At 51.4% G+C, this 288,358-nt stretch overlaps 2 protein-coding genes across 2 annotated transcripts in view; one reads left to right on the top strand and one right to left on the bottom strand.

Moving 5' to 3' along the window:
- Positions 1-34,408, bottom strand: part of LOXL3 (lysyl oxidase like 3) — a 155,044-nt gene extending 120,636 nt beyond the window's left edge. Inside the window, 1 exon segment of the mRNA XM_073649999.1 lies at positions 34,078-34,408. Within this exon segment, the coding sequence (XP_073506100.1) occupies positions 34,078-34,111 (34 nt within the window). The 5' untranslated portion in view covers positions 34,112-34,408.
- A 56,760-nt stretch (positions 34,409-91,168) lies between these two features.
- M1AP (meiosis 1 associated protein) lies at positions 91,169-264,155 on the top strand. The gene is made up of 13 exons (XM_073668240.1): positions 91,169-91,238; positions 91,727-91,944; positions 92,427-92,637; positions 138,287-138,472; positions 138,556-138,712; positions 138,789-138,929; positions 165,976-166,099; positions 200,570-200,711; positions 242,919-243,119; positions 244,271-244,349; positions 245,735-245,839; positions 262,846-263,351; positions 263,808-264,155. Exons 2-13 carry the CDS (start codon positions 91,847-91,849, stop codon positions 264,153-264,155), a joined length of 2,298 nt encoding a protein of 765 aa, XP_073524341.1. The 5' UTR covers positions 91,169-91,238; positions 91,727-91,846.
- The last annotated feature ends 24,203 nt before the right edge of the window (positions 264,156-288,358 follow it).

The following is a 288,358-nucleotide window of genomic DNA, read 5'->3' as shown; positions in this document are numbered from 1 at the left end:
CCCGAAGGCACGGTCACACGCGTGGGACCAGCACCGCCGTCGTGGAGCGGAAGCTACTAGAAGGCCCCGAGTCACCGGCCATACGGGTGAGCACCACACGGTACACTCAGGGACGTGGGCTACTTATACCCGCCTCTAGCAAGGTAGCCAGAAGAGTACAGTTAGTTTGGGAGGCCTACAACTCCGCCTGGCCAGGGGAGATCCCATCTGCTCAAGGACTGACCAGGCCCCAATCGCTAGCCAGTACTCCGGAAGGGTCTATCTTTGTCACCAGTAAAGACCCTGAACTACACCGTACCGTCTCCGAGTGGTTCCTGCTACCCCCATCATCCACGTCGGCTGCCCTGAGGCCATACCCCTCCCGTTGGGGGTTATACTATCACGCTGCACAATCCTACCACCGGCCTCAGCGGTCTGCCCTGCAGCAGCAGCTCCTTAGCTGTACTCAACGGGTGGCGTAGTCGTCCAACATCTACCGCTGATACATCGCCGCTCAGTTTGACTCCCTGGGCACGGACCGGGTCACCGCCATGAGACTACAAACCTCAACAGATCCGGCTCCGGGTAAGCTCCCGCGTGCGCAATGCAGCGCGACACAGGCCCAGGGGCGCGTCAACTTTTGGCGTAGTCGGCAGGATTTCGTGCCCGCAACCACCGGGTACTGCGTGCCTGAAAAAGACTGTTCAAACTTACCTGTGGTAAAGATTCCCGCCATCCGGCGCCATCTTCAGCCTTCTTCCCGCCATCGGTGAAGATTCCCGCCATCCGGCGCCATTTCCAGCCTTCTTACCGCCTTCCGTGGAGTTTTCCCGCCGTTGGACGCCATCTTGAAGACGTCGCGCGGGAAGAAGAGGGGCGTGGACTCCGAAAGCGCGCGAGAACTGAAGCCCCGCCTCACGTCCGGACGTTGCGTAAGGTCCTGGAAGGAGCCCAGCAGACGCCGACGTCACAGGAGCGCGACGGAAGGTCCTCAACCCTGACGATCCACTGCGGAGCCGCGGCCTACGGAAGAGGATCATTGCAAGGTAGGCCACGGTCCACTAGGGGGGAGGAAGATGTCGGATACGGAGGAGAGCTTCACTGCCTCAACCCCCGCCAGCGCCACCGCTGCTGCAGTCATGCCTTTCACCATGCCCTATATCCCGGGAGCGGCCTGGCTACCCCAGTACTCAGGGGAGTCACATACCCTGCATGACTTTAGAGAAAAGCTGGATAGCCTCTTCCAGGTGTACCCCCTCACAGAAGAGCAAAAAGTGAGCATCCTGGTGGCCCAATTAACTGGGGCAGCCCGAAGGGAGGTAAAGTCCTGGCCACCTGGGGGGAGGACTGTCGCAGGGATACTAACCCGGCTGAGGGACACCTTTGATACTCGCACCTCAGCCGAGATCAAGCTTAGATTCTACGGGTGCAAACAGCGGGCACATGAGAGTATAAGGGACTATGCCCTGAACCTACAAGAGGCCCTGAGAGCCATTAAGCAGACCGACCCTGACGGCGTGGGAGACGAGGACAGGCTGTTGACTGAACAATTTATAGAGGGTTTATATTGCAATGCCCACCGAACCCAGTTGCGGGCAATGGCCTTACAGGACCCTCATCTGGGATTTGCACAGTTCAAGGACAGAGCCATCCGGGTGCTTCGAGAACCGGCACCAAGTGGCGTTGTGACCCCCAGACGCCCCACTACCACTTACCACCAGGAGGCGGCGCCCTTGTCGGCAGGGCCTGTGGGAGCTGATGCGCAGGCTTTGAACAATGACCCGGCTCCAGACCTGCACCATCAGGTCCAAGAGCTAGCTAAAAGCGTTGCTGCGCTAACCCGAACTGTGCAGTCTTTACAGGTTTCTACTCCAGGGAAGATCCAGCTGGCATCCGGACCGGAGGACATCCCGTGGCGTCGACCAAGGAGGACCCCACCGGCCAGAGGAAGACCCAGCGACCGATACAACGAGGACGGACGACCCATCTGCCGCCGCTGTAATCAACCCGGACATATGGCAAGGTACTGTCCTTTAAACTGGCACAACCTAGGGTAGAGGGCCAACCCCTAGGAAAAAGATCATCAGGCCCATCGAACTGGCGCGACAAATATGTGGGAGGACGTCCAGTCTTGCCTGTGGTACTGGATGGCATTCCTATGAGTGCCCTACTGGACACCGGGTCACAGGTCACCACCATCCCGTACGTGCTCTTCAAGCAGTACTGGAATGACTCGGATATTACCCGCTACCTTGACGACGACTTGAGTATCATCGCCAGCAATGGTCAGCCCGTGCCACAGATCGGATTTAAAGAGGTGACCATTAAAATTGGTAGAGTTGAACTGGCAGCACAGGGACTGATCATTGTAGACATTGACAAACACGAGAGTCACCCAAAAATAACTCTAGGAACTAATGTAATTGAAAATTGTCTTGCAGAGGTGATTTTCCTTTTACAGCAGGTTGCCAAGAACGCCAGCTCCGGCCAGCAGCGAGTGCTCCAAAAAGAGATCCGGGCACTGATGCGACGGCAACAGGTGGAACTCTCCGGCGGTGAGATTGGTAGCGTGAGAATGTGTGACCCTTTCCCTATTGCCATGCCCCCAAAAAGTGAAATGATGATTTGGTGCCGGGCAGCTATTGGTCTGAGAGGTAGAGATTACCAGGCAATGGTAGAACCAGTTTACTCAGACAGTAGGCCCACCATCTTGACAGCACGGGGGGTGGTTAATGTACGCCATGGGAGGGTGCCCGTTCGCATAATCAATATCGGGAAGAGGGAAATGTACCTGCCCCGGTATGCCACGCTAGCCAAATTATATACCATTAACCAAAATGCTATACAATCTGTGGAACCCTTGCCTCCATCTCACCCGGAGGAAGGTAACGGCTCTAAGAAAACAATGGAGGACTGGTGTCAGCAACTACATTTGGGTACTGACTCCACTCCCTCACACCAGAAACAGGGAGTCTATCGGGTGGTTCAAGAGTATGAGAGAGTGTTTAGTAAACACCCGTTAGACTTCGGGCGAGTCAAGGGGGTAGAACACCACATCCCCACGGGAGACCATCCTCCCATAAAAGAGAGGTATCGACCCGTACCCCCTGCACACTACCAACACGCCAAGGGGATGCTTAGAGACATGAAGGAGGCTGGGGTGATCAGGGATAGCTGTAGCCCCTGGGCAGCTCCACTAGTCTTAGTCAAAAAGAAAGGCAACACCATGAGGATGTGTGTAGATTACCGGAAAATCAACCGTATCACACACAAGGATGCGTACCCCTTACCAAGGATAGAGGAGTCTTTGGCTGCTTTAAGATCTGCTAACTTCTTCTCTACCTTGGATCTCACTAGTGGGTACTGGCAGGTTCCTGTAGCAGAGGCGGACCGGGAGAAGACCGCATTCACCACCCCGATGGGACTTAGCGAGTTTACCTGTATGCCGTTCGGACTCTGCAACGCACCAGGAACCTTCCAACGATTAATGGAGTGCTGTCTGGGCCACAGAAACTTCGAGACGGTCCTGTTGTACCTGGACGATGTCATTGTATATTCTAAGACTTATGAGGACCACCTGAAACACCTGGCGGAAGTGTTCGAAGCTCTGGCAAGCTACGGCCTAAAGGTGAAACCCTCCAAATGTCACCTCCTGAAACCAAAGGTGCAGTACCTGGGACACGTGGTGAGCGCTGACAGAGTGGCTCCCGACCCTGATAAGATCACCGCAATTAAGGAATGGCCAAGTCCCTCCAGTGTAAAGGAAGTGCGGCAGTTCCTCGGGTTGGTAGGCTACTACCGCAGGTTCATCCCCGGTTTCACCAAAAAGGCAGCTCCTATGCAGGACCTCCTGATAGGCCAGTCCCGGAAGGCCAAGAACCAGAAGCCGCCCTTCAGATGGGAGAAGTTGGAAGAAGAGTCCTTCCGCCAGCTGAAGATGGCCCTCACGGGGGATGAAATCCTGGCGTACCCGGATTACAGCCAGCCCTTTATCCTCTACACCGACGCAAGTAACATCGGGCTAGGAGCCGTGCTGTCCCAGATCCAGCAGGGGAAAGAGCGAGTAATCGCTTACGCCAGCCGAAAACTGCAAGCCACCGAAAGAAACCCTGAGAATTACAGCTCATTTAAGCTAGAGTTCCTGGCAGTGGTGTGGGCAGTCACCGAACGCTTTAAGCACTACCTCGCTTCTTCCCGGTTCGTCGTGTACACGGATAACAACCCGTTGACACACCTGGACACGGCAAGACTCGGTGCCCTAGAGCAGAGATGGATGGCCCGCCTGTCCAACTACGAGTTCACCATCAAATACCGGGCAGGACGCTCCAATACCAACGCGGACGCCCTGTCCAGGATGCCAAACCTACCGGACGTAGGAGAAGATCCAGAGGGACTGGAAGAAGTCGAACTCCCCGCGTTTCACCGTCATGGGACTATCCAGTATTCCCATCGGGTAAGGAGTAAGCAAGGCGCTACGCTTAACCCCTTACCTCACTACAACTGGGCGGAAACGCAAGACAGTGACCCTGCCGTCCGGCTGGTGAAGGAGATGCTGACTCGGCCAGAGGCTCGCCTTGACCCAGACGCTCCGGAGGAAGCCAAGCAACTGTGGGCAGAAAAGAGTAGACTGTTCCTTTACAAGGGGAAGTTGTGCCGCAGGATGGTTAACTCCCGGACGCATGAACTAATCTGGCAAGTAGTGGTGCCACGACGAGACGCAGCCATGGTGATGGAGGCATACCACGATGGAGCTGGGCATTTCGGATGGAAGAAGCTGGAGTTCCTGCTGCGCGGGCGGTTCCATTGGGTAGGCATGAGGGGAACCATCGAGAGGTGGTGCAGAGACTGTGGCCCGTGCAACCTGAGGAGGAAGGACCGTGCCAGCCAGAAGACTCCCCTGCAGTCCATCGTCACCCGGCAGCCGTTGGAACTGGTAGCCTTGGATCATGTAAAACTGACCCCAAGCAGAAGTGGCTACGTCTACGCGTTAACCATCGTGGATCATTACTCCCGGTTCTTGGTTGTCGTCCCCGTCAAGGACTTAACGGCTCAAACAGCAGCTAGAGCATTCCAGCAGCACTTCTGCCGTCCACACGGGTACCCGGACCAAGTGCTGACGGACCAGGGACCTGCCTTTGAAGCGGAGGTCTTCCAGGAATTCTGCAATCTGTATGGCTGCCGGAAGATAAGGACGACACCCTATCATCCGCAAACTAATGGACTTTGTGAGAAAATGAACCAGGTGGTAATGGATCTCCTGAAAACGTTGCCCCTGGAAGAACGCAGTCTGTGGCCTGAGAAGCTGCCCGATCTGGTGGACCTATACAACCACATCCCGGTAGGTTCCACCAACTGTACCCCGGCTTACCTAATGAGGGCGAGACCTGGTAAGTTACCTGTTGACCTGGAAATGGGAGTCCTGACACCCGAGGACACTTCACCAGAAGCAGACTGGGACACAGAGAGGCAGCAGCAGTACCGGAAAGTACAGGAGAGCGTGGAGCGAAGTCTCTGTCAGGCTAGGGAGAGACAAGAGAAAACTTACAACCAGTATGCTCCCGCTGTTCCCCTGGTGCCCGGAGAGCAGGTCTTGAAGAGGAAAAGACGGCTCCACAAGTTGGACGACCAGTGGGAGAAGGACCCGTACACCGTACTGCCCTCAAGCCACGAGAACCCGAAGGTCTGTACCATCAGTAAAGACGGAGGGGAGACCACAGCCATTGTATCCCGGGATCACCTGAAGAAGTGTCCTGAACAGCTACGGAACCCTGAAGAGGAACAAGAAGACCATCGACCCGTAGAGGAAAGGGAAGATATGGTTAGTACTGTGCTCGGAGACTTCCCTCGGTCTTGGACTCAAGTCAATGGTGCAGTTGTGGTACCCGTACTCACCTTCCTCCAACCAGCATCCCAAGCACCTACGGAGCAACAGGTAGAGCTGGAAGAACAGCCGGTCCAGGAGGCAGAAGACCCCACACCAGCAGATCAGGAGGATCAACCCTCTGCTTGCAGTGAGCCTGCCATATCCCTAGTGAGCCAAAGGGCCCGTAGACAGCTGCCCAATTTACCCTTGACAGCTCCTACACCCTGTAGTTCAGGGCCAGACAGTCAGCTCCGTAGGTCCACTAGGGCCACTAGAGGCCAGTTACCCGCACGTTGGAGGATTTGAAGTGTATAAATTGTTTTATTTGTGGTTACCTGTTTTTCTTGTTGCTTGTGTATAATTATGTGTTTCTAGTTGTTTATAGGAGTCTTTGGTGGATTTACCGGGAATCCTGTGTACATAGTTGGAGCGTAACCCAGGACGGACTAAAGACTGTTAAGGACTCGGGGCAGGACAGACCCCTACCTGGTTACGTCTCCCTGTTTTGGTGAAATGGACACCTTGCTTTCTTCAAAGACTGCACCCGGTTACGGACATGCCGTGACCACCTTTATGTGTTTCTTTATTGTATTGTTATTGTTATATCTTGTTATGTTTTTCTAAAATATGTTTAGTCCCGGAGTACTAAATTTCACTAGGGGGGAATATGACACCCCAGGGGTCTGGTTGCCACAGTGATAGAGATATTACGTCTGAGAGCAGGTGGGAGGTCTCTTGGTCAGGAATCCTATGCATGCCACACCTCCTGCCCAGTCCTGGGAGGGGAAGAACTTCCCCTATATAAACCTAGGGCTGAGGCAGGGTTAGTGAGTAGAGAAGAAGTAGAGACAGAGAAAAGAAGCAAATATAGGAACAGAACATCAGGAGCTCTGTGGGAGCAGTGTTACAAGGAGTCAGGGGCTGGCAGCTGCAGAGCTCGCCCTGACTGAGAAGATTTCTTACCGGACCCGGAGTCCGAGGCTGTGGGGACTAACTCCTACCCAGCAGCAGAATCCGTCAGGCAGGGGATTCCAGGTCCTCTGGCCTAGAAACCCGAAGGCACGGTCACACGCGTGGGACCAGCACCGCCGTCGTGGAGCGGAAGCTACTAGAAGGCCCCGAGTCACCGGCCATACGGGTGAGCACCACACGGTACACTCAGGGACGTGGGCTACTTATACCCGCCTCTAGCAAGGTAGCCAGAAGAGTACAGTTAGTTTGGGAGGCCTACAACTCCGCCTGGCCAGGGGAGATCCCATCTGCTCAAGGACTGACCAGGCCCCAATCGCTAGCCAGTACTCCGGAAGGGTCTATCTTTGTCACCAGTAAAGACCCTGAACTACACCGTACCGTCTCCGAGTGGTTCCTGCTACCCCCATCATCCACGTCGGCTGCCCTGAGGCCATACCCCTCCCGTTGGGGGTTATACTATCACGCTGCACAATCCTACCACCGGCCTCAGCGGTCTGCCCTGCAGCAGCAGCTCCTTAGCTGTACTCAACGGGTGGCGTAGTCGTCCAACATCTACCGCTGATACATCGCCGCTCAGTTTGACTCCCTGGGCACGGACCGGGTCACCGCCACGAGACTACAAACCTCAACAGATCCGGCTCCGGGTAAGCTCCCGCGTGCGCAACGCAGCGCGACACAGGCCCAGGGGCGCGTCAGCGAAAGTCCAGACATGGACGTAAACCGCAGTCCTTTTTTTTTTTTTTTTACAAAAAAGAATCCAACAGCCACAGGCGACTTAGAAGGTCTAATGTAACCGGCGGCCACGCTCGTCTGTATGTATTCCTCCAAGGCCTTTCTTTCAGGGATAGTCAGATTAAATAAGCGACTCTTGGGAAGAGTAGTACCTGGAACAAACTCAATGGTGCAATCATAATCCCTATGAGGAGGTAAAACTTGCGACTCCTCCTCAGAAAAAAACCTCCAAAAATCTTGAATAGGTACAGGTAATTCCCCTTTATCCACAGCCGCAATGCGACCGTTACAACATTTATCATGACAACATTTATCATGACACTTAGGACTCCAAAACTTAATTTCATTGGTAGACTAGTCCAGTACAGGATTGTGCAATTTTAACCAAGGTAACCCCAAAACCACTGGAGAAGGCAAATTATTTAATACCGCCAAATCCAAGTTCTCTTGGTGAATACCATTAATGGTGAGGGGAAATTCAAAAACCTTGTGAGTAATACATTTCAAAGGAGAGCCATCAACCGCAACCACAGAAATAGGAGATGACAAAAGTTTGGATTCTAATTTAATTTTTTTCAAAAATCCCTTATCAATCACATTGAGTGTAGAACCACAATCCACAAATACCCAAAATTCAATCAACTCCTCCTGAAATGAGGTGCTCCCAGAAAGAAATACTCCCTTTGAGTTTGAACAAGCTATACGGGCGTAACTGACCTTTTTTTTTTCCTTGTTCAAACGAAGCTCTCAGTTCTTAATAAAGTGGTCAGATTTACCGCAATAAAAACATAATCCCATAGCAAACCTGCGGTCTTTTTCCTGAGAATGGGGTGACATAGCCCCAATCTCCATCGGTTCTCCACCTTCCGAGCAGACCCTCTGAAAACTAGGAGCTGCCATAGCAATAGATTTCTCTTCATTAATCCTAGCACGCAGTCTCCTGTCCACACGTATAGCTAATTGCATTGCCTCCTGCAAGGTTCCAGGTGTTGGGAAGGCAATCAGCAGATCCTTAACCCTTTCACCTAGACCAGCAAGAAACAGACATTTTAATGCCGAGTCATTCAATTCCACTTCGGCCGACCATCTTCTGAAGTATGTACAATAATTTTCCACATCACCTGATCTCTGCTTCAAACCTCTTAATTCAGTTTCAGCAGATGAGACTCGATCAGGATCGTCATACAACAACCCCATAGCAGAAAAAAAATCTTCCACTGATCTAAAACACGGATCATTAGGTTGGAGAGAAAAGGCCCATCCCTGTGGTTCTTTGCGCAAAAGTGACATTATAAACCCAATGCGCTGTGATTCATTCCCAGAGGATCTGGGTCTTAAACGAAAATATAACAAACAAGCGTTTTTAAAGGAAAAAAAAATCTTGCTTTTTACCATAAAAAAAATCTGGCAGTCCTACCTTCGGTTCCACAAAATGCGCTCCAGGACAGCTACTCACATGTTGCTGGAGCTCGGCCACCTCCAAAGACAGTCCCTGTAGGCGTTGAGCCAACTCCTGAACCGACACCATGCTGATATCTGGATTTCTTTCCTTAGAGTGTTTTATTTTTGTTTTGGGCTGGACTTACTGTTAGGAACTGCTACAAACACTAAGGAAAGACAGGAAAACTGTCCCTACAATAGGACTAAGCTGATTCCCTACGATGCTACGGGGGACCTGTTCCTTGTGAACAGACCCGCCTAAGTCCTCGGCTAGTCTGAACGCAGACCTATAGATATAAGGGAGGGGTCCCTATAAGAACTAAGGACTGGGATATAGATGGACACCTCCTAGCAGAATTTGTAGCAGAGCAAAGACAAACAAACAAAAAGTACTAGTGGTCCAAAGGCCAAGCAAACTACAGAGTTAGGTACAAGGCACCTGGCTAGCTTAAGAGTAAAAGAAACACTGAAGTCCAGCAAGGCCAGAAGGGCGGAGCTGGATTATATAGGCAGAAAGTCATGTGACCAACAAAATAGAAAAAAAAACTAACAGGAGGGTTCTAACATAACAGGGGAAAAATATGCATATTTTGTCATAACTGTGACACCAGCCTATAAGGCCCAAATTAATAGTCATCAGATCGCTGACAACAGCCATGCCATTTTTCCGATCTATGAAAAGTACAAAGTCAATATCGAACGTCTATGATTTTCAGGAGCAAAAATATTGTGAATGTTGAGAATATCATAATTTTCTGAAACTGAAGCCACATCCCACTATCAGACCCACATGAGGTCATCAAGGGGAGGTGGGTGAATGTAACTTAGGTGCTGATGAAAAGACAAGGCAAATTATGGTCTGTATTCAATGCAGGGAGATTCATATCTGTGTAGGGATGATCTACGAGTACAGAACTGTTGCACAGAGTACAGACTCGCTGCACAGGGCACATAACTGGTGTGCAGAGTACAGAACTGCCTTGCGGAGTACAAAAATGTTGCACAGGGTACAGAACCACTGTGCGGAGTCCAGGCCTGCTCCACAGAGTACAGTACAGCTGCGCAAAGTACAAAACTGCTGCGCGAAGTACAAAACTGCTGCGCGAAGTACAAAACCGCTGCGCGAAGTACAAAACCGCTGAGTGAAGTACAAAACCGCTGAGTGAAGTACAAAACCGCACGGAATACAGAATTGCACAGAGTACAGAACTGCTGTGGTAAATACAGAGCTGCTGCACAGGGTACAGAACAACGCGAAATACAGAGTTGTTGAGCAGAGTACAGAGCTGCTGCGCAAAGTACAGAACTGCTGCATGGAGTACAGAACTGTGCTGCTCACTGCTTACAGCCACTACCCCTCAAGTGTTGGACCTCCACCAATCTCGTCTAATAAGACACCAGGGTCATCAGTCGTAGACCCCTGTACTCCGTCAGTGCCTCAGCCTTGTGTCATTGGGTGGCGGACGCTTCACATCTGAGCTCTGCCTGAGTGTCCGGAAAGTGAGGACCTAGATTTCCAGTAAACACTATGGCAGGACACTAATGGTGAAGATGCCCGGTACACCAGACGTACACACTTCAGTCCAGTGGGGGCGCTCACTATCTCGGCCGGGGGCACAGCAGGGCTGGGCATGATGGTGGCAGGACCTTTACTGGGGGTCTTATGGAGGAATGTCACAATCCACTGCCGTATACTGAGTCGTGCACAGTCATGGCCTCCCCCACATCAGCAGAGCACAACCTCCATGGTTTTCCAGAGTCCGCTCTGCAGTCACAATCCACTGCTGTATACCGAGCCCTGCACAGTCATGGCCTCCCCCAGATCAGCAGAGCACAACCTCCATGGTCTTGCAATGTCGAGTGTGCAGTCACAATCCACTGCTGCATACTCAGCCCTGCACAGTCATGGCCTCCCCCACATCAGCAGACCACAACCTCCATGGTCTTGCAGTGTCGGGTCTGCAGTCACAATCCACTGCCGCATACTCAGCCCTGCACAGTCATGGCCTCCCCCACATCAGCAAAGCACAATCTCCATGGTTTTCCAGAGTCCGCTCTGCAGTCACAATCCACTGCTGTATACCGAGCCCTGCACAGTCATGGCCTCCTCCACATCAGCAGAGCACAATCTCCATGGTTTTCCAGAGTCTGTTCAGCAGTCACAATCAACTGCCGTATACTGAGCCCTGCACAGTCATGGCCTCCCCCACATCAGCAGAGCACAACCTCCATGGTTTTCCAGAGTCCGCTCTGCAGTCACAATCCACTGCCGTATACCAAGCCCTGCACAGTCATGGCCTCCTCCACGTCAGTAGAGCACAATCTCCATGGTTTTCCAGAGTCTGCTCTGCAGTCACAATCCACTGCTGTATACCGAGCCCTGCACAGTCATGGCCTCCTCCACGTCAGCAGAGCACAATCTCCATGGTTTTCCAGAGTCTGTTCTGCAGTCACAATCCACTGCCGTATACTGAGCCCTGCACAGTCATAGCCTCCCCCACATCAGCAGAGCACAACCTCCATGGTTTTCCAGAGTCCGCTCTGCAGTCACAATCCACCATTATAAACCTACTAATAAATCCATCTCTTTCTGTGGAGTCGCTGAATGAAGCGCTTGTGCTCTGCCCACAGTCAGCAGCTGCCCCAGGAAAAACAAACTGGCCAAAGCCAGGAGGCCTCCACGGCTGGAAAATCCCTGGTCAGAGACGTCTGGTGGCTTCTCGCGGAGGATTCCTGACCACATCGTCATCACATTCCCTCGATGTCATCCTCACAGCCGTGAATGAAGCTTGGGAACACATTACCGGTTGTCCTTTCCAGGGTGACACCAGGTCCGATACGATCATGTCATTACATCAGGCACTACAAGCCACTGGCCACACATGGAAAATTGGGACTGTGCAAAAAACATACAGTGATGCTTGAAAGTTTGTGAACCCGTCAGAATTCTCCATATTTCGGCATCTGACCTAAAACTACATCAGATTTACACACAAGTCCTAAAAGTAAAGAACTAAATCAATAAATGAGTCAGAAATATTAGAGGTTGGCATTTCTTATTCAGGAAAATGCTCCAATATCACATCTGCGAGTGGTAAAAGTAAGTGAACCCTTGCCTTCAGGATCTGCTGCGTCCCTTGTGCAGCAATAACTGCGTCTAAACGTCTCCAATAATTGCGGATTATTCCTGCACATCGGATGGAGGAATTTTAGGCCGTTCCTACTCACAAATCAGCTTCACCTGTGATGTGGGTGGTTTTATCCATGAACCTCTCGCTTCTGGTCCTTCCATAGTATTTCTATAGGATTAAGGTCAGGATGAGACTCGGCCGCTCCAGAACTTCATCTTTACTCTTCTGTCACAATTTTCTTGTAGGAAATATGGCTGTACGTCATTGTCTTGCTGCAGGAACCACGTTCTCTTGAGATTCAGCTCATGGACAGACGTCCGGACAATTTCCTTTAGAATTCACTGCTATTATTCAGAATCCATTGTTCCGTTAATGATGGCAGCCGTCCTGGTTCAAAGGCAGCAAAACAAACGCTGATCTGTCCACCACCGTTTGTCACAGATGGTATAAGGGTTTTATGCAGTAATGCAGAGTTTTTCCTTATCCATCCACAAAACAATGTCCCACGACCTTCTGGCTTGTCTGTGTGATCTTTCACAAACTTCAGAAGGGTAACATTGTTCTTTTTGGGGAGCAGTGGCTTTCTCCTTGCAATTCTGCCATGCACACCATCATTGTTCAGTGTCTTCCTGATGGTGGAATGATGAATATTAACATTAGTTAATGTGAGGGGCCTTTAGTTGCTTAGACATTATCTTGGGTTCCTTTGTGACCTAGCAGACCATTATGCACCGTGCTCTTAGAGTGCTCTTTGTTGGTCGACTATTCCTAGGGAGGAAAATAATAGTCTTGAGTTTACAACATTTGATCGTGGATTTGGTGGGGTCCAAACTCTTTAGAGACGGTTTTGTAAAATTCTCCAACTTGGGCATCAACTGAGCATTCTGAGGTCCTGAGGAATCTACTTTGTTCCTGCCATGAAACACTTCCACTAACATTATGAAGATCTAAAACATGTCGCCCACTCTCACCTGATTGCCCTCCCATTGATTGAAAATTCCAGACTCTTATTTAATCTTCAAATTATCTGCTAAATCTAAAGGTTCACATATTTTTGCAACTCACAGTCTTGTGATCATTTTCCTCAATAAAAAATATCAAAGTCTAATATTTTCAATACTTTGGGTTTTTTTGGTTCTTTAGTTTTACGACTTGTGTGAAAATCTGATATAATTTTAGGTAAAATATATGCAGAAATCTGGAAAATTCTGAAGGGTTCACAAACTTTCAAGAACCATTGCATTAGAACAACTGAACAGAATGTTGCAGCACAATGCAAAGGAGAATGACTTGCCCAAATACCAGTAGAAGGTCTAACATGAAGACCAGAAAGCCTGGGAGAAACAGCAACAGACAGACCAGCCAAAAAATCTGCAGACGGTATGGCAGAGATACTCAGAAGAAGGTCCGACTGAGGATGCAGAAGGTCTGGCCAATCTGCAACAGAAGATCTGATAAAAAGATTCAGCACAAGATCCAGTCAGAGGATAGCCAGAAACGTCAACAGAAGGCCCGGAAGAGAGGTCAGCAAAAGTCCTGACCGAAAAACCTGAATAAGCACCAGTTCAAAGATCCATAGAAGGTGCCTGGCCCGCACGTGGCACTGTGAAGACTTGTTCAGAAAGAGGACCTTTCACCAAATTGTTCATGTTCAACTGGACACAGGATGTAATATTGGCTGCAGAGTGGACTAACATATCATTATTACTATTACTATTGTTTTTCTTAATTTCACCTCCCCATTGCAAAGATATTAGCAATCAAAGTATTTGGCACCTAATGCATTAATTTTTTTAAGCCCAAGAGGACGTTATCAGAGTTTTATTTTTTTTTTTTGAGGGGGGGGGGGGGCAGGGGAGGTACTTCTCCCTGTATGATGCTGATCAATCATAAGCAGGAAGCAACACACTGGAGAAAAGAGCCACCACAGCTTAGAGCAGAGTTCTCAGTGTTGTGATGCAAGGACACAGCTCTGATCTCCTGCAGCACTGCAGAGTTTAGCTGTGTCACATTACAAACCCTTCTATAAGCTCTCCTGATTACTGTCAGTATCACACTCATGTCTGCTGTGCTCAGGCAGCTTGAACTCACTCTGTAGTGAGGTTAGAACTGTGTCCTTACATCTCACAGAGGAGTCACCTGCCTGTTCTGGACTCCTCCTGTGTGAGATGTAAGGACGGCCCTGCTCTGATCTCACTGCAGAGCGAGAACAAGCTGCCTGAGCACAGCAGACCTGAGTGTGATACTGACACATTTCTGGATGGCAATGTGGGGTAGGTCCAGTACAACACAGATGACTGTGATATGCAAGGAGGAGAGCTAATACAAGGGTTTATAATGTGGCGCAGTTATCTTAGCTGTGCTGCCCCTCTCCTATCACAGGGATCTATTCTAAAAGGTGCTAGCGGCCTTTCAGATCGCATTTTTTTTCCTACATTCAGTGGCACTGTCGGGGCTTATGTCTGGACCCCCCGCAAAACGAGATTCAGGCATATGCGACAACAGGGTCATTGACTATTGACTATAATGATGCAGACAGAGTCACTGTGTGCTTTATTTTCGGCCATATATGCTTATTGGAGGCGGCAGCAAGACATAGTCTACAAGGGATACATTTTACAAGGAGTGTTGTAGTATCGGCGTCTCTGCCCCCTGACAGGCAGAGACGCCGTTCCACTCACCGCCACGCTCCCTGCTTCTCTAGCTGCCGGCACGCGCAGCTCCCCGGGCACTGTGCTTAGGGTGCACGCGCGCTCCCTCCCTCTCAAAGGGGTCACGCGCGCCGTCCTAAGGAGTCCCTGGCCAATGACTGGAGGACCTCTCATTTAAAAGGCACCTCCTCCAAAATGGAGGTGCCCTTGCAAGTTTGTTGCTCTGTATGCTTTACTCAGCTTCAGCCCACAGGTCCTGCTGCCTGTCTGACTACCAGTCCAGTCCGTCTATCAGTCCAGTCTGCCAGCCTACCTAGAGGCTCCTGCCCATCACTTGCTGTGACCACCTGACAGCCTACCTAGAGGCTCCTGCCCGCCACTTGCCATGACCACCTGACAGCCTACCTAGAGGCTCCTGCCTGTCACTTGCCGTGACCACCTGACAGCCTACCTAGAGGCTCCTGCCCGTCACTTGCCGTGACCACCTGACAGCCTACCTAGAGGGTCCTGCACGTCACTTGCCGTGACCACCTGACAGCCTACCTAGAGGCTCCTGCCCGTCACCAGCCGTGCCTGCCTGACAGCCTACCTAGAGGCTCCTGCCTGTTACCTGCCGTGCCTGCCAGTCCGTCTGCCCGGATCACCCATCAAACCTGCAAGCCGTGCTCATCTGCTGTACCGGTCAGTCCCTGCCTTCTGACCCTTGGGAGTCACCTGCTCTCATACAAGGTCGGTCCCCAGAGTAGCACCTGGTCCCTCTGCTCGGTCCTTCCCTGGTCACGGAGTCGATTGAGCCGCTGTACGACCTTGGTCGGTCCGAGTTGATACCTAGTTACGCCCCTCTGGTCCCTCCTTGCACCACAGCACAGAGGTTCCACCACCCGGATCCTTAACAAGTGTCATAGAAAAATTAAAATCCATGAGACATCTCCAGAGGAGGGGAGACGAGCTGACAATTCAAACTCCTTTTGGAAGTAGGACCTTGCATTGAACATATGGGGAACAGAGGAAACTAGTTATAGCTAGAGGGAGAAAAACTAATCAAAACAACGTTTGAAGCAGCAGCCTCCTGCAGTGTTGATATAATTAAACAGGAGATCAGCCTGGTTGTCATTTTCTCAGAAAGAAGTTAGTTTACCATGGGAGGAGAAGTAGGCTTTCCAAGGCATAGGGCTTCCTTTCATAAAGCACAGATTGCAGACCAGCCGGTGCTGGTGATCAGGAATGAATATTGGGGTTTGTACCAATCCGATATATATGAGATATACATTTTTGGCATCATAGCAAAGTGACTGACGTGATGCACTCATTCACATCACTGTAGGGCCACTAGAACTCCTCCAACTTAATAAAATACTGATAGATAATGTGAACCAGGTCATATTTGGTCTCTATGTAAAGGTAAAATCATGATAAAAAATATGTCAATATCTAACGCCTGGGACCTTCAGAGGCCACAATATCTTGTAAGTTGGGGGATCTCAAAAAATCCTGAAGGGCTGAGAACATTCTATAAACAGCACCCACATCAGGTCATCAAGTGGAGGTGTTTGGGTGTAACTTAGAGCTAATAAAAAGCAGAAACTGGATTTGGGTCTGTGTCATTCTGGGAAGACATAGTTCACTGTATGAGTGTCCATTTTCCAAATCAGGAGTGCTTCCCTCCGTATGCTCAGAGCCATTTCTGTGACCAGGTTTAGTAAGTTTCTTTTGTTATCCTTTTTATTTTATGTAATTGTATATACTGTATGGTTTTGTTCCCGTTCTGTATCATCACGTATATATTTATAAACACTGCCTATCCCTCTGGATTTTATATAAAATGTAATTGATCTGTTCCTCTTGTTCTGTAAACCGCACCCCTGAAGACATACGCTACCTGTAACGGGTGTCCAATCGCCTGTATAAACGATTGATGGTGGCAGCTTGTGGTTCTTTTTATTATTGCGGAGCTGGCAGTGACCGTACGGGGGATATACATATACAGTTGGAAGCAGAAGTTTCCATACACTATATAAGAAGACACATCAACATGTTTTTCTCAATATCTGACATGAAATCAGAATAAACCTTTCCCGTTTTAGGTCAATTAGTGTCAGGGTTTCACAGTGACGACACCGGAGAGATCACACAATATCCCACCGCTGCCGTCACTCCGCCAGGGATTCGCGAGCACATGATCCTGACTACTCACTACGTAGGTATCGGTATCATCGGTATCATCTGTGACCAAAAGGTAATGGTTGGGGGATTTGTGTGACTACCCCAGCTGTTATCCTTGACAGGGAGCCTGCATAAAAAAGACCACCTCTCTTTCATATACAAAGCGGAAGCCACCAACCTACCCCTTATCCCCGCCAGGCTGCCTTTTGCCAGAGGGCTGCCCCTCATCCCCAAAGAGCTGCCCCTCATTCCCACTGGGCAGCCCCTAAGCCCGCCAATCTGCCCCTCATCGCTGCAAGGCTGCCCCTACATCACCACAGAGCTGCCCTCATTTCTGCCGGGGCTGCCCTTCGTTGCCGCAAGGCTGCTCTTTATAGCAGCAGGGCTGCCCCTCATCGCCACATGGCTGCCTCTTATCGTCGCAGGGCTGCCCCTCATCTCATCATGCTGCCCTTAATTTCCGCCAGGCTGCCCCTCATTTCTGCCGGGCAGCCCCTCATCCCCGTCGGGCTGCCTCTCATCCAGCCAAGCTGCCCTTCATTTCCATCGGGCTTCCCACTTATAGCTGCTGGGCTGCCCCTGATTTTCACCGGATTTCCCCTCGCCGCCATTGGGCTGCTCCTCGTTGCCGTTTGGCTGCCCTTCACACCTGCCAGGCTGCCCCTCACCTCCTCTCTTCCTCTCATCCCTGGAGCCTCGGCTGTGTGCGACAAGGAATGCGACATATATCGGGTCTTTGGACCGATGCCTCCAATCAACAAAAAATAGCTTACGGAGACAACTTATTGTTTTTCGTAAACAAACCACACGTTCCCCTCCCAATCTCCTATTAGAGCTGCAGCAGTCTGGGAACGTTTCCAACCTTACAACTGTGTCACCCTGGCCTGGATGCCACAAAATGTAATAAAGCAGTGTCTGAAAGCAGGGGGGAGGTTCTCTAGTCAGGGGAACATTAGCATGCAGTACCTCCTGTCTCAGGCCAGTAGGGGGAGCAGGCTGCCCCTATAAAAGCTGGAACTGGGGGCAGGGTTAGGGAGAACTGGATGACCTGTCTCAGCACTGAGACTTGTCCCAGAGCAGAGCAGGGACAGAAAGTTGTATTGCACCTAAGATGAAGTGTGGCAGGAGGAGAGCCACAAGCCAGAGACAAGAGGCGAAGAGAGCCTGTCTTAGCAGATAAAGGACTTAATTTACCAGACTTTGGTGTCTGAGGCTGGGAGGATTCCACATCCCACAGCAGATAACCAGTCCGCAGGGGACTGTATGTTCCTTGGCCTAAGAAACCTGGAGGCTCTGCCACAACAGAAGGGACCAGTAAAGCCGTACCAGGCCGGGAGCAGAAAGGAACCCACGTCGCAGGCCATACAGGCGAGAATACACGGAGAGCTCGGAAACGTGGGCTGTTACCCTATAAGGAGGAGATAGCCAGAAGGAGCGCAGAAAGCACGGTAGGCCTACACCCTCACCAGGGCCAATTTCCCCATTGCTCTCAGACATCCAGGTCCCCTCCTAGCCGGGACTGTTTATGGGTCAGTTTACCTGTTTTAGTAAAGACCCTGGACTGCAACCTGTTGTCTGTGTGCTCCTTCGCGCCTCCAGCACTACCGGTACTGGGACTCTCACCACCATCACTCCCACCATCCATTATACTGCCCTGGGGCCGCACTCTTCCCGTGGGGAGTCACACTACCCTAGCTGCACACCTCATCAGCCCCAGCGGTCTGCATGCAGCTGCGGTTCCTAATAACCGCAATCCACGGGTGGCGTAATCGGACATAATCATCAGCGCATAACAGACTACCACTGGCCTGACCACCCTGAGCCACGGAACCGGGTTGCCACTACTACTCCCATCGTTCCCCTACTGCCCGGATCCGAGTGCCCCACGGCCCAGGGGGCGAGTCAGCTTTAGCGTAGTCGGCAGGATTGCAACCAACCCACCACAAACGGGTATTGCGTGCCTGAAAAAGACTTTGCACTTACCTGAAAAGAGGTTTCCCGCTGTCCGGAGCCGTTTCCCGACGTTTCCAGCCGTCTCCCGCCATCTTCCATCGGTTCCCGCTATATTCAGCCGTTTTCCCGCCATCTTCAGGACGCCGCCCCACGCACCGACGCTGCGCAAGGTCCTGGAAGGGAGAGAGAGCGACGCTGACGTCACCAGGACGCGACGCAAGGTCCTCGTCCAGAGCAGCAGCAGCGGAGCCGCGGCCTACAGAAGAGGATCGTCGGAAGGTAGGCCACGCTTAACTAGGGGGAGGAAGATGTCGGATACAGAGGCGCCCATTACCACCAACGCAGCTGCAGCAGCGGTGATGCCATTTTCCCTGCCCTACTTCCCTGGAGCGGCCTGGCTGCCCAAGTACTCAGGGGAGCCCCATGCCCTAACTGACTTTAAGGAAAGGCTGTACAGTTTGTTCCAAGTCTACCCCCTGACAGAGGAACAGAAGGTCAGCATACTAACAGGGCAGTTAACTGGCGCAGCCCAAAGGGAGGTAAAATCATGGCCCACTGAGGAGAAAAGGACCGTGAAGGGTATTCTGGCCCAGCTGCGGGGTACCTTTGACACACGTACCTCTGCTGAAATTAAAATGAGGTTCTATGGATGTAAGCAGCGGGCACAGGACAGCATCAGAGACTATGCCCTAAATTTACAAGAAGCCTTGAGGGCCATCCAACAAACTGACCCTGGCAGTGTGCAGGAAACGGATAAGCTACTAACAGAACAGTTTATAGAAGGTCTGCTGTCTAGCGCCCACAGGACCCAGCTGCGCCTCATGTTCTTTCAGAACCCTGATCTGACCTTTGCCCAATTCAAGGACAGGGCCATAAGGGTGCTCCGTGAATCCGCAACAAGTGGCACTATAAACCCCCGGCGCCCTGCTCTCACCTACCACCAAGAGGCGGCGCCCTCCTCTATGGACTCCGTGGGGGCTGATGCACAGGCCCTGAACCAAGCCCCGTCGAAAGATCTGCGCCACCAAGCTGACCAGGAGCGTCGCGGCGTTGACCAGGACCGTCCAGGCGTTACAAGTGGACCCGTCAAGACCCATCGAGCTGGCTTCAAGTCCGGAGGATGTCCCGTGGCATCAACAGAGGAGGATCCCATCGTTCCGAGGGAGGCCCACAGACCGCTACGCAGAGGATGGACAGCCCATTTGCCGTCGATGCAACCAGCCCGGACACATTTCCAGGTACTGTAATTTAAACGGGTCCAACCTGGGGCAGAGGGCCAACCCCCAGGCATAAGATCACCAGGCCCTTATAATTGGCGTGATAAGTAAGTTGGGGGGAGCCCGGTTTTACCCGTGGTGCTGGACGGTATCCCCATGAGCGCCTTGCTGGATACTGGGTCGCAAGTAACCACTATCCCTTATGTACTTTTTAAGCAGTATTGGACTGATGCTGATATCACACGGTATCCAGACAGTAACTTGAGCATCATTGCCAGTAATGGCTTACCCGTCCCGCAGATGGGGTTCAAGGAGATGACCATTGGTAAAGTTGAACTGCCGGCACAGGGAGTAATTGTTGTGGACATTGACCGTTGTGAAAGTCACCCTAAAATAACTGTGGGTACTAACGTGATTGAAAATTGTCTTTCAGAGGTAATTGTAATTCTACAACAGGTAGCGGTGAATGCTAGTTCCAGCCAACAGAGAGTCCTCAACAAGGAGATAAAAGCCCTGATGAGACGGCAGCAGGTAGAACTGTCTGGTGGTGAGATCGGTAGTGTAAGACTGAGTGACCCATTCCCCATTTCCATGCCTCCCAAAAGTGAAATGATGATCTGGTGTCGGACTGCAATCGGGTTGTGAGGTAGAGACTACCAAGCCATGGTAGAACCCGTGTACTCTGACAGCAGGCCCACCATTTTGACAGCCCGGGGGGTGGTTGATGTCCGTCATGGGAGGGTGCCCGTCTGCATCCTCAACATTGGGGAGAGGGAAGTACACTTACCCAGGTACGCTACACTCGCCAAACTGTTTGTTGTTGAACACAAAGCTATCAGGGCCGTGGAACCCTTGCCTCCATCTCCACAGGCGGAGGGTAATGGCTCCCAGAAACAAAAGGAGGACTGGTGCCAGAAACTCCATGTGGGTGCTGACTCCACTCCCCTGCACCAAAAACAAGGAGTCTACCGGGTGGTCCAGGAGTACGAGAGAATTTTTAGTAAGCACCCACTAGACTTCGGCAGAGTAAAGGGGATAGAACACCACACCCCCACAGGGAGCCACCCACCGATAAAAGAAAGACACAGACCTGTACCCCCTGCACATTATCAGAACGCAAAGGGCATGCTAAAAGAAATTAAAGAAGCTGGGGTCATTAGAGATAGCTGTAGCCCCTGGGCAGCCCCCTTAGTTCTGGTGAAAAAGAAGGACGGCACCATGAGAATGTGCGTAGACTATAGACAAATCAACCGTATCACCCATAAAGACGCATACCTGCTGCCTAGAATAGAGGAGTCTCTAGCCGCACTAAAATCAGCTAACTTCTTTTCTACTTTGGACCTTACTAGCGGGTACTGGCAGGTTCCTGTGGCAGAGGATGACAAGGAGAAGACCGCCTTCACCAACACGATGGGACTGAGCGAGTTCAACTGTATGCCTTTCGGGCTCTGCAACGCACCAGGGACCTTCCAGCGGTTGATGGAATGCAGTCTAGGGCACCGAAACTTCGAGACGGTCCTCCTTTACCTGGACGACGTGATCGTCTATTCGAAAACCTACGAGGACCATCTAAAGCACCTGGCAGAGGTGTTCGAAGCCCTGGCAGGCTATGGCCTGAAGGTGAAACCATCGAAGTGTCACCTGCTGAAACCAAAGGTCCAGTACCTAGGGCACGTGGTAAGTGCGGAAGGAGTGGCCCCCGACCCCGACAAGGTCACGGCAATCAAGAGCTGGCCAAGCCCCTCGAACATCAAAGAGGTGAGACAGTTTCTCGGATTGGTAGGCTACTACCGAAGGTTCATCCCCGGGTTCACTAGGATGGCAGCTCCTATGCAGGACCTCCTAATCGGACAGTCTAAGTCCAGGAGCCAAAAGCCGCCCTTCAAGTGGGATAAACCGGAAGAGGAGTCCTTCTGCCAGTTGAAGATGGCCCTCACGGGGGATGAGATCCTGGCCTACCCTGATTATGGTCAGCCTTTTATTCTCCACACGGACGCCAGTAATGTGGGACTGGGAGCAGTACTGTCCCAAAACCAGCAGGGCAGAGAAAGGGTGATCGCGTACGCCAGCCGGAAGCTGAGGCCCACCGAGAGGAACCCGGAGAATTACAGCTCCTTCAAGCTAGAATTCTTGGCGGTGGTGTGGGCCGTGACAGAACGCTTCAAGCATTACCTGGCCTCCGCAAAGTTCACTGTGTACACGGACAACAAGCCGTTGACACACCTGGACAATGCAAGACTGGGTGCCCTAGAACAGCGGTGGATGGCCCGTCTCTCCCACTATGACTTCGTGATCAAGTACCGGGCCGGCAAAACCAATGCCAACGCTGATGCCCTATCGAGGATGCCTCACTTACCTGAAGGTGACGCAGACCCAGAAGAGCTGGAGGAGGTAGAACTCCCCGCGTTTCACCGGTATGGAGCCGCTCAATACTCCCACCGTGTGAAGGAGGAGGATCTAACAACCGTGATGATCAATCCCCTACCTCACCACAGCTGGGCCGAGACCCAAGATAGTGACCCTGCCATCCGCCTGGTGAAAGATCTGCTGACCCAGGAGGACGCCCGCATGGATCCGGATACTCCAGAGGAAGCCAAGCAGCTGTGGAAGGAGAAGAGCAAGCTGTTCCTCTACGAAGGCAAGCTGTGCAGAAGGATTGTCAACCACCGGACGCACGAGCTGACCTGGCAAGTCGTGGTCCCAAGGCGGGATGCAGCTATGGTCCTGGGGGCTTACCATGACAGAGCGGGGCACTTCGGTTGGAAGAAACTGGAGTTCCTGCTAAGAGGACAGTTCTTTTGGGTCGGCATGAGAGGGGCTGTAGAAAAATGGTGCAGAGACTGTGGCCCTTATCACCTAAGGAGGAAGGACCGTGCCAGCCAGAAGACACCCTTGAGGCCCATCGTCACCACACAGCCTCTTGAGCTGGTAGCTCTGGACCATGTCAAATTGGCTCCAAGCCGGTCAGGATACATCTACGCCCTGACAATCGTTGACCACTATTCCCGTTTTCTCGTGATGGTCCCGGTAAAAGACTTGACAGCCCAAACAGCGGCCAGAGCCTTCCAACAATACTTCTGCCGTCCACACGGGTATCCGGAACAGGTCCTGACAGACCAGGGTCCAGAGTTCGAGGCTGAAATCTTCCAAGAGTTCTGCAACCTCTATGGCTGTAAGAAGATTCGGACAACGCCTTACCACCCACAAACCAACGGGATGTGTGAGAAAATGAACAATATAGTCATTGACCTCCTGAAGACGTTGCCCCTGGAGGAACGCAGCCTGTGGCCAGAAAAACTGCCAGACCTGATAGACCTATACAACCATATCCCGGTGAATGCTACAAACTGCACCCCGGCTTACCTGATGCGAGCCAGACCAGGTAAGCAGCCCGTAGACCTGGAGATGGGAGTCCTAACGCCTGAGGACACCTCCCCGGATGCGGACTGGGATACGGAAAGGAAACTGTAGTACAAGAAGGTACAGGAGAGTGTGGAGAAGAGCCTGGCCCAGGTGAGAGAGAGGCAAGAAAAACTCTTCAACCAACACGCCCCTGCTGGTCCCCTGGAACCTGGTGAGCAGGTCCTGAGGCGGAAGAGAAGGCTACATAAGTTGGACGACCAGTGGGAAAGGGAACCCTACACCGTACTGCAGTCTGACCACGACAACTCGAAGGTGTGCGTGATCACCAAGGACAAAGGAGAAAGCACTAGTACCTTCTCCAGAGACCACCTCAAAAGGTGCCCCGAGCAACTCCGTAGTGCAGAAGAGGATCAGAGCGACCTTGAACCTGCAGAGGACAAGGAAGAAATGATCAGCACCGTTCTCGGAGAGTTCCCTCAGTCCTGGACTCGAATAAATGATGCCATAGTGGTACCCGTCCTGCATTTCCTGCAACCGGCACAGCAACAACCAACACCAGAGCCGGAAGGTGAAGAGGAGCAAGCGGTTCCAGAGGCAGAAGAGCCTGTATCAGCAGCCCAGGAGAGTCAACCCTCTGCTGACAGTGAGCCTGCCATGCCTGCGGTAAGCCAAAGAACCTGCAGACAGCTGCCTGCCCTACCTGTACACCCATCTGGTAGCTGTACCCCTAACGCTAGTGGGGAAAACCAGGTCAGTCCACCACCAGACAGTGGGTTAAGGAGGTCAACCAGGAGCACAAAGGGGCAGATACCCGCTCACTGGAGAATATAGGATGCACTAAAATTGTAAATAACCCTGTTGCCAAATGTTGAAATGTTTGCCAAGTTACCTGCGTGATTAGTAATTGTGTGTTTCAGTTCCTTACAGTTGCCGTACAGACTCGAAGGTTATGGACTTTTTATAACCGGAATCTTGTATGGACTGCGTTCGGAGCCTAACCAAGGATTGAACTAAGACTGTGAAGGACTTGGGGTAGGACAGCCCCCCACCTGGTTAAGGCTCCCCGTTGTATTGGTGATATGGACACCCGGTCACAGACCACACTGTGACCTTAACAACTCAATCTGTGCGTCGTTTGTCTACTAATGTTTTATGGTCATGCATATTGTCTTTGTTTACCGTTTAGTGCCGGAGTACTAAATTTTACTAGGGGGGAATGTGTCACCCTGGCCTGGATGCCACAAAATGTAATAAAGCTGTGTCTGAGAGCAGGGGGGAGGTTCTCTAGTCAGGGGAACATTAGCATGCAGTACCTCCTGTCTCAGGCCAGTAGGGGGAGCAGGCTGCCCCTATAAAAGCTGGAACTGGGGGCAGGGTTAGAGAGAACTGGATGACCTGTCTCAGTACTGAGACGTGTCCCGGAGCAGAGCAGGGACAGAAAGTTGTATTGCACCTAAGAGGCAGTGTGGCAGGAGGAGAGCCACAAGCCAGAGACAAGAGGCGAAGTGAGCCTGTCTTAGCAGATAAAGGACTTAATTTACCAGACTTTGGTGCCTGAGGCCTGGAGGATTCCACATCCCACAGCAGATAACCAGTCCGCAGGGGACTGTATATTCCTTGGCCTAAGAAGCCTGGAGGCTCTGCCACAACAGAAGGGACCAGTAAAGCCGTACCAGGCCGGGAGCAGAAAGGAACCCACGTCGCAGGCCATACAGGCGAGAGTACACGGAAAGCTCGGAAACGTGGGCTGTTACCCTATCAGGAAGAGATAGCCAGAAGGAGCACAGAAAGCACAGTAGGCCTACACCCTCACCAGGGCCAATTTCCCCATTGCTCTCAGACATCCAGGTCCCCTCCTAGCCGGGACTGTTTATGGGTCAGTTTACCTGTTTTAGTAAAGACCCTGGACTGCAACCTGTTGTCTGTGTGCTCCTTCGCGCCTCCAGCACTACCGGTACTGGGACTCTCACCACCATCACTCCCACCATCCATTATACTGCCCTGGGGCCGCACTCTTCCCGTGGGGAGTCACACTACCCTAGCTGCACACCTCATCAGCCCCAGCGGTCTGCATGCAGCGGCGGTTCCTAATAACCGCAATCCACGGGTGGCGTAGTCGGACATAATCATCAGCGCATAACGGACTACCACTGGCCTGACCACCCTGAGCCACGGAACTGGGTTGCCACTACTACTCCCATCGTTCCCCTACTGCCCGGATCCGAGTGCCCCACGGCCCAGGGGGCGAGTCACAACGAACCAGATCTGAAGCAAAGCTAGTAAATAGACCATAAGTGACGATGAATGAGAGGGTATAACTTGCCCTTCACATGGAAAAATTTGGCCATAAAATATTGGAGACTCTGATTCCAGTGAATATTTCTTGTGTCTCTGACTTGAACTTCACCCCTCTATGTCCAAAAATTTCTGACAAACTCAATTCGTGGCTTTCGGATATTTTTACCTGGTTTAGACGTTATAAGATTATTAAACTAAATGTTCTTCCACACTGTCTCTGCCTCCCCCTGGCCCTTCCTATGTGCCGTCTCTGCCTCCCCCTGGCCCTTCCTATGTGCCGTCTCTGCCTCCCCCTGGCCCTTCCTATGTGCTGTCTCTGCCTCCCCCAGGCCCTTCCTATGTGCCGTCTCTGCCTCCCCCAGGCCATCTCTGCCTCCCCCAGGCCCTTCCTATGTGCAGTCTCTGCCTCACCCAGGCCCTTCCTATGTGCCGTCTCTGCCTCCCCCTGGCCCTTCCTATGTGCAGTCTCTGCCTCCCCCAGGCCCTTCCTATGTGCCGTCTCTGCCTCCCCCAGGCCATCTCTGCCTCCCCCAGGCCCTTCCTATGTGCAGTCTCTGCCTCACCCAGGCCCTTCCTATGTGCCGTCTCTGCCTCCCCCAGGCCCTTCCTATGTGCCGTCTCTGCCTCCCCCAGGCCGTCTCTGCCTCCCCCAGGCCCTTCCTATGTGCACTCTCTGCCTCCCCCAGGCCATCTCTGCCTCCCCCAGGCCCTTCCTATATGCAGTCTCTGCCTCCCCCAGGCCCTTCCTATGAGCAGTCTCTGCCTCCCCCAGGCCCTTCCTATGAGCAGTCTCTGCCTCCCCCAGGCCCTTCCTATGTGCACTCTCTGCCTCCCCCAGGCCATCTCTGCCTCACCCAGGCCCTTCCTATGTGCAGTCTCTGCCTCACCCAGGCCCTTCCTATGTGCCGTCTCTGCCTCCCCCAGGCCCTTCCTATGTGCCGTCTCTGCCTCCCCCAGGCCGTCTCTGCCTCCCCCAGGCCCTTCCTATGTGCACTCTCTGCCTCCCCCAGGCCATCTCTGCCTCCCCCAGGCCCTTCCTATATGCAGTCTCTGCCTCCCCCAGGCCCTTCCTATGAGCAGTCTCTGCCTCCCCCAGGCCCTTCCTATGTGCCGTCTCTGCCTCCCCCAGGCCCTTCCTATGTGCCATCTCTACCTCCCCCAGGCCCTTCCTATGTGCCGTCTCTGCCTCCCCCAGGCCCTTCCTATGTGCCGTCTCTGCCTCCCCCAGGCCGTCTCTGCCTCCCCCAGGCCCTTCCTATGTGCAGTCTCTGCCTCCCCCAGGCCATCTCTGCCTCCCCCAGGCCCTTCCTATATGCAGTCTCTGCCTCCCCCAGGCCCTTCCTATGAGCAGTCTCTGCCTCCCCCAGGCCCTTCCTATGAGCAGTCTCTGCCTCCCCCAGGCCCTTCCTATGAGCAGTCTCTGCCTCCCCCAGGCCCTTCCTATGTGCCATCTCTGCCTCCCCCAGGCCCTTCCTATGAGCAGTCTCTGCCTCCCCCAGGCCCTTCCTATGTGCCATCTCTACCTCCCCCAGGCCCTTCCTATGGGCCGTCTCTGCCTCCCCCAGGCCATGTCTTCCATTCCCCAGGCCCTTCTATGTGCCATCTCTACCTCCCCCAGGCCCTTCCTATGTGCCATCTCTACCTCCCCCAGGCCCTTCCTATGTGCCATCTCTACCTCCCCCAGGCCCTTCCTATGTGCCGTCTCTACCTCCCCCAGGCCCTTCTTATGCACATTCCCCTTTCCTCTGATCCCTGTGCAGTCTATGTTCCAGACCCATTGTGGGTCCATCATGTATATTCGCCCTATATTACATATGTGTAAGATCTGGTGGATCAGCACCCATATCCCTATACATACTGTATAACGGCACACCTCACATGTGTGATAGATTAGTGCTGGTCTCTACTAAGAGATGCTGGGTCCAATGAGAACAATTCTTTTACACCAATGTGATTATCTTATCTATCATGGGTACAACCCCACCCTACCTGTACAGTGCGCTTTCATGTGACCATGGCCCCTACAATAAAACTAACTTGCAGCTTGTTCCTTTACACTCCGGGACCCCATCTCCCTCTCCACTGTACCCATCCTGGGAAATGTAGGGGGCACTTATATCAGGGAAATATCAGGCCAGACATTTATCTGGTTCACAGTGGTTGTTCACTCTCGCAGATCTATCAATGGCTCATAGATTCCCCTGAGGAGCAGTCTCCTTGGGGGAGACTTGGGGATATCCTGGTGTGCAGAGGAGGAACCTAGAATCCTTATATTAGCACACGAGACCTCAGCTCTTCCAGATTCTGAGAGACGGATTCCAGTTTATTCACTAGGTGGAGCTGCGTCCTGTCTGTACTGCCGCCGAAATTGTCCGCATCCACCACATCTCGGTGCTGGCGATGCAACTCTGGGGAGGGGACTCTACACCATACATTTTGGTCCTACCCCTTATTCTCAGAGTATTGGAAAGAAGTACTTAGGAAGGAGACTTCAGGAGGAGCAGGAGATATTCCTCCTCCAGAACTGCCACATTCCTATTACCAGTTACTGCCACTCTTTGTTGCACCATTTACTTAATGGAGACACAGCCTGTATTCCAGTGTTCTGGAAATCTCCTATCCCCACTGTGAAGGATAGGGAGGATGTAATGGCAGCTTACAATCGCCCTATAAGCATGTGTAGCTGTAGCAAGACACCTGGCATTGCAGGTGGTCCCACCTTTCAGTTGCAAAGTCAGGACTCACACCCCCACCAGCTAACTAGAATCTGAGCTACTACAGGAAGACTCCCTGTGGATACAAACCATGTGGTCTGCTTTGTTCAGACAGCTAGGAATTCCATTAGGAGTTATGGAGATACTATATGTCCTAGCCGTACATCGTGTATATTTCCGAGATATACGTCCGTTTCTTGGTTTAACTTTCCATGCTACCGGGGCTGGTTTCTAGCCCGATATAATTCCTACGTCACGGAACGTCACGTTGGTGAAGGTGGGGAAACTGCAATAGGTGATCTGTCTGATGTAATAGTGACACATGTATTGGCAGCAGTGAGATACTGCGTGATCTCTCTGGTGCCATCCTTCACACTTACTGTCCTAAACTGCTGGGGTGAATGAGATTTATTGTATGGAGCTACTAACCTCATTAAGCCAGAAATGTACCTCACTTCTGAACAAAATATGGTTTATTTGGAATGCACATTGTCAGAGGAATACAGGCACCTTATTGGGGGGGGGCTCAACCGCGCTTTCTCTCTAAGGAAACGATGGAAAAAATTTCCCCGACACTTTTTTGAGTTATTTAGTTGACCCCTCACTCCACACCCTTCTCATTCACCATTATCCACATTTCTTTCTTCTCTCTAATGCTATAGCTGGGGTGCACCTACCCCCCGTAGTTTTTTATTTGCCACCAACGCTGATTGACTAAGGTCTCTCCGTTGCTTTGTGAGTTAGGAGAATATTTTTTACACTTATTGATTGCTTCAATCACTTCTAAAGTTGGAGAACAGAAGTCATAGATGTCTGATTCCTTATACGCCAGTAGTTGTTACTGTTTATTACCTTATGTTATACATTTTGGAAAATAATATAAATATTCAATGCAAAAAAAAAAAGGTTGTCAGAAGACTTGACAAAAAGATTCAGAAGAAGGCTCCGAACAAGTCAACCTACAGACCATCAGAAGGGGTGGCTGAAAGATCAGCGGAAAAGGTAACAAATATCAGCTTCAGCACTGGGCCAAAACTCAGCAGAAGGCCCGAAAAAGATTCAGAAGGCTCCGAACAAGTCAACCTAAAGACCATCAGAAGGGGTGGCTGAAAGATCAGCGGAAAAGGTAACAAATATCAGCTTCAGCACTGGGCCAAAACTCAGCAGAAGGCCCGAAAAAGATTCAGAAGGCTCCGAACAAGTCAACCTAAAGACCATCAGAAGGGGTGGCTGAAAGATCAGCAGAAAAGGTAACAAATATCAGCTTCAGTACTGGGCCAAAACTCAGCAGAAGGCCCGAAAAAGATTCAGCAAAAGGCCCAATCAAAGGGCCAGCAAAGAAGTCAGAAGGCATGACCCAAATATCACCAGAGGATGTAGAAGCATTCAGCACACGGCCTAGTCAAAGCTCAGAAAGAAAAGACAGCATAAAGACCAGCACAAGGCAAGGCAGCAGGATCCAAAGAAGAACCAGCAGAAGGACTAGTCCAAATACCAGTCAAAAGCCTGACCAAAAGACCATTAGAAGGACCAGAAGAAAATAGGACAAAAAAAAATAAAGTCTTGACCCAAAGACCTGTAGAAGGTCTGCTCGAAGATCAGTAGAAGCACTTGCAAACAGATTTTGTACAAGGCCTGGTCAGAAGCCCAGCAGAGAGGTCAACAGAAGACCTGGAAAGAGATTAGCAGAAGGATAGAATTACAGACACAGCAAGTCCTTGCTTAGCCGAGACCTTACAGATGAGCAGCAGTCCTGGTGAGGTGAGCTCAGCTGTATGGGTGTCTTTGGATGTATGTGCACAAGTCCGTACAAGGAGTGTATGAGAGATGATCTCTGAGTATACAAGAGTAACTGAGTATACGGATAGTAATGTGACTGTATTAGAAGATAAGTGGTTGTATGTATGACTGTCACTATACAGGAGAGGGGAACTACAGTCCTGCTCATCGTTATTGGCACCCATGAAGATTAAGTACATAAATGTGGAATATCTCCTGAATAAAATGAATAAAGTGAACAGTTTTTTTGTATAGAGACTCGTGTTAAATACAAAAGAGCAAATGATGAACAATAATTTAAACCAAAAAACAATGGGAGGGAAAAATAGAAAAACCTAAAGCTGCTGTCACTGCTATCGGCACCTTACATTAATGTAGTATGGAAACACATTTTGACCCGTCTGTGGTAAATCACAAAAGAGATTCACCTGTGATTAATTGTAGGTGCCCATGTGACATAAATTAGCCAATGGATGATGACTTCACTGTTTTAAAAAGCCACAGGGTAGGCCCTGTTCCTTTGTCACAATGGTAAAAACAAAGGAGCTGTCTGAAAACATCAGAACTGCTATTATTAGTAAACACAAGACTTCCAAAGGGTATAAGGCCATCTCCAAAGACCTTGGTATCCCAGTTTCAACAGTGCGCAACAGAAGTTTGCCAAGCATGGAACGGTAAAGAACCTCCCTGAACGTTGGGGAAAGGAAAATTGACTTCTTCGAAGGTCTTCGAAGGTTGGTGCGAATGGTGGAAAGAACACCACATCAAACATCCAAAGATCTGAAGGCCAACCTGGAACAGTCTGGGGTCATGGTTTCAACAAGTACCATACGCCACACAATAAACCAAGCAGAGCTTTATGGGCAAACGCCAAGGAAGAAACCATTGCTGAAGTAAAGACATAAAAAAGAACGACTGATCTTTACCAAACTGTACCTTCACAAACCACAATTCTTCTGGGAAAATGTTCTGTTTGCAGATGAAACAAAAATAGAGCTTTTTTGGCAATGCAAAGCAACAGTTTGTTTACAGACGGCGCAATGAAGCTTAGAAGGAAAAGAACACCTTACCAACAGTTAAGCATTGTGGAGGATCCATAATGCTGTGGGGTTGCTTTGCTGCATCCAGTACTGGAGGCCTTGACCGTATTACAGGAATCATGTAATCAGAGAATTATCAAGAGATTATAGAGCAAAATTTCCTACCCAATGTAAGAAAACTTGGTTTGAGTCGAAGATCATGAGCTCTCCAGCAAGACAATGACCCAAAGCACCCATCCAAAAGTACACAGGAATGGTTGAAAAGGAAAAAAAATGGACTGCTTTAAAATGGCCAGCAATGAGTCTGACCACAATCCAATTGAAAAACCTTGGGTTGAACTGAAATCTGCCATTGGGAAAAAGAACCTGCAAACATTAAAGAGCTTGAACAAACTGCAAAGGAAGATGGGAGAAAACTCCAGAGAAGAGCAAGAAGCTTATAGATGGCTACAAGGAACGTGTGGAGGCTGTCAGCAATGCCAAAGGGTGTGCAACCAAGTATTAATTAGGGTTAGGGGAGCCTTTATTGCTGCACATGCTGTTTATTCTGTTTCTTTTTGAAATCACAACATTGAAGTTGAAAAATAATGTTTTATTGTTGTATTACTTTGGACCACTAATTGAAAAACCCTGAGGATATAACTTTGGTACATTTCCATTTATTTCTGAAGATATTGTAGTCTATGAAAAAAAAGAAGGGGTGCCAATAACGATGAGCAGCACTGTATATGTGACAATGTGTGATAGTATATGTCTGTATACTAGGTATAGGTGAATGTGTGACTATACAGGACAGTGTGGCTGTATGTGACAATATGACTATGACAGTATGTGATTCTGTCCCTGTATACTAGTGACTATATGACAAGGCATGACTGTAGCTCTGTATACAGGAGAGAGTGGCTGCATGTGACAAGGTATGACTGTAGCTCTGTATACAGGAGAGAGTGGGTGTATGTGACAAGGTATGACTGTAGCTCTGTATACAGGAGAGAGTGGCTGTATGTGACAAGGTATGACTGTAGCTCTGTATACAGGAGAGAGTGGCTGTATGTGACAAGGTATGACTGTAGCTCTGTATACAGGAGAGAGTGGGTGTATGTGACAAGGTATGACTGTAGCTCTGTATACAGGAGAGAGTGGCTGCATGTGACAAGGTATGACTGTAGCTCTGTATACAGGAGAGAGTGGCTGTATGTGACAAGGCATGACTGTAGCTCTGTATACAGGAGAGAGTGGCTGCATGTGACAAGGTATGACTGTAGCTCTGTATACAGGAGAGAGTGGCTGCATGTGACAAGGCATGACTGTAGCGCTGTATACAGGAGAGAGTGGCTGTATGTGACAAGGTATGACTGTAGCTCTGTATACAGGAGAGAGTGGCGGTATGTGACAAGGCATGACTGTAGCTCTGTATACAGGAGAGAGTGGCGGTATGTGACAAGGCATGACTGTAGCTCTGTATACAGGAGAGAGTGGCGGTATGTGACAAGGCATGACTGTAGCTCTGTATACAGGAGAGAGTGGCGGTATGTGACAAGGTATGACTGTAGCTCTGTATACAGGAGAGAGTGGGTGTATGTGACAAGGCATGACTGTAGCTCTGTATACAGGAGAGAGTGGGTGTATGTGACAAGGCATGACTGTAGCTCTGTATACAGGAGAGAGTGGGTGTATGTGACAAGGTATGACTGTAGCGCTGTATACAGGAGAGAGTGGCTGCATGTGACAAGGTATGACTGTAGCTCTGTATACAGGAGAGAGTGGCTGCATGTGACAAGGTATGACTGTAGCTCTGTATACAGGAGAGAGTGGGTGTATGTGACAAGGTATGACTGTAGCGCTGTATACAGGAGAGAGTGGCTGCATGTGACAAGGTATGACTGTAGCTCTGTATACAGGAGAGAGTGGCTGTATGTGACAAGGCATGACTGTAGCTCTGTATACAGGAGAGAGTGGCTGCATGTGACAAGGTATGACTGTAGCGCTGTATACAGGAGAGAGTGGCTGCATGTGACAAGGTATGACTGTAGCGCTGTATACAGGAGAGAGTGGCTGTATGTGACAAGGTATGACTGTAGCTCTGTATACAGGAGAGAGTGGCTGCATGTGACAAGGTATGACTGTAGCGCTGTATACAGGAGAGAGTGGCTGTATGTGACAAGGTGTGACTGTAGCTCTGTATACAGGAGAGTGGCTGTATGTGACAAGGTATGACTGTAGCTCTGTATACAGGAGAGAGTGGCTGCATGTGACAAGGTATGACTGTAGCTCTGTATACAGGAGAGAGTGGCTGTATGTGACAAGGTGTGACTGTAGCTCTGTATACAGGAGAGTGGCTGTATGTGACAAGGTATGACTGTAGCTCTGTATACAGGAGAGAGTGGCTGCATGTGACAAGGTATGACTGTAGCTCTGTATACAGGAGAGAGTGGCTGTATGTGACAAGGTGTGACTGTAGCTCTGTATACAGGAGAGTGGCTGTATGTGACAAGGTGTGACTGTAGCTCTTGTAAGGCAGCGCTTGTCATTATCCTGGGGGATACTCGTTTCGCTGCGTAAATCAACTCACATATGATAAGCTTTCTGTTTTTCTCAAACTCAGTAGTTTATTACACTTCATAAACAGCTTCTTTCCGGGTCCAACCCCGTAACCCGCCGACACACTGATAAAGTCCACGAGCCCAAGTGGCAGACCGGCCCACTTGGCTCTAATTACAGCCTTCCGCAAGGAAATACTAAAACAATGTCCATTTAAATGTCCATAACACACGAGTATTACCTTCGCCGACTTCAGCTGTGATAGTCCTTTCCATACGCCAGCACTGTGGCTCTACGGCTTACCACACGTGGTCTCCAGCCGTCACTCCCTTTAAGGTTTACTGGCATATTACACATATCATACCCAGGCTTCACCCTTCAGGACGCTTGTGTGGCACTCCAAGGCTTACTGGCATCCCCCATACTCTCACACAGGGATCCAGGCTTCACCTCCCAGGAGTCCACCAGGCCTCACCAGAGCGGTGTTCCCCCCACACACACAGGGAACAGCCTCGTGCCTCTCACACGGTGCCCACACAGGAGCTCCCAACACACAGGAACTCCTACACACACACACACACACACACACACACACACACACACACACACATAGGACCTTAACTGTGCGCATAAGGACCTGTGTGATGTCACGGTCATGTGACCAGTCAGTTAAAGGGGAAGGTACATGGTCATTCAAAACACACTGAACCATTAAAGGGATGTCTACTGCATCACATATTCCCCCCCTCTGTTCAAACTTGTGGGGTGGAACACATAATATACACAGTCTATATCCCACAGTTCACACTGAGACCATGCCCTTGACCCTTGCGTTGTCCAGCCCCTGGAACATTAGTCATTGACATTAGCCCACTCCTTAGGGACCTACCATCTGTCAATGTCATATTTCCGGGTCGTAAACTTGTCAGACTTCCCCCGCTCCCAGCGGCTCCCCCGCTCCCAGCGGTCAGTCGTAACCTTGTCAGGTCTCCCCCGCTCCCAGCGGTCAGTCGAAACCCTGTCAGGTCTCCCCCACTCCCAGCGGTCAATACAACAGTGTGACTCCACATGGTTCCGTCCTCTATTGGGTCGATTGTATGGGCCACTCAACTCTGAGTCACTGGAGGTCTCACTACCTCCAAACCAACTCCCAGGACATCTTGAAAGGTCCCTAACCTCAGCTGCTCTGAAATTTAGGGAGCCCTTTCTCTGTCTGGTCTCACACTTTCTAGACGGCTGCCATCTTCTGCTGCTCAGATGATGCTGTCTATCCACTCGCAGTCTAGCGAGATTCAACTTTTCCACCCCTCGCAGGTAGGTCACTCGGTACTCCACCAGCATGCTCATATCTGCAAGACTTTCTTCCGTTCCTACAGCGTAGAACGACACCATGCCGTCTTCATCCGGCATCCAGTCCCGATGATCACGTGGACTGCTTACTTTTACCACACCAGACTTCTTCACCATCATCTGCATGGCTCGGCCATTTCTCCCAATGAGCTCTCTCACCAGAACACGAGGCACCCGGATGACCTCTTCTCGCAGACTGTGAGCCTTTCTCATCAGCTCCAGTTGTCTAGCGGCTTGCTCCGTCTTCAACCGGAGAAACCGCTTCATGCGAATATATCGCCAGTGTATGTCACTTAGGATCGCCACCCTCTTCACTGTGACTTCAGTCGTGGACAGGACCACCAGCTGTCTAGCCTCTGAGGTCAAGTACACCTTACAGGCTCCCACGGCCTTCTTAAACTCCTCATGCACGAACTCAAGGGTGCATTCTTCCCTCAAGTCCTCGGGTACATCTACGAGGCACTTGTACCGAGACGTTTCGGTCTCACCAGTGGTTCTCAGACGATCAACCAGCTCAGGTTTCAGGGACAACTGACTTCCAGCTTCTTCACCCTGGATGCTTCCCCTGAGCTGACTCACAGCTACAACGTCACAACTTTTCGACTTGACCACCTCCACTTCACCTTTATCTTCCAACACCATACTCTTAGCTCTCCTCAGGTCCACCTTCTCATGGTCTAAGGGAGTAAATGCAACTTGTTTGCCTTTTCCCTTCTCCAAGGAGACCTCGTTCACCACGTGACAATTTGCTAGGCGACCTTTGAGCTCTAAAACTTCTCCTTCCAGCTCAGTTACTCGCCTCTCAGCAGTCCATCTCTGAAGCTCTTCCTGCTTCAACTGCTCTTCCAGCAGCAGAGCTCTCTCAGACCTCTCCGTCTCCAATGCGCCCACTCGGCTCTCAATAGCCAGTCTCTCACGCTTCTCTTGCGTCCACTGGGCTTGTAGCAACTCCTTGAGCTGCTTGATCTCGGCTCCGACATCCACCGAATCCTCCGAGCCCACATCACTCGAGGAGGTTTCTGCTTCATACCTCCCATCACCAGCGGTCAACTCCTGGCCCTGGTCTGTGGCTTTTCCGATGGACTCCTCCATCTTCTCTCGCTCAGCTTCCATCTTGCTGACTGTTTCCTTAAGGTACGTCTCCACCTTCTGGAGAGTATCACAGGACATCTGTAGCTCCTTCACCTGAGCTTCCAGATCTAGGGTCTTTCCCCTGAGATCATCATTCTCCTCACGGATATCTTGCAGGGTGGTCTCAACCACTTGGCGCACTTGCTCTGCATCCGCCTTATCCTCCTCTAGTTTTTCCTTCACCTTGAGGAGATCCTCATAATCTCTCTTAATCTCTTGCAGTTCCCTACTGCGTTCACCACACTCCTTCTTGGAGTCAGACAGTTCCCGGTTGAACTGTTCGCGCAGTCGTACCAGGCCTGGATCTCTTCCAGAACCTCCATCCTGCCGCGCCTCCTTCTCAAGCTTCAACTGCAAAACCTCCTCCTTGATTTTGCGGCGGTCCTCCTTAATTGCGTGGAACATCTCCTTCCACTGGACAACTTCCTCGTTGCTTCCCTTTAGATCTCGCTGTAAGTTCTTCACAACCTGGTAGACCCTCTGCCGTTCAGACTCCAGGCTCCGCTTGTCTGAGGACACATTCTCCAGGTCTGTCACCTCCTCTTCAGCCTCTTGAAACAATGGTACACACCATTACATTTTCTTTACTTTCACTTTCAGCAAAGAGTACAGGAGCAACCTTTTTGTGGCCCCTGCGCCGTCTACGATGAGAGGTGGACTCTCTCCCCTCGTCTAGCCCCTCCTGACTGACCTCTCCCTCTACTTCCATAGTGTCACCGTCAGCTATGGGGTCTGTGTCACTCCCCATGATGTTGTGGACTACCAGGTCACCTCCCACTTTGACTTCACCCCCTTCCACTGGAGCTACCCCGCTATCAATGGTCACCTTGTCATTTTTAGGAGGTACCCACCCACAATCATCAACAATTTCTAGTTTTCTACACTCCACACTCTTGTGAAAATCCGCCCCCTTTTTAGACTCCGCCCCCTTTTAATAACCACACCTGTAAGGGAATTTTTACAAAAAACATCAGCGACAGTCTTAGGACTCAGTTCACAAGATCTCTTACCACCTCCCCGGGCACTCTGGGACAACACGGGCGCCCCCGGAGAGTCCATAGAATGGTCCACTGCCGCCATTCTATACGGTGCCCACAGCTCCTGCGGTTCCCGCACCATGTCCTGTAAGAGTTTCTCAAATACCTGCTCCGGTCTCAACTGGCCCTTCAAACGCTCATTAGCTCCAGACACCTCTGTTGCTTTGCTCACAGCCATCACGGTACACTGTTCACACTTGAACTTCACCGCTCTCCCCGAAAAATTTTTAGTGGCCCCGCCGAGCCACCGTAAGATAGAATTTGTATTATGGCAAGAAAAAAGCAGCTAAGTAAAGAAAAACGAGTGGCCATCATTACTTTAAGAAATGAAGGTCAGTCAGTGCGAAAAATTGGGCAAACTTTGAAAGTGTCCCCAAGTGCAGTTGCAAAAACCATCAAGCGCTACAAAGAAACTGGCTCACATGAGGACAGCCCCAGGAAAGGAAGACCAAGAGTCACCTCTGCTTCTGAGGATAAGTTTATCCGAGTCACCAGCCTCAGAAATCGCAGGTTAACAGCAGCTCAGATTACATAGTTACATAGTTACATAGTTTATAAGGCCAAAAAAAGACAAGTGTCCATCCAGTTCAGCCTATTTCTTGTGCACTGCAGCTATTCCGCAGCGTTGATCCAGGGGAAGGCAAAAAAAACCCATGCGGTATAGGCCAATTTACATCATTGAGGAAAAATTCACTTCCCGACACCAATCTGGCAGTCAGATTAAATCCCTTGATTAATTAACTAAGCATAAGATGTAATTTTATTGTTCTCAAGAAAGGCGTCCAGGCCTCTCTTGAACTCTTTAAGTGAGTTGGACATCACCACTTCCTCTCCCAGAGAGTTCCAGAGTCTCACGGCTCTGACCGTAAAGAATCCCCCTCTATGCTGGTGCAGGAACCTCCTTTCCTCCAGATGCATAGTGTGCCCCCTCGTCTTTGTCACCATCCTTGGTATAAACAGGTCATGGGAGAGATCTCTGTACTGCTCCCTGATGTATTTATACATGTTTATGAGGTCTCCCCTAAGCCTTCTCTTTTCCAATGTAAATAGGCCTAATTTTGACAACCTCTCTGGGTATTCTAGTCCCTCCATTCCCTTTATTACCTTAGTCGCCCTCCTTTGTACCCTCTCTAGCTCCAATATGTCTTTCCTGAGCCCCGGAGCCCAGAACTGTGCACAATATTCTAAGTGCGGCCTTACCAGCGCTTTATACAGAGGAAGAACAATGTTCTCATCATATGCCCCTATTCCTCTTCTGATGCATGCCATGACTCTATTTGCCTTCGCAGCTGCTGCCTGACACTGGGCACTCCAATTTAATTTACTATTAACCAAGACGCCCAGGTCCTTCTCCATGTCAGATTTCCCCAACGGTTTCCCATTTAATATGTATGGGTGACTGCTGTTTTTCTTTCCCATGTGCATGACCTTACATTTATCGGCATTGAACCCCATTTGCCATTTTTTGGCCCAACTCCCCAATTTATCTAAATCCTCCTGTAGCTGTGCCCTATCCTCATCTGTATTAACTACTTTACAAAGTTTAGTATCATCTGCAAATATTGCTATTTTACTATGCAACCCTTCCACTAGATCATTAATAAATATATTAAATAATATAGGGCCCAAGACAGACCCTTGAGGCCCCCCGCTAGTAACCCTGACACCCCCTGAGCTTACTCCATTGATAACCACCCTCTGCTTTCTATCACTCAGCCAGCTGTTTACCCACTTGCACACATTATCCCCCAGACCAAGCATTCTCATTTTATATACCAACCTTTTGTGTGGCACGATATCAAACGCTTTGGAGAAGTCAAGGTATACAACATCCACTGACTCTCCCCGGTCCAGCTGTGAGCTCAGATTAGAGACCAGGTCAATGCCACACAGAGTTCTAGCAGCAGACACATCTCTACAACAACTGTTAAGAGTAGACTTTGTGCAGCAGGCCTTCATGGTAAAATAGCTGCTAGGAAACCACTGATAAGGACAGGCAACAAGCAGAAGAGACTTGTTTGGGCTAAAGAACACAAGGAATGGACATTAGACCGGTGGAAATCTGTGCTTGGGTCTGATGAGTCCAAATTTGAGATCTTTAGTTCCAACCACCGTGTCTTTGTGCGACGCAGAAAAGGTGAACGGATGGACTCTACATGCCTGGTTCCCACCGTGAAGCATGGAGGAGGAGGTGTGATGGTGTGGGGGGGCTTTGCTGGTGACACTGTTGGGGATTTATTCAAAATTGAAGGCATACTGAACCAGCATGGCTACCACAGCATCTTGCAGCGGCATGCTATTCCATCCAGTTTGCGTTTAGTTGGACCATCATTTATTTTTCAACAGGACAATGACCCCAAACACCTCCAGGCTGTGTAAGGGCTATTTGACCAAGAAGGAGAGTGATGGGGGGCTACGCCAGATGACCTGGCCTCCACAGTCACCAGACCTGAACCCAATCGAGATGGTTTGGGGTGAGCTGGACCGCAGAGTGAAGGCAAAAGGGCCAACAAGTGCTAAGCATCTCTGGGAACTCCTTCAAGATTGTTGGAAGACCATTTCCGGTGACTACCTCTTGAAGCTCATCAAGAGAATGCCAAGAGTGTGCAAAGCAGTCATCAAAGCAAAAGGTGGCTACTGTGAAGAACCTAGAATATAAGACATATTTTCAGTTGTTTCACACTTTTTTGTTAAGTATATAATTCCACATGTGGTAATTCATAGTTTTGATGCCTTCAGTGTGAATGTACAATTTTCATAGTCATGAAAATACAGAAAAATCTTTAAATGAGAAGGTGTGTCCAAACTTTTGGTCCATACTGTATATATGCAAGCTTTCAGAGCAGAGGCTCCTTTGTCAGGCACGATTACAAATTAATTCATAAGACAAAACGCACAACATTTGAGAGATGTGACAACAAGACATTTGTTCATGAGGAGTGAGTTGCGATGCCTCCCTAACTTACATAGGTCTGTATACAGGAGAGAGTGACTATCGATATAAATAGGAGTGTGACTGTATGGCAGTCTGTATGGCGGACGGTCACAGCTGACATCACTCCCAGCCTCCGGCTGCATTATAGCCCTGTGATCAGATTCATGTCTCGTCTGGCCAGGCAGAAGGCAATCTTCCCTCAGGGATCTGATCCAAGCATGGAAAGAATTCCAGGAATTCTAGAATATTCATATTCAATGCAAAAAAAATACAAATTCACAAGTAAGTAAAACAGGCGACCCAGGTTCAGAACAAGCCGGAGACTCCTCTGTCCAAAGAAAGGTGGAAGCTGGGATGTAAGAAGGGTCACCATAGGAGGCCAGGGCTGGGGCTGCAGCAGCAGCTGGAGGGTTAATACATGGCCAGATGGTATTACATTATACAGCGCCGCCACCAGGAGACGGGAGCACATTACATGCGGTGCAAATTCCATCCAAGCTGCAATCTCCGGCCGGATGACGCACTTTATGTTCATGGACGTGTAATAAATGGAGACTTTCAGTAAAGTAACTGTGGTCAGATAAGGTTTAGTGTGTCCACTTTCCCAAGATAAACCCCAGCAGAAAACTAAGGATGTAACAGAAGAGCCCGAGAGAGAATCGGCTCATGGGCCCCAGATAAAACCAACGCCAGCAGACGTGCCGGATCCTCCCGATACAAGTGAGCGAACGACATACACATTTATACTGGCTCATAGAGCTACGTGGCCGCTCTCACGGGACAGAGCTCCACGGCGTGGCCGCTCTCACGGGACAGAGCTCCACGGCGTGGCCGCTCTCACGGGACAGAGCTCCATGGCGTGGCCGCTCTCACGGGACAGAGCTCCACGGCGTGACCGCTCTCACGGCACAGAGCTCCACGGCGTGACCGCTCTCACGGCACAGAGCTCCACAGCGTGACCGCTCTCACGGCACAGAGCTCCACAGCGTGACCGCTCTCACGGCACAGAGCTCCACAGCGTGACCGCTCTCACGGCACAGAGCTCCACAGCGTGGCCGCTCTCACGGCACAGAGCTCCACAGCGTGGCCGCTCTCACGGCACAGAGCTCCACAGCGTGGCCGCTCTCACGGCACAGAGCTCCACAGCGTGGCCGCTCTCACGGCACAGAGCTCCACAGCGTGGCCGCTCTCACGGCACAGAGCTCCACAGCGTGGCCGCTCTCACGGCACAGAGCTCCACAGCGTGGCCGCTCTCACGGCACAGAGCTCCACAGCGTGGCCGCTCTCACGGGACAGAGCTCCACAGCGTGGCCGCTCTCACGGGACAGAGCTCCACAGCGTGGCCGCTCTCACGGGACAGAGCTCCACAGCGTGGCCGCTCTCACGGGACAGAGCTCCACAGCGTGGCCGCTCTCACGGGACAGAGCTCCACAGCGTGGCCGCTCTCACGGGACAGAGCTCCACAGCGTGGCCGCTCTCACGGGACAGAGCTCCACAGCGTGGCCGCTCTCACGGGACAGAGCTCCACAGCGTGGCCGCTCTCACGGGACAGAGCTCCACAGCGTGGCCGCTCTCACGGGACAGAGCTCCACAGCGTGGCCGCTCTCACGGGACAGAGCTCCACAGCGTGGCCGCTCTCACGGGACAGAGCTCCACAGCGTGCCTGTTGTATTTTAAATAAAGTGTTTGCTCTGTGTCTGAGTGTTTATTTAACTCTTTAATTAGGTTTGGTCATGAAAAGGTCTGATTGACACCTTGTCATCACCAAACAAAAAGACCTGGGTGTCAGCTAATCCCATTCACCCAATCTTCATTAGTATTTCTATTCATGTAATTTATGCGGCAGCTGAGAGCTGCTATTTTTAGCCTGGGAAGGTGCAATTTGCAAACATGATCCCTGGCTATAATTAACAGCTCACAGCTGTTTGGTTAGCCGCTACATCTCCCCCGATCAGCACTCAGCAGCTCATTTTTGTTGCATTCAAAACGTGGTGTTCTAATGCCTCACTTTTGTTGCCGATAAATGTGAATCTACCGCATATAATGACACTTCAATTGGTCAAAATCTACAGCGGAGACTAGTGTGTCTGCTACAGAAATTGACATGCTGAAGGTGAGTTTGGGTATGTGGCCACGACACAGCAGAAATATGCGTCCAAAGCGCTGCTACGTCCGGATCGTGGGCACAGAGCCTAAAATTGAAAAAAAAAATGGTGTGGGGTCCCGCGTCATTTTTATAACCAGCAGAGGGAAAACCGACCACTTGGGGCTGATATTAGTAGCCGGGGAAGGGGCCATTAGCCAACAATGTTCCCTAGCTATTAATATCACCCCACAGCTGTTTGTTTAGCCTTTACTGGCTAGATTATAGGGGGACCCCAGAAAAAAAATTGATGTGGGGTCCTTCTGTAAAATCTAACCAGAAAAGGCTAAACAGACAGCTGCGGGCTGATATTAATAGCCAGGGAAGGGGCCATGAATGCTAGCCCCCTCTGCAGCTAATAATATCACCCCTCAGCTGTCCCAGAAATGGCGCATCCATAAGATGCGGCAAATCTGGCACTTAGCCTCCGCTCTTCCCATTGCCGTTTAGCGGTGGCGAGTGGAGTAATGGGCCTTTTATTGGCGGCTGAAACGTAGCCCAGGTTAGTAATAGAGGACGTCTTAGACGCCCCAATTACTAACTGCGTAGTAAAATGGTCGATGCTTTTTCAATAAAAGACACGGCCAAAATAAAGTATTTTAATGAAATAAAAAAAACACATGATTCTAAAAAAAAATTTATTACCCTTCGTCCGCGAAGCCCGATCTTCCGAAAAAACCCCCGTAAAATAACAAACAACCATATCCCTCACCTGTCCACCGCCACGACGCAGTCCACGATTACCGCCAACGATTGTCCCTCGGCGATCCGGGTCACTTATACAGCAGTGACATCAGCAATCATTGATATCACTGCTGTAGAAGACAGCAATGTACACTGACAGGGGTGTAAAATCACTCCTGTCAGTGTACATTGCTGCTGCAGGAGGTCACTGGGGTTCATCAGCTTAACACCATGGGAACATTCTTCAGAATGCTCCCACGGGGAGGTCACGTGAGCGATCAGGTGATCGCTCATGTGACTGCTAGTCCTGGCAGCACTGTATACTGAGGGGAGCGAGCGTGCTCCCCGCAGTATACCGCTTGGGAGAGAACATCGCTAGGGAATAGGAGGACACCAGGGCCGCCGGACAGGTGAGTACATGGATTTTTTATTTTTTTTCCACTGCCGGTGGTTCCTGGCTCTGCTGGGGGAGACTACTGCTCCCCTCAGCAGTACCGCTCTCACTGTTATCACTGTTATGTAGTCCTCCTCTGCCGACCGGGTACCACCCGCAGCGCGTTTCCAGTGCATTTCCCGCCCATTGGATTTAATTGAAACGTAGCAAATCCACAGGTATATATATTATACTTGCAGATTAATGGACATGCTGCGTTTTTTTTTAAATCGTAATCCTAAATAGAAATTTCCGCATCATGTGCACAGCACATCAGGATTACCATTGCTATAGCTGGCAGACCTATTAACAAGCGTTTTCGAAGTGTTTCTGCGGACAAAAACCTGCAGCGAAAACGCGTCAAAAACGCTTCGTGTGCACATAGCCTTACAGTACACTGTTCCACAGTGTGACCGCTCTTACAGTAGAGAGTTTTGCAGTGTGACTGCTTTTACAGACCATTGTAAAACCGATAAGACCGCAGTGCACATTGCTGTATGCAGACACGTTGCTCAGTTGTTATTTCCGTTCACACTATAGTGATCCAGAGCTTTTTCTGAGACTCACCACCTTCTTAGTGCAGGGCTGAATATTGGATCATGAGGAATAGCACTGATAAAAAGGTAGAACTCATTTCATGAAATCTGATTGGTCCAACTAAAATGTGATTTTAGAGGACAGTTAAAATTGGTTGTTAGGATTTAATTTCATAGTTTGGGGTAGCGCATTCCAGAGAACCAGAGCAGCATGAGGAAAGTCTTAGAGATGGGTGGCTTAAAGGTTGGAAGACGCTAATCCTAAATTGTCTGCAAGTAGAATACATTCAATGTCTTCATCTACACATCACTCTCGATCTTCTACATCTCTGTCTTATATACACATGACCAGAGATGTCCATTATATTCCATGTGTCCACCATACATATCACTCTGGATCTTCTCCAGCTTGGCCTTATACACAGGTGACCAGAGATCTCCATTGTGCTCCATGTGTCCACCATACATATCACTCTGGATCTTCTCCAGCTTGGTCTTATACACAGGTGACCAGAGATGTCCATTCTATTCCGTGTGTCCACCATACATATCACTCTGGATCTTCTCCAGCTTGGCCTTATACACAGGTGACCAGAGATGTCCATTCTATTCCGTGTGTCCATAATACATATCACTCTGGACCTTCTCCAGCTCAGCCTTATACACAGGTGACCAGAGATGTCCATTATATTCCATGTGTCCATCATAAATATCACTATCGATCTTCTACAGCTTGGCCTTATGCACAGGTGACCAGAGATGTCCATTCTATTCCGTGTGTCCACCATACATATCACTCTGGATCTTCTCCAGCTTGGTCTTATACACAGGTGACCAGAGATGTCCATTCTATTCCGTGTGTCCACCATACATATCACTCTGGATCTTCTCCAGCTTGGCCTTATACACAGGTGACCAGAGATCTCCATTGTGCTCCATGTGTCCACCATATATATCATTCTGGATCTTCTCCAGCTCAGCCTTATACAAAGGTGACCAGAGATGTCCATTCTATTCCGTGTGTCCACCATACATATCACTCTGGATCTTCTCCAGCTTGGCCTTATACACAGGTGACCAGAGATGTCCATTATATACCATGTGTCCACCATACATATCACTCTGGATCTTCTCCAGCTCAGCCTTATACAAAGGTGACCAGAGATGTCCATTCTATTCCATGTGTCCACCATACATATCACTCTGGATCTTCTCCAGCTTGGCCTTATACACAGGTGACCAGAGATGTCCATTATATTCCATGTGTCCACCATACATATCACTCTGTATCTTCTCCAGCTCGGCCTTATACACAGGTGACCAGAGATGTCCATTCTATTCTGTGTGTCCACCATACATATCACTCTGGATCTTCTCCAGCTCAGTCTTATACACAGGTGACCAGAGTTCTCCATTGTGCTCCATGTGTCCACCATATATATCACTCTGGATCTTCTCCAGCTCAGCCTTATACACAGGTGACCAGAGATGTCCATTCTATTCCATGTGTCCACCATACATATCACTCTGTATCTTCTCCAGCTCAGTCTTATACACAGGTGACCAGAGTTCTCCATTGTGCTCCATGTGTCCACCATACATATCACTCTGGATCTTCTCCAGCTCAGCCTTATACACAGGTGACCAGAGATGTCCATTCTATTCCGTGTGTCCACCATACATATCACTCTGGATCTTCTCCAGCTTGGCCTTATACACAGGTGACCAGAGATGTCCATTATATTCCATGTGTCCACCATACATATCACTCTATCTTCTCCAGCTTGGTCTTATACACAGGTGACCAGAGATGTCCATTCTATTCCGTGTGTCCACCATACATATCACTCTGGATCTTCTCCAGCTTGGCCTTATACACAGGTGACCAGAGATGTCCATTCTATTCCGTGTGTCCATAATACATATCACTCTGGACCTTCTCCAGCTCAGCCTTATACACAGGTGACCAGAGATGTCCATTATATTCCATGTGTCCATCATAAATATCACTATCGATCTTCTCCAGCTTGGTCTTATACACAGGTGACCAGAGATGTCTATTCTATTCCGTGTGTCCACCATACATATCACTCTGGATCTTCTCCAGCTTGGCCTTATACACAGGTGACCAGAGATCTCCATTGTGCTCCATGTGTCCACCATATATATCACTCTGGATCTTCTCCAGCTCAGCCTTATACACAGGTGACCAGAGATGTCCATTCTATTCCGTGTGTCCACCATACATATCACTCTGGATCTTCTCCAGCTTGGCCTTATACAAAGGTGACCAGAGATGTCCATTCTATTCCATGTGTCCACCATACATATCACTGGATCTTCTCCAGCTTGGCCTTATACACAGGTGACCAGAGATGTCCATTATATTCCATGTGTCCACCATACATATCACTCTGTATCTTCTCCAGCTCGGCCTTATACACAGGTGACCAGAGATGTCCATTCTATTCTGTGTGTCCACCATACATATCACTCTGGATCTTCTCCAGCTCAGTCTTATACACAGGTGACCAGAGCTCTCCATTGTGCTCCATGTGTCCACCATACATATCACTCTGGATCTTCTCCAGCTCAGCCTTATACACAGGTGACCAGAGATGTCCATTCTATTCCGTGTGTCCACCATACATATCACTCTGGATCTTCTCCAGCTTGGCCTTATACACAGGTGACCAGAGATGTCCATTATATTCCATGTGTCCACCATACATATCACTCTATCTTCTCCAGCTCGGCCTTATACACAGGTGACCAGAGATGTCCATTCTATTCTGTGTGTCCACCATACATATCACTCTGGATCTTCTCCAGCTCAGTCTTATACACAGGTGACCAGAGTTCTCCATTGTGCTCCATGTGTCCACCATACATATCACTCTGGATCTTCTCCAGCTCAGCCTTATACACAGGTGACCAGAGATGTCCATTCTATTCCATGTGCCCATTGTTAGAACTCTCCTGTTAGGTTTTTTCTATCTTGCTGGTCACATGACCTTTTTTGCCTATTTAATCCTGCTCCGCCCTCCTGGCCTTGCTGGACTTCATTGTAATTTCAACTCTTAAGCTAGCCTGGTGCTTAGTTACCTTTCTCAGTCAGTTTAGCTAGGTCTTCGGACCTTTATGTTCTATGTTGTGTGTTTGTCTTTTACTGCTACAATCTCTGCTAGGAGGTGTCCAACTTTATCCCAGTCCCTAGTTCTTGTAGGGATTCCTCCCTTGCATCTATAGGTCTTCGTACAGACTAGCCGAGGACTTTAGCGGGTCTGATCGCAGGATCAGGTTCCCCGTTACATCGTAGGGATCTAGCTTAGTTCTATTGTAGGGACAGATCTCCATTCTTTCCTTAGTGCTTGTAGCAGATCATAACACCCATCATACACATCACTCTGGATCTTCTCCAGCTCAGTCTTATACACAGGTGACCAGAGATGTCCATTCTATTCCGTGTGTCCACCATACATATCACTCTGGATCTTCTCCAGCTCAGTCTTATACACGTGAGCAGGGATGTCCATTATATTCCATGTGTCCACCATACATATCACTCTGGATCTTCTCCAGCTCAGCCTTATACACAGGTGACCAGAGATGTCCATTCTATTCCGTATGTCCACCATACATATCACTCTGGATCTTCTCCAGCTCAGTCTTATACACGTGAGCAGGGATGTCCATTATATTCTATGTGTCCATCATACATATCACTCTGGATCTTCTCCAGCTCGGTCTTATACACGTGAGCAGGGATGTCCATTATATTCCATGTGTCCACCATACACATCACTCAGGATCTTCTCCAGCTCAGTCTTATACACGTGAGCAGGGATGTCCATTATATTCCATGTGTTCATCATACATATCACTCTGGATCTTCTCCAGCTTGACCTTATACACAGGTGACCAGAAATGTCCATTATATTCCATGTGTCCACAATACATATCACTCTGGATCTTCTCCAGCTCGGTCTTATACACGTGAGCAGGGATGTCCATTATATTCCATGTGTCCACCATACATATAACTCTGGATCTTCTCCAGCTAGGCCTTATACACAGGTGACCAGAGATGTCCATTATATTCCATGTGTCCATCATACATATCACTTTGAATCGTCTCCAGCTCGGTCTTATACACGTGAGCAGGGATGTCCATTATATTCCATGTGTCCATCATACATATCACTCTGGATCTTCTCCAGCTCAGCCTTATACACGTGAGCAGGGATGTCCTTTTTACTTCATGTGAAGTGTGATGTGTTGTATTATTTCGTGAAGGTCATTCATCATTATTATCAGACAGCCATGGATCCTTCATCGTCTGCTTTGTTACACTACAGTCTCTGTATTAGTAGCTGCAGAGAAGCCTGTGAGGACTATATATAACACATATAAGGACCTATACATGTTCACGATTCCTTCAGGCCGGAGTCAGGGATAAACATCTCCTCGGTCTGTGTATAGAGCCTTCTTTATGTAGAGAAGTCTCCCTATCCTGCCATGACCTCTCCAAACATCTCAATTAGCAGCCATGTCAGCAATTACAAATGTCCACCAGGATTACCGCCAACTCCAGAACCAGCACCCTAGTGTGGCCAGTGACCAACACCCGAACTTATCAAGCATAACCTCAGTATATGGCATATTCAAGTGTTATGATAGTGCCAACATATTCCATAGTGCTGTAAAATTCAGAGGGATCCCAGGTGCTTACAATCTATGATAAGATAGGGGGTGACACAAGTGAGAGTACAAAGATGCTTGATCCGATCCCACCCTGCGTATGCACGGACACAGACAAGAGGGAATTAGGGTGCATGGTGGGCAATACTATTGAAAGATTGGGTTGAAAGGAATTAAAAGGGGTCAGTAGTAGTGTTGAGCGAGTATGTTCTATTAACCCTTTCGGTGAGTATGCTCGGGCCGAGCTCCGAGTATTTACAGCTGCTCGGTGATATGGTTGAATCGCTCCGTGTGCATGATTTGCGACTGTTTGACAGTTTTATTACATGTGAGGAATGTCTATTTCTTACACATTCCTCACATGTAATAAAGCTGTCAAACAGTCGCAAATCATGCACACGGGAGCGATTCAACCATATCACCGAGCAGCTGTAAATACTCTGAGCTCGGCCCGAGCGTACTCGGACAGAACATACTCGCTCAACACTAGTCAGTAGTAATAGTACACTCCAGAGGACTTGTGGTAAAGCTCGTATTATTCAACTTAGATCATTGGTAGAACAGAGGAATGGTAAAGCAGTAGACAGATGAGAGAAGAGGTGCAACAATCCAACATGGATGAGGAAAGATCAACTATCAAAAACCGAGGATGAAGCAGGAACATCAGCCTTCCGACATGAAGAAGCAAGGAGAAATCACAAGCATCAGAACCTCATCCCACACCCATGCCCCTCTTGTCATTTGGGGAGTCCTGCTCTTCTCCATTATGTAGCACTGTTATTTATTATGGCATAAATGGAGAAAGATCTTAAGCTGGTGGTGGAAAGTGACATGAACTACAGGTTACCGGTCAGGGGGATGTGCTGCCGTTGACTCTAGTGGCAGCTGCTCAGAAGTGTTTCAGCCAGAAATGTTCAGTGGACCCCAATGACTAGGGGACAAGGTTGGAAAAGTCCCGGCTATGAAAATGATGACCTAATGCCCAACTCAAGACCACAACAGAGAAGTATCCAAGATATCATAAGGCATCACTAGATCCTCCTCCACTTCAACGGTTTTCAATGTTTAGGACATCCAGAAACCTTGACTTACAGGAGGGATCGTCGCACCGCAGCAACCAGTTCTTTTGGAGACTCTGTGTGCAAGGTTTAGTGAAACACCATGGATAAAGCACACATGCTAATGTGCACTACCGCTGAGGAGTGTGGCAGCTTCAGAAAAACTGATTTATTTCTTTATGTTCAGTACGTGCTGCCAAGATTTCCTGACCTAAATTCCTTGTGGAATCTGGCAAAATCCAACCATCATGTAATGTATAATTATAGCGCTCGGCATAAATTTCTCACCGCCCCTGGGATCCAGTCCTGATGTTCGGGGGACAGTTAACTGTTAATTGCTTTTCTGGAGGCAGCAAACACGTAGTATACATCTGGAGCAGAGCGTGTGCTCTATGGGAAAGTCGCCGACTGACAGGTTGACTGGTGTTTGATCTCCGAGGGTAGACAGTGATGGGCAGATTGGAACCGGACATGCTTGCCAAACATCGAACGGTCAGCACCCCCATCGATTTTGGTATTGGTGTAACGTATATGGGGCCCTTGAAGATAGTTTAATCCAGGAAAATTATCTTCCTATAATTGAGGCACAAGAAAGGATCACGTCCAACCCTGAGCTGGAGATAAGTGAGGATGTTTGTGATTTGTTCCGTCAGCTTATAATGATGATGGCTTTCCACATGTGTGCACATCGTTGGACTGTGCGCGTCACAGGCCTGTAACACAGATGTGCAGAGTGTTGTCCTCAGACCTTCTCCTTCTTACTTCAATCATAGTCTTCTGAAGTCATAAATCTCCCTGGCTCCTCCATAAAGGGTTTACTCTGCATTACTGGCCACAAGAAGCATCTAGCAATGAGGGAACAAATAGATCTGCGCCCCCTTAGTCTGGCCGATACCACCTGTTCGGGCGAACGATACTTACATGACCTCTTGGTCCCTGTACAGTGCATAGTGTCGGCAGCACATTCCCTGCTTATGAAGGAAGACATGCAAGCCACATACTGTAAATTAGCCGATCGTTTATGTGACCCCACAATAATGAACTAGTGTTTTGCCTTTATTCACTTCTCCCCACTTTGGAGCTGGTTAATTCCTTATTACAAACAGCTACACAAGTCTCCACGCTTCTAAGGGTATGTGCCCACGTAGCGTTTTACAAGCTTATTTGATGCGGAATTTCCGTAGCGTATACGCTTGTAAAACGCTTGTCAATCCGCCCCCCATGGTCCCCAATGAGAATCCGCAAGTTCTATGCCCATGCTGCGGATTTTTCCGCTGCGTTTTTGATGCGCACAAAAATCTGCAGCATGTCAATTAATTTTGCGTTTCCGCAAGCGGAATTGCCTTTTCAATGTACTAAAAAACACAAGGCAATTCCGCATGGCAAAAAAGCGTGAAAAACGCTCTATAAACGCTTGCTAAATTCCGCATGCGTTTTTCCGGGAAAGGACATGCGGAAATTAAGCGCAAATCTTCCGCTTCATTTCCGCTACGTGGGCACATAGCCTTACTCCATAAAGCTTGTGTCGTAAACAATAGTCACAGGTCACACTATGCAAAGTTACTGTACACCATGCTGACAGTGACCGCTCCTGCCGACCTCGCTATGCACAGTCCACCCCTGAAATCAAGTACCATAATGCAAGACCATGTACAGGACGAAGCAGGAGCCCATACATCACTTGGTATGGAAACTAATAATTAGAATTTGTCAATCAGAATTAGATCAGCAACCCCGCTACATTGATTATATCGACAGCCACTGCTGCATGTAAAGCCAGAATCTGACCAATAGAGATGCCATTTACCAAGAAGCCAATAGCCAACTGTAAGATGGCCGCCGGACATGTCCTTGAGGGGAGATATGTGTCACTGAGGTTGGCAGCTTCAGTGATTTGAAACCGGGAAAGTGTGCTCCAGCACACATAGTGCTGACAGGGTTAATAGGGCGTATCAGGGCTGTTTTTTTTGAGCAGTCATAAGAGATGGGGGGGGGGGGAATTGGCTGCTCACATATCCCTACCCCCAGGACGTGTGTATAAAATGATAAAATGGAGACCGAGTGTCTCATTCAGTGTTTGTGGCTGGAGGTGTGGAGACCTCCAGAGTGTTTGTGCAAAAGGACACTGACCGTGAGAGGTCAAACCCGCCATATTGTATGGACTGTTTATTTTCTGGTTTTGTTACACTGTGCCGGACAAGGCTTTCTTTTGTTCTGCTGAAAGTGCGGTTTATGCAGCATAATAAACCTGCCTTGGACATTTTAAAGAGACAGTGTCCTGTGCTTACCTGAAAAGCGGTGGAGTGAGTACATTACCCCTACACAACATAGTTGTACTTAGTCTTGTCATTTTGTACAAAATAATGACCACCTCAACTTAGTAGACAAGGTCTATATCTTTGTGAGAAATGATGGGACCGTGTCTGATTTATAATGTTCATAAAGGCTCTCATCAGCCATAGCACTATGTCCTGACACCTATCTAAGAACAAGCAGTAGCTCCATGCTGACTGATACATCATGAGGCGCCACATGTGTTATTGTGTGCAAAACGCTAAATCACTGGCAGCACAGGAGACAGAACTACAACCTGGAGCACCTTGCCTCCCTTTTATCTGCTGTGTGATTTACTGGTGTGCACACAACTGGCTGCTCCAGTGATATATATCCAAAAGTCAAGAATAGAGGGACATCATTCACCAGTGCAGGGAATCCTCACTGGAGGGTGAGCATCAAAGTAAGAAACCCTCACTGGAGGGTGAGCACCGAAATAAGAAAACATCACTGGAGGGTGAGCACCGAAATAAGAAAACCTCAATGGAGGGTGAGCAACGACCAATGAAAACATCACTGGAGGGTGAGCATGAAAGTAAGAAACCCTCACTGGAGGGAGAGCATCAAAGTAAGAAAACCTCACTGGTGGGTGAGCAACGACCAATGAAAACATCACTGGAGGGTGAGCATCAAAGTAAGAAACCGTCACTGGAGGGTGAGCACCGAAATAAGAAAACCTCACTGGAGGGTGAGCATCAAAGTAAGAAACCCTCACTGGAGGGTGAGCACCGAAATAAGAAAACCTCACTGGAGGGTGAGCATCAAAGTAAGAAACCCTCACTGGAGGGTGAGCACCGAAATAAGAAAACCTCACTGGAGGGTGAGCATCAAAGTAAGAAACCCTCACTGGAGGGTGAGCACCGAAATAAGAAAACCTCACTGGAGGGTGAGCATCAAAGTAAGAAACCCTCACTGGAGGGTGAGCACCGAAATAAGAAAACATCACTGGAGGGTGAGCATCAAAGTAAGAAAACCTCACTGGAAGGTGAGCACCGAAATAAGAAACCCTCACTGGAGGGTGAGCAACGACCAATAAAAACCTCACTGGAGGGTGAGTATCAAAGGAAGAAACCCTCACTGGAGGGTAAGCACCGAAATAAGAAAACCTCACTGGAGGGTGAGCAACGACCAATGAAAACCTCACTGGAGGGTGAGTATCAAAGTAAGAAACCCTCACTGGAAGGTGAGCATCAAAGTAAGAAAACCTCACTGGAAGGTGAGCATCAAAGTGAAAACCTCACTGGAGGGTGAGCGCCGAAGTAAAAAAACCTCACAGGAGGGCAAGCAACAACAAATTTAAACCTCACTGGAGGGGGGGGTGCGCCAAAGTAAAAAAAAAAAAACCTTACTGGAGGGTGAGCATCAAAGTAAGAAAACCTCACTGGAGGGCGAGCGCCAACAAATATAAATCTCACTGGAGGGCGAGCACTGTGTAACGGGTCTGGTAGGCGGAACCTCTGAGCTACTATACAAGGGGGCGGTCCTTGTAAGGGAGCGGGTGGCGACCAGGGAAGACGGGTAGGCAGTCACAGCAGGTGACCGGGACAGTCTCTGGGTGAACGGGCAGGAGGTCACGGCAAGTGACCGGGACAGTCTATGGGTAAACGGGCAGGAGGTCACGGCAAGTGACCGGGACAGTCTATGGGTAAACGGGCAGGAGGTCACAGCAAGTGACTGGGGCAGTCTCTGGGTGAACGGGCAGGAGGTCACAGCAAGTGACCGGGGCAGTCTCTGGGTATAGGGTAGGTACGACCTGTGACGGCTGAGCCTCCAGGTAGGCTAGCAGGCGGATGACAGATGAGTGCTCCCAGGTGAGCAGGCGAGAGTCTCTGGAAGAGCAGGTGGTCACAGCACGTGACGGCAGAGCCTCCAGGTAGGCAGGCAGGCAGGTAGCGGAGGAGCGCTCCCAGGTGAGCGGGCAAGAGTCTCTGGAATAGCAGGTGGTCACAGCATGTGACGGCGGAGCCTCCAGGTAGGCAAGCAGGCAGGTAGCGGAGGAGCGCTCCCAGGTGAGCGGGCAAGAGTCTCTGGAATAGCAGGTGGTCACGGCACGTGACGGCGGAGCCTCCAGGTAGGCAAGCAGACAGGTAGCGGAGGAGCGCTCCCAGGTGAGCGGGCAAGAGTCTCTGGAATAGCAGGTGGTCACAGCACGTGACGGCGGGGCCTCCAGGTAGGCTAGCAGGCAGGTAGCAGGGGAGCGCTCCCAGGTGAGCGGGCAAGCTGGTCCATAGACAGACTGACAGGAGTAGGAAGGCAGACCGTCGGACCTCAGGCTAGCAAGCAGGTAGCAGGAATATCAGGCAGGAAACAGACAGCAAACTGGCAGGACTCTGGCAGGAATCAGGCAGGTAACTGGCAGGTAACTGGCAACGGGACCTGAGGGCTGAAGCAGAGTAGTGAACAGTGCAACAACATTGCTCGGGCACCTCCATTTTGGAGGAGGTGCCTTATATATGGTGAAGTCCTCCGGCCATTGGCCGGGGACTCCTTAGGACGGCGCGCGCGGCCCCTTTAAGAGGAAGGGAGAGCGCGCGCGCGCCCTAAGCACAGTGGCCGGGAAGGAGCGCGCGCTGCTAGCAGAGCGGGAGGAGGACGCCGGGCACGGAGCAGGGAGGTGAGGGGAACAGCGTCCCTGCCTAGCAGAGGGCAGGGACGCCGGCGCTACACACTGAAGTAAGAAAACTTCACAGGAGGGTGAGCAATGACAAGTGAAAACCTCATTGGAGGGCGGGCGCTGACATAAGAAAACCTCACTCAAGGGTGAGCACTGAAGTAAGAAAAGTTCACTGGAAGGCGAGCGGTGACAAATGAAAATGTCACTGGAGTGGGAGCGCCGAAGTAAGAAAACCCCACAGGAGCTGAGCAACGATAAATCAAAAGTGGAACAGACTGCTAAGAGAAGTTTAATGGAAGTCTTCAAACAGAGGCTGGACAGACATCTGTCTGAGATGGTTTAGTGAATACTGCATTGAGCAGGGAGTTGGATACGATGACCCAGGAGGTCCCTTCCAACTCTAAACCTCACTGGAGCACTAACATAAGAAAACTCACTGCAGCGAGAAAGTCGAAGTAAGAAAACCTCCTTGGAGGGTGAGAACCGACATAAGAAAACTTCGCTGGAGGTCAAGCGCTGATATAATAAAAATGTGCTGGAAGGTGAGAATCGAAGTAAAAAGACCTCACTGGAGCATGAGCGCTGACATAAGAAAACCTCGCTGGAGCATGAGTGCTAACAAAACAAAAACTCACTGGAGGGTGAGTGCCAATATAAGAAAGCCTTACTGGAGAATGAGTGCTAACAAAACAAAAACTCACTGGAGGGTGAGTGCCAATATAAGAAAGCCTTACTGGAGAATGAGTGCTAACAAAACAAAAACTCACTGGAGGATGAGCACCGACATAAGAAAATTTCACTGGAGAGTGACCGCAGACAAAAGAAAACCTCACTAGGCGAGCACTGAAGTAAGAAAAACTCGCTGGAGAGTGTGCGCCAACATAAGAAAAACTCACTGGAGGGCGAGCACTGGAATAGGAAAAACTCACTGGAGGGCGAGCGCAGACATAAGAAAACCTCACTGGAGGGTGAGTGCCAATATAAGAAAACCTTGCTGGAGAATGAGTGCCAACAAAACAAAAAGTCACTGGAGAGTGAGCGCTGACAAATGAAAAGCTTGCTGGAGAGTGAGCGCGACAAATGAAAACATGACTGGAAGGCGAGCAGAGACATAAGAAAACCTCACTGGAGGCTGAGCGCTGACATAAGAAAACCTCACTCAAGGGCGAGCACTGAAACAAGAAAAGCTCACTGGAGGGCGAGCGCCGACACATGAAAATGTCACTGGAGGGGGGGGTAGCGCCGAAGTAAGAAAACCTCACAGGAGGGTGAGCAACAATAAATGAAAACCTCACTGGTGGATGGTGAGCACTGATGTAACAAAAGTGGAACAGGCGGCTACGAGAGGTGGTGAGTTCTCCTTCAATGGAAGTCTTCAAACAGAGGCTGGACAGATATCTGTCTGAGATGGCTTAGTGAATCCTGCATTGAGCAGGGGGTTGGACACGATGACCCTGGAGGTCCCTTCCAACTCTAACATTCTATGATTCTATGGAGTGGAATGCTGACGTAAGAAAACTCACTGCAGCGGGATTGACGAAGTAAGAAAACATCACTGGAGAGAAAGCGCCGACATAAGAAAACCTCACTGGAGGGTGAGTGCCGATAAAAGAAAACCTCACTGGAGATTGAGTGCCAACAAAACAAAAACTCACTGGAGAGTGAGCGCCGACAAATGAAAACATCACTGGAAGGTGAGTGCTGACAAATGAAACTCTCTCTGGAGGGCGAGAACTGAAGTAAGAAAACCTCACTAGAGGGCGAGCGCTAACATAAGAAAACCTCACTCGAGGGCGAGCAATGAAGCAAAAAAAGCTCACTGGAGGACGAGAGCCAACACATAAAAATGTCACTGGAGGGGGAGCGCCGAAGTAAGAAAACCTCACAGAAGGGTGAGCAACAATAAATGAAAACCTCACTGGTGGAGGGTGAGCACTGATGTAACAAAAGTGGAACAGGCGGCCACGAGAGGTGGTGAGTTCCCCTTCAATGGAAGTTTTCAAACAGAGGCTGGACAGACTGTCTGAGATGGTTTAGTGAATCCTGCATTGACCCGGGGGTTGGACACGACAACCCTGGAGGTCCCTTCCAACTCTAACATTCTATAATTCTATGAAAACCTCACTGGAGTGGGAGTGCTGACGTAAGAAAACTCACTGCAGCAGGAGCGTTGAAGTAAGAAAACATCACTGGAGGATGAGCACCGACATAAGAAAACCTCATTGGAGAACGAAAGCTGACATAAGAAAACCTCCCTGAAGGGCGAGCACCGACATAAGTAAACTTCGCTGGAGGGGGAGTGCCGACAAAAGAAAACATCACTGGAGGGCGAGCACTGAAGTAAGAAAACCTCGTTGGAGAGTGTGCGCCAACATAAGAAAACCTTGCTGGAGGGCGAGTACTGAAGAAAACCTCGTTGGAGAGTGTGCGCCAACATAAGAAAACCTCACTGGAGGGCGAGCGCTGACTTAAGAAAACCTCACTAGAGCGTGAGCACTTAAGTAAGAAGAACTCACTGGAGGGCAAGTGCCGACAAATGAAAATGTCACTGGAGGGGGAGCGCTGAAGTAAAAAAAACACACAGGAGGGCGAGCAATGATAAATGAAAACCTCACTGGAGGGTGAGCACCGATGTAAGAAAAGTGGAACAGGCGGCTATGAGAAGTGGTGAGTTCTTCTTCAATGGAAGTCTTCAAACAGAGGCTGGACAGACATTTGTCTGAGATGGTTTAGTGAATCCTGCATTGAGCAAGGCGTTGGACACTATGAACCTGGAGGTCCCTTCCAACTCTAACATTCTATGAAAACCTCACTGGAGTGCGAGCACTGACATAAGAAAACTCACTTCAGCGGGAGCGTCGCAGAAAACATCACTGGAGAGCGAGCGCCGACATAAGAAAACATCACTGGAGGGTGAGTGCTGACAAAAGAAAACATTGCTGGAGGGTGAGCGCTGAAATAAGAAAACCTCTCTGGAGAGTGTGCGCAAATATAAGAAAACAAGAAATCCTCACTGGAGGGCGAGCGCTGACATAAGGTGACCTCGCTGGAGGGCGAGCGCTGACATAAGGTGACCTCGCTGGAGGGCGAGTGCTGACATAAGGTAACCTCACTGGAGGGCGAGCTCTGACATAAAGTGACCTCGCTGAAGGGCGAGCGCTGACTGTCAGGCAAAATGTATTTTTGTCCTAGTTTTAAAAATGAGAGATGGCTTAAATCTCCACCCCGTTCATTTGGAAGGGACATCCATAGAACTCTTCTCTAGCTTTCCCCAAACCTCAGGAATTTTTATAACCGCCATAAAAAAATCTCAGCCCAAGAGAACAAGCATTCTGTCGTAAACTGGAAATTCCCTCCAAGATTCTATTGTCTAGCTGTACAAACTTTTAATATCGATTTTAATAATGCACATGACTGTCACAAACACAGGGACCACATGTTTGAGATGTTCACCTTTTTCCAATTGTGATGGTGTGGTTTTCGTGGCTGGGAGACCACCGGAAGCCCGGGAAATGGATTCTGAGCTTCTGAGCATCATAGAGATATCATATTTGATATCCATCTTCATGAATAGTGGTGACGGCAAACATGATGTCTCCATCTTGGATGTGGGACCCCCCCATACCAAGATATGACATCAGAAGGATTTCTATGTCTTCTGCAGCTGGGTGGGTTCACAAAACCGAGCCCCCGTGTGAGGTAAACAACATGGGTGTCTCCTAATGTTTTGGCCCCTTACTAAAAACCAGAACGGCCATTTTAAGTCATTCTTGCCAGGGACGTCAGATGCATGCACACCTCGCTGCGTGGAAGAATCACATCTAATTTCCGGGGAGCCGCCGCCCCCCCCCCCCACGGAATCTGAGACCATCACCTCGTGGCGCAGGTTTTGCTATTCTTTATCCCTTTTATTTTAATAACTGTTTTATGCATATATGTACATTGTCTCTTTTATAATATCTTGTATATCTTTTGTAAACACTGCCCACCTTCAGGAGTAAATCATTATTATTTACCAGCTTCGTTCTTCTTGTCCTATGTCGAGCAAACACGTTCCTCACCCGCTAATTCACGTTACCTAACGGGTACCTGATCCACCTGTTAAGCGATCGGTGGTGGCAGTATACCAGTATTTATGTGATATTGTGGTTTGAGGGTGGCTGGTCGGAGGTATATATACGTTCCTGGAAGGAACTGGTGGTATATATACGTCCTGTCACATCACGTGCCACAATAGTCGACATAAATTAGAGCAGCTGCGCCCGTGCTTATACCCGGTCAATAAAGTGTTTGACCAGCAGGATAAGGGGGCGCCAGAGGGCTGCAAGGTCTGACCAAGTGTCGTTTTCGTGACAATTGGTGGCAAGCGGTGGGATCATAGGTCATTAGTGATCTGGTTTGAGCAATCATTCCTCTCACTAAAAACTTGCACGGTTCTTACCTGGTCCCTGCACAAAAGTTTTGAAGATCGAACTCAGTGTTTATTAGATCTGAGACAATACTGTATGTGTAGCAGTTACCCCTACCCTTCTTCGTTTTTTCTTTTCTATCTTTATTTTGGTGATCATGGTCATCGTTGGGGAGCTCTGGTACAGCCAGCAGAAAAAGGACACTCTTACTGGAATATGTATAACCAAAGGCATTGACCCTCTCGGCAAAAACAAAGAACAAATGGTTGCTGCACTGGGGCAACTGGAGGCACAGCAAGCCCGTCTCCAGACCTCAGCAGGGCCAGGGGTCAGCCGAGATATGGACAGTACTACTGCAGGGGTTCCACCAGTAGACGCACCCCACGTCAGCGATCAGGGCAGCGTGGACCCCTATCTGCAGATGGCTCTACAGCAACTTCCTGAAGAGGATCATGAAGGACGGCTGAAAGTCATTCAGCAGCACCAGGAGGCCGAGAGAGCCCAGCGAGAGGCCGAGAGAGAGGCTGAGAGAGCCCAGCGAGAGGCCGAGCGAGCCAAGCGAGAGGCCCAAGCCCAGAGGGCCCATGAACTGCAGATGGCCCAACTCGGGATCCCAGCATCCACCTCACAGAACGGTGAGACCAACAATGCGACCCTGTTTAAGCCCCGTCAAGAGCATTTTCCTGTGATGGAAAACGACGGCGACCTCTACACCTTTCTGAGGGGTTTTGAAAAGACTTGCAGACAGTACCAGCTGCCTGAGGGCCAGTGGGCCCGATACTTAACTGCAGGGCTGCGAGGCAAAGCTCTGGATGTGTTTGTGGCTCTTCCTCCGAGCCTCGATGGGAACTATGATGCCATTAAGCAGGCCCTAATCCAGAGGTTCCAACTGACTCCCGAGGTGTACCGTAAAAAGTTCCGGAACCTCCAACGTGGACCGCACGACAGTTACAGCGATGTGGTGCATGGGCTCCAAACCAACTTTGAGCAGTGGATCCAAGGACTGTCAGGGACCACCTTTGAGCAGCTAAAGGACCTGATGGTGAAAGACCAGTTCCTGCATCTGTGTCAGACTGAGGTACGGCAGTTCGTGATGGATCGGGAGCCACCAGATGCCAATAAAGCAGCGCAGATTGCAGACACCTACGAGGCCAACCGGAGACCGGAGGTGCGGAAGCCAGTCATCGCCAGCTGGAAAGGGGGTAAGCCATCAAACACCATCCCTGCCAGCCGACCTTCCGGAGGCCTTTTTCCCGTTACCAATGCCTGGCCTGCATCTGATGCAGGTGTTATTTCTGCAACCAGACTGGTCATCTCAGCGCCACTTGCCCAGAGAAGCAGAGGAAGAACCCCCCATCCAAGGCCCCAGGGCCTAATGCATCAGTTCTTTTGGTGGGTGGGCCGGTTGGGAGGGCCTGTGAAAACTTGCAGTCTGTCATAGTGGGGAACACTGTCACTGTCGGCCTCAAGGACACTGGGGCCGAACGAACCCTCATCCAACCCGAACTGGTGTCCACTTAAGAGCTTATTCCGGGAAAGACCCTGACTGTCACCGGGATTGGGGGCATCCGATGTCCCTTGCCCATGGCCCGGGTTTTTATTGATTGGGGTGCGGGGAGTGGGGTGAAGGAAGTGGGAGTATCTGAAAATCTACCTGCAAATGTTTTGTTGGGGACTGATTTGGGGAGGATGTTTGCTTATTATGTCCCTGACCCCCCTCCTCGATCTGATACGGTTGGTAAGGTTAATGCTGATACTGTGAATGTCAATGCTTTACCTGCTGATAATGATGATGATAATGATGATGTACTGGAAGGTACAGGAGAACTCCGCCATGTCACGCTGCGGGGTGATATTGCTGAGGATCCCCTAGCAGGAGCAAGTGTCAGTGCTAAGGGTAATGGGGAGAGGCACAGGGACAATGAAGCAGGTGGTGCTGTGCCAGCGACCAGTGTCACAACAGATGGTGACCTGGCTGATGGTAGCTGCCCCATACGTAGCACTGTGCCTGAGGTAATGGGGGAGGATGGGGAAGTAGTACTCATGGCCGCGCAGGCTGATGGGACGGTGTTATTCCCCGGGGAGACGGCCTATATAGCCGCTGTTACCCGCAGTCAGAGTGCCCATAACGCAAGTAACGCCCTGCCTTCTGGACCCTCCTCGGACAGAGGAATAACAGGATCAGGTATGGACCCAGAGCCGGTCCCAGAGGGTCCCAGTGAGGACGTGGCCTTAACCTCACTTCTGGCTTCCTCCAGCCAGGAGTTTCAGGCAGCTCTGCACTCAGATGCTAGCCTGGAGACGTTAAGGAGCCTAGCTGAGAAACCCACCTCCGAGTCGGATAAGGAGAGAGTATTCTGGGACCAAGGGAGGTTGTACCGGGAGACAGTTCCCTGTACGCCCCAACAGGAGTGGCTGAGGGAAAGACAGCTGGTCGTCCCCTACCAATTCAGGGATGAGTTGTTGTGGATCGCCCATGAAGTTCCACTCGCTGGACACTTGGGGGTCAGCAAAACCAAGGCCCGGCTGTCTCACCACTTTCATTGGCCCAAAATGAGGACGGATGTTGTGAACTACTGTCGCTCCTGTACCACATGTCAAAGAGTGGGAAAGTCAGGGCCGGCTCCCAAAGCCCCCCTGATCTCTTTGCCAGTGATAGAGGAGCCTTTCCAGAGGATTGCTGTGGACATTGCGGGACCACTGGCCATACCCAGCAGCTCTGGAAAACGTTTCATCCTTACCGTGGTAGACTATGCTACCCGGTATCCGGAGGCAGTAGCCCTGTCCTCAATTAGGGCGGATAAGGTGGCGGACGCCCTCTTTGCGATCTTTTCGAGAGTAGGCTTTCCCAGGGAGATGCTTACCGACCAGGGAACCCAGTTCATGTCACGCTTAATGGAGGCCCTCTGTAAGAAAATGCAGGTGCAGCATCTGGTATCGAGCGCGTATCATCCCCAAACCAATGGTTTGTGTGAGCGATTCAACGGTACCCTCAAACAGATGTTAAAAATGCTGGTTGAGACCCAGGGACGCGACTGGGAGTGTTACCTCCCACACCTGTTATTTGCTTACAGAGAGGTTCCACAGGCCTCGAGGGGGTTCTCCCCCTTTGAGCTCCTGTATGACAGGCGTGTCCGAGGACCCCTTGGTTTGATAAGGGAATTCTGGGAAGAGCCGAGCTCCCCAGGAGTGTCCATCGTGGAGTATATCATGCGCTTCCGTGACAAGATGCAGACCTTGACGCAGTTGGTGCATGACAACATGGCGCAAGCCCAGGCTGACCAGAAGCATTGGTACGACCAGAAAGCCCGAGAGCGGACCTACCAGGTGGGTCAGATGGTGTGGGTGCTGGTCTCCGTACCAAAAGACAAGCTCCAGGCGGCCTGGGAAGGCCCGTATATCATTCACCAACAGCTCAACCCGGTCACCTACGTGATCACTCTTGACCACGCGCGGGGTAGGCGGAAGGCTTTTCACGTTAATATGATGACGGCTCATCAAGAACGTGGAGCCTGCGTCCTACCGGTCTGCAGCCTGCCCGAGGATGGGGAGAACGACCCCCTCTTGGACATGCTGGCCCAAGCGAAGGCCAGCGGGTCCCTAGAGGATGTAGAGATAAGCACCGTGCTATTCGCAGCCCAGAGGTCTCAGCTGTGAGCAGTGCTGAAACCCTTCCAAGCAGTGTTCACCAACATGCCTGGCAGGACTGAGGTGGCGGTCCATGAAGTGGACACCGGGAATCAAGCCCCACTCCGGCGGACAGCCTATCGAATCTCCGACGAGGTGCAGCATGTCATGCGCCAGGAGATCGAGGAGATGCTGAAGTTGGGGGTGATTAAGCGGTCCAAGAACGCGTGGGCCTCACCTGTAGTCCTGGTGCCAAAGAAGGACCGGACCACCCGGTTCTGTGTGGACTACAGGGGGCTCAACGCTATCACAGCCTCTGACGCACAACCAATGCCACGCATTGAGGAGCTGCTGGAGCGGTTAGCCAGTGCGAGCTCTCTCTCCATTATGGATTTGAGTCGGGATATTGGCAGATTCCCTTGAGCTCCGGGGCCCAGGAGAAGTCCGCTTTTATCACCCCCTTCGGATTGTATGAATCCACAATCATGCCTTTTGGCATGAAAAATTCCCCTGCCACGTTCCAGCGAATGGTCAACCACCTGATCCAGGGACTAGAGAGGTACACAGTGGCGTGCCTCGATGACATTGCCATCTTCAGTCCCACCTGGGAGGATCACCTCGAGCATCTGCAGCAGGTGCTCGGGCGCATTCACAAGGCGGGCTTGACCATTAAGCCAGGAAAGTGCCAGATGGGCATGAACGAGGTCCACTACCTGGGGCACCGGGTAGGTGGGGGTACTCTAAAGCCAGAGCCTGGGAAGGTGGACGCTATCGTGTCCTGGCCCACCCCCAGGACCAAGAAGCAGGTGCAGTCCTTCTTGGGCATCACAGGGTACTATAAACGCTTTGTATAAGACTATAGTAGCCTTGCGAAGCCCTTGACCGACCTCACCAGGAGCCTACCCCATTCAGTCAAACGGACAGATGAATGCGAGGTGGCCTTTCGGGCTTTGAAGACTGCCCTGAGCAGATCTCCTGTGCTAAAGGTGGTCGACGGCACACGGCCACACTTCGTACAGACAGACGCCAGTGAGTTTGGCCTCGGTGCTGTACTCAGCCAGGTCGACTCGGGGAACCAAGAACACATGTTGTACCTAAGTTGGAAACTGCTGCCGAGGGAAGTGGACTATTCCACCATAGAGAAGGAGTGCCTGGCCCATGTATGGGCCCTCAACACTTTACAGCCTTACTTGTATGGGCGCCCCTTCACTGTCGTGACTGACCACAACCCCCTGAGTTGGCTGCACACCATGTCCGGTGCCAACGGAAGGTTGTTACGCTGGAGCCTCACCCCCCAGCAGTACGACTTTACCGTTCAACACGGCAAAGGCAGCGAGCATGGCAATGCCGATGGGTTGTCCCGGAGAGGGGAGCCTACAGGGATACGCCTGGAGGAGTACCAGAAGGTCCTACCTCCATAGCGCAGTCTAAAAATGGGGAGGTGTCAGGCAAAATGTATTTTTGTCCTAGTTTTAAAAATGAGAGATGACTTAAATCTCCACCACCTGTTCATTTGGAAGGGACATCCATAGAACTCTTCTCTAGCTTTCCCCAAACCTCAGGAATTTTTATAACCGCCATAAAATATCTCAGCCCAAGAGAACAAGCATTCTGGCGTTAACTGGAAATTCCCTCCAAGATTCTATTGTCTAGCTGTACAAACTTTTAATATCGATTTTAATAATGCACATGACTGTCACAAACACAGGGACCACACGTTTGAGATGTTCACCTTTTTCCAATTGTGATGGTGTGGTTTTCAAGGCTGGGAGACCACCGGAAGATCGGGAAATGGATTCTGAGCGTCATAGAGATATCATATTTGATATCCATCTTCATGAATAGTGGTGACGGCAAACATGATGTCTCCATCTTGAATGTGGGACCCCCCCCATACCAAGATATGACATCGGAAGGATTTCTATGTCTTATGCAGCTGGGTGGGTTCACAAAACCGAGCCTCGTGTGAGGTAAACAACATGGGTGTCTCCTAATGTTTTGGCCCCTTACTAAAAACCAGAACGGCCATTTTAAGTCATTCTTGCCAGGGACGTCAGACGCATGCTCACCTCGCTGCGTGGAAGAATCACATCTAATTTCCGGGGAGCCGCCGCCCCCCCCCCCCCCCAGAATCTGAGACCATCACCTCGTGGCGCAGGTTTTGCTATTACTTATCCCTTTTATTTTAATAACTGTTTATGCATATATGTACATTGTCTCTTTTATAATATCTTGTATATCTTTTGTAAACACTGCCCACTTTCGGGAGTAAATCATTATTATTTACCAGCTTGTGTTCTTCTTGTCCTATGTCGAGCAAACACGTTCCTCACCCGCTAATTCACGTTACCTAACGGGTACCCGATCCACCTGTTAAGCGATCGGTGGTGGCAGTATACCAGTATTTATGTGATATTGTGGTTTGAGGGTGGCTGGACGGAGGTATATATACGTTCCTGGAAGGAACTGGTGGTATACATATGTCCTGTCACATCACGTGCCACAATAGTCGACATAAATTAGAGCAGCTGCGCCCGTGCTTATCCTCGGTCAATACCGTGTTTGACCAGCAGGATAAGGGGGCGCCAGAGGGCTGCAAGGTCTGACCAAGTGTCGTTTTCGTGACACTGACATAAGGTGACCTCGCTGGAGGGCGAGCGCTGACATAAGGTGACCTCGCTGGAGGGCGAGCGCTGACATAAGGTGACCTCGCTGGAGGGCGAGCGCTGACATAAGGTAACCTCGCTGGAGGGCGAGCGCTGACCTAAGGTGACCTCGCTGGAGGACGAGCGCTGACATAAGGTGACCTCGCTGGAGGGCGAGTGCTGTCATAAGGTAATCTCGCTGGAGGGCGAGCGCTGACATAAGGTGACCTCGCTGGAGGGCGAGTGCTGTCATAAGGTAATCTCGCTGGAGGACGAGCGCTGACATAAGGTGACCTCGCTGGAGGGCGAGTGCTGTCATAAGGTAATCTCGCTGGAGGGCGAGCGCTGACATAAGGTGACCTCGCTGGAGGGCGAGTGCTGACATAAGGTAATCTCGCTGGAGGGCGAGCGCTGACATAAGGTGACCTCGCTGGAGGGCGAGCGCTGACATAAGGTGACCTCGCTGGAGGGCGAGCGCTGACATAAGGTGACCTCGCTGGAGGGAGAGCGCTGACATAAGGTGACCTCGCTGGAGGGAGAGCGCTGACATAAGGTGTCCTCGCTGGAGGGCGAGCGCTGACATAAGGTGACCTCGCTGGAGGGCGAGCGCTGACATAAGGTGTCCTCGCTGGAGGGCGAGCGCTGACATAAGGTGACCTCGCTGGAGGGCGAGCGCTGACATAAGGTGACCTCGCTGGAGGGAGAGCGCTGACATAAGGTGACCTCGCTGGAGGGCGAGCGCTGACATAAGGTGACCTCGCTGGAGGGAGAGCGCTGACATAAGGTGACCTCGCTGGAGGGAGAGCGCTGACATAAGGTGTCCTCGCTGGAGGGCGAGCGCTGACATAAGGTAACCTTGCTGGAGGGCGAGCACGGATGTAACAAAACTTTGCTATCGGGCGAGCACAACAGAAGAAAGAAGGACATACTCCAGAGGATATAAAGATATGACAGACACTCTGTCCTCCATGTCTACGTGTTATCAACAACAGAGGACGGATAGAAGGAGGTGACTCCTGAATCAGACTACACAGTGTTCACGTGTAGTCTGTAACCATGGAGACACGAAGAATTGCACAGCAGCTGCTTACACATACAGGGAGAGAATTGACCTTACAAACATGCATTTTATTTCATTTTATTTTGGACTGAAGCAGGAAAAAATGTTTTTACTTCAAAAAGCTTCCAGTGCCTCACAGAAACATCGCTGAGAACTTTCCACAGAAACATCGCTGAGAACTTTCCACAGAAACATCGCTGTGAACTTTCCACAGAAACATCGCTGAGAACTTCCCACAGAAACATCGCTGAGAACTTCCCACAGAAACATCGCTGAGAACTTTCCACAGAAACATCGCTGAGAACTTTCCACAGAAACATCGCTGAGAACTTTCCACAGAAACATCGCTGAGAACTTTCCACATTTTTCATGTTACACCCAAAAACGTAAATGTTTTTCATGTGAATGTTCTGTGTAGCGAGTATTTGTGAAGTATAAAGCAAATGATACAAGGTTTACTAATTATTTATACATAGAAATCTGAAAATTGTGAGGTGAATTTGTATTTGCCCCTCCCTACTTTTGTAGGACCACCTTTTGCTGCAATTACTGCTGCATTCTTTTGGGGTCTGTCTCTCCCGCCTCTCACTGCAGACTTTTGGGGTCTGTCTCTCCCTGCAGACTTTTAGGGTCTGTCTCTCGCTGCAGACTTTTGGGGTCTGTCTCTCCCGCCTCTCACTGCAGACTTTTGGGGTCTGTCTCTCCCTGCAGACTTTTAGGGTCTGTCTCTCCCGCCTCTCACTGCAGACTTTTGGGGTCTGTCTCTCCCGCCTCTCACTGCAGACTTTTGGGGTCTGTCTCTCCCTGCAGACTTTTGGGGTCTGTCTCTCCCTGCAGACTTTTAGGGTCTGTCTCCCCCTGCAGACTTTTGGGGTCTGTCTCTCCCGCCTCTCACTGCAGACTTTAGGGGTCTGTCTCTCCCTGCAGACTTTTGGGGTCTGTTTCTCCCTGCAGACTTTTAGGGTCTGTCTCCCCCTGCAGACTTTTGGGGTCTGTCTCTCCCGCCTCTCACTGCAGACTTTTGGGGTCTGTCTCTCCCTGCAGACTTTTGGGGTCTGTTTCTCCCTGCAGACTTTTAGGGTCTGTCTCTCCCTGCAGACTTTTGGGGTCTGTCTCTCCCACCTCTCACTGCAGACTTTTGGGGTCTGTCTCTCCCGCCTCTCACTGCAGACTTTTGGGGTCTGTCTCTCCCGCCTCTCACTGCTGACTTTTGGGGTCTGTCTCTCCCGCCTCTCACTGCTGACTTTTGGGGTCTGTCTCTCCCGCCTCTCACTGCAGACTTTTGGGGTCTGTCTCTCCCGCCTCTCACTGCTGACTTTTGGGGTCTGTCTCTCCCGCCTCTCACTGCAGACTTTTGGGGTCTGTCTCTCCCGCCTCTCACTGCTGACTTTTGGGGTCTGTCTCTCCCGCCTCTCACTGCAGACTTTTGGGGTCTGTCTTACCCGCCTCTCGCTACGGACTTTTGGGGTCCGTCTCTTCCAGCTTTGCACATCTAGAGGTGACATTTTTTACCCCTTCTTCACACATTCGCTCAGTGATTGGATGGAGACGTCTGCGATCAGTGATTTTCACGTCTTGTCACAGATTCTCTTGGATTTGGGTCTGGACTGTGACTGCGACGTTCACACACAGGAATATGCTTTGATCTAAACCCTCTATTGTAGCTCTGGCAGGATGTTGGGGGTCGTTGTCCTGCTGGAAGGTGAACCTACATCTCAGTCTCTCTTTTGCAACCTCTCACAGGTTTTCCCCCTGTATTTAGAGCCATCCATCCTCCCATCACCTCTGACCAGCTTCCCTGCCCCTGCTGAAGAAAAGCCTCCCCACAGCAGGATGCTGCACCACCATGTGTGGCAGCAGGGATGATGTTTTCAGTGTGATGTGCAGTGCTATTTTACCACCACACAAAGAGTTTTGCATTTAGGCCAAAAAGTTCGCTCTGCTTTGGTCTCATCTGACCAGGGCCCCTTCTTCCACATGATCACTGTGTCCCCTACATTGATTTTTGCAAACTGCAAACAGAACTTCCCACGGCTTGCTTTCAAAATGTCTTTCTTTTTGCCACTCTTCCATAAAGGGCAGATTTGTGGAGTCTATGACTTATAGTTGTCCTGTGGCCAGATTCCTCCTCTGAGCTGTGGATCTAGGCAGCTCATCGGGTGATGATGGGCCTCTTAGCAGCTTTTCTTATTAGTGCTCTCATTGCTTGGGATGTCAGTTTAGGTTGACGGCCATGGTTTGGTAGGTTAGCAGTTGTGCCATACTGCTTCCATTTTTGGATAATGGATTGATGCCCTGTGAGAGGTTTAGAGTTTGTTTTTTTTTTTTTTTTTTTTTTATAACCTAACCCTGCCTTACTCTTCTCTACAACTTTATCCCTGACATGTCTGGTGGGCTCCTTGGTTTTCAGCTTTATCCCTGACCTGTCTGGTGGGCTCCTTGTTTTCATGATGCTGTTTGATCCCTAATGTTCTCAAACCTCTGAGGCCTTCACAGAACATCTGTAGTTATACTGAGCAGAAATCACACCCTGGTGGACCCAATGTACTAACTAGGTGACTTCTAGTGGTCATTTTATTTAGGGTCATTAGGCTACAGGGGGCTGAATAATGATGCACCTCACAATTGTCAAATTTATATTTTTAAAATATTTAGAAGATGTTGTATCATTTTCTTTACACATCACAAATACTTGCTACTTTGTTTTTCTTATCATATAAAATCCCAACAGAATAAATATAAGTTTGTGGGTGTAATGTAAAAAAATGTAGAAAAGTTCACGGGGCATGAAGCCTTTTTCAAGGCGTTGCATATCCCTGCCTTATTCTGCGGTTGTTTGGTTTCTGTTTCGTGGATAAACCACCAGAGAGAGAAAATGGAAAATCATATATTACAATAGGGAGTAATCAGCCATATACGCAGGAAAACCGAGCACAATATAATCAGGACCTGCAGATACTGATACCAACATCCTCCTGAGGACTGGGCCCGATCAAACCCACCCAAAATAAAGTCAGGTAGGGTTGTGTTAGTATATAGAAAAATAACAGACAGAGCTTCCTAAGGTGATAAAGTAACATACAGCATGTGTAATATGACACAGCCTGACCTCCTCTCCTGTGTGGCGCAAAGTTACTCTGCTCCCTCTCCTGGGTCGCACACAGTTACTCTGCTCCCTCTCCTGTGTCGCACACAGTTACTCTGCTCCCTCTCCTGTGTCACACACAGTTACTCGGCTCCCTCTCCTGTGTCGCACACAGTTACTCGGCTCCTCTCCTGTGTCGCACACAGCTACTCGGCTCCTCTCCTGGGTCGCACACAGTTACTCGGCTCCCTCTCCTGGGTCGCACACAGTTACTCGGCTCCCTCTCCTGTGTCGCACACAGTTACTCGGCTCCCTCTCCTGTGTCGCACACAGTTACTCGGCTCCTCTCCTGTGTCGCACACAGTTACTCGGCTCCTCTTCTGGGTCGCACACAGTTACTCGGCTCCCTCTCCTGGGTCGCACACAGTTACTCGGCTCCCTCTCCTGGGTCGCACACAGTTACTCGGCTCCCTCTCCTGGGTCGCACACAGTTACTCGGCTCCCTCTCCTGTGTCGCACACAGTTACTCGGCTCCCTCTCCTGTGTCGCACACAGTTACTCGGCTCCCTCTCCTGTGTCGCACACAGTTACTCGGCTCCCTCTCCTGTGACGCACACAGTTACTCGGCTCCCTCTCCTGTGACGCACACAGTTACTCGGCTCCCTCTCCTGTGAAGCACACAGCTACTCGGCTCCCTCTCCTGTGCCGCACACAGCTACTCGGCTCCCTCTCCTGTGCCGCACACAGCTACTCGGCTCCCTCTCCTGGGTCGCACACAGCTACTCTGCTCCCTCTCCTGGGTCGCACACAGCTACTCTGCTCCCTCTCCTGTGCCGCACACAGCTACTCTGCTCCCTCTCCTGTGCCGCACACAGTTACTCTGCTCCCTCTCCTGGGTCGCACACAGCTACTCTGCTCCCTCTCCTGGGTCGCACACAGCTACTCTGCTCCCTCTCCTGGGTCGCACACAGCTACTCTGCTCCCTCTCCTGGGTCGCACACAGCTACTCTGCTCCCTCTCCTGGGTCGCACACAGCTACTCTGCTCCCTCTCCTGGGTCGCACACAGCTACTCTGCTCCCTCTCCTGGGTCGCACACAGCTACTCTGCTCCCTCTCCTGGGTCGCACACAGCTACTCTGCTCCCTCTCCTGGGTCGCACACAGCTACTCTGCTCCCTCTCCTGGGTCGCACACAGCTACTCTGCTCCCTCTCCTGGGTCGCACACAGCTACTCTGCTCCCTCTCCTGGGTCGCACACAGCTACTCTGCTCCCTCTCCTGGGTCGCACACAGCTACTCTGCTCCCTCTCCTGGGTCGCACACAGCTACTCTGCTCCCTCTCCTGGGTCGCACACAGCTACTCTGCTCCCTCTCCTGGGTCGCACACAGCTACTCTGCTCCCTCTCCTGGGTCGCACACAGCTACTCTGCTCCCTCTCCTGGGTCGCACACAGCTACTCTGCTCCCTCTCCTGGGTCGCACACAGCTACTCTGCTCCCTCTCCTGGGTCGCACACAGCTACTCTGCTCCCTCTCCTGGGTCGCACACAGCTACTCTGCTCCCTCTCCTGGGTCGCACACAGCTACTCTGCTCCCTCTCCTGGGTCGCACACAGCTACTCGGCTCCCTCTCCTGGGTCGCACACAGCTACTCGGCTCCCTCTCCTGGGTCGCACACAGCTACTCTGCTCCCTCTCCTGGGTCGCACACAGTTACTCTGCTCCCTCTCCTGGGTCGCACACAGCTACTCTGCTCCCTCTCCTGGGTCGCACACAGCTACTCTGCTCCCTCTCCTGGGTCGCACACAGCTACTCTGCTCCCTCTCCTGGGTCGCACACAGCTACTCTGCTCCCTCTCCTGGGTCGCACACAGCTACTCTGCTCCTTCTCCTGGGTCGCACACAGCTACTCTGCTCCCTCTCCTGGGTCGCACACAGCTACTCTGCTCCCTTTCCTGGGTCGCACACAGCTACTCTGCTCCCTCTCCTGGGTCGCACACAGCTACTCTGCTCCCTCTCCTGGGTCGCACACAGCTACTCTGCTCCCTCTCCTGGGTCGCACACAGCTACTCGGCTCCCTCTCCTGGGTCGCACACAGCTACTCGGCTCCCTCTCCTGGGTCGCACACAGCTACTCGGCTCCCTCTCCTGGGTCGCACACAGTTACTCGGCTCCCTCTCCTGGGTCGCACACAGTTACTCGGCTCCCTCTCCTGGGTCGCACACAGCTACTCGGCTCCCTCTCCTGGGTCGCACACAGCTACTCGGCTCCCTCTCCTGGGTCGCACACAGCTACTCGGCTCCCTCTCCTGGGTCGCACACAGTTACTCGGCTCCCTCTCCTGGGTCGCACACAGTTACTCGGCTCCCTCTCCTGGGTCGCACACAGTTACTCGGCTCCCTCTCCTGGGTCGCACACAGTTACTCGGCTCCCTCTCCTGGGTCGCACACAGTTACTCGGCTCCCTCTCCTGGGTCGCACACAGCTACTCGGCTCCCTCTCCTGGGTCGCACACAGCTACTCGGCTCCCTCTCCTGGGTCGCACACAGCTACTCGGCTCCCTCTCCTGGGTCGCACACAGCTACTCGGCTCCCTCTCCTGGGTCGCACACAGCTACTCGGCTCCCTCTCCTGGGTCGCACACAGTTACTCGGCTCCCTCTCCTGGGTCGCACACAGTTACTCGGCTCCCTCTCCTGTGTCGCACACAGTTACTCGGCTCCCTCTCCTGTGCCGCACGCAGTTACTCGGCTCACTCTCCTGTGTCGCACGCAGTTACTCGGCTCACTCTCCTGTGTCGCACGCAGTTACTCGGCTCCCTCTCCTGTGTCGCACGCAGTTACTCGGCTCCCTCTCCTGTGTCGCACACAGTTACTCTGCTCCCTCTCCTGTGTCATAGTTGCTCTGCTCCCTCTCCTGTGTCATAGTTGCTCTGCTCCCTCTCTAGACCTTCTTCTATATTGCACTTACTGTTTTTAGTATCACACACTCTGTACCTTCTTCTGTATCAAACACTTACTGTACATTCCTCTTCTGTATCACACTTACTCTGTACCTTCTTCTATTTCTTATATATCATACACTTACTCTTTCCTCTCTTCTGTATTATACACTTACTCTGTACCTTCTTCTGTATCACACACTATCAAGGATTATATCCAAATATCACGAGCCGGGAGTCACGCAGAACCACCCGCTGTGATCTTTGGAGCAAACAGCTTCCTGCTGCCCCCTATCGTCTGGACAATTACACGATTGTCCAACGATCAAAGGAGAAGGCCGCAGGCTGTTCGCACTAACAGGCAGGTTATCGGAAAACTAACAGTGAGTGTATGGCATATACACCTCCGGATTCCAACGCATGAAATACGTGTATATACTGCCGTACAATCACTACTAACTCCACGATAAGCCCACACTACTTGATGCCACCACAAATCTGTTTATTACAGGCTGATTGGACGCCTGATAGGTACCGTATGGCTTTGAGGCAAGGCACAGTTACAGAACAAAAGGAACAGAACTATTACATTTATATTTAATCTAAAGGGAGGCAGTGTCTATGAAAAACATACAAAAGATTTTACAAAGGGGGACAAAACAATACAGAATATACAGTTACACAAAATAAAAGATAAAACAAAAGAAACTTCCTACACCGATCGCAGAGACGATTCAGTTTAGCCGAAGGAGAGCACTTCGATTGGCTGTTCAGCAAATGGGATTCCTGCATACACGATAAATGTATCTCTCTACACGAACATAGATCATAATTTGGCTGGATTTTTTTTATCAGCCCGAGTCTCACCCGCACACACTCCCCCGTGATGACCTCACATGGGCCATGTTGTGGGCTGGTTTCAGCCCTTCATGATTTTATGATCCCTAACTAATGTGATAACTCCTCTCCAGATAATCGCAGAAGTTGGAGGCTGAAGCCATATTTTCCATCAGGATTTTATCTTTACTTAGAGATCAAACATGGCTGTTATCAGTTATCTGCCCATTGTTGATTTATGGCTCATTGGCAGGGGCTACAGTTATGAGAAAATATGTATCCTTTTCCCTGGTTAGCCCCGGTTCTGAAAATGTATGTCTCATTAATATTGGATTCATATAAATTCCAATATTCTATATTTTCTTTAGAGGAAGTCCCGACTGCTGAAACTGTGCTGATGGAAGGATTAGGCTGGATACCTCACACTATACGTAATTTGTACAATCCTACATCTAAGAGTGTCAACTCCCATTGCAAATGACAGAGGGAAGCGAGTGATTTCACAGATTTTTAATATTTTCTATGACACACACTTACTCTGTACCTTCTTCAATATCACACATTTACTCTATACTATCTTCAATATCACACATTTACTCTATACTATCTTCAATATCACACATTTACTCTATACTATCTTCAATATCACACACTTACTCTGTCCACTCCTCTGTATCACACACTTACTCTGTCCACTCCTCTGTATCACACACTTACTCTGTCCACTCCTCTGTATCACACACTTACTCTGTCCACTCCTCTGTATCACACACTTACTCTGTCCACTCCTCTGTATCACACACTTACTCTGTCCACTCCTCTGTATCACACACTTACTCTGTCCACTCCTCTGTATCACACACTTACTCTGTCCACTCCTCTGTATCACACACTTACTCTGTCCACTCCTCTGTATCACACACTTACTCTGTCCACTCCTCTGTATCACACACTTACTCTGTCCACTCCTCTGTATCACACACTTACTCTGTCCACTCCTCTGTATCACACACTTACTCTGTCCACTCCTCTGTATCACACACTTACTCTGTCCACTCCTCTGTATCACACACTTACTCTGTCCACTCCTCTGTATCACACACTTACTCTGTCCACTCCTCTGTATCACACACTTACTCTGTCCACTCCTCTGTATCACACACTTACTCTGTCCACTCCTCTGTATCACACACTTACTCTGTCCACTCCTCTGTATCACACACTTACTCTGTCCACTCCTCTGTATCACACACTTACTCTGTCCACTCCTCTGTATCACACACTTACTCTGTCCACTCCTCTGTATCACACACTTACTCTGTCCACTCCTCTGTATCACACACTTACTCTGTCCACTCCTCTGTATCACACACTTACTCTGTCCACTCCTCTGTATCACACACTTACTCTGTCCACTCCTCTGTATCACACACTTACTCTGTCCACTCCTCTGTATCACACACTTACTCTGTCCACTCCTCTGTATCACACACTTACTCTGTCCACTCCTCTGTATCACACACTTACTCTGTCCACTCCTCTGTATCACACACTTACTCTGTCCACTCCTCTGTATCACACACTTACTCTGTCCACTCCTCTGTATCACACACTTACTCTGTCCACTCCTCTGTATCACACACTTACTCTGTCCACTCCTCTGTATCACACACTTACTCTGTCCACTCCTCTGTATCACACACTTACTCTGTCCACTCCTCTGTATCACACACTTACTCTGTCCACTCCTCTGTATCACACACTTACTCTGTCCACTCCTCTGTATCACACACTTACTCTGTCCACTCCTCTGTATCACACACTTACTCTGTCCACTCCTCTGTATCACACACTTACTCTGTCCACTCCTCTGTATCACACACTTACTCTGTCCACTCCTCTGTATCACACACTTACTCTGTCCACTCCTCTGTATCACACACTTACTCTGTCCACTCCTCTGTATCACACACTTACTCTGTACTCTCCTCTGTATCACACTTACTCTGTACTCTCCTCTGTATCACACACTTACTCTGTACACTCCTCTGTATCACACACTTACTCTGTATCATACACATACTCTGTTCTCTCTTCTGTATCACACACATACTCTGTTCTCTCTTCTGTATCACACACATACTCTGTTCTCTCTTCTGTATCACACACATACTCTGTTCTCTCTTCTGTATCACACACATACTCTGTTCTCTCTTCTGTATCACACACATACTCTGTTACTCCTCTGCATTACACGCTTAGTCTCTACACTCTGTGATACATCCGCACGCTCTCGTCAGTCACCCTGCGCACTTTCCATCCATTAGTGAGCTGCTATCTTTAAGAGAACGCTTCCTGGTGCTCTCATTTACCTTCTGAAGTTTCCTCGCCTGCACGTAGTCTCTTCCCAAAGTCCTTCTTCCTGTTCCTCCTGGAGTTTCTCTCCTCTCCTCCTTCCTTCAGTCTGGTGTCTCACCCTATGAGACTCCTCCAGCGCTCTTCCCCCACTGTCTCTCTACTTCTGACTGTTTCAGTGTTCATACTTTCCCCTCTATGTCCCGCAGGATTTTAAGCAAACAAGGACTGAGGGAAGGGGGGCTGTGAGTGCCACATAACCATGTACACACCTAGCCAGACACATGTGAGCGCACAGAACCCGCACACGAGAAGTCTCCGCAGCTCCTCAGGACGCTCACACAGCGCTCACCCTCACCACTTCACGCAGATTCCCCAAAATGCATCTTTTGTCCTCGGCCTGTGGAGGAGCGAGGGAGGAGGAAGAAAATGTCCACATCACCTCCACATTGTGTCCTGCATTATAGGTCCAGCTCACAACCCCGAAGCTATCAGCTCCAACTTATTAGGCTATGTTCACACATTGCTTTTTTTCTGCAGAGATAACAAAAAAAATGGCAGTAAAGAAAAGGTGCAGACAAAACAGTTGCTGGCTTTCTTGCTGCTTCTTTCAGGATCTCAATGTTCAGCTTTGCTTTCACCATGCCAGCATGAACAGTACAAGGTGTTAGGCTGCCGATGTAAGACACATGTGAAATCATAAAACATTTGTGGAAAAAGGAGCAATTAGATCAAATTATTTAGTGGAAAAAGCTTTTTATGTCTGAAAAAACAGCGACTATTCTGATCAAAAAAGATCATGAGTTCATGAAAATATAATTGCAAATATAAAAACAGCGGGAAGAGTTGGGTTGGTCAGGCATTGTCGACTCACACATTGATAGGGCACTGAGCTGGTAGGGCATTATGCACTTTCGCACATTGGTAGGGCACCGAGTTGGTCAGGCATTATTCAGTTTCACACATTGGTAGGGCATTATGTACTTTTACACATTGGTAGGGCACTGAGCTGGTAGGACATTATTCACTTTCACACATTGGTAGGGCATTATGCACCATCACAAACTGGTGGGGCACTGAGATGGTAGGGCATTATGCACCATCACAAACTGGTAGGGCACTGAGATGGTAGGGCATTATGTACTTTCACACATTGGTAGGGCACTGAGTTGGTCAGGCATTATTCACTTTCACACATTGGTAAGGCACTGAGTTGGTTGGCATTGTTTACTTTAACACAAATAATTAATTTAACCTCTTTAAAGCCCATGACGTACTAATACGCGTCTGTGCCCTGGGCTTTAAGAGCCTGACCCGTATTAGTACGTCATGGCGATCGCGCGCGCACACAGGCTGTGCGGGCGCGATCGCCGCCGGGTGTCGGCTGACTGTCACAGCTGACACCCGGTACTATGTGCAGGGAGCGGTCCCGCACCGCTCTCAGCACATTAACCCCCACAATGCTGCGATCGAAGTCGATTGCAGCATTGCAGAGGCAAGGGGAGGTGATCGCCGATACTCACCTCCTCTTCCGGCGTCCAGCGCTGTCTGCCGCGGCTTCCCGGGTGTTGCCATGACGACCCGATGTTGTCATGACAACATCCGGGTCACCAGACAGCAGGAAGATTGTTTGGACATGCGCAGTGCATCTCCAAACTATCTTCTCCTTGTCCAGCGCTGACAGCCTGCATGGCACAGGGATGGTGCTGCATTCCTGTGCCATGCAGGCGATCAGAATAAAAAAAGTGAAAGTCCCATAGTGGGACAAAGTAAAAAAGTTAAAAAAAACTGTCTGAAAGTGAAAAAAATATATATTTTTTTTAATAAAAATTTTAAAAAATAAAAAAAATAATCCACTAAAAATAAAAATATAATGTACCCATCAATAAATATTATGAAAAAAAACCAAACAAACAATAAAAGTACACATATTTGGTATCGCCGCGTCCGCAACGACCTGACCTAGAAAACTGTTTCACTAGTTAACCCCTTCAGTGAACACGGTAAAAAAAAACAAAAAAAAAACAAAGCAAAAAACAATGCTTTATCATCATACCGCCAAACAAAAAATGGAATAACACGCTATCAAAGACGAATATAAATAAAAATTGTACCGCTGAAAACGTCATCTCATCCCGCAAAAAACAAGCCGCCATACAGCTCCATCATCCGAAAAATCAAAAAGATAGAGCTCTCAGAATAAAGCAATGCAAAAAAATATTTTTTTCTATAAAATTGCTTTTATTATGTAAAAGTGCAAAACATAGAAATACGATATAAATGTGGTACCGCTGTAAACGTACTGACCCGAAGAATAAAGCTACCTCATCAATTTTACCACATGCGGAACAGAATAAAAAAAACCAAAAAAAACAATTCCTGAATTGTTGGTTTTTGTTTATTCTGCCTCCCAAAAATAGGAATAGAAAGCGATCAAAAAATGTCACGTGCCTGAAAATGGCACCAATAAAAACGTCAACTCATCCCGCAAAAAACGAGCGATCACATGACTCTGTCTGCCAAAATATAGCGATGCAAAAACTAGATTTTACAAAATATGTCTTTTAGTGTGTGACAGCTGTCAATCATAAAAACCCCATATGATTCTGGTATCGCTGTAATCGCACCGACACGAAGAATAAAGTCATCTCATCACTTATACCGCACGAGGAACGGCGTAAAAAATAAACGCTAGGGTTAGGGGTGGGCTAGGGTTAGGGTTGGGGTTGTTTTTTTTTTCCAATGTAAAAAAAAAAAAAAGATGACGATATGGCGACTAGTGTTGAGCGCAAGTGCTCGCTACTTGAGTTTGCATCGGGTGCTCTGGTATGCATTGAGTATCGTGGGTATTTGAGTGACATGCTCGAGTCTCCGCCCCATATGCTTCGCGGCCAAAAAAACCTCGTGGGGATTGCCTGCCATGCACGAGCGATCCCCGCATGTTTTTTTGGGGGTGTCTAATAACCGTGAAACATGCGGGCGGGGACTCGAGCATTTCACTTGAGCACCCGTCATACATGGTGCATACCTGAGTACCCGATGCAAACTCAAGTAGCGAGCACTTGCGCTCAAGAGTAATGACAACTTATTCAATATGATGACCTAATATTATCAAATTCTGTGTCGTACCTCTGGGTTCAAAATGTTCACTATACCCCTTAATAAAATCCTTGAGGGGTATAGTTTCCAAAATGGGGTCACTTGTGGGGGAGCTCCACTGTTTAGGCACATCAAGGTCTCTCCAAACGCAACATGGTGTCCGCTAACAATTTGAGCCGATTTTCCATTCAATTTGTTAGCGGACACCATGTTGCATTTGGAGAGCCCCTGATGTGCCTAAACAGTGGAGCTCCCCCACAAGTGACCACATTTTGGAAACTAGACCCCCCAAGGCACCTATCTAGATGCATTGTGAACACTTGGAACCCTCAGGTGCTTCACAAATTGATTCGTAAAAATGAAAAAGTGGAAAAAAAAAATACTTTTTCATTTTTACGAATCAATTTGTGAAGCACCTAGGGGTTCCAAGTTCTCACTATGCATCTAGATAGGTGCCTTGGGGGTCTAGTTTCCAAAATGGGGCCACTTGTGGGGGAGATCCACTGTTTAGGCACATCAGGGGCTCTCCAAACGCAACATGGCGTCCACTAATTATTCAAGCTAATTTTACAATCAAAAAGTCAAATGGCGCTCCTTCCCTTCCGAGCCCTGCCGTGCGCCCAAACAGTGGTTTTTCCCCACATATGGGGTATCTGGTGCCCAGGGGAAATTGCAAAACAAATTTTGGGGTCCATTTTTTCCTGTTACCCCTGCGAAAATAAAAAAAATTGGGTCTAAAGTAACATTTTTGTGAAAAAAGTTAAATGTTAATTTTTTTCTTCCACATTCCAAAAATTCCTGTGAAGCACCTGAAGGGTTAATAAAGTTCTTGAATGTGGTTTTGAATACCTTGAGGGGTGCAGTTTTTAGAATGGTGTCACTTTTGGGTATTTTCTGTCATAAAGACCCCTCAAAGTGACTTCAAATGTGATGTGGTCCCTAAAAAAATGGTTTTGTAAATTTTGTTGGAAAAATGAGAAATTGCTGGTCTAATTTTAACCCTTATAGCTCCCTAACAAAAAAAAATGTTGGTTCCAAAATTGTGCTGATGTAAAGTAGACATGTGGGAAATGTTATTTATGAACTATTTTGTGTGACATATCTCTCTGATTTAAGGGCATAAAAATTCAAATTTTGAAAATTGCTAAATTTTCGCCAAATGTCCGTTTTTTTTCACAAGTGATATAGAAGAAATTTTACCACAATCATGAAGTACAATATGTCACGAAAAAACATTCTCAGAATCAGGGGGATCGGTTGAAGCTCCAGAGTAATTACAGTAATGACAGTGGTCAGAATTGTAAAAATTGGCCTGGTCATTAACGTGCAAACCACCTTGGGTTGTAAAGGGGTTAATTAAACTGTAATAATACTATCATCCAGGCTCATGTGAGGATAAAGACATTATGAATTAAACTTGGGAAAATCACAAAAATTAATGAGTTTCACATCCTAATGTACCAGAGTTTTTTTCACCAAAAACGCTGCAAAAACTAATGGCAACGTTTCTGCTGTTTTTTTTTCACTTACTCATTGCTTTATAGAGATGAAAAAACGCTTGAAGAAATGACGTGCAACAGATTTTTTTCCAGTGCAGGAGTGAGAGCCACCTCCTCACTATAACCTCCACCCACCACCTCCTCACTATAACCTCCACCCACCACCTCCTCACTATAACCTCCACCCACCACCTCCTCACTGTAACCTCCACCCACCACCTCCTCACTATAACCTCCACCCACCACCTCCTCACTATAACCTCCACCCACCACCTCCTCACTGTAACCTCCACCCACCACCTCCTCACTGTAACCTCCACCCTCCACCTCCTCACTGTAACCTCCACCTCCTCACTATAACCTCCACCCACCACCTCCTCACTGTAACCTCCACCCACCACCTCCTCACTGTAACCTCCACCCACCACCTCCTCACTGTAACCTCCACCCACCACCTCCTCACTATAACCTCCACCCACCACCTCCTCACTATAACCTCCACCCACCACCTCCTCACTATAACCTCCACCCACCACCTCCTCACTGTAACCTCCACCCACCACCTCCTCACTATAACCTCCACCCACCACCTCCTCACTGTAACCTCCACCCACCACCTCCTCACTGTAACCTCCACCCACCACCTCCTCACTGTAACCTCCACCCACCACCTCCTCACTGTAACCTCCACCCACCACCTCCTCACTATAACCTCCACCTATTCACTATAACCTCCATCTATCACCTCCTCACTATAACCTCCACCTATTCACTATAACCTCCATCTACCACCTCCTCACTATAACCTCCACCTATTCACTATAACCTCCATCTACCACCTCCTCACTATAACCTCCACCTACCACCTCCTCACTATATCCTCCACCCACCACCTCCTCACTATATCCTCCACCCACCACCTCCTCACAAAAATTAATGAGTTTCACATCCTAATGTACCAGAGTTTTTTTCACCAAAAACGCTGCAAAAACTAATGGCAACGTTTCTGCTGTTTTTTTTTCACTTACTCATTGCTTTATAGAGATGAAAAAACGCTTGAAGAAATGACGTGCAACAGATTTTTTTCCAGTGCAGGAGTGAGAGCCACCTCCTCACTATAACCTCCACCCTCCACCTCCTCACTATAACCTCCACCCACCACCTCCTCACTGTAACCTCCACCCACCACCTCCTCACTATAACCTCCGCCCTCCACCTCCTCACTATAACCTCCACCCACCACCTCCTCACTGTAACCTCCACCCACCACCTCCTCACTGTAACCTCCACCCACCACCTCCTCACTGTAACCTCCACCCACCACCTCCTCACTGTAACCTCCACCCACCACCTCCTCACTGTAACCTCCACCCACCACCTCCTCACTATAACCTCCACCCACCACCTCCTCACTGTAACCTCCACCCACCACCTCCTCACTATAACCTCCACCCACCACCTCCTCACTGTAACCTCCACCCACCACCTCCTCACTATAACCTCCACCCACCACCTCCTCACTATAACCTCCACCCACCACCTCCTCACTGTAACCTCCACCCACCACCTCCTCACTATAACCTCCACCCACCACCTCCTCACTATAACCTCCACCCACCACCTCCTCACTGTAACCTCCACCCACCACCTCCTCACTGTAACCTCCACCCTCCACCTCCTCACTGTAACCTCCACCTCCTCACTATAACCTCCACCCACCACCTCCTCACTGTAACCTCCACCCACCACCTCCTCACTGTAACCTCCACCCACCACCTCCTCACTGTAACCTCCACCCACCACCTCCTCACTATAACCTCCACCCACCACCTCCTCACTATAACCTCCACCCACCACCTCCTCACTGTAACCTCCACCCACCACCTCCTCACTATAACCTCCACCCACCACCTCCTCACTGTAACCTCCACCCACCACCTCCTCACTGTAACCTCCACCCACCACCTCCTCACTGTAACCTCCACCCACCACCTCCTCACTGTAACCTCCACCCACCACCTCCTCACTATAACCTCCACCTATTCACTATAACCTCCATCTATCACCTCCTCACTATAACCTCCACCTATTCACTATAACCTCCATCTACCACCTCCTCACTATAACCTCCACCTATTCACTATAACCTCCATCTACCACCTCCTCACTATAACCTCCACCTACCACCTCCTCACTATATCCTCCACCCACCACCTCCTCACTATATCCTCCACCCACCACCTCCTCACTATAACCTCCACCCACCACCTCCTCACTATAACCTCCACCCACCACCTCCTCACTGTAACCTCCACCCACCACCTCCTCACTGTAACCTCCACCCACCACCTCCTCACTGTAACCTCCACCCACCACCTCCTCACTGTAACCTCCACCCACCACCTCCTCACTGTAACCTCCACCCACCACCTCCTCACTATATCCTCCACCCACCACCTCCTCACTATATCCTCCACCCACCACCTCCTCACTATAACCTCCACCCACCACCTCCTCACTATAACCTCCACCCACCACCTCCTCACTATAACCTCCACCCACCACCTCCTCACTGTAACCTCCACCCACCACCTCCTCACTGTAACCTCCACCCACCACCTCCTCACTATAACCTCCACCTATTCACTATAACCTCCATCTATCACCTCCTCACTATAACCTCCACCTATTCACTATAACCTCCACCCACCACCTCCTCACTATAACCTCCACCCACCACCTCCTCACTATAACCTCCACCCACCACCTCCTCACTGTAACCTCCACCCACCACCTCCTCACTGTAACCTCCACCCACCACCTCCTCACTGTAACCTCCACCCACCACCTCCTCACTGTAACCTCCACCCACCACCTCCTCACTGTAACCTCCACCCACCACCTCCTCACTGTAACCTCCACCCACCACCTCCTCACTGTAACCTCCACCCACCACCTCCTCACTATATCCTCCACCCACCACCTCCTCACTATAACCTCCACCCACCACCTCCTCCCTATAACCTCCACCCACCACCTCCTCACTGTAACCTCCACCCACCACCTCCTCACTGTAACCTCCACCCACCACCTCCTCACTGTAACCTCCACCCACCACCTCCTCACTATAACCTCTACTTATTCACTATAACCTCCACCCACCACCTCCTCACTGTAACCTCCACCCACCACCTCCTCACTGTAACCTCCACCCACCACCTCCTCACTGTAACCTCCACCCACCACCTCCTCACTGTAACCTCCACCCACCACCTCCTCACTGTAACCTCCACCCACCACCTCCTCACTGTAACCTCCACCCACCACCTCCTCACTGTAACCTCCACCCACCACCTCCTCACTATATCCTCCACCCACCACCTCCTCACTATAACCTCCACCCACCACCTCCTCCCTATAACCTCCACCCACCACCTCCTCACTGTAACCTCCACCCACCACCTCCTCACTGTAACCTCCACCCACCACCTCCTCACTGTAACCTCCACCCACCACCTCCTCACTATAACCTCTACTTATTCACTATAACCTCCACCCACCACCTCCTCACTGTAACCTCCACCCACCACCTCCTCACTGTAACCTCCACCCACCACCTCCTCACTGTAACCTCCACCCACCACCTCCTCACTGTAACCTCCACCCACCACCTCCTCACTGTAACCTCCACCCACCACCTCCTCACTGTAACCTCCACCCTCCACCTCCTCACTGTAACCTCCACCCACCACCTCCTCACTGTAACCTCCACCCACCACCTCCTCACTGTATCCTCCACCCACCACCTTCTCACTGTAACCTCCACCCACCACCTCCTCACTGTAACCTCCACCCACCACCTCCTCACTGTAACCTCCACCCACCACCTCCTCACTGTAACCTCCACCCACCACCTCCTCACTGTAACCTCCACCCACCACCTCCTCACTGTAACCTCCACCCACCACCTCCTCACTGTAACCTCCACCCACCACCTCCTCACTGTATCCTCCACCCACCACCTCCTCACTGTAACCTCCACCCACCACCTCCTCACTGTAACCTCCACCCACCACCTCCTCACTATAACCTCCACCCACCACCTCCTCACTGTAACCTCCACCCACCACCTCCTCACTATATCCTCCACCCACCACCTCCTCACTGTAACCTCCACCCACCACCTCCTCACTGTAACCTCCACCCACCACCTCCTCACTGTAACCTCCACCCACCACCTCCTCACTATATCCTCCACCCACCACCTCCTCACTGTAACCTCCACCCACCACCTCCTCACTGTAACCTCCACCCACCACCTCCTCACTATATCCTCCACCCACCACCTCCTCACTATATCCTCCACCCACCACCTCCTCACTATATCCTCCACCCACCACCTCCTCACTATATCCTCCACCCACCACCTCCTCACTATAACCTCCACCCACCACCTCCTCACTATAACCTCCACCCACCACCTCCTCACTATAACCTCCACCCACCACCTCCTCACTGTAACCTCCACCCACCACCTCCTCACTGTAACCTCCACCCACCACCTCCTCACTGTAACCTCCACCCACCACCTCCTCACTGTAACCTCCACCCACCACCTCCTCACTATAACCTCCACCCACCACCTCCTCACTGTAACCTCCACCCTCCACCTCCTCACTATAACCTCCACCCACCACCTCCTCACTGTAACCTCCACCCACCACCTCCTCACTATAACCTCCACCCACCACCTCCTCACTATAACCTCCACCCACCACCTCCTCACTATAACCTCCACCCACCACCTCCTCACTATAACCTCCACCCACCACCTCCTCACTATAACCTCCACCCACCACCTCCTCACTATAACCTCCACCCACCACCTCCTCACTGTAACCTCCACCCACCACCTCCTCACTATAACCTCCACCCTCCACCTCCTCACTGTATCCTCCACCCACCACCTCCTCACTATAACCTTCACCCACCACCTCCTCACTATAACCTCCACCCACCACCTCCTCACTATAACCTCCACCTATCTGATCTCCTCAGGGGATGTCTGTGGTGTCGGCGCCTCAGAGCTCGTGCAGTTGGCGGGCTTCCGTTCTCGGCCTGTGATTGGCTGACTGAGACGCACGTGCAGTTGCTAACTCGCGGTTTATAAACTATTGGCTGATTAGACAAACGCAGGTGCAGAAGGGGCGGAGCCTAAAGCCGGAAGTCAGCGGCTCTGAGGAGAAGAGAGAGGAGCAGAGCGACGGCAGGAGAGGAGCGGAGCGGAGAGGAGAGAGACAGCAAGAGAGAGATAGCTACAGAGAGAAACAGTGAGAGAGAGAGAGACAGGTGACTTATGTATAGATGTGATACGCGGGGGCCGCCGTGTATATATTATGTGTATAGATGTGATACGCGGGGGCTGCGGTGTATATATTATGGGTATAGATGTGATACGCGTGGGCTGCCGTGTATATATTATTGGTATAGATGTGATACGCGGGGGCCGCCGTGTATATATTATGGGTATAGATGTGATACGCGGGGGCTGCGGTGTATATATTATGGGTATAGATGTGATACGCGGGGGCTGCGGTGTATATATTATGTGTATAGATGTGATACGCGGGGGCTGCGGTGTATATATTATGTGTATAGATGTGATACGCGGGGGCTGCCGTGTATATATTATGTGTATAGATGTGATACGCGGGGGCTGCCGTGTATATATTATGTGTATAGATGTGATACGCGGGGGCTGCGGTGTATATATTATGTGTATAGATGTGATACGCGGGGGCTGCGGTGTATATATTATGTGTATAGATGTGGTACGCTGGGGCCGCCGTGTATATATTATGTGTATAGATGTGATACGCGGGGGCTGCCGTGTATATATTATGTGTATAGATGTGATACGCGGGGGCTGCCGTGTATATATTATGTGTATAGATGTGATACGCGGGGGCTGCGGTGTATATATTATGGGTATAGATGTGATACGCGGGGGCTGCGGTGTATATATTATGTGTATAGATGTGATACGCGGGGGCTGCGGTGTATATATTATGGGTATAGATGTGATACGCGGGGGCTGCGGTGTATATATTATGGGTATAGATGTGATACGCGGGGGCCGCCGTGTATATATTATGGGTATAGATGTGATACGCGGGGGCCGCCGTGTATATATTATGGGTATAGATGTGATACGCGGGGGCCGCCGTGTATATATTATGGGTATAGATGTGATACGCTGGGGCCGCCGTGTATATATTATGTGTATAGATGTGATACGCGGGGGCTGCCGTGTATATATTATGGGTATAGATGTGATACGCGGGGGCTGCTGTGTATATATTATGTATATATTCTGTGTATAGATGTGATACTCGGGGGCCGCCGTGTATATATTATGGGTATAGATGTGATACGCTGGGGCTGCCGTGTATATATTATGTGTATAGATGTGATACGCGGGGGCTGCCGTGTATATATTATGTGTATAGATGTGATACGCTGGGGCTGCCGTGTATATATTATGTGTATAGATGTGATATGCTGGGCCTGCCGTGTATATATTATGTGTATAGATGTGATACGCGGGGGCCGCCGTGTATATATTATGTGTATAGATGTGATACGCGGGGGCCGCCGTGTATATATTATGGGTATAGATGTGATACGCGGGGGCCGCCGTGTATATATTATGAGTATAGATGTGATACGCTGGGGCCGCCGTGTATATATTATGAGTATAGATGTGATACGCTGGGGCCGCCGTGTATATATTATGGGTATAGATGTGATACGCTGGGGCTGCGGTGTATATATTATGTGTATAGATGTGATACGCTGGGGCCGCCGTGTATATATTATGGGTATAGATGTGATACGCGGGGGCCGCCGTGTATATATTATGGGTATAGATGTGATACGCGGGGGCCGCCATGTATATATTATGGGTATAGATGTGATACGCTGGGGCCGCCGTGTATATATTATGGGTATAGATGTGATACGCTGGGGCCGCCGTGTATATATTATGTGTATAGATGTGTTACGCGGGGGCCGCCGTGTATATATTATGTGTATAGATGTGATACGCGGGGGCCGCCGTGTATATATTATGTGTATAGATGTGATACGCGGGGGCCGCGGTGTATATATTATGTGTATAGATGTGATACGCGGGGGCTGCCGTGTATATATTATGGGTATAGATGTGATACGCGGGGGCCGCCGTGTATATATTATGGGTATAGATGTGATACGCGGGGGCCGCCATGTATATATTATGGGTATAGATGTGATACGCTGGGGCCGCCGTGTATATATTATGTGTATAGATGTGATACGCGGGGGCTGCGGTGTATATATTATGTGTATAGATGTGTTACGCGGGGGCCGCCGTGTATATATTATGTGTATAGATGTGATACGCGGGGGCCGCCGTGTATATATTATGTGTATAGATGTGATACGCGGGGGCCGCGGTGTATATATTATGTGTATAGATGTGATACGCGGGGGCTGCCGTGTATACATTATGTGTATAGATGTGATACGTGGGGGCTGCCGTGTATATATTATGTGTATAGATGTGATACGCTGGGGCCGCCGTGTATATATTATGGGTATAGATGTGATACGCGGGGGCTGCGGTGTATATATTATGTGTATAGATGTGATACGCGGGGGCTGCTGTGTTTATATTATGTATATATTCTGTGTATACATGTGATACACGGGGGCTGCGGTGTATATATTATGGGTATAGATGTGATACGCGGGGGCTGCCGTGTATATATTATGGGTATAGATGTGATACGCGGGGGCTGCCGTGTATATATTATGGGTATAGATGTGATACGCGGGGGCTGCCGTGTATATATTATGGGTATAGATGTGATACGCGGGGGCTGCCGTGTATATATTATGGGTATAGATGTGATACGCGGGGGCTGCCGTGTATATATTATGGGTATAGATGTGATACGCGGGGGCTGCCGTGTATATATTATGGGTATAGATGTGATACGCGGGGGCTGCCGTGTATATATTATGGGTATAGATGTGATACGCGGGGGCTGCCGTGTATATATTATGGGTATAGATGTGATACGCGGGGGCTGCCGTGTATATATTATGGGTATAGATGTGATACGCGGGGGCTGCCGTGTATATATTATGGGTATAGATGTGATACGCGGGGGCTGCCGTGTATATATTATGTGTATAGATGTGATACGCAGGGGCTGCCGTGTATAGATGTGATACGCGGGGGCTGCGGTGTATATATTATGTGTTTAGATGTGATACGCGGGGGCTGCCGTGTATATATTATGTGTATAGATGTGATACGCGGGGGCTGCCGTGTATATATTATGTGTATAGATGTGATACACGGGGGCTGCCGTGTATATATTATGTGTATAGATGTGATACACGGGGGCTGCCGTGTATATATTATGTGTATAGATGTGATACGCGGGGGCTGCCGTGTATATATTATGTGTATAGATGTGATACGCGGGGGCTGCCGTGTATATATTATGTATATATTCTGTGTATAGATGTGATACGCGGGGGCTGCCGTGTATATATTATGTATATATTCTGTGTATAGATGTGATACGCGGGGGCTGCCGTGTATATATTATGTATATATTCTGTGTATAGATGTGATACGCGGGGGCTGCCGTGTATATATTATGTATATATTCTGTGTATAGATGTGATACGTGGGGGCTGCCGTGTATATATTATGTATATATTCTGTGTATAGATGTGATACGCGGGGGCTGCCGTGTATATATTATGTATATATTCTGTGTATAGATGTGATACGCGGGGGCTGCCGTGTATATATTATATATACAGTACAGACCAAAAGTTTGGACACACCTTCTCATTTAAAGATTTTTCTGTATTTTCCTGACTATGAAAATTGTACATTCACACTGAAGGCATCAAAACTATGAATTACCACATGTGGAATTATATACTTAACAAAAAAGTGTGAAACAACTGAAAATATGTCTTATATTCTAGGTTCTTCACAGTAGCCACCTTTTGCTTTGATGACTGCTTTGCACACTCTTGGCATTCTCTTGATGAGCTTCAAGAGGTAGTCACCGGAAATGGTCTTCCAACAATCTTGAAGGAGTTCCCAGAGATGCTTAGCACTTGTTGGCCTTTTTCCCTTCACTCTGCGTTCCAGCTCACTCCAAACCATCTCGATAGGGCCCCATTTAACAATCTCCCTCTGACACCAATCAATGACAGGATTGTGAATCTGCAACCATGGAAGCCCCAGTACCAACCCAGCAGGTAAATTATCCAATACAAAACATGAGAAGGATTCAGAGTGGAGAGCTCCAACTTGAAGAGTTTAATCCACCTTAACCTTCTTGACCAAATTCCTGGATAATGGAGTTTTGTCAAGGGCGAAGACTTGCAAGGGTCTTTCTAAACTAACTGTCCCTAACCCTAACTTCAGAACCAGTCCTGAATCAATAAAGTTAGCAGCAGACCCACAGTCGATGAACGCCAATGTTGATAACACCTGGTTCTCGAAGGATAACACAGTATTCATCAGTACCCCAGAGGAGGAAGAAAAAGGTACCTGGGAGTCTGGGTGACCTCCTCGACGTCTCATGGATGCTACGGTCCATTCATATGGCCTGGGTCATGGCCTCCGCCAGAGAACAAGGAGCGTCATGGAGGACCAGGGTGTCCTTAAGGGTTTCGGAAAGGCCTTTGCCGAACAGGCACCTGATAGCTGCAGCGTTCCACAGAACTGCAGTGGACCACTGCCAGAAATCAGTACAGTAGTCCTCAGCTGTGCGACCCCCTTGTACCAGGTTCGTGATCTTAGCCTCAGCGACCTGGATCCTGTTGGGTTCGTCATATATCAGTCCTAAACTGTCAAAGAAGGTATCAACAGAAAACCATTGTGAGGCTATGGGGGGATAAGGAATATGCCCAGGTCTGAGGACCCCCTCGCAGCAGGGACTTGATTATTTCCACCCGCTGGAACTCCTCCCCTGACGATCGGGGGCGCAGGGTAAAGAATAACCTACAGCTCTCCCTGAAGACCCAAAACTGGACTCTCTCTGGAAAATTTATCAGGGAGGTATTTTACAGGTTCTGGGCAGACCAACTGTAAATCAATGGGTACTGACATCACAGTGACTGCCGGCAGTGAAGGGCTATCAGAGGTTTTCATTATATTGTTATCTGACCCTGCAGCTGACATTGTGATAACTCCAGACTCTGGCATTCCTTAGCCAGATCCTGAGTCATCAGCTTCAAATTCGCCATCTGGTCACCGAGCGTGTGAACAGTTTCCATACAGGCGAAAAAGAAAAACGTATGGGCCAGACGTAATGTGATGCTGAGTCTTTTTTCACGGCCAGGCCGTGAGACTTGATAGTCAAGGAGTCTGAAGTCAAAGCCAGGAGGGTACGTCATAAACAGATGGAAGAGGTAAAGGCGTAGTCAAGTAACGTTCCGTAGATTAGAATACCAAGAGGAAAGCAGATCAGAGCAGAAGGGGTTAAACAGACGGATGGTCAGAACAAGGTCCAAGGTCAGGCAACAGAAGATCAATAAACAGAACAAACCACACACACTAGCTGAATGTACGTCTGGCACAGATCTGGGGGAAACAGCTCAGTTAAGTAGCCAGACATTCACCTGGAATAATGAACACCTGAAGATAGCCAGTGCTTCCCAGTCTCAGATTGGACAGCCGAGCTGTCAATCACCACACTGAGCTATTGCACGCCCCTCTACCAGATTGGATGGTCGATCTGTCAATCACAGTACTTACAGCTCCAGCACGCCCCTGTACAAGATTGGACGGCTGAGTTGTCAGTAACTGCGTCCCAGACATGGTGAGGGGTGGAACCGTAACAGTTTTATTAGAGATTGCTGGCTGTGTTTTATTAATGTTCTGCTTGCTTGTCCGTTTATGTACACTAATGTAACTTGTAAAGTGTCCAGCATTCCACTAATCTCATTAGTATCTCAGGAGCCTCCAACCATTGTTCAAGAATCATCTAGGCCCATTGTGTAAGAGTTGAAAGAAGATCCGGTGGACCCTTCACCACAGGGAGTCTCACATGTAGACCCAGGTGATGCGGTCGACCTGAGAAAGATACCTCCCTGAGCTTTGGGGGAGGGTGAGAGCAGTTCTGGCATTCAGGGGCCTGAGCCCAGAGAAGCAGAAGGGACAGGTGTTTCTGTATCAGAGTGACCTAGGATAGAGAATCAAGGCACATCAGAAAGACTTTACAGGGAGAATGAGAGACATCCTTCAGGAGAGCAGATGGATTGCATGGCATTACCCAAAGACCCAGATTTTAATTCTTTATGATTCTAGCCTAAGGGTACCGACCCTGACTGGAAAGATTCGGATCTGCTCCATTAACCATCAGAGGGACCATGGATACATTTTGGGGAGACCAGGGTTGGGACGAAGAAGTCACCTGGCCCCTTGGATATGTTGTTTGGGGTTGTCAGGAGGGACCCACCTGTTGCCTGCAACCCCGGAGATATTCGGAGAAGCCCGATTGGGACCCGCCAGTCATCTGGCCCAAGGTAAACTCTTGGAGAGGCCAGGTTGGTACCCTCAGGTCTCTTGGCCTTGTACCTCGATGGATTGCTAGCTTCCTAAGCTTGCTGCTACCTCCTCTATGTGGGGACCCGCCAAAAGTGGGGGGGCCACTGGTTGAGGTAGTCGGCCCTGGAAGTCTCCAAAGTCGCAGCTGTTCTATCCCAGGCAGGCGGAGAAGGAAGGGTGAGACTGTGTAATGTTGTACCATCTTGGGTATTTGCTGGGACTGTTCTATCTGTTTATTGTCCTCTTTATGGTTCAGTAAAGTATTGCCACGCTGTTTTACCCCCACCCTGTGTTGTCTGAGTAGTGTTACGCCCACAGAAGACCCCGTGTCTTCACAAGATGTAGTGTATGTCTGCTGTGCCGCACCGTTGCTGCGCTGTCCTCTGCTGTAACGTCCGTGTCTCTCCCTTCTCTGGCTATTATTCAGTCTGACATTCAGCTTCTCTGTTTCTTTCCTCAGGATGTGCTCCAGTCTCGGTTTGGAGAATATCCCTATCTACCCTCGCGTGCTTGTGTTAGATGTGGGTCCCCCAGGGTGGTCTGCAGTGAGGTCGGTGCTGTGTGAGGCTCTCAGTAATGTACTGTGTCTTGGTGCTGCAACGGCCCAACCCGGAGAGCGTATAAGTGTATATACCGTAAGAGAGCGACACCACTGCCTGCTCCCTCTGCTGGTGAGAAAACCGGGGGTCAGGGTATACCATCCATGTTCTGCTGGGAAATCCAGCTTTATCCTCTGTGATCAGATTTCACAATACAACTTGCATACAAGATTACAAAGATCTGAGACCTGATGAGGCTGGTGTACTTCTTGTGAAAATCCATGTCACAACGGCTGTATGATCCTTCTAATAACCCAAACGGAAGTTCACCATGTGACCTCTCCAGTCCTGCTAGAATATCTGTGCTCCAGCACTGTCGCTGGGGCTGCGGCTACACAACACTGTAACCAGGCTGACATGTGAATATCTGTGCTCCGGCACTGTCGCTGGGGCTGCGGCTACACAACACTGTAACCAGGCTGACATGTGAATATCTGTGCTCCGGCACTGTCGCTGGGGCTGCGGCTACACAACACTGTGTAACCAGGCTGACATGTGAATATCTGTGCTCCGGCACTGTCGGTGGGGCTGCGGCTGCACAACACTGTAACCAGGCTGACATGTGAATATCTGTGCTCCGGCACTGTCGGTGGGGCTGCGGCTACACAACATTGTGTAACCAGGCTGACATGTGAATATCTGCGCTCCGGCACTGTCGGTGGGGCTGCGGCTACACAACACTGTAACCAGGCTGACATGTAAATATCTGCGCTCCGGCACTGTCGCTGGGGCTGTGGCTGCACAACGCTGTGTAACCAGGCTGACATGAATATCTGTGCTCCGGCACTGTCACTGGGGCTGCGGCTGCACAACACTGTAACCAGGCTGACAGGTGAATATCTGTGCTCCTGCACTGTCGCTGGGGCTGCGGCTACACAACACTGTAACCAGGCTGACATGTGAATATCTGCGCTCCGGCACTGTCGCTGGGGCTGTGGCTGCACAACACTGTAACCAGGGTGACATGTGAATATCTGTGCTCCGGCACTGTCGCTGGGGCTGCGGCTACACAACACTGTAACCAGGCTGACATGTGAATATCTGCGCTCCGGCACTGTCGCTGGGGCTGCGGCTACACAACACTGTAACCAGGCTGACATGTGAATATCTGCGCTCTGGCACTGTCACTGGGGCTGTGGCTGCACAACACTGTAACCCGGCTGACATGTGAATATCTGCGCTCCGGCACTGTCACTGGGGCTGTGGCTGCACAACACTGTAACCAGGCTGACATGTGAATATCTGCGCTCCGGCACTGCGGCTGCGACTACACAACGCTGTGTAACCAGGCTGACATGTGAATATCTGTGCTCCGGCGCTGTCGCTGGGGCTGTGGCTGCACAACACTGTAACCAGGGTGACATGTGAATATCTGTGCTCCGGCACTGTCGCTGGGGCTGCGGCTACACAACACTGTAACCAGGCTGACATGTGAATATCTTTGCTCCGGCGCTGTCGCTGGGGCTGTGGCTGCACAACACTGTAACCCGGCTGACATGTGAATATCTGCGCTCCGGCACTGTCACTGGGGCTGTGGCTGCACAACACTGTAACCAGGCTGACATGTGAATATCTGCGCTCCGGCACTGGGGCTGCGGCTGCGGCTACACAAAGCTGTGTAACCAGGCTGACATGTGAATATCTGTGCTCCGGCACTGTCGCTGGTGCTGCGGCTACACAACACTGTAACCAGGCTGACATGTGAATATCTGCGCTCCGGCACTGTCGCTGGGGCTGTGGCCGCACAACGCTGTGTAACCAGGCTGACATGTGAATATCTACGCTCTGGCACTGTGGGTGGGGCTGTGGCTGCACAACACTGTAACCAGGCTGACATGTGAATATCTGTCCACCGTCACGTCAAAGTCCACGATCACCGCCAGCGATTGTCCCTCGGCGATCCGGGTCACTTCTACAGCCGTGACATCAGCAATCAGTGATGTCACTGCTGTAGAAGGCAGCAATGTACACTGACAGGGGGGGTAATATCACTACTGTCAGTATACATGCTGCTGGAGGAGGTCACTGGGGTTCATCAGTTGATCAGCCCGGTGAGCTCACCTCCTGTACTGGTGGGAACATTCTTGAGAATGGCAGTGCTGTAGTGATCCTGGCTGCGCAGTACACTGCTGGGAGCGAGCGCACTCCCAGCAGTGTACTGTCGGCCGCTGGGCTGAAGACATAGCCGGGGACCGAGAAACAGGTGAACACCGGGGGGCGCCGGACAGGTGAGTATAGTTCCTTTTTTTTATTTTATTTTTTTGACCTCGTGGTAATGTGCTCGGCTGAGGAGACTACTGCTCGACCCAGCCGCGCCGCTCTCGCTGTTATCAGTAGGAGCGACGGTCGGATGAGAGGAGTAGTAGTCCTCCTCTGCCGGCCCGGGTACCACCCGCAGCGCGTTTCATTCGCGCACATTGGCTTTAATTGAAACGCAGTAAATCTGCAGGTATAGATATTATACCTGTGGATTTGCTTTGGTTCAATTAAAGTCAATGGACATACTGCAGTTTTTTCCGCAATGACAATCCTGAGTGGAAATTTTTGCATCATGTGCACAGCACATCAGGATTACCATTGCAATAGCTGGCAGACAGAGTACATAGCCTAAAACATGATGGAAGAGCAGTCATTCCTCTGTATGCTGTCTATAGGGGACATCTCTGCAGCTTGTCTCTGTGAGGTAAAACGTGATGGAAGAGCAGTCATTCCTCTGTATGCTGTCTATAGGAGACATCTCTGCAGCTCGTCTCTGTGAGGTAAAACGTGATGGAAGAGCAGTCATTCCTCTGTATGCTGTCTATAGGAGACATCTCTGCAGCTCGTCTCTGTGAGGTAAAACGTGATGGAAGAGCAGTCATTCCTCTGTATGCTGTCTATAGGAGACACCTCTGCAGCTCGTCTCTGTGAGGTTAAACGTGATGGAAGAGCAGTCATTCCTCTGTATGCTGTCTATAGGAGACATCTCTGCAGCTTGTCTCTGTGAGGTAAAACGTGATGGAAGAGCGGTCATTCCTCTGTATGCTGTCTATAGGAGACATCTCTGCAGCTCGTCTCTGTGAGGTAAAACGTGATGGAAGAGCCGTCATTCCTCTGTATGCTGTCTATAGGAGACATCTCTGCAGCTCGTCTCTGTGAGGTAAAACGTGATGGCAGAGCAGTCATTCCTCTGTATGCTGTCTATAGGAGGCATCTCTGCAGCTCGTCTCTGAGGTAAAACGTGATGGAAGAGCAGTCATTCCTCTGTATGCTGTCTATAGGAGACATCTCTGCAGCTCGTCTCTGTGAGGTAAAACGTGATGGAAGAGCAGTCATTCCTCTGTATGCTGTCTATAGGAGACATCTCTGCAGCTCGTCTCTGTGAGGTAAAATGTGATGGAAGAGCAGTCATTCCTCTGTATGCTGTCTATAGGAGGCATCTCTGCAGCTCGTCTCTGTGAGGTAAAACGTGATGGAAGAGCAGTCATTCCTCTGTATGCTGTCTATAGGAGGCATCTCTGCAGCTCGTCTCTGTGAGGTAAAACGTGATGGAAGAGCAGTCATTCCTCTGTATGCTGTCTATAGGAGGCATCTCTGCAGCTCGTCTCTGTGAGGTAAAACGTGATGGAAGAGCAGTCATTCCTCTGTATGCTGTCTATAGGAGGCATCTCTGCAGCTCGTCTTTGTGAGGTAAAACGTGATGGAAGAGCAGTCATTCCACTGTATGCTGTCTATAGGAGACATCTCTGCAGCTAGTCTCTGTGAGGTAAAACATGATGGAAGAGCAGTCATTCCTCTGTATGCTGTCTATAGGAGACATCTCTGCAGCTCGTCTCTGTGAGGTAAAACGTGATGGCAGAGCAGTCATTCCTCTGTATGCTGTCTATAGGAGACATCTCTGCAGCTCGTCTCTGTGAGGTAAAACGTGATGGAAGAGCAGTCATTCCACTGTATGCTGTCTATAGGAGACATCTCTGCAGCTCGTCTCTGTGAGGTAAAACGTGATGGAAGAGCTGTCATTCTTCTGTATGCTGTCTATAGGAGACATCTCTGCAGCTCGTCTCTGTGAGGTAAAACGTAATGGAAGAGCATCATTCCACTGTATGCTGTCTATAGGAGGCATCTCTGCAGCTCGTCTCTGTGAGGTAAAACGTGATGGAAGAGCTGTCATTCCTCTGTATGCTGTCTATAGGAGACATCTCTGCAGCTCGTCTCTGTGAGGTAAAACGTGATGGAAGAGCAATCATTCCTCTGTATGCTGTCTATAGGAGACATCTCTGCAGCTCATCTCTGTGAGGTAAAACGTGATGGCAGAGCAGTCATTCCTCTGTATGCTGTCTATAGGAGACATCTCTGCAGCTCGTCTCTGTGAGGTAAAACGTGATGGAAGAGCAGTCATTCCTCTGTATGCTGTCTATAGGAGACATCTCTGCAGCATGTCTCTGTGAGGTAAAACGTGATGGAAGAGCAGTCATTCCTCTGTATGCTGTCTATAGGAGACATCTCTGCAGCTCGTCTCTGTGAGGTAAAACGTGATGGTAGAGCAGTCATTCCACTGTATGCTATCTATAGGAGACATCTCTGCAGCTCGTCTCTGTGAGGTAAAACGTAATGGAAGAGCAGTCATTCCTCTGTATGCTATCTATAGGAGACATCTCTGCAGCTCGTCTCTGTGAGGTAAAACGTGATGGAAGAGCAGTCATTCCTCTGTATGCTGTCTATAGGAGGCATCTCTGCAGCTCGTCTCTGTGAGGTAAAGCGTGATGGAAGAGCAGTCATTCCTCTGTATGCTGTCTATAGGAGACATCTCTGCAGCTCGTCTCTGTGAGGTAAAACGTGATGGAAGAGCAGTCATTCCTCTGTATGCTGTCTATAGGAGACATCTCTGCAGCTCGTCTCTGTGAGGTAAAACGTGATGGAAGAGCAGTCATTCCTCTGTATGCTGTCTATAGGAGACATCTCTGCAGCTCGTCTCTGTGAGGTAAAACGTGATGGCAGAGCAGTCGTTCCTCTGTATGCTGTCTATAGGAGGCATCTCTGCAGCTCGTCTCTGTGAGGTAAAACGTGATGGAAGAGCAATCATTCCTCTGTATGCTGTCTATAGGAGGCATCTCTGCAGCTCGTCTCTGTGAGGTAAAACGTGATGGAAGAGCAATCATTCCTCTGTATGCTGTCTATAGGAGACATCTCTGCAGCTCGTCTCTGTGAGGTAAAACGTGATGGTAGAGCAGTCATTCCACTGTATGCTATCTATAGGAGGCATCTCTGCAGCTCGTCTCTGTGAGGTAAAACGTGATGGAAGAGCTGTCATTCCTCTGTATGCTGTCTATTGGAGACATCTCTGCAGCTCGTCTCTGTGAGGTAAAACGTGATGGAAGAGCAGTCATTCCTCTGTATGCTGTCTATAGGAGACATCTCTGCAGCTCGTCTCTGTGAGGTAAAATGTGATGGAAGAGCAGTCATTCCTCTGTATGCTGTCTATAGGAGACATCTCTGCAGCTCGTCTCTGTGAGGTAAAACGTGATGGAAGAGCAGTCATTCCTCTGTATGCTGTCTATAGGAGACATCTCTGCAGCTCATCTCTGTGAGATAAAACATGATGGAAGAGCAGTCATTCCTCTGTATGCTATCTATAGGAGACATCTCTGCAGCTTGTCTCTGTGAGGTAAAACGTGATGGAAGAGCAGTCATTCCTCTGTATGCTGTCTATAGTAGACATCTCTGCAGCTTGTCTCTGTGAGGTAAAACGTGATGAAAGAGCAGTCATTCCTCTGTATGCTGTCTATAGGAGGCATCTCTGCAGCTCGTCTCTGTGAGGTAAAACTTGATGGAAGAGCAATCATTCCTCTGTATGGAGTCTATAGGAGGCATCTCTGCAGCTCGTCTCTGTGAGGTAAAACGTGATGGAAGAGCAGTGATTCCTCTGTAAGCTGTCTATAGGAGACATCTCTGCAGCTCGTCTCTGTGAGGTAAAACGTGATGGAAGAGCAGTCATTCCTCTGTATGCTGTCTATAGGAGACATCTCTGCATCTCATCTCTGTGAGGTAAAACATGATGGAAGAGCAGTCATTCCACTGTATGCTATCTATAGGAGGCATCTCTGCAGCTCGTCTCTGTGAGGTAAAACGTGATGGAAGAGCAGTCATTCCTCTGTATGCTGTCTATAGGAGGCATCTCTGCAGCTCATCTCTGTGAGGTAAAACGTGATGGAAGAGCAGTCATTCCTCTGTAAGCTGTCTATAGGAGACATCTCTGCAGCTCGTCTCTGAGGTAAAACGTGATGGAAGAGCAGTCATTCCTCTGTATGCTGTCTATAGGAGACATCTCTGCAGCTCGTCTCTGTGAGGTAAAACGTGATGGAAGAGCAGTCATTCCTCTGTATGCTGTCTATAGGAGGCATCTCTGCAGCTCGTCTCTGTGAGGTAAAACGTGATGGAAGAGCAGTGATTCCTCTGTATGCTGTCTATAGGAGGCATCTCTGCAGCTCGTCTCTGTGAGGTAAAACGTGATGGAAGAGCAGTCATTCCTCTGTATGCTGTCTATAGGAGGCATCTCTGCAGCTCATCTCTGTGAGGTAAAACGTGATGGAAGAGCATCATTCCACTGTATGCTGTCTATAGGAGACATCTCTGCAGCTCGTCTCTGTGAGGTAAAACGTGATGGAAGAGCAGTGATTCCTCTGTATGCTGTCTATAGGAGGCATCTCTGCAGCTCGTCTCTGTGAGGTAAAACGTGATGGAAGAGCAGTCATTCCTCTGTATGCTGTCTATAGGAGACATCTCTGCAGCTCGTCTCTGTGAGGTAAAACGTGATGGAAGAGCAGTGATTCCTCTGTAAGCTGTCTATAGGAGACATCTCTGCAGCTCGTCTCTGTGAGGTAAAACGTGATGGAAGAGCAGTCATTCCTCTGTATGCTGTCTATAGGAGACATCTCTGCAGCTCGTCTCTGTGAGGTAAAACGTGATGGAAGAGCAGTGATTCCTCTGTAAGCTGTCTATAGGAGACATCTCTGCAGCTCGTCTCTGTGAGGTAAAACGTGATGGAAGAGCAGTCATTCCTCTGTATGCTGTCTATAGGAGACATCTCTGCAGCTCGTCTCTGTGAGGTAAAACGTGATGGAAGAGCAATCATTCCTCTGTATGCTGTCTATAGGAGACATCTCTGCAGCTCGTCTCTGTGAGGTAAAAAGTGATGGCAGAGCAGTCATTCCTCTGTATGCTGTCTATAGGAGACATCTCTGCAGCTCGTCTCTGTGAGATAAAACATGATGGAAGAGCAGTCATTCCTCTGTATGCTATCTATAGGAGACATCTCTGCAGCTTGTCTCTGTGAGGTAAAACGTGATGGAAGAGCAGTCATTCCTCTGTATGCTGTCTATAGTAGACATCTCTGCAGCTTGTCTCTGTGAGGTAAAACGTGATGAAAGAGCAGTCATTCCTCTGTATGCTGTCTATAGGAGGCATCTCTGCAGCTCGTCTCTGTGAGGTAAAACTTGATGGAAGAGCAATCATTCCTCTGTATGGAGTCTATAGGAGGCATCTCTGCAGCTCGTCTCTGTGAGGTAAAACGTGATGGAAGAGCAGTCATTCCACTGTATGCTGTCTATAGGAGACATCTCTGCAGCTCGTCTCTGTGAGGTAAAACATGATGGAAGAGCAGTCATTCCTCTGTATGCTGTCTATAGGAGACATCTCTGCATCTCATCTCTGTGAGGTAAAACATGATGGAAGAGCAGTCATTCCACTGTATGCTATCTATAGGAGGCATCTCTGCAGCTCGTCTCTGTGAGGTAAAACGTGATGGAAGAGCAGTCATTCCTCTGTATGCTGTCTATAGGAGGCATCTCTGCAGCTCATCTCTGTGAGGTAAAACGTGATGGAAGAGCAGTCATTCCTCTGTAAGCTGTCTATAGGAGACATCTCTGCAGCTCGTCTCTGAGGTAAAACGTGATGGAAGAGCAGTCATTCCTCTGTATGCTGTCTATAGGAGACATCTCTGCAGCTCGTCTCTGTGAGGTAAAACGTGATGGAAGAGCAGTCATTCCTCTGTATGCTGTCTATAGGAGGCATCTCTGCAGCTCGTCTCTGTGAGGTAAAACGTGATGGAAGAGCAGTGATTCCTCTGTATGCTGTCTATAGGAGGCATCTCTGCAGCTCGTCTCTGTGAGGTAAAACGTGATGGAAGAGCAGTCATTCCTCTGTATGCTGTCTATAGGAGGCATCTCTGCAGCTCATCTCTGTGAGGTAAAACGTGATGGAAGAGCTGTCATTCCTCTGTAAGCTGTCTATAGGAGACATCTCTGCAGCTCGTCTCTGTGAGGTAAAACGTGATGGAAGAGCAGTCATTCCTCTGTATGCTGTCTATAGGAGACATCTCTGCAGCTCGTCTCTGTGAGGTAAAACGTGATGGAAGAGCAGTCATTCCTCTGTATGCTGTCTATAGGAGGCATCTCTGCAGCTCGTCTCTGAGGTAAAACGTGATGGAAGAGCAGTCATTCCTCTGTATGCTATCTATAGGGGGCATCTCTGCAGCTCGTCTCTGTGAGGTAAAACGTGATGGAAGAGCAGTCATTCCTCTGTATGCTGTCTATAGGAGACATCTCTGCAGCTTGTCTCTGTGAGGTAAAACGTGATGGAAGAGCAGTCATTCCACTGTATGCTGTCTATAGGAGGCATCTCTGCAGCTCGTCTCTGTGAGGTAAAACGTGATGGAAGAGCAGTCATTCCTCTGTATGCTGTCTATAGGAGACATCTCTGCAGCTCGTCTCTGTGAGGTAAAACGTGATGGAAGAGCTGTCATTCCTCTGTATGCTGTCTATAGGAGACATCTCTGCAGCTCGTCTCTGTGAGGTAAAACGTGATGGAAGAGCATCATTCCACTGTATGCTGTCTATAGGAGACATCTCTGCAGCTCGTCTCTGTGAGGTAAAACGTGATGGAAGAGCAGTCATTCCTCTGTATGCTGTCTATAGGAGGCATCTCTGCAGCTCGTCTCTGTGAGGTAAAACGTGATGGAAGAGCTGTCATTCCTCTGTATGCTGTCTATAGGAGACATCTCTGCAGCTCGTCTCTGTGAGGTAAAACGTGATGGAAGAGCAATCATTCCTCTGTATGCTGTCTATAGGAGACATCTCTGCAGCTCGTCTCTGTGAGGTAAAACGTGATGGCAGAGCAGTCATTCCTCTGTATGCTGTCTATAGGAGACATCTCTGCAGCTCGTCTCTGTGAGGTAAAACGTGATGGAAGAGCAGTCATTCCTCTGTATGCTGTCTATAGGAGACATCTCTGCAGCATGTCTCTGTGAGGTAAAACGTGATGGAAGAGCAGTCATTCCTGTGTATGCTGTCTATAGGAGACATCTCTGCAGCTCGTCTCTGTGAGGTAAAACGTGATGGTAGAGCAGTCATTCCACTGTATGCTATCTATAGGAGACATCTCTGCAGCTCGTCTCTGTGAGGTAAAACGTGATGGAAGAGCAGTCATTCCTCTGTAAGCTGTCTATAGGAGGCATCTCTGCAGCTTGTCTCTGTGAGGTAAAACGTGATGGAAGAGCAGTCATTCCTCTGTATGCTGTCTATAGGAGACATCTCTGCAGCTCGTCTCTGTGAGGTAAAACGTGATGGAAGAGCAGTCATTCCTCTGTATGCTGTGTATAGGAGACATCTCTGCAGCTCGTCTCTGTGAGGTAAAACGTGATGGAAGAGCAGTCATTCCTCTGTATGCTGTCTATAGGAGACATCTCTGCAGCTCGTCTCTGTGAGGTAAAACGTGATGGCAGAGCAGTCATTCCTCTGTATGCTGTCTATAGGAGGCATCTCTGCAGCTCGTCTCTGTGAGGTAAAACGTGATGGAAGAGCAATCATTCCTCTGTATGCTGTCTATAGGAGACATCTCTGCAGCTCGTCTCTGTGAGGTAAAACGTGATGGTAGAGCAGTCATTCCACTGTATGCTATCTATAGGAGGCATCTCTGCAGCTCGTCTCTGTGAGGTAAAACGTGATGGAAGAGCAGTCATTCCTCTGTATGCTGTCTATAGGAGACATCTCTGCAGCATGTCTCTGTGAGGTAAAACGTGATGGAAGAGCAGTCATTCCTCTGTATGCTGTCTATAGGAGACATCTCTGCAGCTCGTCTCTGTGAGGTAAAACGTGATGGAAGAGCAGTGATTCCTCTGTATGCTGTCTATAGGAGACATCTCTGCAGCTCATCTCTGTGAGATAAAACATGATGGAAGAGCAGTCATTCCTCTGTATGCTGTCTATAGGAGACATCTCTGCAGCTTGTCTCTGTGAGGTAAAACGTGATGGAAGAGCAGTCATTCCTCTGTATGCTGTCTATAGGAGACATCTCTGCAGCTTGTCTCTGTGAGGTAAAACGTGATGGAAGAGCAGTCATTCCTCTGTATGCTGTCTATAGGAGGCATCTCTGCAGCTCGTCTCTGTGAGGTAAAACTTGATGGAAGAGCAATCATTCCTCTGTATGGAGTCTATAGGAGGCATCTCTGCAGCTCGTCTCTGTGAGGTAAAACGTGATGGAAGAGCAGTCATTCCACTGTATGCTGTCTATAGGAGACATCTCTGCAGCTCGTCTCTGTGAGGTAAAACATGATGGAAGAGCAGTCATTCCTCTGTATGCTGTCTATAGGAGACATCTCTGCATCTCATCTCTGTGAGGTAAAACGTGATGGAAGAGCAGTCATTCCACTGTATGCTATCTATAGGAGGCATCTCTGCAGCTCGTCTCTGTGAGGTAAAACGTGATGGAAGAGCAGTCATTCCTCTGTATGCTGTCTATAGGAGGCATCTCTGCAGCTCATCTCTGTGAGGTAAAACGTGATGGAAGAGCAGTCATTCCTCTGTAAGCTGTCTATAGGAGACATCTCTGCAGCTCGTCTCTGTGAGGTAAAACGTGATGGAAGAGCAGTCATTCCTCTGTATGCTGTCTATAGGAGACATCTCTGCAGCTCGTCTCTGAGGTAAAACGTGATGGAAGAGCAGTCATTCCTCTGTATGCTGTCTATAGGAGGCATCTCTGCAGATCGTCTCTGTGAGGTAAAACGTGATGGTAGAGCAGTCATTCCTCTGTATGCTGTCTATAGGAGGCATCTCTGCAGCTCGTCTCTGTGAGGTAAAACGTGATGGTAGAGCAGTCATTCCTCTGTATGCTGTCTATAGGAGGCATCTCTGCAGCTCGTCTCTGTGAGGTAAAACGTGATGGAAGAGCAGTCATTCCTCTGTATGCTATCTATAGGAGACATCTCTGCAGCATGTCTCTGTGAGGTAAAACGTGATGGAAGAGCAGTCATTCCTCTGTATGCTGTCTATAGGAGGCATCTCTGCAGCTCATCTCTGTGAGGTAAAACGTGATGGAAGAGCAGTCATTCCTCTGTAAGCTGTCTATAGGAGACATCTCTGCAGCTCGTCTCTGTGAGGTAAAACGTGATGGAAGAGCAGTCATTCCTCTGTATGCTGTCTATAGGAGACATCTCTGCAGCTCGTCTCTGTGAGGTAAAACGTGATGGAAGAGCAGTCATTCCTCTGTATGCTGTCTATAGGAGGCATCTCTGCAGCTCGTCTCTGTGAGGTAAAACATGATGGTAGAGCAGTCATTCCTCTGTATGCTGTCTATAGGAGACATCTCTGCAGCTAGTCTCTGTGAGGTAAAACATGATGGAAGAGCAGTCATTCCTCTGTATGCTGTCTTTAGGAGACATCTCTGCAGCTCGTCTCTGTGAGGTAAAACGTGATGGAAGAGCAGTCATTCCTCTGTATGCTGTCTATAGGAGGCATCTCTGCAGCTCATCTCTGTGAGGTAAAACGTGATGGAAGAGCATCATTCCACTGTATGCTGTCTATAGGAGACATCTCTGCAGCTCGTCTCTGTGAGGTAAAACGTGATGGAAGAGCAGTCATTCCTCTGTATGCTATCTATAGGAGGCATTTCTGCAGCTCGTCTCTGTGAGGTAAAACGTGATGGAAGAGCAGTCATTCCTCTGTATGCTGTCTATAGGAGACATCTCTGCAGCTCGTCTCTGTGAGGTAAAGCGTGATGGAAGAGCAGTCATTCCTCTGTATGCTGTCTATAGGAGACATCTCTGCAGCTCGTCTCTGTGAGGTAAAACGTGATGGAAGAGCAGTCATTCCACTGTATGCTATCTATAGGAGGCATCTCTGCAGCTCGTCTCTGTGAGGTAAAACGTGATGGAAGAGCAGTCATTCCACTGTATGCTGTCTATAGGAGGCATCTCTGCAGCTCGTCTCTGTGAGGTAAAACGTGATGGAAGAGCAGTCATTCCTCTGTATGCTGTCTATAGGAGGCATCTCTGCAGCTCGTCTCTGTGAGGTAAAACGTGATGGTAGAGCAGTCATTCCTCTGTATGCTGTCTATAGGAGACATCTCTGCAGCTCGTCTCTGAGGTAAAACGTGATGGAAGAGCAGTCATTCCTCTGTATGCTGTCTATAGGAGACATCTCTGCAGCTTGTCTCTGTGAGGTAATACGTGATGGAAGAGCAGTCATTCCTCTGTATGCTGTCTATAGGAGACATCTCTGCAGCTCGTCTCTGTGAGGTAAAACGTGATGGAAGAGCAGTCATTCCACTGTATGCTGTCTATAGGAGGCATCTCTGCAGCTCGTCTCTGTGAGGTAAAACGTGATGGAAGAGCATCATTCCACTGTATGCTGTCTAAAGGAGACATCTCTGCAGCTCGTCTCTGTGAGGTAAAACATGATGGAAGAGCAGTCATTCCTCTGTATGCTGTCAATAGGAGACATCTCTGCAGCTCGTCTCTGTGAGGTAAAACGTGATGGAAGAGCAGTCATTCCTCTGTATGCTGTCTATAGAAGGCATCTCTGCAGCTCGTCTCTGTGAAGTAAAACGTGATGGAAGAGCAGTCATTCCTCTGTATGCTGTCTATAGGAGACATCTCTGCAGCTCGTCTCTGAGGTAAAACGTGATGGAAGAGCAGTCATTCCTCTGTATGCTATCTATAGGAGACATCTCTGCATCTAGTCTCTGTGAGGTAAAACGTGATGGCAGAGCAGTCATTCCTCTGTATGCTGTCAATAGGAGACATCTCTGCAGCTCGTCTCTGTGAGGTAAAACGTGGTGGAAGAGCAATCATTCCTCTGTATGCTGTCTATAGGAGACATCTCTGCAGCTCGTCTCTGAGGTAAAACGTGATGGAAGAGCAGTCATTCCTCTGTATGCTATCTATAGGAGACATCTCTGCATCTAGTCTCTGTGAGGTAAAACTTGATGGAAGAGCAGTCATTCCTCTGTATGCTGTCTATAGGAGACATCTCTGCAGCTCGTCTCTGTGAGGTAAAACGTGATGGAAGAGCAGTCATTCCTCTGTAAGCTGTCTATAGTAGACATCTCTGCAGCTCGTCTCTGTGAGGTAAAACGTGATGGAAGAGCTGTCATTCCACTGTATGCTATCTATAGGAGACATCTCTGCAGCTCGTCTCTGAGGTAAAACGTGATGGTAGAGCAGTCATTCCTCTGTATGCTGTCTATAGGAGACATCTCTGCAGCTCGTCTCTGAGGTAAAACGTGATGGAAGAGCAGTCATTCCTCTGTATGCTGTCTATAGGAGACATCTCTGCAGCTTGTCTCTGTGAGGTAAAACGTGATGGAAGAGCAGTCATTCCTCTGTATGCTATCTATAGGAGACATCTCTGCAGCTCGTCTCTGTGAGGTAAAACGTGATGGAAGAGCAGTCATTCTTCTGTATGCTGTCTATAGGAGGCATCTCTGCAGCTCGTCTCTGTGCGATAAAACGTGATGGAAGAGCAGTCATTCCTCTGTATGCTGTCTATAGGAGACATCTCTGCAGCTCGTCTCTGTGAGGTAAAACGTGATGGAAGAGCAGTCATTCCTCTGTATGCTGTCTATAGGAGGCATCTCTGCAGCTCGTCTCTGTGAGGTAAAACATGATGGAAGAGCAGTCATTCCTCTGTATGCTGTCTATAGGAGACATCTCTGCAGCTCGTCTCTGTGAGGTAAAACATGATGGAAGAGCAGTCATTCCTCTGTATGCTGTCTATAGGAGGCATCTCTGCAGCTCGTCTCTGTGAGGTAAAACGTGATGGAAGAGCAGTCATTCCTCTGTAAGCTGTCTATAGGAGACATCTCTCCAGCTCGTCTCTGTGAGGTAAAACGTGATGGCAGAGCAGTCATTCCTCTGTATGCTGTCTATAGGAGGCATCTCTGCAGCTCGTCTCTGTGAGGTAAAACGTGATGGAAGAGCAGTCATTCCACTGTATGCTGTCTATAGGAGACATCTCTGCAGCTCGTCTCTGTGAGGTAAAACGTGATGGAAGAGCAGTCATTCCTCTGTATGCTGTCTATAGGAGGCATCTCTGCAGCTCGTCTCTGTGAGGTAAAACATGATGGAAGAGCAGTCATTCCTCTGTATGCTGTCTATAGGAGACATCTCTGCAGCTCGTCTCTGTGAGGTAAAACGTGATGGAAGAGCAGTCATTCCTCTGTATGCTGTCTATAGGAGACATCTGTGCAGCTCGTCTCTGTGAGGTAAAACGTGATGGTAGAGCAGTCATTCCACTGTATGCTATCTATAGGAGGCATCTCTGCAGCTCGTCTCTGTGAGGTAAATCGTGATGGAAGAGCAATCATTCCTCTGTATGCTGTCTATAGGAGACATCTCTGCAGCTCGTCTCTGTGAGGTAAAACGTGATGGCAGAGCAGTCATTCCTCTGTATGCTATCTATAGGAGGCATCTCTGCAGCTCGTCTCTGTGAGGTAAAACGTGATGGAAGAGCAGTCATTCCTCTGTATGCTGTCTATAGGAGACATCTCTGCAGCTCGTCTCTGTGAGGTAAAACGTGATGGAAGATCAGTCATTCTTCTGTATGCTGTCTATAGGAGGCATCTCTGCAGCTCGTCTCTGAGGTAAAACGTGATGGTAGAGCAGTCATTCCTCTGTATGCTGTCTATAGGAGGCATCTCTGCAGCTCGTCTCTGTGAGGTAAAACGTGATGGAAGAGCAGTCATTCCTCTGTATGCTGTCTATAGGAGACATCTCTGCAGCTCGTCTCTGTGAGGTAAAACGTGATGGAAGAGCAGTCATTCCTCTGTATGCTGTCTATAGGAGGCATCTCTGCAGCTCGTCTCTGTGAGGTAAAACGTGATGGTAGAGCAGTCATTCCTCTGTATGCTGTCTATAGGAGACATCTCTGCAGCTAGTCTCTGTGAGGTAAAACATGATGGAAGAGCAGTCATTCCTCTGTATGCTGTCTTTAGGAGACATCTCTGCAGCTCGTCTCTGTGAGGTAAAACGTGATGGAAGAGCAGTCATTCCTCTGTATGCTGTCTATAGGAGGCATCTCTGCAGCTCATCTCTGTGAGGTAAAACGTGATGGAAGAGCATCATTCCACTGTATGCTGTCTATAGGAGACATCTCTGCAGCTCGTCTCTGTGAGGTAAAACGTGATGGAAGAGCAGTCATTCCTCTGTATGCTATCTATAGGAGGCATTTCTGCAGCTCGTCTCTGTGAGGTAAAACGTGATGGAAGAGCAGTCATTCCTCTGTATGCTGTCTATAGGAGACATCTCTGCAGCTCGTCTCTGTGAGGTAAAGCGTGATGGAAGAGCAGTCATTCCTCTGTATGCTGTCTATAGGAGACATCTCTGCAGCTCGTCTCTGTGAGGTAAAACGTGATGGAAGAGCAGTCATTCCACTGTATGCTATCTATAGGAGGCATCTCTGCAGCTCGTCTCTGTGAGGTAAAACGTGATGGAAGAGCAGTCATTCCACTGTATGCTGTCTATAGGAGGCATCTCTGCAGCTCGTCTCTGTGAGGTAAAACGTGATGGAAGAGCAGTCATTCCTCTGTATGCTGTCTATAGGAGGCATCTCTGCAGCTCGTCTCTGTGAGGTAAAACGTGATGGTAGAGCAGTCATTCCTCTGTATGCTGTCTATAGGAGACATCTCTGCAGCTCGTCTCTGAGGTAAAACGTGATGGAAGAGCAGTCATTCCTCTGTATGCTGTCTATAGGAGACATCTCTGCAGCTTGTCTCTGTGAGGTAATACGTGATGGAAGAGCAGTCATTCCTCTGTATGCTGTCTATAGGAGACATCTCTGCAGCTCGTCTCTGTGAGGTAAAACGTGATGGAAGAGCAGTCATTCCACTGTATGCTGTCTATAGGAGGCATCTCTGCAGCTCGTCTCTGTGAGGTAAAACGTGATGGAAGAGCATCATTCCACTGTATGCTGTCTAAAGGAGACATCTCTGCAGCTCGTCTCTGTGAGGTAAAACATGATGGAAGAGCAGTCATTCCTCTGTATGCTGTCAATAGGAGACATCTCTGCAGCTCGTCTCTGTGAGGTAAAACGTGATGGAAGAGCAGTCATTCCTCTGTATGCTGTCTATAGAAGGCATCTCTGCAGCTCGTCTCTGTGAAGTAAAACGTGATGGAAGAGCAGTCATTCCTCTGTATGCTGTCTATAGGAGGCATCTCTGCAGCTCGTCTCTGAGGTAAAACGTGATGGAAGAGCAGTCATTCCTCTGTATGCTGTCTATAGTAGACATCTCTGCAGCTCGTCTCTGAGGTAAAACGTGATGGAAGAGCAGTCATTCCTCTGTATGCTATCTATAGGAGACATCTCTGCATCTAGTCTCTGTGAGGTAAAACGTGATGGAAGAGCAGCCATTCCTCTGTATGCTGTCTATAGGAGGCATCTCTGCAGCTCGTCTCTGTGAGGCAAAACTTGATGGAAGAGCAATCATTCCTCTGTATGCTGTCTATAGGAGACATCTCTGCAGCTCGTCTCTGAGGTAAAACGTGATGGAAGAGCAGTCATTCCTCTGTATGCTATCTATAGGAGACATCTCTGCATCTAGTCTCTGTGAGGTAAAACGTGATGGCAGAGCAGTCATTCCTCTGTATGCTGTCAATAGGAGACATCTCTGCAGCTCGTCTCTGTGAGGTAAAACGTGGTGGAAGAGCAATCATTCCTCTGTATGCTGTCTATAGGAGACATCTCTGCAGCTCGTCTCTGAGGTAAAACGTGATGGAAGAGCAGTCATTCCTCTGTATGCTATCTATAGGAGACATCTCTGCATCTAGTCTCTGTGAGGTAAAACTTGATGGAAGAGCAGTCATTCCTCTGTATGCTGTCTATAGGAGACATCTCTGCAGCTCGTCTCTGTGAGGTAAAACGTGATGGAAGAGCAGTCATTCCTCTGTAAGCTGTCTATAGTAGACATCTCTGCAGCTCGTCTCTGTGAGGTAAAACGTGATGGCAGAGCAGTCATTCCTCTGTATGCTGTCTATAGGAGACATCTCTGCAGCTCGTCTCTGTGAGGTAAAACGTGATGGAAGAGCAGTCATTCCTCTGTATGCTGTCTATAGGAGACATCTCTGCAGCTCGTCTCTGTGAGGTAAAACGTGATGGAAGAGCAGTCATTCCTCTGTATGCTGTCTATAGGAGACATCTGTGCAGCTCGTCTCTGTGAGGTAAAACGTGATGGTAGAGCAGTCATTCCACTGTATGCTATCTATAGGAGGCATCTCTGCAGCTCGTCTCTGTGAGGTAAATCGTGATGGAAGAGCAATCATTCCTCTGTATGCTGTCTATAGGAGACATCTCTGCAGCTCGTCTCTGTGAGGTAAAACGTGATGGCAGAGCAGTCATTCCTCTGTATGCTATCTATAGGAGGCATCTCTGCAGCTCGTCTCTGTGAGGTAAAACGTGATGGAAGAGCAGTCATTCCTCTGTATGCTGTCTATAGGAGACATCTCTGCAGCTCGTCTCTGTGAGGTAAAACGTGATGGAAGATCAGTCATTCTTCTGTATGCTGTCTATAGGAGGCATCTCTGCAGCTCGTCTCTGAGGTAAAACGTGATGGTAGAGCAGTCATTCCTCTGTATGCTGTCTATAGGAGGCATCTCTGCAGCTCGTCTCTGTGAGGTAAAACGTGATGGAAGAGCAGTCATTCCTCTGTATGCTGTCTATAGGAGGCATCTCTGCAGCTCGTCTCTGTGAGGTAAAACGTGATGTAAGAGCAGTCATTCCTCTGTATGCTGTCTATAGGAGACATCTGTGCAGCTCGTCTCTGTGAGGTAAAACTTGATGGAAGAGCAGTCATTCCTCTGTATGCTGTCTATAGGAGGCATCTCTGCAGCTCGTCTCTGTGAGGTAAAACGTGATGGAAGAGCAGTCATTCCTCTGTATGCTGTCTATAGGAGACATCTCTGCAGCTCGTCTCTGTGAGGTAAAACGTGATGGAAGATCAGTCATTCCTCTGTATGCTGTCTATAGGAGACATCTCTGCAGCTCGTCTCTGTGAGGTAAAACGTGATGGAAGAGCAGTCATTCCTCTGTATGCTGTCTATAGGAGACATCTCTGCAGCTCGTCTCTGTGAGGTAAAACGTGATGGAAGATCAGTCATTCCTCTCTTTGCTGTCTGTAGCTGCTTAAAAAAGTAGGTTTTGCTGCGTTTTTGCGTTTTTCATGATCCCCTAGTTCAGCTTTGCTTCCACTACAGAAGCATGAACAGTACAAGGTGTTAGGTCACCAATGCAAGACACATGTGAAACCATAAATCCATTTGGGGAAAAAAAGGACAATTTGACGAAATTATTTAGTGGAAAAAGATTTTTTTTGTCTGAAGAAACAGCTACTATTCTGAACTAAAAAAGTCCATATGAGTTCCTGAAAAAATACACAATTACAAATGTAACAGTGGCGGGAGGTGAATAGGGAATAGTTTACCTAAAGCATTGGCAGTGCATTGAGTTTGTAGGACACTGTTTACTTTCACACTTTGGTCTGTCCTTGAGTTGATCAGGTATTGTTCAATTTCACACCTTGGTCAGCCATACACATCACTAATTTAATTAAACTGTACTAATCCTAACTGCCATTCACAGGTGAGGAGAGCAAAGCATTATGGTTTAAACTTGGGGGAAATCACAAAAATAAATGGGTTTCACATCCTGCTGTACCTGCTTTTTTTTTTCACTGAAAAATGTATCAAAACCTGATTCCTGCATGTGACGACACAGCTTTTCTTCTTTATTATGCATGACAAATTCAGTAAGCCAGGAACTTATATCTTCATGTTGACTTTTGCATTGGTGTTCTTCTTTGGTTGTTTGTATAATTCTGAATGTTGACACTTGCGTTAAGATGTACTGCATCATAATGTCTGCAAATCTTGCACGATAGGGTCATGGAGCAATGCTGTTTGATAATATGCTGATTACGTCTTATACCAGCCCAGGGAATTTTTGATTTGCCGAGCAATGGAGAACAAACTATGCAAGTTGATTAAATGCTCAAACAATGAGTCATCAGCTCTTTCCACCTTCATCCCTGACCCTTGACCTGTGAATTATGGCTGCAAGGAAAATTGTGATCTATTAAAAGGGGTTTCTGCCTCCATTCGGTGTCATTCTACTACATGTCAGCTTAGGGGACTACTGCCCCAACTGGAGAAATACAGATCGGCTGCATTGACCATTTCTGAACCCTCAGAAACATCTTGAAGAATCCAGGTTGGGACAATCAGGTCACCTGGCCCCAGGCTTCACTGCTCTCAACTAGTTTCCTAAGCTTGTCGTTACCTTCTCTTTGGGGCCTGCCAAAAGCGAGGTGCCACTGGTGGGGGTAATCGGCCCTGAAATCGCAGCTACTCTATTCCTGGCGGGCCAGCAGAAGAATGAGGTGTAACTTGCACCATCTTGGGTATTTGCTGGGACTGTTGTATCTGTTTATTGTCCGCTTTATGGTTCAGTAAAGTGTTGCCACACTGTTTTACCCACACCCTGTGTTGTCTGAGTAGTGTTGCGCCCACTGAAGACCCCAAGTCTTCACACTGCATTTTTTGCTGCGTTTTTACACTTATTCATTGCTTTCTATGGATGAAAAAACGCTGCAAAAAAACGCTGAAAGAAGTGACATGCTGAAGGTTTCAAAAACGCAGCAATTTTCCAATTGAGTCAGGGAAAAAAAAAACTATGTGTGCATGTTTCTGAAATCTCATAGCCTTTGCTGGTAGTGTAAAACGGAGCTTAAAATTTGCATAAAAAAATGCAGCAAAAATGCAACTTGTGAACTTATGGGTGGATTCTTTGCAGCTCACTTACTCTTTAACTCTCTTTGGGGTGATGCTGAAACCCCCTGTGATTCAGCCATTTTTTACAATGTGAATATCCCGTTAGTCACTGTCGAGGATAACAGGTGAGGGGGTCACACAGTTCCCACCACTGTTACCACTTAGTCACAGATGACACTGGAGAGATCACACAGATCCCACCTGTTGTCAAGGGAATGCAACTCCGCTGCTTCCAATCATCAGGACAATTAAGCAATTGTCTGACGAGTGATGGATGAGACTGTGGCTGCTTCCACTATGTGCAGACACGGGGTCTTCCATGGGCTTAATACTACTCAAACCACACAGGGTGAGGGTAAAACAGCGTGGCAATACTTTACTGCACCACAAAATAGGCAATAAACACATAGAACAGTCCCAGCAAATACCCAAGATGGTACATCATTACACAGTCTTACCCTTCCACTGGCCCATCTGGGATAGAACAGCTGCGACTTTGGGACTTCCAGGGCCAACTACCTCAACTAATGGCCCCCTGCTTCTTGCGGGCCCCCACAAAGAGAAGGTAGCGGCAAACTTTGGAAGCTAGCAGTCCATCGAGGTGCAAGACCAGGAGACCCGAAGGTCCCAACCTGGTCTCTCCGAGAGTTTCCATGGGGCCAGGCGATCGGCTGGTCCCAATCTGGCTTCTCCTAATTTCTCCATGGGTTCCAGGTGACAGGAGGGTCCCACCTGGCAACCCCAAACAACAACATATCCATGGGGCCAGGTGACTTCATCATCCCAACCTGGTCTCCCCAAATGTGTCCATGGGCTCTCTGATGATCAATGGAGCAGATCTGTATCTTTCCAGTCAGGGCCTATACCCTTAGGCTGAAATCATGTAAAATCCAAATCTGTGTCTCTTTGGATAAAGCCATGCTTCCAAGCAGATGGTCTGAAAGTCTGATCTTTGATTCTCCTTTTAAAGTCCCCTTTCAATCTCTGTTTCAAATCTCTCTACTACAGAAGCACATGTCCCTTAAAATAGTTCCAGTTGTCCTTTCAGGTATACATTCACATGTAAGGGGTTAGGAAGGGCATTACTCACTTGTCTCACATCTCATTTTTTGAGCTAATCTATTTACATAGTTAATTTAGTAGGGGGCTCTTGTAAATAAACATCTAGCTAGCTTAGTATAATATGTCATTAGCATATTAACAAACACCATTGTTCACAGACCCAAGAGGAGACAATAATCGGGGTTATTCAAATACTGGTCTGTCTTTCTTGACCAGCCACAGAAATATACATACATTCTCAAGTCAACATAAACACAATGGTGTATTTTTCTTGGGTTAACAGATCTAATCGTCTGGCTGATTAAGATTATAAGCGGTATCGTCGCACACTACTTTGCCATTTTTTTGGGAAACTAACAGTGAGAGTATGGCATATACACCTCCGATTCCAACTCCTGGAATATATGTGTATACCCCCATAGGTCACTGTCAGCTCCGCAATAAAAAACATAACACTAGCTGCGATCACCAATTGTATATACAGGCAATGGGACTCCTGATACAGGTATTGTATGGCTTCAAGGGTGCTTTCTATAGAGCAAGAGGAACAGGGCTATTACATTTTATATATTTAATCCAGAAAGATAAACGGTGTTTATAAAAATATACAAGATGATACAAAATGGGAACAAAACTATATGGTATATACAGTTACATAGCCAAAAAAGCAATAACGAAAGAGAATTACTAAACCGGATGTCACGGAATTGGCTCAGAGGTTAGCGGAGGGAAAACTCCAGGAAAAGGACAGAACCTACAGGAAGCTGCACCTTCCAAGAACTGACAAATGACCAAACCGGATACTGCTTTTTATTAGCTTAAAGTTATGTCCACACACCTTCCCTTGATGAGCTCGTGGGGGCAAATTGTGGGATGTGCTGGGTCTGTTTAGGATTTTATGAGATCCCCCAACAACTTACAGGATATCTTTGCCCCTGGAGGTCCCAGGTGGTAAATATTGTCTTGATATTTCTTTTCACGATTTTACACTTGCATCACTTACATTGCATCACTTATCGGACTATTGTGTAGTTTGTTAAGTTGGTCATGGCTTATAGTGACCCCATGGTGATGTGAGTGAATGTGTCACGTACATCCCTACAATGCTGAAAATGTATCTCCCATAAATATCAGATCGATGCAAAACCCCTATATTCATATCTGGACAACAGAGACAAGACGTCTAGAACACCCTCTGAAATATCCTTTGAACTCAGGATGTTTTTTTTCCTTGGAACAAAGGCAGCCCCTTCACTGCTCCTCCTCTGTGTAGACAGATCTCAGCCTTGTCTGTTTTCCCAGCAGATATCCTGTTTTCATCACCTGTCCACAGCATGAGGTATCTGCTTCAATGGTTGTTTTCATTAGTTTCTCACTCCCTAGCTATAATTAATCCCACTTCAAAAGGGAGGTTGGAGTGTCATCTCTTCTCCAGTTATAGGTAGTTTTCCCTCTTTTCCATATGTTCAATGTGGGGGGGCATGTCCCCTCCCTGGAGATGTCTTATGGATTTTAATTTTCCTGTATGGCACTCGCACATTAGCAGCGAGCTGTTTATGTATTAGCTGTAATTGTACTTTATAGTCACTCATGTACCTGTGATACCTTGGTCGTGACGTCTTCCTACATTAATGATGTACAATTAAGGCTGTGACTGCCCCCTCTACATGTGTATCACCTGCTTCACGAAGGGTAACACCATGAGCTGTGGGCCACGAAGGGCCGGGGTATTACCGCTATGTTGTCTCACATGGTGCTGATCTATCTATCCATCTATCATCTATCTGTCCAAAAAAATGGATAGATAGAGCTTGAGAAAGGTCCCCAATTTGTGACCGATACGTCGCCATAGCCACATGGGCTATTAAACAACTTTTTTTTCACTTTATGCTTGAGTGCTGCCTCCATTTTTTGGATATTTCAAGGTCTGGTATGTACCTCGAGGGCTATATGCACCTGAATATATATTTTGTCCTGCTTTTGGACTTTTTTCTCTTCTATCTATCTACAGGTGCATCTCAGTAAATTAGAATATCATCAAAAAATTAATTTATTTCAGTTCTTCAATACAAAAGGTGACACTCCTATATTATATAGAGTCATTACACACAGAGGGATCTATTATACAGAGTCATTACACACAGAGGGATCTATTATACAGAGTCATTACACACAGAGGGATCTATTATATAGAGTCATTACACGCAGAGGGATCTATTATATAGAGTCATTACACGCAGAGGGATCTATTATATAGAGTCATTACACGCAGAGTGATCTATTATATAGAGTCATTACACGCAGAGGGATCTATTATATAGAGTCATTACACGCAGAGTGATCTATTATATAGAGTCATTACACGCAGAGGGATCTATTATATAGAGTCATTACACACAGAGCGATCTATTATATAGAGTCATTACACACAGAGGGATCTATTATATAGTCATTACACACAGAGGGATCTATTATATAGAGTCATTACACACAGAGGGATCTATTATATAGAGTGATTACACACAGAGGGATCTATTATATAGAGTGATTACACACAGAGGGATCTATTATATAGAGTCATTAAACACAGAGTGATCTATTATATAGAGTCATTACACGCAGAGGGATCTATTATATAGAGTCATTACACGCAGAGGGATCTATTATATAGAGTCATTACACGCAGAGGGATCTATTATATAGAGTCATTACACACAGAGGGATCTATTACAGTTATATGAAAAGTTTGGGCACCCTTATTAATCTTAAGCTTATTGTTTTATAAAAATTGGTGTTTTTGCAACAGCTATTTCAGTTTGATATATGTAATAACTGTTGGACACAGTAATGTTTCTGCCTTGAAATGAGGTTTATTGTACTAACAGAAAATGTGCAATCTGGATTCAAACAAAATTTGACAGGTGCATAAGTATGGGCACCTCAGCAGAAAAGTGACATTAATATTTAGTAGATCCTCCTTTTGCAAAAATAACAGCCTCTAGTCGCTTCCTGTAGCTTTGAATGATTTCCTGGATCCTGGATGAAGGTATTTTTGACCATTCCTCTTTACAAAACAATTCCAGTTCAGGTAAGTTTGATGGTCGCCGAGCATGGACAGCCCTCTTCACATGATCCCACAAATGTTCAATGATATTCAGGTCTGGGGACTGGGATGGCCATTCCAGAACATTGTAATTGTTCCTCTGCATGAATGCCTGAGTAGATTTGCAGCGGTGTTTTGGTTCATTGTCTTGCTGAAAGATCCATCCCCTGCGTAACTTCAACTTTGTCACTGATTCTTGAACATTATTGTCAAGAATCTGCTGATACCGAGTGGAATCCATGCGTCCCTCAACTTTAACAAGATTCCCGGTGCCGGCATTGGCCACACAGCCCCAAAGCATGATGGAACCTCCACCAAATTTTACTGTGGGTAGCAAGTGTTTTTCTTGGAATGCTGAGTTTTTTTGCCGCCATGCATAACGCCTTTTTGTATGACCAAACAACTCAATCTTGGTTTCATCAGTCCACAGGACCTTCTTCCAAAAAGAAATTGGCTTCTCCAAATGTGCTTTTGCATACCTCAGCCAACTCTGTTTGTGGCGTGCTTGCAGAAACGGCTTCTTTCGCATCACTCTCCCATACAGCTTCTCCTTGTGCAAAGTGCTTTGTATAGTTGACCGATGCACAGTGACACCATCTGCAGCAAGTTGATGCTGCAGCTCTCTGGAGGTGGTCTGAGGATTGTCCTTGACTGATCTCACCATTCTTCTTCTCTGCCTTTCTGATGTTTTTCTTGGCCTGCCACTTCTGGCCTTAACAAGAACTGTCCCTGTGTTCTTCCATTTCCTTACTATGTTCCTCACAGTGGAAACTGACAGGTTAAATCTCTGAGACAGCTTTTTGTATCCTTCCCCTGAACAACTATGTTGAATAATCTTTCTTTTCAGATCATTTGACAGTTTTGAGGAGCCCATGATGCCACTCTTCAGAGGAGATTCAAACAGGAGAACAACTTGCAAGTGGCCACTTTAAGTAGCTTTTCTCATGATTGCATACACCTGGCTATGAAGTTCAAAGCTCAATGAGGTTACAAAACCAAAAAAAGTGCTTTAGTAAGTCAGTAAAAAATAGGTAGGAGTATTTAAAACAAGAAAATGATAAGGGTGCCCATACTTATGCACCTGTCAAATTTTGTTTGAATGCAGATTGCACATTTTCTGTTAGTACAATAAACCTCATTTCAAGGCAGAAACATTTCTGTGTCCAACAGTTATTACATATATCAAACTAAAATAGCTGCTGCAAAAACACCAATTTTTCTAAAACAATAAGCTTAAGATTAATAGGGGTGCCCAAACTTTTTCATATAACTGTATATAGAGTCATTACACACAGAGGGATCTATTATATAGAGTCATTACACACAGAGGGATCTATTATATAGAGTCATTACACACTGTAACATACCTGGCGGCGTCCTTGCATAGTGGTCCATCTCCCACTGTGCAAGAGCGCGCACTTGATCTCCTGTCCAGAATGTCTCTCTGGCTTCCCTCCATGCTGTCTGTTTGTGTCTGTTTCTGCTGCTTAAGGGCGGCGCCCGATCACTTCCTGCTTTTTGTACCTGCTGTCGGTCACACCCCTTGTGCGTCCTCAGCCTATTGCTGTCTGTCACCTGGTATATAGCTCAGCTGCTCCAATCAATCCCTGCCTGAGCATAGTGTTTCATTCAGTGTGTGCTTGCACTCTGAAGGTGCCAGGTCCCGTTCTGTGTTCTCTTGTCTGCCTTTCCTGGAGGCTGTATTTCCAGGCCTGTCTGAACACGCTCCTAGCCTGTTCCTCCTGCCTTCTAGGGGCCGATTACCTAGACCCGCTCCTGTATCTTGTCTGTCCTGTCTGAACACGCTCCTAGCCTGTTCCTCCTGCCTTCTAGGGGCCAATTACCTAGACCCGCTCCTGTATCTTGTCTGTCCTGTCTGAACACGCTCCTTGCCTGTTCGTCCTGCCTCTCTGGGGGCCATATTCCCAGACCCGCTCCTGTATTCCGCTGCAGTGTCGGTCTTCTCCGTACACTCAGTTCCAGTCTGAACTCTCTCCTATCCTTTACCTGTTTTGCCTCTATGTCCATTCCCTTCCTTTTTCTGCAGAGTCTGAACTCGTACCTAACTCCTGCTTGTTGTCTCTGTACTCCCGTTTGTGAGTTTGTGGTCCACTCGCTACTTCACTACAAGTACCCTGAGGGTATCTGGCTCTGCCTTTCCCTTCCTGTCTGTTCCGTGTGAACAGAGCCCGGTCCCCCCTGCTCAGCCTTGCCTGCTCTGACTCCTTTGCTCACCGCTCCGGCGGTTCTAGCCTGCTCTGACTCCTTTGCTCACCGCTCCGGCGGTTCTAGCCTGCTCTGACTCCTTTGCTCACCGCTCCGGCGGTTCTAGCCTGCTCTGACTCCTTTGCTCACCGCTCCGGCGGTTCTAGCCTGCTCTGACTCCTTTGCTCACCGCTCCGGCGGTTCTAGCCTGCTCTGACTCCTTTGCTCATCGCTCCGGCGGTTCTAGCCTGCTCTGACTCCTTTGCTCACCGCTCCGGCGGTTCTAGCCTGCTCTGACTCCTTTGCTCACCGCTCCGGCGGTTCTTGCCTGCTCTGACTCCTTTGCTCACCGCTCCGGCGGTTCTTGCCTGCTCTGACTCCTTTGCTCACCGCTCCGGCGGTTCTAGCCTGCTCTGACTCCTTTGCTCACCGCTCCGGCGGTTCTAGCCTGCTCTGACTCCTTTGCTCACCGCTCCGGCGGTTCTAGCCTGCTCTGACTCCTTTGCTCACCGCTCCGGCGGTTCTAGCCTGCTCTGACTCCTTTGCTCACCGCTCCGGCGGTTCTAGCCTGCTCTGACTCCTTTGCTCACCGCTCCGGCGGTTCTAGCCTGCTCTGACTCCTTTGCTCACCGCTCCGGCGGTTCTAGCCTGCTCTGACTCCTTTGCTCACCGCTCCGGCGGTTCTAGCCTGCTCTGACTCCTTTGCTCACCGCTCCGGCGGTTCTAGCCTGCTCTGACTCCTTTGCTCACCGCTTCGGCGGTTCTAGCCTGCTCTGACTCCTTTGCTCGCTGCTCCGGCAGCCTTGCTCCGCTCTGACCATTTTGCTAGCTGCCCAGGCGGTCTCGTCCTGCTTTACTCTTGCTCACTGCTCCGGCAGTCTCGCTCAGCTCTGACCCTTTGCTCACCGCTCCTGGCGGCCTTGTCCTGCTCTACTCTTGCTCACCGCTCCAGGCGGTCTTGTCCTGCCCTGTTCTCGCTCACCTCTCTGGGCGGCCTCACTCTGCTGTGTTTGTCCACCACATCTGTGGTTCTGTTCCTGAGTCCCAGTGTGTACTGGGTCCTATCCCACCAGTGTCCCTACCTGCTAGTGCCTCCCTGTCTGCACTCTAGCTGTGCTTGCCTTCACCCCTCTGCCTGTATTTTTCCTGAGTCCCAGTGTGTACTGGGTCCTATCCCGCCTGTGTTCCTACCTGCTAGTGCCTCCCTGTCTGCACTCTAGCTGTGCTTGCCTGTACCCCCCTGCCTGCATACCCGCCTGCCTGCATACCAATCGTGCCTGCCTATACCCACCAGTCTGTGCGCCAGCCTAACCAGCCTGTTCCTGTATTCCCCTGTGTGGGTCAACAGCCGTGTCCGGGGTCTGTCCTGGAGTAGCACCTGGTCCCTCTGCTCGGTTCCTCCTTGGTACACTGGCGTCGTATGCCGTCGTGCGACCCTGGTCGGATCGGGTGAATACCTAGTTACGCCCCTCCAGGCATTCACTCTCCGGCACGGTCCAGTGGAATCACACGCACACGCCGCTCATCCCGGGCGTGTGCATTACACACACAGAGGGATCTATTATATAGAGTCACTACACACAGAGGGATCTATTATATAGAGTCACTACACACAGAGGGATCTATTATATAGAGTCATTACACACAGAGGGATCTATTATATAGAGTCATTACACACAGAAGGATCTATTACATAGAGTCATTACACAGAGGGATCTATTACATAGAGTCATTACACACAGAGGGATGTATTATATAGAGTCATTACACACAGAGGGATGTATTATATAGCGTCATTACACACAGAGGGATCTATTATATAGAGTCATTACACACAGAGGGATCTATTATATAGAGTCATTACACACAGGGATCTATTATATAGAGTCATTACACACAGAGCGATCTATTGTATAGAGTCATTACACAGAGGGATCTATATATATAGAGTCATTACACACAGAGGGATCTATTATATAGAGTCATTACACACAGAGGGATCTATTATATAGAGTCATTACACACAGAGGGATCTATTATATAGAGTCATTACACACAGAGGGATCTATTATATAGAGTCATTACACACAGAGCGATCTATTATATAGAGTCATTACACACAGAGGGATCTATTATATAGAGTCATTACACACAGAGGGATCTATTTCACGTGTTTATTTCTGTTAATGTTGATGATTATGGCTTACAGCCAATGAAAACACAAAAGTCATTATCTCAGTAAATTAGAATAATTAACAAAAAACACCTGCAAAATGACTCTATATAATAGATCGCTCTGTGTGTAATGACTCTATATAATAGATCCCTCTGTGTGTAATGACTCTATATAATAGATCCCTGTCAGGCAAAATGTATTTTTGTCCGAGTTTTAAAAATGAGAGATGTCCTAAATTTCCACCCCCCTGTCCATTTGTAAGACATAGGACTCACCGTAGCTTCCCCCAACCCAGGAATTTTTATGACGCCATAAAACCTCAGCCCAGAGCAAGTATACTGGTATACCCTGGATTTTTCCCTCCAATTCTATTGTTTAGCTTTACAAACGTTTAATGTCAGTTTTAATAATGCACATGACGGTCACAAACACAGGGACCACATTTTTGGAATGCTCACCCTTTTCCCATTATAATAGTATATCTTGCATAACTGAGAAACGACCGGGAACTGGGATAATGGATTTTGAGCTTCTGAGCGTCATAGAGATTTCATATTTGATAACAATCTTCATGAATACTGGTGACTGCCAACATGATGTCTCCATCTTGGATGTGGGACCCCTCCACCCCAAGATATGAAATCTGAAGGTTTTTATGTTTTATGTTTCACAAAAACGAGCCCCCGTGTGAGGTAAACAACATGGGTGTTTCCTAATCGTTTGGCCCCTTTAGTAAAAACCAGAACGGCCATTTTCCAAGTCATTCCAACCAGGGACGTCAGACGCATGCTCTACACGCTGCGTGGAGGAATCACATGTACTTTCCGGGGATCCGAACCCCCCCCACAGAATCTGAGACCATCACCACGTGGCACAGGTTTTGCTATTACTTATCCCTTTTATTTTAATAACTGTTCATGCATATATGTAAATTGTCTCTTTTATAATATCTTGTATATCTTTTGTAAACACTGCCCACTTTCGGGAGTAAATCATTCTTATTTACCAGTTTCGTTCTTCTTGTCCTATGTCGAGCAAACACGTTCCTCACCCGCTAATTCACGTTACCTAACGGGTACCCGATCCACCTGTTAAGCGATCGGTGGTGGCAGTATACCAGTATTTATGTGATATTGTGGTTTGTGGGTGGCTGGTCGGAGGTATATATACGTTCCTGGAAGGAACTGGTGGTATATATGGTGGTATATATACGTCCTGTCACATCACGTGCCACAATAGTCGACATAAATTAGAGCTGCTGCGCCTGTGCTTATCTTCGGTCAATACCGTGTTTGACCAGCAGGATAAGGGGGCGCCAGAGAGCTACAAGGTCTGACCCAAAAGTGGGTGTTGTTTCCATGACAAATTGGTGGCAGCGGTGGGATCATAGGACATTAGTGATCTGGTTTGAGCAATCATTCCTCTCACTAAAAACTTGCACAAAAGTTTTGGAAGATCATACTCAGTGTTTATTAGATCTGAGACATTACTGTCTGTGTAGCAGTTGCCCCTACCCTTCTCTTGTTTTTCTATCCTATCTTTTATTTGGCAATAATGGCTACACGTGGAGAGCCCTGGTATCACCAGCAGATGAAGACCACTCTCACTGCCCTCTGTGAGCTGAGGCAGATTGACCCCACGGGCAAAACCAAGGCCCAAATGATTGCTGAACTGTTACAAGGTGCTGCAGAGCCCGTCCGACAGCAGAGCCCTGATGATGGGGCGGCCAGCCAATGCCCGGATGGCGCTGCTGCAGGGGTCCCACCTGTGATTGCCAGCCATACCCGCAACCAGGGTAGTGTGGACCCCCACCTGCAGATGGCCTTGGAGCAGCTCGCCGCAGACGATCGTGATGGATGACTGCAGCTGATCATGAGATTCCAGGAGCGAGCAGAGCAACAGGCCCAAGCTGACCAAGAGGCTGCTGAGCGACAAGCCCAAGCTGACCGAGAGGCTGATGAGCGACAAGTTGACCGACAACACCAGCTGGAGCTAGCCCGGATTCAGAAGGAGTCGCCCTCTACGCAGACCCGTGAGTCCAACAGTGCCAGCTGCTTTAAACCTTGTCCTGAGCACTTCCCTGTGATGGAAAAGGCTGGGGACTTGGACACATTTCTGCGAAGCTTTGAAAAGGCCTGCAGCCAGTATCAGCTGCCAAAAACGAGTGGGCAAAATATTTAACCCCAGGACTCCGGGGAAAAGCTTTGGAGGTGTTTGCTTCCCTCCCTCGAGAGCAAGATGGAGACTATGAGGCCGTCAAGCAGGCCCTGATAAAAAAGTATCAGCTGACTCCGGAGGTTTACCGGAAAAAGTTCAGAGCCCTCCAACGTGGACCACATGACACCTACAGCGACGTGGTAGACGGGCTCCGAATCAACTTTGAGCAGTGGATCCAAGGACTGTCAGCGACCACCTTTGAGCAGCTAAAGGACCTGATGGTGAAAGACCAGTTCCTGCATCTGTGTCCGACTGAGGTATGGCAGTTCGTGATGGATCGGGAGCCACCAGATGCCAATAAAGCAGCGCAGATCGCAGACACCTACGAGGCTAACCGGAGACCGGAGGTGCGGAAGCTGGTCGTCACCAGCTGAAAAGGGGGTAAGCCATCAACCACCATCCCTGCCCCTGCCAGCCGACCTTCCGGAGGCCTTTTTCCCATTACCAATGCCCGGCCTGCATCTGATGCCCGCAGGTGTTATTTCTGCAACCATACTGGTCATCTCAGCGCCACTTGCCCAGAGAAGCAGAGGAAGAGCCCCCCATCCAAGGCCCCAGGGCCTAAGGCATCAGTTCTTTTGGTGGGTGGGCCAGTTGAGAGGGCTTGTGAAAACTTGCAGTCTGTCAGGGTGGGGAACACTGTCACTGTAGGCCTCAAGGACACTGGGGCCGAACGAACCCTCATCCGACTCAACTGGTGTCCGCTGAAGAGCTTGTTCCGGGAAAGACCCTCACTGTCACCGGGATTGGGGGTGTCCGATGCCCGTTGCCCATGGCCCGGGTTTTTATTGATTGGGTTGCGGGGAGTGGGGTGAAGGAAGTGGGAATATCTGCAAACCTACCTGCAAATGTTTTGCTGAGAACTGATTTGGGGAGGATGTTTGCTTATTATGTCCCTGACACCCCTCCCCGATCTGTTACGGTTGGTAAGGTTAATGCTGATAATGGGATTGTCAATGCTTTACCTGATGATGATGATGATGATGATGTATTGGAAGGTGCAGGAGAACTCAGCCATGTCACTCTGCGGGGTGATGTTGGTGAGGATCCCCTAGCAGGAGCAAATGTCAGTGCCAAGGGTAATGGGGAGAGGCACGAGGACCATGAAGCAGATAGTGCTGTGCCAGTGACCAGTGTCACAACAGAAGGTGACCTGGCTGATAGTCGCTGCCCCATACGTAGCACTGTGTCTGAGGTAATGGAGGATGATGGAGAAGTAGTTCTCATGGCCTCGCAGGCTAATGAGACGGTGTTATTCCCCGGGGAGACGGCCTATATAGCCGCTGTTACCCGCAGTCAGAGTGCCCAGAACGCAAGTAACGCCCTGCCTTCTGGACCCTCCTCGGACAGAGGAATAACAGAATCAGTTATGGACCCAGAGCCGGTCCCAGAGGGCCCCAGTGAGGACGTGGCCTTAACCTCACTTCTGGCTTCCTCCAACCAGGAGTTTCAGGCAGCTCTGCACTCAGATGCTAGCCTGGAGACGTTAAGGAGCCTCGCTGAGAAACCCACCTCCGAGTCGGATAAGGAGAGGGTATTCTGGGACCAAGGGAGGTTGTACCGGGAGACAGTTCCCTGTACACCCCAACAGGAGTGGCTGAGGGAAAGACAGCTTGTCGTCCCCTACCAATTCAGGGATGAGTTGTTGCAGATCGCCCATGAAATTCCACTCGCTGGACACTTGGGGGTCAGCAAAACCAAGGCCCGGCTGGCTCATCACTTTTATTGGCCCAAAATGAGGACAGATGTGGTGAACTACTGTCGCTCCTGTACCACGTGTCAAAGAGTGGGAAAGTCAGGGCCGGCTCCCAAAGCCCCCCTGATCTCTTTGTCAGTGATAGAGGAGCCTTTCCAGAGGATTGCTGTGGACATTGTGGGACCACTGGCCATACCCAGCAGCTCTGGAAAACGTTTCATCCTTACCGTGATAGACTATGCTACCCGGTATCCGGAGGCAGTAGCCCTGTCCTCAATTAGGGCGGATAAGGTGGCGGACGCCCTCTTGGCCATCTTTTCGCGAGTAGGATTTCCCAGGGAGATGCTTACCGACCAGGGGACCCAGTTCATGTCACGCTTAATGGAGGCCCTATGTAAGAAAATGCAGGTGCAGCATTTGGTATCGAGCGCGTATCACCCACAGACCAATGGTTTGTGTGAGCGATTCAACGGTACCCTCAAACTGATGTTAAAAATGCTGGTTGAAACCCAGGGTTGCGACTGGGAACGTTACCTCCCACACCTGCTATTTGCTTACAGAGAGGTTCTACAGGCCTCGATGGGGTTCTCCCCCTTTGAGCTCCTGTATGGCAGGCGTGTCCGAGGACCCCTTGGGTTGATAAGGTAATTCTGGGAAGAAGAGCCGAGCTCCCCAGGAGTGTCCATCGTGGAGTATGTCATGCGCTTCCGTGACAAGATGCAGACCTTGACGCAGTTGGTGCATGACAACATGACGCAAGCCCAGGCTGACCAGAAGCATTGGTGCGACCAGAACGCCAGAGAGCGGACCTACCAGGTGGGTCAGAAGGTGTGGGTGCTGGTCCCCGTACCAAAGGGCAAGCTTCAGGCGGCCTGGGAAGGCCCGTACGTCATTCACCAACAGCTCAACCCGGTCACCTACGTGATCACTGTTGACCACGAGCGGGGTAGGCGGAAGGCGTTTCACGTTAATATGATGAAGGCTCATCAAGAACGTGGAACCTGCGTCCTACCAGTCTGCAACCTGACCGAGGATAGGGAGGATGACCCCCTCTTGGACATGCTCGCCCAAGCGAAGGCCAGCGGGTCCCTAGAGGATGTAGAGATAAGCGACTTGCTATCCGCAGACCAGAGGTCTCAGCTGCGAGCAGTGCTGAAACCCTTCCAAGCAGTGTTCACCAACATGCCTGGCAGGACTGAGGCGGCAGTCCATGAAGTGGACACCGGGAATCATGCCCCACTCTGGCAGACAGCCTATCGAATCTCCGACGAGGTGCAGCATGTCATGCTCCAGGAGGTCGAGGAGATGCTGAAGCTGGGGGTGATTAAGCGGTCCAAGAGCACGTGGGCCTCACCTGTAGTCCTGGTGCCAAAGAAGGACCGGACCACCCTGTTCTGTGTGGACTACAGGGGGCTCAACGCTATCACAGCCTCTGATGCACAACCAATGCCACACATAGAGGAGCTGCTGGAGCAGTTAGCCAGTGCGAGCTATCTCTCCATTATGGATCTGAGTCCGGGATATTGGCAGATTCCCTTGAGCCCCGGGGCCCAGGAGAAGTCCACCTTTATCACCCCCTTCGGATTGTATGAATCCACGGTCATGCCTTTTGGCATGAAAAATGCCCCTGCCACGTTCCAGCGAATGGTCAACCATCTGCTCCAGGGACTGGAGAGGTATGCAGTGGCGTACCTGGATGATATTGCCATATTCAGTCCCACCTGGGAGGATCACCTCGAGCATCTGCAGCAGGTGCTCAGGTGCATTCACCAGGCGGGCTTGACCATTAAGCCAGGAAAGTGCCAGATGGGCATGAGCGAGGTCCACTATCTGGGGCACCGGGTAGGTGGGGGTACTCTGAAGCCAGAGCCTGGGAAAGTGGACGCTATTGTGTCCTGACCCACCCCCAGGACCAAGAAGCAGGTACAGTCCTTCTTGGGCACCGCAGGGTACTATAGACACTTTGTACAAAACTATAGTAGACTTGCGAAACCCTTGACAGATCTCACCAGGAGGAGCCTACCCCATTCAGTCAAGTGGACAGATGAATGAGAGGTGGCCTTTCGGGCTTTGAAGACAGCCCTGAGCAGCTCTCCTGTACTAAAGGCGGTCGACGGCACACGACCACTCTTAGTACAGACAGACGCCAGTGAATTTGGCCTCGGTGCTGTACTCAGCCAGGTCGACTCGGGAAAGCAAGAACACCCCGTGTTGTACCTAAGTCGGAAACTGTTGCCGAGGGAAGTGGCCTATTCCACCATAGAGAAGGAGTGCCTGGCCATTGTATGGGCCCTCAGCCGTTTACAGCCTTACTTGTACGGGCGCCCCTTCACTGTCGTGACTGACCACAACCCCCTGAGGTGGCTGCACACCATGTCCGGTGCCAACGGAAGGTTGTTACTCTGGAGCCTCACCCTCCAGCAGTTCGACTTTACCGTTCAACACCGCAAAGACAGCGAGCATGGCAATGCCGATGGGTTGTCCCGGCGAGGGGAGCCCCCAGAGATACGCTTGGAGGAGTACCAGAAGGTCCTACCTCCATAGCATAGTCTAAAAGGGGGAGGTGTCAGGCAAAATGTATTTTTGTCTGAGTTTTAAAAATGAGACATGTCCTAAATTTCCACCCCCCTGTCCATTTGTAAGACATAGGACTCACTGTAGCTTCCTCCAACCCAGGTATTTTTATGACGCCATAAAACCTCAGCCCAGAGCAAGTATACTGGTATACCCTGGATTTTTCCCTCCAATCCTATTGTTTAGCTTTACAAACGTTTAATGTCGGTTTTAATAATGCACATGACAGTCACAAACACAGGGACCACATTTTTGGAATGCTCACCTTTTTCCCATTATAATAGTATATCTTGCATAACTGAGAAACGACCGGGAACTGGGATAATGGATTTTGAGCTTCTGAGCGTCATAGAGATTTCATATTTGCTATCAATCTTCATGAATACTGGTGACGGCCAACATGATGTCTCCATCTTGGATGTGGGTTCCCCCCACACCAAGATATGAAATCTGAAGGTTTTTAAGTTCTATGCAGCTGGGTGGTTTCACAAAACCGAGCCCCCGTGTGAGGTAAACAACATGGGTGTTTCCTAATCGTTTGGCCCCTTTAGTAAAAACTAGAACGGCCATTTTCCAAGTCATTCCAACCAGGGACGTCAGATGCATGCCCTACATGCTGCGTGGAGGAATCACATCTACTTTCCGGGGATCCGTCCCCCCCCCCCCCCACAGAATCTGAGACCATCACCACGTGGCACAGGTTTTGCTATTACTTATCCCTTTTATTTTAATAACTGTTTATGCATATATGTAAATTGTCTCTTTTATAATATCTTGTATATCTTTTGTAAACACTGCCCACTTTCGGGAGTAAATCATTATTTACCAGCTTCGTTCTTCTTGTCCTATGTCGAGCAAACACGTTCCTCACCCGCTAATTCACATTACCTAACGGGTACCCGATCCGCCTGTTAAGCGATCGGTGGTGGCAGTATACCAGTATTTATGTGATATTGTGGTTTGAGGGTGGCTGGTCGGAGGTATATATACGTTCCTGGAAGGAACTGGTGGTCTATATACATCCTATCACATCACGTGCCACAACAGGCGACATAAATTAGAGCAGCTGCGCCCATGCTTATCCTCGGTCAATACCGTGTTTGACCAGCAGGATAAGGGGGCGCCAGAGAGCTGCAAGGTCTGACCCAAAAGTGGGTGTTGTTTCCATGACAATCCCTCTGTGTGTAATGACTCTATATAATAGATCGCTCTGTGTGTAATGGCTCTATATAATAGATGCCTCTGCGTGTAATGACTCTGTATAATAGATCCCTCTGCGTGTAATGACTATATAATAGATCCCTCTGTGTGTAATGACTATATAATAGATCCCTCTGTGTGTATTGACTATATAATAGATCCCTCTGTGTGTAATGACTCTATATAATAGATCCCTCTGTGTGTAATGACTCTATATAATAGATCCCTCTGCATGTAATGACTCTATATAATTGATCCCTCTGTGTGTAATGACTCTATATAATAGATCCCTCTGTGTGTAATGACTCTATATAATAGATCCCTCTGTGTGTAATGACTCTATATAATAGATCCCTCTGTGTGTAATGACTCTATACAATAGATCCATCTGTGTGTAATGGCTCTATATAATAGATCACTCTGCGTGTAATGACTATATAATAGATCCCTCTGTGTGTAATGACTCTATATAATAGATCCCTCTGCGTGTAATGACTCTATATAATAGATCACTCTGCGTGTAATGACTCTATATAATAGATCCCTCTGCGTGTAATGACTCTATATAATAGATCCCTCTGTGTGTAATGACTCTGTATAATAGATCACTGTGTGTGTAATGACTCTATATAATAGATCCCTCTGTGTGTAATGACTCTATATTCCCACTGCATTTTGGGGTAAGTGAAGAGTCTCCGCGAGCTCAAAGAACACTGGATTTTGGCTGTTGGAGCTGAAAAGAGGACATCGGTAAACCACGCGCCTACCGGCGCGCGCATTTTGAAGCTTTTTTTTTAAGCTTTTTTCACTGTTTTCAGAACATTAACAGTAAGAACATGGAAGAGTCCAGGAGCCATTTGGTGAGCTGCATATCCTGCTACATGTTCACAGACTTGCCAGTGGAAAAGCCAAACTTCACATGCCAGAAATGCAAGCTTGTGTCCCTGTTGGAGGAAAAGTTGCGAAATCTAGAAGAGAGGTTAACTACCTTGAAAATCATTAAGGAAGGTGAAGAGTTCTTAGACAGAGCAGAATTATCTCTTCATGATTCAGAAAGGGAAGAAATTCGAACTGCACCTGACGAAACAGAGGAATGGAAGCATGTGACCCACAGAAGCAGGAGGATCGAGAGGCAGTCAGCACCCATACTGCTCAGGAACCAGTACCAGGCTCTCACGCAGGAGAACCATGAAGAAATACAGCAAAATAAGACTTTGCCAGCAATGAATAACCTTGTAAGCCCTCAGAATCCTCCTGGATGGAGAAAGAAGAATGTTGTGAAGAAAAAACGGAGAGTGGTGGTCATGGGGGATTCCCTGTTAAGAGGAACAGAGGCCGCTATCTGCAGACCAGACATAACCTCAAGAGAAATGTGCTGTCTTCCAGGAGCAAAAATTATACATGTGTCTGACAGGATATCAAGACTCTTCAGACCTACAGATCACTACCCATTCCTGCTAATACATGTGGGGACAAATGACACCGCAAGAAAGGACCTGGAAACCATCTGCAGTGACTTTGAAGACTTAGGCAAGAAAGTGAAAGAATTGGGAGCGCAGGTGGTCTTCTCATCCATCCTCCCAGTGGATGGCCATGGAACAATGAGGTGGAATAAGATTCTACAGGTGAACAACTGGCTACGTCGATGGTGCCGTCAACAAGGATTTGGATTTCTGGATCACGGAATGAATTACCTATACGATGGACTACTTGCTAGAGATGGGGTGCACCTTACGAAGACTGGAAAACATGTATTTGGAAGTCGCCTTGCTACACTCATCAGGAGAGCTTTAAACTAGAACAATGTGGGAAGGGAAGCAAAAGGCCAGAAAAAGCCATACAGCTGACAAATACTATTGAGATCTCTGCTACTGGAAGTGGAAAGGAAGAACAAAGACAAAACAATTTAAATAATAAAAATATGGGAGGAAGAGAAACCAATCACAAACTAAAATGTTTTTATACAAATGCACAAAGCATGGGCAACAAACAAGGAGAATTGGAACTACTAATGCAGGAAAAGGAATATGATGTCATTGGAATCACTGAAACTTGGTGGGACGATACACATGATTGGAATAAAAGGCTAAAAGGATACAACTTATTTGCAAGAAACAGACTTGATAAACGAGGAGGAGGTGTCGCATTGTATGTTAGAAAAGCGAATATCTGCACAGAGATTGAAGCTTCAGAGACTGGGAGTTCTGTGGAAACTGTTTGGGTAAGAATACAAGGAGAGAACAACGGAAAGGACACCATTGTAGGCATTTACTACAGGCCACCTGGGCAAGCTGAAGATATGGATGAACTCTTTATGTATCAAATGACCAAGTTCTCCAAAAAATATGACGTAGTGGTCATGGGAGATTTCAACTATCCAGACATTTGTTGGGAATCTCTCTCAAGTAAAACTAACAGGTCAAGCAAATTCTTATCCTCTCTTGCTGACAACTTTATCTTCCAAAAGGTAGGGGAGAAAACAAGGGGATCTGCTACTTTGGATCTAATCCTTATAAACAGGGAGGAAATGGTTGAGGAGGTAAAGGTGGCTGGGACCCTAGGAGGCAGCGATCATGCTATTATAGAATTTTGGATAACTAGAGGAGGAAGACATGTGAAGACTCAGACTTCAAGGTTAGATTTTAGAAAGGCAGATTTTAAGAGACTCAGAAAGAGAATAGGAGGGATCCAATGGCTGGATGTCCTTAAGGACAAAAATGTCCAGGAAGGATGGGAAATTTTTAAAAATGAGATTCTCAAAGCACAATCGTTAACAATCCAGAAAAGTAGGAAGAATGGGAAGCATTTAAGGAAACCAGGATGGATGAACACAGAACTTAAACACATGCTAAAAAGAAAGAAAGAAATGTTTATTAAATGGAAAGAGGGAGGCATATCTAAAGAAGATTATAATGCAGTCTGCAGATCCTGCAGGGCACGTATCAGGTTAGCTAAAGCTGACAATGAATTAAGGCTTGCAAGAGATGTCAAAAGCAATAAAAAAGGATTTTGGGGGTATGTCAAAAGTAAAAGAAAAGTCAAAGATGCTATAGGATTTTTACAGGATGAAAATGGAGAAATGGTAAGAGAGGATGTTGAGAAGGCCGAACTTTTTAATTCCTATTTTGCATCTGTTTTCTCTCAGAAAGAAAATGTAACATCAACTGATCTTCACTGTCCTTTTAAAGGAATAGAGGAATCCAAGTTATCTGTAAACAGAAAGATTGTGAGGGAATATTTAGCTAACATAAATGAGTTCAAGTCTCCAGGTCCAGATGAATTACACCCCAGAGTACTGAAGGAGATCGTAGAAGAAATTTTAGAACCACTCTCCATAATCTTTGAAAATTCTTGGAGAACAGGAGAAGTCCCAGAAGACTGGAGAAGAGCAAATGTTGTTCCTATCTTCAAAAAGGGGAAGAAGGTGGACCCAGGGAACTATAGGCCGGTGAGTCTGACTTCTATACCAGGAAAGATCTTTGAACAAATTATTAAACAACATGTATGTAAGTACATGGATAAGAATGAAGTGATTAACCAGAGTCAGCATGGGTTTGTAACTAACAAGTCATGTCAGACTAACTTAATTTCCTTCTATGACAGAATCACTGACTGGGTGGATCAGGGAAATGCTGTAGATATAGTATATCTTGACTTCAGCAAAGCATTTGACAAAGTATCTCACACCATCCTTATTGAAAAAATGACCAAGTATGCAATGGACCAGGCAACTGTTAGGTGGATTCATAACTGGCTTAGTGATCGGACTCAAAGGGTGGTTGTAAATGGCTTCACATCCAGCTGGATGAATGTCTCAAGTGGGGTACCACAGGGCTCCGTCCTGGGACCTGTATTGTTCAACATCTTTATCAATGATTTAGATGAAGGAATTGAGGGTAAACTGATTAAATTTGCTGATGACACAAAGCTAGGAGGGATAGCTAATACTAGAGAAGAGAGAGAGAGGATTCAAAAAGACCTAAATAAACTGGAGCAGTGGGCAGCAACCAACAGAATGGTTTTTAACAGGGAAAAGTGCAAAGTACTACATCTGGGCAATAAAAATGAAAAAAGCATATACAGAATGGGAGGAATAGAGCTAAGCAACAGTACATGTGAAAAAGACTTAGGTATACTAATAGATCATAGACTGAACATGAGTCAACAGTGTGATGCAGCAGCAAAAAAGGCAAATACAATTCTGGGATGTATTAACAGAAGCATACAGTCTAGATCACGTGAAGTCATTATCGGTCTTCACTCCTCTTTGGTCAGACCTCATCTGGAATACTGTGTACAGTTTTGGGCACCACATTTTAAAAAAGACATAGACAAACTGGAGCAAGTTCAGAGAAGAGCGACCAGAATGGTGACTGGTCTGCAAACCATGTCCTATGAGGAACGGTTGCAGGATTTGGGAATGTTTAGCTTGCAAAAAAGAAGACTGAGAGGAGACTTAATAGCTGTCTACAAATATGTCAAGGGCTGTCACATTGTAGAAGGATCATCTTTATTCTCATTTGCACAAGGAAAGACTAGAAGCAATGGGATGAAACTAAATGGGAGGAGATACAGATTAGATATTAGAAAAAACTTTTTGACAGTTAGGGTGATTAATGAGTGGAACAGGCTGCCACGAGAGGTGGTGAGTTCCCCTTCAATGGACGTCTTCAAACAGAGGTTGGACAGACATCTGTCTGAGATGATCTAGTGAATCCTGCTTTGAGCAGGGGGTTGGACCAGATGACCCAGGAGGTCCCTTCCAACTCTACCATTCTATGATTCTATGATTCTATATAATAGATTCCTCTGTGTGTAATGACTCTATATAATAGATCCCTCTGTGTGTAATGACTCTATATAATAGATCACTCTGCGTGTAATGACTATATAATAGATCCCTCTGTGTGTAATGACTCTATATAATAGATCCCTCTGTGTGTAATGACTCTATATAATAGATCCCTCTGTGTGTAATGACTCTATATAATAGATCCCTCTGTGTGTAATGACTCTATATAATTGATCCCTCTGCGTGTAATGACTCTATATAATAGATCACTCTGCGTGTAATGACTCTATATAATAGATCCCTCTGCGTGTAATGACTCTATATAATAGATCCCTCTGCGTGTAATGACTCTATATAATAGATCACTCTGCGTGTAATGACTCTATATAATAGATCCCTCTGCGTGTAATGACTCTATATAATAGATCCCTCTGTGTGTAATGACTCTGTATAATAGATCACTGTGTGTGTAATGACTCTATATAATAGATCCCTCTGTGTGTAATGACTCTATATAATAGATTCCTCTGTGTGTAATGACTCTATACAATAGATCCCTCTGTGTGTAATGACTCTATATAATAGATCACTCTGCGTGTAATGACTCTATATAATAGATCCCTCTGCGTGTAATGACTCTATATAATAGATCCCTCTGTGTGTAATGACTCTATATAATAGATCCCTCTGTGTGTAATGACTCTATATAATAGATCCCTCTGTGTGTAATGACTCTATATAATTGATCCCTCTGTGTGCAATGACTCTATATAATTGATCCCTCTGTGTGTAATGACTCTATATAATAGATTCCTCTGTGTGTAATGACTCTATATAATAGATCCCTCTGTGTGTAATGACTCTGTATAATAGATCCCTCTGTGTGTAATGACTCTGTATAATAGATCGCTCTGTGTGTAATGACTCTGTATAATAGATCGCTCTGTGTGTAATGACTCTATATAATAGATCCCTCTGTGTGTAATGACTCTATATAATAGATCCCTCTGCGTGTAATGACTATATAATAGATCCCTCTGTGTGTAATGACTCTATATAATAGATCCCTCTGCGTGTGATGACTCTGTATAATAGATCCCTCTGTGTGTAATGACTCTGTATAATATAGGAGTTTCACGTTTTGTATTGAAGAACTGAAATAAATTCACTTTTTGATGATATTCGAATTTTGTGAGACGCACCTGTAACTATATAAAGTGGCTTTTATATAGCGCCGATTTTTAATGCAAAAAATGTGTTAGTGATGCATATTGCCTCACTAATCACTACCTGGGGGCAGTGTACATGCTCCAGCTGACATGACAGGTTCCCTTTAAGTAACAAGGTTAGATGCTGTGGAGCCGGAGCCTCACATCATGACAACTTCCCAGCAATTCTGTCATATAATTCTGGTATCAGAATCACCGCTTACATTAGATCTCTATAGATAATTGCCCATCTACTCCCATACACGCAACAGAGTTCTATGCGCTCTATACATCACTGCATGAATTTATCACAAAATTATATCACATTGTAGGAAACTCCATAATATGCAACCCCCTCTGCTGGCTTGTAGAATCTCTACTCTCCTCCGGCTCTCATCTTGTAGAATCTCTACTCTACTCCGGCTCTCTTCTTGTAGAATCTCTACTCCTCCTCCGGCTCTCTTCTTATAGAGTCTGTACTCTCCTCCTCCGGCTCTCTTCTTGTAGAATCTCTACTCTCCTCCTCGGCTCTCTTCTTGTAGACTCTACAGTCTCCTCCTCCGGCTCTCTTCTTGTAGAATCTCTACTCTCCTCCGGCTCTCTTCTTGTAGAATCTCTACTCTCCTCCGGCTCTCATCTTGTAGAATCTCTACTCTCCTCCGGCTCTCTTCTTGTAGAATCTCTACTCCTCCTCCGGCTCTCTTCTTATAGAGTCTGTACTCTCCTCCTCCGGCTCTCTTCTTGTAGACTCTACAGTCTCCTCCTCCGGCTCTCTTCTTGTAGAATCTCTATTCTCCTCCGGCTCTCTTCTTGTAGAATCTCTACTCTCCTCCTCCAGCTCTCTTCTTGTAGGATCTCTACTCTCCTCCTCCGGCTCTCTTCTTGTGGAATCTCTACTCTCCTCCTCCACCTCTCTTCTTGTAGAATCTCTACTCTCCTCCTCCGGCTCTCTTCTTGTAGACTCTCCAGTCTCCTCCTCTAGCTCTCTTCTTGTAGAATCTCTACTCTCCTCCTCTGGCTCTCTTCTTGTAGACTCTCCAGTCTCCTCCAGTCAGCTCTCTTCTTGTAGAATCTCTACTCTCCTCCTGCGGCTCTCTTCTTGTAGAATCTCTACTCTCCTCCTCCGGCTCTTTTCTTGTAGACTCTACAGTCTCCTCTTCTGCTCTCTTCTTGTAGAATCTCTACTCTCCTCTTCGGCTCTCTTCTTGTAGACTCTCCAGTCTCCTCCTCCCGCTCTCTTCTTGTAGAATCTCTGCTGTCCTCCTCCGGCTCTCTTCTTGTAGAATCTCTGCTGTCCTCCTCCGGCTCTCTTCTTGTAGAATCTCTACTCTCCTCCTCCGGCTCTTTTCTTGTAGACTCTACAGTCTCCTCTTCTGCTCTCTTCTTGTAGAATCTCTACTCTCCTCTTCGGCTCTCTTCTTGTAGACTCTCCAGTCTCCTCCTCAGGCTCTCTTCTTGTAGAATCTCTGCTGTCCTCCTCCGGCTCTCTTCTTGTAGAATCTCTGCTGTCCTCCTCCGGCTCTCTTCTTGTAGAATCTCTGCTGTCCTCCTCCGGCTCTCTTCTTGTAGAATCTCTGCTCTCCTCCTCTGGCTCTCTTTTTGTAGAATCTCTACTCTGCTCCTCCGGCTCTCTTCTTGTAGAATCTCTACTCTCCTCCTACGGCTCTCTTCTTGTAGAATCTCTTTTCTCCTCCGGCTCTCTTCTTATAGAATCTCTGCTGTCCTCTTTTGCTCTCTTGTAGAATCTCAACTCTTTTCTCCTCCGGCTCTCTTCTTGTAGAATCTCTACTCTCCTCTTCGGCTCTCTTCTTGTAGAATCTCTACTCTCCTGCGGCTCTCTTCTTGTAGAATCTCTACTCTCCTCCGGCTCTCTTCTTGTAGAATCTCTACTCTCCTCTTTGGCTCTCTTGTAGAATCTCAGCTCTCCTCCTCCGGCTCTCTTCTTGTAGAATCTCTACTCTCCTCCTCCAGCTCTCTTTTTTGTAGAATCTCTACTCTCCTCCTCCGGCTCTCTTCTTGTAGAATCTCTACTCTCCCCCTCGGCTCTCTTCTTGTAGAATCTCTACTCTCCTCCTCGGCTCTCTTCTTGTAGAATCTGTACTCTCCTCCTACGGCTCTCTTCTTGTAGAATCTCTACTTTCCTCCTCGGCTCTCTTCTTGTACAATCTCTACTCTCCTCCTCGGCTCTCTTCTTGTAGAATCTCTACTCTCTTCCCCCGGCTCTCTTTTTGTACAATCTCTACTCTCCTCCTCCGGCTCTCTTTTTGTAGAATCTCTACTCTCCTCCTCCGGGTCTCTTCTTGTAGAATCTCTACTCTCCTCCTCCGGCTCTCTTCTTGTAGAATCTCTACTCTCCTCCTCGGCTCTCTTCTTGTAGACTCTCCAGTCTCCTCCTCCAGCTCTCTTCTTGTAGACTCTACAGTCTCCTCTTCGGCTCTCTTCTTGTAGAATCTCTACTCTCCTCCGGCTCTCTTCTTGTAGAATCTCTACTCTCCTCTTCGGCTCTCTTCTTGTAGAATCTCTACTCTCCTCCTCCGGCTCTCTTCTTGTAGAATCTGTACTCTCCTCCTCGGCTCTCTTCTTGTAGACTCTACAGTCTCCTCTTCGGCTCTCTTCTTGTAGAATCTCTACTCTCCTCTGGCTCTCTTCTTGTAGAATCTCTACTCTCCTCTTCGGCTCTCTTCTTGTAGAATCTCTACTCTCCTCCTCTGGCTCTCTTCTTGTAGAATCTCTACTTTCCTCCTCGGCTCTCTTCTTGTAGAATCTCTACTCTCCTCCTCGGCTCTCTTCTTGTAGAATCTCTACTCTCCTCTTCGGCTCTCTTCTTGTAGAATCTCTACTCTCCTCCTCCGGCTCTCTTTTTGTAGAATCTATACTCTCCTCCTCCGGCTCTCTTCTTGTAGAATCTCTACTCTCCTCCTCGGCTCTCTTCTTGTAGAATCTCTACTCTCCTCCTCCGGCTCTCTTCTTGTAGAATCTCTACTCTCCTCCTCGGCTCTCTTCTTGTAGACTCTCCAGTCTCCTCTTCGGCTCTCTTCATGTAGAATCTCTACTCTCCTCCGGCTCTCTTCTTGTAGAATCTCTACTCTCCTCCTCCGGCTCTCTTCTTGTAGAATCTCTACTCTCCTCTTCGGCTCTCTTCCTGTAGAATCTCTTCTCTCCTCCGGCTCTCTTCTTGTAGAATCTCTACTCTCCTCTTCGGCTCTCTTCTTGTAGACTCTACAGTCCTGCTCTCTTCTTGTAGACTCTACAGTCTCCTCTTCGGCTCTCTTCTTGTAGAATCTCAACTCTTTTCTCCTCGGCTTTCTTCTTGTAGACTCTCCATAATCCTCTCTGGCTTTCTTTTTGTAAATTCTCCACTTTCTCTTTCTTGTTATATAATCCCCATCCTCTGTGGCTTTCTCTGTTTTTTCTTTGTAGGAGATGAAGGGTAACTTGTGCCGCCTCCTGCGGTGCCTGTCTGAGCTGCAGGCTCTCCCCACTGAAGGTTCTGGACCTGTGAAGAACAGCGCAATCTCCATGGCTGTGCTGGACTCCCTGCAGCAGAACAAGCAGCGGATGCAGCTCAGCTCCTCAGGGGCCACAGCACGTGGCTGCTTTGTGGAGGTGATAAGCCTTCTCACATGTAGACACGTGATACACCTGTGGATCTGTCAGTGCTTCTCACTACACCATCACTTTATCACCAGGTGACTGTTGTCTCCCCCCGATCAGGACGTGATCTGATGTGTGACCTGGACGGTGGAATGAAGGACGCTGATCTAGGCACATTGCGCCGTCTGCTGGTTCTCCAGATCTCGTGTGAGCAGGAGCAGAATGGTTCTCCCAAGACGCCTCTGGGGCAGGGTATGAGAGGATCGTGGGTGGAAATACTCCTGTCTTCTGCTCACTGCCGCTCATCACACTCATCCGTCTTCTGCAGGTTCCAATGTGTATGACATTGATCTTCACCTTATTCCACCAAATGTTCTGTGTTTGGAGATGTTTTTGAAGTCGTGGCTGCTGGAGCGCAACGGCGAGAAAGAGAAATGTCACTTGATATTTCCTGAAGGAGCCTCGGAGCGTAAGAGTTCATTCTTAATATTATGTGTCCCCCATCTGTATCGCCACGACCTTGGTCGTCTGGATGCCAGTGCCAGATGCTTAGTCAGTTTGGACCATGAGTGTTAGGCTATGTGCCCACCATGGAGAAATGCTCAGGATTTGTCCCTGGCAGAAAAAACACATGCGGATTGTACATGCGGATTGTACTGTGCATGCGGATTGTACTGTGCGTGCGGATTGTGCGTGCGGATTGTGCGTGCGGACTGTGCGTGCGGATTGTACATGTGGATGTGACGCGTTCTTCACATACATTTCCGCATGCGGGTTGTGATTTTAGCATCACTTGGAAAGTGCTTGACAACTTGGTCACACTATATAAATCCATGTGCGCGTGAGGGGGAATACGGCGTGTGTGACCGGGAATACGGCGTGTGTGTGACCGGGAATACGGCGTGTGTGTGACCGTGAATACGGCGTGTGTGACCGGGAATACGGCGTGTGTGTGACCGGGAATACGGCGTGCGCGTGAGGGGGAATACGGCGTGCGCGTGAGGGGGAATACGGCGTGCGCGTGAGGGGGAATACGGCGTGCGCGTGAGGGGGAATGCGGCGTGCGCGTGAGGGGGAATGCGGCGTGCGCGTGAGGGGGAATGCGGCGTGCGCGTGAGGGGGAATGCGGCGTGCGCGTGAGGGGGAATGCGGCGTGCGCGTGAGGGGGAATGCGGCGTGCGCGTGACCGGGAATACGGCGTGCGCGTGAGGGGGAATACGGCGTGCGCGTGAGGGGGAATACGGCGTGCGCGTGACCGGGAATACGGCGTGCGCGTGACCGGGAATACGGCGTGCGCGTGAGGGGGAATATGGCGTGTGTGACCGGGAATATGGCGTGTGTGACCGGGAATACGGCGTGCGCGTGAGGGGGAATACGGCGTGCGCGTGAGGGGGAATACGGCGTGCGCGTGAGGGGGAATATGGCGTGTGTGACCGGGAATACGGCGTGTGCGTGAGGGGGAATACGGCGTGTGCGTGAGGGGGAATACGGCGTGTGTGACCGGGAATACGGTGCGTGCGTGAGGGGGAATACGGCGTGTGTGACCGGGAATACGGCGTGTGTGACCGGGAACACGGCGTGTGCGTGAGGGGGAATACGGCGTGTGCGTGAGGGGGAATACGGCGTGTGCGTGAGGGGGAATACGGCGTGTGTGACCGGGAATACGGCGTGTGTGACCGGGAATACGGCGTGTGTGACTGGGAACACGGCGTGTGCGTGAGGGGGAATACGGCGTGTGTGACCGGGAATACGGCGTGTGCGTGAGGGGGAATACGGCGTGTGTGTGACCGGGAATACGGCGTGTGCGTGAGGGGGAATACGGCGTGTGTGACCGGGAATACGGCGTGTGTGTGACCGGGAATACGGCGTGTGCGTGAGGGGGAATACGGCGTGTGTGACCGGGAATACGGCGTGTGTGACCGGGAATACGGCGTGTGCGTGAGGGGGAATACGGCGTGTGTGTGACCGGGAATACGGCGTGTGCGTGAGGGGGAATACGGCGTGTGTGACCGGGAATACGGCGTGTGCGTGAGGGGGAATACGGCGTGTGCGTGAGGGGGAATACGGCGTGTGCGTGAGGGGGAATACGGCGTGTGTGACCGGGAATACGGCATGTGTGACCGGGAATACGGCGTGTGCGTGAGGGGGAATACGGCGTGTGTGTGACCGGGAATACGGCGTGTGCGTGAGGGGGAATACGGCGTGTGCGTGACCGGGAATACGGCGTGTGTGTGACCGGGAATACGGCGTGTGTGACCGGGAATACGGCGTGTGCGTGACCGGGAATACGGCGTGTGTGACCGGGAATACGGCGTGTGTGACTGGGAATACGGCGTGCGCGTGAGGGGGAATACGGCGTGTGTGTGAGGGGGAATAGGGCGTGTGTGTGAGGGGGAATAGGGCGTGTGTGTGAGGGGGAATACGGCGTGTGCGTGAGGGGGAATACGGCGTGTGCGTGAGGGGGAATACGGCGTGTGCGTGAGGGGGAATACGGCGTGTGTGTGACCGGGAATACGGCGTGTGTGTGACCGGGAATACGGCGTGTGCGTGAGGGGGAATACGGCGTGTGCGTGAGGGGGAATACGGCGTGTGCGTGAGGGGGAATACGGCGTGTGCGTGCGGGGGAATACGGCGTGTGCGTGAGGGGGAATACGGCGTGTGCGTGAGGGGGAATACGGCGTGTGTGTGACCGGGAATACGGCGTGTGCGTGAGGGGGAATACGGCGTGTGCGTGAGGGGGAATACGGCGTGTGTGTGAGGGGGAATACGGCGTGTGCGTGACCGGGAATACGACGTGTGCGTGACCGGGAATACGGCGTGTGCTTGACCGGGAATACGGCGTGTGTGACTGGGAATACGGCGTGCGCGTGAGGGGGAATACGGCGTGTGTGTGAGGGGGAATAGGGCGTGTGTGTGAGGGGGAATACGGCGTGTGTGTGAGGGGGAATACGGCGTGTGCGTGAGGGGGAATACGGCGTGTGCGTGAGGGGGAATACGGCGTGTGTGTGACCGGGAATACGGCGTGTGTGTGACCGGGAATATGGCGTGTGCGTGAGGGGGAATATGGCGTGTGCGTGAGGGGGAATATGGCGTGTGCGTGAGGGGGAATACGGCGTGTGCGTGAGGGGGAATACGGCGTGTGCGTGAGGGGGAATACGGCGTGTGCGTGCGGGGGAATACGGCGTGTGCGTGAGGGGGAATACGGCGTGTGCGTGATGGGGAATACGGCGTGTGTGTGACCGGGAATACGGCGTGTGCGTGATGGGGAATACGGCGTGTGCGTGACCGGGAATACGGCGTGTGCGTGACCGGGAATACGGCGTGTGCGTGACCGGGAATACGGCGTGTGCGTGACCGGGAATACGGCGTGTGTGACTGGGAATACGGCGTGCGCGTGAGGGGGAATACGGCGTGTGTGTGAGGGGGAATAGGGCGTGTGTGTGAGGGGGAATACGGCGTGTGTGTGAGGGGGAATACGGCGTGTGCGTGAGGGGGAATACGACGTGTGCGTGAGGGGGAATACGGCGTGTGCGTGAGGGGGAATACGGCGTGTGTGTGACCGGGAATACGGCGTGTGTGTGACCGGGAATACGGCGTGTGCGTGAGGGGGAATACGGCGTGTGCGTGAGGGGGAATACGGCGTGTGCGTGAGGGGGAATACGGCGTGTGCGTGAGGGGGAATACGGCGTGTGTGTGACTGGGAATACGGCGTGTGTGTGAGGGGGAATACGGCGTGTGTGTGAGGGGGAATACGGCGTGCACGTGAGGGGGAATACGGCGTGGGCGTGAGGGGGAATACGGCGTGGGCGTGAGGGGGAATACGGCGTGGGCGTGAGGGGGAATACGGCGTGGGCGTGAGGGGGAATACGGCGTGTGTGAGGGGGAATACGGCCTGTGTGAGGGGGAATACGGCCTGTGTGACTGGGAATACGGCGAGTGTGACTGGGAATACGGCGAGTGTGACCGGGAATACGGCGTGTGTGTGAGGGGGAATACGGCGTGTGCGTGAGGGGGAATGCGGCGTGTGCGTGAGGGGGAATACGGCGTGTGCGTGAGGGGTAATACGGCGTGTGCGTGAGGGGGAATACGGCGTGTGCGTGAGGGGGAATACGGCGTGTGCGTGAGGGGGAATACGGCGTGTGTGACCGGGAATACGGCGTGTGCGTGAGGGGGAATACGGCGTGTGCGTGAGGGGGAATACGGCGTGTGTGACTGGGAATACGGCGTGTGTGTGAGGGGGAATACGGCGTGTGTGACTGGGAATACGGCATGTGTGTGAGGGGGAATACGGCGTGTGCGTGAGGGGGAATATGGCGTGTGTGACCGGGAATACGGCGTGTGTGTGAGGGGGAATACGGCGTGTGCGTGAGGGGGAATACGGCGTGTGTGACTGGGAATACGGCGTGTGTGACCGGGAATACGGCGTGTGTGTGAGGGGGAATACGGCGTGTGCGTGAGGGGGAATACGGCGTGTGTGAGGGGGAATACGGCGTGTGCGTGAGGGGGAATACGGCGTGTGTGACCGGGAATACGGCGTGTGCGTGAGGGGGAATACGGCGTGTGCGTGAGGGGTAATACGGCGTGTGTGACTGGGAATACGGCGTGTGTGTGAGGGGGAATACGGCGTGTGCGTGAGGGGGAATACGGCGTGTGTGACCGGGAATACGGCGTGTGCGTGAGGGGGAATACGGCGTGTGCGTGAGGGGGAATACGGCGTGTGTGACCGGGAATACGGCGTGTGTGTGAGGGGGAATACGGCGTGTGTGACTGGGAATACGGCATGTGTGTGAGGGGGAATACGGCGTGTGCGTGAGGCGGAATACGGCGTGTGCGTGAGGGGGAATACGGCGTGTGTGACCGGGAATACGGCGTGTGTGACCGGGAATACGGCATGTGCGTGAGGGGGAATACGGCGTGTGCGTGAGGGGGAATACGGCGTGTGTGACTGGGAATACGGCGTGTGTGTGAGGGGGAATACGGCGTGTGCGTGAGGGGGAATACGGCGTGTGTGACCGGGAATACGGCGTGTGCGTGAGGGGGAATACGGCGTGTGTGAGGGGGAATACGGCGTGTGTGTGAGGGGGAATACGGCGTGTGCGTGAGGGGGAATACGGCGTGTGTGACCGGGAATACGGCGTGTGTGTGAGGGGGAATACGGCGTGTGTGACCGGGAATACGGCGTGTGCGTGAGGGGGAATACGGCGTGTGTGACCGGGAATACGGCGTGTGTGACCGGGAATACGGCGTGTGTGTGAGGGGGAATACGGCGTGTGTGACCGGGAATACGGCGTGTGCGTGAGGGGGAATACGGCGTGTGTGTGAGGGGGAATACGGCGTGTGCGTGAGGGGGAATACGGCGTGTGTGACCGGGAATACGGCGTGTGTGTGAGGGGGAATACGGCGTGTGTGTGAGGGGGAATACGGCGTGTGCGTGAGGGGGAATACGGCGTGTGCGTGAGGGGGAATACGGCGTGTGCGTGAGGGGGAATACGGCGTGTGTGTGAGGGGGAATACGGCGTGTGTGACCGGGAATACGGCGTGTGTGTGAGGGGGAATACGGCGTGTGCGTGAGGGGGAATACGGCGTGTGCGTGAGGGGGAATACGGCGTGTGCGTGAGGGGGAATACGGCGTGTGTGACCGGGAATACGGCGTGTGTGTGAGGGGGAATACGGCGTGCGTGTGAGGGGGAATACGGCGTGTGTGTGACTGGGAATACGGCGTGTGTGAGGGGGAATACGGCGTGTGTGTGAGGGGGAATACGGCGTGTGTGTGACTGGGAATACGGCGTGTGTGAGGGGGAATTCGGCGTGTGTGTGAGGGGGAATACGGCGTGTGTGTGACCGGGAATACGGCGTGTGCGTGAGGGGGAATACGGCGTGTGTGTGACTGGGAATACGGCGTGTGTGAGGGGGAATACGGCGTGTGTGTGAGGGGGAATACGGCGTGTGCGTGAGGGGGAATACGGCGTGTGCGTGAGGGGGAATACGGCGTGTGTGTGAGGGGGAATACGGCGTGTGCGTGAGGGGGAATACGGCGTGTGTGACCGGGAATACGGCGTGTGTGTGAGGGGGAATACGGCGTGTGCGTGAGGGGGAATACGACGTGTGCGTGAGGGGGAATACGGCGTGTGTGTGAGGGGGAATACGGCGTGTGCGTGAGGGGGAATACGGCGTGTGTGACCGGGAATACGGCGTGTGTGACCGGGAATACGGCGTGTGCGTGAGGGGGAATACGGCGTGTGCGTGAGGGGGAATAGGGCGTGTGCGTGAGGGGGAATACGGCGTGTGTGACTGGGAATACGGCGTGTGTGTGAGGGGGAATACGGCGTGTGTGACTGGGAATACGGCATGTGTGTGAGGGGGAATACGGCGTGTGTGTGAGGGGGAATACGGCGTGTGCGTGAGGGGGAATACGGCGTGTGCGTGAGGGGGAATACGGCGTGTGTGACTGGGAATACGGCGTGTGCGTGAGGGGGAATACGGCGTATGTGACCGGGAATACGCCGTGTGTGTGAGGGGGAATACGGCGTGTGCGTGAGGGGGAATACGGCGTGTGTGACTGGGAATACGGCATGTGTGTGAGGGGGAATACGGCGTGTGTGACCGGGAATACGGCGTGTGTGTGAGGGGGAATACGGCGTGTGTGTGAGGGGGAATACGGCGTGTGTGAGGGGGAATACGGCGTGTGTGACCGGGAATACGGCGTGTGTGTGAGGGGGAATACGGCGTGTGTGAGGGGGAATACGGCGTGTGCGTGAGGGGGAATACGGCGTGTGCGTGAGGGGGAATACGGCGTGTGTGACCGGGAATACGGCGTGTGTGACCGGGAATACGGCGTGTGTGACTGGGAATACAGCATGTGTGTGAGGGGGAATACGGCGTGTGTGTGAGGGGGAATACGGCGTGTGTGAGGGGGAATACGGCGTGTGTGACTGGGAATACGGCGTGTGTGTGAGGGGGAATACGGCGTGTGTGACCGGGAATACGGCGTGTGTGTGAGGGGGAATACGGCGTGTGCGTGAGGGGGAATACGGCGTGTGTGAGGGGGAATACGGCGTGTGTGAGGGGGAATACGGCGTGTGTGTGAGGGGGAATACGGCGTGTGTGTGAGGGGGAATACGGCGTGTGCGTGAGGGTGAATACGGCGTGTGTGAGGGGGAATACGGCGTGTGCGTGAGGGGGAATACGGCGTGTGTGACCGGGAATACGGCGTGTGTGTGAGGGGGAATACGGCGTGTGTGAGGGGGAATACGGCGTGTGTGACCGGGAATACGGCGTGTGTGTGAGGGGGAATACGGCGTGTGCGTGAGGGTGAATACGGCGTGTGTGAGGGGGAATACGGCGTGTGCGTGAGGGGGAATACGGCGTGTGCGTGAGGGGGAATACGGCGTGTGTGAGGGGGAATACGGCATGTGTGACCGGGAATACGGCGTGTGTGTGTGAGGGGGAATACGGCGTGTGTGTGAGGGGGAATACGGCGTGTGTGAGGGGGAATACGGCGTGTGCGTGAGGGGGAATACGGCGTGTGTGACTGGGAATACAGCGTGTGTGTGAGGGGGAATACGGCGTGTGTGACCGGGAATACGGCGTGTGCGTGAGGGGGAATACGGCGTGTGTGAGGGGGAATACGGCGTGTGCGTGAGGGGGAATACGGCGTGTGTGAGGGGGAATACGGCGTGTGCGTGAGGGGGAATACGGCGTGTGCGTGAGGGGGAATACGGCGTGTGTGACTGGGAATACAGCGTGTGCGTGAGGGGGAATACGGCGTGTGTGACCGGGAATACGGCGTGTGTGACCGGGAATACGGCGTGTGCGTGAGGGGGAATACGGCGTGTGCGTGAGGGGGAATACGGCGTGTGTGAGGGGGAATACGGCGTGTGTGTGAGGGGGAATACGGCGTGTGCGTGAGGGGGAATACGGCGTGTGTGACTGGGAATACAGCGTGTGTGTGAGGGGGAATACGGCGTGTGTGACCGGGAATACGGCGTGTGCGTGAGGGGGAATACGGCGTGTGCGTGAGGGGGAATACGGCGTGTGCGTGAGGGGGAATACGGCGTGTGTGAGGGGGAATACGGCGTGTGCGTGAGGGGGAATACGGCGTGTGCGTGAGGGGGAATACGGCGTGTGTGACTGGGAATACAGCGTGTGTGTGAGGGGGAATACGGCGTGTGTGACTGGGAATACGGCGTGTGTGACCGGGAATACGGCGTGTGCGTGAGGGGGAATACGGCGTGTGCGTGAGGGGGAATACGGCGTGTGTGACCGGGAATACGGCGTGTGCGTGAGGGGGAATACGGCGTGTGTGACCGGGAATATGGCGTGTGCGTGAGGGGGAATACGGCGTGTGTGATGTTCAGGCTGTAGGACGCACATTATTACACGCACTGCAAGATTAGACAGAAGTAAAAAGGCCCATATAATTCTACTACTCTAAACCTCCCGGGCAGTGAGGGGGTGAATATCAGTAAGATTAGGGGTAATCGCTATAGTCAGCGTTTCTCCGCAGCGTGTGCTGTATACACCTATAGCTGGACAGCACGCACATTACCTACGCTTTACACAGTGCACACATGTACAGTACACGCACACTCAACTCTGCTACATGTACAGTACACGCACACTCAACTCTGCTACATGTACAGTACACGCACACTCAACTCTGCTACATAAACAGCTCTGCTACATGTACAGTACACTCACACTCAACTCTGCTACATACACAGCTCTACTACATGTACAGTACACGCACACTCAACTCTGCTACATGTACAGTACATTCAACTCTGCTACATACACAGCTCTGCTACATGTACAGTACACACACACTCAACTCTGCTACATACACAACTCTGCTACATGTACAGTACATTCACACTCAACTCTGCTACATGTACAGTACATTCACACTCAACTCTGCTACATGTACAGTACACGCACACTCAACTCTGCTACATACACAACTCTGCTACATATACAGTACATTCACACTCAACTCTGCTACATGTACAGTACATTCAACTCTGCTACATACACAACTCTGCTACATGTACAGTACATTCACACACAACTCTGCTACATGTACAGTACATTCACACTCAACTCTGCTACATATACAGTACACTCACACTCAACTCTGCTACATGTACAGTACATTCACACTCAACTCTGCTACATGTACAGTACATTCACACTCAACTCTGCTACATGTACAGTACATTCACACACAACTCTGCTACATGTACAGTACATTCACACTCAACTCTGCTACATATACAGTACACTCACACTCAACTCTGCTGCATGTACAGTACACGCACACTCAACTCTGCTGCATGTGCAGTACACGCACACTCAACTCTGCTGCATGTACAGTACACGCACACTCAACTCTGCTACATGTACAGTACACGCACACTCAACTCTGCTGCATGTACAGTACACGCACACTCAACTCTGCTACATGTACAGTACACGCACACTCAACTCTGCTACATACACAGCTCTGCTACATGTACAGTACACGCACACTCAACTCTGCTACATAAACAGCTCTGCTACATGTACAGTACACGCACACTCAACTCTGCTACATATACAGTACATTCACACTCAACTCTGCTACATAAACAGCTCTGCTACATGTACAGTACACGCACACTCAGCTCTGCTACATACACAGCTCTGCTGCATGTACAGTACACGCACACTCAACTCTGCTACATGTACAGTACACGCACACTCAACTCTGCTACATGTACAGTACACTCACACTCAACTCTGCTACATGTACAGTACACGCACACTCAACTCTGCTGCATGTACAGTACATTCACACTCAACTCTGCTGCATGTACAGTACACACACACTCAACTCTGCTACATGTACAGTACATTCACACTCAACTCTGCTGCATGTACAGTACACACACACTCAACTCTGCTGCATGTACAGTACACGCACACTCAACTCTGCTGCATGTACAGTACACTCACACTCAACTCTGCTACATGTACAGTACACGCACACTCAACTCTGCTACATGTACAGTACACGCACACTCAACTCTGCTGCATGTACAGTACACGCACACTCAACTCTGCTACATACACAGCTCTGCTACATGTACAGTACACGCACACTCAACTCTGCTGCATACACAGCTCTGCTACATGTACAGTACACTCACACTCAACTCTGCTACATGTACAGTACACGCACACTCAACTCTGCTACATATACAGTACACTCACACTCAACTCTGCTACATGTACAGTACATTCAACTCTGCTACATACACAACTCTGCTACATGTACAGTACATTCACACTCAACTCTGCTACATGTACAGTACATTCACACTCAACTCTGCTACATATACAGTACATTCACACTCAACTCTGCTACATACACAACTCTGCTACATGTACAGTACACGCACACTCAACTCTGCTACATGTACAGTACATTCACACTCAACTCTGCTACATATACAGTACATTCACACTCAACTCTGCTACATGTACAGTACACGCACACTCAACTCTGCTGCATGTACAGTACATTCACACTCAACTCTGCTACATGTACAGTACATTCACACTCAACTCTGCTACATATACAGTACATTCACACACAACTCTGCTACATGTACAGTACATTCACACTCAACTCTGCTACATATACAGTACATTCACACACAACTCTGCTACATGTACAGTACATTCACACTCAACTCTGCTACATATACAGTACATTCACACTCAACTCTGCTACATACACAACTCTGCTACATGTACAGTACACGCACACTCAACTCTGCTACATGTACAGTACATTCACACACAACTCTTGCTACATGTACAGTACATTCACACTCAACTCTGCTACATATACAGTACATTCACACTCAACTCTGCTACATACACAACTCTGCTACATGTACAGTACACGCACACTCAACTCTGCTACATGTACAGTACATTCACACTCAACTCTGCTACATATACAGTACATTCACACTCAACTCTGCTACATGTACAGTACATTCACACTCAACTCTGCTACATGTACAGTACATTCAACTCTGCTACATACACAACTCTGCTACATGTACAGTACACGCACACTCAACTCTGCTACATGTACAGTACATTCACACTCAACTCTGCTACATATACAGTACATTCACACTCAACTCTGCTACATGTACAGTACACGCACACTCAACTCTGCTACATGTACAGTACATTCACACTCAACTCTGCTACATGTACAGTACATTCACACTCAACTCTGCTACATGTACAGTACATTCAACTCTGCTACATACTCAACTCTGCTACATGTACAGTACACGCACACTCAACTCTGCTACATGTACAGTACATTCACACTCAACTCTGCTACATATACAGTACATTCACACTCAACTCTGCTACATGTACAGTACATTCACACTCAACTCTGCTACATGTACAGTACATTCAACTCTGCTACATACTCAACTCTGCTACATGTACAGTACATTCACACTCAACTCTGCTACATGTACAGTACATTCACACACAACTCTGCTACATGTACAGTACATTCACACACAACTCTGCTACATGTACAGTACATTCACACTCAACTCTGCTACATGTACAGTACATTCACACACAACTCTGCTACATGTACATTACACGCACACTCAACTCTGCTACATGTACAGTACATTCACACTCAACTCTGCTACATGTACAGTACATTCACACTCAACTCTGCTACATGTACAGTACATTCACACACAACTCTGCTACATGTACAGTACATTCACACACAACTCTGCTACATGTACAGTACATTCACACTCAACTCTGCTACATGTACAGTACATTCACACTCAATTCTGCTACATGTACAGTACATTCAACTCTGCTACATACACAACTCTGCTACATGTACAGTACACGCACACTCAACTCTGCTACATGTACAGTACATTCACACTCAACTCTGCTACATGTACAGTACATTCACACTCAACTCTGCTACATGTACAGTACATTCACACTCAACTCTGCTACATGTACAGTACATTCACACACAACTCTGCTACATGTACAGTACATTCACACACAACTCTGCTACATGTACAGTACATTCACACTCAACTCTGCTACATGTACAGTACATTCACACACAACTCTGCTACATGTACAGTACATTCACACTCAACTCTGCTACATGTACAGTACATTCACACTCAACTCTGCTACATGTACAGTACATTCACACTCAACTCTGCTACATGTACAGTACATTCACACTCAACTCTGCTACATGTACAGTACACTCACACTCAACTCTGCTGCATGTACAGTACACGCACACTCAACTCTGCTGCATGTACAGTACATTCACACTCAACTCTGCTACATGTACAGTACACTCACACTCAACTCTGCTGCATGTACAGTACACGCACACTCAACTCTGCTGCATGTACAGTACATTCACACTCAACTCTGCTGCATATACAGTACATTCACACTCAACTCTGCTACATGTACAGTACATTCACACTCAACTCTGCTACATGTACAGTACATTCACACTCAACTCTGCTACATGTACAGTACATTCACACTCAACTCTGCTACATGTACAGTACATTCACACTCAACTCTGCTACATGTACAGTACATTCACACTCAACTCTGCTACATGTACAGTACATTCACACTCAACTCTGCTACATATACAGTACATTCACACTCAACTCTGCTACATGTACAGTACATTCACACTCAACTCTGCTACATGTACAGTACACTCACACTCAACTCTGCTACATGTACAGTACATTCACACTCAACTCTGCTGCATGTACAGTACATTCACACTCAACTCTGCTACATGTACAGTACATTCACACTCAACTCTGCTACATGTACAGTACACTCACACTCAACTCTGCTACATGTACAGTACACGCACACTCAACTCTGCTGCATGTACAGTACACGCACACTCAACTCTGCTACATGTACAGTACACGCACACTCAACTCTGCTACATGTACAGTACATTCACACTCAACTCTGCTGCATGTACAGTACATTCACACTCAACTCTGCTACATGTACAGTACACGCACACTCAACTCTGCTACATGTACAGTACATTCACACTCAACTCTGCTACATGTACAGTACATTCACACACAACTCTGCTACATGTACAGTACATTCACACTCAACTCTGCTACATAAACAGCTCTGCTACATGTACAGTACACGCACACTCAACTCTGCTACATAAACAGCTCTGCTACATGTACAGTACACGCACACTCAACTCTGCTACATACACAACTCTGCTACATGTAGAGTACACGCACACAACTCTGCTACATGTATAGTACATTCACACTCAACTCTGCTACATAAACAGCTCTGCTACATGTACAGTACACGCACACTCAACTCTGCTACATACACAACTCTGCTACATGTACAGTACACGCACACAACTCTGCTACATGTATAGTACATTCACACTCAACTCTGCTACATAAACAGCTCTGCTACATGTACAGTACACGCACACTCAACTCTGCTACATGTACAGTACATTCAACTCTGCTACATACACTGCTCTGCTACATGTACAGTACACGCACACTCAACTCTGCTACATGTACAGTACACGCACACTCAACTCTGCTACATGTATAGTACATTCAACTCTGCTACATACACTGCTCTGCTACATGTACAGTACACGCACACTCAACTCTGCTACATGTACAGTACATGCACACTCAACTCTGCTACATGTACAGTACATTCACACTCAACTCTGCTACATGTACAGTACATTCAACTCTGCTACATACACAACTCTGCTACATGTACAGTACATTCAACTCTGCTACATACACAACTCTGCTACATAAACAGCTCTGCTACATGTACAGTACACTCAACTCTGCTACATACACAACTCTGCTACATATAGAGTACACGCACACAACTCTGCTACATGTATAGTACATTCACACTCAACTCTGCTACATAAACAGCTCTGCTACATGTACAGTACACGCACACTCAACTCTGCTACATGTACAGTACATTCAACTCTGCTACATACACAGCTCTGCTACATGTACAGTACACGCACACTCAACTCTGCTACATGTACAGTACATTCACACTCAACTCTGCTACATGTACAGTACATTCACACTCAACTCTGCTACATGTACAGTACATTCACACTCAACTCTGCTACATGTACAGTACATTCACACTCAACTCTGCTACATGTACAGTACATTCAACTCTGCTACATACACAACTCTGCTACATGTACAGTACATTCACACACAACTCTGCTACATACACAACTCTGCTACATGTACAGTACACGCACACTCAACTCTGCTACATGTACAGTACATGCACACTCAACTCTGCTACATGTACAGTAAACGCTCAACTCTGCTACATACACAACTCTGCTACATGTACAGTACACGCACACTCAACTCTGCTACATGTACAGTACATTCAACTCTGCTACATACACTGCTCTGCTACATGTACAGTACACGCACACTCAACTCTGCTACATGTACAGTACATTCACACTCAACTCTGCTACATGTACAGTACATTCACACTCAACTCTGCTACATGTACAGTACATTCACACTCAACTCTGCTACATGTACAGTACATTCACACTCAACTCTGCTACATGTACAGTACATTCAACTCTGCTACATACACAACTCTGCTACATGTACAGTACATTCACACACAACTCTGCTACATACACAACTCTGCTACATGTACAGTACACGCACACTCAACTCTGCTACATGTACAGTACATGCACACTCAACTCTGATACATGTACAGTAAACGCTCAACTCTGCTACATACACAACTCTGCTACATGTACAGTACACGCACACTCAACTCTGCTACATGTACAGTACATTCACACTCAACTCTGCTACATACACAACTCTGCTACATGTACAGTACACGCACACTCAACTCTGCTACATGTACAGTACATTCACACTCAACTCTGCTACATATACAGTACATTCACACTCAACTCTGCTGCATGTACAGTACACGCACACTCAATTCTGCTGCTTGTACAGTAAACTCTGCTACATACACAGCTCTGCTACATGTACAGTACACGCACACTCAACTCTGCAACATACACAGCTCTGCTACATACATAGCTCTGCTACATACACAGCTCTGCTACATACATAGCTCTGCTACATACACAGCTCTGCTACATAGACGCAGCGATGACTCACAGCTCCAAGAACCCATAGTTCAGCTACATGAACACTCACACAGCTCGCCTACAGCAAGCACAGCTCTGCCTCACTCATACTACTCAATTGCATTATATGCCCATACTACAATAACATGCGCAGCTTTCCTGTATACAGCGGTGTGAGTGTTTGCCCCCTACCTGATTTTTTACTCTTTTACATGTTTGTAACTTAAATGTTTCAGATCACAAAACCAATTTACACATTATTCGAAGATCACAGAAGTAACCACACAATGCAGTGTTTACATGAAGCTCTTTATTATTAAGTGAAAAAGAAATCCAAACCTACAGGGCCCTGTGTGAGAAGGTGATTGCCCCTCCTTTAAAACATAAATTATCTGTGGTTTATCACATCTTTGGAATCCCAGTTCACTTTCCCTCGCCACACACAGGCCTGATTACTGCCACACCTGTTCTCAATCAAATCACTTAAATAGGACCTTCCTGACAAAGTGAAGTAGACCAAAAGATCCTCAAAAGCTAGACATCATGCTGAGATCCAAAGATATTCAGGACCAAATGAGAAACAAAGTAATTGAGATCTATCAGTCTGGAAAAGGTTATAAAGCCATTTCTAAAGCTTCGGGACTCCAGTGAACCACAGTGCGAGCCATTATCCACAAATGGCAAAAACATGTTACAGTGGTGAACATTCCCAGCAGTGACCGGCCGACCAAAATTACCACAGCAGCGCAGAGACGACTCATCCAAGAGGTCACAAAAGACCCCACAACAACATCCAAGGAACTGCAGGCCTCACTTGCCTCAGTTAAGGTCTGTGTTCATGACTCCACCATGAGAAAGAGACTGAGCAAAAATGGCAGCATGGCAGAGTTCCAAGACGAAAACCACCGCTGAGCAAAAAGAACATAAAGGCTCATCACAGTTATTCCAGAAAACTTCTTGATGATCAACAACACTTTTTGGAGAATACTGTCACGCAAGGTGTGGGAAAGACTTAGTGCAGCACAAAGGCAAAGGGAGCCCAGACTCTAGGGAAAGGGGGGAAGTCGAGATCTCCTAGGTTGATCTAGCATCACCCTGTCTCCCCTAACGTCCCTGTATTGGCTCTTCACCAATCGCCGCACGCATGCCTCGCCCTGTCTTTCCCTGGCATATGGCTAGGGAAGGGAGGAGATGAGCACTAGTCGATCTCCACTAAACTATAAACAACAAGGGTACACAAATGGTGAAATTGCTTAGCTTTAGACGACTCCAGACAAATGCGCACATGTCCTCAAGCTCCACAGAGGACGAAGTACTGCTCTTCCTAAAGCCTTCACAAGTAGTAATGAATATCACCAGCACCTCCCTCTGAAACACAGCAGGTATTTATACACTCAGGCAGGGTGCTAATTAGCCAGAGAAAGGTAGCCGCTGGGTCCTAGAGACAGCCTCTAAGAAGATGTCTGTAATTCCAAGCGTAGAGATCTCCTGCAACCAACTGCAGGGCGACTGTCTGTCACTTGTGACACACCCGTGACAGTACCCCCTCCTCTGAGTGGCCTCCGGACACTCAAGACCGGGTTTCTCAGGATAAGAGGTGTAGAATGAGCGAACCAACCTGGGAGCGTTCACCTCTGATGCTGAAACCCACATCCTCTCCTCTGGACTATAACCCTTCCAGTGCACCAAATATTGTAGAGAATGTGTCACAAGTTGGAGTGTTTTTTTTTTTAGATTTGGCTATCTTAGGAGGATATCTGTTTGTGCAGGTAACTATTACTGTGCAGAATTATTAGGCAACTTAATAAAAACCAAATATAATCCCATCTCACTTGTTTATTTTCACCAGGTAAACCAATATCAGTGCACAAAATTTAGAAATAAACATTTCTGACATGCAAAAACAAAAACCCAAAAAATTTCTGATGAATATAGCCACCTTTCTTTATGATGACACTCAGCAGCCTCCATCCATAGATTCTGTCAGTTGCTTGATCTGTTTTTGATCAACATTGCGTGCAGCAGCCACCACAGCCTCCCAGACACTGCTCCCAGAGGTGTACTGTTTTCCCTCCCTGTAGATCTCACATTTTATGATGGGCCACAGGTTCTCTATGGGGTTCAGATCAGGTGAACAAGGGGGCCATGTCATTATTTTTCCTTCTTTTAGACCTTTACTGGCCAGCCACGCTGTGGAGTAGTTGGATGCATGGGATGGAGCATTGTCCTGCATCAAAATCATGTTTTTCTTGAACGATACCGACTTCTTCCTGTACCACTGCTTGAAGAAGTTGTCTTCCAGAAACTGGCAGTAGGTCTGGGAGTTGAGCTTCACTCCATACTCAACCCAAAAAGGTCCCACAAGTTCATGTTTGATGATACCGGCCCATACCAGTACCCCACCTCCACCTTGCTGGCGTCTGAGTCGGAGTGGAGCTCTCTGCCCTTTACTGATCCAGCCTCTGGCCCATCAAGAGTCACGCTCATTTCATCAGTCCATAAAACCTTTGAGAAATCAGTCTTAAGATATTTCTTAGCCCATTCTTGATGTTTTATCTTATGTTTCTTGTTCAGAGGTGGTGGTTTTTCAGCCTTCCTTACCTTGGCCATGTCCCTGAGTATCGCACACCTTGTGCTTTTTGATACTCCAGTAACGTTGCAGCTCTGATATATGGCAAAACTGGTGGTGAATGGCATCTTGGCAGCTTCACGCTTGATTTTCCTCAATTCATGGACAGTTATTTTGCGCCTTTTTTGGCCAACACGCTTCTTGCGACCCTGTTGGCTATTTGCCATGAAACGCTTGATTGTTCGGTGATCACACTTCAAAAGTTTGGAAATTTCAAGACTGCTGCCTCCCTCTGCAAGACATCTCACAATTTTGGACTTTTCTGAGCCCGTCAAATCTCTCTTCTGACCCATTTTGCCAAAGGAAAGGAAGTTGCCTAATAATTAAGCACACCTTATATAGGGTGTTGATGTCATTAGTCAACACCCCTCCTCATTACAGAGATGCACATCACCAGATTTACTTAATTGGTAGTTGGCTCTCAAGCCTATGCAGCTTGGAGTAGGACAACATGTATAAAAAGTATCATGTCATCAAAATACGCATTTGCCTAATAATTCTGCACACAGTGTAGTCTATAGAGTTTAGTGGAGGTTGACAACAAGGTGGACAAAACAGGGGAAATGGCTTAGCTTTAGATGAACTCCAAAGAAGCACACGATCTCAAGCTCCAGAGAGGATGAAGTACTGCTCCTGCTAAGCTTCACAAGTAGAAATGGACATAGCCGGCGACTCCCTCTCAGACACACCAGGTATAAACATCCAGGCCAGAGAGCTAATTAGCAAGAGAGAGGTAGCCGCTTGGTCCTAAAAACAACCTATTATCTAGGAAGCTGTCTGCAATGCCAAACGTAGAGATCTCCTGCAACCCACTGCAGGGCGACTGTCTGTCACCTCTGACACACTCCTGACAGAACGACTATGGAGACGAGAATACAATCCTCGAAATTTGGAACTCCAGATTACCATCAACCATTACTGGGGGCGGAGGTAGAGGTGAGGGCTCAAGAGGTTCCACATACTTTTTGCGTAAGGACCTGTGGCACACATTGTGGACCTTAAGGGCCTGAGGAAGCTCAAGACGGAACGCTGCTGGGTTAATGGCGGCGGTTATTTTATAGGGACCAATAAACCTAGGTCCCAGCTTACAAGATGGAACTTTCAATCTTATATTCCTGGTAGACAACCACACAAAGCCATTCACATTCAGGTCCGGACCTGGCGGGCGTTTCCTGTCAGCCATACGCTTATACCTGTCTCCCATGGTCTTTAAATTACTCAGCACACCCTGCCATACCGAGGAGAGCGACAAAGCAAAACTTTCCCCCTCAGGAACTCCTGAAGCTTCTCCCCCACTAAAGGTACCAAACTGTGGGTGATAACTGTATGCACCGAAGAACGGTGACCTGCCAGTGGATTCTTGCCGATGATTATTAATGGCAAATTCTGCCAGCAGTAAGTAGGATGCCCAGTCCTCCTGATTTTCAGAGACGAAACACCTGAGGTAGGTCTCCAAATTCTTATTGACACGTTCGATCTGTCCATTCGACTGAGGATGGAAGGCAGAGGAAAAGGACAGCTGCACCCCCAGTCGAGAACAGAATGCCTTCCAGAACCTGGAAACAAACTGGGTCCCCTGATCTGACACCATATCGGAGGGAACCCCGTGAAGCTTCATGATCTCATTTCTGTACACCTGAGCAAGAGTCTTGGCATTGGGAAGTTCAGGTAATGTGATGAAGTGAACCATTTTACTGAACCTATCTACTACCACCAAAATCACCATTTTCCCTGCAGAAACCGGTAGGTCAGTAATAAAATCCATGGACAAGTGTGTCCATGGCCTACCAGGGATAGGTAGCGGAAGAAGAGGACCAGACGGACGGGTATGTGAAATCTTTGAATGCGTGCAGATACTACAAACAGCTACGTGTTCAGTTACATCCCGATGCAACCCCGGCCACCAAAAATGACGAGAGAGGAGGTCCTCGGTGGCCTTACCACATGGATGACCAGCAAGCACAGACTTATGATGTTCCTTAATTACGTTGCGGCACGGGTTAGATGGTACAAATAACCTTCCTGAAGGGCAGGAGGCAGGGGCGTCCTGAGCCTCCAACACCTCACCCTCCAGGATACAATGCCGCAATGACTACCCCCTTTCTGTAATATTGGGGCAGGGTTCTCATGGTCACCACCACCAGGGAAGCTCCGGGACAAAGCATCAGCCTTGACATTTTTGACTCCTGGACGAAAAGTGACAACAAAATTGAACCTAGTAAAAAACAGGGACCATCTGGCTTGCCTAGGGTTGAGACGTTTAGCTGACTGGAGATATGACAGGTTCTTATGGTCAGTAATAACAGTAATAGGATGGAGAGCCCCCTCCAACCAATGTCACCATTCCTCGAACACTAGTTTGATCGCCAAAAGTTTCCTATTACCCACGTCATAATTTCTCTCAGCCGAAGACAATTTTTTTTAGAAAAGAAGGCGCATGGACGCCATTTACCAGGGGACAGACCCTGAGACAACACAGCCCCAACCTCCACATCTGACGCATCAACTTCCACAATAAAGGATTGAAAAACTGAGTATAGCGGCAGTGGCAAAATGATTCTTTAACCCCTTAATGACCGGAGCATTTTCCGTTTTTGTTTGCTCCCCCTCTTTCCAGAGACAGAACTTTTTTATTTTTTGGTCAATATGGCCGTGTGAGGGCTTATTTTTTGCGGGACGAGTTGTACTTTTAAACGCCGTTACTGGTTTTACCATATTGTGTACTGCAAAACGGGAAAAAAATTCCAAGTGCAGTGAAATTGCAAAAAAATTGCAATTCCACAGTTGTTGTTTTTTTTGTTTGTTTTTTTACCACGTTCACTGAATGCTAAATCTGACCGGCCATTCTTATTCTTCAGGTCATCACGAGTTTGTAGATACCAAACATGCGTAGGTTCTTTTTTATTTAAGTGGTGAAAAAAAAATGGCACCATTTTCAGAGACCCGTAGCTTCTCCATTTTGCGGAATCTGGGTCCGGATGAGGGCTTATATTTTTGCTCGCCGGGCTGACGTTTTACTTGATACCATTTTGGGGTAGATCCGATGTTTTGATCGGCCGTTATTGCATTTTATTGCAATGTTGCAGCGACCAAATAAACATATTTCTGGCGTCTGGAATTTTTTTCTCGTTACGCCGTTTACCGATCGTATTAATTATTTTCTTATATTGATAGATCGGGCGATTCTGAACGCGACGATACTAAATATGTGTATGTGGAGTTTATTTTTTATTTAATTTTGAATGGGTCAAAAGGGGTGATATAAACTTTTATATTTTTTTAATATTTTTAAAAAACTTTTTTTTACACTTTTTGCATTCTTCAATAGTCTCCATAGGAGACTAGAAGCAGCAGCTGTCCGATCGCCTCTGCTACATAGAGGCGATGAGCAGATCGCCTCTATGTAGTGGAAATGCTCACCTGCTATGAGCGCCGACTATTAGGTGGCGCTCATATCACTCGAGACATGACAACCACAGGGGTCTGCTGCAGACCCCGGGTTGTCATGCTAACCCATGGGTGACCGCGATCATATGACGGGGTCACCGATGGGAGGAGCCTAGGACGAGCTTCCCGGAAGCGCGAGTTAAATGCCTCTGTCAGAGTTTGACAGCGGCATTTAACTGGTCAACAGCCGCGGGTAGATCGCGATTCCACCCGCGGCTTTTGCGGGCACGTCAGCTGTATAAATCAGCTGATATGTGCCCAGTTCAGTGCGGTCTCAGAGCCGGAGCCCGCGCTGAACAGGGGGTGCCGACGTGGTGCGTACTATTACGTACCACGTCAGACAGGGGTTAAAGAAGAAAAAGCCTGGAGGGAAGCATCCGACCATTTGGAAAAATCAGACTCCTTTTTAGTTATGTCAGTAAGGGGTTTCACAACAACAGTAATTTTGGATGAATTTCCGGTAAAAATTAGTAAAGCCCAGAAAACGTTTTAGAGCCTTCAGGTTCTCGGGACGTTCCCAGTCAAGAACTGCACGGATCTTCTCCGGATCCATCAGAAAACCCGAAGATGACCACAAGTACCCTAAAAACTGCACCTCCTGAACAGCGAAAACACATTTTTCAAGTTTGGCATAAAGTTTGTTATCCCTTAATATCTGGAGCACCTGATTAACATGCCCCCGATGAGTCTCAAAATCAGGTGAGTAAACCAAAATATCGTCCAGATAGACCACCACAAAACTGCCCACCAAATGATGGAAAATATCATTTATGAAATGCTGGAACACCGCAGGTGCATTGGTCAAACCAAAAGGCATAACCAGACTCTCGAAATGTCCTTCCGGGGTATTGAACGCCGTCTTCCATTCGTCCTCTTCTCTGATTCTAACCAGATTGTAGGCTTCCCTTAAATCTAACTTGGAGAATACCTTAGCTCCCACAACCTGGCTGACCAAATCAGGAATCAGAGGAAGAGGGTATGGATCCCGGATGGTAATTTGATTTATTTCCTGTTAATCTAAACGGGGACGTAGACCGCCATCTTTTTTCTTCACAAAGAAGAACCCAGCCGCCACGGGTGAAGATGAGGGTCTGATATGTCCGTTCTCCAGACTTTCCGCAATGAAATCCTTCATGGCTTGTCTCTCAGGGCCAGAAAGATTATACAGTCTGGACTTCGGTAGTGTAACATACCTGGCGGCGTCCTTGCATGGTGGTCCATCTCCCACTGTGCAAGAGGGCGCACTTGATCTCCTGTCCAGAATGTCTCTCTGGCTTCCCTCCATGCTGTCTGTTTGTGTCTGTTTCTGCTGCTTAAGGGCGGCGCCCGATCACTTCCTGCCTTTTGTACCTGCTGTGGGTCACACCCCTTGTGCGTCCTCAGCCTATTGCTGTCTGTCACTTGGTATATAGCTCAGCAGCTCCCTTCTATCCCGGCCTGAGCATAGTGTTTCCTTCTGTGTGTGCTTGCACTCTGAAGGTGCCAGGTCCCGTCTCTTGTCTCCTGCTTTTTGTATCAGTTCCCGTGTCTGAACTGAGTCCTGTATTTCTCCTGCTTTGCGGTGTCAGCTCCCGTGTCTGAACTGGGTCCTTTCTTGTTCTCTTGTCTGTCCTGTCTGAACACGCTCCTAGCCTGTTCCTCTCGCCTTCTAGTGGCCGATTTCCTAGACCCGCTCCTGTGTCTGGTCTGTCCTGTCTGAACACGCTCCTTGCCTGTTCGTTCCGCCTTCTAGTGGCCGATTTCCTAGACCCGCTCCTGTGTCTGGTCTGTCCTGTCTGAACACGCTCCTTGCCTGTTCGTTCCGCCTCTCTGGGGGCCGTATTCCCAGACCCGCTCCTGTGTCCCTCTGCGGTGTCGGTCTCCTCCGTGCACTCAGTTCCAGTCTGGGCTCTCTCCTGTCCTTTGCCTGTTTTGCCTCTGTGTCCGTTCCCTTCCTTTTTCTGCAGAGTCTGAACTCGTACCTAACTCCTGCTTGTTGTCTCTGCAAGTACTGTGTGAGTATCTGGCTCTGTCTTTCCCTTCCTGTCTGTTCCGTGTGAACAGAGCCCTGTCTTCCCTGCTCAGCCTTGTCTGCACTCTAGCTGTGCTTGCCTGTAACCCTCTGCCTGTATTGTTCCTGAGTCCCGGTGTGTACTGGGTCCTATCCCGCCTGTGTTCCTACCTGCTAGTGCCTCCCTGTCTGCACACTAGCTGTGCTTGCCTTTACCCCCCTGCCTGCATACCAGTCGTGCCTGCCTATACCCACCAGTCTGTGTGCCAGCCTACCAGCCTGTTCCTGTATTCCCCTGTGTGGGTCAACAGCCGTGTCCGGGGTCTGTCCTGGAGTAGCACCTGGTCCCTCTGCTCGGTTCCTCCTTGGTGCACTGGCGTCGTATGCCGTCGTGCGACCCTGGTCGGATCGGGTGAATACTTAGTCACGCCCCTCCAGGCATTCACTCTCCGGCACGGTCCAGTGGAATCACTACCAATCACACGCACACGCCGCTTAGCCCGGGCGTGTGCATAACAGGTAGCTTAGCTCGGGGGGTCAGGTTAATAGGACAGTCATAAGCACGATGAGGAGGTAAATCCTGACACCCCCTCTCAGAAAAAAGTCCTCAAAACAAGACAGAAAAGCAGGTAATATTTCCATAGAGACTGTAGCAATGGAAATATCTAAACAGTTCTCATGGCAGTAATCTCCCCATTCAATAGTCTCCCTGGCTTGCCAATCCACCAACGGATTATGTTTAACAAGCCAAGGTATACCCAAGACAATCGGTGTGGGAAGATTGTCCAGAACATAGCAAGGAAGTATTTCACAATGAACTGACCCCACCCTCAGTTTTACATTATATTCAATCTGAGTAAATGCTCAGTGCAAGTGGCGCCGAGTCAATGGCAAAGATGGAAATAGGTTCAGCTAAAGCACAGCAAGCAAGACCATGAGTTTTCACAAACTCAGCATCAACCACGCTGACTCTGGCTCCACTGTCAACAAACACAGACATTTTCTCGGTTTTGCTCTCTAGCACCACTTCTGCTGACAGGACAAAGCAGGAACTGCAGGTTGGTAACAGATGCACCCCTTGTTTATCCAACTCCAGACTACCAAGAGTTAATCGAGTCTCCTTTTGTTTAGGAATTGCAGGACAGGTCCCAACAAAATGTCCTTTTTTCCCACAAAAAAAACCCATACGTCTAGTCGAGGAGAAGGTGGTCTCACCCGTCTGTCCCGAAGACGTCTATCCAGACGTATGGCCAATGACATGGCAGCCTGCAAGGACTGAGGAGTTTCATATACTGCCAAGGCATCTTTCAACCTTTCCGTTAGCCCCTCACAAAATTGTCTTCTAAGGGCTGAGTCCTTCCATGTGGAATCAGTCGCCCATCTACAGAATTCTGAACTGTACGTCTCCACTGACCGAATCCCCTGCTGAAGGCGACGTAGCCTAGACTCAGCCAAGGCGGCTCGGTCAGGGTCATCATAGATGAGGGCCAGAGCCCTGAAAAATCCCTCCACAGACTGGAGACAAACAAAGTCCTGCGGTAACGAAAACGCCCAGGACTGAGGATCTCCCTGCAGTAGAGAGATCACAATACCAACCCGCTGCTCCTCATTACAGGAGGAGTAGGGACGGAGTTTAAAATACAGTTTGCAGGCCTCAAAAAAACTGTCCCTACCTCCTGAAAACCTGTCCGGGACGGCAACCTTGGGTTCAGGCTGGTCAGGCCTATCTGCAGAGACCCCCACATTAGCGACCTGTAACCGCTGATGCTGCTGCTGAACCTCACAGAGGAGGTCATTCACCGTCAGGGACAGACAGCGGAACTGCTCTGCAAGCTCTGCAACAGTACCCATACCAAGGGAGAATGGAGAAAAAACATCCAGAAAAGTGTCAGTTTTTTTCCTTTTCAAAATGTGCTCGGCCGGCGATAATGTCACGCCAGGTGTGGGAAAGACTTAGTGCAACACAAAGGGAAGAAGGAAAGGGAGACTGGACTCTAGCGAAGAGGGGAAATGGAGACTTCCTAGGTTGATCTAGCGTCACCCTGTCTCCCCTAACGTCCCTATATTGGCTCTTCACCAATCGCCGCACGCGTGCCTCGCCCTGTCTTTCCCTGGCGTATGGCTATGGCTAGGAAAGGGAGGAGATGAGCACTAGTCGATCTCCACTAAACACTATAGACAACAAGGGTACACAAATGGGGCAAATTGCTTAGCTTTAGACGACTCCAGACAAATGCGCACATGTCCTCAAGCTCCAGAGAGGACGAAGTACTGCTCTTCCTAAAGCCTTCACAAGTAGTAATGATTATCGCCAGCACCTCCCTCTGAAACACAGCAGGTATTTATACACCCATGCAGGTTGTTAATTAGCCAGAGAAAGGTAGCCGCTGGGTCCTGGAGACAGCCTCTAAGAAGATGTCTGTAATTTCAAGCATAGAGATCTCCTGCAACCAACTGCAGGGCGACTGTCTCTTCTGATACACCTGTGACAAATACTTTGTGGACTGACACGACAAAAGTTGAATGTTTTGGAAGGTGTATGTCCCATTACAACTTGCGTAGAAGTAACAGCATTTCAGAAAAGGAACATTATACCAACAGTAAAATGTGGTGTTAGTTATGGTCTGGGGCTGTTTTGCTGCTTCAGGACCTGGAAGACTTGCTGTGTAAATGGAACCATGAATTCTGTTGTCTACCAAAAAATCCTGAAGGAGAATGTCCAGCCGTCTGTTCCTGACCTTAAACTGAAGCTTGGGTTATGCAGAAGGACAATGATCCAAAACACACCAAGTCCACCTCTGAAGGCTTAAGAAAAACAAAATTAAGACTTTGGAGTGGCCTAGTCACAGTCCTGACCTTAATCCGATTGAGATGCTATGACCTTAAAAATGCGGTTCATGCTCGGAAACCCTCCAGTGTGGCTTATTTACAACAATTCTGCAAAGATGAGCGGCCAAAATTCCTCCATTTCAGTTGTTGCTGCTAAGGGTGGCTCAACCAGTTATTAGGTTTAGGGGGCAATCACCTTCTCACACAGGGCCCTGTAGGTTTGGATTTCTTTTTCCCTTAATAATAAAGACCTTCACTCAAAAACTGCATTTTGTGGTTACTTGTGTTATCTTTGTCTAATATGTAAATTTGTTTTGTGAAACATTTTAGTGTGACAAACATGCAAAAGAATAAGAAATCAGGAAGGGGGCAAACACTTTTTCACACCACTGTACATGAACAGTTACACCAACACTCAAACTCAACACACTCATCTGTACCTCACAGCTCAGCTACATCAGCACTCGCACAGCTACAACATACACAGCTCCGCCTGCCAGTGCTGCACTGACAGAAGACTCTTAGACAATGACAGGAGCATGGTCTAACAGGCCACCATAGCTGGCGGACCCTGGGGTCGCCATGACGACCTCTGGTTGCCATAGAAATTATCGGGCTGTTGTGATGACGTCGCAGGGGCACCGATCACAAGGGAAAGGCAACCCCCTTCCGCTCTCAGCCTTCTGAATGCTGTGATTGCTATTGATCGCAGCATTTGGGGGGTTAAATGGCTTCGGGCAGAGTTGGCACCGCTCCTGGCTGTGACAGCCAGTGCTTAGCTATAATTTAAGCCGAGGTCCTGGCGACAATCATGCAGGCCCAGCTCCTGAGACCGCATGATCGCCATGACATAAACTTCCGATGTTGTGAAGGGGCTAAAAAAGGGCAGCAACATAATAGAACTGTAATTCCTAAACCCGTCCCCCAATTAAGATGTGAATCCCTCAGATCAAAGCTGAGAGTCGGCACTTTAAGCCCATTGATCATAGGACTGTATGTGGAATATGTTTTGGTAAACCGCTAAAATGCCAAAACCTGTTTGACCATCCAGATATTTCTGGACCTAGCTATATGTGTGTATGTATATAAGATATATATTTTTTGTAAGTGTATGTGTGGGATTATCGTGTTATGTTACTGTGCACATAAACTGGAGCCGAGTAGTTCCCACGGGACCTTGAGAAAGCATGTTCCTGCGAAACAAGGTTGTCCTGAGGGAGCTCTGGCTGTCGTGTGCTCCTGCAGCAATTTGGAGTAGACATACGTGTGAATGGACGTGTGCCCCGCGCCTGACTCTCATATACTTGACCTTGTAGTGGAAGTCATGTGTGATGTGAGCCTACCACTGCTAAATCCAGGACTTCTCCATGGAGAGAGAGGCGAGACATATCTTCGGGGGTCAGATATGACTGGAGCCACCCAATCCTGGAAGGTCATAAGGTAAAGAGCAGCTAATGCAGACAACATTGGCCCTCAGGGCTGTGGAGTCGGAGTCGGAGCTCATTTTGGTGGAGTCGGTATAAAATGGACCGACTCAGACTCCTAAAATATAGAATAAATTGGGTGCAGTCGTTCAATGCAGTTTGTGGGGAATATTTTTTCATAGGAATTTGGGAAAGTTATGAAATGTCCTATAAATGGCTGTTCTATTCCTGATCTAAGGCTACATTCACACACAGCGTTTTTGCTGCGTTTTTTTTGAGGATACGTCTTTCAGCTGCAAAAGCAGATCAGCTTTTTAAAAAACGCATCACCTGAAAGGTTTTTGAGCTCATAGATAATGTTTTCAATAGCAAAAGCAGATTAGAAAAACGTCGAACAAACTGACTAGCTCATTCTTTGCGAGGATCCGTTTTTGAGCCCAAAAACGGATCCTCACAAAACGATGTGTCTGAATGTCATATCGTGAAACCCATTGACTTTGCTGGGATGCCCAGAGTCACTGCATTTTACTGCAAAAAACGGATCCACAACAACACTGTGTGTGAATCATGGCCGTAGCCAGCGAGGGGCAGGGGAGGCAGCTGCCCCCCCCTCCTAGAAGCAGGGGCGCGCACCTATCAAAACTCACTTGTATGCTGCAGTGCTCCTGTCCTGCACTGGCTCCAGACTGCAGGGGGCAATCTCCCCTCCTCTGTCCTGTCTTCTGCCGTCTTCACCAGAAAGAGGAGAGGGAGGGGTGCCTGCCCTGCACAGGATCCTATTCCTGGGCCCCGAGCTGGAGAAAGTGAAAGTACTACTGCTCATCTATGTCACAGGAAGGTAGCTAATGCTAATATTGTAGGTGATTATTATGTGCTCTCTGTACAATGGGTGTGAACTATATGTGCGATATGCGCAATGTACTATTTGCTGTCTGTAGCTGTCATCTGTCTATCACACTCTATCCCTCCATCTATCCCTCCATCTATCTGACGCGCCCCCTGGGCCATATTCTTTAGGGGAATACCCGGAGCCGGATCAGATGGGGGTTGTAGTCTCCGAGTGGCTGTGACCCGGTCCGTGCCCAGGGTGTCAAACTCAGTGTGTGTGGCAGTCCTACAGATGTTACAAAGTTCATTATGTCGACTACGCCACCCGTTGGATTGCGGTCACTACGGCCGCCGCTCCAGCAGGGTCCGCTGAGGCTGATGGTGTTGGTGCAGCTTTAGATAGTATAACCCCCAACGGGAGGGGTATGGCCTCAGGGGGTCAGGTGCAGAGGATGGGGGTTGTGGTGGTGCAGCGTAGATGGTAATTAAAGACAGAGTCGGGTTGTGCAGTTCAGGGTGTTTACTTACTGCAGATATTCCGGTCACTCCGGCCTTCAGTGACCACCCGAGCCGTGCTGCGTCCACCAGGTCCTGGATTCAGCCAACCCCCAAGCAAGTCCGGAGCGTGTCCCTGAGCCCTCCTTCTTGTCCTTTCTTCTGGCCGTCCCCACCAGGGATCCACCTAGGTCCAGCTCCCTCGGGCCTTCTGTTGGGAGACCCTTGGCCTTGGGTTCCCTGACCCTACACGTGGTTTGCCTTCAGGGTGGATGTGGTGGGTGGCCGTGGCAGATCCTGCCCACGGCCTCTGGTCTCTGGCTGAGGTATGCTTTAGCCCCCACCAGTTTGGGATCCGGTACCCTATTGCCAACTCTTCACCCTGGGGTTGTACTTGGGTTCTCAGAGTTCCTTTCTGTCTCCCCCTCTGGGTCTTTCTTTCTCTCCTCTCTCACTCTCTCTGGGCCTGGGGCTGCTCTGCTCCTCTTCCTCTGGCTTCTCTGCAAAAGGCTGACTTCTCTCAGACTGACCTCCCACAGACTGACTGACTGACCCTGATCTTAGATGGTGCCCACCTTAAATACTCCCTCTATGTGTGAGCCCAGGTGACCAGCACCCAATGAGCTCCTAACTTTACCCAGGCTGCTCCCCCTATCTGCCCCTACACTACTGGGATGTACCACCCCCCTCCCACTCCAGCCAGGAACAGACTCGGTCGTACCTGCACATTTCTAAGTGGGAGTACCGTTGGTCTGCTCCTCGGAAATGGGATGTGTGTAGTGCATGCAGCTGACTGAGCTCAGTTCCACACTCCATCCTTACCCGGGAGTGGAATATCACACCTCTGGCTGAGGTGCAATACCCCTGTAGCAGCCGAATCCTCAGGGTGCTACATTCCCCCCTGGTAAATCACAGCACGTCCTCGGGCTGTAAGATATAAAACAACACCAAAACATACAATTTTTGCATAAACAACATAATAAAACATATAAAACAACATATATTAGCAGCATCATAAAACTTTTCATATAAAACTTTCTCGTAGTCGTTTCTTGCTTCTAGCTCCTCCGGTCACTGTGCAACTTGTGACCGGGTAAAGTGCGACAGTCTCTTCTGGAAAAAAACAGTTTCCCTATAAAACCGGTAGGGGGCGCTTTAGGAAGCGCAACTATATACAAGGGAATTATGGCCGCTCTCAGTCCTCGGCCAGGTATTTAGGAAAGGGATGACCGCTCTCAGTCCTCGGTCAGAGGGGTTAAGGGAAATACGGGTTACAGTTCAATTTGCTGGTCCCAACGGGGACTATAATGGCAACAACAGTTCACTGTGCCCCGACGGGCAACTATATACAGCTTCTACTCCGCTGTACTCAACGACGACGTCCTCCTGCTCTTTCTTTGTGATTCACTTTAGCTTCAGACCCGTCCGGGTCCTCTTGCTCCTCTTCACACCGCAGCTCCTCCTCCGTCAGGCGATGCACATGGAGGGCGTAGGGTCCTTTGGCACACTTGTGCCGGGTGAAGGTGACCTCGTCCCCTATATACAGGTCACGACCTCTGTGTCCCTCCGGTAGGTGGGACTCAACGTCTCTCCTGGTCACGAAGACGTCGCCTGGGGTGCGGTGATCTCGGATGAAGCCCCACCCGTGTTGCATATTGAACTTGATCACAGTCCCGGTGGAAGGGGGACCATGAGCTGCACGGGGACTCCTCCTGGCCCGGCTCTTCTGCTCCGCGCTCTTTATTTGGGCTTGTTGTTCCCGGACCCGCCTCTCTCTCCGCTCCCTCTCAAAGACCTCGAGCTGCTGCCGGCAGCACTCTGCACGCTCCGCTGCAGCTGCCCGGGTCTCCTGAGTGAACCCCATGAGGTCTTCTCCGGTGGGGTCCCACTCAAACTGGGTCTCCTCCAGCGGGGGCGAGATCCTCTTTATGGGCTTTGGAGCCGGGATCAGGGGTTCGTCTAGGGGTCTCTCTTTCCGGAGTCGGGGATGGTGAAACTCCGGTGGCCATATAAAGGGCTGCCCATCCGGGCACGTATGTTGGGCGAACAGATCTTCTCCCAGATGCGGCACTCTTGGTTTTATGGGCACGGTGGTGGTGGCGCCCGGGTTGCCCAGGCCTTGCGGCCAGGCCTGGGGCACCTGGAAAGTGAAGGGCACCGTAAGGACGGCGGCGCCCTGGGCTACTTGGCCCTGCGACCAGGCCGGTGGCTCCGCGGAGGTAGGGGGCGCTGTTGGTATTGCGGCGCCCGGGGGTACTAGGCCTTGCGACCAGGCTGGTGGTACTTCCTGCTTGGTCACGCTCGGGGTCGAGGCGTGTGACGTCACAGGGGTCGCGGCTTCCGGTTGAGGCCTAGTCTGTGGCGGTGACGTTGCGGTTACGGGCACGGCAGGGGGTACTTCGGGCTCTGCGACGGGGAGCTGGGGCAGGTACGCGGTTTCCCGGTTTGGGGTAGAGACGTCCCCTTTACCTGCCTCCTTTCGTTCGGCTCCCTTCTCGGCGCCGTCTCCGGCCTTCAGTCCTCCTGCGCCATCCTCAGAGGCGGTCTGTCTCCTCGTTTCGGGTGGCGTGCTCCGCTGACGAGTTCTTGTCTGCTGGGCCATCTCTCGGCTCCACTCCGCCAACGGCTCTCGCTGCACCCGGGCCATCCTCCGTGCGAGGCCCTCCAGCGCGGTCTGTGCACACTCCCGATCTCGGGGGAGCTGTGCCAAGACTTCCACTAAGCCTAGTGGGGTCGTTGCTTCTAGCAGGCTCCTGACCAACGGGTCGGTGCTGCTCTGCTCTCCTTCCGTTGTCTCCAGCAGGCTCCTGGCCAGCGGGCCGGTGCTGCTCTGCTCTTCTCCCATCTCCGGGTAAGCTTCTTCTGGACTCAGCTCTAGGCTTCTTGTCTCCGGGTGCGCTCTCTCCAGACTGCTCCAGGCGACACCCATCTTTGCTCTCTTCTTCTCAGTCCTCCCACTTCGAGGGCGGTCCCGGGGCCACTTGGTGATTGTCAGCTCCAGGGGCAGTTCTTTCACGCTGACAGACACCTCTAGCATCACAGTCTCTGTTGGTGGGGGCGGTTTCCACTTTTGGCGCCATTTTCGGTCCTGACCCACGATGGGAGGCGGCCTCTTGCCATCCTCTGGTACGCCCATAATGGCGTCCGCTCTGACAAGGCGGGAAACCTTTGGAAATGACGGGAATCGTCTCCCAGTGGCGGGAAACACTGCAGATGGCGGGAAAAAGCTGCAAATGGCGGACAACCGGCGGGAAACGACCTGTGATGGGGCCCGATGGCGGGGACCCTCCGGAACCGGCAGGAGACTTCTTTTTGAGGTAAACTTGTTCTTTTCTTCAGGCACGCAGTACCCGGGTGTTGCGGGCACGTAATCCTGCCGACTACGCCAAAGTTGACGCGCCCCCTGGGCCATATTCTTTAGGGGAATACCCGGAGCCGGATCAGATGGGGGTTGTAGTCTCCGAGTGGCTGTGACCCGGTCCGTGCCCAGGGTGTCAAACTCAGTGTGTGTGGCAGTCCTACAGATGTTACAAAGTTCGTTATGTCGACTACGCCACCCGTTGGATTGCGGTCACTACGGCCGCCGCTGCAGCAGGGTCCGCTGAGGCTGATGGTGTTGGTGCAGCTTTAGATAGTATAACCCCCAACGGGAGGGGTATGGCCTCAGGGGGTCAGGTGCAGAGGATGGGGGTTGTGGTGGTGCAGCGTAGATGGTAATTAAAGACAGAGTCGGGTTGTGCAGTTCAGGGTGTTTACTTACTGCAGATATTCCGGTCACTCCGGCCTTCAGTGACCACCCGAGCCGTGCTGCGTCCACCAGGTCCTGGATTCAGCCAACCCCCAAGCAAGTCCGGAGCGTGTCCCTGAGCCCTCCTTCTTGTCCTTTCTTCTGGCCGTCCCCACCAGGGATCCACCTAGGTCCAGCTCCCTCGGGCCTTCTGTTGGGAGACCCTTGGCCTTGGGTTCCCTGACCCTACACGTGGTTTGCCTTCAGGGTGGATGTGGTGGGTGGCCGTGGCAGATCCTGCCCACGGCCTCCGGTCTCTGGCTGAGGTATGCTTTAGCCCCCACCAGTTTGGGATCCGGTACCCTATTGCCAACTCTTCACCCTGGGGTTGTACTTGGGTTCTCAGAGTTCCTTTCTGTCTCCCCCTCTGGGTCTTTCTTTCTCTCCTCTCTCACTCTCTCTGGGCCTGGGGCTGCTCTGCTCCTCTTCCTCTGGCTTCTCTGCAAAAGGCTGACTTCTCTCAGACTGACCTCCCACAGACTGACTGACTGACCCTGATCTTAGATGGTGCCCACCTTAAATACTCCCTCTATGTGTGAGCCCAGGTGACCAGCACCCAATGAGCTCCTAACTTTACCCAGGCTGCTCCCCCTATCTGCCCCTACACTACTGGGATGTACCACCCCCCTCCCACTCCAGCCAGGAACAGACTCGGTCGTACCTGCACATTTCTAAGTGGGAGTACCGTTGGTCTGCTCCTCGGAAATGGGATGTGTGTAGTGCATGCAGCTTTCCGAGCTCAGTTCCACACTCCATCCTTACCCGGGAGTGGAATATCACACCTCTGGCTGAGGTGCAATACCCCTGTAGCAGCCGAATCCTCAGGGTGCTACATATCCCTCCAACTATCCCTCCATCCATCCCTCCATCCTTCTATCTATCCATCCCTCTATCTATGCATCTATCTATCTATCTAGCTATCCCTCCAGCTATCCATTCATCTATCCCTCCAGCTATCCATTCATCTATCCCTCCAGCTATCCATCATTATATTCTATCTAAATATCTTGATTATTGTATCATAAAAATGATTAAATGTCTGATGTTCACATTGTACTACAATAAATTTTTCACTTAAATATAAGCAATATATTTGGGAGTCGGAGTCGGTGTAAGGGAAATTGAGGAGTCGGAGTCGCAGGTTTGGCTTACCAACTCCACAGCCCTGTCCTCTACCGCGGGACCTGGGGGGAAGGTTAGGCAGGTAATAATGGGGTAGAGGGGTCAGGCTATAATGGCTGACTGTGGGACAGGGCAGTGGATAATGAGATCCATGTGGGACACACATTAAAGGTGAAGAATTTAGCAAAAGCAGAAAGGTCTAGAAGGTGAGAGGACAAACTCTAATGATCATTGTACTGTTGCATCATGATTCATGTGCGACGGGATAAAGGACTCTGGTGGAAGGAGCCAGGGAAGGCTGATGGCCTATGGATTAAGGAACTCTAAATAATTACCTAGTCCAAAGCGCTGGCATCCCGTCCGTATACTGCTACCTAGCCAAATACTCATGGTTTCCAGCTTGTGGCAGGATCATTTATGGGGCAGGTTGTGGAAGAGCTGGGAAAAATTGATGCTATGTTGGATCAATTGGCCGTTTCTTAGAATGCGGATCCTGACTAATCCTGAAAACCCTGGTACCAGTGGCCACAACATTATCTCATTTACCAAAACTGTGAAAATCAAACTCAAGAAGAGAGGTCAAAAATGCTTAAAGGGGATTTCCACTAATTTGATTCTGATAGCTTGTCCTTGGGATCGTCACCCTCATCTGTAAACCGTCTACAGGACTGGGCTCCATGACTGCTTCACAGTTTATTGGCTGCTCCTGGGTACTGTTCAAATAGGTGCTGATCTGCTGTACCTGGCAGCAACTACTACCCTGTGTGATGGTGATGTGTTGTTCTGCTCCGGACTCCACTATCATCTGGAAACTACCAGAGCTGGTAACATCATGGTGATAGTGACAGGTGTCAGATTCGAAAGGACACCAAAATAGTAGAAAACCCCTTTTTATAAAGTTTCTCCAGGCTGGGGCTGCACTACAGGACATTGACTAGCTACGGTCAGATAACTACTGCTATCCAGGTGGAGTAGTTATTCTGCGAAATGTATTCCTATAAGATATGTATACGCCTCGTTCCAAATTATTCTGAAGACTAGATGTAAGTGTGATAAAGATGTAATTTTTTTTTTTACATAACCTCATGGATGTTTTTTGTCTCAAGGTCTTTGGCTCACTGACATTAATCTCAATCACCTGTGATAATTAGTTTCCAGGTGCCCAAATAAAGGAAACTACTTAAGAAGGACGTTCCACATTATTAAGCTGCCACAGGATTCAAGCAATATGGGAAAGAAAAAGAATCTGCTGCCGAAAAGCGTCACAGTGCGCAAAAACTTATTTACGATCATCGTACTGTGAAGACATTTGTGGCTGATACAGAGCAGAGAGGGGTTTGTGCAGATAAAGGCATAATGAGGAAGGTTCCTGCAGATAAAGGCATAATGAGGAAGGTTCCTGCAGATAAAGGCATGATGAGGAAAGTTTCTGCCAGACAAACAGATTTAGAGAGCAGCAGCTAAAATTCCATTACAAAGTAGCAGACAGGTATGTGAAGCTGCTGGAGCCCCTGGGATCTGCGATCCTCAAGGTGTCTTATCCTCCAGAGGCCACAGTTGTGCTTAGACCTACTATTTAGACGCCCCTAAACAGCGCTCACAAGCAGAGACGGCTGCAGTGGCCCAGACATACATGAAGACTTCTTTACTGATGAGCACTATGCAACCCTGAATGGTCGAGATGGATGGAGTAGTGGATGAATGGAGAAGGCCACCATGTCCCAACAAAGCTGCAACATCAGCAAGGAGGTGGCGGAGTCATGTCTTGGGTCAGACTCATGGAGAGAGAGCTGATAGCCCCTAAAGGTGTGAAAATGACTTGGCAAAGTATATAGAGTTTCTGACCACTTTCTTCCATTGTACAAAAAGAAGAACTAGGCATTACTGACTGTGGCCTAGGGACTCTGTGTTAGCACCATGCCGGATCCCTGCTCTGACAGGCAGGGTCTCCAGTGTGTCACTTCACTCACCCACCCTGCGGTCGATGCTTATAGCAGGGCTTACAGTCATGCCATTAGGGCACGCGCGCTCCCGCCCTCTTAAAGGGCCAGCGCGTGCACTTTCTATTACGTTCCCAGCTAGTGGCTTTGGGACATTACATATATATTGCTTCCTACCCACTGGGGAGGTGCCTGAACAAACTTTCTGTTATGCAGTCTATGTTGTTAAGGTTGCGTACCAGTCCTTGCTGCACTCTGGTTCAAATCCTGCCTGCTGCACTCTGGTGCAAATCCTGCCTGCTGCACTCTGGTGCAAATCCTGCCTGCTGCACTCTGGTGCAAATCCTGCCTGCTGCACTCTGGTGCAAATCCTGCCTGCTGCACTCTGGTTCAAATCCTGCCTGCTGCACTCTAATGCAAACTCTGCCTGCTGCACTCTAATGCAAACTCTGCCTGCTGCACTCTAATGCAAACTCTGCCTGCTGCACTCTAATGCGGACCCAGTCCGCTGCACTCCGTTGCAAGCCCAGCCTACCTGTCCTACTGGGTCCAGCTGCTGTGCGTCCGTTGGTCTGTTCTGGGCCACCTCCCTTGTCCCTCCTCGGATCACTGAGTCGTAAAGCTGCCGTGCGTCCGGGGTCGGATTAGACGAGGCCCCTAGTTATGCCCCTCCAGGCACTCCTCGGTCCGTGGCACGGTGGTTCCACAAGCCATTTTCGTGACAGTTTGCTCTGGCCATGGACCCCGCTGGACCCGGATCCCGCCTGATCAGTCTATGTACCAAGAGCTCTGCCGACAGAAAGGCGTGTAGGAAAAGTTGTTGATGCAGTTGCAGTCCCTGACTACCAAGTTGGAGGCCTTAAACATCTCTCCAGATCTCCCACATGTTCAAGCAGCTGTGTCTTCTCCAGAAACCTCTCACACTGTTTGCTTAGTTTGTGGTCCAGGCCCCCGACTCGCAGCTCCACCATCCTTTGACGGCAATCCGAAGCTCTGCCGCAGGTTCATCAATCATTGCCGGCTACATTTTGAACTTCTTCCTCATCACTTCCCTTCGGACTGAAAAAAGGTAACATTCCATATGTCGCACCTTAGAGGCGAAGCCCTGGCGTGGTTGAACCCATTTTGGGAGGGAGAGGACCTGATCATTTCCAATTTGCCGGTATTCTTGGAAGCTTTTCGCAAAGTATTCGATGAACCCGGGCGAACCACCTCTTCAGCTTCTGCTCTTCTCCGTTTACATCATGTCCAATTCATCTGTGGGATAATATGCGGTACGCTTCCGCACTCTGGCGTCCGAACTCGGATGGAATAACGAAGCTTTGGTGGCGACATTCTAGGAGGGGCTTTCCGGAAACATTAAGGATGAGCTTGCCGGTCGAGACCTACCAACTACCTTTGACGACCTGATCTCCCTCGCCATCCGTATAGACCTTCGTTTCCGAGAGAGTGCCCGTGAGGTGGCACGTGAAAGAGGATCACGGCGCCTGTCTCTGTCCTTTCAATGGCCGCTTGTTCCTTCGCCCTCCCCTGTCGAGGCCTCACCTGAAACCATGCAGGTCGACCGCTTTGCCCTCGCCAGTCAGCGACAGACGGATCGCCGCACTAAAGGCCAGTGCCTGTATCGTGGAGACATGGGCCACTTCATTCGTGCCTGTCCGGTGAAGCCGGAAAAGTCCAGCGTCTAGGATCGGTAGGAGAGGCCTCCCTAGACGGAAAAGACACCTCTCAACCCCTGACTCTTACTGTGGCTGTGACAACCGGTGAATCCTAGTTTATTGAGATGGCGTATTTGGGTTGCGGGGCAGCAGGAAATTTTATCCTCCAGGCTGTAGTGGATCGCTTCCAAATCCCAGTTCATCCGCTCCAAAACCCTCTGGCAATAACGTCGATGGGAGAACTCTTCGGGAGACGGTTCTTCTGGCTACTGAGCACCTTGAGGTCCGTATTGGGATGATTCATACTGAGAAGATCGTCTTCTATGTTCGTTCCCACATGTCTCACGCCTTTCTCTTAGGCCTACCATGGCTACGACAGCACGAACCTGTGTTGGACTGGAGGACTGGAGAGGTGCTCTGCTGGGGACATTCCTGTCATGAGAATTGTCTGGCTCCAGTACGTCCGGCTAAGGCCCCGTCTTCTCCAGCATCGCCGCCCGGTTTGCAGTCTGCCTATTGGTCCTTTGCCGATGTATTCAACAAAAAGGAAGCAGACACTTTGCCGCCTCACAGGCAGTATGACTGCCCTATCGACTTGATTCCCGTATCTACACCCCCTAGAGGCCGAATTTACCCTCTGTCCCCAGCTGAGACTCAAGCTATGTCGGACTACATTCAGGTAAATTTGCTGGGGCCGGGTTTTTCTTCGTTAAAAAGAAAGACGGATCACCCCGAACCTGTATAGACTATCGGGGCCTCAACCAGATTACGGTGAAAAATAAATACCCTATCCCACTGATCCCTGAGTTGTTTGACCGATTAAGGGGTGCCAGGATCTTCACCAAATTAAATTTAAGAGGGGCCTACAATCTAATCCGCATTCGCCGGGTAGATGAGTGGAAGATGGCCTTCAACACCAGGGACGGACATTATGAATACCGAGTGATGCCATTCGGTGTCAGTAATGCACCGGCAGTTTTTCAAGAGTTCGTCAATGATATCTTCCGGGACCTGCTTTATTCCTGCGTTGTTGTGTATCTGGACGATATTTTGGTATTTTTCCCGGATCTGGCCTCCCACAGACGAACAGTTCGGCAAGTTCTCCAGCATCTTAGGGAGAGTCGACTCTACGCCAAGTATGAGAAATGCGTTTTTGAACAGTCCGCCCTTCCCTTCTTGGGTTACATTATCTCTGATACCGGACTCAGGATGGATCCTGAGAAAGTCTCTACCATCCTTAAATGTCCGCTGCCCTTTGGAGTCAAAGCAATTCAGAGATTCCTTGGCTTTGCTAACTATTATCGACAATTCATTCCTCACTTCTCCACTCTGACTGCTCCTGTCTCTGCCATGACCCGAAAAGGAGCCGATCCAAAGAATTGGTCCTCTGAGGCAGCTTTCCGCTCTCTTAAACGGTCCTTCTCCACCGCTCCCGTTCTTCATCATCCGGATTTGAACAAACTGTTCTTCCTAGAGGTGGACGCATCCTCGTTAGGGGCTGGAGCTGTGCTCACTCAGAAATCTTCCTCGGGCCGCCGACTGTCCTGTGGTTTTTTCTTCTCTAAGACTTTCTCTACTCCAGAGTGTAACTACAGTCATGGCCAAAAGTTTTGAGAATGACACCAAAATGATATTTTCTCATGATCTGCTGGCCTCTGGTTTTTATTAGTGTTTGTCTGATGTTTATATCACATACAGAAATATAATTGCAATCATATTATGAGGACCAATAGGTTATATTGACAGTTAGAATGAGTTAATATTTGCAGTGTTGCCCCTTCTTCTTCAAGACCTCTGTAATTCTCCCTGGCTGCTCTCAATCAACTTTTGGACCAAATCCTGACTGATAGCAGTCCATTCTTGCATAATCAATGCTTGCATTTTGCCAGAATTTGTTGGTTTTTGTTTGTCCACCCGTCTCTTGATGATTGACCACAAGTTCTCAATGGGATTAAGATCGGGGGACTTTCCAGGCCATGGACCCAAAATCTCTATGTTTTGTTCCATGAGCCATTTAGTTATCACCTTTGCTTTATGGCAAGGTGCTCCATCATGCTGGAAAAGGCATTGTTGGGCGCCAAACTGCTCTTGGACGGTTGGGAGAAGTTGCTCTTGGAGGACATTCTGGTACCATTCTTTATTCATGGCTGTGTTTTTAGGCAAGACTGTGAGTGAGCCGATTCCCTTGGCTGAGAAGCAACCCCACACATGAATGGTTTCAGGATGCTTTACAGTTGGCATGAGACAAGACTGGTGGTAGCGCTCACCTCTTCTTCTCCGAATAAGCTGTTTTCCAGATGTCCCAAACAATCGAAAAGGGGATTCATCAGAGAAAATGACTTAGCCCCAGTCCTCAGCAGTTCACTCCTTGTACCTTTTGCAGAATATCAGTCGGTCCCTGATGTTTTTTCTGGAGAGAAGTGGCTTCTTTGCTGCCCTCCTTGAAACCAGCCCTTGCTCAAAGAGTCTCCGCCTCACAGTGCGTGCAGAAGCACTCACACCAGCCTGCTGCCATTCCTGAGCAAGCTCGGCACTGCTGGGAGTCCCATCCCGCAGCTGAAACAGTTTTAAGATACGGTCCTGGCGCTTGCTGGTCTTTCTTGGGCACCCTGGAGCCTTTTTGACAACAATGGAAGCTCTCTCCTTGAAGTTCTTGATGATGCGATAGATTGTTGACTGAGGTGCAATCTTTGTAGCTGCGATACTCTTCCCTGTTAGGCCATTTTTGTGCAGTGCAATGATGGCTGCCCGTGTTTCTTTAGAGATAACCATGGTTAACTGAAGAGAAACAATGATACCAAGAACCAGCCTCCTTTTAAAGTGTCCAGTGATGTCATTCTTACTTAATCATGACTGATTGATCGCCAGCCCTGTCCTCATCAACACCCACACCTGTGTTAATGGATCAATCACTAAAACGATGTTAGCTGCTCCTTTTAAGGCAGGACTGCGATGATGTTGAAATGTGTTTTGGGGGTTAAAGTTCATTTTCTGGGCAAATATTGACTTTGCAAGTACAGTAATTGCTGTTAAGCTGATCACTCTTTGACATTCAGGAGTATATGCAAATTGCCATTACAAAAAATGAAGCAGTAAACTTTGGAAAAATTACTATTTGTCTCATTCTCAATACTTTTGGCCATGACTGTACTCCATCGGTGACCGGGAGCTACTCGCCATTAAGATGGCTTTGGAGGAGTGGCGATACCTGCTGGAGGGCGCAGTCTATCCAGTGGTCATCTACACGGACCATAAGAATCTGGCATATCTCCAGTCCGCCCAGAGACTTAATCCACACCAGGCCAGGTGGTCTTTGTTTTTTGCCCGCTTTAACTTTTTATTATTTTTATTACATTTCAGGTCCGGTGACAAGAATGTTAGAGCTGATGCCCTCTCTCACAAATTTCTGTCCGGGGACCAAGAGGAGGATCCTCAATTTATCATCGACCCATCCAAGATGGTTACTGTCGCTCCAGTCAGCCTGTCGCAAATTCCCCCAGGAAAAACCCTTGTGGCTGAATCCGAGAAGGAGCGTGTTTTGTCATGGGGCCACACGTCCAAGGTGGCTGGTCACGCGGGACAAAGGAAGACGCTACAATTGATTTCTCGCCACTACTGGTGGCCATCCATGAGGAGGGAGATCTATGCTTACATGGCCTCCTGTCCAATTTGTGCCCGCAATAAAGTCCCCAGACGACTTCCTACCGGTTCTCTCCTGCCGTTACCTATGCCATCTGGCCCATTACAGCACATAGCAATGGACTTCATTACAGATTTGCCAGTATCCGAGGGTTGCACCATCATCTGGGTAGTCGTGGATCGCTTCTCCAAAATGGCGCATTTTACCCCATTGTCTGCTCCTGAACTGGCTGACAGCTTCATCAGACATATTTTCCACCTGCACGGATTTCCTCGTCACATTGTGTCCGATCGTGGTTTGCAGTTCACTTCCAGATTCTGGCGAGCCCTCTGTAAACATCTGGATATCGTCTTGGACTTCTCCTCGGCCTATCACCCTCAGTCCAATGGGCAAGTGGAGTGTGTCAACCAGGTCCTGGGAAACTACCTGCGACACTTCGTCATTGCCCACTACAATGATTGGGTGAAATTACTTCCCTGGGCTGAGTTCTCGTACAACAATCACGTTGGTGAAGCCTTGGGAGAGCCACCTTTCTACACTGTGTTCGGTCGGCAACCTGAGGTTCCCCTCCTGGTGACGGTTCCTTCTGATGTTCCTGCGGCAGATGTCCTCTCAAAGGATTTTGTAAAGTTGTGGGAGGACACCAAAGCCGCTCTAGAAGCATCCTCTGCCTGTATGAAGAGACATGCAGACAAAAGGCGCCTGGACTCTCCGTGCTTCTGCCCTCGCGACAAGATATGGCTCTCGGTCATGTATGTCTGGATGGAGGTGCACTCTTACAAGTTGGGTCCTCGTTTTATCGGCCCTTTCAAAGTGCTGAAGAGGATTAACGAGGTCTCCTATAAACAGAAGTCGTCTCCTTCATTTCGGATTCCGAATTCTTTCCACATATCTCTGCTGAAGCCGGTCATCCTGAGCCCCTTCTTCAAGGATCCTAGTACCACGCCCACGCCAACCGTCTCGGATGATGTTTTCGAGGTGGAGAACATCTTAGCCATGAAGAGGGTGAGAGGCAAGACCTTCTTCCTGATCGACTGGAAGGGATTTGGTCCTGAAGAGAGATCCTGGGAGCTTAAGGAGAACATTCACGCTCTGATTCTCCTCCGGAACTTCCTCGATGGCCTGAAGAGGAGGGGGCGTCAGGGGCGGGGTTCTGTTAGCACTATGCCGGATCCCTGTTCTGACAGGTAGGGTCTCCGGCGTGTCACTTCACTCACCCGCACTGCGGTCCATGCTTCCCTCTCCCGTGCTCTGCCTGCTTCTAGCAGGGCTTGCAGCCTTGCCCTTAGGGTACGCGCGCTCCCGCCCTCTTAAAGGGCCAGCGCGCTCCCGCCCTCTTAAAGGGCCAGCGCATGCACTTGCTATTACGTTCCCAGCCAATGGCTGTGGGACATTACATATATATTTCTTCCTCCGCACTGGGGAGGTGCCTGAGCAACCTTCCTGTTATGCAGTCTATGTTGTTAAGGTTGCGTACCAGTCCTTGCTGCACTCTGGTGCAAACTCTGTCTGCTGCACTCTGGTGCAAACTCTGGTGCAAACTCTGTCTGCTGCACTCTGGTGCAAACTCTGTCTGCTGCACTCTGGTGCAAACTCTGCTGCACTCTGGTGCAAGCCCAGCCTACCTGTCCTACTGGGTCCATCTGCTGAGCGTCCTTTGGTCTGTTCTGGATTAGCACCTGGGCCACCTCCCTCGTCCCTCCTCTGATCACGGAGTCGTAAAGCCGCCGTGTATCTGGGGTCGGATTAAGCGAGGCCCCTAGTCACGCCCCTCCAGGCACTCCTCGGTCCGTGGCACAGTGGGTCCACAAACCATGTTTGTGACACGCTGTGAGTGACAGCTCAGCCGCCCTATGAAATCTGGAGTGTGCTGGGCTGTCAATATTTTGATTGACAGCTCTGCTGTCCTATCTGGTTTAGTCTGTGGGTGTTTCCCCCAGGTGTCTCCCATCCTTTAATCATTTACAAGGTATTTAACTAGCTAGCTGCTAGGCATCTGTGTCAGTTGTAACTCTGCTTAGCTGGATGTGGATGCTTAGCTCTGTGTCTCTGTCCTCTGACCCTGTTGCTGAACTTAGGATTTGTCATAACTATTCTTGTGGATTTCCCCTTCTGCTTTTGATGTACCCTCCTAGCATCTGACGCCGGATTTGACCCCTGACTTTCCGATTGTTGTATTCCCTGGTTTTGACGTTCCCTCCTGGCATTTGACCCTGGATTGTTTCCTGCCCACTCCTTTGACTTTCCCCTCTGTACTATGAGCGCTCCTTGTAACTGACCTTGGCCCTCCTTATTATCCTGTCTCACGACTTGCCCGTGAGTAGTGTCTCAGCGTCACAAACCGCACCATCTGTAGCAAAATCATCTTCTTGCTGACAATGCCCCTTCTCATGCTGCAAAAAACCTCAGAGTCATTCATCTGCTATGGGCATAAAAAGAGGAAATTCATGGGGCTGCCACCAACCTCCCCTGACTGCAACCCTATTGAGAACCTTTGGAGTATCCTCAAGCAATAGATCTAGGAGGGTGGCATCAGAACAGCAGCTCTGGGGGTGATTATGACATCCTGCAAAGAAATTCAAGCAGAAACAATCTAAAAACACACACGTTCAATGGAGGCAGAATTGTGAAGGTGACATCTCAGAAGGCTCCGATGTAACACTGAACTTGGCCTGTTAAGAGGTTTGTGATGAAAAAGCTTCAGATCTCAGTAAATGTGAAGTCTTAACGCTGCAAATTCAACAAAAGACCATTTTCAGTTCTTTACAACCTATAACATGTTTGGAAACTTGTGCAGAATAAATTGCTGCATTTTGAGTTTTTTTAGTTTGAAATAAATCCTGTTCTCATTGGGAGGTTGGTCCAATAAAATGTGTTTTATCCTCCCAACACTCGATGTAAACATTATACTGACTCCACCATTCCGGAAAATCAGGGAAAAATAGCATTGCATAATAATTTGGAACACGGTGTAGATGGAGGCAGCGACAGAGGTGTAGCACCAGCACTGAGAAGCCAACAGAAGCAACGTCGAGACTGAGCTGTCAAGGAGGTTGGCAATGGTGCCATGAAGCTGATGAGCTGATACAGGAAGCACCGGGGCTGAGAAGCTGACAGAAGCACCGCTGAAACTGAGCTGCTAAAGAGTGTGGCAATGGAGCAGTTGAGGCATCACCGGCCCTGAAGAGCGAGCCGACAGAGGCATCACCGGCCTTGAAGAGCGAGCTGACAGAGGCATCACCGGCCATGAATAGCGAGCCGACGGAGGCATCACCGATCCTAAAAAGCGAGCCGACGGAGGTGTGACAATACAGCGTAAAATCTTAATTATGCCAGACATACTTTCTGATGGCAAGAGCAGCACACCTTTATTTTTATGTTGACTCTATAATCTGTGTTCTTCTTTAGACAGACTATTATTTGTATTACCCTGAATGCTATCTGCTCTTTGATTCTGAAACAATTATGTGTATTTACAAGAGCCCCTGTGATACAAACTATGTAAATAGATTAGCTAGAACAATTAATGTTTGCTAGATATGTTAAATACCATTGTAGGGTGTTTGCCAGGCAATCTTGGGGGATGAGCTGTGGATACTCGAGCCCTGCACCTTTACCTCTTACTTCTGCCTGATGACCTCACACAGATGTAAATATAAACATATGAGTCAACAGTGTGATGCAGCAGCAAAAAAGGCAAATACAATTCTGGGATGTATTAACAGAAGCATACAGTCTAGATCACGTGAAGTCATTATCGGTCTTTACTCCTCTTTGGTCAGACCTCATCTGGAATACTGTGTACAGTTTTGGGCACCACATTTTAAAAAAGACATAGACAAACTGGAGCAAGTTCAGAGAAGAGCGACCAGAATGGTGACTGGTCTGCAAACCCTGTCCTATGAGGAACGGTTGCAGGATTTGGGAATGTTTAGCTTGCAAAAAAGAAGACTGAGAGGAGACTTAATAGCTGTCTACAAATATGTCAAGGGCTGTCACATTGTAGAAGGATCATCTTTATTCTCATTTGCACAAGGAAAGACTAGAAGCAATGGGATGAAACTAAATGGGAGGAGACACAGATTAGATATTAGAAAAAACTTTTTGACAGTTAGGGTGATTAATGAGTGGAACAGGCTGCCACGAGAGGTGGTGAGTTCCCCTTCAATGGACGTCTTCAAACAGAGGCTGGACAGACATCTGTCTGAGATGATCTAGTGAATCCTGCTTTGAGCAGGGGGTTGGACCAGATGACCCAGGAGGTCCCCTCCAACTCTACCATTCTATGATTCTATGATTCTATGATAAACATGGATGTCTGTAGTACTGGGGTCTGATTCAGTCTTGGGACAGAGAAACAGAAGGACTTTGGAAGGAGAATGGGAGACATCCTTCAGGAAAGTAGATGGATTGCATAGCATCTAAAGAGACACAGATTTGTATTCTACATGATTCGAGTCTAAGGGTACCGGCCCTGACTGGAAATATTCGGATCTGCTCCATTAACCATCAGAGAGACATTGATACATTTTGGGGAGTCCAGGAGAGGACGAAGAAGTCACCTGGCCCCATGGATATGTTGTTTTGGGGTTGCTAGGGGGGACCCAACAGTCGCCTAGAACCAATGGAGACATTTGGAGTAGCCAGGAGGGACCCACCGGTCGCCTGGCCCCATGGAAACTCTCGGAGAGGCCAGATTTGGACCCTCGGGTCTCCTGGCCTTGTACCTCGATGGACTTCTAGCTTCCTAAGGGACTGTTTTGTGTGCTTATTATCCGCTCTGTGGTTCAATAAAGTATTGCCACATTGTTTTACCCTCCCCCTGCGTTGTCTGAGTAGCGTTATGCCCACGGAAGACCCCAGGTATTCATAGTAAGCATCACCGGCTCTGGAGAGCGAACAGACGGAGTCATCATTGGCCCTGAAGAGCGAGCCGACGGAGGCATCACCGGCCCTGAAGAGCGAGCCGATGGAGGCATCACCGGCCCTAAAGAGCGAGCCGATGGAGGCATCACCGGCCCTAAAGAGCGAGCCGACGGAGGCATCACCGGCCCTAAAGAGCGAGCCGACGGAGGCATCACCGGCCCTAAAGAGCGAGCCGACGGAGGCATCACCGGCCCTAAAGAGCGAGCCGACGGAGGCATCACCGGCCCTAAAGAGCGAGCCGACGGAGGCGTCACCGGCCCTAAAGAGCGAGCCGACGGAGGCGTCACCGGCCCTAAAGAGCGAGCCGACGGAGGCGTCACCGGCCCTAAAGAGCGAGCCGACGGAGGCGTCACCGGCCCTAAAGAGCGAGCCGACGGAGGCTGACCCTGAGATGCCAACGGAGGCATCACTGGTCCTGAGACGCCAACGGAGGCATCGCCGACCGTGAAGAGCGAGCCGACAGAGGCATCACCGGCCCTGAGACGCCGACAGAGGCATCACCGGCCCTGAGACGCCGACAGAGGCATCACCGGCCCTGAGACGCCGACAGAGGCATCACCGGCCCTGAGACGCCGACAGAGGCATCACCGGCCCTGAGACGCCGACAGAGGCATCACCGGCCCTGAGACGCCAATGGAGGCATCGTCGGCCGTGAAGAGCGAGCCGACGGAGGCATCACCGGCCCTGAGCTGTAAATGATGGTGTCATGGGGGTTGATAAACCGACAGGCAGTATTGGTGCTGAGCTGCCAAGAAAGGTGGCAGTGGTGCTGAGGAGTTGATGGAGGCAGCACCAAGGCGAAGGACCTGATAGAGCTAGCGCCACACTGAGGAGTAGATAATGTTTTGGACTTTACAAAGGCTTTTAATGGGTAAATGAAGGTCTGTAAGTCTAGAAAGTAAAGGAGACCATTTTGACAGGCTAATAATCAGGAAATAAGCGTTTTTAGGAATGCACATTCCAGATTATCAGCTGGTCTAACCAGGCTGGCAATCACCCGATATATGAATGAGCAGGTAGCTTCTTCTTTGAATGCAATTATTTATGAAAAAATACTCTTCCTTCTATGTACAGTTTGCTGTAAAAAGACCCCCTGAAACCTGTGTATTATTTGCCCTCCGCAGGTCTTCTCTCATCCCAGACACTGCCCCCGTCTTAGGCCTCTTTCACCCATTTGTTTTTCTCACATACGAGAAAAGCGGATCGATTATTTCCATCAGAGTTTGGTTCGAGTGTCACCAGTTTTTCTCATACGTGGAAAAAAAAAAAAGGTTTCTTCACCTTCTTATTTCTGACAGTGAAAATTGGACCATAGCGGATGTCATCTAAGTGCAATCTGATGCTTTTCACGGACCCATAACTTTTCATCCAATCCTCGCTCTGTCTGCGAAGAATCACAGACATGTGAATGGCCCTATAAACTATCACAGGTACAAGTGATATCCATGAAAACCGCAGACGGCACTCGTACGAGAATATAGGATGTCTGAATGAGGCCTCACTAGTAGCTTTGCCTGTGAAGACACAAGCCACTGAGCTCATTGATTGGCTGCAGCAGTGTGAACTCGAAGTCACCGCTGCAGCCAAGTACTGGAGACCGTGGCAGTGCACAGCACTGAACCTGGGGAGGGTAAAAAAGACAATTCATTTTTTGGAACAAACTATACATATTAGTCTCAGTTCAGACAACTTTTTCTATCACTTCTTAAAAATGGTTGTTCTCAGCAGCACATCACCATGTGTAACCACGATGTGCTGCAGAGAACAGTGGCAGCCTATGCATAGAGAGTGATCATATTAATGATCGTCCTGACTGCACACAGCCTGTCAAAACTGAAAATGACCACCATTCTGCTTTCTTGTAGCAAATTCTTTTTGCCTAGTTTTGGAGAATTTGTGATATTTTTCACGTGAGGTCGGATTTACTTCATTCTAAGATCTTAGAATCAGATATTTCTTATTCTCTGATAAGTTAAATCAAAGAATTCAAAGAGGGTCATCATGTTCAGCCTTTCATGGCCAAATCTGTAATTTCTTTGTCACGTAGTGACGGGACTGTGGGCACCTACCCGATCCTTCAAACTAGGGGCACCATAGGCTATCCCTGTCCACCGGATTACCCCAGATGGTGGAGATGCCGGGGTTTCGTACCTAGCTATGCTCCTATCTTAACCCTTATGTGTTCCCTCCCCACCTAGGGAGATGTGAGGCCGAAGTGTATTGGAAAACACTAACCAGACAGACAGGGGTAAACAGACAAGGATAAAAAAACTACAATCGTGCAAATTTACTCATAAAACATCAGAGTGGGAAACGGGAGTAATAGGAGGCACAAACCAAATTGGAGCGGTTGAGGATAAGCACGCAAACCTACGCCACGCAGCAATCTCCAGAAAAACTCTCTAACCGCCTTCTCCAAACACTCAACTTCTTCAACTCCAAACCTGGAAGTAGAAAAACTATCACTGGCAACTCCCAAGTGCCAGTGATGAGCATATATACCAGAGGGGAGTGGCCAACACAGAACAGCTGAGACAATTCAGGGTGGGGAGCTCCAGGAGATCAACTGAACTGATTAACCCTTGCAATGACAGAGCAAGGAACCCTGCACTGTTTAATAGGATGGTGAAGCAGTTCGTATAACCAGATGCCGTGACCTTCTGGCCCCTCTGTCGCTGTATCCCCGTGACAATCTGTCACTAGATTATCTGTTGTGAGAAAAACACCCAGCCCCTTTATAAATGCAGATATCGAATTGTCAGGATGACTGCTCTTTCTGTAAAAAACCCTTTCCTATTTAGCTGAAAGAATCGCTTTTCCTCTACACATACTGAATGTCTCCTGGTCCTTTGTAAGGTCCTTGGAAGGAATCAGATATGTGCCCGTCCTTTGTACTAACTACATGTATTTATAGATGGAAATAAGATCTCCTCTCGGGCGTTTTTTTTCTGAGCTGAAGGTGTCACATTATGAGAGGTATTCCATCCCGGTAGTTGTCTGGTCGCCAACTAACCAGGGCTGTGGAGTCGGTAAGCCAAACCTCCAACTCCTCAATTTCCATTACTCCGACTACACGACTCTGACTCCCTCAATGTTTAAGTGACAAATTTACTGTAGCACAGATTCATCTCAGCTAAAAGTCTAGACCCTGTGAGGCAGTGACCGAGATCGTATACGAGGGACTTTATATGTCCCCCAGAATGTGTACAGAGACCTATTAAATTCATTGGAGTGCATTGCAGTCACAGACACAGCTGCGGCTGCAATGCAGGAATGAAGGTGAGCAATGACCTGGTCAGGCTACCTGGCTAAGGCAGATTAAGTAAAGCCCGGCAGGGCCTTCATTTCTGGAGGAGGCTACAGGAAGGCAGTGGGGCGGCCTCTTCCCTCCATCCGGGTTTTCCAGTGGCTCTTACCACAGGTCCTTTAAAAGCCCTGCATTGAGGGTTAGTGTTGTTCAGTGTTGGGACCTGCTAGGAGCAGAGCAGGAAGCTTGGTGGGCCTGTGTGTAGCTGAACCTACGCCTGGGAAGACTCTGCACCTGTCAGGCTTTGAGCGGCGCAGCCGTTGCCCACGGCAACCGTTGTTATGGACTGATGTTAACCCGGCTACAAACCAGAGGACTTTCTGTTTTACCCCTGAGTGCTGAATAAAAGCTGTTTATGTTGGACTTGCTTGGGTCACTGCCTCAGTTACTGCACGGTGTGAACACCGCCGCCTTGCAGCTTGGTGGAGAATGCGGGCATTGTGACTGAGGCATACCCCACCGGCAGCTGCATGATCACAATCCGGCCGGCCACCTTTCAGCCCCACCCCGTGGACAAAATGGAGGAGCTGTTAAGGCAATTGGTCCTCACGCAGCGGCAGCAGCAGGAGCAGTTCAAACAGCAGCAGGAGCACACCAATGAGCTGATCGTGCAGCAGCTCACAGCCCTGCGGGAGACGCCGACGACACCAGCCCCGGAACGTCGAGAGGCCCGGGACAAGGTTCACTCAGCATTGAGGAAGATGGGAACGGAGGATGACGTGGAAGCCTTCCTATCTACGAGCTTACAGCAGAGCGGGAAAACCGGCCAGTGGGCAGAAGTGGTGGCTCCGGTTTTGGTCGGCGATGCCCAGAAGGCCTACTTCGACCTCAGTCGGGAGTACGCCCAGGACTACCAGAGGCTCAAAGGTGAGATCCTTGCCCGACTGAGGGTCAATACATACGTGAGGGCTCAGCGCGTATTTTCATGGGCCCATGTGGAGACCCGACCTGCCCGGTCTCAGGCTTATGACCTTTTGCAGCTGGTAAAGAGGTGGCCCTAGCCTGAGTCTTTGACTCCAGCCCAGATGGTGGAGAGGTTGGTGGTCGACCGGCTGGTGAGGACTCTCCCGGCCGCTATTCAACGTTGGGTGTGGCAAGGGGACCCCGGCACCCTCGACCAGGTGGTCAGCCTGATCAAGCGCTACTCAGCCACTCAGGACTTTATCCGGGACTCTGCCCCCTTGCGGCTGTCACGCCGATCCCTGACAACCCGGGAAGAGGGTCGCGTCCCTCTGCTGAGGACAGTCAGCACCGTACCCGTGCTGAAGGGGTACCCCGGAGTGAGAGTGGCAGAAGACCGGTTCCCTCCTAAACGGTCATAAGACCTAACAGTACCTCCACCATTAGGTGCTAGCGCTGTCAGGGGCCGGGACATGTGGTTGCTAACTGCCCCCTGACTACGGAACCCATGGACTGCGGGTATAACCGCCGGGTCTCAATGTACGCCTCGACCGTGTGCACTGCGAGTGCCGACCCTTCGGACAATGAACCTCAACTGAGCCAGGTACTGGTTAATGGGTACCCCACAGAGGCCCTCCTAGACTCGGGGAGCCTAGTGACTTTGGTACATGGGTCGCTGGTGGCAGGAGACAACTCCAGTGGACGGACAGTCGGGGTTGTGTGTATCCATGAGGACCTCCGAGAGTACCCAACCGCAGAGGTAGTTTTGTCCACGCCATGTGGCGACATAAAACATGTGGTGGGGGTGGTAAAAACTCTTCCCTATGGGACTGTGTTGGGAAGAGACTTGCCCCTGTTCTGGACTCTGTGGAAAAACAAAATCCACTCTCTCCCGGTAAAATTCATTACAGGCGCTGTACCCGACGAACCCGAGTCAGGGGTACCTGCCGTAGGGGTGTCCAACCTAGGGACAGAGTGTGAATCCCAATAGGTCAGGTGATGGTCTCACTAAACAGCTGCGACGGGAGGCTCGCTCGCTGGTGCAGCAGAATACCGACGTGTTCTCAGAGCTACCGGGTAGGACTACGGTTCTCCAACATGACATTGTCACCGAACCTGGGGTAAAGGTACGAATCAGACCGTACCAGGTACCCGAAGCCCGGAGGCAAGCCATCACGGCTGAGGTAAAACAAATGCTCCAGTTAGGCGCCATCGAGGAATGACTGAGTGAGTGGGCTAGCCCCATCGTACTGATTCCAAAACCAGACGGATCGTTACACTTCTGCAACGATTTCCGGAAATTAAATGAAGTGTCAAAGTTTGACCTTTATCCAATGCCCAGGGTGGACGAGCTGATTGAGAGACTGAGGCAGGCCCAGTACTTTACCACGCTCGATCTCACCAAGGGTTACTGGCATGTACCTCTCACGAAATCCGCGAAGGAAAAGACCGCCTTCATAACTCCGGAGGGTCTATACCACTATGTGGTCTTACCTTTTGGGTTACATGGGGCCCCGGCTACATTCCAGAGGTTGATGGACATAGTGCTCAGGCCTCATCAGGAGTACATGTCCACGTATCTAGATGATATCATCTTTACCACCAACTGGCATACGCACCTATCCCAGATACAAGCGGTGCCGCGGGGTTAATGGCAAACCCCAAAAAATGTGCGATAGGGCTAGAGGAAGCCCGATATTTGGGGTATGTGATTGGCCGAGGAGTTATCAAGCCCCAAATCAATAAAGTTGAGGCCATTAGAAACTGGTCTAAACCGTTATGGCATCCTTGGGTATTACCACCGGTTTATACCTAATTTTGCTGGGAGAACGGCGGCCCTGACCGATCTCTTGAAAGGAAAAAATCGGTAATGGTTCGGTGGAACCCTCAGGCAGAAGAAGCCTTTCAGTCCATGAAGTTGGCCCTGTGTGGACAGCCGGTCCTCATCAGCCCCAACTTCAAGGAATCCTTCATTGTACAGACAGATGCCTCGGAGGTAGGCCTAGGGGCGGTATTGTCACAAAAAGTGAGTGGTGAAGAGCACCCGGACACCTACTTGAGTAGAAAACTTATCCCGGGAGAGAAAAACTATAGCATGGTAGAGAAAGTGTTTGGCTATTAAGTGAGCCTTGGAATCACTACGTTATTATTTACTCGGACGTCAGTTCCGCTTGGTGACGGACCACTCACCCTTGGTATGGATGAGGAACGCCAAGGAGAGGAATGCGCGAGTCACCAGGTGGTTCCTGTTACTGCAAAATTTCAGTTTCTCTGTGGAACATCGCCCTGGGAAGTCGCAGGCAAACGTGGATTCCCTGTCCCGGGCACCCTGTATGGTGACAAATGTTCAACCCCACAAGTTTGAACAGAGTGAGGGGATATGTGAGGCAGTGGCCGGGATCGTATACGAGGGACATTATATATCCCCCAGAATGTGTACAGAGACCTATTAAACCCATTGGAGTGCATTGCAGTCAGACACAGCTGCGGCTGCAATGCAGGAATGAAGGTGAGCATTGACCTGGTCGGGCTATCTGGCTAAGGCAGATTAGTAAAACCCGGCACGGCCTTCATTTCTTGGAGGAGGTCACAGGAGGCAGTGGGGCGGCCTCCTCCCTCCAACCCGGGTTTTCCAGTGGCTCTTACCACAGGTCCTTTAAAATCCCTGCACTAAGGATTAGTGTTGTTCAGTGTTGGGACCTGCTAGGAGCAGAGCAGGGAAGCTCAGCAGGATGGAGGTGGCTGAACCCACGCCTGGGAAGCATCTGCACCTGTCAGGCTCTGAGCGGCCCAGTGCGGCTGTTGCCCACGGCAACCGTTGTTATGGACTGATGTTAACCCGGCTGTGAACCGGAGGACTTTCTGTTTTACCCGTGAGTTGCTGAATAAAGCTGTTTATGTTGGACTTGCTTCCGTCACTGCCTCAGTTACTGCACGGTGTGAACACCGCCACCTTACAACCCTAAGATCAGGAATAGGACATTTCATAAGTTTCCCAAAGTCTTATGAAAAAATATTCCCCACAAACTGCATTGATTTACTATACCCAATTTATTATATATTTTAGGAGTTGGAGTCGACTCCAACTCCGACTCCACCAAATTGGATACCGACTCCGACGACGCAGCTCTGCAACTAACACGCCAATATACTTTTTGCAGTAGGTGGAGCTCCCAGTATAGATCCTCGCGGTCCCCGCTGCTCCCAGTATAGATCCTCGCGGTCCCCGCTGCTCCCAGTATAGATCCTCGCGGTCCCCGCTGCTCCCAGTATAGATCCTCGCGGTCCCCGCTGCTCCCAGTGTAGATCCTCGCGGTCCCCGCTGCTCCCGGTACAGATCCTCGCGGTCCCCGCTGCTCCCAGTACAGATCCTCGCGGTCCCCGCTGCTCCCGGTATAGATCCTCGCTGTCCCCGCTGCTCCCGGTATAGATCCTCGCGGTCCCCGCTGCTCCCAGTATAGATCCTCGCGGTCCCCGCTGCTCCCAGTGTAGATCCTCGCGGTCCCCGCTGCTCCCGGTATAGATCCTCGTGGTCCCCGCTGCTCCCAGTATAGATCCTCGCGGTCCCCGCTGCTCCCAGTATAGATCCTCGCGGTCACCGCTGCTCCCAGTATAGATCCTCGTGGTCCCCGCTGCTCCCGGTACAGATCCTCGCGGTCCCCGCTGCTCCCGGTACAGATCCTCGTGGTCCCCGCTGCTCCCAGTGTAGATCCTCGCGGTCACCGCTGCTCCCAGTGTAGATCATCGCGGTCCCTGCTGCTCCCAGTATAGATCCTCGCGGTCCCCGCTGCTCCCGGTACAGATCCTCGCAGTCCCTGCTGCTCCCGGTATAGATCCTCGCGGTCCCCGCTGCTCCCGGTTTAGATCCTCGCAGTCCCTGCTGCTCCCAGTATAGATCCTCGCGGTCCCCGCTGCTCCCAGTGTAGATCCTCGCGGTCACCGCTGCTCCCAGTGTAGATCCTCGCGGTCCCTGCTGCTCCCAGTATAGATCCTCGCGGTCCCCGCTGCTCCCGGTACAGATCCTCGCAGTCCCTGCTGCTCCCGGTATAGATCCTCGCGGTCCCCGCTGCTCCCGGTTTAGATCCTCGCAGTCCCTGCTGCTCCCAGTATAAATCCTCGCGGTCCCCGCTGCTCCCAGTGTAGATCCTCGCGGTCACCGCTGCTCCCAGTATAGATCCTCGCGGTCCCCGCTGCTCCCGGTACAGATCCTCATGGTCACCGCTGCTCCCAGTATAGATCCTCGCAGTCCCCGCTGCTCCCGGTACAGATCCCTGCGGCCCCCGCTGCTCCCAGTACAGATCCTCGCAGTCCCCGCTGCTCCCGGTACAGATCCTCGTGGTCACCGCTGCTCCCAGTATAGATCCTCGTGGTCCCCGCTGCTCCCAGTATAGATCCTCGCGGTCCCCGCTGCTCTCGGTATAGATCCTCGCGGTCCCTGCTGCTCCCAGTATAGATCCTCGTGGTCACCGCTGCTCCCGGTATAGATCCTCGCGGTCCCCGCTGCTCCCAGTATAGATCCTCGCGGTCCCCGCTGCTCCCAGTATAGATCCTCGTGGTCCCCGCTGCTCCCGGTATAGATCCTCGTGGTCCCCGCTGCTCCCAGTATAGATCCTCGCGGTCCCTGCTGCTCCCAGTATAGATCCTCGTGGTCACCGCTGCTCCCGGTATAGATCCTCGCGGTCCCCGCTGCTCCCAGTATAGATCCTCGCGGTCCCCGCTGCTCCCAGTATAGATCCTCGTGGTCACCGCTGCTCCCGGTATAGATCCTCGCGGTCCCCGCTGCTCCCGGTATAGATCCTCGCGGTCCCCGCTGCTCCCAGTATAGATCCTCGTGGTCACCGCTGCTCTCGGTATAGATCCTCGCGGTCCCCGCTGCTCTCAGTATAGATCCTCGCCGTCCCCGCTGCTCTCGGTATAGATCCTCGCGGTCCCTGCTGCTCCCAGTATAGATCCTCGTGGTCACCGCTGCTCCCAGTATAGATCCTCGCGGTCCCCGCTGCTCTCGGTATAGATCCTCGCGGTCCCCGCTGCTCCCAGTATAGATCCTCGCGGTCCCCGCTGCTCCCAGTATAGATCCTCGTGGTCACCGCTGCTCCCAGTATAGATCCTCGCGGTCCCTGCTGCTCCCAGTATAGATCCTCGTGGTCACCGCTGCTCCCAGTATAGATCCTCGCGGTCCCCGCTGCTCCCAGTATAGATCCTCGCGGTCCCTGCTGCTCCCAGTATAGATCCTCGCGGTCCCCGCTGCTCCCAGTATAGATCCTAGCGGTCCCCGCTGCTCTCGGTATAGATCCTCGCGGTCCCTGCTGCTCCCAGTATAGATCCTCGTGGTCACCGCTGCTCCCAGTATAGATCCTCGCGGTCCCCGCTGCTCTCGGTATAGATCCTCGCGGTCCCCGCTGCTCCCAGTATAGATCCTCGTGGTCCCCGCTGCTCCCAGTATAGATCCTCGCGGTCCCTGCTGCTCCCAGTATAGATCCTCGTGGTCACCGCTGCTCCCAGTATAGATCCTCGCGGTCCCCGCTGCTCCCAGTATAGATCCTCGCGGTCCCTGCTGCTCCCAGTATAGATCCTCGCGGTCCCCGCTGCTCCCAGTATAGATCCTAGCGGTCCCCGCTGCTCTCGGTATAGATCCTCGCGGTCCCTGCTGCTCCCAGTATAGATCCTCGCGGTCCCTGCTGCTCCCAGTATAGATCCTCGTGGTCACCGCTGCTCCCAGTATAGATCCTCGCGGTCCCCGCTGCTCTCGGTATAGATCCTCGCGGTCCCCGCTGCTCCCAGTATAGATCCTCGTGGTCCCCGCTGCTCCCAGTATAGATCCTCGCGGTCCCTGCTGCTCCCAGTATAGATCCTCGTGGTCACCGCTGCTCCCAGTATAGATCCTCGCGGTCCCCGCTGCTCCCAGTATAGATCCTCGCGGTCCCTGCTGCTCCCAGTATAGATCCTCGCGGTCCCCGCTGCTCCCAGTATAGATCCTAGCGGTCCCCGCTGCTCTCGGTATAGATCCTCGCGGTCCCTGCTGCTCCCAGTATAGATCCTCGTGGTCACCGCTGCTCCCAGTATAGATCCTCGTGGTCACCGCTGCTCTCAGTATAGATCCTCGTGGTCACCGCTGCTCCCAGTATAGATCCTCGTGGTCACCGCTGCTCCCAGTATAGATCCTCGCGGTCCCTGCTGCTCCCAGTATAGATCCTCGTGGTCACCGCTGCTCCCAGTATAGATCCTCGCGGTCCCCGCTGCTCCCAGTATAGATCCTCGCGGTCCCTGCTGCTCCCAGTATAGATCCTCGCGGTCCCCGCTGCTCCCGGTATAGATCCTCGCGGTCCCCGCTGCTCTCGGTATAGATCCTCGCGGTCCCCGCTGCTCCCAGTATAGATCCTCGCGGTCCCTGCTGCTCCCAGTATAGATCCTCGCGGTCCCTGCTGCTCCCAGTATAGATCCTCGTGGTCCCCGCTGCTCTCGGTATAGATCCTCGCGGTCCCTGCTGCTCCCAGTATAGATCCTCGCGGTCCCCGCTGCTCCCAGTATAGATCCTCGCGGTCCCCGCTGCTCCCAGTATAGATCCTCGTGGTCTCCGCTGCTCCCAGTATAGATCCTCGCGGTCCCTGCTGCTCCCAGTATAGATCCTCGTGGTCCCCGCTGCTCCCAGTATAGATCCTCGCGGTCCCCGCTGCTCCCAGTATAGATCCTCGTGGTCACCGCTGCTCCCAGTATAGATCCTCGCGGCCCCCGCTGCTCCCAGTATAGATCCTCGCGGCCCCCGCTGCTCCCAGTATAGATCCTCGCGGCCCCCGCTGCTCCCAGTATAGATCCTCGCGGTCCCCGCTGCTCCCAGTATAGATCCTCGTGGTCTCCGCTGCTCTCGGTATAGATCCTCGCGGCCCCCGCTGCTCCCAGTATAGATCCTCGCGGCCCCCGCTGCTCCCAGTATAGATCCTCGTGGTCTCCGCTGCTCTCGGTATAGATCCTCGCGGTCCCCGCTGCTCCCAGTATAGATCCTCGCGGTCCCCGCTGCTCCCAGTATAGATCCTCGTGGTCCCCGCTGCTCCCAGTGTAGATCCTCGCGGTCCCCGCTGCTCCCAGTATAGATCCTCGTGGTCTCCGCTGCTCCCAGTATAGATCCTCGTGGTCTCCGCTGCTCCCAGTATAGATCCTCGCGGTCCCTGCTGCTCCCAGTATAGATCCTCGCGGTCCCTGCTGCTCCCAGTATAGATCCTCGCGGTCCCCGCTGCTCCCAGTATAGATCCTCGTGGTCACCGCTGCTCCCAGTATAGATCCTCGTGGTCCCTGCTGCTCCCAGTATAGATCCTCGCGGTCCCTGCTGCTCCCAGTATAGATCCTCGCAGTCCCCGCTGCTCCCAGTATAGATCCTCGCGGTCCCCGCTGCTCCCAGTATAGATCCTCGCGGTCCCTGCTGCTCCCAGTATAGATCCTCGTGGTCTCCGCTGCTCTCGGTATAGATCCTCGCGGTCCCCGCTGCTCCCAGTATAGATCCTCGTGGTCCCCGCTGCTCCCAGTATAGATCCTCGCGGTCCCCGCTGCTCCCAGTATAGATCCTCGCGGTCCCCGCTGCTCCCAGTATAGATCCTCGCGGTCCCTGCTGCTCCCAGTATAGATCCTCGTGGTCTCCGCTGCTCTCGGTGTAGATCCTCGCGGTCCCCGCTGCTCCCAGTATAGATCCTCGTGGTCTCCGCTGCTCTCGGTATAGATCCTCGCGGTCCCTGCTGCTCCCAGTATAGATCCTCGCGGTCCCTGCTGCTCCCAGTATAGATCCTCGTGGTCCCCGCTGCTCTCGGTATAGATCCTCGCGGTCCCCGCTGCTCCCAGTATAGATCCTCGCGGTCCCCGCTGCTCCCAGTATAGATCCTCGCGGTCCCCGCTGCTCCCAGTATAGATCCTCGCGGTCCCTGCTGCTCCCAGTATAGATCCTCGCGGTCCCTGCTGCTCCCAGTATAGATCCTCGTGGTCTCCGCTGCTCTCGGTATAGATCCTCGCGGTACCTGCTGCTCCCAGTATAGATCCTCGTGGTCTCCGCTGCTCTCGGTATAGATCCTCGCGGTCCCCGCTGCTCCCAGTATAGATCCTCGCGGTCCCCGCTGCTCCCAGTATAGATCCTCGCGGTCCCCGCTGCTCCCAGTATAGATCCTCGCGGTCCCTGCTGCTCCCAGTATAGATCCTCGCGGTCCCTGCTGCTCCCAGTATAGATCCTCGTGGTCTCCGCTGCTCTCGGTATAGATCCTCGCGGTACCTGCTGCTCCCAGTATAGATCCTCGTGGTCTCCGCTGCTCTCGGTATAGATCCTCGCGGTCCCCGCTGCTCCCAGTATAGATCCTCGTGGTCCCCGCTGCTCCCAGTATAGATCCTCGTGGTCCCCGCTGCTCCCAGTATAGATCCTCGCGGTCCTCGCTGCTCCCAGTATAGATCCTCGCGGCCCGCGCTGCTCCCAGTATAGATCCTCGTGGTCTCCGCTGCTCCCAGTATAGATCCTCGCGGCCCGCGCTGCTCCCAGTATAGATCCTCGCGGTCCCCGCTGCTCCCAGTATAGATCCTCGTGGTCCCCGCTGCTCCCAGTATAGATCCTCGTGGTCTCCGCTGCTCTCGGTATAGATCCTCGCGGTCCCCGCTGCTCCCAGTATAGATCCTCGTGGTCCCTGCTGCTCCCAGTATAGATCCTCGCGGTCCCTGCTGCTCCCAGTATAGATCCTCGTGGTCTCCGCTGCTCTCGGTATAGATCCTCGCGGTCCCCGCTGCTCCCAGTATAGATCCTCGTGGTCCCCGCTGCTCCCAGTATAGATCCTCGTGGTCCCCGCTGCTCCCAGTATAGATCCTCGTGGTCCCTGCTGCTCCCAGTATAGATCCTCGCGGTCCCTGCTGCTCCCGGTATAGATCCTCGTGGTCTCCGCTGCTCTCGGTATAGATCCTCGCGGTCCCCGCTGCTCCCAGTATAGATCCTCGTGGTCCCTGCTGCTCCCAGTATAGATCCTCGCGGTCCCTGCTGCTCCCAGTATAGATCCTCGTGGTCTCCGCTGCTCTCGGTATAGATCCTCGCGGTCCCCGCTGCTCCCAGTATAGATCCTCGCGGTCCCCGCTGCTCCCAGTATAGATCCTCGTGGTCTCCGCTGCTCCCAGTATAGATCCTCGCGGTCCCTGCTGCTCCCAGTATAGATCCTCGTGGTCCCCGCTGCTCCCAGTATAGATCCTCGCGGTCCCCGCTGCTCCCAGTATAGATCCTCGTGGTCACCGCTGCTCCCAGTATAGATCCTCGCGGCCCCCGCTGCTCCCAGTATAGATCCTCGCGGCCCCCGCTGCTCCCAGTATAGATCCTCGCGGCCCCCGCTGCTCCCAGTATAGATCCTCGTGGTCTCCGCTGCTCTCGGTATAGATCCTCGCGGTCCCCGCTGCTCCCAGTATAGATCCTCGCGGTCCCCGCTGCTCCCAGTATAGATCCTCGTGGTCTCCGCTGCTCTCGGTATAGATCCTCGCGGCCCCCGCTGCTCCCAGTATAGATCCTCGCGGCCCCCGCTGCTCCCAGTATAGATCCTCGTGGTCTCCGCTGCTCTCGGTATAGATCCTCGCGGTCCCCGCTGCTCCCAGTATAGATCCTCGCGGTCCCCGCTGCTCCCAGTATAGATCCTCGTGGTCCCCGCTGCTCCCAGTGTAGATCCTCGCGGTCCCCGCTGCTCCCAGTATAGATCCTCGTGGTTTCCGCTGCTCCCAGTATAGATCCTCGTGGTCTCCGCTGCTCCCAGTATAGATCCTCGCGGTCCCTGCTGCTCCCAGTATAGATCCTCGCGGTCCCTGCTGCTCCCAGTATAGATCCTCGCGGTCCCCGCTGCTCCCAGTATAGATCCTCGTGGTCACCGCTGCTCCCAGTATAGATCCTCGTGGTCCCTGCTGCTCCCAGTATAGATCCTCGCGGTCCCTGCTGCTCCCAGTATAGATCCTCGCAGTCCCCGCTGCTCCCAGTATAGATCCTCGCGGTCCCCGCTGCTCCCAGTATAGATCCTCGCGGTCCCTGCTGCTCCCAGTATAGATCCTCGTGGTCTCCGCTGCTCTCGGTATAGATCCTCGCGGTCCCCGCTGCTCCCAGTATAGATCCTCGTGGTCCCCGCTGCTCCCAGTATAGATCCTCGCGGTCCCCGCTGCTCCCAGTATAGATCCTCGCGGTCCCCGCTGCTCCCAGTATAGATCCTCGCGGTCCCTGCTGCTCCCAGTATAGATCCTCGTGGTCTCCGCTGCTCTCGGTGTAGATCCTCGCGGTCCCCGCTGCTCCCAGTATAGATCCTCGTGGTCTCCGCTGCTCTCGGTATAGATCCTCGCGGTCCCTGCTGCTCCCAGTATAGATCCTCGCGGTCCCTGCTGCTCCCAGTATAGATCCTCGTGGTCCCCGCTGCTCTCGATATAGATCCTCGCGGTCCCCGCTGCTCCCAGTATAGATCCTCGCGGTCCCCGCTGCTCCCAGTATAGATCCTCGCGGTCCCCGCTGCTCCCAGTATAGATCCTCGCGGTCCCTGCTGCTCCCAGTATAGATCCTCGCGGTCCCTGCTGCTCCCAGTATAGATCCTCGTGGTCTCCGCTGCTCTCGGTATAGATCCTCGCGGTACCTGCTGCTCCCAGTATAGATCCTCGTGGTCTCCGCTGCTCTCGGTATAGATCCTCGCGGTCCCCGCTGCTCCCAGTATAGATCCTCGTGGTCCCCGCTGCTCCCAGTATAGATCCTCGTGGTCCCCGCTGCTCCCAGTATAGATCCTCGCGGTCCTCGCTGCTCCCAGTATAGATCCTCGCGGCCCGCGCTGCTCCCAGTATAGATCCTCGTGGTCTCCGCTGCTCCCAGTATAGATCCTCGCGGCCCGCGCTGCTCCCAGTATAGATCCTCGCGGTCCCCGCTGCTCCCAGTATAGATCCTCGTGGTCCCCGCTGCTCCCAGTATAGATCCTCGTGGTCTCCGCTGCTCTCGGTATAGATCCTCGCGGTCCCCGCTGCTCCCAGTATAGATCCTCGTGGTCCCTGCTGCTCCCAGTATAGATCCTCGCGGTCCCTGCTGCTCCCAGTATAGATCCTCGTGGTCTCCGCTGCTCTCGGTATAGATCCTCGCGGTCCCCGCTGCTCCCAGTATAGATCCTCGTGGTCCCCGCTGCTCCCAGTATAGATCCTCGTGGTCCCCGCTGCTCCCAGTATAGATCCTCGTGGTCCCTGCTGCTCCCAGTATAGATCCTCACGGTCCCTGCTGCTCCCAGTATAGATCCTCGTGGTCTCCTCTGCTCTCGGTATAGATCCTCGCGGTCCCCGCTGCTCCCAGTATAGGTCCTCGTGGTCCCTGCTGCTCCCAGTATAGATCCTCACGGTCCCTGCTGCTCCCAGTATAGATCCTCGTGGTCTCCGCTGCTCTCGGTATAGATCCTCGCGGTCCCCGCTGCTCCCAGTATAGATCCTCGCGGTCCCTGCTGCTCCCAGTATAGATCCTCGTGGTCTCCGCTGCTCTCGGTATAGATCCTCGCGGTCCCCGCTGCTCCCAGTATAGATCCTCGTGGTCCCCGCTGCTCTCGGTATAGATCCTCGCGGTCCCTGCTGCTCCCAGTATAGATCCTCGTGGTCACCGCTGCTCCCAGTATAGATCCTCGCGGTCCCCGCTGCTCTCGGTATAGATCCTCGTGGTCCCCGCTGCTCCCAGTATAGATCCTCGTGGTCTCCGCTGCTCCCAGTGTAGATCCTCGCGGTCCCTGCTGCTCCCAGTATAGATCCTCGCGGTCCCCGCTGCTCCCGGTATAGATCCTCGTGGCCCCCTCGAGCACGTGACCACATAGCACTCATGGGGAGACCCTGCTTTTTATCACCGGAATGATCCTGTACTTACTACAGGTGATTTATGTATTTTTTTCTCAGGGCCGTCTCCTCATCTGGGGTCTGTGGCTCCATGCTTTATGGACTGCCTGCTATCCTTACTCCCACTGCATGCTGGGAACTAGACTGGGATCAGTTGGAGGCCAACCAAGACAACTTCCACGCCCTGTGTCACTGCCTGCAGGTGGGCATCCCTGTAGACTCGCGCCATGCAAATTCTCAGCTTCTACACAAAGTAATGGGGCATTGTAGGCTGCATAGTATGTGCCATATGGCGGTAGGAAAATAGAAAGGTGGCATCAGCGCCACTATATACACAGGTGATGTATGACGTCAGTATATACCGAATACACAGGTGATGTATGACGTCAGTATATACCGAATACACAGGTGATGTATGACGTCAGTATATACCGTATACACAGGTGATGTATGACGTCAGTATATACCGTATACACAGGTGACGGGATGTACGGGGTCAGTATATACCGTATACACAGGTGATGTATGACGTCAGTATATACCGAATACACAGGTGATGTATGACGTCAGTATATACCGAATACACAGGTGATGTATGACGTCAGTATATACCGAATACACAGGTGATGTATGACGTCAGTATATACCGTATACACAGGTGATGTATGACGTCAGTATATACCGAATACACAGGTGATGTATGGGGTCAGTATATACCGTATACACAGGTGATGTATGGGGTCAGTATATACCGTATACACAGGTGATGTATGGCGTCAGTATATACCGAATACACAGGTGATGTATGGGGTCAGTATATACCGTATACACAGGTGATGTATGGGGTCAGTATATACCGTATACACAGGTGATGTATGGCGTCAGTATATACCGTATATACAGGTGATGTATGACGTCAGTATATACCGTATACACAGGTGATGTATGACGTCAGTATATACCGTATACACAGGTGATGTATGACGTCAGTATATACCATATACACAGGTGATGTATGGCGTCAGTATATACCGTATACACAGGTGATGTATGACGTCAGTATATACCGAATACACAGGTGATGTATGACGTCAGTATATACCGAATACACAGGTGATGTATGACGTCAGTATATACCGAATACACAGGTGATGTATGACGTCAGTATATACCGTATACACAGGTGATGTATGGCGTCAGTATATACCGAATACACAGGTGATGTATGACGTCAGTATATACCGAATACACAGGTGATGTATGACGTCAGTATATACCGTATACACAGGTGATGTATGGGGTCAGTATATACCGTATACACAGGTGATGTATGGGGTCAGTATATACCGTATACACAGGTGACAGGGTGTATGGGGTCAGTATATACCGTATACACAGGTGATGTATGGGGTCAGTATATACCGTATACACAGGTGATGTATGGCGTCAGTATATACCGTATACACAGGTGATGTATGGGGTCAGTATATACCGTATACACAGGTGATGTATGGGGTCAGTATATACCGTATACACAGGTGATGTATGGCGTCAGTATATACCGTATACACAGGTGATGTATGGGGTCAGTATATACCGTATACACAGGTGACAGGGTGTATGGGGTCAGTATATACCGTATATACAGGTGATGTATGGGGTCAGTATATACCGTATACACAGGTGATGTATGACGTCAGTATATACCGTATACACAGGTGATGTATGACGTCAGTATATACCGTATACACAGGTGATGTATGACGTCAGTATATACCGAATACACAGGTGATGTATGGGGTCAGTATATACCGTATACACAGGTGATGTATGGCGTCAGTATATACCGAATACACAGGTGATGTATGACGTCAGTATATACCGAATACACAGGTGATGTATGACGTCAGTATATACCGTATACACAGGTGATGTATGACGTCAGTATATACCGTATACACAGGTGACGGGATGTACGGGGTCAGTATATACCGTATACACAGGTGATGTATGACGTCAGTATATACCGAATACACAGGTGATGTATGACGTCAGTATATACCGAATACACAGGTGATGTATGACGTCAGTATATACCGTATACACAGGTGATGTATGACGTCAGTATATACCGAATACACAGGTGATGTATGGGGTCAGTATATACCGTATACACAGGTGATGTATGGGGTCAGTATATACCGTATACACAGGTGATGTATGGCGTCAGTATATACCGAATACACAGGTGATGTATGGGGTCAGTATATACCGTATACACAGGTGATGTATGGGGTCAGTATATACCGTATACACAGGTGATGTATGGCGTCAGTATATACCGTATATACAGGTGATGTATGGGGTCAGTATATACCGTATACACAGGTGATGTATGACGTCAGTATATACCGTATACACAGGTGATGTATGACGTCAGTATATACCATATACACAGGTGATGTATGGCGTCAGTATATACCGTATACACAGGTGATGTATGACGTCAGTATATACCGAATACACAGGTGATGTATGACGTCAGTATATACCGAATACACAGGTGATGTATGACGTCAGTATATACCGAATACACAGGTGATGTATGACGTCAGTATATACCGTATACACAGGTGATGTATGGCGTCAGTATATACCGAATACACAGGTGATGTATGACGTCAGTATATACCGTATACACAGGTGATGTATGGCGTCAGTATATACCGAATACACAGGTGATGTATGACGTCAGTATATACCGAATACACAGGTGATGTATGACGTCAGTATATACCGTATACACAGGTGATGTACGGGGTCAGTATATACCGTATACACAGGTGATGTATGGGGTCAGTATATACCGTATACACAGGTGACAGGGTGTATGGGGTCAGTATATACCGTATACACAGGTGATGTATGGGGTCAGTATATACCGTATACACAGGTGATGTATGGCGTCAGTATATACCGTATACACAGGTGATGTATGGGGTCAGTATATACCGTATACACAGGTGATGTATGGGGTCAGTATATACCGTATACACAGGTGATGTATGGCGTCAGTATATACCGTATACACAGGTGATGTATGGGGTCAGTATATACCGTATACACAGGTGACAGGGTGTATGGGGTCAGTATATACCGTATATACAGGTGATGTATGGGGTCAGTATATACCGTATACACAGGTGATGTATGACGTCAGTATATACCGTATACACAGGTGATGTATGACGTCAGTATATACCGTATACACAGGTGATGTATGACGTCAGTATATACCGAATACACAGGTGATGTATGGGGTCAGTATATACCGTATACACAGGTGATGTATGGCGTCAGTATATACCGAATACACAGGTGATGTATGGCGTCAGTATATACCGTATACACAGGTGATGTATGGGGTCAATATATACCGTATACACAGGTGACTGGATGTATGGAGTCAGTATATACCGTATACACAGGTGATGTATGGCGTCAGTATATACCGTATATACAGGTGATGTATGGGGTCAGTATATACCGTATACACAGGTGACTGGATGTATGGAGTCAGTATATACCATATACACAGGTGATTTATGGCGTCAGTATATACCGAATGCACATGTGATGTATGACGTCAGTATATACCGTATACACAGGTGATTTATGGCGTCAGTATATACCGAATGCACATGTGATGTATGACGTCAGTATATACCGTATACACAGGTGATGTATGGGGTCAGTATATACCGTATACACAGGTGATGTATGGGGTCAGTATATACCGTATACACAGGTGATGTATGGGGTCAGTATATACCGTATACACAGGTGACTGGATGTATGGAGTCAGTATATACCGTATACACAGGTGATGTATGGCGTCAGTATATACCGTATATACAGGTGATGTATGGGGTCAGTATATACCGTATACACAGGTGATGTATGGGGTCAGTATATACCGTATACACAGGTGACTGGATGTATGGAGTCAGTATATACCGTATACACAGGTGATGTATGGCGTCAGTATATACCGTATATACAGGTGATGTATGGGGTCAGTATATACCGTATACACAGGTGATGTATGGGGTCAGTATATACCGTATACACAGGTGACTGGATGTATGAGGTCAGTATATACCGTATACACAGGTGACTGGATGTATGGGGTCAGTATAAACCGTATACACAGGTGACTGGATGTACGGGGTCAGTATATACCGTATACACAGGTGACGGGATGTACGGGGTCAGTATATACCGTATACACAGGTGACGGGATGTATGGGGTCAGTATATACCGTATACACAGGTGATGTATCGGGTCAGTATATACCGTATACACAGGTGACGGGATGTACGGGGTCAGTATATACCGTATACACAGGTGACGGGATGTATGGGGTCACTATCTACCGTATACACATGTAATGGGATGTATGAGGTCAGTATATGCCGTATACACAGGTGACTGGATGTATGAGGTCAGTATATACCGTATACACAGGTGACTGGATGTATGAGGTCAGTATATACCGTATACACAGGTGACTGGATGTATGGGGTCAGTATAAACCGTATACACAGGTGACTGGATGTATGGAGTCTATAAGCCGTAATCACAAGTGACAAGATGTGCAGGATCAGCGTATACATCGTATAGACAGGTGATGAGATATGGGGGGTCAGTATATACCGTATAGACAAGAGACGAGATACGGGGGGTCAGTATACATTGCAGTCCACGCTTGCTTCCTGAGGAAATACAGCCTCCACTTTTTTCTCTCTCTCGTGCGTGACCTCCACTTTTCTTTCTCTCTTGCTGGAGCTCCACTTTTCTCTCTCGCGCCACCTCCACTTTTCTCTCTCGCGCCACCTCCACTTTTCTCTCTCGCGCCACCTCCACTTTTCTCTCTCTCTCGCCACCTCCACTTTTCTCTCTCGCGCCACCTCCACTTTTCTCTCTCTCTCGCGCCACCTCCACTTTTCTCTCTCTCTCGCGCCACCTCCACTTTTCTCTCTCTCTCGCGCCACCTCCACTTTTCTCTCTCTCGCGCCACCTCCACTTTTCTCTCTCTCGCGCGCCACCTCCACTTTTCTCTCTCTCGCGCCACCTCCACTTTTCTCTCTCTCGCGCGCCACCTCCACTTTTCTCTCTCTCGCGCGCCACCTCCACTTTTCTCTCTCTCTCGCGCCACCTCCACTTTTCTATCTCTCTCGCGCCACCTGCACTTTTCTCTCTCTCTCGCGCCACCTGCACTTTTCTCGCTCTCTCGCGCCACCTCCACTTTTCGCTCTCTCGCGCCACCTCCACTTTTCGCTCTCTCGCGCCACCTCCACTTTTCGCTCTCTCGCGCCACCTCCACTTTTCGCTCTCTCGCGCCACCTCCACTTTTCGCTCTCTCGCGCCACCTCCACTTTTCGCTCTCTCGCGCCACCTCCACCTTTTGCTCTCTCGCGCCACCTCCACCTTTTGCTCTCTCGCGCCACCTCCACCTTTTGCTCTCTCGCGCCACCTCCACCTTTTGCTCTCTCGCGCCACCTCCACCTTTTGCTCTCTCGCGCCACCTCCACTTTTTGCTCTCTCGCGCCACCTCCACTTTTCTCTCTCTCGCGCCACCTCCACTTTTCTCTCTCTCGCGCCACCTCCACTTTTCACTCTCTCGCGCCACCTCCACCTTTTGCTCTCTCGCACCACCTCCACCTTTTGCTCTCTCGCGCCACCTCCACCTTTTGCTCTCTCGCGCCACCTCCACCTTTTGCTCTCTCGCGCCACCTCCACTTTTTGCTCTCTCGCGCCACCTCCACTTTTTGCTCTCTCGCGCCACCTCCACTTTTCTCTCTCTCGCGCCACCTCCACTTTTCTCTCTCTCGCGCCACCTCCACTTTCCTCTCTCTCGCGCCACCTCCACTTTTCTCTCTCTAGGCTTTTTTGGCAGGACCAAGATAAAATTAGTGTTGCCAAAGCAAGAAAAAATAAATGTGACGGTGAGGGTGCGTGTGGGGATGGGATTTTGAGGGGGGCACAATTTGGGCAGTAATAGACCTCCACCTTTCTCTCTCTCTCTCTCTCTGTACATACTGTGACCTCTATATATATATATATATATATCTATCTATTCCCCCCCCGTGGTCTCCACCTAGCTCTCTCTGTACGTACCGCGGCCTCCACCTATCTCTCTCTGTACGTACCGCGGCCTCCACCTATCTCTCTCTGTACGTACCGCGGCCTCCACCTATCTCTCTCTGTACGTACCGCGGCCTCCACCTATCTCTCTCTGTACGTACCGCGGCCTCCACCTATCTCTCTCTGTACGCACCGCGGCCTCCACCTATCTCTCTCTGTATGTACCGCGGCCTCCACCTATCTCTCTCTGTATGTACCGCGGCCTCCACCTATCTCTCTCTGTATGTACCGCGGCCTCCACCTTTGTCTCTCTGTACATACTGTGACCTCTATATATATATCTATCTATCTATCTATCCCCCCGCCGTTGTCTCCACCTATCTCTCTCTGTACGTACCGCGGCCTCCACCTATCTCTCTCTGTACGTACTGCGGCCTCCACCTATCTCTCTCTGTACGTACTGCGGCCTCCACCTATCTCTCTCTGTATGTACCGCGACCACCACCTACCTCTCTCTGTACGTACCGCGGCCTCCACCTATCTCTCTCTGTACGTACCGCGACCTCCACCTATCTCTCTCTGTACGTACCGCGGCCTCCACCTATCTCTCTCTGTACGTACCGCGGCCTCCACCTATCTCTCTCTGTACGTACTGCGGCCTTCACCTATCTCTCTCTGTACGTACCGCGGCCTCCACTTATCTCTCTCTGTACGTACCGTGGCCTCCACCTATCTCTCTCTGTATGTACCGCGGCCTCCAACTAGCTCTCTCTGTACGTACCGCGGCCTCCACCTATCTCTCTCTGTACGTACCGCGACCTCCACTTATCTCTCTCTCTGTACGTACCGCGGCCTCCACCTATCTCTCTCTGTACGTACCGCGGCCTCCACCTATCTCTCTCTGTACGTACCGCGGCCTCCACCTATCTCTCTCTGTACGTACCGCGGCCTCCACCTATCTCTCTCTGTACTTACCGCGGCCTCCACCTATCTCTCTCTGTACGTACCGCGACCTCCACTTATCTCTCTCTCTGTACGTACCGTGGTCTCCACCTATCTCTCTCTGTACGTACCGCGGCCTCCACCTATCTCTCTCTGTACGTACCGCGGCCTCCACCTATCTCTCTCTGTACTTACAGCGGCCTCCACCTATCTCTCTCTGTACGTACCGCGGCCTTCACCTATCTCTCTCTGTACGTACCGCGGCCTCCACCTATCTCTCTCTGTACGTACCGCGGCCTCCACCTAGCTCTCTCTGTATATACCGCGGCCTCCACCTAGCTCTCTGTACGTACCGCGGCCTCCACCTATCTCTCTCTGTATGTACCGCGGCCCCTACCTATCTCTCTCTGTACGTACCGCGGCCTCCACCTATCTCTCTCTGTACGTACCGCGGCCTCCACCTATCTCTCTCTGTACGTACCGCGGCCTCCACCTATCTCTCTCTGTACTTACCGCGGCCTCCACCTATCTCTCTCTGTACGTACCGCGACCTCCACTTATCTCTCTCTCTGTACGTACCGTGGTCTCCACCTATCTCTCTCTGTACGTACCGCGGCCTCCACCTATCTCTCTCTGTACGTACCGCGGCCTCCACCTATCTCTCTCTGTACTTACAGCGGCCTCCACCTATCTCTCTCTGTACGTACCGCGGCCTTCACCTATCTCTCTCTGTACGTACCGCGGCCTCCACCTATCTCTCTCTGTACGTACCGCGGCCTCCACCTAGCTCTCTCTGTATGTACCGCGGCCTCCACCTAGCTCTTTGTACGTACCGCGGCCTCCACCTATCTCTCTCTGTATGTACCGCGGCCCCTACCTATCTCTCTCTGTATGTACCGCGCCCTCCACCTATCTCTCTGTACGTACCGCGGCCTCCACCTATCTCTCTCTGTACGTACCGCGGCCTCCACTTATCTCTCTCTGTACGTACCGCGGCCTCCACTTATCTCTCTCTGTACGTACCGCGGCCTCCACCTATCTCTCTCTGTACGTACCGCGGCCTCCACCTATCTCTCTCTGTATGTACCGCGGCCTCCACCTATCTCTCTTTGTATGTACCGTGGCCTCCACCTATCTCTCTCTGTACGTACCGCGGCCTCCACCTATCTCTCTCTGTACGTACCGCGGCCTCCACCTATCTCTCTCTGTACGTACCGTGGCCTCCACCTATCTCCCTCTGTACGTACCGCGGCCTCCACCTATCTCTCTCTGTACGTACCGCAGCCTCCACTTATCTCTCTCTGTACGTACCGCGGCCTCCACCTATCTCTCTCTGTACGTACCGCGGCCTCCACTTATCTCTCTCTGTATGTACCGCGGCCTCCACCTATCTCTCTCTGTACGCACCGCGGCCTCCACCTATCTCTCTCTGTACGTACCGTGGCCTCCACCTATCTCTCTCTGTACGTACCGCGGCCTCCACCTATCTCTCTCTGTACGTACCGCGGCCTCCACCTATCTCTCTCTGTACGTAACGTGGCCTCCACCTATCTCCCTCTGTACGTACCGCGGCCTCCACCTATCTCTCTCTGTACGTACCGCAGCCTCCACTTATCTCTCTCTGTACGTACCGCGGCCTCCACCTATCTCTCTCTGTACGTACCGCGGCCTCCACTTATCTCTCTCTGTATGTACCGCGGCCTCCACCTATCTCTCTCTGTACGCACCGCGGCCTCCACCTATCTCTCTCTGTATGTACCGCGGCCTCCACCTATCTCTCTCTGTATGTACCGCGGCCTCCACCTATCTCTCTCTGTATGTACCGCGGCCTCCACCTTTGTCTCTCTGTACATACTGTGACCTCTATATATATATATATCTATCTATCTATTCCCCCCCCCGTTGTCTCCACCTATCTCTCTCTGTACGTACCGCAGCCTCCACTTATCTCTCTCTGTACGTACCGCGGCCTCCACCTATCTCTCTCTGTACGTACCGCGGCCTCCACTTATCTCTCTCTGTACGTACCGTGGCCTCCACCTATCTCTCTCTGTACGTAACGTGGCCTCCACCTATCTCCCTCTGTACGTACCGCGGCCTCCACCTATCTCTCTCTGTACGTACCGCAGCCTCCACTTATCTCTCTCTGTACGTACCGCGGCCTCCACCTATCTCTCTCTGTACGTACCGCGGCCTCCACTTATCTCTCTCTGTATGTACCGCGGCCTCCACCTATCTCTCTCTGTACGCACCGCGGCCTCCACCTATCTCTCTCTGTATGTACCGCGGCCTCCACCTATCTCTCTCTGTATGTACCGCGGCCTCCACCTATCTCTCTCTGTATGTACCGCGGCCTCCACCTTTGTCTCTCTGTACATACTGTGACCTCTATATATATATATATCTATCTATCTATTCCCCCCCCCGTTGTCTCCACCTATCTTTCTCTGTACGTACCGCAGCCTCCACTTATCTCTCTCTGTATGTACCGCGGCCTCCACCTATCTCTCTCTGTACGCACCGCGGCCTCCACCTATCTCTCTCTGTATGTACCGCGGCCTCCACCTATCTCTCTCTGTATGTACCGCGGCCTCCACCTATCTCTCTCTGTATGTACCGCGACCTCCACCTATCTCTCTCTGTACGTACTGCGGCCTCCACCTATCTCTCTCTGTATGTACCGCGACCTCCACCTACCTCTCTCTGTACGTACCGCGGCCTCCACCTATCTCTCTCTGTACGTACCGCGACCTCCACCTATCTCTCTCTGTACGTACCGCGGCCTCCACCCATCTCTCTCTGTACGTACCGCGGCCTCCACCTATCTCTCTCTGTACGTACTGCGGCCTCCACCTATCTCTCTCTGTACGTACCGCGGCCTCCACTTATCTCTCTCTGTACGTACCGTGGCCTCCACCTATCTCTCTCTGTATGTACCGCGGCCTCCAACTAGCTCTCTCTGTACGTACCGCGGCCTCCACCTATCTCTCTCTGTACGTACCGCGACCTCCACTTATCTCTCTCTGTACGTACCGCGGCCTCCACCTATCTCTCTCTGTACGTACCGCGGCCTCCACCTATCTCTCTCTGTACGTACCGTGGTCTCCACCTATCTCTCTCTGTACGTACCGCGGCCTCCACCTATCTCTCTCTGTACGTACCGCGGCCTCCACCTATCTCTCTCTGTACTTACAGCGGCCTCCACCTATCTCTCTCTGTACGTACTGCGGCCTCCACCTATCTCTCTCTGTACGTACCGCGGCCTCCACTTATCTCTCTCTGTACGTACCGTGGCCTCCACCTATCTCTCTCTGTACGTACCGCGGCCTCCACCTATCTCTCTCTGTACGTACCGTGACCTCCACCTATCTCTCTCTGTACGTACCGCGCCCTCCACCTATCTCTCTGTACGTACCGCGGCCTCCACCTATCTCTCTCTGTACGTACCGTGGCCTCCACCTATCTCCCTCTGTACGTACCGTGGCCTCCACCTATCTCCCTCTGTACGTACCGTGGCCTCCACCTATCTCTCTCTGTACGTACCGCGGCCTCCACCTATCTCTCTCTGTATGTACCGCGGCCTCCACCTATCTCTCTCTGTATGTACCGCGGCCTCCACCTAGCTCTTTCTGTACGTACCGCGGCCTCCACTTATCTCTCTCTGTATGTACCGCGGCCTCCACCTATCTCTCTCTGTACGTGTCGCGGCCTCCACCTATCTCTCTCTGTACGTACCGCGGCCTCCACCTAGCTCTCTCTGTACGTAATGTGGCCTCCACCTATCTCTCTCTGTATGTACCGCGGCCTCCACTTATCTCTCTCTGTATGTACCGCGGCCTCCACCTATCTCTCTCTGTACGTGTCGCGGCCTCCACTTATCTCTCTCTGTACGTACCGCGGCCTCCACCTACCTCTCTCTGTACGTACCGCAGCCTCCACTTATCTCTCTCAGTACGTACAGCGGCCTCCACCTATCTCTCTCTGTACGTACCGCGGCCTCCACTTATCTCTCTCTGTATGTACCGCGGCCTCCACCTATCTCTCTCTGTACGTGTCGCGGCCTCCACCTATCTCTCTCTGTATGTACCGCGGCCTCCACCTACCTCTCTCTGTACGTACCGCAGCCTCCACTTATCTCTCTCTGTACGTACCGTGGCCTCCACCTATCTCTCTCTGTACGTACCGCGGCCTCCACCTAGCTCTCTCTGTACGTACCGCGGCCTCCACCTATCTCCCTCTGTACGTACCGCGGCCTCCACCTACCTCCCTCTGTATGTACCGCGGCCTCCACCTATCTCTCTCTGTACGTACCGCCGCCTTCACCTATCTCCCTCTGTACGTACCGTGGCCTCCACCTATCTCTCTCTGTACGTGCCGCGGCCTCCACCTATCTCTCTCTGTATGTACCGCGGCCTCCACCTAGCTCTTTCTGTACGTACCGCGGCCTCCACTTATCTCTCTCTGTATGTACCGCGGCCTCCACCTATCTCTCTCTGTACGTGTCGCGGCCTCCACCTATCTCTCTCTGTACGTACCGCGGCCTCCACCTATCTCTCTCTGTACGTACCGCGGCCTCCACCTATCTCTCTCTGTACGTACCGCGACCTCCACTTATCTCTCTCTGTACGTACCGCGGCCTCCACCTATCTCTCTCTGTACGTACCGCGGCCTCCACCTATCTCTCTCTGTACGTACCGTGGTCTCCACCTATCTCTCTCTGTACGTACCGCGGCCTCCACCTATCTCTCTCTGTACGTACCGCGGCCTCCACCTATCTCTCTCTGTACTTACAGCGGCCTCCACCTATCTCTCTCTGTACGTACTGCGGCCTCCACCTATCTCTCTCTGTACGTACCGCGGCCTCCACTTATCTCTCTCTGTACTTACCGTGGCCTCCACCTATCTCTCTCTGTACGTACCGCGGCCTCCACCTATCTCTCTCTGTACGTACCGCGGCCTCCACCTATCTCTCTCTGTACTTACAGCGGCCTCCACCTATCTCTCTCTCTGTACGTACCGCGGCCTCCACCTAGCTCTCTCTGTATGTACCGCGGCCTCCACCTAGCTCTCTGTACGTACCGCGGCCTCCACCTATCTCTCTCTGTATGTACCGCGGCCCCTACCTATCTCTCTCTGTATGTACCGCGCCCTCCACCTATCTCTCTGTACGTACCGCGGCCTCCACCTATCTCTCTCTGTACGTACCGCAGCCTCCACTTATCTCTCTCTGTACGTACCGCGGCCTCCACCTATCTCTCTCTGTACGTACCGCGGCCTCCACCTATCTCTCTCTGTACGTACCGCGGCCTCCACCTATCTCTCTCTGTATGTACCGCGGCCTCCACCTATCTCTCTTTGTATGTACCGTGGCCTCCACTTATCTCTCTCTGTACGTACTGCGGCCTCCACCTATCTCTCTCTGTACGTACCGTGGTCTCCACCTATCTCTCTCTGTACGTACCGCGGCCTCCACCTATCTCTCTCTGTACGTACCGCGGCCTCCACCTATCTCTCTCTGTACTTACCGCGGCCTCCACCTATCTCTCTCTGTACGTACCATGGCCCCTACCTATCTCTCTCTGTATGTACCCCGGCCTCCACCTAGCTCTCTCTGTACGTACCGCGGCCTCCACCTATCTCTCTCTGTACGTACCGCACCCTCCACCTATCTCTCTGTACGTACCGCGGCCTCCACCTATCTCTCTCTGTATGTACCGTGGCCTCCACCTATCTCTCTCTGTATGTACCGCGGCCTCCACCTATCTCTCTCTGTATGTAACGCGGCCTCCACCTAGCTCTCTCTGTACGTACCGCGGCCTCCACTTATCTCTCTCTGTACGTACCGCGGCCTCCACTTATCTCTCTCTGTACGTGCCGCACCCTCCACCTATATCTCTGTACGTACCGCGGCCTCCACCTATCTCTCTCTGTATGTACCGCGGCCTCCACCTATATCTCTCTGTACGTACCGTGACCTCCACCTATCTCTCTCTGTACGTACCGCGGCCTCCACCTATCTCTCTCTGTACGTACCGTGGCCTCCACCTATCTCTCTCTGTACGTACCGCGGCCTCCACCTATCTCTCTCTGTACGTACCGTGGCCTCCACCTATCTCTCTCTGTACGTACCGTGGCCTCCACCTATCTCTCTCTGTACGTACCGTGGCCTCCACCTATCTCCCTCTGTACGTACCGCGGCCTCCACCTATCTCTCTCTGTACGTACCGCAGCCTCCACTTATCTCTCTCTGTACGTACCGCGGCCTCCACCTATCTCTCTCTGTACGTACCGTGGCCTCCACTTATCTCTCTCTGTACGTACCGCGGCCTCCACTTATCTCTCTCTGTACGTGCCGCACCCTCCACCTATATCTCTGTACGTACCGCGGCCTCCACCTATCTCTCTCTGTATGTACCGCGGCCTCCACCTATCTCTCTCTGTACGTACCGTGACCTCCACCTATCTCTCTCTGTATGTACCACGGCCTCCACCTATCTCTCTCTGTACGTACCGTGGCCTCCACCTAGCTCTCTCTGTATGTACCGCGGCCTCCACCTAGCTCTCTGTACGTACCGCGGCCTCCACCAATCTCTCTCTGTACGTACCGCAGCCTCCACCTATCTCTCTCTGTACGTACCGCGCCCTCCACCTATCTCTCTGTACGTACCGCGGCCTCCACCTATCTCTCTCTGTACGTACCGTGGCCTCCACCTATCTCCCTCTGTACGTACCGTGGCCTCCACCTATCTCCCTCTGTACGTACCGTGGCCTCCACCTATCTCTCTCTGTACGTACCGCGGCCTCCACCTATCTCTCTCTGTATGTACCGCGGCCTCCACCTATCTCTCTCTGTATGTACCGCGGCCTCCACCTAGCTCTTTCTGTACGTACCGCGGCCTCCACTTATCTCTCTCTGTATGTACCGCGGCCTCCACCTATCTCTCTCTGTACGTGTCGCGGCCTCCACCTATCTCTCTCTGTACGTACCGCGGCCTCCACCTATCTCTCTCTGTATGTACCGCAGCCTCCACTTATCTCTCTCTGTACGTAATGTGGCCTCCACCTATCTCTCTCTGTATGTACCGCGGCCTCCACTTATCTCTCTCTGTATGTACCGCGGCCTCCACCTATCTCTCTCTGTACGTGTCGCGGCCTCCACCTATCTCTCTCTGTACGTACCGCGGCCTCCACCTACCTCTCTCTGTACGTACCGCAGCCTCCACTTATCTCTCTCAGTACGTACAGCGGCCTCCACCTATCTCTCTCTGTACGTACCGCGGCCTCCACTTATCTCTCTCTGTATGTACCGCGGCCTCCACCTATCTCTCTCTGTACGTGTCGCGGCCTCCACCTATCTCTCTCTGTATGTACCGCGGCCTCCACCTACCTCTCTCTGTACGTACCGCAGCCTCCACTTATCTCTCTCTGTACGTACCGTGGCCTCCACCTATCTCTCTCTGTACGTACCGCGGCCTCCACCTAGCTCTCTCTGTACGTACCGCGGCCTCCACCTATCTCCCTCTGTACGTACCGCGGCCTCCACCTACCTCCCTCTGTATGTACCGCGGCCTCCACCTATCTCTCTCTGTACGTACCGCCGCCTTCACCTATCTCCCTCTGTACGTACCGTGGCCTCCACCTATCTCTCTCTGTACGTGCCGCGGCCTCCACCTATCTCTCTCTGTATGTACCGCGGCCTCCACCTAGCTCTTTCTGTACGTACCGCGGCCTCCACTTATCTCTCTCTGTATGTACCGCGGCCTCCACCTATCTCTCTCTGTACGTGTCGCGGCCTCCACCTATCTCTCTCTGTACGTACCGCGGCCTCCACCTATCTCTCTCTGTATGTACCACGGCCTCCACCTATCTCTCTCTGTACGTACCGTGGCCTCCACCTATCTCTCTCTATACGTACCGCGGCCTCCACCTATCTCTCTCTGTATGTACCGCGGCCTCCACCTATCTCTATCTGTATGTACCGCGGCCTCCACCTATCTCTCTCTGTACGTGTCGCGGCCTCCACCTATCTCTCTCTGTACGTACCGCGGCCTCCACATATCTCTCTCTGTATGTACCGCGGCCTCCACCTACCTCTCTCTGTACGTACCGCGGCCTCCACTTATCTCTCTCTGTACGTACCGTGTCCTCCACCTATCTCTCTCTGTATGTACCGCGGCCTCCACCTTTGTCTCTCTCTGTACATACTGTGACCTTTATATATATATATATCTCTCTATCTATCTCTATCTCTCCCCCCGTGGTCTCCACCTATCTCTCCCCCCGTGGTCTCCACCTAGCTCTCCCTGTACTTACCGCGGCCTCCACCTATCTCTTTCTGTACGTACCGCGGCCTCCACCTATCTCTCTCTGTATGTACCGCGGCCTCCACCTATCTCTCTCTGTACGTACCGTGGCCTCCACCTAGCTCTCTCTGTACGTACCGCGGCCTCCACCTATCTCTCTCTGTACGTACCGCGGCCTCCACCTATCTCTCTCTGTACGTACCGCGCCCTCCACCTATCTCTCTTTACGTACCGCGGCCTCCACCTATCTCTCTCTGTACGTACCGCGCCCTCCACCTATCTCTCTGTACGTACCGCGGCCTCCACCTATCTCTCTCTGTACGTACCGTGGCCTCCACCTATCTCCCTCTGTACGTACCGCGGCCTCCACCTTTCTCTCTCTGTACATACTGTGACATCTATATATATATCTCTCTATCTATCTCTCCCCCCCCCCCCCATGGTCTCCACCTATCTCTCTCTGTACGTACCGCGGCCTCCACCTATCTCTCTCTGTACGTACCGCGGCCTCCACCTATCTCTCTCTGTACGTGCCGTGGCCTCCACCTATCTCTCTCTGTACGTGCCGTGGCCTCCACCTATCTCTCTCTGTACGTACCACGGCCTCCACCTATCTCTCTCTTTATGTACCGCGGCCTCCACCTATCTCTCTCTGTACGTACCACGGCCTCCACCTATCTCTCTCTTTATGTACCGCGGCCTCCACCTATCTCTCTCTGTACGTACCGCGGCCTCCACCTATCTCTCTGTACGTACCGCGGCCTCCACCTATCTCTCTCTGTACGTACCGTGGCCTCCACCTATCTCTCTCTGTACGTGCCGCGGCCTCCACCTATCTCTCTCTGTACGTACCACAGCCTCCACCTATCTCTCTCTTTATGTACCGCGGCCTCCACCTAGCTCTTTCTGTACGTACCGCGGCCTCCACTTATCTCTCTCTGTACGTGTCGCGGCCTCCACCTATCTCTCTCTGTATGTACCGCGGCCTCCACCTATCTCTCTCTGTACGTACCGTGGCCTCCACCTATCTACCTCTGTACGTACCGTGGCCTCCACCTATCTTTCTCTGTACGTACCGCGGCCTCCACCTATCTCTCTCTGTACGTACCGTGGCCTCCACCTATCTCTCTCTGTACATACTGTGACCTTTATATATATATATATCTATCTATCTATCTATCTCTATCTCTCCTCCCGCGGCCTCCACCTAGCTCTCTCTGTACGTACCGCGGCCTCCACCTATCTCTTTCTGTATGTACCGCGGCCTCCACCTATCTCTCTCTGTACGTATCGCGGCCTCCACCTAGCTCTCTCTGTATGTACCTTGGCCTCCACCTATCTCTCTCTGTATGTACCTTGGCCTCCACCTATCTCTCTCTGTACGTACCGCGGCCTCCACCTATCTCTCTCTGTATGTACCGCGGCCTCCACCTATCTCTCTCTGTACGTACCGTGGCCTCCACCTAGCTCTCTCTGTACGTACCGCGGCCTCCACCTATCTCTCTCTGTACGTACCGCGGCCTCCACCTCTCTCTCTCTGTACGTACCGCGGCCTCCACCTATCTCTCTCTGTACGTACCGCGGCCTCCACCTATCTCTCTGTACGTACCGCGGCCTCCACCTATCTCTCTCTGTACGTACCGTGGCCTCCACCTATCTCTCTCTGTACGTTCCGCGGCCTCCACCTATCTCTCTCTGTACGTACCACGGCCTCCACCTATCTCTCTCTTTAAGTACCGCGGCCTCCACCTAGCTCTTTCTGTACGTACCGCGGCCTCCACTTATCTCTCTCTGTACGTGTCGCGGCCTCCACCTATCTCTATCTGTACGTCCCGCCGCCTCCACCTATCTCTCTCTGTACGTACCGCGGCCTCCACCTATCTCTCTCTGTACGTACCGTGGCCTCCACCTATCTCCCTCTGTACGTACCGTGGCCTCCACCTATCTCTCTCTGTACGTACCGCGGCCTCCACCTACCTCTCTCTGTACGTACCGCGGCCTCCACCTATCTCTCTCTGTATGTACCGCGACCTCCACCTATCTCTCTCTGTACGTACTGCGGCCTCCACCTATCTCTCTCTGTATGTAACGCGACCTCCACCTACCTCTCTCTGTACGTACCGCGGCCTCCACCTATCTCTCTCTGTACGTACCGCGACCTCCACCTATCTCTCTCTGTACGTACCGCGGCCTCCACCCATCTCTCTCTGTACGTACCGCGGCCTCCACCTATCTCTCTCTGTACGTACTGCGGCCTCCACCTATCTCTCTCTGTACGTACCGCGGCCTCCACTTATCTCTCTCTGTACGTACCGTGGCCTCCAGCTATCTCTCTCTGTATGTACCGCGGCCTCCAACTAGCTCTCTCTGTACGTACCGCGGCCTCCACCTATCTCTCTCTGTACGTACCGCGACCTCCACTTATCTCTCTCTGTACGTACCGCGGCCTCCACCTATCTCTCTCTGTACGTACCGCGGCCTCCACCTATCTCTCTCTGTACGTACCGTGGTCTCCACCTATCTCTCTCTGTACGTACCGCGGCCTCCACCTATCTCTCTCTGTACGTACCGCGGCCTCCACCTATCTCTCTCTGTACTTACAGCGGCCTCCACCTATCTCTCTCTGTACGTACTGCGGCCTCCACCTATCTCTCTCTGTACGTACCGCGGCCTCCACTTATCTCTCTCTGTACGTACCGTGGCCTCCACCTATCTCTCTCTGTACGTACCGCGGCCTCCACCTATCTCTCTCTGTACGTACCGCGGCCTCCACCTATCTCTCTCTGTACTTACAGCGGCCTCCACCTATCTCTCTCTCTGTACGTACCGCGGCCTTCACCTATCTCTCTCTGTACGTACCGCGGCCTCCACCTATCTCTCTCTGTACGTACCGCGGCCTCCACCTAGCTCTCTCTGTATGTACCGCGGCCTCCACCTAGCTCTCTGTACGTACCGCGGCCTCCACCTATCTCTCTCTGTATGTACCGCGGCCCCTACCTATCTCTCTCTGTATGTACCGCGTCCTCCACCTATCTCTCTGTACGTACCGCGGCCTCCACCTATCTCTCTCTGTACGTACCGCAGCCTCCACTTATCTCTCTCTGTACGTACCGCGGCCTCCACCTATCTCTCTCTGTACGTACCGCGGCCTCCACCTATCTCTCTCTGTATGTACCGCGGCCTCCACCTATCTCTCTTTGTATGTACCGTGGCCTCCACTTATCTCTCTCTGTACGTACTGCGGACTCCACCTATCTCTCTCTGTACGTACCGTGGTCTCCACCTATCTCTCTCTGTACGTACCGCGGCCTCCACCTATCTCTCTCTGTACGTACCGCGGCCTCCACCTATCTCTCTCTGTACTTACCGCGGCCTCCACCTATCTCTCTCTGTACGTACCATGGCCCCTACCTATCTCTCTCTGTATGTACCCCGGCCTCCACCTAGCTCTCTCTGTACGTACCGCGGCCTCCACCTATCTCTCTCTGTACGTACCGCACCCGCCACCTATCTCTCTGTACGTACCGCGGCCTCCACCTATCTCTCTCTGTATGTACCGTGGCCTCCACCTATCTCTCTCTGTATGTACCGCGGCCTCCACCTATCTCTCTCTGTATGTAACGCGGCCTCCACCTAGCTCTCTCTGTACGTACCGCGGCCTCCACTTATCTCTCTCTGTACGTACCGCGGCCTCCACTTATCTCTCTCTGTACGTGCCGCACCCTCCACCTATATCTCTGTACGTACCGCGGCCTCCACCTATCTCTCTCTGTATGTACCGCGGCCTCCACCTATCTCTCTCTGTACGTACCGTGACCTCCACCTATCTCTCTCTGTACGTACCGCGGCCTCCACCTATCTCTCTCTGTACGTACCGTGGCCTCCACCTATCTCTCTCTGTACGTACCGCGGCCTCCACCTATCTCTCTCTGTACGTACCGTGGCCTCCACCTATCTCTCTCTGTACGTACCGTAGCCTCCACCTATCTCTCTCTGTACGTACCGTGGCCTCCACCTATCTCCCTCTGTACGTACCGCGGCCTCCACCTATCTCTCTCTGTACGTACCGCAGCCTCCACTTATCTCTCTCTGTACGTACCGCGGCCTCCACCTATCTCTCTCTGTACGTACCGTGGCCTCCACTTATCTCTCTCTGTACGTACCGCGGCCTCCACTTATCTCTCTCTGTACGTGCCGCACCCTCCACCTATATCTCTGTACGTACCGCGGCCTCCACCTATCTCTCTCTGTATGTACCGCGGCCTCCACCTATCTCTCTCTGTACGTACCGTGACCTCCACCTATCTCTCTCTGTATGTACCACGGCCTCCACCTATCTCTCTCTGTACGTACCGTGGCCTCCACCTAGCTCTCTCTGTATGTACCGCGGCCTCCACCTAGCTCTCTGTACGTACCGCGGCCTCCACCAATCTCTCTCTGTACGTACCGCAGCCTCCACCTATCTCTCTCTGTACGTACCGCGCCCTCCACCTATCTCTCTGTACGTACCGCGGCCTCCACCTATCTCTCTCTGTACGTACCGTGGCCTCCACCTATCTCCCTCTGTACGTACCGTGGCCTCCACCTATCTCCCTCTGTACGTACCGTGGCCTCCACCTATCTCTCTCTGTACGTACCGCGGCCTCCACCTATCTCTCTCTGTATGTACCGCGGCCTCCACCTATCTCTCTCTGTATGTACCGCGGCCTCCACCTAGCTCTTTCTGTACGTACCGCGGCCTCCACTTATCTCTCTCTGTATGTACCGCGGCCTCCACCTATCTCTCTCTGTACGTGTCGCGGCCTCCACCTATCGCTCTCTGTACGTACCGCGGCCTCCACCTATCTCTCTCTGTATGTACCGCAGCCTCCACTTATCTCTCTCTGTACGTAATGTGGCCTCCACCTATCTCTCTCTGTATGTACCGCGGCCTCCACCTATCTCTCTCTGTATGTACCGCGGCCTCCACCTATCTCTCTCTATACGTGTCGCGGCCTCCACCTATCTCTCTCTGTACGTACCGCGGCCTCCACCTACCTCTCTCTGTACGTACCGCAGCCTCCACTTATCTCTCTCAGTACGTACAGCGGCCTCCACCTATCTCTCTCTGTACGTACCGCGGCCTCCACTTATCTCTCTCTGTATGTACCGCGGCCTCCACCTATCTCTCTCTGTACGTGTCGCGGCCTCCACCTATCTCTCTCTGTATGTCCCGCGGCCTCCACCTACCTCTCTCTGTACGTACCGCAGCCTCCACTTATCTCTCTCTGTACGTACCGTGGCCTCCACCTATCTCTCTCTGTACGTACCGCGGCCTCCACCTAGCTCTCTCTGTACGTACCGCGGCCTCCACCTATCTCCCTCTGTACGTACCGCGGCCTCCACCTACCTCCCTCTGTATGTACCGCGGCCTCCACCTATCTCTCTCTGTACGTACCGCCGCCTTCACCTATCTCCCTCTGTACGTACCGTGGCCTCCACCTATCTCTCTCTGTACGCGCCGCGGCCTCCACCTATCTCTCTCTGTATGTACCGCGGCCTCCACCTAGCTCTTTCTGTACGTACCGCGGCCTCCACTTATCTCTCTCTGTATGTACCGCGGCCTCCACCTATCTCTCTCTGTACGTGTCGCGGCCTCCACCTATCTCTCTCTGTATGTACCGCGGCCTCCACCTATCTCTCTCTGTATGTACCACGGCCTCCACCTATCTCTCTCTGTACGTACCGTGGCCTCCACCTATCTCTCTCTGTACGTACCGCGGCCTCCACCTATCTCTCTCTGTATGTACCGCGGCCTCCACCTATCTCTATCTGTATGTTCCGCGGCCTCCACCTATCTCTCTCTGTACGTGTCGCGGCCTCCACCTATCTCTCTCTGTACGTACCGCGGCCTCCACATATCTCTCTCTGTATGTACCGCGGCCTCCACCTACCTCTCTCTGTACGTACCGCGGCCTCCACTTATCTCTCTCTGTACGTACCGTGTCCTCCACCTATCTCTCTCTGTATGTACCGCGGCCTCCACCTTTGTCTCTCTCTGTACATACTGTGACCTTTATATATATATATCTCTCTCTATCTATCTCTATCTCTCCCCCCGTGGTCTCCACCTATCTCTCCCCCCGTGGTCTCCACCTAGCTCTCCCTGTACTTACCGCGGCCTCCACCTATCTCTTCCTGTACGTACCGCGGCCTCCACCTATCTCTCTCTGTATGTACCGCGGCCTCCACCTATCTCTCTCTGTACGTACCGTGGCCTCCACCTAGCTCTCTCTGTACGTACCGCGGCCTCCACCTATCTCTCTCTGTACGTACCGCGGCCTCCACCTATCTCTCTCTGTACGTACCGCGCCCTCCACCTATCTCTCTTTACGTACCGCGGCCTCCACCTATCTCTCTCTGTACGTACCGCGCCCTCCACCTATCTCTCTGTACGTACCGCGGCCTCCACCTATCTCTCTCTCTGTACGTACCGTGGCCTCCACCTATCTCCCTCTGTACGTACCGCGGCCTCCACCTTTCTCTCTCTGTACATACTGTGACATCTATATATATATCTCTCTATCTATCTCCCCCCCCCCCCCCCCCATGGTCTCCACCTATCTCTCTCTGTACGTACCGCGGCCTCCACCTATCTCTCTCTGTACGTACCGCGGCCTCCACCTATCTCTCTCTGTACGTACCGTGGCCTCCACCTATCTCTCTCTGTACGTGCCGCGGCCTCCACCTATCTCTCTCTGTACGTACCACGGCCTCCACCTATCTCTCTCTTTATGTACCGCGGCCTCCACCTATCTCTCTCTGTACGTACCACGGCCTCCACCTATCTCTCTCTTTATGTACCGCGGCCTCCACCTATCTCTCTCTGTACGTACCGCGGCCTCCACCTATCTCTCTGTACGTACCGCGGCCTCCACCTATCTCTCTCTGTACGTACCGTGGCCTCCACCTATCTCTCTCTGTACGTGCCGCGGCCTCCACCTATCTCTCTCTGTACGTACCACAGCCTCCACCTATCTCTCTCTTTATGTACCGCGGCCTCCACCTAGCTCTTTCTGTACGTACCGCGGCCTCCACTTATCTCTCTCTGTACGTGTCGCGGCCTCCACCTATCTCTCTCTGTATGTACCGCGGCCTCCACCTATCTCTCTCTGTACGTACCATGGCCTCCACCTATCTACCTCTGTACGTACCGTGGCCTCCACCTATCTTTCTCTGTACGTACCGCGGCCTCCACCTATCTCTCTCTGTACGTACCGTGGCCTCCACCTATCTCTCTCTGTACATACTGTGACCTTTATATATATATATATATATATCTCTATCTATCTCTATCTCTCCTCCCGCGGCCTCCACCTATCTCTCTCTGTACGTACCGCGGCCTCCACCTAGCTCTCTCTGTATGTACCTTGGCCTCCACCTATCTCTCTCTGTATGTACCTTGGCCTCCACCTATCTCTCTCTGTACGTACCGCGGCCTCCACCTATCTCTCTCTGTATGTACCGCGGCCTCCACCTATCTCTCTCTGTACGTACCGTGGCCTCCACCTAGCTCTCTCTGTACGTACCGCGGCCTCCACCTATCTCTCTCTGTACGTACCGCGGCCTCCACCTATCTCTCTCTGTACGTACCGCGGCCTCCACCTATCTCTCTCTGTACGTACCGCGGCCTCCACCTATCTCTCTGTACGTACCGCGGCCTCCACCTATCTCTCTCTGTACGTACCGTGGCCTCCACCTATCTCTCTCTGTACGTTCCGCGGCCTCCACCTATCTCTCTCTGTGCGTACCACGGCCTCCACCTATCTCTCTCTTTAAGTACCGCGGCCTCCACCTAGCTCTTTCTGTACGTACCGCGGCCTCCACTTATCTCTCTCTGTACGTGTCGCGGCCTCCACCTATCTCTATCTGTACGTCCCGCCGCCTCCACCTATCTCTCTCTGTACGTACCGCGGCCTCCACCTATCTCTCTCTGTACGTACCGTGGCCTCCACCTATCTCCCTCTGTACGTACCGTGGCCTCCACCTATCTCTCTCTGTACGTACCGCGGCCTCCACCTACCTCTCTCTGTACGTACCGTGGCCTCCACCTATCTCTCTCTGTACATACTGTGACCTTTATATATATATATATATATCTCTCTATCTATCTCTGTCTCTCCTCCCGCGGCCTCCACCTAGCTCTCTCTGTACGTACCGCGGCCTCCACCTATCTCTTTCTGTATGTACCGGGGCCTCCACCTATCTCTCTCTGTACGTACCGCGGCCTCCACCTAGCTCTCTCTGTATGTACCTTGGCCTCCACCTATCTCTCTCTGTATGTACCTTGGCCTCCACCTATCTCTCTCTGCACGTACCGCGGCCTCCACCTATCTCTCTCTTTATGTACCGCGGCCTCCACCTATCTCTCTCTGTACATGCCGCGGCCTCCACCTATCTCTCTCTGTACGTACCACGGCCTCCACCTATCTCTCTCTTTATGTACCGCGGCCTCCACCTATCTCTCTCTGTACATGCCGCGGCCTCCACCTAGCTCTTTCTGTACGTACCGCGGCCTCCACTTATCTCTCTCTGTACGTACCGCAGCCTCCACCTATCTCTCTCTGTACGTACCACGGCCTCCACCTATCTCTCTCTGTACGTACCGTGGCCTCCACCTATCTCCCTCTGTACGTACCGTGGCCTCCACCTATCTCTCTCTGTACGTCCCGCCGCCTCCACCTATCTCTCTCTGTATGTACCGCGGTCTCCACCTATCTCTCTCTGTACGTACCGTGGCCTCCACCTATCTCCCTCTGTACGTACCGTGGCCTCCACCTATCTCTCTCTGTACGTACCGCGGCCTCCACCTACCTCTCTCTGTACGTACCGCCGCCTTCACCTTTCTCTCTCTGTACATACTGTGACCTTTATATATATATATATATATATATATATATATCTCTATCTATCTCTATCTCTCCTCCCGCGGCCTCCACCTAGCTCTCTCTGTACGTACCGCGGCCTCCACCTATCTCTTTCTGTATGTTCCGCGGCCTCCACCTATCTCTCTCTGTACGTACCGCGGCCTCCACCTAGCTCTCTCTGTATGTACCGTGGCCTCCACCTATCTCTCTCTGTATGTACCTTGGCCTCCACCTATCTCTCTCTGTACGTACCGCGGCCTCCACCTAGCTCTTTCTGTACGTACCGCGGCCTCCACCTATCTCTCTCTGTATGTACCTTGGCCTCCACCTATCTCTCTCTGTATGTACCGCGGCCTCCACCTATCTCTCTCTGTACGTACCGCGGCCTCCACCTATCTCTCTCTGTACGTACCGCGGCCTCCACCTATCTCTCTCTGTACGTACCGTGGCCTCCACCTATCTCCCTCTGTACGTACCGCGGCCTCCACCTATCTCTCTCTGTACGTACCGCAGCCTCCACTTATCTCTCTCTGTACGTACCGCGGCCTCCACCTATCTCTCTCTGTACGTACCGCGGCCTCCACTTATCTCTCTCTGTATGTACCGCGGCCTCCACCTATCTCTCTCTGTACGTACCGCGGCCTCCACCTATCTCTCTCTGTATGTACCGCGGCCTCCACCTATCTCTCTCTGTACGTACCGCGGCCTCCACCTATCTCTCTCTGTACGTACCGTGGCCTCCACCTATCTCTCTCTGTACGTACCGCGGCCTCCACCTATCTCTCTCTGTACGTACCACGGCCTCCACCTATCTCTCTCTGTATGTACCACGGCCTCCACCTATCTCTCTCTGTACGTACCGTGGCCTCCACCTAGCTCTCTCTGTATGTACCGCGGCCCCCACCTAGCTCTCTGTACGTACCGCGGCCTCCACCAATCTCTCTCTGTACGTACCGCAGCCTCCACCTATCTCTCTCTGTACGTACCGCGCCCTCCACCTATCTCTCTGTACGTACCGCGGCCTCCACCTATCTCTCTCTGTACGTACCGTGGCCTCCACCTATCTCCCTCTGTACGTACCGTGGCCTCCACCTATCTCCCTCTGTACGTACGGTGGCCTCCACCTATCTCTCTCTGTACGTACCGCGGCCTCCACCTATCTCTCTCTGTATGTACCGCGGCCTCCACCTATCTCTCTCTGTATGTACCGCGGCCTCCACCTAGCTCTTTCTGTACGTACCGCGGCCTCCACCTATCTCTCTCTGTACGTGTCGCGGCCTCCACCTATCTCTCTCTGTACGTGTCGCGGCCTCCACCTATCTCTCTCTGTACGTACCGCGGCCTCCACCTATCTCTCTCTGTATGTACCGCAGCCTCCACTTATCTCTCTCTGTACGTAATGTGGCCTCCACCTATCTCTCTCTGTATGTACCGCGGCCTCCACTTATCTCTCTCTGTATGTACCGCGGCCTCCACCTATCTCTCTCTGTACGTGTCGCGGCCTCCACCTATCTCTCTCTGTACGTACCGCGGCCTCCACCTACCTCTCTCTGTACGTACCGCAGCCTCCACTTATCTCTCTCTGTACGTACCGCGGCCTCCACCTATCTCTCTCTGTACGTACCGCGGCCTCCACTTATCTCTCTCTGTATGTACCGCGGCCTCCACCTATCTCTCTCTGTACGTGTCGCGGCCTCCACCTATCTCTCTCTATGTACCGCGGCCTCCACCTACCTCTCTCTGTACGTACCGCAGCCTCCACTTATCTCTCTCTGTACGTACCGTGGCCTCCACCTATCTCTCTCTGTACGTACCGCGGCCTCCACCTAGCTCTCTCTGTACGTACCGCGGCCTCCACCTATCTCTCTCTGTACGTACCGCGGCCTCCACCTAGCTCTCTCTGTATGTACCGCGGCCTCCACCTATCTCTCTCTGTATGTACCTTGGCCTCCACCTAGCTCTCTCTGTACGTACCGCGGCCTCCACCTAGCTCTTTCTGTACGTACCGCGGCCTCCACCTATCTCTCTCTGTATGTACCTTGGCCTCCACCTATCTCTCTCTGTATGTACCGCGGCCTCCACCTATTTCTCTCTGTAAGTACCGCGGCCTCCACCTAGCTCTCTCTGTACGTACCGCGGCCTCCACCTATCTCTCTCTGTATGTACCGCGGCCCCTACCTATCTCTCTCTGTATGTACCGCGCCCTCCACCTATCTCTCTGTACGTACCGCGGCCTCCACCTATCTCTCTCTGTACGTACCGCGGCCTCCACTTATCTCTCTCTGTACGTACCGCGGCCTCCACCTATCTCTCTCTGTACGTACCGCGGCCTCCACCTATCTCTCTCTGTACGTACCGCGGCCTCCACCTATCTCTCTCTGTACGTACCGTGGCCTCCACCTATCTCCCTCTGTACGTACCGTGGCCTCCACCTATCTCTCTCTGTATGTACCACGGCCTCCACCTATCTCTCTCTGTACGTACCACGGCCTCCACCTATCTCTCTCTGTACGTACCGTGGCCTCCACCTATCTCCCTCTGTACGTACCGTGGCCTCCACCTATCTCCCTCTGTACGTACCGTGGCCTCCACCTATCTCTCTCTGTACGTACCGCGGCCTCCACCTATCTCTCTCTGTACGTACCGCGGCCTCCACCAATCTCTCTCTGTACGTACCGTGGCCTCCACCTATCTCCCTCTGTACGTACCGTGGCCTCCACCTATCTCTCTCTGTACGTACCGTGGCCTCCACCTATCTCCCTCTGTACGTACCGTGGCCTCCACCTATCTCCCTCTGTACGTACCGTGGCCTCCACCTATCTCTCTCTGTATGTACCGCGGCCTCCACCTATCTCTCTCTCTATGTACCGCGGCCTCCACCTAGCTCTTTCTGTACTACCGCGGCCTCCACTTATCTCTCTCTGTATGTACCGCGGCCTCCACCTATCTCTCTCTGTACGTGTCGCGGCCTCCACCTATCTCTCTCTGTATGTACCGCAGCCTCCACTTATCTCTCTCTGTACGTAATGTGGCCTCCACCTATCTCTCTCTGTATGTACCGCGGCCTCCACTTATCTCTCTCTGTATGTACCGCGGCCTCCACCTATCTCTCTCTGTACGTGTCGCGGCCTCCACCTATCTCTCTCTGTACGTACCGCGGCCTCCACCTACCTCTCTCTGTACGTACCGCAGCCTCCACTTATCTCTCTCTGTACGTACCGCGGCCTCCACCTATCTCTCTCTGTACGTACCGCGGCCTCCACTTATCTCTCTCTGTATGTACCGCGGCCTCCACCTATCTCTCTCTGTACGTGTCGCGGCCTCCACCTATCTCTCTCTGTATGTACCGCGGCCTCCACCTACCTCTCTCTGTACGTACCGCAGCCTCCACTTATCTCTCTCTGTACGTACCGTGGCCTCCACCTATCTGTCTCTGTACGTACCGCGGCCTCCACCTAGCTCTCTCTGTACGTACCGCGGCCTCCACCTATCTCCCTCTGTACGTACCGCGGCCTCCACCTATCTCCCTCTGTACGTACCGCGGCCTCCACCTATCTCCCTCTGTATGTACCGCGGCCTCCACCTATCTCTCTCTGTACGTACCGCCGCCTTCACCTATCTCCCTCTGTACGTACCGTGGCCTCCACCTATCTCTCTCTGTACATGCCGCGGCCTCCACCTGTCTCTCTCTGTATGTACCGCGGCCTCCACCTAGCTCTTTCTGTACGTACCGCGGCCTCCACTTATCTCTCTCTGTATGTACCGCGGCCTCCACCTATCTCTCTCTGTACGTGTCGCGGCCTCCACCTATCTCTCTCTGTATGTACCGCGGCCTCCACCTACCTCTCTCTGTACGTACCGCAGCCTCCACTTATCTCTCTCTGTACGTACCGTGGCCTCCACCTATCTCTCTCTGTACGTACCGCGGCTTCCACCTAGCTCTCTCTGTACGTACCGCGGCCTCCACCTATCTCCCTCTGTACGTACCGCGGCCTCCACCTATCTCCCTCTGTATGTACCGCGGCCTCCACCTATCTCTCTCTGTACGTACCGCCGCCTTCACCTATCTCCCTCTGTACGTACCGTGGCCTCCACCTATCTCTCTCTGTACGTGCCGCGGCCTCCACCTATCTCTCTCTGTATGTACCGCGGCCTCCACCTAGCTCTTTCTGTACGTACCGCGGCCTCCACTTATCTCTCTCTGTATGTACCGCGGCCTCCACCTATCTCTCTCTGTACGTGTCGCGGCCTCCACCTATCTCTCTCTGTACGTACCGCGGCCTCCACCTATCTCTCTCTGTATGTACCACGGCCTCCACCTATCTCTCTCTGTACGTACCGTGGCCTCCACCTATCTCTCTCTGTACGTACCGCGGCCTCCACCTATCTCTCTCTGTATGTACCGCGGCCTCCACCTATCTCTATCTGTATGTACCGCGGCCTCCACCTATCTCTCTCTGTACGTGTCGCGGCCTCCACCTATCTCTCTCTGTACGTACCGCGGCCTCCACATATCTCTCTCTGTATGTACCGCGGCCTCCACCTATCTCTCTCTGTACGTACCGCGGCCTCCACCTACCTCTCTCTGTACGTACCGCGGCCTCCACTTATCTCTCTCTGTACGTACCGTGTCCTCCACCTATCTCTCTCTGTATGTACCGCGGCCTCCACCTTTGTCTCTCTCTGTACATACTGTGACCTTTATATATATATATATCTCTCTATCTATCTCTATCTCTCCCCCCGTGGTCTCCACCTATCTCTCCCCCCGTGGTCTCCACCTAGCTCTCCCTGTACTTACCGCGGCCTCCACCTATCTCTTTCTGTACGTACCGCGGCCTCCACCTATCTCTCTCTGTATGTACCGCGGCCTCCACCTATCTCTCTCTGTACGTACCGTGGCCTCCACCTAGCTCTCTCTGTACGTACCGCGGCCTCCACCTATCTCTCTCTGTACGTACCGCGGCCTCCACCTATCTCTCTCTGTACGTACCGCGCCCTCCACCTATCTCTCTGTACGTACCGCGGCCTCCACCTATCTCTCTCTGTACGTACCGTGGCCTCCACCTATCTCCCTCTGTACGTACCGCGGCCTCCACCTTTCTCTCTCTGTACATACTGTGACATCTATATATATATCTCTCTATCTATCTCTCCCCCCCCCCCCCCCCCATGGTCTCCACCTATCTCTCTCTGTACGTACCGCGGCCTTCACCTATCTCTCTCTGTACGTACCGCGGCCTCCACCTATCTCTCTCTGTACGTACCGTGGCCTCCACCTATCTCTCTCTGTACGTGCCGCGGCCTCCACCTATCTCTCTCTGTACGTACCACGGCCTCCACCTATCTCTCTCTTTATGTACCGCGGCCTCCACCTATCTCTCTCTGTACGTACCACGGCCTCCACCTTTCTCTCTCTTTATGTACCGCGGCCTCCACCTATCTCTCTCTGTACGTACCACGGCCTCCACCTTTCTCTCTCTTTATGTACCGCGGCCTCCACCTATCTCTCTCTTTATGTACCGCGGCCTCCACCTATCTCTCTCTGTACGTACCGCGGCCTCCACCTATCTCTCTGTATGTACCGTGGCCTCCACCTATCTCTCTCTGTACGTACCGTGGCCTCCACCTATCTCTCTCTGTACGTGCCGCGGCCTCCACCTATCTCTCTCTGTACGTACCACGGCCTCCACCTATCTCTCTCTTTATGTACCGCGGCCTCCACCTAGCTCTTTCTGTACGTACCGCGGCCTCCACTTATCTCTCTCTGTACGTGTCGCGGCCTCCACCTATCTCTCTCTGTACGTCCCGCCGCCTCCACCTATCTCTCTCTGTATGTACCGCGGCCTCCACCTATCTCTCTCTGTACGTACCGTGGCCTCCACCTATCTACCTCTGTACGTACCGTGGCCTCCACCTATCTTTCTCTGTACGTACCGCGGCCTCCACCTACCTCTCTCTGTACGTACCGTGGCCTCCACCTATCTCTCTCTGTACATACTGTGACCTTTATATATATATATATATCTCTATCTATCTCTATCTCTCCTCCCGCGGCCTCCACCTAGCTCTCTCTGTACGTACCGCGGCCTCCACCTATCTCTTTCTGTATGTACCGCGGCCTCCACCTATCTCTCTGTTCGTACCGCGGCCTCCACCTAGCTCTCTCTGTATGTACCTTGGCCTCCACCTATCTCTCTCTGTATGTACCTTGGCCTCCACCTATCTCTCTCTGTACGTACCGCGGCCTCCACCTATCTCTCTCTGTATGTACCGCGGCCTCCACCTATCTCTCTCTGTACGTACCGTGGCCTCCACCTAGCTCTCTCTGTACGTACCGCGGCCTCCACCTATCTCTCTCTGTACGTACCGCGGCCTCCACCTAACTCTCTCTGTACGTACCGCGGCCTCCACCTATCTCTCTCTGTACGTACCGCGGCCTCCACCTATCTCTCTGTACGTACCGCGGCCTACACCTATCTCTCTCTGTACGTACCGTGGCCTCCACCTATCTCTCTCTGTACGTGCCGCGGCCTCCACCTATCTCTCTCTGTACGTACCACCGCCTCCACCTATCTCTCTCTTTAAGTACCGCGGCCTCCACCTAGCTCTTTCTGTACGTACCGCGGCCTCCACTTATCTCTCTCTGTACGTGTCGCGGCCTCCACCTATCTCTATCTGTACGTCCCGCCGCCTCCACCTATCTCTCTCTGTACGTACCACGGCCTCCACCTATCTCTCTCTGTACGTACCGTGGCCTCCACCTATCTCCCTCTGTACGTACCGTGGCCTCCACCTATCTCTCTCTGTACGTACCGCGGCCTCCACCTACCTCTCTCTGTACGTACCGTGGCCTCCACCTATCTCTCTCTGTACATACTGTGACCTTTATATATATATATATATATCTCTCTATCTATCTCTGTCTCTCCTCCCGCGGCCTCCACCTAGCTCTCTCTGTACGTACCGCGGCCTCCACCTATCTCTTTCTGTATGTACCGCGGCCTCCACCTATCTCTCTCTGTACGTACCGCGGCCTCCACCTAGCTCTCTCTGTATGTACCTTGGCCTCCACCTATCTCTCTCTGTATGTACCTTGGCCTCCACCTATCTCTCTCTGTATGTACCGCGGCCTCCACCTATCTCTCTCTTTATGTACCGCGGCCTCCACCTATCTCTCTCTGTACATGCCGCGGCCTCCACCTATCTCTCTCTGTACGTACCACGGCCTCCACCTATCTCTCTCTTTATGTACCGCGGCCTCCACCTATCTCTCTCTGTACATGCCGCGGCCTCCACCTAGCTCTTTCTGTACGTACCGCGGCCTCCACTTATCTCTCTCTGTACGTACCGCAGCCTCCACCTATCTCTCTCTGTACGTACCACGGCCTCCACCTATCTCTCTCTGTACGTACCGTGGCCTCCACCTATCTCCCTCTGTACGTACCGTGGCCTCCACCTATCTCTCTCTGTACGTCCCGCCGCCTCCACCTACCTCTCTCTGTACGTACCGCCGCCTTCACCTTTCTCTCTCTGTACATACTGTGACCTTTATATATATATATATATATATATATATATATATCTCTCTATCTATCTCTATCTCTCCTCCCGCGGCCTCCACCTAGCTCTCTCTGTACGTACCGCGGCCTCCACCTATCTCTCTCTGTACGTACCGCGGCCTCCACCTAGCTCTCTCTGTATGTACCGCGGCCTCCACCTATCTCTCTCTGTATGTACCTTGGCCTCCACCTAGCTCTCTCTGTACGTACCGCGGCCTCCACCTAGCTCTTTCTGTACGTACCGCGGCCTCCACCTATCTCTCTCTGTATGTTCCTTGGCCTCCACCTATCTCTCTCTGTATGTACCGCGGCCTCCACCTATCTCTCTCTGTACGTACCGCGGCCTCCACCTATCTCTCTCTGTACGTACCGCGGCCTCCACCTATTTCTCTCTGTAAGTACCGCGGCCTCCACCTAGCTCTCTCTGTACGTACCGCGGCCTCCACCTATCTCTCTCTGTATGTACCGCGGCCCCTACCTATCTCTCTCTGTATGTACCGCGCCCTCCACCTATCTCTCTGTACGTACCGCGGCCTCCACCTATCTCTCTCTGTACGTACCGCGGCCTCCACTTATCTCTCTCTGTACGTACCGCGGCCTCCACCTATCTCTCTCTGTACGTACCGCGGCCTCCACCTATCTCTCTCTGTACGTACCGCGGCCTCCACCTATCTCTCTCTGTACGTACAGTGGCCTCCACCTATCTCCCTCTGTACGTACCGTGGCCTCCACCTATCTCTCTCTGTATGTACCACGGCCTCCACCTATCTCTCTCTGTACGTACCACGGCCTCCACCTATCTCTCTCTGTACGTACCGTGGCCTCCACCTATCTCCCTCTGTACGTACCGTGGCCTCCACCTATCTCCCTCTGTACGTACCGTGGCCTCCACCTATCTCTCTCTGTACGTACCGCGGCCTCCACCTATCTCTCTCTGTACGTACCGCGGCCTCCACCAATCTCTCTCTGTACGTACCGTGGCCTCCACCTATCTCCCTCTGTACGTACCGTGGCCTCCACCTATCTCTCTCTGTACGTACCGTGGCCTCCACCTATCTCCCTCTGTACGTACCGTGGCCTCCACCTATCTCCCTCTGTACGTACCGTGGCCTCCACCTATCTCCCTCTGTACGTACCGTGGCCTCCACCTATCTCCCTCTGTACGTACCGCGGCCTCCACTTATCTCTCTCTGTATGTACCGCGGCCTCCACCTATCTCTCTCTGTACGTGTCGCGGCCTCCACCTATCTCTCTCTGTACGTACCGCGGCCTCCACCTATCTCTCTCTGTACGTACCGTGGCCTCCACCTATCTCTCTCTGTACGTACCGCGGCCTCCACCTATCTCTCTCTGTATGTACCGCGGCCTCCACCTATCTCTATCTGTATGTACCGCGGCCTCCACCTATCTCTCTCTGTACGTGTCGCGGCCTCCACCTATCTCTCTCTGTACGTACCGCGGCCTCCACATATCTCTCTCTGTATGTACCGCGGCCTCCACCTATCTCTCTCTGTACGTACCGCGGCCTCCACCTACCTCTCTCTGTACGTACCGCGGCCTCCACTTATCTCTCTCTGTACGTACCGTGTCCTCCACCTATCTCTCTCTGTATGTACCGCGGCCTCCACCTTTGTCTCTCTCTGTACATACTGTGACCTTTATATATATATATATCTCTCTATCTATCTCTTTCTCTCCCCCCGTGGTCTCCACCTATCTCTCCCCCCGTGGTCTCCACCTAGCTCTCCCTGTACTTACCGCGGCCTCCACCTATCTCTTTCTGTACGTACCGCGGCCTCCACCTATCTCTCTCTGTATGTACCGCGGCCTCCACCTATCTCTCTCTGTACGTACCGTGGCCTCCACCTAGCTCTCTCTGTACGTACCGCGGCCTCCACCTATCTCTCTCTGTACGTACCGCGGCCTCCACCTATCTCTCTCTGTACGTACCGCGCCCTCCACCTATCTCTCTGTACGTACCGCGGCCTCCACCTATCTCTCTCTGTACGTACCGTGGCCTCCACCTATCTCCCTCTGTACGTACCGCGGCCTCCACCTTTCTCTCTCTGTACATACTGTGACATCTATATATATATCTCTCTATCTATCTCCCCCCCCCCCCCCCCATGGTCTCCACCTATCTCTCTCTGTACGTACCGCGGCCTCCACCTATCTCTCTCTGTACGTACCGCGGCCTCCACCTATCTCTCTCTGTACGTACCGTGGCCTCCACCTATCTCTCTCTGTACGTACCGTGGCCTCCACCTATCTCTCTCTGTACGTGCCGCGGCCTCCACCTATCTCTCTCTTAACGTACTACGGCCTCCACCTATCTCTCTCTTTATGTACCGCGGCCTCCACCTATCTCTCTCTGTACGTACCACGGCCTCCACCTATCTCTCTCTTTATGTACCGCGGCCTCCACCTAGCTCTTTCTGTACGTACCGCGGCCTCCACTTATCTCTCTCTGTACGTGTCGCGGCCTCCACCTATCTCTCTCTGTACGTCCCGCCCCTCCACCTATCTCTCTCTGTATGTACCGCGGCCTCCACCTATCTCTCTCTGTACGTACCGTGGCCTCCACCTATCTACCTCTGTACGTACCGTGGCCTCCACCTATCTTTCTCTGTACGTACCGCGGCCTCCACCTACCTCTCTCTGTACGTACCGTGGCCTCCACCTATCTCTCTCTGTACATACTGTGACCTTTATATATATATATATATCTCTATCTATCTCTATCTCTCCTCCCGCGGCCTCCACCTAGCTCTCTCTGTACGTACCGCGGCCTCCACCTATCTCTTTCTGTATGTACCGCGGCCTCCACCTATCTCTCTCTGTACGTACCGCGGCCTCCACCTAGCTCTCTCTGTATGTACCTTGGCCTCCACCTATCTCTCTCTGTATGTACCTTGGCCTCCACCTATCTCTCTCTGTACGTACCGTGGCCTCCACCTAGCTCTCTCTGTATGTACCGCGGCCTCCACCTATCTCTCTCTGTACGTACCGTGGCCTCCACCTAGCTCTCTCTGTAAGTACCCCGGCCTCCACCTATCTCTCTCTGTACGTACCGCGGCCTCCACCTATCTCTCTCTGTACGTACCGCGGCCTCCACCTATCTCTCTCTGTACGTACCGCGGCCTCCACCTATCTCTCTGTACTTACCGCGGCCTCCACCTATCTCTCTCTGTGCGTACCGTGGCCTCCACCTATCTCTCTCTGTACGTGCCGCGGCCTCCACCTATCTCTCTCTGTACGTACCACGGCCTCCACCTATCTCTCTCTTTAAGTACCGCGGCCTCCACCTAGCTCTTTCTGTACGTACCGCGGCCTCCACTTATCTCTCTCTGTACGTGTCGCGGCCTCCACCTATCTCTATCTGTACGTCCCGCCGCCTCCACCTATCTCTCTCTGTACGTACCGCGGCCTCCACCTATCTCTCTCTGTATGTACCGCAGCCTCCACTTATCTCTCTCTGTACGTAATGTGGCCTCCACCTATCTCTCTCTGTATGTACCGCGGCCTCCACTTATCTCTCTCTGTACGTACCGTGGCCTCCACCTATCTCCCTCTGTACGTACCGTGGCCTCCACCTATCTCTCTCTGTACGTACCGCGGCCTCCACCTACCTCTCTCTGTACGTACCGTGGCCTCCACCTATGTCTCTCTCTGTACATACTGTGACCTTTATATATATATATATATATATATATATCTCTCTATCTATCTCTGTCTCTCCTCCCGCGGCCTCCACCTAGCTCTCTCTTTACGTACCGCGGCCTCCACCTATCTCTTTCTGTATGTACCGCGGCCTCCACCTATCTCTCTCTGTACGTACCGCGGCCTCCACCTAGCTCTCTCTGTATGTACCTTGGCCTCCACCTATCTCTCTCTGTATGTACCTTGGCCTCCACCTATCTCTCTCTGTACGTACCGCGGCCTCCACCTATCTCTCTCTTTATGTACCGCGGCCTCCACCTATCTCTCTCTGTACATGCCGCGGCCTCCACCTATCTCTCTCTGTACGTACCACGGCCTCCACCTATCTCTCTCTTTATGTACCGCGGCCTCCACCTATCTCTCTCTGTACATGCCGCGGCCTCCACCTAGCTCTTTCTGTACTTACCGCGGCCTCCACTTATCTCTCTCTGTACGTACCGCAGCCTCCACCTATCTCTCTCTGTACGTACCGCAGCCTCCACCTATCTCTCTCTGTACGTACCGTGGCCTCCACCTATCTCCCTCTGTACGTACCCTGGCCTCCACCTATCTCTCTCTGTACGTCCCGCCGCCTCCACCTATCTCTCTCTGTATGTACCGCGGTCTCCACCTATCTCTCTCTGTACGTACCGTGGCCTCCACCTATCTCCCTCTGTACGTACCGTGGCCTCCACCTATCTCTCTCTGTACGTACCGCCGCCTTCACCTTTCTCTCTCTGTACATACTGTGACCTTTATATATATATATATATATATATCTCTATCTATCTCTATCTCTCCTCCCGCGGCCTCCACCTAGCTCTCTCTGTACGTACCGCGGCCTCCACCTATCTCTTTCTGTATGTTCCGCGGCCTCCACCTATCTCTCTCTGTACGTACCGCGGCCTCCACCTAGCTCTCTCTGTATGTACCGCGGCCTCCACCTATCTCTCTCTGTATGTACCTTGGCCTCCACCTATCTCTCTCTGTATGTACCGCGGCCTCCACCTAGCTCTTTCTGTACGTACCGCGGCCTCCACCTATCTCTCTCTGTATGTACCTTGGCCTCCACCTATCTCTCTCTGTACGTACCGCGGCCTCCACCTATCTCTCTGTGTACGTACCGCGACCTCCACCTATCTCTCTCTGTACGTACCGCGGCCTCCACCTATTTCTCTCTGTACGTACCGCGGCCTCCACCTAGCTCTCTCTGTACGTACCGCGGCCTCCACCTAGCTCTCTCTGTACGTACCGCGGCCTCCACTTATCTCTCTCTGTACGTACCGCGGCCTCCACCTATCTCTCTCTGTACGTACCGTGGCCTCCACCTATCTCTCTCTGTACGTACCGTGGCCTCCACCTATCTCTCTCTGTACGTACCGCGGCCTCCACCTATCTCTGTACGTACCGCGGCCTCCACCTATCTCTCTCTGTACGTACCGCGGCCTCCACCTATCTCTCTCTGTACGTACCGCGGCCTCCACCTAGCTCTCTCTGTACGTACCGCGGCCTCCACCTAGCTCTCTCTGTACGTACCGCGGCCTCCACCTATCTCTCTCTGTACGTACCGCGGCCTCCACCTATCTCTCTCTGTACGTACCGCGGCCTCCACCTATCTCTCTCTGTACGTACCGCGGCCTCCACCTATCTCTCTCTGTACGTACCGCGGCCTCCACCTATCTCTCTCTGTACGTACCGCGGCCTCCACCTATCTCTCTCTGTACGTACCGCGGCCTCCACCTATCTCTCTCTGTACGTACCGCGGCCTCCACCTATCTCTCTCTGTACGTACCGCGGCCTCCACCTATCTCTCTCTGTACGTACCGCGGCCTCCACCTATCTCTCTCTGTACGTACCGCGGCCTCCACTTATAACTCTCTGTACGTACCGCGGCCTCCACCTATCTCTCTCTGTACGTACCGCGGCCTCCACCTATCTCTCTCTGTACGTACCGCGGCCTCCACTTATCTCTCTCTGTATGTACCGCGGCCTCCACCTATCTCTCTCTGTACGTACCGCGGCCTCCACCTATCTCTCTCTGTACGTACCGCGGCCTCCACCTATCTCTCTCTGTACGTACCGCGGCCTCCACTTATCTCTCTCTGTATGTACCGCGGCCTCCACCTATCTCTCTCTGTACGTACCGCGGCCTCCACCTATCTCTCTCTGTACGTACCGCGGCCTCCACCTACCTCTCTCTGTACGTACCGCGGCCTCCACCTACCTCTCTCTGTACGTACCGCGGCCTCCACCTATCTCTCTCTGTACGTACCGCGGCCTCCACCTAGCTCTCTCTGTACGTACCGCGGCCTCCACCTATCTCTCTCTGTACTTACCGCGGCCTCCACCTATCTCTCTCTGTACGTACCGCGGCCTCCACCTATCTCTCTCTGTACGTACCGCGGCCTCCACCTATCTCTCTCTGTACGTACCGTGGCCTCCACCTAGCTGTCTCTGTACGTACCGCGGCCTCCACCTAGCTCTCTGTACGTACCGCGGCCTCCACCTATCTCTCTCTGTACGTACCGCGGCCTCCACCTATCTCTCTGTACGTACCGCGGCCTCCACCTATCTCTCTCTGTACGTATCGTGGCCTCCACCTATCTCCCTCTGTGCGTACCGTGGCCTCCACCTATCTCTCTCTGTACGTGCCGCGGCCTCCACCTATCTCTCTCTGTACGTACCGTGGCCTCCACCTATCTCTCTCTGTACGTACCGCGGCCTCCACCTAGCTCTCTCTGTACGTACCGCGGCCTCCACCTATCTCCCTCTGTATGTAGCGCGGCCTCCACCTATCTCTCTCTGTACGTACCGCCGCCTTCACCTATCTCCCTCTGTACGTACCGTGGCCTCCACCTATCTCTCTCTGTACGTGCCGCGGCCTCCACCTATCTCTCTCTGTATGTACCGCGGTCTCCACCTAGCTCTTTCTGTACGTACCGCGGCCTCCACTTATCTCTCTCTGTATGTACCGCGGCCTCCACCTATCTCTCTCTGTACGTGTCGCGGCCTCCACCTATCTCTCTCTGTACGTACCGCGGCCTCCACCTATCTCTCTCTGTATGTACCACGGCCTCCACCTATCTCTCTCTGTACGTACCGTGGCCTCCACCTATCTCTCTCTGTACGTACCGCGGCCTCCACCTATCTCTCTATGTATGTACCGCGGCCTCCACCTATCTCTATCTGTATGTACCGCGGCCTCCACCTATCTCTCTCTGTACGTGTCGCGGCCTCCACCTATCTCTCTCTGTACGTACCGCGGCCTCCACCTATCTCTCTCTGTATGTACCGCGGCCTCCACCTATCTCTCTCTGTACGTACCGCGGCCTCCACCTACCTCTCTCTGTACGTACCGCGGCCTCCACCTTTGTCTCTCTCTGTACATACTGTGACCTTTATATATATATATATCTCTCTATCTATCTCTATCTCTCCCCCCGTGGTCTCCACCTATCTCTCCCCCCGTGGTCTCCACCTAGCTCTCCCTGTACTTACCGCGGCCTCCACCTATCTCTCTCTGTACGTACCGCGTCCTCCACCTAGCTCTCTCTGTATGTTCTGCGGCCTCCACCTATCTCTCTGTACGTACCGCGGCCTCCACCTACCTCTCTCTGTACGTACCGCGGCCTCCACCTACCTCTCTCTGTACGTACCGCGGCCTCCACCTATCTCTCTCTGTACGTACCGCGGCCTCCACCTACCTCTCTCTGTACGTACCGCGGCCTCCACCTATCTCTCTCTGTATGTTCCGCGGCCTCCACCTAGCTCTCTCTGTATGTTCCGCGGCCTCCACCTATCTCTCTCTGTATGCACCGCGGCCTCCACCTACCTCTCTCTGTACGTACCGCGGCATCCACCTATCTCTCTCTGTACGTACCGCGGCCTCCACCTATCTCTCTCTGTACGTACCGCGGCCTCCACCTATCTCTCTCTGTACGTACCGCGGCCTCCACCTATCTCTCTCTGTACGTACCGCGGCCTCCACCTACCTCTCTCTGTACGTACCGCGGCCTCCACCTATCTCTCTCTGTACGTACCGCGGCCTCCACCTATCTCTCTCTGTACGTACCGTGGCCTCCACCTAGCTGTCTCTGTACGTACCGCGGCCTCCACCTAGCTCTCTGTACGTACCGCGGCCTCCACCTATCTCTCTCTGTACGTACCGCGGCCTCCACCTATCTCTCTGTACGTACCGCGGCCTCCACCTATCTCTCTCTGTACGTATCGTGGCCTCCACCTATCTCCCTCTGTGCGTACCGTGGCCTCCACCTATCTCTCTCTGTACGTGCCGCGGCCTCCACCTATCTCTCTCTGTACGTACCGTGGCCTCCACCTGTCTCTCTCTGTACGTACCGCGGCCTCCACCTAGCTCTCTCTGTACGTACCGCGGCCTCCACCTATCTCCCTCTGTATGTAGCGCGGCCTCCACCTATCTCTCTCTGTACGTACCGCCGCCTTCACCTATCTCCCTCTGTACGTACCGTGGCCTCCACCTATCTCTCTCTGTACGTGCCGCGGCCTCCACCTATCTCTCTCTGTATGTACCGCGGTCTCCACCTAGCTCTTTCTGTACGTACCGCGGCCTCCACTTATCTCTCTCTGTATGTACCGCGGCCTCCACCTATCTCTCTCTGTACGTGTCGCGGCCTCCACCTATCTCTCTCTGTACGTACCGCGGCCTCCACCTATCTCTCTCTGTATGTACCACGGCCTCCACCTATCTCTCTCTGTACGTACCGTGGCCTCCACCTATCTCTCTCTGTACGTACCGCGGCCTCCACCTATCTCTCTATGTATGTACCGCGGCCTCCACCTATCTCTATCTGTATGTACCGCGGCCTCCACCTATCTCTCTCTGTACGTGTCGCGGCCTCCACCTATCTCTCTCTGTACGTACCGCGGCCTCCACCTATCTCTCTCTGTATGTACCGCGGCCTCCACCTATCTCTCTCTGTACGTACCGCGGCCTCCACCTAGCTCTCTCTGTACGTACCGCGGCCTCCACCTATCTCCCTCTGTATGTAGCGCGGCCTCCACCTATCTCTCTCTGTACGTACCGCCGCCTTCACCTATCTCCCTCTGTACGTACCGTGGCCTCCACCTATCTCTCTCTGTACGTGCCGCGGCCTCCACCTATCTCTCTCTGTATGTACCGCGGTCTCCACCTAGCTCTTTCTGTACGTACCGCGGCCTCCACTTATCTCTCTCTGTATGTACCGCGGCCTCCACCTATCTCTCTCTGTACGTGTCGCGGCCTCCACCTATCTCTCTCTGTACGTACCGCGGCCTCCACCTATCTCTCTCTGTATGTACCACGGCCTCCACCTATCTCTCTCTGTACGTACCGTGGCCTCCACCTATCTCTCTCTGTACGTACCGCGGCCTCCACCTATCTCTCTATGTATGTACCGCGGCCTCCACCTATCTCTATCTGTATGTACCGCGGCCTCCACCTATCTCTCTCTGTACGTGTCGCGGCCTCCACCTATCTCTCTCTGTACGTACCGCGGCCTCCACCTATCTCTCTCTGTATGTACCGCGGCCTCCACCTATCTCTCTCTGTACGTACCGCGGCCTCCACCTACCTCTCTCTGTACGTACCGCGGCCTCCACCTTTGTCTCTCTCTGTACATACTGTGACCTTTATATATATATATATCTCTCTATCTATCTCTATCTCTCCCCCCGTGGTCTCCACCTATCTCTCCCCCCGTGGTCTCCACCTAGCTCTCCCTGTACTTACCGCGGCCTCCACCTATCTCTCTCTGTACGTACCGCGTCCTCCACCTAGCTCTCTCTGTATGTTCCGCGGCCTCCACCTATCTCTCTGTACGTACCGCGGCCTCCACCTACCTCTCTCTGTACGTACCGCGGCCTCCACCTACCTCTCTCTGTACGTACCGCGGCCTCCACCTATCTCTCTCTGTACGTACCGCGGCCTCCACCTACCTCTCTCTGTACGTACCGCGGCCTCCACCTATCTCTCTCTGTATGCTCCGCGGCCTCCACCTAGCTCTCTCTGTATGTTCCGCGGCCTCCACCTATCTCTCTCTGTATGCACCGCGGCCTCCACCTACCTCTCTCTGTACGTACCGCGGCATCCACCTATCTCTCTCTGTACGTACCGCGGCCTCCACCTATCTCTCTCTGTACGTACCGCGGCCTCCACCTATCTCTCTCTGTACGTACCGCGGCCTCCACCTATCTCTCTCTGTACGTACCGCGGCCTCCACCTACCTCTCTCTGTACGTACCGCGGCCTCCACCTATCTCTCTCTGTACGTACCGCGGCCTCCACCTATCTCTCTCTGTACGTACCGCGGCCTCCACCTATCTCTCTCTGTACGTACCGCGGCCTCCACCTATCTCTCTCTGTACGTACCGCGGCCTCCACCTATCTCTCTCTGTACGTACCGCGGCCTCCACCTATCTCTCTCTGTACGTACCGCGGCCTCCACCTATCTCTCTCTGTACGTACCGCGCCCTCTACCTATCTCTCTCTGTACGTACCGCGGCCTCCACCTATCTCTCTCTGTACGTACCGCGCCCTCCACCTATCTCTTTCTGTACGTACCGCTTCCTCCACCTATCTCTCTCTGTACGTACCGCGGCCTCCACCTATCTCTCTCTGTACGTACCGCGGCCTCCACCTATCTCTCTCTGTACGTACCGCGGCCTCCACCTATCTCTCTCTGTACGTACCGCGGCCTCCACCTATCTCTTTCTGTACGTACCGCGGCCTCCACCTATCTCTCTCTGTACGTACCGCGGCCTCCACCTATCTCTCTCTGTACGTACCGCGGCCTCCACCTTGCTTCCTACGGATGTGTGATGTTGTTGTCTTTAGTCTCAGCAGTTATCCATTGTTGCCGTCTGTACCCAGCACCGTTCCTCCAGCGCTCCTCCTGTCCGGTCTCACGTCCTGGTGTCTTCCTCTGGTTCTGCTGCTCTGCTGCTTCGTCCGCTCGCTGTGAGGGAACTTGTCCTCCTTATGAAGGTGCCTCCACTACCGCCCACCATGGCAGATGGTGCTCTCCACCGAGTCCAGGTACCTCTGCTGGTACACACACCACAGGGCACTGTGCTACTGAGTGCCGTATCTATGGCTTCAGCACATAAAAGTATGAGGAGCTTCAACACTTACTTACAGTAAAAGTTCAAACTCGTGATAAGTCACCAGGGCTTGTTGGACCAGTGAAGATCCCGTTTCATGTGTAATGAACCCGGTGCTTCACTCTGTCCTGTGGTCTGTCAGTCTTGTCCTGGCACACACCGCAAATATCGCCAGTATCCTACAACTTCCTACAATGCAGAATTGGGATCTGTGTGCTTGGTAAAATCTGCTGTGCAGATCCATACCTGGCAGGATTCCTTTTGTCATTTTACAGTTCGACCACTAGTGGCTGCTATTGTTCACCTTGAAATTGTGCTGCAATTCCACTTCTTACCACTGGAGGCTGCTGTTGTGTGCTGCAATTGCCCTTTACAAAGATTGTAGATTATGAACCCGTGGAATCCACCTTGTTTCCTACTTGGGCCGACTTAAAGCCACTTGGATCCCTCACTCTTTGCTTGAGTATTGTGTCTAGCTGTTTAGTCTAGTTCCAGTCTCCAGCTCCTATACTTACCCAGACTGTTCTCACCTATCTACTGATTGTTTCCTACAACTCTTTTATTTCATCCAAGTACATCTACAACTGCTTGTGTTTCTCTGGCTACTGGTTTCCAGCAGTACTACGCCAGTAGCATAACAGGATACTCAAGCCTTCATCATGGACACTGCCGAGGGAGGAAAATTGGAGGTGCGTGTAACTAAGATGAACTGTTTGCTTACCAACATCTATGCAGATATGCGAACACTAAAAACAAAATACACTCAGACAACTCATAACGTTCACATGTTTGGACAAGCTACACAGGATCTACAGAATATTGTGCATGATGTAAGCAATAAGATTGCACTGCAATCTGAGCAGATCCTTCAATTGGGCCAGCCCCCTCATTGAAACTCACGATGATCGACTTAATGATCTGGAGTTTTTCCTAGCAGCCGTGAGCCAAGTGTTTGATGACTCTAATCGTCGTTCAACAGCTTCAGCTATTCTGATGGCGCTACGTCAGGGTAATCGCTCTGGTGCGGAGTACGCCACAGAATTCAGACGATGGGTGATTAATGCTGCAAAATTTTATTTTTTTAAGTACGGACTTTTCAGCGTATTCACTGATGAACTAGCCGGGGCCGATGCTCCAACCTATTTTGATGACTTCATTCACCATAGTATTCATATAGACAGCCGATAATCAGAGAGAAGATTGGAAAAGTGGAATTCACACTGGTCCCGCAACAGTAATCGTTATCCACCTGCTTCAACCACCGGTCCCAGAGACTTTGAGATAAAGAGTCCTCACATATCAATTGTCGTCAATCGTCCCTCTCCACTACGTAAAACAGTGGCAGTGGTAGCGGATCCCAACTTTTCTGATAAAGAATCAGTCCTGTCTGAACCAGCTCCTCCAGTGAATGTGCCATCATCCATTCAATTTCTTCTATTGCACCCAACATTAAAAAAGAGAACAAAGACTCTCATTGCTTCATTTCTATCAAGTTTGACGTTGATACTCAATGGATTTCCACATCTGCCAGACAGGCTGGCGGGCACTTCTGGTTAACAGGCTGGTGGGCACGGCTGGTTAACAGGCTGGCGAGCAGCACAGGGACCTGAGAACTGACAGAAAGGTTAGGAGACCAAACTAACACATTTCCATATTGGGGGAGATGCCTTATATATTACCTGTCCTCCGGCCATTGGCCGGGGAGATCTTAGGACAGTGCACACGGCCCCTTTAAGAGACAGGGAGCACGTGCCCTAAGTACAGTGCCCAGGGATCTGCGCGCACCCTGGACACAGCCAGCTTGAGAGACGAGCGGCGGTGCAGGAGACACCTGGCCTGGGCTGTGGCGGTAAGGGATTCTGTGTCTCTGCCGGGCAGGAGGCCGAGACGCCGGTACTACAGTACACTACACTACGCCCCCTCTTCTTTAAGACCACAAGAAATATGTCCAGAAGAAGAGCATTAATGGGTTCCCATGACCTCTCCTCAGGACCAAACCCCTTCCAATCCACAAGAAAAAAAGTTTTTCCTCTTACCCTCTTGATAGCCAAAATGTTCTCTACCTCAAAAACGTCCTCAGCGCTGACTGGAGCTGGAGCGGTACCCAGAACGTCAGAGAAAGGATTGAGGACAACAGGCTTGAGAAGAGACACATGGAAGGAATTGTCGATCTGTAATGAGATAGGGAGTTTCAGTTTGTACGCCACAGAATTGATCTGTCTCAGGATCTCAAAAGGATCAATGAACCGCGGACCCAATTTGTGTGAAGGAATCTTGAGACGAACATACTTGGAGGATAACCAGACCTTGTCCCCCGGACGGAATAGAGGCGGATCCAGATGTCTCTTGTCTGCATGTCTCTTCATGCGCTCAGAAGACTGCAGCACCGAAGACTTGGTGTCCTCCCAGACCTCGGAAAAAATTTTAACTAGAGATTCCGCAGTAGGATTGTCAACAGAAGCAGAGACAGGAAACGGAATATTGGGATCGTGACCGTACACCACAAAAAATGGAGACTTGGCTGAAGATTCACTCACGTGGTTATTGTAGGAAAATTCGGCCCAAGGCAGGAGTTCCACCAAGTTGCTATGGTGGGCGTTGACGAAGTGCCGGAGGAAGCTAGTCAGGATTTGATTGATACGCTCAACCTGGCCAGTAGATTGTGGATGATAAGCCAATGAGAAATCCAATGCGACGTTCAGAAGCTTGCACGTGGCTCTCCAGAAGCGTGAAGCAAACTGGACTCCCCTATCCAAGATAATATGAAGACCATGGAGACAGAAGATGTGAAGAATGAACTCTTTAGCCAGCACTGGCGCAGAGGGAAGACCCGGCAAGGGAATGAAGTGGGCCATCTTGGAGAAGCGGTCAGCGACCACCCATATGACAGTACAACCGTCCAATACTGGAAGATCCGTGATGAAATCCATCATAATGTGTTGCCACGGAGCGGAGGGCACAGGTAGAGGAAGTAGTCGCCCAGTCGGAAGTTGCCTAGGAGTCTTGTTTCAAGCACAAGAAGAGCAGGCTGAGACAAAATCCGCAACGTCCTTGCGCAGGGTTGGCCACCAATAATGTTGGGAGATAAGAAGTGTCTTCTTCTGTCCGGCATGGCCTGCCAGTTTAGACGAATGACCCCAGAAGAGGACCCTTCTACTATCCGGATCAGATACAAAAGTCTTACCTGGAGGAAAACGAGACAGATTAAACGGGGCGACAGAAATTATTCTGGAGGGCTCAATGATGTGTAGAGGCTCCTCCTCTTGGTCGGTCGACAGAAATGATCTGGAGAGTGCGTCTGCCTTGATATTTTTATCTGCCGGCCGGAAACGTAGAGAGAAATTAAAGCGGGCGAAGAACAGAGACCATCTGGCCTGACGAGGATGAAGTCTTTGGGTAGACCTCAGGTATGCGAGATTCTTATGGTCCGTGTAGATGACCACAGAATGTAGAGCCCCTTCTAGCAAGAACCGCCATTCTTCCAGCTCCAGTTTGATGGCAAGCAGTTCCCGATCTCCTATGGAGTAATTGCGCTCAGAAGAGAAGAAGCGCTTAGAAAAGAAGCCGCAGGTCACCATTCGCCCGGACGAGGATTTCTGGGTGAGAACTGCTCCGGCCCCTGAGGAAGAGGCATCAGCTTCCAGGAAGAACTGTTTGTTAGAGTCAGGCCGGTGTAGCACTGGAGCAGAAGAGAAAGCTAGCTTCAAGGACATGAAGGCACTTTCCACCTCAGGAGTCCATTCCTTGGGATTAGCCCCTCTGCGGGTAAGGGCAGAAATGGGAGCCGTCCGGGAAGAGAAGTGAGGGATGAACAGGCGGTAATACACTGCTCAAAAAATAAAGGGAGCACTCAAATCCCCCCTCCTAGATCTGAATGAATGAAATATTCCCATTGAATACTTTGTTCTGTACAAAGCTGAATGTGCTGACAATAAAATCACACAAAAATCATCAATGGAAATCACATTTATTAACCAATGGAGGCCTGGATTTGGAGTCACCCCCAAAATTAAAGTGGAAAAACACACTACAGGCTGATCCAACTTTGATGTAATGTCCTTAAAACAAGTCACAATGAGGCTGAGTATTGTGTGTGGCCTCCACGTGCCTGTATGACCTCCCTACAATGCCTGTGCATGCTCCTGATGAGGCTGAGTATTGTGTGTGGCCTCCACGTGCCTGTATGACCCCCCCTACAACGCCTGGGCATGCTCCTGATGAGGCTGAGTATTGTGTGTGGCCTCCACGTGCCTGTATGACCTCCCTACAACGCCTGGGCATGCTCCTGATGAGGCTCAGTATTGTGTGTGGCCTCCACGTGCCTGTATGACCTCCCTACAACGCCTGGGCATGCTCCTGATGAGGTTGCGGATGGTCTCCTGTGGGATCTCCTACCAGACCTGGACTAAAGCATCCGCCAACTCCTGGACAGTCTGTGGTGCAACGTGACGTTGGTGGATGGAGCGAGACATGATGTCCCAAATGTGCTCAATCGGATTCAGGTCTGGGGAACGGGCGGGCCAGTCCATAGCTTCAATGCCTTCATCTTGCAGGAACTGCTGACACACTCCAGCCAGGGAGGTGGACAGGCTGGCGGGCACGGCTGGAGGCAGAGGCAGAGACGCCGGCGCTACAGATACATTGACTGCACATGTGCCGGGAGCCACGGGTGACAGAAGCTGGTAATCACACAGCCTCAGTACACACACGTCGGACCGGCGGCCCGACATGTGCAAATACGCATGCGCCCCTCAAACATAGCGCTTGCCAGGAGCAGTATTCAAATGTCATAGGCAGTGCCAGCACTGACTGAATCTGATAATCACACCCCTATGACTGAATACGAGCAGGTAAGACAAAGTATATAAAACGTTATAAAATCATTAATACCACCAATTTTCATGAAAACAGCTTGTTAGTGATGCACATTGCATCACTAACAAGTAGGCCCGGCATCAGCACCCGGGCAAGTGCCGGGGCCCTGAGCAGGCGGGGGGGCCCACTCGCCATCGGGCACCCCTGTGTGCTATGGGACCCGTGAGCTGTGCGATGCCAGCGGTTGCTCAGGGCTCTGGCAGCCGGCATAATACGTCTCAGGTCAGAGGACGCGGTGACGTCTTTCCACCGCGCCCTCTCCTGAGCTGTCACAGCGCAGAGCGAGTCCAGAGCTGAGCAGCGGCAGCAGGTGAGAAGAAGTGAGGTAAGTATTTTGGGGTTTTTTTCTTTATGTATGGAGGCATTGGAATTATATGGAGGGCGAAGTGACATCCTGCATGGGGCATTATATGGGGGGGGGGGACATCCTGCATGGGGCATTATATGGGGGGGGGGGACATCCTGCATGGGGCATTATATGGGGGGAGTGACTGGAGGACTGTGGGGCCATTATATTGTATGGAGCATTATACGGGGCTCATATACTGTATGGAGGACTATGTGGGGCCATTATACTGTATGGAGGACTATGTGGGGCCCATAATACTGTATGGAGGACTATATGGGGCTATTATACTGTATGGAGCATTATATGGGGCCATTATACTGTATAGAGCATTATACGGGGCTCATATACTGTATGGAGGACTATGTGGGCCATTATATGGGGGGGGGGGACTGACATCCTGCATGGGGCATTATATGGGGGGCGGGAGTGACATCCTGCATGGGGCCTTATATGGGGGGGAGTGACTGTATGGAGGACTATGTGGGGCCATTATACTGTATGGAGCATTATATGGGGCCATTATACTGTATGGAGCATTATATGGGGCCATTATACTGTATGGAGGACTATGTGGGGCCCATTATACTGTATGGAGGACGATGTGGGGCCCATTATACTGTATGGAGGACTATGTGGGGCAATTATACTGTATGGAGCATTATATGGGGCCATTATACTGTATGGAGGACTATGTGGGGCCCATTATACTGTATGGAGGACTATGTGGGGCCATTATACTGTATGGAGGGCTTTGTGGGGCCATTATACTGTATGGAGGGCTATGTGGGGCCCATTATACTGTATGGAGGACTATGTGGGGCCCATTATACTGTATGGAGGACTATGTGGGGCAATTATACTGTATGGAGCATTATATGGGGCCATTATTCTGTATGGAGGACTATGTGGGGCCCATTATACTGTATGGAGCATTATATGGGGCCATTATACTTTATGGAGGACTATGTGGGGCCCATTATACTGTATGGAGGACTATGTGGGGCCCATTATACTGTATGGAGGACTATGTGGGGCCATTATACTGTATAGAGGACTATGTGGGGCCATTATACTGTATGGAGCATTATATGGGGCCATTATACTGTATGGAGGACTATGTGGGGCCCATTATACTGTATGGAGGACTATACTGTCCGGTCTGCACTGTGCGCTGTGAGGATTTGCCGGTTTCTGAACTATTGTAGAATTTACAATAGATATCGCTCATGTAATGTAAGAAGTGAAATCTTTGTCATTGTACTATATATATATATATATATATATATATATATATATATATGTATATGTATATATATATATATATATATATATATATTTCTATGCGGTATCTGTGCATCATGAATCGTGGTATGAGTTAAAGGCTCATGGGGCCAACAAAAGCCTGGAGCCGGCCCTGCTAACAAACCAATGGGAGCAGTTATAATAGTGACCAGGACGTGACAGGTTCCCTTTAATCAGGGCTTTTTGTGGCTCTTTAGTGACAAAAATCAATAAATCACTTTTGTCCCCAAAGTTTTGGTATTTCCATAGATTTTACCGAGCACACTGGTCCCAATTCTGCATTTTATGAAGCTGTAGGATATCGGCGATACTTGTGGTGTGTATCAGTACCAGACTGACTGACCACGGCTCAGTATGAAGCACCGGGCTCATTCTGCAGTGTATGAAGCTATAGGATATCAGCAATACTTGTAGCACCGGGCACCGCGCTGTGTGTATGTCTTGCTCCCTCAGTGTGTGTGTGTCGCTCCCTCACTGTGTGTATGTCGCTCCCTCACTGTGTGTGTGTCGCTCCCTCACTGTGTGTGTGTGTGTCGCTCCCTCGCTCTGTGTGTGTGTCGCTCCCTCGCTCTGTGTGCGTGTCGCTCCCTCGCTGTGTGTGTGTCGCTCCCTCGCTCTGTGTGTGTGTCGCTCCCTCACTGTGTGTGTGTCGCTCCCTCACTGTGTGTGTGTCGCTCCCTCGCTCTGTGTGTGTGTCGCTCCCTCGCTCTGTGTGTGTGTCGCTCCCTCGCTCTGTGTGTGTGTCGCTCCCTCACTGTGTGTGTGTGTGTCGCTCCCTCGCTCTGTGTGTGTGTCGCTCCCTCGCTCTGTGTGTGTGTCGCTCCCTCACTGTGTGTGTGTCGCTCCCTCACTGTGTGTGTGTCGCTCCCTCACTGTGTGTGTGTCGCTCCCTCGCTCTGTGTGTGTCGCTCCCTCGCTCTGTGTGTGTCGCTCCCTCGCTCTGTGTGTGTGTCGCTCCCTCGCTCTGTGTGCGTGTCGCTCCCTCGCTCTGTGTGTGTGTCGCTCCCTCGCTCTGTGTGTGTGTCGCTCCCTCGCTCTGTGTGTGTCGCTCCCTCGCTCTGTGTGTGTGTCGCTCTCTCGCTCTGTGTGCGTGTCACTCCCTCGCTCTGTGTGTGTGTCGCTCCCTCGCTCTGTGTGTGTGACGCTCCCTCGCTCTGTTTGTGTGTCGCTCCCTCGCTCTGTGTGTGTGTCGCTCCCTCGCTCTGTGTGTGTCGCTCCCTCGCTCTGTGTGTGTGTCGCTCCCTCGCTCTGTGTGTGTGTCGCTCTCTCGCTCTGTGTGTGTGTCGCTCCCTCGCTCTGTGTGTGTGTCGCTCCCTCGCTCTGTGTGCGTGTCGCTCCCTCGCTCTGTGTGCGTGTCGCTCCCTCGCTCTGTGTGCGTGTCGCTCCCTCGCTCTGTGTGCGTGTCGCTCCCTCGCTCTGTGTGCGTGTCGCTCCCTCGCTCTGTGTGTGTGTCGCTCCCTCGCTCTGTGTGTGTGTCGCTCTCTCGCTCTGTGTGTGTCGCTCCCTCGCTCTGTGTGTGTGTCGCTCTCGATCTGTGTGTGTGTGTGTCGCTCTCGCTCTGTGTGTGTCGCTCCCTCGCTCTGTGTGTGTGTCGCTCCCTCGTTCTGTGTGTGAGTCGCTCCCTTGCTCTGTGTGTGTGTCGCTCCCTCGCTCTGTGTGTGTGTCGCTCCCTCGCTCTGTGTGTGTGTCGCTCCCTCGCTCTGTGTGTCGCTCCCTCGCTCTGTGTGTCGCTCCCTCGCTCTGTGTGTGTGTCGCTCCCTCGCTCTGTGTGTGTGTGTCGCTCCCTCGCTCTGTGTGTCGTTCCCTCGCTCTGTGTGTGCGTGTCGCTCCCTCGCTCTGTGTGTGCGTGTCGCTCCCTCGCTCTGTGTGTGTGTCGCTCCCTCGCTCTGTGTGTGTCGCTCCCTCGCTCTGTGTGTGTCGCTCTCTCGCTCTGTGTGTCGCTCTCTCGCTCTGTGTGTCGATCTCTCGCTCTGTGTGTCGATCTCTCGCTCTGTGTGTCGCTCTCTCGCTCTGTGTGTGTGTCGCTCTCTCTCTCTGTGTGTCGCTCCCTCGCTCTGTGTGTGTGTCGCTCCCTCGCTCTGTGTGTGTGTCGCTCCCTCGCTCTGTGTGTGTGTCGCTCCCTCGCTCTGTGTGTGTGTCGCTCCCTCGCTCTGTGTGTGTCGCTCCCTCGCTCTGTGTGTGTGTCGCTCCCTCGCTCTGTGTGTGTGTCGCTCCCTCGCTCTGTGTGTGTGTCGCTCCCTCGCTGTGTGTGTGTCGCTCCCTCGCTCTGTGTGTGTGTCGCTCCCTGTCTCTGTGTGTGTGTCGCTCCCTCGCTCTGTGTGTGTCGCTCCCTCGCTCTGTGTGTGTGTCGCTCGCTCCCTCGCTCTGTGTGTGCGTGTCGCTCCCTCGCTCTGTGTGTGCGTGTCGCTCCCTCGCTCTGTGTGTGCGTGTCGCTCCCTCGCTCTGTGTGTGCGTGTCGCTCCCTCGCTCTGTGTGTGCGTGTCGCTCCCTCGCTCTGTGTGTGCGTGTCGCTCCCTCGCTCTGTGTGTGTGTCGCTCCCTCGCTCTGTGTGTGTGTCGCTCCCTCGCTCTGTGTGTGTGTCGCTCCCTCGCTCTGTGTGTGTGTCGCTCCCTCGCTCTGTGTGTGTGTCGCTCCCTCGCTCTGTGTGTGTGTCGCTCCCTCGCTCTGTGTGTGTTTCGCTCCCTCGCTCTGTGTGTGTGTCGCTCCCTCGCTCTGTGTGTGTGTCGCTCCCTCGCTCTGTGTGTGTGTCGCTCCCTCGCTCTGTGTGTGTGTCGCTCCCTCGCTCTGTGTGTGTGTTTCGCTCCCTCGCTCTGTGTGTGTGTGTGTGTCGCTCCCTCGCTCTGTGTGTGTGTCGCTCCCTCGCTCTGCGTGTGTGTTACTCCCTCGCTCTGTGTGTGCGTGTCGCTCCCTCTCTCTGTGTGCCTGTCGCTCCCTCTCTCTGTGTGCGTGTCGCTCCCTCGCTCTGTGTGCGTGTCGCTCCCTCGCTCTGTGTGTGTCGCTCCCTCTCTCTGTGTGTGTCGCTCCCTCGCTCTGTGTGTGTGTCGCTCCCTCCCTCTGTGTGTGTGTCGCTCCCTCCCTCTGTGTGTGTGTCGCTCCCTCGCTCTGTGTGTGTGTCGCTCCCTCGCTCTGTGTGTGTGTCGCTCCCTCGCTCTGTGTGTGTGTCGCTCCCTCGCTCTGTGTGTGTGTCGCTTCCTCGCTCTTTGTGTGTCTGTGTCGCTCCTTCGCTCTGTGTGTGTGTCGCTCCATCGCTCTGTGTGTGTGTCGCTCTCTCGCTCTGTGTGTGTGTCTCTCTCTCGCTCTTTGTGTGTCGCTCTCTCGCTCTGTGTGTGTCGCTCTCTCGCTCTGTGTGTCGCTCTTTCGCTCTGTGTGTCGCTATCTCGCTCTGTGTGTGTCGCTCCCTCGCTCTGTGTGTGTGTCGCTCTCGCTCTGTGTGTGTGTCGCTCTCGCTCTGTGTGTGTGTGTCGCTCTCGCTCTGTGTGTATCGCTCCTTCGCTCTGTGTGTGTGTCGCTCCCTCGCTCTGTGTGTGTGTCGCTCCCTCGCTCTGTGTGTGTGTCGCTCCCTCGCTCTGTGTGTGTGTCGCTCCCTCGCTCTGTGTGTCGCTCCCTCGCTCTGTGTGTCGCTCCCTCGCTCTGTGTGTGTGTCGCTCCCTCGCTCTGTGTGTGTGTCGCTCCCTCGCTCTGTGTGTGTGTCGCTCCCTCGCTCTGTGTGTGTGTCGCTCCCTCGCTCTGTGTGTGTGTCGCTCCCTCGCTCTGTGTGTGTGTCGCTCCCTCGCTCTGTGTGTGTGTCGCTCCCTCGCTCTGTGTGTGTCGCTCCCTCGCTCTGTGTGTGTCGCTCCCTCGCTCTGTGTGTGTGTCGCTCCCTCGCTCTGTGTGTGTCGCTCCCTCGCTCTGTGTGTGTGTCGCTCTCGATCTGTGTGTGTGTGTGTCGCTCTCGCTCTGTGTGTGTCGCTCCCTCGCTCTGTGTGTGTGTCGCTCCCTCGCTCTGTGTGTGTGTCGCTCCCTCGCTCTGTGTGTGTGTCGCTCCCTCGCTCTGTGTGTGAGTCGCTCCCTTGCTCTGTGTGTGTGTCGCTCCCTCGCTCTGTGTGTGTGTCGCTCCCTCGCTCTGTGTGTCGCTCCCTCGCTCTGTGTGTCGCTCCCTCGCTCTGTGTGTGTGTCGCTCCCTCGCTCTGTGTGTGTGTCGCTCCCTCGCTCTGTGTGTGTGTGTCGCTCCCTCGCTCTGTGTGTCGTTCCCTCGCTCTGTGTGTGCGTGTCGCTCCCTCGCTCTGTGTGTGCGTGTCGCTCCCTCGCTCTGTGTGTGTGTCGCTCCTTCGCTCTGTGTGTGTGTCGCTCCCTCGCTCTGTGTGTGTGTCGCTCCCTCGCTCTGTGTGTGTGTCGCTCCCTCGCTCTGTGTGTGTGTCGCTCCCTCGCTCTGTGTGTGTGTCGCTCCCTCGCTCTGTGTGTGTGTTTCGCTCCCTCGCTCTGTGTGTGTGTGTGTCGCTCCCTCGCTCTGTGTGTGTGTGTGTCGCTCCCTCGCTCTGTGTGTGTGTTACTCCCTCGCTCTGTGTGTGCGTGTCGATCCCTCTCTCTGTGTGCGTGTCGCTCCCTCGCTCTGTGTGCGTGTCGCTCCCTCGCTCTGTGTGCGTGTCGCTCCCTCGCTCTGTGTGTGTCGCTCCCTCTCTCTGTGTGTGTCGCTCCCGCTCTGTGTGTGTGTCGCTCCCTCCCTCTGTGTGTGTGTCTCTCCCTCCCTCTGTGTGTGTGTCGCTCCCTCGCTCTGTGTGTGTGTCGCTCCCTCGCTCTGTGTGTGTGTCGCTCCCTCGCTCTGTGTGTGTGTCGCTCCCTCGCTCTGTGTGTGTGTCGCTTCCTCGCTCTTTGTGTGTCTGTGTCGCTCCTTCGCTCTGTGTGTGTGTCGCTCCCTCGCTCTGTGTGTGTGTCGCTCTCTCGCTCTGTGTGTGTGTCTCTCTCTCGCTTTTTGTGTGTCGCTCTCTCGCTCTGTGTGTGTCGCTCTCTCGCTCTGTGTGTCACTCTCTCGCTCTGTGTGTCGCTCTCTCGCTCTGTGTGTGTCGCTCCCTCGCTCTGTGTGTGTCGCTCCCTCGCTCTGTGTGTGTGTCGCTCTCGCTCTGTGTGTGTGTCGCTCTCGCTCTGTGTGTGTGTCGCTCTCGCTCTGTGTGTGTGTCGCTCTCGCTCTGTGTGTATCGCTCCTTCGCTCTGTGTGTGTGTCGCTCCCTCGCTCTGTGTGTGTGTCGCTCCCTCGCTCTGTGTGTGTGTCGCTCCCTCGCTTTGTGTGTGTGTAGCTCCTTCGCTCTGTGTGTGTGTCGCTCCCTCGCTCTGTGTGTGTGTCGCTCCCTCGCTCTGTGTGTGTGTCGCTCCCTCGCTCTGTGTGTGTGTCGCTCCCTCGCACTGTGTGTGTGTCGCTCCCTCGCTCTGTGTGTGTCGCTCCCTCGCTGTGTGTGTCGCTCCCTCGCTCTGTGTGTGTCGCTCCCTCGCTCTGTGTGTGTGTCGCTCCCTCGCTCTGTGTGTGTGTCGCTCCCTCGCTCTGTGTGTGTGTCGCTCCCTCGCTCTGTGTGTGTGTCGCTCCCTCGCTCTGTGTGTGTGTCGCTCCCTCGCTCTGTGTGTGTCGCTCCCTCGCTCTGTGTGTGTGTCGCTCCCTCGCTCTGTGTGTGTGTCGCTCCCTCGCTCTGTGTGTGTTGCTCCCTCGCTCTGTGTGCGTGTCGCTCCCTCGCTCTGTGTGCGTGTCGCTCCCTCTCTCTGTGTGCGTGTCGCTCCCTCTCTCTGTGTGCGTGTCGCTCCCTCGCTCTGTGTGCGTGTCGCTCCCTCGCTCTGTGTGCGTGTCGCTCCCTCGCTCTGTGTGTGTGTCGCTCTCGCTCTGTGTGTGTGTCGCTCTCGCTCTGTGTGTGTGTCGCTCTCGCTCTGTGTGTGTGTCGCTCTCGCTCTGTGTGTATCGCTCCTTCGCTCTGTGTGTGTGTCGCTCCCTCGCTCTGTGTGTGTGTCGCTCCCTCGCTCTGTGTGTGTGTCGCTCCCTCGCTTTGTGTGTGTGTCGCTCCTTCGCTCTGTGTGTGTGTCGCTCCTTCGCTCTGTGTGTGTGTCGCTCCCTCGCTCTGTGTGTGTGTCGCTCCCTCGCTCTGTGTGTGTGTCGCTCCCTCGCTCTGTGTGTGTGTCGCTCCCTCGCACTGTGTGTGTGTCGCTCCCTCGCTCTGTGTGTGTCGCTCCCTCGCTCTGTGTGTGTCGCTCCCTCGCTCTGTGTGTGTGTCGCTCCCTCGCTCTGTGTGTGTGTCGCTCCCTCGCTCTGTGTGTGTGTCGCTCCCTCGCTCTGTGTGTGTGTCGCTCCCTCGCTCTGTGTGTGTGTCGCTCCCTCGCTCTGTGTGTGTGTCGCTCCCTCGCTCTGTGTGTGTGTCGCTCCCTCGCTCTGTGTGTGTCGCTCCCTCGCTCTGTGTGTGTGTCGCTCCCTCGCTCTGTGTGTGTGTCGCTCCCTCGCTCTGTGTGTGTGTCGCTCCCTCGCTCTGTGTGTGTGTCGCTCCCTCGCTCTGTGTGTGTCGCTCCCTCGCTCTGTGTGTGTCGCTCCCTCGCTCTGTGTGTGTCGCTCCCTCGCTCTGTGTGTGTGTCGCTCCCTCGCTCTGTGTGTGTGTCGCTCCCTCACTGTGTGTGTGTCGCTCCCTCACTGTGTGTGTGTCGCTCCCTCGCTCTGTGTGTGTCGCTCCCTCGCTCTGTGTGTGTCGCTCCCTCGCTGTGTGTGTGGCGCTCCCTCGCTGTGTGTGTGTGTGACGCTCCCTCGCTCTGTGTGCGTGTCGCTCCCTCGCTCTGTGTGTGTGTCGCTCCCTCGCTCTGTGTGTGTGTCGCTCCCTCGCTCTGTGTGTGTGACGCTCCCTCGCTCTGTTTGTGTGTCGCTCCCTCGCTCTGTGTGTGTGTCGCTCCCTCGCTCTGTGTGTGTCGCTCCCTCGCTCTGTGTGTGTGTCGCTCCCTCGCTCTGTGTGTGTGTCGCTCCCTCGCTCTGTGTGTGTGTCGCTCCCTCGCTCTGTGTGTGTGTCGCTCCCTCGCTCTGTGTGTGTGTCGCTCCCTCGCTCTGTGTGTGTGTCGCTTCCTCGCTGTGTGTGTGTCGCTCCCTCGCTCTGTGTGTGTGTCGCTCCCTCGCTCTGTGTGTGTGTCGCTCCCTCGCTCTGTGTGTGTGTCGCTCCCTCGCTCTGTGTGTGTGTCGCTCTCGCTGTGTGTGTGTGTCGCTCTCGCTCTGTGTGTGTGTCGCTCTCGCTGTGTGTGTGTGTCGCTCTCGCTCTGTGTGTGTGTCGATCCCTCGCTGTGTGTGTGTCGCTCCCTCGCTCTGTGTGTGTGTCGCTCCCTCGCTCTGTGTGTGTGTCGCTCCCTCGCTCTGTGTGTGTGTCGCTCCCTCGCTCTGTGTGTGTCGCTCCCTCGCTCTGTGTGTGTGTCGCTCCCTCGCTCTGTGTGTGTCGCTCCCTCGCTCTGTGTGTGTCGCTCCCTCGCTGTGTGTGTGGCGCTCCCTCGCTGTGTGTGTGTGTGACGCTCCCTCGCTCTGTGTGCGTGTCGCTCCCTCGCTCTGTGTGCGTGTCGCTCCCTCGCTCTGTGTGTGTGTCGCTCCCTCGCTCTGTGTGTGTGACGCTCCCTCGCTCTGTTTGTGTGTCGCTCCCTCGCTCTGTGTGTGTGTCGCTCCCTCGCTCTGTGTGTGTCGCTCCCTCGCTCTGTGTGTGTGTCGCTCCCTCGCTCTGTGTGTGTGTCGCTCCCTCGCTCTGTGTGTGTGTCGCTCCCTCGCTCTGTGTGTGTGTCGCTCCCTCGCTCTGTGTGTGTGTCGCTTCCTCGCTGTGTGTGTGTCGCTCCCTCGCTCTGTGTGTGTGTCGCTCCCTCGCTCTGTGTGTGTGTCGCTCCCTCGCTCTGTGTGTGTGTCGCTCCCTCGCTCTGTGTGTGTGTCGCTCTCGCTGTGTGTGTGTGTCGCTCTCGCTCTGTGTGTGTGTGTCGCTCTCGCTGTGTGTGTGTGTCGCTCTCGCTCTGTGTGTGTGTCGATCCCTCGCTGTGTGTGTGTCGCTCCCTCGCTCTGTGTGTGTGTCGCTCCCTCGCTCTGTGTGTGTGTCGCTCCCTCGCTCTGTGTGTGTGTCGCTCCCTCGCTCTGTGTGTGTGTCGCTCCCTCGCTCTGTGTGTGTGTCGCTCCCTCGCTCTGTGTGTGTCGCTCCCTCGCTCTGTGTGTGTGTCGCTCCCTCGCTCTGTGTGTGTCGCTCCCTCGCTCTGTGTGTGTGTCGCTCTCTCGCTCTGTGTGTGTCGCTCCCTCGCTCTGTGTGCGTGTCACTCCCTCGCTCTGTGTGCGTGTCGCTCCCTCGCTCTGTGTGCGTGTCGCTCCCTCGCTCTGTGTGCGTGTCGCTCCCTCGCTCTGTGTGCGTGTCGCTCCCTCGCTCTGTGTGCGTGTCGCTCCCTCGCTCTGTGTGTGTGTCGCTCTCTCGCTCTGTGTGTGTCGCTCCCTCGCTCTGTGTGCGTGTCGCTCCCTCGCTCTGTGTGCGTGTCGCTCCCTCGCTCTGTGTGCGTGTCGCTCCCTCGCTCTGTGTGCGTGTCGCTCCCTCGCTCTGTGTGCGTGTCGCTCCCTCGCTCTGTGTGCGTGTCGCTCCCTCGCTCTGTGTGCGTGTCGCTCCCTCGCTCTGTGTGCGTGTCGCTCCCTCGCTCTGTGTGCGTGTCGCTCCCTCGCTCTGTGTGCGTGTCGCTCCCTCGCTCTGTGTGTGTCACTCCCTCGCTCTGTGTGTGTCGCTCCCTCGCTCTGTGTGTGTGTCGCTCTCGATCTGTGTGTGTGTGTGTCGCTCTCGCTCTGTGTGTGTCGCTCCCTCGCTCTGTGTGTGTGTCGCTCCCTCGCTCTGTGTGTGTGTCGCTCCCTCGCTCTGTGTGCGTGTCGCTCCCTCGCTCTGTGTGCGTGTCGCTCCCTCGCTCTGTGTGCGTGTCGCTCCCTCGCTCTGTGTGCGTGTCGCTCCCTCGCTCTGTGTGCGTGTCACTCCCTCGCTCTGTGTGCGTGTCGCTCCCTCGCTCTGTGTGCGTGTCGCTCTCTCGCTCTGTGTGTGTGTCGCTCTCTCGCTCTGTGTGTGTGTCGCTCCCTCGCTCTGTGTGTGTCGCTCCCTCGCTCTGTGTGTGTCGCTCCCTCGCTCTGTGTGTGTGTTGCTCTCGATCTGTGTGTGTGTGTGTCGCTCTGTGTGTGTGTCGCTCCCTCGCTCTGTGTGTGTGTCGCTCCCTCGCTCTGTGTGTGTGTCGCTCCCTCGCTCTGTGTGTGTGTCGCTCCCTCGCTCTTTGTGTGTCGCTCCCTCGCTCTTTGTGTGTCGCTCCCTCGCTCTGTGTGTGTCGCTCTCTCGCTCTGTGTGTCGCTCTCTCGCTCTGTGTGTCGCTCTCTCGCTCTGTGTGTCGCTCTCTCGCTCTGTGTGTCGCTCTCTCGCTCTGTGTGTCGCTCTCTCGCTATGTGTGTGTGTCGCTCCCTCGCTCTGTGTGTGTGTCGCTCCCTCGCTCTGTGTGTGTGTCGCTCCCTCGCTCTGTGTGTGTGTCGCTCCCTCGCTCTGTGTGTGTCGCTCCCTCGCTCTGTGTGTGTAGCTTCCTCGCTCTGTGTGTGTGTCGCTCCCTCGCTCTGTGTGTGTGTCGCTCCCTCGCTCTGTGTGTGTGTCGCTCCCTCGCTGTGTGTGTGTCGCTCCCTCGCTCTGTGTGTGTGTCGCTCCCTCGCTCTGTGTGTGTGTCGCTCCCTCGCTCTGTGTGTGTGTCGCTCCCTCGCTCTGTGTGTGTGTGTGTCGCTCCCTCGCTCTGTGTGTGTGTCGCTCCCTCGCTCTGTGTGTGTGTGTGTGTCGCTCCCTCGCTCTGTGTGTGTGTGTGTCGCTCCCTCGCTCTGTGTGTGTGTGTGTCGCTCCCTCGCTCTGTGTGTGTGTGTGTCGCTCCCTCGCTCTGTGTGTGCGTGTCGCTCCCTCGCTCTGTGTGGGCGTGTCGCTCCCTCGCTCTGTGTGTGCGTGTCGCTCCCTCGCTCTGTGTGTGCGTGTCGCTCCCTCGCTCTGTGTGTGCGTGTCGCTCCCTCGCTCTATGTGTGTGTCGCTCCCTCGCTCTGTGTGTGTGTCGCTCCCTCGCTGTGTGTGTGTCGCTCCCTCGCTCTGTGTGTGTTTCGCTCCCTCGCTCTCTGTGTGTGTCGCTCCCTCGCTCTGTGTGTGTGTCGCTCCCTCGCTCTGTGTGTGTGTTGCTCCCTCGCTCTGTGTGTGTGTCGCTCCCTGCCTCGCTGTGTGTGTTTCGCTCCCTCGCTCTGTGTGTGTGTCGCTCCCTCGCTCTGTGTGTGTCGCTCCCTCGCTCTGTGTGTGTGTCGCTCCCTCGCTCTGTGTGTGTGTCGCTCCCTCGCTCTGTGTGTGTGTCGCTCTCTCGCTCTGTGTGTGTCGCTCTCTCGCTCTGTGTGTGTGTCGCTCCCTCGCTCTGTGTGTGTCGCTCTCGCTCTGTGTGTGTGTGTCGCTCTCGCTCTGTGTGTGTGTCGCTCTCTCGCTCTGTGTGTGTCGCTCTCTCGCTCTGTGTGTGTCGCTCCCTCGCTCTGTGTGTGTCGCTCTCGCTCTGTGTGTGTGTGTGTGTCGCCCTCGCTCTGTGTGTGTGTCGCTCTCTCGCTCTGTGTGTGTGTCGCTCCCTCGCTCTGTGTGTGTGTCGCTCCCTCGCTCTGTGTGTGTGTCGCTCCCTCGCTCTGTGTGTGTGTCGCTCCCTCTCTGTGTGTGTGTGTAGCTTCCTCGCTCTGTGTGTGTGTGTCGCTCCCTCGCTCTGTGTGTGTGACGCTCCCTCGCTCTGTGTGTGCGTGTCGCTCCCTCTCTCTGTGTGTGTGTCGCTCCCTCTCTCTGTGTGTGTGTCGCTCCCTCTCTCTGTGTGTGTGTCGCTCCCTCGCTCTGTGTGTGTGTGTCGCTCCCTCGCTCTGTGTGTGTGTGTCGCTCCCTCGCTCTGTGTGTGTGTGTCGCTCCCTCTCTCTGTGTGCGTGTCGCTCCCTCTCTCTGTGTGCGTGTCGCTCCCTCTCTCTGTGTGCGTGTCGCTCCCTCGCTCTGTGTGCGTGTCGCTCCCTCGCTCTGTGTGCGTGTCGCTCCCTCGCTCTGTGTGTGTGTCGCTCCCTCGCTCTGTGTGTGCGTGTCGATCCCTCACTCTGTGTGCGTGTCTCTTCCTCGCTCTGTGTGTGTCACGCTCCCTCGCTCTGTGTGTGTGTCGCTCCCTCGCTCTGTGTGTGTGTGTCGCTCCCTCGCTCTGTGTGTGTGTGTTGCTCCCTCGCTCTGTGTGTGTGTCGCTCCCTCGCTCTGTGTGTGTCGCTCCCTCGCTCTGTGTGTGCGTGTCACTCCCTCTCTCTGTGTGTGTGTCGCTCCCTCGCTCTGTGTGTGTCGCTCCCTCGCTCTGTGTGTGTGTGTCGCTCCCTCGCTCTGTGTGTGTGACGCTACCTCGCTCTTTGTGTGTGTCGCTCCCTCGCTCTGTGTGTGTGTCGCTCCCTCGCTCTGTGTGTGTCAGGCTCCCTCGCTCTGTGTGTGTGTCGCTCCCTCGCTCTGTGTGTGTGTCGCTCCCTCGCTCTGTGTGTGTCGCTCCCTCGCTCTGTGTGTGTGTCGCTCCCTCGCTCTGTGTGTGTGTCGCTCCCTCGCTCTGTGTGTGTGTCGCTACCTCGCTCTGTGTGTGTCGCTCCCTCGCTCTGTGTGTGTGTCGCTCCCTCGCTCTGTGTGTGTCAGGCTCCCTCGCTCTGTGTGTGTGTCGCTCCCTCGCTCTGTGTGTGTGTCGCTACCTCGCTCTGTGTGTGTCGCTCCCTCGCTCTGTGTGTGTGTCGCTCCCTCTCTCTGTGTGTGTCGCTCCCTCGCTCTGTGTGTGTCGCTCCCTCGCTCTGTGTGTGTGTGTCGCTCCCTCGCTCTGTGTGTGTGACGCTACCTCGCTCTTTGTGTGTGTCGCTCCCTCGCTCTGTGTGTGTGTCGCTCCCTCGCTCTGTGTGTGTCAGGCTCCCTCGCTCTGTGTGTGTGTCGCTCCCTCGCTCTGTGTGTGTGTCGCTCCCTCGCTCTGTGTGTGTCGCTCCCTCGCTCTGTGTGTGTGTCGCTCCCTCGCTCTGTGTGTGTGTCGCTCCCTCGCTCTGTGTGTGTGTCGCTCCCTCGCTCTGTGTGTGTGTCGCTTCCTCGCTCTGTGTGTGTCACGCTCCCTCGCTCTGTGTGTGACGCTCCCTCACTTTCTCCCTGGTATAGGGTGTGCTGCGCAGTCTTGAGGCCGATCCTATATACAACCCCCTGCAGATGAGCAGTAATCTGTGCCGGTATCTGCAGGAGAAGCTCGCTGAGAATTCCCGGCGTCCCATATCCTCTGGGCCCAGCAGACAGGTAATGAGCCATAGTGATGTCATTCAGTGTTCAGTACGGTCCACCCCGCAGTTATTACAGGACGCTCTGAGATAAAGTGTTAATATCCGCGCCGTCCTGATACCACCAACCCTTATTATGTACACGACAGATATCTCTCCAGGATGCTGCGTATCTTCAAAAACAAAGAATGTCGATTTTGTTGTGAAGATGCGCATTGCACTGTAATGGGTGAAATGTGAAACAGGAGATAAGACCCTCAGCGTGACGTCATACAGCAAGCTGAGCCTTGTGTCATAAACACCCACAGCGGACAGCAACACAAGGCCAGTTCACACCCACAGCGGACAGCAACACAAGGCCAGTTCACACCCACAGCGGACAGCAACACAAGGCCAGTTCACACCCACAGCGGACAGCAACACAAGGCCAGTTCACACCCACAGCGGACAGCAACACAAGGCCAGTTCATACCTGTAGCGGACAGCGAGACTAAGCCAGATCACCCGCAGCGGACAGTGACACGAGGCCAGATCACCCGCAGCGAGACGAGGCAAGTTCACACCCGCAGCAGACAGTGACATGAGACCAGATCATCTGCAACGGACAGCGAGACTAGGCAAGATCACACCCGCAGCGTACAGCGACACGAGGCCAGATCACACCCGCAGTGGACAGCGACACGAGTCCAGATCACACCCGCAGCATACAGCGACACGAGGCCAGATCACACCCGCAGTGGACAGCGACACGAGGCCAGATCACACCCGCAGTGGACAGCGACACGAGGCCAGATCACACCCGCAGCGGACAGGGAGACTAGGCCAGGTCACACCCGCAGCGTACAGCGACACGAGGCCAGATCACACCCGCAGTGGACAGCGACACGAGGCCAGATCACACCCGCAGCGGACAGCGACACGAGGCCAGATCACATCCGCAGCGGACAGCGACACGAGGCCAGATCACATCCGCCGCCGACAGCGACACGAGGCCAGAACACACCGGCAGCGGACAGCGATACGAGGCCAGATCACACCGGCAGCGGACAGCGAGACGAGGCCAGATCACACCGGCAGCGGACAGTGAGACGAGGCCAGATCACACCCACAGCGGACAGCGACACGAGGCCAGATCACACCCGCAGCGGACAGCGACACGAGGCCAGATCACACCCGCAGCTGACAGCGACACGAGGCCAGATCACATCCGCAGCGGACAGCGACACGAGGTCAGTTTACACCCGCAGATGACAGCGACACAAGGCCAGTTCACACCCGCAGCGGACAGTGAGACTAGGCCAGGTCACCTGCAGCGGACAACACGAGGCCAGGTCACCTGCAGCGGACAGCAGCCCAAGCCAGTTCACCCGCAGCGGAAAGTGAGACTAGGCCAGGTCACCCTCAGCGGACAACAACACGAGGCCCGATCACCTGCAGCGGACAGCAGCAGAAGGCCTGTTCACCCGCAGTGGAAAGTGAGACTAGGCCAGGTCACCCGCAGCGGACAACAACACTCGGCCAGGTCACACCAGCAGCGGACATCAACACGAGGCCCGATCACCTGCAGCGGACAGCAGCACAAGGCCAGTTCACCCGCAGTGGAAAGTGAGACTAGGCCAGGTCACCCGCAGCGGACAACAACACTCAGCCAGGTCACACCCGCAGCGGACAACAACACGAGGCCAGGTCACACCCGCAGCGGACAACAACACGAGGCCAGGTCACACCCGCAGCGGACAACAACACGAGGCCAGGTCACACCCGCAGCGGACAACAACACGATGCCAGATCACACCCGCAACGGACAGTAACACGTGACCAGTTCACATCCGCAGCGGACAACAACACGAGGCCAGTTCACACTTGCAGCGGACAGCGACACGAGGCCAGTTCACACCCGCAGCGGACAGCGACACGAGGCCAGATCACCTGCAGCAGACAGCGACACGAGACCAGTTCACACCCGCAGTGGACAGCGACACGAGGCCAGTTTACACTCGCAGATGACAGCGACACGAGGCCAGGTCACACCCACAGCGGACAGCGACACGAGGCCAGATCACATCCGCAGCAGACAGCGACACGAGGCCAGATCACATCCGCAGCGGACAGCGACACAAGGGAAGATCACACCCGCAGCGGACAGCGACACGAGGCCAGATCACACCCGCAGCGGACAGTGAGACGAGACCAGATCACACCCACAGCGACAAGAGGCCAGTTCACACCCGCAGCAGACAACATGAGGCCAGGTCACCCGCAGCGGACAACAACACGATGCCAGATCACACCCGCAGCGAACAGCGAGACGAGGCCAGATCACATCCTCAGCGGACAGTGAGACGAGGCCAGATCACACCCGCAGCTGACAGCGACACATGCCAGATCACTCCCACAGTGGACAGTGATACGAGGCCAGTTCACACTTGCAGCGGACAGCGACACAAGGCCAGTTCACACCCGCAGCTGACAGCGACACGAGGCCAGATCACCTGCAGCAGACAGCGACACGAGGCCAGGTCACACCCGCAGCAGACAACAACACGAGGCCAGGTCACACCCGCAGCGGACAACAACACAAGGCCAGGTCGCAGCCGCAGTGGACAACAACACAAGGCCAGGTCACCCGCAGCGGACAACAACACGATGCCAGATCACCCGCAGCGGACAGCGACACAAGGCCAGATCACATCCGCGACACGAGGCCAGATCACACTCGCAGCGGACAGTGACACGAGGCCAGATCACACCCGCAGATGACAGCGACACGAGGCCAGGTCACACCCGCAGCAGACAACAACACGAGGCCAGGTCACACCCGCAGCGGACAACAACACAAGGCCAGGTCACACCCGCAGCGGACAACAACACAAGGCCAGGTCACACCCGCAGCGGACAACAACACAAGGCCAGGTCACACCTGCAGCGGACAACAACACAAGGCCAGGTCACACCCGCAGTGGACAACAACACAAGGCCAGGTCACCTGCAGCGGACAACAACACGATGCCAGATCACCCACAGCGGACAACAACACGAGGCCACGTCAGACCCGCAGCGGACAGCGACACGAGGCCAGATCACATCCGCAGCGGACAGCGAGACGAGACCAGATCACATCCTCAGCGGACAGCGAGATGAGGCCAGATCACACCCGCAGCTGACAGCGACACATGTCAGATCACACCCACAGTGGACAGTGATACGAGGCCAGTTCACACCCGCAGCGGACAGCGACACGAGGCCAGTTCACACTTGCAGCGGACAGCGACACGAGACCAGTTCACACCCGCAGCGGACAGTGAGACGAGGCCAGATCACACCCACAGCGGACAGCGACATGAGGCCAGTTCACACCCGCAGCGGGCAACAACACGAGGCCAGGTCACACCCGCAGCGGACAACAACACGAGGCCAGGTCACACCCGCAGCGGACAACAATACGAGGCCAGGTCACCCGCAGCGGACAACAGCACGAGGCCAGGTCACACCAGCAGCGGACAGCAACACGAGGCCAGATCACACCCGCAGCGGACAGTAACACGTGACCAGTTCACATCTGCAGCGGACAGCAACACGAGGCCAGGTCACACCCGCAGCGGACAACAACATGAGGTCAGGTCACCCACAGCAGACAACAACACGAGGCCAGGTCACACCAGCAGCGAACAACAACACGAGGCCAGGTCACACCCGCAGCGGACAGTGAGACTAGGCCAGGTCACACCCGCAGCGGACAGTAACACGTAACCAGTTCATCCGCAGCGGACAACAACACGAGGCCAGATCACACCCGCAGCGGACAACAACACGAGGCCAGTTCACACCCGCAGCAGACAACAACATGATACCAGGTCACACCAGCAGCGGACAGTGACACGAGGCCAGTTCACACCTGCAGCGGACAGTGAGACTAGGCCAGGTAACACCCGCAGCGGACAGTAACACGTAACCAGTTCATCCACAGCGGACAACAACATGAGGCCAGGTCACACCAGCAGTGGACAGTGACACGTGACCAGTTCACACCCTCAGCGGACAGTGAGACTAGGCCAGGTCACACCCGCAACGGACAGTAACACATAACCAGTTCATCTGCAGCGGACAGTGACACGAGGCCAGATCACACCCGCAGCGGACAGCAACACGAGGCCACGTCACACCTGTAGCGGACAGCGACACGAGGCCAGGTCACACCAGCAGCGGACAGCGACACGAGGCCAGTTCACCCGCAGCGGACAGTGAGACTAGGCCAGGTCACACCCGCAGCGGACAGTAACACGTAACCAGTTCATCCGCAGCGGACAGTGACACGAGGCCAGTTCACCCGCAGCGGACAGTGAGACTAGGCCAGGTCACACCCGCAGCGGACAGTAACACGTAACCAGTTCATCCGCAGCGGACAGTGACACGAGGCCAGATCACACCCGCAGCGGACAGCAACACGAGGCCACGTCATACCCGTAGCGGACAGCGACACGAGGCCAGTTCACCTTCAGCGGACAGTGAGACTAGGCCAGGTCACACTCGCAGCGGACGGCGACACGAGGCCAGATCACATCCTCAGCGGACAGTGAGACTAGGCCACATCACACCCGCAGCGGACAACAGCACGAGGCCAGGTCACACCCGCAGCGGACAACAACACGAGGCCAGGTCACACCAGCAGCGGACAGAGACTCGAGGCCAGTTCACCCGCAGCGGACAGTGAGACTAGGCCAGGTCACACCCGCAGCGGATAGTGACACGAGGCCAGTTCACACCCGCAGCGGACAGCAACACGAGGCCACGTCACACCCGTAGCGGACAGCGACATGAGGCCAGGTCACACCCGCAGCGGACAGTGAGACTAGGCCAGGTCACACCCGCAGCAGACAGGGAGACTAGGCCAGGTCACACCAACAGCGGACAGCGACACGAGGCCAGATCACACCCGCAGCGGACAGTGAGACTAGGCCAGGTCACACCCGCAGCAGACAGGGAGACTAGGCCAGGTCACACCCGCAGCGGATAGTGACACGAGGCCAGTTCACACCAGCAGTGGACAGAGACTCGAGGCCAGTTCACCCGCAGCGGACAGTGAGACTAGGCCAGGTCACACCCGCAGCGGACAGGGAGACTAGGCCAGGTCACACCCGCAGCGGATAGTGACACGAGGCCAGTTCACACCAGCAGCGGACAGAGACTCGAGGCCAGTTCACCCGCAGCGGACAGTGAGACTAGGCCAGGTCACACCCGCAGCGGACAGTAACACGTAACCAGTTCATCCGCAGCGGACAGTGACACGAGGCCAGATCACACCCGCAGCGGACAGCAACACGAGGCCACGTCATACCCGTAGCGGACAGCGACACGAGGCCAGTTCACCTTCAGCGGACAGTGAGACTAGGCCAGGTCACACCCGCAGCGGACGGCGACACGAGGCCAGATCACACCCGCAGCGGACAACAACACGAGGCCAGGTCACACCAGCAGCGGACAGAGACTCGAGGCCAGTTCACCCGCAGCGGACAGTGAGACTAGGCCAGGTCACACCCGCAGCGGATAGTGACACGAGGCCAGTTCACACCCGCAGCGGACAGCAACACGAGGCCACGTCACACCCGTAGCGGACAGCGACATGAGGCCAAGTCACACCAACAGCGGACAGCGACACGAGGCCAGTTCACACCAGCAGCGGACAGAGACTCGAGGCCAGTTCACCCGCAGCGGACAGTGAGACTAGGCCAGGTCACACCCGCAGCGGACAGCAACACGAGGCCACGTCATACCCGTAGCGGACAGCGACACGAGGCCAGTTCACCTTCAGTGGACAGTGAGACTAGGCCAGGTCACACCCGCAGCGGACGGCGACATGAGGCCAGATCACATCCGCAGCGGACGGCGACACGAGGCCAGATCACATCCTCAGCGGACAGTGAGACTAGGCCACATCACACCCGCAGCGGACAACAACACGAGGCCAGGTCACACCCGCAGCGGACAACAACACGAGGCCAGGTCACACCAGCAGCGGACAGAGACTCGAGGCCAGTTCACCCGCAGCGGACAGTGAGACTAGGCCAGGTCACACCCGCAGCGGATAGTGACACGAGGCCAGGTCACACCCGCAGCGGACAACAACACGAGGCCAGGTCACACCAGCAGCGGACAGAGACTCGAGGCCAGTTCACCCGCAGCGGACAGTGAGACTAGGCCAGGTCACACCCGCAGCGGATAGTGACACGAGGCCAGTTCACACCCGCAGCGGACAGCAACACGAGGCCACGTCACACCCGTAGCGGACAGCGACATGAGGCCAGGTCACACCAACAGCGGACAACGACACGAGGCCAGATCACACCCGCAGCGGACAGTGAGACTAGGCCAGGTCACACCCGCAGCGGACAGGGAGACTAGGCCAGGTCACACCCGCAGCGGATAGTGACACGAGGCCAGTTCACACCAGCAGTGGACAGAGACTCGAGGCCAGTTCACCCGCAGCGGACAGTGAGACTAGGCCAGGTCACACCCGCAGCGGACAGGGAGACTAGGCCAGGTCACACCCGCAGCGGATAGTGACACGAGGCCAGTTCACACCAGCAGCGGACAGAGACTCGAGGCCAGTTCACCCGCAGCGGACAGTGAGACTAGGCCAGGTCACACCCGCAGCGGACAGGGAGACTAGGCCAGGTCACACCCGTAGCGGACAGCGACATGAGGCCAGGTCACACCAGCAGCGGACAGCGACACGAGGCCAGTTCACCCGCAGCGGACAGTGAGACTAGGCCAGGTCACACCCGCAGCGGACAGCAACACGAGGCCACGTCACCCGCAGCGGACAGGGAGACTAGGCCAGGTCACACCCGCAGCGGACAGGGAGACTAGGCCAGGTCACACCCGCAGCGGACAGTGAGACTAGGCCAGGTCACACCCGCAGCGGACAGCAACACTTAACCAGTTCATCCGCAGCGGACAGTGAGATGAGGCCAATACACACCCGCAGCGGACAGTGACACGTGACCAGTTCACACCCGCAGCGAACGGACAGCATTGTGATGCGGAATATTCATTAAACCTGAGAGTGAGAGACTGATACATGTGCATCATTGTTCTGTCATTTCTCGGACTTGTGCATACAAAGCCGAGAGCCCGTCCGCTCCCCCCACCCCTCCATACTGAAGATGATGATGGGAGGAGGAAAGAATCTTCAGTAAAATCCTTGTCGTCCTGTTAGATAAGTCATTGCTAAAGGTGTCTGGACTGAGGAGTCTGGATAAGGGAATGTGCACATCTTAAGTATTTGCAGCAGATGTTTCAGGCTGTATCTCTAGGCAGGAATGTCGCTGTGTAAAATGTGTTCATTTTTTCGGTGTTTTTGATGCATTTTTTTTACATTCATTTGAGTGTGAACATCACTGAAAAAATTGACACACAGCAATTCTGACACAGCTTCCAATCTGCAAGGAAAAAATGAGCAGCGAGAGGTTTCAGAAATCTCATTTGCTTTGCTAATACAGAAAAACTTGTATTTCTTTTGTTTTTTTGTGCCGCAAAAACGCTACTTTGAACAAGCGATAAGGGGAGAAAGGATTTTGAAAGAGTAAAAGGAGTGGGGAGAACAGAGGAGTCTGGGGGAGGAGAACAGAGAACTGGAGGAAGAGAGTAAGTCAGAGGGCATGACCGGAGGAAAGAGGAGTCTGAAGAGGGGAGGAGAACAGAGAACTGGAGGAAGAGGGTAAGTCAGAGGGCATGACCTGAGGAAAGAGGAGTCTAGAAGAGGGGAGGAGAACAGAGAACTGGAGGAAGAGGGTAAGTCAGAGGGCATGACCTGAGGAAAGAGGAGTCTAGAAGAGGGGAGGAGAACAGAACTGGAGGAAGAGGGTAAGTCAGAGGGCATGACCGGAGGAAAGAGGAGTCTGAAAAGGGGAGGAGAACAGAGAACTGGAGGAAGAGGGTAAGTCAGAGGGCATGACCGGAGGAAAGAGGAGTCTAGAAGAGGGGAGGAGAACAGAGAACTGGAGGAAGAGGGTAAGTCAGAGGGCATGACCTGAGGAAAGAGGAGTCTAGAAGAGGGGAGGAGAACAGAGAACTGGAGGAAGAGGGTAAGTCAGAGGGCATGACCTGAGGAAAGAGGAGTCTAGAAGAGGGGAGGAGAACAGAACTGGAGGAAGAGGGTAAGTCAGAGGGCATGACCGGAGGAAAGAGGAGTCTGAAAAGGGGAGGAGAACAGAGAACTGGAGGAAGAGGGTAAGTCAGAGGGCATGACCGGAGGAAAGAGGAGTCTGAAGAGGGGAGGAGAACAGAGAACTGGAGGAAGATGGTAAGTCAGAGGGCATGACCGGAGGAAAGAGGAGTCTAGAAGAGGGGAGGAGAACAGAGAATTGGAGGAAGAGGGTAAGTCAGAGAGCATAACCGGAAGAAAGAGGAGTCTGAAGAGGGTAAGTCAGAGGGCATGACCGGAGGAAAGAGGAGTCTGAAGAGGGGAGGACTGAAGAGTTAGAAGGAGAATGAGCTACAGAACACAGAGAAGTCTGATGGAGGGATCCTCTCCCCATTGAAAACATACAATACTGTGGAAAGGTTTTAGAAAGGTGTCCAAAAATTGCTGCACAGTAAGAATGTTTTTAAAAGTCAGGAATTATTTTGGCTGTATGAGAGAATTTGCTGAGGATCCGAGGACTGAGACATTTGACTTGCGGTGTTGCGCTGCACACACTGAGGACAAGATGCTACAAAGTCTTTGACATCTTGTCTCCATTTGGGCCAGCAGTACAAACGAGAAAGAAATTCCATTCACTTCACTCCTATGTGACCAGAGACATTAGAGGAATGGGCCATTGATCAGGCTTCCCGGCGGAGTGCCTTGGAGCCTAGGGAACAACCTTTAGGCCACATTCACATGTTCAATATTTGATCAGTATTTACATCAGTATTTGTAAGCCAAAATCAGGAGTGGAACAATCAGAGGGAAAGTATAATAGAAATACGTCACTGCTTCTGCATTTATCACCCACTCCCGGTTTTAGGTTACAAATACTGAAGTAAAATACTGACCAAATACTGAACGTGTGAATATGGCCTTAGGCAGAGAAATGGAAAACTAAGTTAGAAGCATGGCTATCCTCAGGTTCAGTCACCTGAGAGGGTGCGTTGTCAAAGCTTCTAGATAGGGCATCAGCACTGCAGGTCTTTGCAGATGTTTTCTCCAAACAAACAAAAAGTCCTGATAAAAGGCAGGAAAACTGGAGGCAGTTCAGAAAACAAGATGGTCCCCACTGGGTGGTCTGGCTGTACACCTAGTCAATGTCCGGAGCCTGTAGCCACCGAAGTTAAAAAAGCACTGGTGCATTACAAAGGGGTAAAATTAAAAAAAGAAATGTCCTCAATGTGTAGTGCACCAATCTGATGACTTGCCTTTGCTGAAGTGGACAGGGCCACCTGGAATTGTTGAGTCATTCACGATGGTTAGCATCAGGGGCATCTGCAAAGGAACTTTCAGCTTTTTTTTTTTTCATCCTTTTGGTTATAGAGAAGTCTATAAAATTCTCTGCTGCTGAAGAATTAATAAGAGCTTGTCCTGTGAACACAGAGGTGCAGAAGGAACCAGACATGGGCATGATTCATTTATCTTTAGTGGAGCAAAGAGTTAGTCCTAGGGCGATCCTCCCTTCTTCTAAAGTCTGTCCTAGGGCGATCCTCCCTTCTTCTAAAGTCTGTCCTAGGGCGATCCTCCCTTCTAAAGTCTGTCCTAGGGCGATCCTCCCTTCTTCTAAAGTCTGTCCTAGGGCGATCCTCCCTTCTAAAGTCTGTCCTAGGGCGATCCTCCCTTCTTCTAAAGTCTGTCCTAGGGCGATCCTCCCTTCTTCTAAAGTCTGTCCTAGGGCGATCCTCCCTTCTTCTAAAGTCTGAAGTTCTCTCCATTTGGCCTTCAGTTTGGGATCGTTCGTGAGGTAATGACCCTGTTCATCACAATGCAGTCTGCCAGTAAAACGACAGGATGTTTCAGAAATAATCTGTCCTGAGCGATTTACATGGTTCACAGTGCCACCATTCTGCGAGGACATTTTGAATACGCTGAAGGATGTGGCTCACGGTAATCAAGCATATTTTTTCTTAGACCTATCTTTAAAACGCAAGTCCAATCAGATGACAAAGGAAATCAAGTGAAGAGAGGACGGCAAATCTCTACCATTGAGTTCATCGTTTATCCGACTGGATAAGCTGGCGTAGAAGACAGCCAGGAGAGCGCCATGTTCCAGGCTAACTTGACGGACGGTACAGAACTGGATGGCATAGTGTCCCTCAGAGCAAGTCGCTTGTCTGAGCCGCAATATGGAATCAGCAGCTGAGTTATCACGACCCAGCTCATCAAATGCAGAGGGCACACCGGAAAGATGGTAGAGATTGCATCAAAGAATCACCCCGCTCCCAAAATGGCACAGCACACTCCAAAGCCTCTCCAGAGAGTGAAGAAAAAATGTATGCCGCTTTTGACCGGTCAGAAAAAACTTGCTGATAACATAACCTAGAGTACAGCGTATTCATTCACAAACCCCTGCAGGATTTTGGATCGCCATTAGGATGTGCAAATGTGGAGATGTTTCCCAAGCAGAATGTCCCAGCTGAATATTAGGCTATGAGAGGTGTTTAGGAGCAGGTAGAGAAACTGCAGGTTTCAGAAGCAATGTGTGCATACCGGCCCAGAGATCCTGCACTATCTGGATAAGCTCCCATTTACTGACAAAATCCCTGCTGACAAAGCCTCCGTATCCATCGTCAATGGTATTGCAGCTGCTGCAACTTTTGGAACCCATGGTCTTATGATTCTGTTAAGCCCACCTTGTGAGGTGGATCCATGAAGACTCAGGTCCGGGCAGACCCTGGACGTTGGTGCTGCAGGCGGGAAAGCATGTGGGTAGTGTGACGCCCTGCTGCGCACTGGAGACACAGTAACCGGATGAAGGGAGACGCGGCAAGTCTAAAGCAGAGGAACCGCAGCTGTACTGCAGCAGCAAAGGTTCACTCTATATATCATCGAGCCACGCCGACGTGGAGCACAACAGAGGGCAGTGGACCAAGACAAAGGCCGTCCTTAGTGACATTGCCGCAACGTTTGGAGTTTGTGTCCTGCTGCAGAATAAATTTGGAGCCAACTTCACTGCCGAGTTCCTTCATAACTTGTGTACAAGTGACAAGTGTATCTAGAAGAAGTGATGAACGCAAAGGTTGGTCACCAAATACTGATGGGAACAGATTGCTCTTTTATTCATTCACTTGGCATTTTGTTACTTGATACAAATAAACTATTAACACTTCTATGTCTGAAAAAAAAAAAAAAGCTCCTTATTTTGCAGTATTTTTTCCACACCTGCCTAAAACATTTTCACAGTGTGTGTATAGTCTCCTTTAGTGTGGGGAGTCAATCATTATTGCCAGAGGTTTTATATCTCTAACCCCCATATTTTTTTTTATAAATGAAAATATTATTTATTAATTCTACTATTATTGAGGAGAACTTGTGGCCACCACCCAAGATGAATTCTTAGAGGGGTTTAGCCTTCATATTGAGGTCATGTCCAGTTCTCCCGGCCGTATGCACAGAATTTCCTAATGACGGAGTACGTATTTACAGCGCGTATAAAAAGTCTACACACCCCTGTTTAAAATGCCAGTTTTTACAATTCTGACCACTGTCACTTTATGAGGTGATAACGGATCCCGCTGATTCTTCATGACATATTGTACTTCATGATAGTGGTAACATTTCTTCGATATCACTTGCGTTTATTTGAGAAAAAATCTGAAATTAGGTGAAAATTTTGCAATTTTCAAAATTTTGAGTTTTTTAGGGACCGCATCACATTTGAAGTGACTTTGAGGGGTCTACATGACAGAAAGTACCCAAAAAGTGACACCATTCTAATAACTGCACCCCCTCAAGGTGCTGAAAACCACATTCAAGAAGTTAATTAACCCTTCACGTGTTTCACAGCAATTAATCGAACGTGAAAGGAAAAAATGTAACTTTTTTTCACTAAAATTTTAGTTTAGACCCCAATTTTTTTATTTTCACAAGGGTAACAGGAAAAATTGGATCCCAAAAGTTGTTGTGCAATTTCTCCTGAGTACGCTGATACCTCATATGTGGGGGAAAGCCATTGTTTGGGCGCACGGCAGGGCTCGGAAGGGAAGGAACACCCTTTGACCTTTTCAACGCAAAACTTGCTGGAATTGACAGCGGACGCCATGTCGCGTTTGGAGATCCCCTGATGTGCCTAAACAGTGGAAACCCCACACAAGTGACCCCATTTTGGAAACTAGACCCCTTAAGGAACTTATTTAGATGTGTAGTGAGCACTTTGAACCCCCAAGTGTTTCTCAAAAGTTTATGACGTAGAGCAGTGAAAAAAAAACATTTATTTTCCACAAAAACGATATTTTAGCTGCAATTGTCTTATTTTCACGATGGTAACGAGAAGTTGGACCCCAAAAGTTGTTGTGCAATTTCTCCTGAGTACGATGATACCCCATATGTGGGGGAAAGCCATTGTTTGGGCTTATGTCGGGGCTCGGAAGGGAAGGAGTGACGCTTTGGAATGCAGACTTTGATGGAACAGTGTGCGGGCGTCATGTCACGTTCTCAGAGCCCCTGATGTGCCTAAACAGTGGAAATGCCCAACAAGTGCCCCCTTTTTGGAACTGATAACTGATTTGTGAATTATATAATGTAGTGTTATATGTCACTTTTGTAGGACAACCTGACAAACACTATGCCAGTTATGTAGTGTTTGTCAGGTTGTCATACGTCAGAAATTAATTTAGTAGACCATGGAAGTATGGTACCTTCTGAAGCATTCTCTCATTCTCTTCCTTCGGGAACACACTCGGCACCTCTTTTGTGACTTACATATTTTCCTGTTTGAGGGACCTCCCCCGGGAAATGCTGTCCTGGTACAATTCGAGGTCCTTCAGTTCCGGAAGTACTGGGGCCCGCTCCGTCACCGCTGCCAAATATCAGGGCCTTGATCACTACCTCAGTGGAAGTGAAGGTATGAGGTAGAAGTCGGGTCTGCACATCGTGATAGAAGGAAAGTATTGTGCATTGCCATCTGAACGATGTGCACGGCCAGCTTCTTGTACCACAACTTGGCCTTTCTAAAAGCACTGTACGGCTGGATCAGAGAGATCAACTCCCCCAATATACTTGTTGTACCCCACTACACAGTCTGGTTTGACGACCTGTGTAGTGGAATCTCGTACAGTGCTGAGGGTGCTACCATCACCATGTATGGCGGTCAAGAGAAGGACATCCCTCTTAAACTTGACCACCAACTAGTGGTCGCTACATTGGGCTCTGCTCTCACCCCTTCTGAGCAGCTGCCCAATTAGCGTCTTTGGGAGGCCTCTCTGATTTTTGTGGACAGTACCGCAGGCTGCGGTACCTCGCGCAGAGAGGGGCTTGAAGAGAGGGACACTGGTATAAAAGTTCTCCACATAGAGGTGATAACCTTTATCCAGCAGTGGGTGCACCAAATCCCACACAATTTTCCCACTCACTCCCAGTACAGGGGGGCATTCAGTGAGTTCAATCCTGGAGTCCTTCCCTTCATAAACTCTAAACTTGTGTGTGTACCCTGAGGTACTCTCACACAGTTTATACGCTTAATTCCGTACCTGGCCCTCTTAATGTCCCTTTGGGGCACCTACACTTCAGCAAACTTGTTGTTGAAGTGCTTGATGACCTGCCGAACTTTGAAAAGACGATCAAAGTTCGGGTCCTCTCGTGCAGGACATTATCGTTGTGACGCAAGTGACGCGCCTCCTGGGGCGTGGGGTACTCGGTAGCCGGGCCTCTGGTTGCTGGGGGATATCACGGTAGCTGGCCCGGTCCGTGACCCAGGGCGCTCAGTAAAAATGGGGGGGGGGATATTTATGGGGGATTTAAAGTGTTCGTGATGCCACCTGTGGAATGCGGCAAAAGGGTGCCACCGCTGCGGAGCAGTCCTCTGGAGCTGGTGTTGCAGCAGCAGGGATAGTGTGGCTCTCCACAGGTAGCGCTAGCTCCAGGGCAGTGTAGGGGTAGATGGTGGATGCGGGGGAGAGACGGCAGGACGGTCCCGGAGGAAAGACGGACACTCACACGGGGGTAAGCTTCAGTACCTTTACTGGTGATGATGCCGGCACGGTCCAGTGTACTCCGGACGAAGGGCGCACTTTTGGACTTTCCCCAGTGAGCGGGTATAGGGCCTCCTGATCCGTGAATTTACTCGCTAAGCTTTTGGCCTGCCTGGAACTAGGCCTAGCTTGGTTACTGTCTCTCTTTGCACCTGCTGACCTGGTGGTAGGGCCTTCTCTTGGAGATCACTCTCCATGGTTGCTGGGGCCTCCGTGACTCCTAGCCCTGGTACTGTAATCAGCGTTTGGTGAACCTGGGACCTGTAGTCCTCCAGGGGTTCCGGTCGTTCCTACTGGGTGTAAAGGGTCCCTGTAGGCGCGGACCTGGTGTCCGGTATATATCTCGGGGTGAGCCTGGTATGCTCCTCTGCCCCCTCACTACTTCTTCCTTCTCGTCTCGCCTTCGGCCCACTCAGGGCCCTCACTAGTCTTCAGTGTGTGCTGTAGGCCTCAACTTGCCTCACACAGCAGCCTGCGTGCTGCTTTCTCACTGAGCACACTAAACTCTAAACTAAACCCTAACTGAGCTGCCTGGCTCCACCCTCCCTATATATCCCTAACGGGCTCCCTCTGCTGGTCTGAGGTGGTAGGATGGAGGTGTGTGAATGTGTGAGGGCCTCTTGTGGAGAAGTCCATCCATGCACCCTTCTGGGTTCTGTGGCACCAATGCGCAGCAGGGCGACACATCCCCCCCTGGTAAAACTCAGTACTCCTGGACTGAAGCATTTTTTTGCAAAACAGGTTAACCAATAACAATGATAACAATTATAATAACATTAATAAAGTGACAATAAGTCCCGTAACCTGGTGTCCATTTCACCGATGAAGGAACATGAGGGACCCGCCTGAAAACCCTCAACGTAGGCCCTGGGCGTGGCTACAGGGCATAAGTGATCCAGGTTCTGGACCACGTCTTCCGCCACGCCAAACGGGTTTTTGTTCCGTGGTCACTTAAAAGGCACTCCAGGGAGTGCAACTATGTACATGACAGTTTTTGGGCTGCTCACAGTCCTCAGCCTACAAGTCTTTATACCCTGACAGGTAACTAAAGGCACATATATTTAATTTCAGTTTACATAATAAACAATAACAGTAGGCAATACCCAACTGGGTAACTATTTACACTGCCAGTGTTTTTCTATTCACTCCCTACACCTGACAGGGGTCTGGGCTTTTGTGCTACGCGATGACCTACGTAGTACTGGGATGCGTGTAGCATGGATGTTTGCGCTATTTTCCACTCTATGTGTTGGTGGACTGCAAGACTGCCTTAACCTCTCTGCGGGACTGGCAAGTACACTGGTTACTGGGCCTACTGGCTCTGCTCTACCGGTGATCCTTCTTCCGGGGATTCTTCCTGAGCAGGCTCTTCTGGGGCACTTACAGGTCTTACTTGCAGTGGAGGGTCTTCTGGCTATTGGTAGAAGTGTAGCACAGGTATTATTACCGCTCCATCCAGTTGAGGCCAATCTTCCGGGAAATCTCCTAAGACTGTATGGAGTATGTAACATCCCTAGCGGCGTGCTTGCATAGTGCACCACCTCCCACTATGCAAGACCGTAATCTTACCCGTCAGTCCAGCCTACAAACCTTGCTCCAGTTCATGCTGTGTGCATGTCTCTTGACTGACTGCTTAGGGCGGCGGTCCAGTTACTTCCTGATTCTTATAGCTGCTGTGGGTGCGCCCCTAATGCGTCTCCAGCCTATTGCTGTGAGTCACTGGATATTTAAACCCCCTCCACCCAGAAGGAGGTGCCTGAGCAACACCTTCACTCAGTTAGTCTTTGCTGCTGTATTGCCAGGTCCTGTCCTGTTTCTAGTCTGTTTCCGCCACTCTGGGGGCTGCATACCGTTCTTGTATCTCATTGCAGTAGCAGTTCCTGTCTGAACTGTATCCTAGCCTGTTACCTGTTTGTCTCCATGTCCGTGCCTTCCCTTTTCCTGCAGTATCTGAACCTGCACCTAACTCAAACTCGTCTCTGTACTTCTGTTTGTGAGTTTTGTGTCCACTCGCTACTTCATAGCAAGTACCTTGTGTGTATCTGGTTCTGCTTGTCCCTTTTCCCTTCCTCCGTATCTTCCTCCTGTGTTCTAGCCATCCTGCTGTATTTTCCAGTCTGTTCCATGTGAACAGAGCCCTGTCCTCTCTGCTTGCACCTTCAGCCCTGTTCGGCTCTGCTTGCCCACCGCTCCGGTGGTTTCTCTCTGCTCTGACTTGCCCACCACTCCGGTGGCTTCCCTCTGCTCTGCCTTACCCACCGCTCCGGCGGTTTCCCTCTGTTCTGACTTGCCCACTGCTCCGGCGGCTTCTCTTCTCTGCCTTGCTCACTGCACCAGCGGTTTCTCTCTGCTCTGACTTACCCACCGCTCCAGCGGCTTCTCTCTGCTCTGCCTTGTCCACCTCTCCAGCGGCTTCTCTTTGCTCTGCCTTGCCCACTGCTCTGGCAGTTCCGCTCTGCTCTGCCTTGTCCACCGCTCCTGCGGCTTCTCTCTGCTCTGCCTTGCCCACCGCACCGGAGGCTTCTCTCTGCTTTGCTTTGCCCACTGCTCCGGCGGTTCCGCTCTGCTCTGCCTTGTCCACCGCACCTGCCGTTTCTCTCTGCTCTGCCTTGTCCACCGCTCCGGCGGTTCCGCTCTGCACTGCCTTGCCCACCATACCTGCGGTTTTCTCTCCGCTCTGCTTGCTCACCACACCAGCAGTTTCTCTCTGCTCTGCCTTGTCCTCCGCTCCGGCGGTTTCGCTTTACTCTGCTTGTCTATCGCATCTGCGGCTCTGTACCTGTCTCCCAGTCTGTACTGGACCCTATCCAGCCTGCGCTCCAACCTGATAGTACCTCCCTGTCTGCACTCCAGCTGTGCTTGCCAGTATCTCCCTGTCTGCTTACCAGCCGTGCTTGTCAGTGCCCACCTGTCTGCATACCAGCCGTGCTTGTCAGTGCCCACCTGTCTGCATACCAGCCGTGCTTGTCAGTGCCCACCTGTCTGTATACCAGCCGTACTTGCCAGTACCCACCTGTCTGCATACCAGCCATACTTGCCAATACCCACCTGCCTGTATGCCAGTCTAACCTGCCTGTTCCTGCATTCCCCGGTGTGGGTGAACAACTGTGACCGGGGTCTGACCTGGAGTCGCACCTGGTCCCTCTGCTCAGTTCCTCATTGGTCCACGGAGTCGACTAAGCCGCCGTGTGACCTTGGATCGGGTTGATACTTAGTTACGCCCCTCCAGGCACTCCTCTGTTCATAGTACAGTGGGATCATTAATCACGCTCACGCCAGTCAGTGCGGGCGCGAGCGTAACAGAGTACTTCTTCTTTAGGCTCCTCCGGTACGGTGAGAGGCACTTCCTCCTGGGGCTTCAGCGGACTTGGGCACAACTTCAGGTGGTCTCTTGATACCGTTGCAGTTGTTCTTCCTCCGTCTTTGCTAATTAGACAGGTTTTCCTATTGTCGAATCTGGAATTCACAGTGTAAGGTTCCCTTTCCCACTGGTCGTCAAGCTTGTGGCTTCTTCTTTTTCGTTTCAGCACAACTTCTCCAGGTGTCAAGGGTTCGACTGGTGCACTCTTGTTGTACTGTGCTTCCTGCTTATCTCTCACCCTACTTAGATTGTCTTCGACACAGGCCTGTACTCTCCTGTACTGCTCCTGTCGAGTCGCATCCCAGTCTTCAGTGGACATATCCGCTTCTAGCTCTACCACTCCAAGCTCCAGGTCCATGGGCAATTTTCCGGGTTTTGCTCTCATGAGGTACGCTGGAGTACAATTGGTGGAACTCAGAGGTATGTGATTGTACAGATCTACCAGGTCAGGTAGCTTGTCTGGCCATTGGTTTCTTTCTTCTAGAGGTAAGGTCTTCAGCAGGTCTATGACGATATTGTTCATCTTTTCACATAACCCATTGGTTTGGGGGTGGTACGGTGTAGTCCGGATCTTCTTACACCCATACAGATGGCAAAACTCTTTGAACAGCTCGGCTTCAAAGGCTGGGCCTTGGTCCGTCAGCACCTTATCCGGGTATCCATGGGGTCTGCAGAAGTATACTGGAAACGTCCTTGCTGCAGTTTCTGCCGTCAGATCCTTGACGGGGGCTACCACCAGGAACCAGGAGTAGTGATCCACCATGGTCAGGGCATACGAGTAGCCTGACCTGCTGGGCGACAGTTTGACGTGATCCAGGGCCACAATCTCCAGGGGCTGGGTTGTCTTGATGGACTGCAGGGGTGCCTTCTGGCTGCTGTAGTCTTTCCTTCTGAGGCTACAGGGTCCACAATCCCGGCACCACCTCTCTATGGAACTCCGCATTCCAACCTAATAAAACCGATTCTTCAGGAGGGTTTCCAGCTTCTTCCAGCCATAGTGCCCTGCTTGATCGTGGTAGGCCTCCAACACCATCTGGATGTCTGTCCTGGGCACTAGGATCTGCCATACCATCTCATGGGTCCTGGGGTTGACATAACTTCGGCACAGCTTCTCTCTATAGATGAACAGCCGGCTTCTCTCATTCCACAGTTGCTTGGCTTGTGGAGAAGCGTCCTTCTCCAGGGAGGAACTTTCCTGGGTTATCAGTTCTTTGATACGGCTGACAATCGGGTCGCTGTCCTGGGTCTCCTTCCAACTGTGATGAGGTAAAGGGTTTAGTGTCTTACCACGGTACCTCCTGGAGGTGCGCTGCTCGTGGACCATCCCATTTCTGTGGAAGGCAGGTAGCTCAATCTCTTCCAGATCATCCACTTCTTCTTCAGTGTCCGACTGGTGAGGCATTCTGGATAGGGCATCGGCGTTGGCATTCTTGTGGCTTGCCCGATATTTGATGGTGAACTGATAGTTTGACAGTCGGGCCATCCAACGCTGTTCCATGGCTCCCAACTTGGCTGTCTCTAGATGTGTCAGGGGGTTGTTGTCAGTATAGGCCGTGAACTTAGTGGAGGCCAGGTAGTGCTTGAATCGTTCAGTGATGGCCCAGACCAAGGCCAGGAGCTCCAGCTTGAAGGAGCTATAGTTTTCTGAATTCCTCTCGGTAGGACGGAGCTTCCGGCTGGCATAGGCAATCACCTTCTCTTTGCCATACTGCTTCTGGCTTAACACAGCTCCTAGTCCCTCGTTGCTGGCATCAGTGTACAGCAGGAATGGTTGGCTGTAGTCAGGGTAGGCCAGGATTTCTTCACCAGTCAGGATCTCTTTCATCACTGCAAAGGACTCAGCCTGCTCTTTACCCCACTGGAAGGGGGGGTTCTTGCCTCTGTTGGACTGTCCTACCAGGAGATCTTGCAAAGGCACTGCCTTCTTGGTGTAGTCCTTTACAAACCTCCGGTAATACCCGACCAGTCCCAGGAACTGACATACCTCCTTGAGATTCTTCAGTTCTGGCCATTTCTGGATGGCAGTGACCTTCTCCGGGTCTGGTGCTACTCCTTCTGGACTGACAATGTGCCCCAGGTACTGAACCTTCCGTTTGAGCAGGTGGCACTTGGAAGGCTTCAATTTCATCCCATACCGGGACAACGACTCAAATACCTCCGCCAGATGCTTCAAATGGTCCTCATACGTCTTGGAGTACACTATCACGTCATCCAGGTATAGCAGCACGGGCTCAAAGTTACGGTGTCCCAAACAGCACTCCATCAATCTCTGGAACGTTCCGGGGGTGTTGCAGAGTCCGAACGGCATACTGTTGAACTCGCAGAGTCCCATCGGGGTGGTGAAGGCCGTCTTATCCCGGTCCTCCTCAGCAACTGCTACTTGCCAGTACCCACTAGTGAGGTCAAGGGTGGAGAAGTAATTTGCGGACTTTAGTGCAGCCAGGGATTCCTCTATATGAGGCAAAGCGTATGCATCATTATGTGTTATGCAATTTACTTGTCTGTAATCTACACACATCCTCATGCTTCCATCCTTTTTCCTGACCAGGACCAGGGGAGCTGCCCAGGGGCTACAGCTATCTGTTATTACCCCTGCCTTCTTCATGTCATGCAACATTTCCTTCTCTTTCTGGTAGTGTGCTGGTGGTATAGGCCTGTAACGTTCTTTGATGGGTGGATGGTCACCTGTGGGGATATGGTGTTGTACCCCTTTAATCCTCCCAAAATCAAGTGGGTGTTTGCTGAATACCTGTTCATATTCCTGGACCACCCTGTATACACCTTGTTTTTGATGGATAGGAGTGGCGTCAGTCCCGACATGGAGCTGTTGACACCAATCCCCCACCTGGGTTTCTGAGTCATTGTCCTCCACTGTATCTGGTGGGGTCAAGGATTCCACCGTGTGTATGGCATCATCATTCACGGTATACAACCTGGCAACAGTGGCGTATCTTGGTCATTTAACTTCATCCTCTGCACAATTTAGGAGACGTACAGGTACCCTCCCATTGCTTACATCAACCACCCCCCTGGCAGTTAAGAGTGTAGGTCTGTGCTCTGAGCTAATGGGCTCCACTACCGCCTGGTAGCTCTGTCCTTTGAGACCTATGGCTGCCCTACACCAAATCAGCATTTCACTCATCGGGGGAATCACAATGGGTATCGGGTCTGTCACCCGTACATTACCAATCTCACCACCTGTTAGCTTTACCTGTTGCTGGTACAGGAGGGCTCGAATCTCTCTCTGGAGCGCCCTCCTCTGCCCTGGTTTGGCGGTGTCAGCAATCTGTTGGAGCAAAACCAACACTTCTCCCAAACAGTTACCAACAATATTTGTACCAAGTATCATGTACAAGTCTGTATCACCAGGGTTAGATTCCACTACAATCAGTCCTTGGTCCTTCAGTTCCGCTCTCCCCACCTTCACTGTCACATCCTTATGCCCGACTAGGTTAAGCGGAAGGCCGTTAGAGGCATACACAGAGAGGTTCGGGGCTGGCGGCCGCAGTTCATCTATGGACCAGTACCTTTTGTAGAGGACATCAGGTATGATGGTTACCTGAGATCCAGTGTCCAGCAGGGCAGGTGTCGCGACGCCATCCAGCACAATGGACAGGAAAGGTCTTCCTTCCACGAACCGATGGTACCAGCTTGATGGGCCTGCTTGATTTACTCCTGGGTGTTGGCCCTCGGCCCCAGGGTTTGCTTGTTTAAAGGACAGTTCCGCGCTGTGTGGCCTGCCTTCTGGCAGCGGTAGCAGATGAAGTCTCCTGGAGGGCGACGTTGGTCGTTGGTCCTCCCACGGGGTGGCGTTGTCCTCCTTCTTATCCTCATCCAGGGGACATCCTCAGGGCTGTCTGCGAGTAGTATCCTTCCTTCCGGCTCGGGCTCCTGTAGCTGCAGGGTGCTCATGACAGTGGCCAGGGTTTTACTTAACTGGCGCACTTCAGAGCGCAGGCTGTCCAGCTCGCTAGGGGGCGCTGTTTGCATCTTTGCTTCAGCCGTTAGTGAAGGAGCAGTGGGTGCTGCTGGCACTGGGGTGGCCCCACCCTGGTAACATTGGACAGCAGTATCTGTTGTTTCCAGGGGCTGCAGACGCTTTATAGCCATGTCCTTAAGGGTGTGAAAGAGGGCATCTGGATGGTCTAAGGCCCACCACTGTACAGTTCTGCTCTCCTCCTGGGACCTTAACCCCCGGATGAACTATTCCGTCAGCATTTTATTTTCATCTTGTATGCTGGCTGGGCTAACCTGTTTCAGGGTCCGCAGGGCTTCCTGTAAATGCCAGGCATAGTCCCAGATACTGTCCTCAGGTTTCTGGACACAGTGATAGAACCTCATCTGGAGATCTGTCTCAGTGCGGTTTTCAAACACAGTTTGCAGTCTCTTAAAGATGATGGATACTTCCTGGTCTGCGGCTGGCCTGGTTTCAACATCCCGTTCTGCGGCACCAGTCAATTGTCCCAGCACAACAGAAGCTCTCTGCTTACCAGTCATAGAATACATGTCTAGCACACCGCATATTTTTCTCTTGAATCCAGACAGGGTGTCTGGTTTGCCATCATACTGGGGAAGCCATTTTGCTCCAGGGATATACGGCAGGGCCATGGGTATCAACGGAGTCACGACCCCTGCTGGTGGAGCGGCCGTTCCGGCCTGTGCAGCGCCGGGCGCAGGTTGGGTATCAGGAGCGTTAACCGGTGCTCCGGCGGCTTGTTGGTCGTCTGCCATGGTTGCCCCCCCCCCTAGTGAACCGGAGCCTACCTTCTTCACTTTCTTTATCTGGTAGGCCGCAGCTCCACGGGCGACAATCTTCTTCCAGGACCTTGCGTCGCTCTCGTCCGACGTCAGAGCGTCCACTGGCCTCTTTTCAGGACCTGACACTTCCTGGTTCGACGTCAGGGGCGGGGCGTGTCCTAGGCTTAGCGCGCTTCCAGCGGTTACGCCTCTCCGATTCCCGTGGTTACGCCCCTCTTCTTCCCACAGGAAGATGGCGGACAATGGCGGGAAATCTTGCGAATGGCGGGAAACCTTCACCACAGTGAGTATTACAGTCTTTAAGGCGCACAGTACCCAGTGGCAACGGGCACTGAATCCTGTTCGTGACGCCGAAGATTACGTGCCCCCTGGGCCGTGGGGTACTCGGCAGCCGGGCCTCTGGTTGCTGGGGGATATCACGGTAGCTGGCCCGGTTCGTGACCCAGGGCGGTCAGTAAAAAAGGGGGGGATACTTATAAGGGATTTAAAGTGTTCATGACGCCACCTATGGAATGCGGCAAAAGGGTGCCGCCGCTGCGGATCAGCCCTCTGGAGCTGGTGTTGCGGCAGCAGGGATAGTGTGGCTCTCCACAGGTAGAGCTAGCTCCAGGGCAGTGTAGGGGTAGATGGTGGATGCGGGGGAGAGACGGCAGGATAGTCCCGGAGGAAAGACGGACACTCACACGGGGATAAGCTTCAGTACCTTTACTGGTGATGATGCCGGCACGGTCCAGGGTACTCCAGACAAAGGGCGCACTTTTGGACTCTCCCCAGTGAGCGGGTATAGGGCCTCCTGATCCGTAGCTTTACTCGTTAAGCTTCTGGCCTGCCTGGAACTAGGCCTAGCTTGGTTACTGTCTCTCTTTGCACCTGAAGACCTGGTGGTAGGGCTTTCTCTTGGAGATCACTCTCCCTGGTTGCTGGGGCCTCCGTGACTCCTAGCCCTGGTACTGTAATCAGCGTTTGGTGAACCTGGGACTTGTAGTCCTCCAGGGGTTCTGGTTGTTCCTACTGGGTGTAAAGGGTCCCTGTACGCATGGACCCAGTGTCTGGTATATATCTCGGGGTGAGCCTGGTATGCTCCTCTGCCCCACTACTTATTCCTTCTCCTCTCGCCTTCGGCCCACTCAGGGCCCTCACTAGGCTTCAGTGCGTGCTGTAGGCCTCAACTTGCCTCACACAGCAGCCTGCGTGCTGCTCTCTCACTGAGCATACTCTAAACTGAGCTGCCTGGCTCCACCCTCCCTATATATATCCCTAGCGGGCTCCCTCTGCTGGTCTGAGGTGGTAGGGTGGAGGTGTGTGAATGTGTGAGGGCCTCTTGTGGAGAAGTCCATCCATCCACCCTTCTGGGTTCTGTGGCACCAATGCGCAGCAGGGCGCCACACAAGAACTTGTGGATGGCCTCAAAACGTGCCCGGGTCATGACCATTCGGAACACTGGAGTATTATACAAAACGTCAGCACTCCAGTATTGCCGAACTTCTGGCTTCTTCATGATTCCCATATGAAGGATCAGGCCCCAAAACGTCATCATTTCTACTGCTTCTACAGGAGAAAACGATGAAGAGGGGTTTTGTTCCAAAAATTGATGCGCGTACAAATTAGTTTGGCCCACCATAAGGTTTACAAAATCCTCAGAGAAAAAGACTTTCAAAAAGTCTATTTCTGTGAGGCCAGTGGTGTCAAACTTGATTCCTGATTCCGCCACAAAATCAGGAATCAGGGGCTCATAATTTTCAGGGGGCGAAGTCCATATGGGGTCAGTAGTGAGGGGCGCTGGTTCGTCTTCTCTCCTGGGACAACTGCGTGGCGGTTCAGGAGCACCTGAGGAGGAAGAAGAGGAGGACGACGACGTGGAGTAAGAAAAAATAAAGAAAGGTGGGATCCTCTCCCTCACTGTCAATGTCGGAGACAAGGAAAGCATATGCTTCCTCCGTTGAATAGCGGGTTTGGGATGAGCAGGACATTTTTTTTTATGTATGTGGTGTGTGCGTGTGTGCGTGTGTGTATGTTAGTACTTTATTTAGAGTGTGTGTGTCAGTGTGCTTGGTGTAAACTTCTTTTCTGAAAAAAAAAAAAAGCAACGAACAGCGAGCACCACTGCGGATTGATGAACTACGTCACCGGTCAACGCTTGGCGGCTGCTGGATGTGCGCACGGATGTGGTGCAAAGGAGGGAGGGAGTGTAAAACGGCAAGCACAAGTGCTGATCAGCGCTCAGCCGCTGCAGGAAGCATGAAAAAAAACTGACAAAAGTTGAGCGATCAAGTACTCATCAAGTAATGATCAGCACTTTGTGGCAGAAGGGAGGATGGGAAAGGTTGAGAGGGGCATTGAGGTGGATGAGGAGGGATCAAAAAATCCTACTTACTGTTGTCTTCTGTCCTATTTCTTCTGTAGCAGGAGCAGGAGCGGCGACTGTGGTGTCACAGGCTGCTGTGGCACTGCAAGGCCCAGCACGGCGCACAATCGGACAGCGTGATCGCCCTCTACAAAAGAAAAAAGCACGAGTGCTGATGCGTGATTTGTCTCACCGATCAACGCTCGGCAGCTGATGGATGCGCGCACGGAGGTGGTGCAAAGTAGTGGGGGGGAATGGACAGTGACTAAAAAGAGTCCTGGAAACCAGCGAGCACGGACGTTGATCAGTGTCGTAGTCACTGGTCAGCGCTCAGCCGCTGCAAGACGCACGAAAAAAAATAAAAACTGGATGGAGGGGGATTGGGGTGGGAAGGGTGGTAAAGAGAGGAGCACCCATCCTAGGAGCAATGAGATACGAGATGTGCAGCATCTGAAACACCGGATACTGGAAGCCTGTGCTAGCATTTCTTCTGCGGTGTTACCATCAGTGTGTCAAGAGTGGGAGAAGAGGGCGGCATTGACAATCCAACACAATGGGCAGCACTTTGAACACATTTTATAAGTGGCCATAAACTTGTAAAAAACTCATGAAAGAATAAAGTTACGTTAAAACCAAACACACCATTGTTTTTCTTGTGACACATCAAACTTATTGAGAATTTCACATGACCCTCTTCCCATTGAAAAAAATTAAGTTGGATCCAAAATGGCCGACTTCAAAATGGCCGCCATGGTCACCACCCATCTGGAAAAGTTTTCCCCCTCCCATATACTAATGTGTCACAAACAGGAAGTAGATATCACCAACCATTCCTATTTAATTTAGGTGTATCCATATAAATGGCCCACCCTGTATAACAGCTGTATGCAGGGGCCGACACTATAACAGCTGTATACAGGGGCCGACACTATAACAGCTTTATACAGGGGCCGACACTATAACAGCTTTATACAGGAGCCGACACTATAACAGCTTTATACAGGGGCCGACACTATAACAGCTTTATACAGGGGCCGACACTATAACAGCTTTATACAGGGGCCGACACTATAACAGCTGTATACAGGGGCCGACACTATAACAGCTGTATACAGGGGCTGGAGGATTTCCTCACTACACAGAACATTGTGGGTGACAGTGACACAATGTATCGTTGGTGGAGAAAGGGAGAACTTGTTGGAACGGGGTCTTTTTTCACCCTATGTAACTGGGGGACATTATCTTCTGGTGGGATTTTATATGAGTAAATCCTGTCATTTGATCAGAGGTGTGTAGACTTTCTATCTATATTGTCAGTACAGTATGGGGGACACATTGGTAATATTTTGCCGTTTTCTGTGTCCATTACATAGCTGCTCCTTTCTGCAGTCAGTATCATGGCTGACGTCACCACCCTTTAATTCTCAGATACCACAAAGCAGATTTCTGGCGTAATCTCTAAAGCCGTTAAGATCGTCCGGATGAAATGGTTAATTGGTTATTATGAAGTAGAGACAGTGGGTCACAGCGAGCCGGAGCGTGACTGATCACTTCTGCTTTTCCAGGTTATTTACCCCAGTGGTAAGGCCAGAGCCACCATTGCTCCCTTACATTTTGCTGTTCCAAGTCCTAGTAAGCGCAGATGTACGGTAAATGTCAGCCCATCCCCCAAGAGAAGACCCCTGCGTGATGAGGAGGACTGAAGCCCAGGAAATCTTCATACCTGTCAGCATTGGAGTTTACTGCGTTCTTTCTGTTCTACTTTT

The sequence above is a fragment of the Phyllobates terribilis genome, unplaced genomic scaffold (assembly GCF_046119375.1).
Source record: "Phyllobates terribilis strain yellow unplaced genomic scaffold, ASM4611937v1 Scaffold_1__5_contigs__length_1240528914, whole genome shotgun sequence".
Taxonomy (NCBI): Eukaryota; Metazoa; Chordata; class Amphibia; order Anura; family Dendrobatidae; genus Phyllobates; species Phyllobates terribilis.
The sequence above is the reverse complement of the archived record's forward strand: the minus strand, read 5'-3'. Positions and strand labels throughout refer to the sequence as shown.

Coding starts and splice junctions, on each gene's coding strand:
- M1AP (XM_073668240.1), top strand. CDS start 91,847: ATGTTGTTTGGGGTTGTCAGGAGGGACCCACCTGTTGCCTGCAACCCC. Junction 138,473..138,555: donor CACGTGGCTGCTTTGTGGAG/GTGATAAGCCTT, acceptor CTTTATCACCAG/GTGACTGTTGTCTCCCCCCG. Junction 245,840..262,845: donor TGATACGCTCAACCTGGCCA/GTAGATTGTGGA, acceptor TCACACCCGCAG/TGGACAGCGACACGAGGCCA.